The sequence below is a fragment of the Phocoena sinus genome, chromosome 6 (genome assembly GCF_008692025.1).
Source record: "Phocoena sinus isolate mPhoSin1 chromosome 6, mPhoSin1.pri, whole genome shotgun sequence".
Taxonomy (NCBI): domain Eukaryota; kingdom Metazoa; phylum Chordata; class Mammalia; order Artiodactyla; family Phocoenidae; genus Phocoena; species Phocoena sinus.
The window spans coordinates 87,666,016-87,954,373 of NC_045768.1; the positions used below are offsets into that span (position 1 = coordinate 87,666,016).

General features: G+C 38.8%; 1 protein-coding gene across 4 annotated transcripts; it reads left to right on the forward strand.

Annotated features, from left to right (window-relative positions):
* Window positions 1-25,241: 25,241 nt before the first annotated feature.
* Window positions 25,242-174,249, forward strand: ERCC6L2 (ERCC excision repair 6 like 2). 4 transcript variants are annotated; one of them, XM_032635224.1, is made up of 20 exons: window positions 27,509-27,963; window positions 33,093-33,517; window positions 61,922-62,044; window positions 71,464-71,657; window positions 86,169-86,330; window positions 86,728-86,935; window positions 92,683-92,823; window positions 93,835-93,948; window positions 94,811-94,930; window positions 101,163-101,234; window positions 101,853-101,998; window positions 112,697-112,792; window positions 123,547-123,646; window positions 132,153-132,305; window positions 136,702-136,782; window positions 138,204-139,365; window positions 144,692-144,846; window positions 166,615-166,796; window positions 173,133-173,265; window positions 173,439-173,587. In XM_032635224.1, the coding sequence occupies exons 1-20, from the start codon at window positions 27,690-27,692 to the stop codon at window positions 173,451-173,453; spliced, it is 4,056 nt and encodes a 1,351-aa protein (XP_032491115.1). In that variant the 5' UTR covers window positions 27,509-27,689; the 3' UTR covers window positions 173,454-173,587. The 4 variants fall into 4 exon arrangements, with proteins under 4 accessions (XP_032491114.1, XP_032491116.1, XP_032491115.1 ...); XM_032635223.1 differs by having other exon boundaries at window positions 25,242-28,273; window positions 173,133-174,249; XM_032635221.1 differs by having other exon boundaries at window positions 27,512-27,963; window positions 173,133-174,249.
* Window positions 174,250-288,358: the final 114,109 nt, after the last annotated feature.

Here is a 288,358-nt window from a genome sequence, read left to right on the forward strand (position 1 = left end):
CAAAGAAAGAATTCTCAAAACTCAACAATAAGAAAACAAACATCCAGGTTAAAAAATAGGCCAAAGATCTAAACAGCCATCTTCCCAAAGAAGATATACAGATGACAAATAAGCATATGAAAAGGTACTCTAAACCATGAGCCATTAGGAAAATACAAATTAAGACAACAATGACATACCACTACACACCTATTAGAATGGCCAAAATTTCAAACGCTGACAGCACCAAATGTTGGTGAGGATATGGGGCAACAGGAACTCTTATTCATTGCTGGTGGGGATGCAAAATGGTACGGTCATTTTGGAAGACAATTGGTAATCTCTTACAAAACTAAATATACTCTTACCATACAATCCAGCTATTGTACTCCTTAGTATGTACCCAAAGAAATTGAAAACTTATGTCCACACAAAAACCTGCACAAAGATGTTTATAGCAGCTTTGTTTGTAATTGCCAAAACTTAGCAGTAACCAAGATATCCTTCAGTAGGTGAATGGATAAATAAACTGGTACATCCAGAAAATAGGATATTATCCAGTGCTAAAAAGAAAATAGCCACAAGCCATGAAAAAATATGGAGGAAATAAATGCATATTACCAAGTAAAAAAAGGTAATTGGAAAAGGTTACATGCTGTATGATTCCAACCATATGACATTCTGGAAAAGGCAAAAGTTAGAAGACAATAAAACAATTAGGGGTTGCCAAGGATTAGGGAGGAAGGAGAGATGAATGAGCAGAGAATAGGGGCTTCCCTGGGTGGCACAGTGGTTGAGAGTCCACCTGCCGATGCAGGGGACACAGGTTCGTGCCCTGGTCCGGGAAGATCCTACATGCCGCGGAGTGGCTGGGCCCGTGAGCCATGGCTGCTGAGCCTGTGCGTCTGGAGCCTGTGCTCCGCAATGGGAGGGGCCACAACAGTGAGAGGCCCGCGTACTGCAAATAATAATAATAATAAAAATAAATAAATAAGCAGAGAATGTAGGATTTTTAGGACAGTGAAACTATTCTGTATGATATTGTAATAGTAGATACCTGTCATTATACATGTGTTAGACCTCACAGAATGTACAACACCAAGAGTAAACCTTAGTGTAAACTATGGACTTTGGGTGATAATGATGTGTCATTATTGGTTCATCAATTTTAAAATTGTACAACTCTAGTAGAGGATGTTGATAGTGGAAAGGCTGTGCATGTGGTGGGGCAGGAGATATATGGGAAATCTCTATACCTTCTGCTCCATTTTGCTGTGAATCTAAAGCTGCTCTAAAAAAAAAAGTCTAATAAAACAAAACAATATACATATGCTCATCAAAAGACATATTTTGTAACAATCAAAGCAGCAGAATATAGTATGAATGGTGGCATCTGCACACAATGCAATACTAATATGAATATGAAAAAGAACAAACTACATCTCATGCAACATAGACGAGTCTCACATAAAAGACACGAGAGTATATATTTTATTATTCCTGTTACATCAAGTTTAAGAACATGATAGAAATCAGTATCATGATTACCTTTGGTTGGGGGGGAGATTGAGCTAAGAGGAAGCATGAGAGAATCTTCTGGAGTGCTGAAAATGTTCTATATTTTGATGTGGGTGGTATTTACACAGGTGTATTCATATATAAAATTCATTGAGCTGTACACTTAAGATATGTGCACTTCACTATACAGCATGGAATCTTTTCTTCAGAGTGTCCTTCAGCCTGGTTCTCATATACTTTGGCCTGGGTCCCAGGATGGAGCTCATCAGCTGAAATCCTATGGGACACTGAGATCCCAAGGTGTCAGCAGCTTTGGTAATAACAGGAGGTAGCACAGCCAGCAGCCATGTAAAGGTTCCTCTGTATAGACAGTAGTGTCCTCACCTTCAGGCATTTGCAGCTTGGATTCCCACATCAATAGCAGGAGCGGCACCATTAGTTAAAGCTCTTGTGACACTGGGGGAATCACAGCTGTTTTTGATATTTACAGGCACTAGAGATTTCACCACTGAGGTGGAGGAGAAAAATGGAGGCTACTTTGTGGGGTCCAAGAGAACCACTTCATGGAGACCACTCCTTCTGAAGACTGCTGTCACACAAGGAGGTCAATGCATTTATGCCCTTTTGCACTAGAGTTCTGAACCCTTTGAGATAGAAAGTGGAACCAGACAGATGGAATGCAAATGTCAGCCTCATTATTAATAGATCAATGGGAGAAGAAGGTATAGAAACATGAGAAGAATTAGATTCCCAATACTTAACGTCAGAATTAGAGGCAGTGCTGGGAAACCACAGCCCCCTGCTCCCCTTCAATGACAAAGCCTTTATCATTTACCTCATGATCAAGAGCAGCCTAAAACACATGCCTTCTGCAGGCAAGCAGACACCAGTAATAAAGAAAGAGGAAGGAGCTAAGCCGTAAGTGCCCAGTTCATTACCTGAAGCTCCCTACTCAGATGAGGTGCTACCTTTCAGAGGAGGAGAGTGAGGCAGCACTGTGCCACACAAACAGCTGTCCTCGACCTGGAAACCTCAGGAGTGGGGAATGAGTGTCTTCCAACAGCTGCCCAAAATATCTGGCAGGGATATGAGAATCCTGAGTTCCCACAGAGCAGACAGGGAATTGTCATTATCACCATGGTCTGTTTTTAGTCAGATAATAGCATGGCCTTGCCAAAGAAGGCACATCCTGAATGTAGGACATTTTGTAATGACATGTGGTGGTCATCATATTATGTCAGGGTCCTGAGAGTGTATGAGGAGACAACAGGAGAAAGATGATGTTTTTTTGTCTATTTATGAGAAGAAAATAAGGCAGGCTCATATTTGGATCAGAATGTAATTTTTACAATTCTAGGTGCCTGTTGCCCCAAGATGAGTGTAAAGAGAGTATTCCTTCTTTCTATGAGGTAGGCCTGTGTGGGAGGAGAAGATGCATACTCAGGAGTCTTTCATGTGGACAGCTAGATCCCCCAGAAAGGGGTCAAACCCAACCTCCCTCTCATCTAAAATGGGATCAGGATGCTGTTCAGATCTTCTGGGGCAGGGCTCCAGTTATAAAGCAGGGAAAAATCTCAGTGTGCTCAAAAAGGCACATGCTTTCACACAGAAAATAAGCTTAAAAGCTTAAGGTCACTTCAAGCTGGGAGAAAGTGAACTAAATTGCTATCAAGTTTTAAAGGCAAAGATAAAGAATTGCCACAATCAGTGAACGATGTGTGAAAAGTACCAAACTTTAGGTACTTGACAAATATTGCACTTGGGACATCTTATTTCCAGTTATTACTGGATGATATTTTCCTAATGTTCTAGAAATTATTAATATTTTTGAGAACCATTCATATTTTTACCTATAATAGTTTATTTAAATATGTGATTTTAATAGCTGTTGTATTAAGAGCTTTATCCAGATATTAAATTACTTCCAGGAAAATATATCTCTTTATAATGATAGTCAACAATCACATCACAAAATAGAATTCACTTGAAAGATATGCTTTGCTGTTTTTATTTCAAACCAAAATTCATGTAGTCCATAAGCAACCATGCCATGAAATACAAATGGAGGGTTTCAGATCCTCTGTGGGGTAGATTATCAAGCCACTTAGTGCATCCTTGAGAGAACACAGATGTTCTGGCGAAGGAATCAGAGAAGAGTACAGAGAGGAAATGACCGGAAGGGACACCAGCGAGGGAGGGTCTACAAGAGGTCTACAAGAGGGTCTACAAGAGCAACCACAAGGAAGAAGGAAAGGTTGTTACAAACTTCCCCTATTTCAAAATTTTGCAAAGGACTTGGGTCTAAACTTCTAGCAAATTGAGATAGAAAATTTATAAAAACATTATTATACACTTAAGGCAATTCTTAAAGTTTTGCTTTAATCTTTTGTGTAACTTCCTCTATTCTCTGGATTGTTGCAGTGATAAGGAACAGCAGACAGAGACATTCTTCGTAGAAACAAGAAGAGGTAATTACCTTCTATACTGGCACTGTTTTTTGGGTTTTTTTTTTGTTTTTTCTCCCTGATTTATTCATTCATGGGCTTCTTCAGCTGTCCTGAGTCTATGGGAAGGGGTGTTTACCAGTTAGTCATTGAATGCCTATTTCTCCCTTCCCTGCACTACTGATCAAGTAAAGAACACTTTCAACTTCTCAAAAGTCCATTTTAGATGTTCCTTGTATGACTCAATCGACATGTTCACTGGCGATAAGCAATCTCACTATGACTAACCAGCTTCTACTTTTGACATCTTCCAGTAGAAGAAATGAGTTACTGTGTAGGAGTTTCCTTTCAGGGGGCCTTTACCTCAACAACTAACAACTGATCAATTCTATAATGCAAAACTTTCTCTTCGAGAGATCAGAATGTCTTATTAACGTAAAGTGCTTACTGCTGCCAAGTTCTACCTCTCAAAATGGTAGAAGAAAACGATTTTCTGTTACTGTAGGGATTTTTAAAAGAAATTTTACTTGGCACCCAAGAATAAAACTTTTTCCTGTTTCAGATTTTCAGAAAAAATAAGAACATTCCTCCTAAGAAGCTGTCATCTGAATGTACCAGACTGAAAGGTGGGGTTTTGCATGCCAGGTGGAAATCTACATTCAGTTGAAGGTAACTAGAAAGCTATAATATTTAATATTAGCTTTAAGATCCTATCTTCCTAACCACCCTGAAGAACCTTGTATACTATTCATAGTGTATTTCAGAGCAGACTTGGATCATCAAGGCATTTGAGAAGGGGTTGACAGTTATGGGAGCTCTAGTATAAGATGAAGCTTCAGTGATGGACTGGGTTTGAGAATATGATGGAGGGACCATAATTTAGTACTTGGTGTTCCCAGGGTTTGTTGGAAATCACAGGATATCATGACAGATTTTCAACACATGTATTAAAGTGAAGGGGAAAAGTGAGGGGAAGAGAAAGGTATCGTGGGTAGTAGAATACAAGCAAGATAAATGGAAAAAAAAAAAGAATAATTGAGTATTAATTGCAGAGTGATAGCAAGGATAATTAAAATTATTTAACTTTATTTAATTTTAGCTTTTTCATGTTAATTTAGGTCATAGAATATGACATAATTGATGCATAAACCTTATTTTAAATTAATATGATTATCTTTACATTTTGTCAAAAGCCCCTGAATTAGTAAGAAACATATCCTTGATCACACTGCTTACTATTGTATAAACAAATGTCAATGCCAGATATTAAGGGAGTAATTTTTATCACCATTGCACAACACTAACAGATATTTCTTCAGCTCAATATTTCACTTTTATATTTAACAGATAAACCAATTTGCTACTAAGTTTGTTTCTCCAGCCTGGGCTGTAAAAAAAGCAGCATCTTCTGGGAAGCTTTGCGATTAATGCAGTATTACAGAGATGCCAAGACACAACTTCAGTGAGATCCATACTTACTCAGGTAAATTCAACTAATTCTTGTGCTATGTTAGCTAAATGGTAAACTATTTACTTAGTCATTCTACTTACAAAACTTGTTAGATTTTACATTAGGTCAGAATTTCATCAAATGCCTATCTAAAACTAATGTGAAGGTGGATGTCTGTGATACTGAAAATAATTAAAAATATACTGACCTCTACGAGCTTCAAGTTGTGCAGTGCTCTAGGCCATTAGCATCCATATTTATCCTGAGAGAATACATATTTAGAAACGCAGATAACTGGTACTGTGATGCCATCTGCCTCTGTCTTAAGGATGATTACCATTATTTTCTTGGCACTTATTTAGTAACAGGTTAATGGCATTCTTTGTAAAGAGTGCTAGTTCATTTTTGAGCTTAGCTCTGTATATTTAATAGAGAATTCCTTTGGATTCTTTTTAAAAAGTTCTGTCTTTTATTATAAATGCTTAAATAACTTTTGTTTTTCCAACTTTTTACTATGAATATATTTCAAGCATATAGAAAATTTGGAAGAAAAATACAACAAACACTCCTATCACTCATACATGTACCATCTTGATTCAACAATTGTTAATATTTTTCAATATAAGCTTGTGTGCGTGCCTGTGTGTGTGTACATGTGAGTTTGCCAAATCTGTTTCTAAGTGCAGACTTGATGATATTCTTCCCCAAAGATTTTAGCTGCATCCCCTTAAAACGGCATTCCACTACAGAATCACATCATTAACACTCCCAAGAAAATTAACATTAATTCTATAATATTATCTAATACCCAGACCACATGCAAATTTCTTCATTTGTTCCGCAAATACATTTTATGTCATATATTGTATAGCTGGTTTGTGTGTGTCTCCTTAGTCTCTTTTAATTAGAACAGTGTTCTCCCCAGCACTCCCCGCCCTCAACACACACACATTTTCTTTTCTTTGGCACGGGACTTTTAAAGTGTTCAGGCCAGTTTTTTTGTATAATGTTCTACGTTCCAAATCTGTTTATTTTTTCATAGTGCCATTTAACTTGTTCATCTCTCCTGTCTATCTCCTGTGAACTCAGTTGAGTCCTTTAAGTCCATCTTAAACATTTGATCTAGCTACACTCACTTATGTTGATCTTTTTTATCATCACATGTACGTAAGACTTGGCCTTATCCAATAAATCTTGGCCTTATCCAATAAATCGTTCTAATTTCATAAAATGTAATACATTTAGTGAGACCACTCTCCTGTGCTTTATGATTTCTTAGAAAAACATACACTGTACATTTACCAGTTGAATCATACTATTCATATTCAACCTCTTTGTATTCTTATCCAAACATTTTCATTTAGAATGTAGCATACTACTCTAAAAATTATTCTTTTCCTGTCAGTGTGCCATCATTTTTTCTTAGTATTATCTGTTGTTTGATTTTAACTTAATATTAAATGTATTAATATGCAGTTAAACTGTATTAATATGCAGTTAAAATCTTAGAACTATCTAAACAACTGGTTGTCTGCTTCTAGAATAATAATATATATTATGAATATATTAGAATGAATGCTTTTTATAAAAACTAAATTCTTTAGTGTACCAGTGAAGTGTGAGGGAAATCTGTATGCTATTTCTATAACGTGTAATGAGTATCATGAAGTAAAATAGTCTATAAAAAATTGTGAAATTTTTAATCCAAACTATGAATATCTGGAAAACCAATGTCTGAATGTTTCAGTGACTGCAAATTAAACTTTTATATATAGCAGATATATTTCTGGCCCAGAGGGCACAAATTCAATTACAAAAAGACACAGTAAAATGTACAGCACCTTGCATCAGAGAATCATTATGTATAATACAGAAAAGAATTAAAGCCAGAAAAGGAGATTTTTCATCCATTTAATTAGTCATTTAAGTTGAGAATTAGAGAGCTGGTAAGCCCTTGAGGTATGGTATCTGGAAGAGGAGGCCAACGTTCTGAAAACTTATTAAAAGCTAATTTACCAATTTTCCAATCTTAATTTTAGCTGATAGTCTTCTTGAATATATTTGCCCACTAGGAACAAATTATTCTTGTGTTCAATTAATTCATTTAACAAGTACTTATTGAGTGCCTACTATGTCCAGGAATTTTTTTTTAATGTTGTGCCCATAACAGAGAGCATAAATAACAAAAAGTCGCTGCCCTCACTGTGCTTAAGGGAGGTGAACAACAAACACATAAAACACATAAAATGTGACATCTGGTAATGATAAGTGCTATAAAGTCCCAACTGTACCTTCTCTCCCTTTCTTTCCTTAGTAGATCTCAGTGGTCTAGATCTGGTATCCATCCCCTGGCAAGTAGCCAATGAAAGGAGTAAGTCATATATGGATCCACGGTCCCTACTTTGGATGAATGAGCCATTAGACTATCTAGGGAAATAATAGTACAGGCTGAAGGAACTGCAAATACAAAGACAAATTCCTTAATAAACATTTATTTTAAGAGACTAGACTAGAAAAAAATGGCCATAAGAACCCTAGACTGCGTATGTCCTCACTTGCTACAAGTTGAATATTCTTTAAAATGATCCCATGAATACAGGCGTTTAATATATTCAATATATTTCAGAATGTTAAATTATCTTATCCATGAGGATAACCTATTTCTCTAATTATTTAGATCTTTATGTCCTGTAATTGGGTTTTAAAACTTTCTCCATAGATGTCTTGCATAGTATTTTAAAAGTTTATTACTAGGTACTTCATAGTTTTTCTACTGCTCTATGTTTCCTATTGTTTTCTAGATCAGCGGTCCCCAAACTTTTTGGCACTAGGGACTGGTTTTGTGGAAGACAATTTTTCTATGGGGGGTGGGGATGGTTCAGGTGGTAATGCGAGCCATGGGGAGTGATGGGGAGCAGCAGATGAAGCTTTGCTCGCTTGCCTGCCACTCACCTCCTGCTGTGCAGCCCAGTTCCCAACAGGCAGAGCAACGATACTGGTCCAAGTCCTGGGGGTTGGGGACCCCTGTTCTAGATGATCATTGCTGGTATAGAGAACTGTTAACTGACTTTTAAAAACTGATCTCGTGGGCTTCCCTGGTGGCGCAGTGGTTGAGAGTCCGCCTGCCGATGCAGGGGACGCGGGTTCGTGCCCCGGTTCGGGAGGATCCCACATGCCGCGGAGCGGCTGGGTCCGTGAGCCATGGCCGCTGAGCCTGCGCGTCCGGAGCCTGTGCTCCGCAGCGGGAGAGGCCACGGCAGTGAGAGGCCCGCGTACCGCAAAAAAAAAAAAAAAAAAAAAACTGATCTCGTGGGCTTCCCTGGTGGTGCAGTGGTTGAGAGTCCGCCTGCCGATGCAGGAGACACGGGTTCGTGCTCCGGTCCAGGAAGATCCCGCATGCCACGGAGCGGCTGGGCCCATGAGCCATGGCCGCTGAGGCGGCGCATCCGGAGCCTGTGCTCCGCAACAGGAGAGGCCACAACAGTGAGAGGCCCGCATACCACAAAAAAAAAAAAAAAACTGATCTCATACCCAGCATCTTTGCTGAACTTCCTGATTTGTTTTACCTTCTTGAGTTGTTATAATATCCATATATAATATTGCTCTTTGGCTTTTATAATACTTTTCCTTGAATTCTCTTTTGATAGATATTAAGATTGGTACTCTAGCCCTTTTTACTGTTGTTTATATTTCAGTATGTTTTATTAACGATTTAAATTTCCATCTTTCTGTATCTTTTTGTTTTAAATCTCTTGTTTTTACATTTAGTATATTGTTTTGTTATACAATATGAGTAACATTTATATTTACTGTAATTACTGTTATATCAGATTTCTGCATTTCATATTTCCCTTTGCTATGCTGCTGCTTTTTCTTCTTCCTATTCTTTCTTTCACATAGATAAAAATTTGTTCAAATATCTTCAAATATCAAAAATTGAGATTTACATTCCAGTTTTATTCTTTTAATGGGTTATCCTTAACTTATTAAGACTGATTGTTACATTTTTTCATATTTTTCTATTTCCCAAGTTTATCAATATCTTTCCTCAAACAATAAAAATGATTTAGAATTCTCTCATCTCTTTTTAGTTTCTCCCTGAAGTGTTTTGGTTCACAGCATCTAGAATTTCAGTTTTGGAAATTCAATTGTAAATGTGTTTTTCTCCATTTTCTGTCATTTTCCCCTTATTATTCTTTATTTTTTGTCCTCACATTTTTAGACAATAATTTTTAAAAGTTTTTTGTCCATTCTTTCTTCCCCTATTTCTATAATATCATACTGAATTTATTTCTATTAGAGTTCTAGAAGTTTTCATGTGTTTTTTAATTGTGGTAAAATATACAAGGCATAACATTTACAGTTTTAACTATTTTAAATTGTGGTAAAATACACATAACATAAAACTTACCATTGTAACCATTTTTAAGTATACAGTGCAGTAGTGTAAGTACACTCACATTGTTGTGCAAACAACACAACTCTCTGTCTCAGAAACTTGTTTCATCTTCCCAACTGAAACTCCAGTAAAAGTAAGTCTCCATTCCCTCCTCTCTCTAACCCCTGGCAATGGCCATTCTATTTTCTGTCTTGATGGATTTGGCTACTCTAGGTACCTCGTATGAGTGAAATCATATAGTATTTGTCCTTTTGTGTTTGGCTTATTTCACTTAGCATAATGTCTTCAAAGTTCATCCATGTTGTAGCATGTGTCAGAATTTCCTTCCTTTGTAAGGCTGAATGGTATTCAATTAATTGTATGTATATACCACATTTTGTTTATCCATTGATGGACACTTGGGTGGCTTCCATCTTTCATTATTTGAATAATGTCGCTATGAACATGAGTGTACAAATATCTGTTCAAGTCCTTGCTTTCAATTATTTTGGGTGTATAACCGGAAGTAGAATTGCTGGATCTATGCTAATTCTATAATCATATGATAATTCTACATTTAACTTTTTGAGTAACTGACATACCATTTTACTTAGCAGCTGCACCATTTTACATCAACATTCTTCCTACCAATGCACAAGGGTTCCAAATTCTTCACATTCTCACTAACACTTGATGCTTTCTGTGTGTGTGTGTGTGTGTGTGTGTGTGTTCTTTTTGCCTGTTTTTTGTTTACAATAGCCATCCTAATGGGTGTAAAGTGAGGTTTTGACTTGCATTTCCCTATGATGTGTGACATTGTGCATCTTTTCATGTGATTATTGGCCATTCACATATTGTCTTTGGAGAAACATCTATTCAGGTCCTTTGCCCATTTTTGAAATGGACTGTTTTCAGATTGTTCATTGCTAGTGTGTGGAAATGCAACTGATTTTTGCATGTTGACTTGTATCTTGATACTTTGCTGAATTCATTTATTAGTTCTAACAGCTTGTGTGTGTGTAGTTGTTAGGGATTTTTACATACAAGATCATATCATCTGCAAACAGAGATAATTTTACTTCTTCTTTTCCAGTTTGGATGCCTTTTATGTCTTTTTCTTGCCTTATTGCTCTAAGACTTCCAGAACTATGTTGAATAGAAGTGGTGAAAGCAGGCATCTTAGCCTTGTTCCTGATCTTAGAGGAAGAATGTTCAGGCTTCCATCATTGAGTATGATGTTAGCTGTGTGTTTTCCATAAATAGGCTTTATTATGCTGAAGTAATTTCCTTCTATCCCAGGTTTATTGTTTTTATCATGAAAGTGTGTTGAATCTTGTCAAATGTTTTCTCTGAATCAACTGAGATAATCATGTTTCATTTTGTTTTTTGGTCTGTCTTTCATTCTCTTAATGTGGTGTATTACCTTGATTGATTTTTGTATGTTGAACCATCCTTGAATTCCAGGAATAAATCCCACTTAGTCATGGTGTATAATCATTTTACTATGCTGCTGACTTCTGTTTGCTAATATCTGGTTGAGGACTTTCATATTCATATTCATAAGGAACAATGTTGGTACTTTTCTTGTCTGAGTTTGATATCAGGATAATGCAGGCCTAAAATGAGCTAGGAAGTGTTCCTTTTTCTTCAAGTTTTTGGAAGTATTTCATAAGGATTTAATTCTTCTTTAAATATTTGGTAGAATTCACCAGTGAAGCCATCTTGTCCAGACTTTTGTTTATTGACATTTTAAATTACTGATTCAATCTCCTTACTGGTTATAGGTCTATTCAGATGTTCTACTTCTTCATGATTCAGTCTTGCTAGGTTGTATGTTTCTATGAATTTGTCCATTTCATCTAGGTTATCCAATTTGTTGGTGTACAATTATTGATACACTTTTATAATTCTATTTATTTCTATAAATCAATAGTAATGCCCCCTTTCTTATTTCTGATTTTAGTTATTTCAGTATTCTCTCTTTTTCTTGGTCAATATAACTAAAGGTTTGTCATTTTTGTTGATCTTTTTGAAGAACTCTTGGTTTCATTTTCTCTATCATTTTTATATTCTCTATTTATTTTTGCTCTAATCTTTATTTCCTGTTGCTGGCTTTGGATTTGTTTGTCCTTCTTTTTCTAGTTCCTTAAGTTGTAAAGTTAGGTTGTTGATTTGAGACCTATATTCTCTAATGTAAGTCTTTACAATTATAAACTTTCCACTTGGCATTACTTTTGCTGCATCACGTAAGTTTAAATATGCTGTGTTTTCATTTTTATTTTTCTCAAGAAATTTTTAATTTCCCTTGTGATTTCTTCTTTGACATATTGGTGTGTTAATATTTATATATTTATGAATTTTCTAGTTTACCTTGTACAGTTGATTTCTAGTTTCATTCCACTGTGATTAGAAAAGACACTTGGTATGTTTTCAATCATTTAAACTTTATTAAGACTGTTTTGTGGTCTTAACATATGGTCTATCCTGGAGAATGTTCCTTCTGCATTTCAGAAGAATGTATATTATGCTGTAAGGAGAGTTCTGTATATGTCTGTTAGGTCCAATTTATCTATAGCGTTATTCAAGTCTGTGCTTTCTTTACTGACCTTCTGTCTAGTTCTTCTACCCATTATTGAAAGTGGGCTATTAAAGTCCTCTACTATTATTGTAGCAAAGAGCTTTTTTTTAAAGAGTCTGTGTGTGGCAATGTTTCTGAGGCCTTAAATGGCGGAGATGATTTTTTATTGTACTCTCATATTTAAATGATGATCTGGATAAGTGCAAAATTCTAGCTTCAGAAATTTGTCTCCCCTACAATACTAAAATGTATAACTCAGTTATCTTTTTACAGAAGTTTTTGAAATGTCAAAAATGAGTATATTGCCTGGTCATATGTGAGTGATCTGTTTTTTCACTCTGGAAGTTTTTCTTTAATTTTGATATTCTTAAATTTTACTAAAATAAGGCAAACTATGAAAATTATCCAAATAACAGCAATCTGTCTTATTTAACTGTGTGAGAGTCTATGTAATCTCCATGTTTTAAAGTATTAATTTTGGGCATGTTATTGACTTTGAGTTTTATGAGGGCAGGGGGCATGTCTTTCTGGTTCTTGGCTTTATCTTCAGTGCCAAGCAGGGTTCCTGGCATATGACAGGTGTGCTAAATAAACATTTGTTGAATGAATGAATGAATGAATGACTAAATGGATAGATACTAAGGGAACTGCCAATTTTCCTAAGATTCTATAAAATTTATTAATATTTCTTCTGTAATTTATCTCAATAGCTAGGGAATTTTTATGGCAGAAATGTAAGAAATAGACATTTAATAGAATTTAACAGTAAACTGAATTAGTTCCATTAAATGATCTATGGATTATATGAAATATAAGAAATACATATTCAGGAAAAGGACCATGCAAATTATGACTGGCTTCTACACAAATCTGGAGCCTGAAAGATAGAAGTCTCAATCATAAATGCAGCAGCCCTTTGTACATGTCACTTATCACACTGTACTTGGTCTACAGCCCTTCCTCCCCTACTAAACTGTGACCAACTTGGAGGGACAACCTGTTTTTGAAGGAATACTGTATATGACAAGACTTGTACTGCACTTCTTTAGACTAGTGATATGTACCACTTTATGATAATTTAAATACTTAAAAGTGGAAAGAAGTGGTAGTTTTCTTTTTTTCCCTCAAGAATATCCACTTAGGATTTAATGTACAGCATGGTAGCTATAGTTGATAATACCATTGTATATATTTAGAAGTTCCTAAGAGAATAGACCTTAAAAGTTCTTAGCACAAGAAAAAAATTTTGTAACTTTATATGGTGATGGATGCTATCTGGACTTACTGTGGTGATTGTTTCTCAATATGTACAAATATCGATTTATTTTGTCATACACATGAAACTAATATAATGTTGTATGTCAGTTACATCTCAATAAATTAAAAAAGAATATTCACTTATATCAATGAATGCTAAGTTAAAAAGAAAACAGAATGGAAGAGAGAATGGGGGACATTCTTTCTTAAATCATCTTTGCTATGGTTCTAAGCTTATTATGCTTAGTGGTATGATTTTTTTCTAATGATAACAACCATGTGTAAGCCCCCACCATCATATTCTCTGCTTCTCTTAACTACCATCTAAAATAATAGCAGTAAGATGCAGACGTAGAGAATGGACTTGAGGACACGGGGAGGGGAAAGGGTAAGCTGGGACAAAGTAAGAGAGTGGCATTGACATACATACACTACCAAATGTAAAATAGATAGATAGTGGGAAGCAGCTGCATAGCACAGGAAGATTAGCTCCATGCTTTGTGACCACCTAGAGGGGTGGGATAGGGAGGGTGGGAGGGAGGCACAAGAGGGAGGGGATATGGGGATATATCTATACGTATAGCTGATTCACTCTGTTATAAAGCAAAAACTAACACACCATTGTAAAGCAATTATACTCTAATAAAGATGTTAAAAAATAAATAAAAATAAAATAATATCAGTAATATCCACTTTTAACAGTCCTATACATTTGAAAGTTGTCACAGATTTAGAAACAGATATAATCTTTCCTGAAGAAAAATAATAAAAAGGTTGATAGAAAAAGAAAAGACAGGTATTCTCATGGTTGTGAATATAGAAAGTCTAATGATAATTCACAGCCACAAAAGACATTATTGTGACAACAGTGATAAATGCAAAAAGATCTTAAGAATATGCTTTGGATGGTGGAATTCTTGCGGGGTTTTAGATATTTAGAATCTGTAACACTGAACTGTATGAATAACTAACAGTAAAAAAAAAAAGCCTATGTTTTTCTACAGAACTTGAATGAATTACAGAAATTTGAGAAGGTTTTAACAGACTTGAAAATATGAATTATTTGGATTTTGCACAGTAGGTACAAAAGTGGTATGTGATATTTCAACCAGTATGTCAAATAATATATGCATAAATTGGACAGAGCAGAGTTGCCTTATATTTTAAATAATAGTAATCAGTTTAAAAATAAACTCATTTAACTTTTACATGCTTTTCATATTTCACTGTCTTAACTAGTTCCTCAAGTTATTCCTAGCCCATGCTATTTCATTAGAATATATTGATGAATGTAGAGCAAGGTGATAAAAATGATTCTCATAAAGGAAGTATAATAATATATTTGCTTTCAGAATAAACCTCTATTCAAGTCTGCACATCCTGCAATGACCACAGAATTCCCTTTTACTGTTGTTTCATGGTTCCTAAGGTATCATTCCATCTGGGAACATATTTGAAAATTAAAACTTTGGCAACGATCTTTACAAAGTATACAGGCATACTTTAAAATCTGAACTTTAACATTTTAAACCATGTCTATATATCTTCCCTTTTGAAACAGTTGCCTTGTTTGAAGAATTTAAGCAATGAAAATGCAGGTAAAGTCACCAACAATGAGGCCATGTGGGCTAAAATAACTTGAGGAAAAGTTACCTTTAACAGAAGTTACACAGAAGTTTAGACTTGAAATGGGCACTACAGATCATGTAATCTGAAAATCATTTGGGGAGCCCATGGTAAGGATTGAAAACATCTTTCATCTATTTTAAGTGATTCAGATATTTAATGTTTCTATCCTGCTTAGCAAAGGCAAATCTACATTTTTTGCACTATCTAAATGTTATTTAAATGTAATTCCCATTATGTTGACTACAATCTTTTGTGGAAAAGAGAATCGCATTATGAATATGTAATGAATTTTTGGAGTTTACTTAATTCCTTGGAAAACTACATCTTCATTACTAGTTTTTTAGTTGGGCACAAAGTCTTTCTATGATACTTATATTAGTTAATTTTTTATGCTACCACACTTTTGGATAAATATGAGGGAAGGAACATATGGATTAAGTCCAAGTATTGTTTTTCAATATTTTATCTAAAATTGTATTCAATTTTCAATTTAGTTTTTAAAAGTTAGTTTTGCAATATCATTGCAATTAAGCCTCTAATTGTTGTATTTATTTAAAGCAATACTAGCCTATCAATTTACATTTAAGTTTTAAACAACTTATTTTGTTTTTATAATGATAAAGTTGAGTAGCATGTTCTTACATGGATATACTAGTTTTATGCTGATTGTTTTCAGAATAAGCTAATCATATATGATATAATTAAATTTTTATGTTAAATAAAAGTATGCTAAAAGAAATACTTCAAATATAACTATATATGCATCATTAATATGCAAATTTTGACAAGTAAACAATAAAATGCTGTTCTAGTTGTCTGAAGAGTTAGAATAAAGGCATGTCTAGTAAGGCAACTGCCTTGTACATAGTCATACAAATGGTATAATTATACCACTTCGTTTATCATTCTATTACTTTACCACTCATTTGGTGTTTGATAGCTGTGCTGGGCTGACCAGAAATTTTGAATATCTGAAAAGAATTTGTTGGGTTGGTGGGGTTTTTTTTCTTTCTTTCTTTCTAAATTTAAAACTTCCTAAAAATTTTAAAGTTTTTCATTTTACATTTGGTTTTTCATTTACTTGGAATTTAATTTAATTTTATGTATAATGTTGGACACAAATTCAACTCCACTTCTCTCCCCTGTGAAAACTCAATTGTTCCAGTTTTGAACAATTACTTATTGAACTGTTCCTCCTTTCCTTTTGGTATCTTGTCAAAACTGTCTTGATATTCTTGGCACTTTATACTTTTTCTTTATATCCCCTTGTCAAGGTCCACAGGAAAAAGCTCTGCCAGTAATTTGATAGTGAATTTCATTGAATCTATAGATTAATTTTGGGGAAAGCTGACATCTTTATCATATTAAATTTTTATACCATGAACATAGTGTATCTCTTTTCCATGTATGTTTCCAATAAAGTTTATTATTCCTTCTACAACTATCTTGCATACATTTTAAAAGATAATTATTAACTGTTCTTATATATTTTTAGTTGACACTATAAATAGTATATTTTAAAAATTATGTTTCCTATTTTGTGTTGCTAGTGTATAGGAATGCAGTTGATTTTTATAAACTGCACTTGTATTTGAATTCTCTTATTCTAAAATATCTGCATATTCTCTTATTTTTATGTGAATTCTCATATTGTTTTTAAATAAGTTTTTTAAATCTTAATGTGGTAAAATACACATAAAATTTATCATCTTTAAAGTGTACAGTTCAGTGGTATTAAATACATTCCTATTGTTGTGCAAGCATCACCACTATCCATCCCCATAACTCTTTTCATCTTATAAAACTGAAACTCTGTATCTATTAAACAATAACTCCCCATTCTCCCTTCCACCCAGCCCCTGGCAACCATCATTAACACTTTCTGTCTTTATGATTTTGACTACACTAAGTACCTCATATAAGTGGAATCATATAGTATTTGTCTTTTTGTAACTGTCTTATTTCACTTAGCATAATGTCCTCAAGGTGCATCAATGTTGTAGCATATTGCAGAATTTCCTTCTTTTTTAAGGTGGACTATTTCATTATTTGTATATACCATGTTTTGCTTACCCATTCGTTGATCAATGGACACTTGGACTACTTCCACATTTTAGTTATTGTCCACTCTGCTGCCGTGAACTTGGGTGTACAAATATTTCTTTGAGACCCTACTCGCAATTCTTTTGGGTATATACCCAGAAGTGGAATTGCTGGATCAAATGGTAAAGTAATTCCATTTTAAATTTTCTGAGGAACTGTCATACTGTTTTCCACAGTGACTGTATCATTTTACATTCCCACCAACAGTGCTCAAGGGTGACATTTCTCCACATCCTCTCCAACAAGTTATTTTTTTGATATAAGTGTTCCTAATTGTTGTGATGCGGTACCTATTTTAGTTTTGATTTGCATTTCCCTAATGATTAGTGATGTTGAGCATCTTTTTTATGTGCTTATTTGGCCATTCATACATCTTTCATATCCAAGAAATTACTGCCAAGTCCAATGTTGTGAAGTTTTGTTCTGTTTTCTTCTAAGAATTTTATTATATTAGGTATTACATTTGGGTCCTTGATCCATTTTGGTGTTTTGTAAGGGTCCAACTTCATCCTTTGCATGCAAATATCCAGTTTCCCAGCACCATTTGTTGAAAAGACTGTCTTTTCCCCATTGAATGGTCTTGGCTCTCTTGTTGAAAATCATTTGACCATATATGTGAGGGTATATTTCTGGGCTCTCTATTCTACTCCATTGAGCTATGTCTGTCTTTGTGCTAGTACAAAACAGTTTTGATTACTGTAGCTTTGTAATAAGTTTTGAAATCAGGAAGTGTGAGTCATCCAGGTTTCTTCTCCTTTTTCAAGATTATTTTTGGATATTCTGGGTGCTTGAGATTTCATCTGAATTTTAGGATGGGTTTATCTATTTCTGAAAAAAAAAATCATTGGGACTCTTCTAAGGGTTTCATTGAATCTGTAGATTGCTTTGGGTAGTACTAAATCTTAACAATATTAAATTTTCTAATCCATGAACTTGGGATGTGTTTCCATTTACTTTTCTTCTTTAATTTTTTTCAGGAATGTTCTGTAGTTTTCAGTGTATATTTTTCTATAGAGCTTCAAGTTGCTGTCTAGTGTCCTTTCATTTCACTATACAGGAATCCCTTGAGCACTTAATGCAGGGCAGGTCTAGTGGTCACGAACTCACTTAGCTTTTGTTTCTCTGGCATTGTCTTAACTTCTCCCTTCACTTCTGAAGGGCAGTTTTGGCAGATATAGGCTCTTTGATTGACAGTTTTTCCTTTTAGCACTTTGAATATACCAACCAATTCTCTTCTGGCCTCCAAAGTTTCTGATGAGAAATATACTGATAATTTTGAGCATCCTTTGTATGTGATGATTTGCTTCTCTCTTGTTGCTTTCAAGATTCTCTCTTTGGCACTGGCTTTTGAAAGTTTAATTATAATGTGCCTTGGTATGGGCCTCTTTGCATTCATCTTATTTGGAGTTTGTTGAGCTTCCTGGGTGTTTCTATTCATGTCTTTCACAAAATTTGGAACAATTTTCAGCCATTATTTCTTCAACTATTCTGTCTCTTTCTCTCTCTCTCCTCTGGGACTCCCACAAGTGTGTGTGTTGGTCTTCTTGATGGTGTGCCCCTAAGTATGAATTTCTCATAAGCTTTGATATGCAGTATTTCTATTATTATTGAGTTCTAATGGATACTGAAACAGCAAGACTCCTGAGAGGAAATCAGAATATAAGTTCACTTATTTGTTACACTGCTCATTTAAACCCACTCTGAGGGCTAGTTTTTCTCCATACCCTTGAAAGGAGGGGTACAGAGAAATCACAGGAATCTTCTGGTCTCAATAATAAAAAATCCTGTGGTCACTTCTAGCCACTAGACAAATAAGCAAAAAGTCTTGGTTTGATAGTTAATAGGTCCATTGTAATATTAAAATTCAGAATTCAATACTCATTTAAACTTAAAATTCTTCTGCTAGCAGAGCTTACACATGCTTCAGGTGAGTTGTTGCAGTGGAAAAAGTAGGGGTGATTACTACTTTTATATATGTTTCTGCCTTTCCCTCATACTTACTAGGCTGCTCCTGACTTTTCCAGAATTGTTTGGGAAAAGGAGAAAAATTAAGAAACAGGAAAGGTCTTTTAAATCAGTACTGCCATGAGAGTGCAGAGGCCATCCTTGGATGTCTTTCATAGGGTGCTTTCCTGTATTCTTCAGGGTCACCGTTTTATCCCTATGTATCCAGCTGTCCCAGGTTCCCTTCTGGGGTCATCTTGAAGTCTCTGCTGGCTTTCTCTCACCTAAGACCCACATCTTGAGGAAATGTGCATCCTTTTGTGACAATAAACTCTGGGAGTAAGGTGGCCCCAAACACATTAAACTTTCTTACTCAACTTCAGAGCAGTTAGCCAGCCACAGCACTTGCCCTTCAGATTCTTAAGGTTTGAGTCAAATAGTCCACCATATTCCAAAAATTCCAAGGGATGCATATTAAATATTCCAAGTGATTCCTCTGATGCTTCATTTGCTTGTCTTGAGGTGTGAACTTAGCTCTGTAATAGCTCTATCAAAAACATTGTCTTCTCTTTCTCTAACCTCCCATCCTCATCCTCTAATCCCTTCCATCCAACACTTTCATATACTCAATGTAGATGAGGAATTAGGATCATAAAATTTGTTGTTGACTTCCTTTGGAAATCTTATATGGAAGACTGTCTCACATTAAATGTGAGGTTTGTCATTTTAGGGTCTCAGCTGAAGAAGTCTTATAACTTGTTCCTTTTAATTATTACATATTTATTATCTAATTTCCATCATGATTTTTTTCTTTGACCCATAAGTTTAGAAGTGTTTTTAAATTTCCAAATATATCATCTTTTAAAAATATTTTTGAAATATTGATTTCTGACTTAATTCATAGGACTAGAGAACATGATCTGTCTGAAGCAGACTGATGGAAAGCTGTTGAGACTTGTTTTATGACATAGTTTATAGTCAATTTTTATAAATGTTCCCTATGTGCTTGTGAAGATGTTTATTCTCTAATAATAAAACAGAGTACTCTATATATGTCCATTAGATCAAGACAGTTAATTGTGTGACTTGATTCTACTTTCTTTTTTTTTTTTTTTTTTTTTTGCGGTACGCGGGCCTCTCACTGCTGTGGCCTCTCCCATTGCGGAGCACAGGCTCCGGACGCGCAGGCCCAGTGGCCATGGCTCACGGGCCCAGCCGCTCCACGGCACATGGGATCCTCCTGGACCGGGGCACGAACCCGTGTCCCCTACATGGGCAGTCGGAGTCTCAACCACTGCGCCACCAGGGAAGCCCTGATTTTACTTTCTTTTTAATCTGACAATTACTGTGAAGAATATTAAAAATTTCTACAATGCTTATGGCCTTACCAGTTACTCCTTGAAATTCTGACAACTTTTGTATATTTGAGACTATTGGTAGGTGGTTATAAGTAGAGATCCTTTTTTTATCTCCTTGGTAAACTATGCCTTTTATAATTTCTGTGGCTAATTTCTTTGTCCTTAAGGCTTTTCGCATTAAAGCTTGTATTGTCTGATATTAACATTCTGAGCTATTCTGTTTTTATCCCTCCACTATTTCTCTATTATATCTTTTTACTTTACTTTCAGCCTTGTCTTTACTTTTTTTAGGAGTATGTATTGTAAGTGACATACAGCTGGATTTAGTTTTTATCCAATCAGAAAGTACCTTTTACCAGGAAAATTAATCTTTTAAATACATTTATTGCTTTTACTAAAATATATGGATCAATTTTTATTATTTTGAGCTATTAATCATGCTTTTGCTTTATTTTTCTCCTTTCCTGCTTTATATTGATTATCCACTTTTTTATTTAGAACTTATATGTTCCTTTAATATTTCATTACATATACCCTGACATTTAATGTGAATATTTCACTTAGTAAAAATCATCAGGTGAGCCATGGCCCCTGAGCCTGCACGTCCAGAGCCTGTGCTCCGCAACAGGAGAGGCCACAGCAGTGAGAGGCCCACATACCACAAAAAAAAAAAAACAAAAACATCAGTATCTCTACTCTCCTCTTCTCCAACAGAAACATCTTAAACACCTTAGATTCTTTCACTGTTATCACATTTTCAAGTTTTTTGTCCAGCATTTTAATTTTCCTTTATTTTTTATATATTTAAATTACATCATTACTATAGTTTTACACAGTTAATGGTTGTTTGCTAATTTTTTTAGGCTAATCATTCTTCTTACATTTCAGATCTGTTTTCCGAGTTCAAAATACTTAAAAGGGGCTTCCCTGGTGGCGCAGTGGTTGAGAGTCCGCCTGCCGATGCAGGGGACGTGGGTTCGTGCCCCGGTCCGGGAGGATCCCACATGCCGTGGAGCGGCTGGGCCCGTGAGCCATGGCCGCTGAGCCTGGGCGTCCGGAGCCTGTGCTCTGCAACGGGAGAGGCCACAACGATGAGAGGCCCACGTACCGCAAAAAAAAAAAAAAAAAAAAAAAAAAAAATACTTAAAAGATCTTGTAGTGAGAGTCTACTGGTTTTAGGCTTTTGATTTTGTCAGAGAATATTCTTATTTTGCACTCACCATAGTGTAGCAGACTATGAAGTTCTAGGTTGACAGTTATTTTCTTTTTGCACTTTGAAGTTACTATCCCATTGTCTCCTGGCTTCCTTTCTAATATTGAGAAGTCTAGTGTTATCCGTTAAATTGTCATTCTATTCTATAGGTAATCTGTCTTTTCTAATGGCTGCTTTCAAGACTCTGTTACTTTCTTTTGTAATTTTTCTTCAATGTGTGCAACTACTGGCATATATATATTTTTAATATTGCACCCAATTTATTGTGCTTCCTGAATCTGAGGATTTCAGCTATCATTTCTTTGAAAATTTTCTTTCCTCATTCTCTCTATTCATTACTTCTGGAAATCCAATTCTAGCCTCCATTTTTCTTAACCTTTCTTTTGTACTTTCCCTCTACTTGACATTTTGTCCTGCATTTGGGGTCATTTCTTTAGATCTTACAGGTCATGAATTATATATTAGGGTTTTTTCTTTTCTTTTCTTTCTTTTTTTTGGGAGGGGGGATATGTCCATTCTGCTTTTATTTAAAAAAATTTTTTTGAACTATAGTTGATTTACAATGTTTCAGGTGTACAGCAAAGTCAGTTCAGATTCTTTTCTATTATAGGTTATTACAAGATACTGAATATAGTTCCCTGTGTTGTATGGTATATTATGGTGTGTTTAATCTGCCATTTAACTTACTATTGAGTTCTTAATTTCAATAATTAAAATTGTCATTTCCATAAGTTCTAATTCTTCTAAAAAATCTATTTGCTGTTTTTTGACTGTGTCTTTTCTCTTTCTCATGTTGTTTCATTTTTAAAAATATCAGTATGTATTTTATCTATACACACACACACACAAACTTTTATCTAATACTTCTAATAACTGAAACTACTAAGGGTCTATCTTTGTTGCATGTTTTTCCTACTGGCTTTTGTTCATGGTGGCTCATTTTTGTGTTTTGCAGTTTGGGGACTGTGAACTGTTTTATAGGGCTTTATCTCTTGAGAATTTTGAGGGGTCTTTGTTTTAACGTGTTTTCTTTTAGAAAGGATATACTATTTTCTTTCTCCCAACCTGGATGTAATTAAACTGGCACTACATTATGCTATTATCATGGCTTGGGGTTTCCTAGATCATGCAGATTATGTGAATTCAAATTGTAATCCATTTGGGGGCATGGCTGTGGTTTCAAAATGTCAGAGGAAATACACACATGTGCACACACACACACACCCTGTCCAAAGAGCCCATGCCAAGAAAAACAAGTCTCTCTTCTTCATCCTCCCTGTTTTCTGCTCTCCAGAGTTTTCTTCTAGCCCACTGTTTCACTGAGGATGTTACCTTTCAAGGTTTCTGATTTCAAATGAGAGCCTCAGTTCCAATTTGGGACCTTATGAGAGCTTAAGACCATGTCTTCTGTCCCCACAAAACGGTTAAAACTCAGACCTTTTGGTAACTGAGATGGGCAAATGCTTCCAGGACAGCAGTGGCATAAGTGTCAGCTAAATAAGCTAGCTTTCACCTCCCTCCTTTTTTTTTGCGGTACGCGGGCCTCTCACTGTTGTGGCCTCTCCCGTTGCGAAGCACAGGCTCTGGACACGCAGGCTCAGCGGCCATGGCTCACGGGCCTAGCCGCTCTGCAGCATGTGGGATCTTCCCGGACCGGGGCACAAACCCGTGTCCCCTGCATCGGCAGGCGGACTCTCAACCACTGCGCCACCAGGGAAGCCCTCCCTCCTTACTTTTGGCCTATGAGTATTTTACATACTTTTTTTTGCAAGGTCTGCTATGCATTTTGAGTTGTTTTATAAAATTATTTCAACCTGCAGTTCCTCGTGTTTTGTTGCTGATTTGTTAGGCTTACTATGTGACATGTGATATGAAATATTACATGAAATTGAATCACAGGATTTAATTTTTCAAATCTAAAAGTATCTTCTGTGAAATATTTTTGTATACCTATCATATTGCAATGAGTATCAGGAATCATGTTCTAGTCCTGATTTTATTTGCTATTTGTGACCAGGGGCAAATAACCTAACATTTCTCAAAACTATTTTCTTGTCTTTAAATTAAAGCACAGGATCAAGGAATCCCTTAAATTTCTTCAAGTTCTAATATATAATGAGTCCATGAAGTAAAAACAACATTGGTGAAGGTTCAAGAGGTAATAATGCTCATCACATTTCTAACACTAACCTGCCATTCACTATATATCTTTCACTACACCTTACTCAAGAATCAAATTGTCCTTTTGTTGACCCAAGTTTTTTTTTTTTTTTTTTTGGCGGTACGCGGGCCTCTCACTGTTGTGGCCTCTCCCATTGCGGAGCACAGGCTCCAGACGCGCAGGCTCAGCAGCCATGGCTCACGGACCCAGCTGCTCTGCGGCATGTGGGATCTTCCTGGACCGGGGCACGAACCCGTGTCCCCTGCATCGGCAGGCGGACTCTCAACCACTGTGCCACCAGGGGAGCCCTTGTTTTGTTTTTTAATGAGAGTAAAAGAATATATATTACATGAAATTTACCTTCTTCAACATTTTAAAGTCTACAGTTCAGTAGTATTAAGTACATTCACACTATTGCATAACATTGACTATTAAACTTTAAGGTTTAGGTTACTTATTGGCAAACAAGGACACATCTATTTCTATCACCTCTACCCTGCCCTCATCTGTTCTTCCTTTCTTCTGCTTGATACAATGGCTGGAAAACTGTATCAGGGGAGAAATGCTACAACCTAAAATCAGCTAACTAGAACTCTGAGACTTAATTTCTTATGTTGTCTTATGTTTTCATACTTCTATGGTCTGAATGTTTGTGTTTCCTCAAAACTCATATGTTGAAATTCTAATGCCCATTGTGATGGTTTTAGAAGGTGGGGTCTTTGGGAGGTGATTAGTTCATGAGATGGAGCCCTCATTAAGAGGATTAATGCTCTTTAAAAAGAGATACCACAGAGCTCTCTAGCCCATTCCACCATGTGAGGACACAGCAAGAAAGGGCCAGCTATGAACTGGACGAGGGCCTTCACCAGAATGCTACCATGCTGACACATTGATCTTGGACTTTCCAGCCTCCAGAACTGTGAGAAATAAATTTCTGCTGTTTATCTACAGCTACCCAGTCTGTGGAATTTTGTCATAGCAACCGAAATGGACTAAGACACATACTTATTTTTTTCTTGAGCCTTTTTGCTGGATTAACTCACAATTTTGGAGGTCTATGAACCACAGATAGATTCATATTTGACTTCTGCAGTGTGAATATAAAGACTACTGTTTTGTAAAATATTAAAAGGTTTAATCCTCTTTCTCAAGGGCCTCTTTGATAATCAAGTAATACTCTTTTAAAAGGCCCATGCTATCATCATCTGTGTTTTTTCTCTTTTTGTAGATTTTACAGGCTTAACTTTACTAGATCATACTTTGCCAATGTTTTTGCATCTAACTTAGTTATCCAATATCATTTTTATTGACTTCTGGTAATTCCTGTATATCTTGCAAGGCTTTCAATTTCACTTTGCAGTGCAGTTTTACAGTGTTGGATGCTTACAATATCAGCACCTAGACAAGTATGTCACTCTAATGGGCTCAGACAAAAGCTACTGTTAAATGGGGGAAGGAATGTTTCAGGATGTCTAATTTTGTGAGGCATGTAAGTCACTAAAACATATTTTATGTCATGATTATTTCGCTTCACCATGTATCATAACCATGGTGGTGAGATTAAATAAGAGACACTCAGAAATTGAGGCCCCCTTCACTTCTGTTAGTCACAAGAGTATTCCATCATCCAGATGATCTCTTTCATTTAAATCAATATTTACTTCTACGTGATTTGTCTGATCACTCCTATTTAGAGGTCAGCTCTTTAGAAATGAACATCTTAAATCAGTGGACCTCTGGAAAAATTAGACAACATTAAAAAATAAGACAACATTACACAACTAGTCATTTCAATAGGGGAAAAAAATCAAATTTCTTCTCTGATAGTTGCAGAAAAAAAAAAGTAAGCTTGACTGATATTTCCAATTGCTATTGATTTTAAGGACAATGTGAACAGAATTTAAGTAAAACAGATATATTTCATCAATTCCAATTCCGAGAAGATTTTTCCCTACATTTTAGAATTTCCAATATCAAGATGCATGTTAAAATCAAGAGTAACAATTACAATGAGTTTTTTTCAGCTGCACCTAGAAAATATGCTTTATAATCCATGGTGTTTAAGTTAGAATCTAGTCTAAAATTCTAATCTAACTAATGTACTATCAACTATTAGACAAAATATTAAATTGAAGAAATGGCTATGCAGAATTCAACTTTCAAGTGGATGCATTCTATTGATAACAAGAGTATATTGCAATACTAAATCCTTACTGTGACTAGGTATTGTTTTAGGTGTTTTATTTATTTTATTTAATTTTTACAATAACCCTATTATTAATCTGTCATGGGTGAGGACACTGAAGCAGTGGGGTTAAATGACTTAACCTCTTAACCACGTGTGAGGACCAACATAATGGATGAATTAGATGTTTCTCTTCCATACAAAATTTTTACCTGCTGGTAAACAGAAACAAGTGCTATTCTAGATGAAGCATTTTATGAAAACACGCTAATTTTTAGTATCTGTCAAAGAATGGATACCTATTTACAGAGCAAATAGCCATATAGTTTTTCTCATTAAGACCCTGTGGTAGGCAGAATAATGATCCACCAAAGATATTCACATGCTAATCCTTGGAACCCATGAATATGTTACTTTATATGGCAAAGGGACTTTGTTGATGTGAAAAAGCGTAAAAGCGTATAGACCTTGATATGGGAGGATTATCCTGGATTATAGGTGGACCCAATCTTATCATGTGAGCCCTTAAAATCAAATAGTCTTTCCCTGCTGCAATTAAAGGGAGATGTGACTATGGAAAGGTCAGGGGGATGCAACATTGCTGGCTTTGAAGACAGAAGGGTGTCCATGAGCCAAGCAATGTGTATAGCCTGTAGAAGCTGGAAAAGGCGAGGAAACATACTCTGCAGAGCCTCCAGAAAAGAAGGCAACCCAGCTGACACTTTGATTTTAGCCTAATGAGACCAATGTAGGGCTTCTGACTTACAGAACTATAAGATAACACTTATATGCTGTTTTAAGCCATTAAGTTTTTGCTAATTTGTTACAGCAGCCATAGGAAACTAATACAGGCCCATGCGGGCTAAGCTACTTCAATGAAATATCCTACAGCATACAAAAACATTTTAACATGTGAGGAAGCATTTCTGGATTAATCTACATACAACGTCTGGAAAAGTATTAGATGAGCAGTATTCATTAATTCCTGAGTGGTATGCTGCCCTGAAGATGCTTACCAAAACAGCCTGATGGTTTGCTTAGTGTTTACCCATAACGTGTTATACAAACCACTTGGGATGGTACACGAAAAAACCCTTTCAAGTTTTCATAGTATCTTTACCTTTGCCTTCTACTTAGGGCATGTGTTGCAGGTTCTGTACTCAGAAAAGTTATTTATAACTTACTACATTTTAGTATATGACCTAAGAAGATATGCCTCCTCTGGGTGTCCTGAGCCGTCGGTGTCCACACGGCTGAGGCGGCACTCCAAGCGGGAACCGCTCCCCTCCTAAAGTCCCTGGGCGTCCGGCAACTCGACGAAGGAACCAAGCGCCTAATATAAGCCACAAGATACGATCGCGGGGACGACGGTATCCTGCCAGGCCGTCATCCTCCTTACCGGTCCCTAAAAGACCCACTGCAGGCCCACGCCCACAAGCATCTTTCTGCCTCTCTCCGCAATCGCAAGAGCCGCTGCAGGCTAGCAGGCGATATGAAACTTCGCGATACTTGCAACTATCGCGGTTTTTTGTGTTACCGGTTTCCTAGAGGAAAGACGGCCGGAAGATCGCTCCGCCCATGTCAACCAAGATTTTGTTCTCGTGAGATCCCGAAAACAGTTCGGGAGGCAGTTCTCGCGGGATTTTCCGAGTCAGGGCTGGAAGTTGTGGTGGATCCCAGAGCGAAGCCTATTACTGAGAGGGAGGTTAGGGGGTCGACCTGCCTGCTTGTTGTCCTCCCCCGGCGGCGGAGCCCCAGACGATTAGGTGAGCGCCGCCTTGCCAGCTTCCACAGCGCCCTCAGGCTCTGCCGCTGTCTCGAACGCAGCCGGCCCTTCTCCCTGGACCCCGTCAGGCTCGACCTTTGCTCCCTCTCGTCCCGTGACGTCGGGCTTCGGGGGCGGGGGGCTATGTACAGAGGGCGGCGGCAGGTGGAGTTGGCCGCCGTCCGCCCGCCAGCCTCCTCCTGGCGGTCCTCCGCCGCCTGTCAGGTGTTAAATGCAACCAGGCTGCCAGGCCCTTCCCCCTGGCCAGATGGACTCTGTCCCGAAGCCCCGCGCGGAAACCGACAGCAAAGGTATAAGCTCCGAGCTCCCCTCTCTCCCCAGACAACTGTCTTTACTGCGTAGGGTTGGACCTGTTCCTGCCAGTTCCCTTGGGGTTGCGGTTTTACCCTGCGGCTCCTGTGAGTGACAGCTGCAGATTGTGAACCACCTCTAGGGCTGGGACAGTTCTTTGTGATTCAGAGTTGAGAACCTGCACTCTGAAGTCAGACTGCCCTGGGATCTAGTGCTGGCTCTGACAGTCATTTGCTGAGCAACTTTGGGTGGTTTCCTCGTCTGTAAAACTGCTATCTTTGCTGAGTTCTTGTGATTATTAAATGAGATGGTGTTAAGCAAAGCATTTATGTGACCCAGTGTCTGAGTCATAGTAAACCCTAAGTAAATGTTTGGTATTTTTATTCTCTGTTCTTGTATGCCTCAGTTCTTAGTGAATGGTAGATTTGTTATTAAGTAGGTGAATAAAGGTTGAGATATTTCGTTCAGTTTATTACACAAAGAGCTTAATATATGATGTACTGAGTCAGGATCACCTTTAATGGGTCACCAAGGGAGGGTTTAAGGAGGGTATGGTTATCTGCCACAAGTCATCTGGGATGGCTTCTTGACCCTAAATTAATAGCTTTCATTATTAATAGTGACATAACAAAAGCTACCAGATATTGAATGCTTGTTCCGTGCCCAGAAATATGCTAATTGTTTATGTACATGTTTTCCTTTGAGGAAGATACTGATTTCATTAAATAGATGAGGGATTCAGAACTAAAGTTCAGAGACGTTTAAGTAACAAGCTTCAGCTCTGACGGCTAGGAATTGATGACACTATAACTCAGGGACCACAAATATAAATACCTATAGAAACCTGGCAGGTGAAATAAATGGATGAAGCTGCTGAGTGGAGATTATAGTAACTGGAATGCTCATACCTCACTTAAAAGGGGCAGGGCTACTCAGTTCCAAGGAATTGTTCACTCACGTGTGAACTGGTACAGCATTTTAGTTACAAGTTCAGATAGCTTGGTTCAAATCCAGGCTCTGCCACTTTCTAGCTGTGTGACCATGGTTAACCTTTATCTGTTTTACCACTTGTAAAATGGAACTAATAATATTACTTACATAAAGGGTTGCTGTGAGGCTCAAATGAACTACTACATCTAAATTGCATGCCTGGCACACATAAGCCCTCAAAATGTTAGCTATATATAAATATTTGTTAATTTGATAAGTATTTGAGTTTCAAACATTGTCCTAGGTGCCCAGAATATGGCAGTGAACACAAGTCCCTGCTCTGGGGAACTTATATTTAAGTTGAGATAAACAATAACAGACAGTTCCTATTCTTCTCTGAAAATGGTATCAAGCAGGGTGAAGGAAGAGAGAGTGGCGGGGAGTGCTATGTTAGATTGGGTGGTCAGAGAAGATACCTCTGAGGAGATGCCATTTGAACAGAACCCTGAATGAAGTGAAAGAATCGGTCACTTTGGTATTTAGGAGGAGCGTTGGCGGAAGGAACAGAAATCTCAGGAGACTAAGGTGGGAGTATGCTTACCATGATTGGGGAATAGCAAGGAGGCCAGGTTGGAATGAAATCAGGAGAGAGGGAGGAAATGAAGTTAAAGAGGAGCACAGGGACCAGATCATAAGGAGCCTTACCCCTATTCAGTCCAATAGGAAATCATCCTAATTTAAGCTATTTGTTCTGGAGTTTGAATACTGAGAGATAACCGCCCTGCTCAAACTTTACTGAAACTATTAATATTTAGTTCTAGAAATTACCCAAACTCAGGAACCAAATAGACTTCTGTAAGTTGTTGTGTGAAGCCCATGAGGATTTTGCACATGCTGTATGTGTCCTCTGACTGATATTCTCTTCTTAGATTTCCTTACTTTATTTAATTAATTAATTAATTAATTAATTATTTTTTTGCGGTACGCGGGCCTCTCACTGCCGTGGCCTCTCCCGTCGTGGAGCATAGGCTCTGGACGCGCAGGCTCAGCGGCCATGGCTCACGGGCCCAGCCGCTCCGCGGCCTGTGGGATCTTCCCGGACCGGGGCATGAACCCGTGTCCCCTGCATTAGCAGGTGGACTCTCAACCACTGCGCGACCAGGGAAGCCCCTAGATCTCCTTACTTTTTAAACTGTTTCCTCAGTACCTCTTTCTTACAGCCCTTTGTTCTGCCAAAGCACTTATAGCAATTTCATGTGTGTGAACTTTTGAGTATTTGTCTTTCTCATTAGATGTCAAGGTTCTATGAGATCAAGGATGTGTTTTTGTTAATAAATTCAGCTCTTTTATTGAATGCCTACTGTGTGCTGGTCCTGGGGATAAAATTTTGAAGAATACAGACATTTTCTTGGAAAAGATATTCTCTAGTGAGAGGCAGATAAAAAAAGTAAACGTGATAATTAAACATTGTGATATGTGCTATAGAGGCAATAAAATAGTACAGCATAGTGGGGTTCCCTACTTTAAATAAGGTGGTCTGAGATAAAATCTCTGAGGTGATGACATAAAAACACCTGAGAAAAGACCTGCTTAATATGCTTGAGTCAAGGGAAAAATTGATAGATTAAGTTGGAAATGTAAGTAGGGGAAGATCATACAGGGTCTTACAGGCCATAGTAAGGAGCTTGGACTTTATTCTTTGTGCAGTGGGTCATTATTAAAAGATTTTAAATTAAAGATTTACTAATAATTTATATTCTTAAATAGTCACTATTGCTGCTATGTGGAAAATGGATTGTAGAGGGAAATAGTGTCAGCAGAGAGAATGGTTAGAGGATGGAGGATAGAGAATGGAATTTGTAGCAGTAATTTAGGAGAAAGCCAAAGTTTGGCAAATTACAGTCAAGGCCGAATTCAGCCTGACACTTGTTTTTTTGTAGATAAAGTTTTACTGGAGCACAGCCATACCCATTTGTTTATGTGTCTGTGGCTACTTTTGTGTTACAAGGGCAAGAGACAGTATAGCCTGCAAGATGTAAAATAACAAGTAGCTAAAATCTGACTCTACAGAAAAAGTTTACCAACAGTTGTTTCAAAGTGATGGTGGCATGGAGGAAAGTGATGCTTTTTTTTTAGGTAGAGCCAGCAGGACATTCTGATGGAGAGGATGTAGGGACTAATATATAAAGAGGAATAAGGGCTGACTAAAGGTTTTCTACCTTGAAAAGTTGGTTAGACAATGATGGCCTTTTAATGAGATTTGGAAAGACTAGTTCTAAGCAAGGTTTAATCACTATCATTTTTGACATTGGTTTTCTTCATTTTAAATGTGTGGTACAGTTCTAGCAAATAATTGGTGTTAAATCATATATGTTGAATAATAAATAAATTAATGAATTAAGTCTTTAAAAATTAGAAGGCGTTTGCTGGATAGGTAGACAAAGCATGTGAAACAAACAATGTATTAAGAATTGTTGCAAGGCTTAAACGTAGGTTTTAAGGCTCAAACAGTACTGTTATGAAAATAGGGCCCATCAACCTATTTTTTATCCCTGTATAGTGAATAAATGTTTTATTTTCACATTAAAACTCTTCTCTTTTAGAATAATGTAACAATTCTCAAACAGTTTGGATGCAAAGATTAGAGTGAGAGAACAGATTTTTTTTGCTGATTGTTATATAAAAACAACCTTATCAAAATTAGAATAATGGTTTTACTTTTGAGGAACAACTGATGAGGAATAGTATAATGAGCTCTTCTTGCTGAAGAGAATATAGATGTACTAGTTATAATCATGAATGTTATACAAGCCTAATTCAGCATCAATAGGAAGTCCCTGGGAAACTACCAATGATATATGATCTCAATGACAAATATGTGAGAAAAATAATTCCTAGTATCCTTAAAATTGTAGCTATACAATTCCTCTGGGATTCTTGCTATAAGAAATTCCATTTGGGAAATTATTTTTACTTAATTTCCTCTATTTGGTACCTTTTAATTGTACCAACAGTATACTCTGTAGAGGCCCTCTTCCTCATTCACAGTGCTTTATTTTCTGAATAGAAAATAAAATAGCTCTACAGTTAAGCACAGAATAAATTTGTATATAGAGACAAGTCAGACTCTTCAAAGAATAATAGAATCTTAGCAGAAAGAGATCTTAGAATTCATCTCTTTTTTAAAAACCTTGGCTCTTCAAAACCTGGAAGGGAAAAAGCTGTGACAAAGCTGGTACATATCACTCTAGTTGAGTTGGGAGATTCCCTTGATTAGTTGTATACAGATTCAAGCAACATTTTAGAAGCAGCAATATTGACAGTGAGAAGAAACAGCTGTCTTCAGAGAAAGGAGGTGGAGTAACTAAAAAAGCAGACAGAAGAATCACAAAAATATTGCTGTTCAGAGGATTTTAGCTTACCTGTTACCAGGTCCTATTCAGTGTTACTCTACCATATCATGAACGTTATACCTGATGTTCATGAGTCATCATGAATATTTAAATAAGTGGTTCTCAATCCTGGCTGTGCATCAGAGTCACCTTTTGAATTCAGCAGTAACAACCAAACACAATAATAAAACCAAATGCCCATGGCCCATATCCACTGAATCAGAATCAACAGACGAAGCATATATGGGGAGATTATGACACACAGCCAAGGTGAGAAAAACTGGAAATAAATTATGTACCCTTTATTATGATAATGTACTTGAGGAAAATATACTTTAGGAAAATATTTATACATGTTATAAGTATAATTTATCTTGTTTCAGATTTTGGAAAGGGTATTTATGTGAGGAACACTTTTTTCTCATAGCAGTGGATAAATGAGGTGTTACTTTATAAGTTAGATTTGGCAAGTTTATTTTCTTTTTTATTATTATAGATATATGGCATCCAGGAGAAAGATGTCTCGCCCCTTCTCCAGATAATGAAAAACTTTGTGAAGCAAGCATAAAATCTATCACAGTGGATGAAAATGGGAAGTCATTTGCAGTCATCTTATATTCAGATTTTCAAGAAAGGAAAGTACCTCTTAAAAGGCTTCAAGAAGTGAAATCTGTTAAAGATTGCTCCAGGAATTTTATATTTGATGATGAAGATTTGGAAAAACCTTATTTTCCAGACAGAAAATTTCCATCATCTGCTGTTGCTTTTCAATTATCTGAAAATGGAGACTCTATTCCTTATACTATTAATAGGTATTTGAGAGACTACCAAAGGGAAGGAGCCCTGTTTCTCTATGAACACTTCATCCAAGGAAGAGGGTGTATTCTTGGTGATGACATGGGACTTGGAAAAACAGTACAGGTATTTATTTTAATTACTTTATAATTAAAATTCAATAAAGTCATACATATTATATCATATATATTACATACATGAATGGATACCATATGGAAATTTCTGTTTGTATCGCAGATCTTATAATTGTTTCGTGTGTGTGTGTGTGTGTGTGTGTGTGTGTGTGTGTGTGTGTGTTTGTCTCACACAGTACTTAAGGATAGTGTTTAGTCATTATTTTATCTTCAGTATTTATTTAGTACCTATGAAATACATTATTTAAAATGATGTTATGGTATAATGACTTGTTTTTACCTTTGGTAATACTAGTACTAAGATATCAATTATATTTAGAGTAATTTAACTTTCTTAGTAATACCTTATGGAAGGAAAGCATTCTGACATTTGTTAAGCTACATAGCATGGTTAAATTGACTTCTGCAGGCCTTTTGTGCATATTGTGGGAGCTTATCATAGCATAAATTTCTTAGTCTGGGATCTCTGGGCCACTAGGAGTTCTATTGGTGGACTTCAGAGAGGCCTCCTATTTCTCTAAAATGTGTGCCAGAATTTGTATATGTATATACTCTTCTGCAGATAGGCTCTATGTTAGTTATCTATTGCTGTATAACAGATTATTCCAAAATGACTTAAAACAATACACATTTATCATATTAAAGTTTCTGTGAGTCAGGAATCTGGGTACCATTTAGCTGGGTCTTCTGGCTCTGCCTTTCATAAGGCTGCAGTTATTTCAAGGTTGGACTAGGGAAGATTCACTTCCCATCTTGTGTGGTTGTTGCAGGATTCAGTTCCTTGTGAGTTCTTAGACTGAGGCCTCTGTTTCTTGTGAGCTATTGGCAAAGCCCTTCCTTGGTTCCTTACCACATGGACCTCTTCATGGTGCTTCTGACAGTGTGGAAGCATGCTTCAACAGGGAGAACAAGTGATCAGGCAAGAGAGAGCACTACTAGTGAGACACAAGTCATGGTCTTTTGTAACCTAATCACAGAAGAGACAGCCTTCATTTTTGCCATATTCACATCATTAGAAGCAGGTTGTGAGGTTCAGCCCATACTGGGCTGAAGGGGGGACATTAAATAAAGTTGTGGATACCAAGAGGTGGGGATTATTGGGAGCCTTGTCTGAAGCTGTGTACCACAAGGGTTTATAATCCAAAAAGATTAGAGTTCTGAACCTAGACTTTATACTAAGCAATCTCTCTGGATTTTCAGGAGTGTTTGTCTAGTGTGATTAAGTCCTTCTGTGTTTCCATCTTTACAATTGAATTTAAGCTACTTTATTCTTCATGACACCTCCATTGTTAGTGGAGTTCAAAGGTAAGCGAAAAATTAAGTTTAACATTTGAAAATAGCCAAATAATAGCTATGTATAAAGCTCTGGTGTAAAAAGCTAGGGTAAAATTAAGTCCCTCAGTGATCATAGTGTGTTTCTATTAGCCATAATCTATTTTCCTTTAGTCTCAGGCAATGCACATAGTTCTAGGCTTGCACATTGAAGGTGTTAAATAATTGCTTGTGGAATAAAACGAACTTACTTTCTCAGGAGAAGAGGTTCCAAGAATAAAGATAGGAGCCTTTTAGAAACTACCATCTGTGACCAAGATATGCAGATGAATATTAAAGGAAAATAAATAATAAAGCCCTTCTGTGACTGTCTTTACATATACTTTTACTGTTTTTGCCCATGCTAGAATGTTCTTTCCCACATGTCTTTGACTAGTCAATGCCTGTTCATCTTCAAAATCAGAAACATGAGGGTACTACAAAAAGTGACCTGCAATTTGGGAAACCCTACCCTAAACCTACTAAATACAATTCAAATTCTTCTGCACATTTTAGGCTTTCATCTTGGAAGCTCATGTCACAAAGAAATTCCCTTTATTTTACATTTTATAAGATTATTTTAAAAGTGATTTTACTGCACAATTTTATATTTTCTGACACACTGAAATCATTGGAAGGCTTTGAGTTGTATTATATGCTATGACAGTGCTGCTGTAAATATCTTTGAGGGCTCACCTTCTCAAGATTAGGAAATAGTTTTTGTACTAATTTTGATACATAGCTGGATTTATCTGATCCTTGAGGACCTAGTTCTCTGGTTATTATTCTTGTAACTCAGAAAATAATTTCTACATAAATAGGCGGTTTGGGGAGATCCATTTAAGATAGAACTTCTGTAGATAGGATGACTAACCCAGTTGAAGAAATGTGGACAATAGTTAATGAGCTCACTAGAATTTCAAAATGTAGTAGAATTAGGTGAAAATGTTCTATGAAAATAGACCATTGGCAATTACTCTTTGAACTATAGTAGTAACTTCTTCATTTTGTTCCCTCCTTTTTTCTGATCTCATCCCGTAAGTTTTCCCCTCATATATTCTAACTTGGCCGTAGTATGAAATTGAGCTCTTCTTTTTAAGAATGCTTGTTTTACATACCAAAAAAGTTTGCTTCCCTCATTCCAAATTGAAAAGTGGGTAAATTTAATATTTTACATTCTTCAAAGGGTGAGGATTTTAAAATATCCATTTGATCTACTGACTTGGAAATCATTGAAATCTTTGAGTAAGAGCCATTTTGCTGGAGTATTGGGGGCACAAGCCAGAATGGAGTAGGTGAAGACATGGACACCAGAAGTATGCTCATCTCTTTATATGACCTAGTAGTAGCTGAAGGAGGATGGGATTTCTATTTTGTTTGTTTTGTACCATTTGGGGATAGGGGGAACTTGAGTATGTTTAAAGTGAATCGGAAGGATCTGATTGAGAGCGAATAGTTGCATATACAACATACATAAATATATACATGTATATGCTTCATATGTGCATGTCGATGAACACACAGACATACATAAATATGCAAAAAATGGAATCCCTACTACCTTACAAACTGATTTTTCCTCAGCATCTTGTTATGAAGCTTTTAAAACACATAGAAGAGCTGGAACAATTGTACAATGAATACCCACATACCTACCACCTAGATTCTGTTAACATTTCATTATATATGGCTTATTAACATATCCATCCATCCCACCATCTTTTGTTGAGTTTTAAAGTGGCATACATTAGTATGTTTTATCCCCAAACACTTGAGCATGCATATCATTACCAAGGTTCAATATTTAATTATAATTCTTTTTTTTCATTTTGAAGTAAGATTTACAATGAAATGCAGAAATCTTAAATGTACCCACAATTCCATGAGTTTTGACAAATACATGTCTCTGTGTAATCCGGCTAAACCGTGTAAGCTCTTTCAGGATATAGAGCATTATAACTCCAGAAGATGTCTTCACGTTCCTTCCTGCCACCCCCAAGAGACATCATTGTTTTGCTTTTTTATATCATAGATTAGTTTTGCCTTTTCATATAAATGGGATCATACAGATGTATTCTTATATAAGGCTTCTTTTACTTAGATAATATTTTGTGATTCATCTTGTTATTGAGTGCATGGGTAGTTTGTTTCTTGTTACTGCTGAGTAGTATTGCTGAGTTGTATGGATGCTGCATTCTGTTTATCCATTCTCCTGCTGATGGACACCTGAGCTATTTCCAATTTTTAGCTGTTAGAAATAAAACTGTTAAGAACTTTCTTGAACAATCTCTTGTGTATCCCTTTCTCTTGGGTAAATAATTAGGAATGGAATTACTTGGTCATAAGGTGATGTGTGTTTAGTTTTGTATGAAACTGACACTTTGAAAACACTTTTCTTTCATTCCTATCAACAATGTATCAGAGTTATGGTTACTCAATGACCTCACAAAATTTGGTTTTGTCAGTCTTATTAAATTTTTGTTGGGTGTGTGTATCTGTAAGTTTGTGTGTTGTTTACATATTTTATTAAGGTATAATTGACATACAATAACTGTGTAAATTTATAGTATATATATAGTATATACAATTTGATGTTTTACATATATTTATAGTATATATATAGTATATATAGTATATACAATTTGATGTTTTACATATATTTGCACCCAAGAAATGATCACTGCAGTACCACAAATCAAAATAATATATCACTCCAAAAGTTTCCTCATGTCTGTTTGTGCCCATGATTTTTTCAACACCAATAATTCTATCACCACTATTTTCACTTTTAATTTTTAATTGGACTAAGAAGTTAAATTGGGAAAGAATGCAAAATCCTAGATTTTTATGAAAATTTCTTAGTGTTTTACAGAAATCTCACACCTAATTCAAAGGTAATTTGAAAATGACTATATATTTACATGATATTTAAACAGCTAATGTAACTATAATAAACAATTTCACCTGGAATATACAGGTTTGGGAAACTGACCTTTGATAATCAAACAGCTCAAATGATAGGAATGGAGTTGAATGGGCATTTACTATAAGGCCATGTTTCTCAAAAGTGTCATTTCTGGACCAACAGCATCAGCATTACCTGGAATTTGTTAGAATTATAAATTCTTGGGTCTTATCCCAGACATACTGAATCAGAAACTCAGGGGGTGGGGCCCAGCAATTTGTGTTTTAACAAACCCTCTAGGCAATTTGAGGTCCACTAAAGTTTAAAAACCTTTGCTCAGACTATACATTTTTCAGAGGTGATGGAAAACTTGTTAATCTGGTGAGTTGGTTCAGTGAAGGTTGATTAAGAGAGTGTTTAGTCTATGTGAATATTTATACATAAGATGACCATTTCATTTTTAAAATAAAATTTTAGAAACAAATGATATTAGAGATAATCTTGTTCAGCTTCTTTAAATGAAGAAACTGAGGCACAGGAGTACTAAATGGCTTCCCTCTAAGGACATATACAGGAAGTAACCATTTTAATTTCCATTCTAGTACTTTTTTCCCCCTTTCTCTTCCCTTTGCTGCCTCCATCTTGCAACCTTTTGTTCAGTTTTTAATTGACTGTATTCATTCATTCAATTAGTTGACATTTATTAAGCACTTAGCGTGGTCCAGGCCCTGTGATAGGCACTGAAGAGCCTAATATAAATGTGCACGATCACTACCCTTACAGAGTTCATGAATGATGATGAAAAGAAATGTAGTTAAGGGGCCATCACCCAGTTTGATATTCCAGTGGAGTTAAGTGGAAAAGCAATCCTGCCTGGGGGTGTCAAGGAAGGCTTCCCAGGAAGTTGGTATTTTCATCCTTTGCTTTTTTTGTTGGGTTTGCTTTTGAAAGTTCACCAAAATTTAAAACTAATTTGAGTGATATCAGTTAGGACGTTGAGGTTTTTTTTGTTTCTTTTTTTCACTGATGGCATAGTTCTAGTACAGTGTTCGAAAGGTTTATCATAAAAGAACTCATTCATTGAATCAAAGTGATTTTGAAAATCTTAATTTGGTAATTAGCTTTCATAGGCACAAAGTCTTAAAACACTACTATTAAATAAGTACATATGTGTTTTACATGTTTATTTCCCCATCTGCTATGTGAAGAAGATGGTATTAGTACTTTTTGAGCAGCAGAGGAGAGATAAAATTCTGCAAACTGTAAAGATTTTCTTTGAATCTTTGTTTTTATATTATTTGATATTATAAAAAATGTCATTACTATACATTTTAAAAATATAGGTATAGTAAACCTCAATCCTGAGAGAAATGGTGGGATTGCTGATAATTATAGCTTTCTTAGGTTATTGTCAATACTATTTTTTGGATAATATGATCTTTAGTTGATTCAAAAGCTATACTAAAATTTAAAATTTCTTTAGATCACAAGTCATGTTGTTCACTCAGGAATATAGTAATAAAGAAAATAATCATATTGTCTTTATTTTCATTCATGGAGAATGAAAATAATGCCATGACATCCAATGTGAAAGGTGAATTAACCTCCAGAGGCACAAAGCCTTTAACACAGAAACAAAAATGTCTTAGCATTTTGAAGATAAATTGCTTTTCTTGTTTTGGCATGTACTTCAGGTTTTAGGAGTAGAACTTTGTAAAGATAAATGGGCTAGGTCCCCTTTTAAAACAGCACTTTGTTGTTTCTGTTGTTTAAAGCAAGTAAAAATCATCATACTTTTTGAAGTATGATTCCAAAGTACTTGCTTACCTTTTTATCTCCCAGGGAGATGAAAAATAAGGAAAGTAGGCTTTTTTTTTAAATCCTGTAAGAAATAAACAATTTTTGCTCTGCCTTCTGTTGGTCTGAGAGGAGGTTTGTTGCGTTATTTGCCTGTCTCTGACTTATGCTATATATCATGAGCTGACTGTGTATGAGAAAAGATGGTCTATAAAAATGTTTGCCTGACAGTTTCAAAGGAACGCCTGTAAAAACAAAGCTTTCCCAGAGTGATATATCATTTCTGAAATGCAGTTTTTGGCCTTTTACTGTTCTGTAGGTGGCTGATTAAATAGCTTTTTGTTCTTTTCATCTTTAACCATAATTTTAGAACTACTGTATTCTACATTAAAGCATGTTCTGTTTTTTTTTTTTTCAGATTAGTTTTGTAAACCTGCATTGTAAATACGTTGTTCTCCTGTGAATTACAATTTTGATAGACCTCTCCTATGCTAGTATGAGTGATAGAGATGGCTAGATCTACCCCAAAATTATGTATTCCCTTTGCCTTCTTGGAGTTGTGGCCAAATGACAAAGAATACGTTTCCCAGTTCCTCTTTCATGTCTTGGGCTTGTTAACAGAGATGAGGGTGGAAGTGATGAGTGCTATTTACAGTCTTGGTGCATAAAATCCACCTGTGCTATTCTTTGCATTCTCTCTCTCTCTCTGTCTTTCTTCTGGATGTTGACACACTACTGCTAGCATTACCCCAATATAATGAGCTAAAAAGTTTGTCAGTGGTTTTAAGTTAGCCTCTCTAGTTAGTGTGTATTCTCAACTAAATTCAAATTTATTTTCACTTCAACTTACATTTTAGGAGGTAGGTGAATAATCTGTTAGGAGGTAGTATAGACTATTTTAAAGGGATGCAAAATTTTTCTTTAAAATCATTAATGTATTTAGTGAATTAAGTAAAGCTAATCCATAATTAGAGCTTACAAATTTAATCATCTTTTATGGAACTTCTTCTAAAGATGAGATTTTTCAGTAAAATAGACATTTTATATAGCTTTGTTTCATGGAATTTGACAAGTTAGAGCTAAGATTGTAGAACAGATGAACAGATTGAATTATGAATTATCATAATTAGGACTATATAAGTGTACCTCAGAGATATTGTGGGTTCAGTTCCAGACCATTGCAATAAAGTGATATCATAATAAAGCAAGTCACACGAATTTTTTGGTTTCCTAGTGCACATAAAATTTATATTTACACTATGCTGTAGTCTGTTAAGCATGCGGTAGTGTTATGTCTATAAAAACAATGTACATACCTTAATTAAAAAAATACTCTGCCACTGCTTTATCAACTAAGTTTATGTAGTATTCTAAATCCTTTGTTGTCATTTCAACAGTCTTCATAGCACCTTCACCAGGAGTAGATTCCATCTCAAGAAACCACTTTCTTTGCTTATGAATAAGAAGCAACTCCTCATCCCTATAGTTTTCTCATGATATTGCAGCAGTTCAGTCACATCTTCAACCTGTAATTCTAGTTCTCTTGCTATTTCCACCACACCTGTGGATACTTCCTCCCCTGAAGTCTTGAACCTTACAAAAGTCATCCATGAGGGTTGGAATCAACTTCCGAATTCCTGTTAATGTTGATATTTTGACCTCTTTACATGAATCATGAATGTTCTTAATGACATCCAGAATGGTGAATCCTTTCCAGAAGGTTTTCAATTTACTTTGCCCAGATCCATCAGAGGAGTCACTATCTATGACAGCTATAGTCTTATGTAGTATATATTTTAAATAGTAAGACTTGAAAATTGAAATGACTTCTGATCTATGGGCTGCAGAATGGATGTTGTGATAGTAGACATGAAAACAACACTAATTTTATTGTACATCTCCATTAGAGCTCTTGGGTTAACAAGTACATTGTCAATGAGCAGTAATATTTTGAAAGGAATCTTTTTTCTCTGAGCAGTAGGTCTCAACAGTGGGCTTAAAATATTTAGTCAACTGTGTTGTGAACAGATGTGCTGTCATCCAGGCTTTGTTATTCTATTTATAGAGCATAGGTAAGTAGATTTAGCATCATTTTAAAGGGCCCTAGGGTTTTCAGAATGGTAAATGAGCATTGGCTTCAACTTAAGTTACCAGCTGCATTAGCCCTTAAGAGAGTCAGCCTGTCCTTTGAAGTTTTGAAGCCAGGCATTAACTTCTCCTCTCTAGCTATGAAAGTCCTAGATGGCATCTTCTTACAGTATAAAGCTGTTTTGTCTACATTAAAAATCTGTTGTTCAGTGTAGCCACCATCATTAATTAGTTATCTAGATCTGGGTACCTTGCTGTACGTCGGCACTTGCTGCTTCACCTTGCACTTTTACGTTATGGAGATGGCATCTTTCCTTAAACCTCATGAATCAACTCTGCTAGCTTCAAACTCTTATTCTGCAGCCTCTCACTTCTCTCAGCCTTTGTAGAGTTGAAGAGAGTTAGGGCCTTGCTCTAGATTAGGCTTTGGCTTAAGGGAGTTATTGTGGCTTGTTTAACCTTCTATCCAGATCACTAAAACTTTCTTCATATCAGCAATAAGGCTGTTTCAATTTCTTATCATTCATGTGTTCACTGGAGTAGCACTTTTCATTTCCTTTAAGAACTTTTCCTGTGCATTCATAATGTGGCTGTTTTGTACAAGGTGCCTAGTTTTTGGCCTGTCTTTGCTTTTCACATGCATTCCTCACTAAGCTTAATCATTTCTGGCTTTTGATTTAAAGTGAGAGACATGTGATTCTCTCTGTCACTTGAACACTTAGAGGTCACTGTAGGGTATTAATTGGCCTAATTTCAATATTGTGTCTCAGGGAATATGGAGTTGTGAGGAGAAAGAAGGAGAGAGGGGAACAGCTGGTTGGTGGAGCAGTTAGAATACACACAACATTTGGACATTAAGTTTGCTGCTGTATGAGGGCACAGTTCATTGCACCCCAAAACAATTAGAATAATAACATCAAATATCACTGATCACAGATCACCGTAACAAATATAATAACAGTGAAAACGTTTCAAATATTGTGAGAATTACCAAAATGTGACACAGAGACATGAAGTGAGCAAATGTTGTTGGGAAAATGGCACTGATAGACTTGCTTGACACAGAGTTGCCACAAACCTTCAATTTATAAAAAACACAATTATCTGTGATGTGCAATAAAGTGAAGTGCAATAAAATGAGGTATGCGTGTAGTTTTCCTGTAGTGAAACAATCTGAGATGAGTTAAGAGGAAAGCAACGGATTAGGTCTTATACTGCCTCATTTAAACTGTTATATGGTATCTAATTGATATCTTTTTTTTGCCTTTTCAGTAGCCTTTGAAGACCAGTTGCCTATAATTTAAAAGAGTATACGTATCAGTGTGTGTGATGGTATGATTACAAACAGTAAAATGTACACATCCTTAAGATGAATGAGTTTTGACAAATATATATATATGTGTGTATATATATATTTGTAATCAATACTGTAATCAAGGTATAGAACATTTACCTCACCGTAGAAAGTTTCCCCATGTTCTTTTACAGTTAATACCCCAGTTGCCTAAACTTTTTATTATACATTTTCTATGATTTTTTCTGTTTTAAGTTATATTCTAGGAAGTGTTGAGAACCCAAGGTGTTATGAATACTTACATCATCTGTGAATTCAGTAAATTCTAAACTTTAGCATATCTTTGAATGCAAAGTATAAATAACTTTAAATTGACTAAAAAAATTATAAAGTGGAAATAGTGGGCATGCATCAAAGATCTTTTATCAGGTTATATTAAAAATATTCAGGAGGTAGGATCAAGATGGCAGAGTAGGAGGATGTGGAGCTCACCTCCTCTCCATAGACACATAAAAAATACATCTACATGTGGAACAATTCTCACGGAAAACTAACTGGAAACTGGCAGAAGAACTAACAAGCAAAGCTGCAAGAAAGATCACCACATAACCAGGTAGGATGGAAAAAAATGGCATTGGATCAGGACCTGCATGCCTGGGAAGGATCTGAAAGAAAGAGAAGGTCCACATGGGCAGACCCTTTCCTCAGGAGCGAGCAGGTTGAAGCACAATCTGGGCATCCCAGTCCTGGCATCCTGTGTGGAGGAGACAGGCTCCCTTGCCTGTGGAAAAAACCACTGGGACAGACAGAAGGGCTGGAGAAATCTAGACTGTATTCCAGGGAATGCACGCATGCTGGCTTGCCAGCAGTCATGGTGGAGAAAGCCTTGCACTTATAGCTGCCACTTTGATGCACTTGCCCATCTGAACTGGGAGAACACCCCAGCCTCGTTCACTCCACACTGCAGCATGGCCAACCAAGCCCTGGGAAAAGACTCAATCTTGCTACACAGAGACAGACCAGGGGGGGCCTGTGTGTGATCTAGGTGGGGTGGTGGCCATTGTCAGCACACACATGAGGCAGCAGGCAGGACTGCTGCAGCCACTGTCAGGGCCTGCACAGGTCAGTGCCACAAGAACACACTGTGGCAAAGTGCTAAACCTCAAGCAGATAGGCCTGGGAGGCCTGAAGTGTGATCTGGGAAGGACAGTGGTAGCTATTGTCACTACGTTCAGGAGTATGCAGTGGTTCATCTCACAGTGAGAACGCCCTGCCTCTGCGCACTCCACACCACAGCTTAGTGCTAGATCTGGGACAGACAGGTCATGGGAGAAGACTGCCTCAGAGGCAGCCCAGATCTCTTGCAGCTGTACAGCCACCTGAGTTCCTGTAGCCACAATGCCCTGACCCCCAGCCCACACCACACCCCAGCCTTGCACTAAATGTGGGATGAACACAACAGAGAAAGGGATGTGAATTTGGGCTGCTTCTGAGCAGAGCTGCAGCTACCTACACAGGCTATGCACAGGTAATCTGGAGTATGTGAGCCTCACTTGCTTCAGCAATGACAACCTTTGGGGCAGGGCATGCACTCGAGGACAATGGAGCTTGATTGAACGTGACCCTCAGGGCTTCTACTCCAACAACTGGGCAGCAAACCCCACCCCTGACAGAGTGGCAACAGCCACGGAGCAGAGAGGACATTACACCTCACGCCTTCATAAGCTTTAGATGCTCTGACGAAACCAACCACACCCCCTTTCAAGAAGATAATGGCTAGCATACCCTGAGGAAAGATGTGGCCGGCATCCATACCAAAGCCAGCCCTTGCACCAAAAACATTGGATACACAGTCTACACAGGGACACTCCCACATAAAAACATTCCTTCAAGACCACAGTAGACAACTGTTTCTCCTAACTTCATAGTGACAGAGAAAGATAAGTAAAATGAAAAGGCAGAGGAGCTACTCCCAATTTAAAAATGAGAGAAATCCCCTGAAAGAACAAATAATGAAACAGAGCTCATCAGTCTACTAGACCTTGAGTTCAAAAAGGTGGTAATAAAAATGCTAACTGAATTAAGAAAGATTATCGATATAAATGCAGCTCACTGTAACAAGGAACGAGAAACTATAAAGATGAACCAACCAAAAACAGACAATTCAATTGCCAAGGTAAAAAACAATCTGGAAGCAATGAATACCTGGCTAAATGACACAGAAGGATGAATAAGTGATCTGAAAGCTAGTTAATGGAAATCAACCAAACAGAACAGCAGACAGAAAGACAAATGAAAAAAAAAAAAATGAAAGCAACATATGAGATCTATGGAATAATATAAACATGCCAACCTATGCAAAATAGGGGTTCCAGAAGGAGAAGAAAGAAGGGGATAGTAAATGTATTTGAAGGAATTATGGCTGAAAACTTCCCAAACTTAAAGAAGGAAACAGATATCCATGTACAGGAAGCACAGAGGGTCCCAAGCAAGATGAACCCAAACAGACCCACACCAAGACAAATCATAATTAAAAGGGCAAATATTAAAGAAAGAGAAAAACAAAGAGTCAGTTTCAAGGGAATCCCCATAAAGTTATGTAGAAACTTTGCAAACCAGAAAGGAGTGGCATGATATATTCCAATTCCTGGAAGGGAAAAACCTGCAACCTAGGATACTCTATGCAGCAAGATTATCATTTAGAGTAGAAGGAGAGAGAAAGAATTGCTCAGACAAACATAAACTAAAGGAATTCAGCAATCCTAAACCTACCCTAAAAGAAATATTGTAGGGTCTTTTCTAAATCGAAAAAAAGCAAAAATCTATAGGAAAGGGAAAATCACATTAGGAAAGGCAAATATATAACAGGATTGAAGATCATATAAATAAGCCAGTACGTAGGTTAAAAACCAATTTAAAAATTATAAAAGTGATTACAACTACAATAAACAGTAAAAGGATAAGGATGAAGATGTAAAATAGGACATCAAAATCACAAAATGTGGGGGAGGGGAGTATAAAAACGTAGATCTTCAGAATGTGTTTGAATGTAAATGTCAATTTAAAGCAATTAGATATAGTTATGGTTCAACATACTTGAACTCTATGGTAACCACAAATTGAAAATGTATAATAGATTCATAGAAACCAAAATGAAAGGAACTCAAGCATACTACAAAGGAATTCATCAACCCACAAAAGGAAAAACAAAAAAGAAATGAACAAAGAACTATGAAAACAACTGGAAAACAAGTATTAGTACATACTAATACTTGTTAGTATTAGTTACAATAAGTACATACCTATCAATAATTACTTTGTCAGTGGACTAAATGCTCTGATCAAAAGACATGGAGTAGCAGAATGAATTAAAAAAAACAAGAACCTCCAATATGCTGCCTGCAACAGACTCACTGCAGAGCAGAAGAGACAGACCCTGAAGGTGAGGGAATGGAAAGATATTTCATGCAAATGGAAGTGACAAGAAAGCAGGGGTAGCAATATTCATATCAGACAAAATAGACTTTAAAACAGAGGCCATGAAGAAAGACAAAGAAGGGCATTGTATAATGATAAAGCAATCAATACAAAAAGAGGATGTCACACTTGTTAACATATACACACCTAATATAGGAGCCCCTAAGTATATAAAACAAATACTAATAGACATAAAGGGAGAAATTGACAATAATAAAATAATAGGAGAATTTAACATCCCACTGACATCAATGGACAGATCATCCAGACAGAAAATCAGTAATGCCACAGAAGTCATAAATGACACAGTAGACCAGTTGGATGTAATTGATATCTAAAGGACACTACATTCCAAAAAAACCCCCTCAAAAACCCCACAGTACACATTCTTTTCATGGGTGCATGGAACATTCTCTAGGGTAGATTACATATAAGGTCACAAAATAAGCCTCAACAAATTTAAGAGGATAGAAATTATTTCAGGCATTTTTTGTGACCACAGTGGTCTGAAACTAGAAATCAACCACAAAAAGAAAAACAGGAAAATAATGAAAATGTGGAGGCTAAACAACATGCTACCAAAAAACCAGTGGGTCAACGATGAAATCAGAAAATACCTTGAGATAAAAAAGATGAAAACATAACTTTATAAAATCTATTGGATGTGGCGAAAGCAGTTCTTAGAGGGAAGTTCATCACAACACAGGCCTTCCTCAAGAAACACTAAAAATTTCGAACAACCTAACTTACCACCTAAAAGAATTAGAAAAGGAAGAACAAAATCCAAAGTCTGCAGAAGCATGGAAATAATAAAAATCAGAGAGGAAATAAATAAAATAGCAATAAAGCACAATAGAAGAGGTTAATAAAACCAAGAGCTGTTTTTTTGAAAAGATAAACAAAATTGACAAGTCTCTAGCCAGGCTCACCAAGAAGAAAAGAAAGAGGCCCCAAATAAACAAAATAAGAAATGAAAGAGGAGAAATAGCAACCCATACTGCAGCAGTACAAAAAAATCATGAGAGAATACTGTGAACAGTGATATGCCAACAAATCGGGCAACCTAGAAGAAATAGGCAAGTTTCTAGAAATAGCCTGCCAAAACTGAGTCCAGAAGAAACAGATAATCAGAACAGACTGATCACTAGAAGTGAAATAGAATCTATGATAATAAAAAAATTCCCTGCAAACAAAAGTCCTGGATTGGATGGCTTCACTGGAAAATTCTACCAAATATGCAAGAAGAACTTACACTTATTCTTCTCAAACTATTTCAAAAAATTGAAGAGGAGGAAACATTCCCAAATTCATTCTATGAAGCTACCATCACCCTGATACCAAAACCAAAGAGGCTACAAAAAGGAAAATTGTAGGCCAATATCTTTGATGAATATAGATGCAGAAATCCTCAACAAAACATTAGCAAACCAAATCCAACAATACATAAAAAGGATCATACACCATGATCGAGTTAGATTCATTCTGGAGTCACAAGGATGTTTCAACACATGTGAATCAATCAGTGTGATACACCACATTAACAAAAGGAAACAAAAACTACATGATCATCTCAATAGACAGAAAAAGGATTTGACAAAATTCAACATCCGTTCATGATAAAAAAAAAACCTCAATAAAATGGGTATAGAGGGAACATATCTCAACATAATAAATACCATTTGCAACAAACACACAGCCAAAGTAATACTCAACTGTGAAAAGCTGAAAGCCTTCCCTTTAAATTCAGGAACAAGACAAGGATGCCCACTCTCACCACTTCTATGCAACATGGTACTGGAAGTCTTAGCCACAGCAGTCAGACCAGAAAAAGAAATAAAAGATCCAAATGGGAAGGGAAGAGGTAGAACTGTCACTATTTGCAGATGACATGATACTCTATATAGAGAACCCAAAATTCTCCACCCAAAAACTATTAGAACTAATAAATGAACTCAGGAAGGTAGCAGGATACAAGATTGATATACAGAAATCTGTTGTATTTCTTTACACTGATAATGAAATATCAGAAGAAGAATGTAAAAAAAAAAATCCCATTTAAAACTCGCATTAAAAGAGAAAAAAAAAACCCTAGGAATAAACTTAACCAAAGAGGTGAAAGACCAATATGGCAGGGGTCCCTAACCCCCGGGCCATGGACTGTTATTGAGCTTTAGCCTGTTAGGAACCGAGCTGCACAGCAGGGGTTGAGCGGTGTGTGAGTGAGCGAAGTTTCATCTGCTGCTCCCCATTGCTCACATTACTGCCTGAACCATTGCTTGCATTAGCGCCTGAACCATTCCTCCCCCCCCACCTGTGGAAAAATTGTCTTCCATGAAACTAGTCCCTGGTGCCAAAAAGGCTGGGGACCACTGCTACACGCTGAAAACTATAAAACATTGGTAAAGGATATTGAAGATGATTCAAAGAAATGGAAAACTATCTCATGCTCTTGGATTGGAAGAAGTACTATTGTTAAAATGGCCATCCTTCCCAAAGCAATCTACAGATGTACTGCAATCCCTATCAAAATTCCTGTGACATTTTTCACAGAACTAGAACAAATAATCCTAAAATTTCTATAGAACCGCAAAAGACCCAGAATTGCCAAGGGAATCCTGAGGAAAAAGAACAAAGCTGGAGGTATAACCTGTACAGACTGCAGACTATATGGCAAAGCCACAGAAATCAAAAGAGTGTGGTATTGGCACTAAAACAGACATATAGATCAATGGAACAGAATAGAGAGCCCAGAAATAAACCCATGCACCTGTGGTCAATTAATCTACGACAAAGGAGGCAAGAATATACAATGGAGGAAAGAGTCTCTTCAACAAGTGGTGTTGGGAAAGCTGGATAACTACATGAAAACAATGAAATTAGAATATTCTCTCACACCATATACAAAAATAAACTCGAAGTAGTTTAACACCTAAGTACATGACCCCATAAAACTTGTAGAAGAGAACATAAGCAAAACATTCTCCGACATAAATCATAGCAATATTTTCTTAGGTCAGTCTCCCAATGCAAAAAATAAAAGCAAAAATAAACAAATGGGACCTAATCAAACTTAAAAGCTTAGCACAGCAAAAGGAACCATCAACAAAATTAAAAGACAACATACAGAATGGGAGAAAATATTTGCAAATGATGTGACCAAAAAGGGATTAAGATGCAAAATATACAAACATCTTGTACAACTCAATATCAAAAAAGCAAACAACCCAAGCAAAAAAATGGGCAGAATACCTAAATAGGCATTTTAACAAAGAAAACATACAGATGGTCAACAGGCACATGAAAAGATGCTCAACATTGCTAATTATTAGAGAAATGCAAATCAAAACTACAATGAGGTGTTCCCTCACACTGGTTAGAATGGCTATCATCAAAAAGTCTACAAATAATAAATTTTGGAGAGGGTGCAGAGAAAAGAGAATCCTCCTACACTTGGTGGGAATGTAAATCAGTGTAGCCACTATGGAAAACAGTATGGAGTTTCCTTAAAAAACTGAAAATAGAGCTACGGTATGATCCAGCAATCCTACTCCTGGGCATATATCTAGAAAAGATGAAAACAGTAATTCAAAAGGATACATGCATCCCAGTGTTCATAGCAGCACTATTTGCAATACCCAAGATATGGAAATAACCCAAGTGCCTTATCTTCAATAAGTGCCCATTAACAGATGATTGGTTTAATAAGATGTGGTGTGTGTGTGTGTAGTATTGCCATTTGCAGCAACATAGGTGGACCTAGAGATCATTATGCTTAGTGAAGTAAGTCAAAAAGAAAAGGACAAATACTAATGATATTCTTATGTTCCACTTCTGTGTTGAACATAGAAAATTATGTGTATACACACACACACACCAGACAACAGAAAAAGACTCACAGACGTAGAAAATAAATTTATGGTTACCAAAGTGGAGTGGGAGTGAGGAGGGACAAATTAGGAATATGGATTAACAGATACAAACTATTATATATAAAATAGATAAGCAACAAGGATTTACTGTATAGCACAGGGAATTATATTCAATATCTTATAATAAACTATAATGGAGTATAATCTGAAAAAAAGTAACTGAATCACTGTGCTGTACACCTGAAACTAAAAATATTGTAAATCAGCTATACTTAAGTAAAAAAAAAAAGTAATTGTCCAGTGCTTAAAACTCAGTCATTTGTGGAACATTCTTTATGTCTCCTTTAATCTCAGTTCTATGTAGTACATCAATCATTTTTCTCTCACCAATCTCTTGCTGAATTTTTCAGTAACTTTATTTTTATTCATCAGTTTTTTCTCAACAATGCTTCTTCAACTCTTCTCCATTACCTCCTCAGTCGCCCATGCCAACTCATGGATTTCAAACTGCTGGAGGATAGAAATAAGCCTTTCATCTAAACTTTTGCGGTGCCCAGTACAGTACCTGGCATGTAGTAGGTAATAAGTATATTAATATATTTTATTGAATGCATTAATTAAAGTTGAATTGAGTAATCATATCTTTCTGTGGTTATATATTTAATGACCCCTAACCTATGTGCCATGTTCTACGATATACATTTTCCATTAAACGTATGTTAATTAGGCATTATTCATGCATTTTATTGATGAAAAAGTTGAAATTTATGGCGACATTATAGAAATTGCACAGGGTCACATAGGTAGTATAATGTTGGTTGGTCAGACTCCAAAGTCTTTGCCATAGCTCCTGCATTACACTGCCTTTTGTAATGTGGGTTCAGAATGCAGATTTTAAAGAATATTTTAAAACTCAGCAGAAGTTTTGACCATCCTTATTTATCATTATTTTACAATCTTTTAGATAACATAATTTACTGAAAATCTACTTTGTTTATTGTGATATGCAAGATTGTATTCAGGGCATAAAGCCTCCTTACCTCAGTGAAATGATGCTAACAAAAATAGCTCTTGTTGGGCTTCCCTGGTGATGCAGTGGTTGAGAGTCCTCCTGCCAATGCAGGGGACGTGGGTTCGTGCCCCAGTCCAGGAGGATCCCACATGCCGCGGAGCGGCTAGGCCCGTGAGCCATGGCTGCTGAGCCTGCGCATCCGGAGCCTGTGCTCTGCAACGGGAGAGGCCACAACAGTGAGAGGCCTGTGTACAGCAAAAAGCAAAAAAAAAAAGCTCTTGTTTATTGAATCATTCTTATGTACTAGCTTGATATTTTACATATTTTTCCTCTTTTTCTCAAGAACTAAAATAATAGTGATTATATCATACATAAATGCATACTCATAAAACTGTAAGGTATAATTTTTTTATTGAGATGAAATTCACACAACATAAATTAACTATTTCAATTTTTGCAATTCAGTGGCATTTAGTGTGTTCACAGTGTTGTGCAACCCCCATCTCTGTCTGGTTTCACAACTTTTGCATCTCCACAGAACAATACCCCATACACATTAAGTAATCAGTTTTCTTTTCCCCTTCCCACCATCCCTTGCCAACCACTAATTGATCTTTTGCATCTATAGATTTGCCTTTTCTGAATATTTCATATAAAGGAAATACAGTTGTGACTTTTTGTGTATGGTGCTTTCATTTAGTGTAATGCTTTCAAGGCTCATCCAAGTTGTAGCATGTATCAGTACTTCATCCTTTTTATGGCTGAATAATATTCAATTGCATGTAAATACAACAATTTTGTTTACCCATTTATCCTTTGATGGACATTTGGGTTGTTTCTACGTTTTGGCTACTGTGTATAATGCAGTTATGCACATTTGTGTATAAGTTTCTTTGTGGACATATGCTTTCATTTCCCTTGTATATATACCTAGGAGTGGAATTACTAGGTCATATGGTAATTCTATGTTTAATTTTTTGTGCAACTGCTAAACCATTTTCCACAATGGCTGCACCATATTACATTCCCACTAGCAGTGTATGAGGTTTCATGTTTCTTCACATCCTTCTCAACACTGTTATTTTCTGTTTTCTTCATAGTAGCTATCCTAGTGCATATGAAGTGGTACCTCACTGTGGTTTTGATTTGCATTTCTGTAATGATCAACGTTGTTGAACAAGTTTTCATGAGCTTTTTGGCCATTTTGTATATCTTCTTTGGAGAATTGTGTATTCATGTTGCTATAGATAGAATGTTTGCATCTCCCGAAAATTCATTTGTTGAAACTCTAATCCCCAATGTGATGGTGTTTGGAGATGGGGCCTCTGGAAGGCAATTAGGTCATGAGTGTGAAACCCTCATGATGGTGTTAGTGGCTTTGTAAGAAGAGTTACTAGGAAGTACCCCCTCAGTCTGCTTTCTGTCATCTGAGGATACAAGATGACTGCCATCTGCAAAACAGGAAGTGGGCTTTCACCAGACATCAGATCTACCAGCACATTGATTTTGAAATCCCTAGTCCCCAGAACTCTGAGAAATGAAAGTTTGTTATTTAAGCCATCCAGTCTATGGTAATTTGTTACAGCACTCCAAAGTGACTAAGATACAAGTCCTTTGCCCATTTTTCAGTTGAGCTAGCTGTCCATATATGTATGAGTCTTGATTCTAGTCTTTTTATTGTGTCATTGTTCAGTTTTACTGTACTGAACACTCAATTTTTTTTTTGTTTTTCTTGAATTTAACTTAATTTTTTTATACAGCAGGTTCTTTATTAGTTATCCATTTTATACATATTAGTGTATATATGTCAATCCATATCTCCCAATTCATCGCACCACCACCACCACCCCCGCCACTTTCCCCTCTTGGTATCCATGTTTGTTCTCTACATCTGTGTCTCAGTTTCTGCCCTGCAAACCAGTCCATCTGTACCATTTTTCTAGGTTCCACATATATGCGTTAATATACGATATTTGTTTTTCTCTTTTTAACTTATTCCTCTCTGTATGACGGTCTCTAGATCCATCCACGTCTCTAATTTCATCCACGTCACCCAATTTCATTCTTTTTTATGGCTGAACAATATTCCATTGTATATATATACCACATCTTCTTTATCCGTTCATCTGTCGATGGGCATTTAGGTTGCTTCCATTCCCTGGCTATTGTAAATAGTGCTGCAATGGACATTGGGGTGCATGTGTCTTTTTGAATTATGGTTTTCTCTGGATATATGCCCAGTAGTGAGATTGCTGGGTCATATGATTCTATTTTTAGATTTTTAAGGAACCTCCATACTGTTCTCCATAGTGGCTGTATCAATTTACATTTCCACCAACAGTGCAAGAGGGTTCCCTTTTCTCCAGGCCCTCTCCAGCATGTTGTTTGCAGATTTTCAGATGATACCCAATCTAACTGGTGTGAGATGACACCTCATTGTAGTTTTCATTTACATTTCTCTAATAATTAGTGATGTGGAGCAGCTTTTCATGTGCTTCTTGGCCATCTGTATGTCTTCTTTGGAGAAATGTCTATTTAGGTCTTCTGCCCAGTTTTGGATTGGGTTGTTTGTTTTTTTAATATTGAGCTGCATGAGCCGTTTATATATTTTGAAGATTAATCCTTTGTCCCTTAATACCTTTGCAAATACTTTCTCCCACTCTGGGGGTTATCTTTTCGTCTGGATTGTAGTGTCCTTTGCTGTGCAAAAACTTAACTTTCATTAGGTTCCATTTGTTTATTTTTCTTTTTATTTACATTATTCTAGGAGGTGGATCAAAAAAGATCTTGCTGTGATTTATGTCAAAGAGTGTTCTTCCTATGTTTTCCTCTAAGAGTTTTATAGTGTCCAGTCTTACATTTAGGTCACTAATCCATCTTGATTTTATTTTTGTGTATGGTGTTAGGGAGTGTTCCAATTTCATTATTTTACATGTAGCTGTCCAATTCTCCCAGCATCACTGATTGAAGTGACTGTCTTTATTCCACTGTATATACTTGCCTCCTTTGTCATAGATTAGTTGACCATACCTGCGTGGGTTTATCTCTGGGCTTTCTATCCTGTTCCATTGATCTGCATTTCTGTTTTTGTGCCAGTACCATATTGTCTTGATTACTGTAGTTTTGTACTATAGTCTAAAGTCAGGGAGTCTGATTCCTCCAGCTCTGTTTTTTTCCCTCAAGACTGCTTTGGCTATTTGGGGTCTTTTGTGTCTCCATACAAATTTTAAGATTTTTTTCTTCCAGTTCTGTTAAAAAAGCCTTTGGTAATTTGATAGGGATTGCATTGAATCTGTAGATTGCTTTGGGTATTATAGTCATTTTCACAATATTCATTCTTCCAATCCAAAAACATGGTATATCTCTCCATCTGTTTGTATCATCTTCACTTTCTTTTATCAGTGTCTTGTAGTTTTCTGCATACAGGTCTTTTGTCTCCCTAGGTAGATTTATCCCTAGGTTTTTTACTGTTTATGTTGCAATGGTAAATGGGAGTGTTTATTTAATTTCTCTTTCAGATTTTTCATCATTAGTGTATAGGAATGCAAGAGACTTCTGTGCATTAATTTTCTATCCTGCATCTTTACCAAATTCATTGATTAGCTCTTGTAGTTTTCTGGTGGCATCTTTAAGATTCTCTATGTATAGTATCATGTCATCTGCAGACAGTGACAGTTTTACTTGCTATTTTCCAATTTGTATTCCTTTTATTTCTTTTTCTTCTCTGATTGCTGTGGCTACAACTTCCAAAACTATGGTGAATAATAGTGGTGAGGGTGAACATCCTTGTCTTGTTCCTGATCTTAGAGGAACTGCTTTTAGTTTTTCACCATTGAGAATGATGTTTGCTGTGGGTTTGTCATATACGGCCTTTATTATGTTGAGGTAGGTTCCCTCTGTGCCCACTTTCTGGAGAGTTTTTATCATAAATGGGTGTTGAATTTTGTGAAAACCTCTTTTTGCATCTGTTGAGATGATCATATGGTTTTTCTCCTTCAGTTTGTAAATATGGTGTATCATATTGATTGATTTGCGTATATTGAAGAATTCTTGCATCCCTGGGATAAACCCCACTTGATCATGGTATATGATCCTTTTAATGTGCTGTTGGATCCTGTTTGCTAGTATTTTGTTCAGGATTTTTGCATCTCAGTTCATCAGTGATATTGGCCTGTAGTTTTCTTTCTTTGTGACATCTTTGTCTGGTTTTGGTGTCAGGGTGATGGTGGCCTCGTAGAATGAGTTTGTGAGTGTTCCTCCTTGTGCTATATTTTGGAAGAGTTTCAGAAGGATTGGGCTTAGCTCTTCTCTAAATGTTTGATAGAATTCGCCTGTGAAGCCATCTTGTCCTGGGCTTTTGTTTGTTGGAAGATTTTTTTTTTTTTGTGCGATACTGCGGGCCTCTCACTGTTGTGGCCTCTCCTGTTGCGGAGCACAGTCTCCGGACGTGCAGGCCCAGTGGCCATGACTCACGGGCCTGGCTGCTCCACGGCGTGTGGGATCCTCCCTGACTAGGGCATGAACCTGTGTCCCCTGCATCGGCAGGTGGACTCTCAACCACTGTACCACCAGGGAAGCCCTGTTGGAAGATTTTTAATCACAGTTTCCATTTCAGTATTTGTCATTAGTCTGTTCAGATTTTCTATTTCTTCCTGGTTCAGTCTTGGAAGGTTGTGCATTTCTAAGAATTTGTCCATTTCTTCCAGGTTGTCCATTTTATTGGCATATAGTTGCTTGTAGTAATCTCTCATGATCCTTTGTATTTTTGCAGTGTCAGTTGTTACTTTTGCTGTTTCATTTCTAATTCTATTGATTTGAATCTTATCCGTTTCTTTCTTGATGAGTCTGGCTAGTGGTTTATCAATTTTGTTTATTTTCTCAAAGAACCAGCTTTTAGTTTTATTGATCTTTGCTATCGTTTCCTTCATTTCTTTTTCATTTATTCCTGATCTGATCTTTATGATTTCCTTCCTTCTGCTAACTTTGGGGTTTTTTTGTTCTTCTTTCTCTGATTGCTTTAGGTGTAAGCTTAGGTTGTTTATTTGAGTTGTTTCTTTTTTCTTAAGGTAGGATTGTATTGCCATAAACTTCCCTCTTAGAACTGCTTTTGCTGCATCCCATAAGCTTTGGTTCACCTTGTTTTCGTTGTCATTTGTTTCTAGGTATTTTTTGATTTCCTCCTTGATTTCTTCAGTGATCGCTTGGTTATTAAGTAGTGTATTGTTTAGCCTCCATGTGTTTGTATTTTTTTACAGTTTTTTTTACTGTAATTGATATCCAGTCTCATAGCCTTGTGGTCCGAAAAGACACTTGATACGATTTCAATTTTCTTAAATATATCAAGGCTTGATTTGTGACCCAAGATATGGTCTGTCCTGGAGAACGTTCCATGAAAACTTTATTTTTTTTTTTATTTTTTTTTTTAAATATGAAGCATAACTTTTTATTAAATAATAATGCATGTTCCTCAATTGTTAATGATTATAACTACATCTCAATATTTCCCTAAAAGTGAAATTTAACAGTATAGTTTAGAATATAAATTGGTATAGCCAATTATTTCTCATTTTATTCAGATATATCTTTTTTTTTTTTTAAACATCTTTATTGGGGTATAATTGCTTTACAATGGTGTGTTAGTTTCTGCTTTATAACAAAGTGAATCAGCTATACATATACATATGTTCCCATATGTCTTCCCTCTTGCGTCTCCCTCCCTCCCCCATGAAAACTTTAGAACATCGTGTACTCTGTTGTTTTTGGGTGGAATGTCCTATAAATATCATTAAGTCCATCTTGTTTAATGTATCATTTAAAGCTTGTGTCTCCTTATTTATTTTCATTTTGGATGATCTGTTCATTGATGAAAGTGGGGTATTAAAATCCCCTACTATGATTGTGTTACTGTCGATTTCCCATTTTATGGTTGTTAGTTACTATTTGCCTTATGTATTGAGGTGCTCCTATTTTGGGTGCATAAATTTTTACAATTGTTATATCTTCTTTTTGGATTGATCTCTTAATCTTTATGTAGTGTCCTTCTTTGTCTCTTGTAATAGTCTATGTTTTACAGTCTATTTTGTCTGATATAAGAATTGCTACTCTAGCCTCTTTTGATTTCCATTTGCATGGAATATCTTTTTCCATCCCCTCACTTTCAGTCTGTATGTGTCCCTAGGTCTGAAGTGGGTCACTTTTAGACAGCATATATACTGGTCTTTTTTTGTATCCATTCAGCCAGTCTATGTCTTTTGGTTGGAGCATTTAACCCATTTATATTTAAGGTACTTATCAATATGTATGTTCTTATTACCATTTTCTTAATTGTTTTGGGTTTGTTATTGTTGGTCTTTTCCTTCTCATGTGTTTCCCGCCTAGAGAAGTTCCTTTAGCATTTGTTGAAAGGCTGGTTTGGTTGTGCTGAATTATCTTAGCTTTTGCTTGTCTGTAAAGGTTTTAGTTTCTCTGTCAAATCTGAATGAGATCCTTGCTCAGTAGAGTAATGTTGGTTGTAGATTTTTCCCTGTCATCATTTTTTTCTTCCATCTTCAATATTAAAGTGGCTACACAAAAATTAACCAATTTTGATGTTTTTTTTTTAAATGCACACTGATATGACAGCTGTCACATACAATCTAACCAAATTGTTTTGAATGAAGTTAGAAGACAACTAAGTGCTACTAGAACCATCTTATGGAAAAAACAGAGCAAACCTTTTGGCCAACCCAATAGACTGTCCTATTTTAATTTATTTTTATTTTAAGGAAGCTAAGAGTTAGGAAAGCTAAGTGTAATACCTAAGATACTAGTTATCTAAATTTTGAAGGTTAAACCAACATTACATTTCCAGAGTCAACCAAACTTGGTGTTAGTATATATTTCTTTTTTACATTTCTATGTTCCATTTGCTAATATTTTAAGAGTTTTGCTTCTATGTGAGTGTGAGAAATTGGCCTGTAAATTTCCCATATTTTTGTTAGATTTCCTTATCAGGGTTATGTTGAACTCATAAAATGAGTTGAGAACATTTCTCCCTTTTTCTAAAATCTGGAGGAGTTTGTCTAAGACTGGCATTATAGCTTTCTTTAGCATTGGTAGACTTTATTGGTGGCTATTTGACCCTTAGTTTTCTTTGTAGAAGGTTTGTAATTATGTATTTCGATTTCTATAATAGTTATTTGAATATGTAAAATTTCCATTTCTTCTTGTTTCAGTGTTGATAAGTTCTATTTTTCCATTTCACCTAAAATTTCACAGTTATTGGCATAACAATGTTTATTATGTCTTATACATATTTTTTTGTGTGTTTGCGTGTTCTCTTAGTTTCTCTTTTTTTAAATCAATTTTCTAGGGGTCATCACTTTTAAAAATCTTTTAACAGAAGGATCATTTGGCTTTGTCAGTCTTTTTTATTTTATGCTTTTTCATGCTTTATAATTCTATTTTTGTGTGTTAAGTTTTCTGTTATTTTTATATATTTTTCAGATAGATTCTTAAATATTTTATTAGCTGGTTCTCTTCTGTCCTAATATATATGCATTTAAGTTCATAAAGCATGGCTTTAAGTGTATTCCACAAATTTAATATGTAATTATTACTCATTAGTATTCAACTTAAATATTTTCTAATCTCCACTGTGAGTTCTACTTTGAAATATATTCCTTACTTTCCAAATATTTGGGGATTTTCTGTTATTTCTGATTTCTTGCACTGTGACCAAAGAACATATTCTGTATGATTTTTGTCTGTTGGATGTATTAAGATTTGCTCTATGACTTTCATGTCAAATTTGGTAAATATTTTATGTGTACTTTAAGTGAAACTATGTTTTGCTGTAGTTTACAGTGGTCTATCAAATGTTTATTAGATAAAGTTTGCTTACCATTTTATTTAAATATTCTATATCTTTACTGTTTTTTTTGTTTTTTCTTACTAAGTTATTTCAAAATCTACCATTGTGCTTATCAATTTGACTACTTTTGTTTCAGTAAATGTTTCTTCTTTAGTAATTTACACTTCGTATAACTTCCAAATGAATTAATCAGTATCAAGTGTGCCTCTTTAATATAGTAATGCTTTTTGCCTCAGTATTATATTAATATAGCTATATTAACTTTCATTGGGTTTTTGTTTGAATGGTCTTTCTCTACCTCTTGTTGTAGATGTTTTTTGTGTAAGTGGCACACATATTGTGAACAGAACCTCCATACTGTTCCCAATAGTGTCTGTACCAACTTACATTCCCACCAACAGTGTAGGAGGGTTCCTTTTTCTCCACACCCTCTCCAGCATTTATTATTTATAGACTTTTTGATGATGGCCATTCTGACTGGAGTGAGGTGATACCTCGTTGTAGTTTTGATTTGCATTTCTCTAATAATTAGTGATGTTGAGCATTTTTTTCATTTTCCTTTTGGCCATCTTTATGTCTTCTTCAGAGAAATGTCTATTTAGATCTTCTCCCCATTTTTTGGTTGAGTTGTTTTATTGATGTTGAGTTGTATGAGCTATTTGTATATTTTGGAAATTAATCCCTTGTCAGTCACATCATTTGCAAATATTTTCTCCCATTATGTAGGTTGTCTTTTGTTTATGGTTTCCTTTGCTGTGGAAAAGGTTTTCAATTTAATTAGGTCCCAGTTTATTTTTATTTCCATTACTCTAGGAGATGGATCCAAAAAGATATTGCTGCATTTTATGTCAGAGTGTTCTGCCTGTGTTTTTCTTTAGGAGTTTTTTACATTTAGGCAGTGACAGATTAAATGCAATCCCTATCAAATTACCAATGGCATTTTTCACAGAAGTAGAGCAAAAAATTTTAAAATTTGTATGGAAACACAAAAGACCCCAGATAGACAAAGTAATCTTGAGAAAGAAAAAACAGAGTTGGGGGAATCAGGCTCCCTGACTTCAGACTGTTCTATAAAGCTTCAATAATCAAAGGCATATGATACTGGCACAAAAACAGACATAGATCAGTGGAACAGGATAGAAAATCCAGAAATAAACCCATGCACCTGTGGTCAATTAATCTATGACAAAGGAGGCAAGAATGTACAGTGGGGAAAAGACAGTCTCTTTAATTAGTGGCACTGGGAAAACTGGACAGCTACATGTAAAGAATGAAATTAGAAGATTCTCTAACACCATATACAAAAAATAAAGTCAAAATGGATTAAAGACCTAAATAAAAATATCACTCCGTTGTATAGTGTCTCCACTGTTTTTGCTGCAAGAGCAGCTATTTGTCTAATTGTTGCTTAATAGATAATCTGTTTTTTCCTCTGACCACTTTTAATATGTTTCTGTCTCAAATTTTGAGCAGTTCTTTCCCTGCAGGAACTACTTGTGGATTTTTTGGCTTCATGTTCTTAGTCGACATGGAATATGTGGCTTTTTAAAAAAATTATTTAATCTATTTTTAGCTGTGCTGGGTCTTCTTTGCTGTGTACGGGCTTTCTCTAGCTGCTGCAAGTGAGGGCTACTCTTCGTTGCAGTACGCAGGCTACTCATTGCAGTGGCTTCTCTTGTTGTGGAGCATGGGCTCTAGAGCGCAGGCTCAGTAGTTGTGGTGCGTGGGCTCAGTAGCTCCGCGGCATGTGGGATCTTCCTGCACCAGGGGTTGAACCCTTGTTCCCTGCATTATCAGATGGATTCTTAACCTCTGTGTATGGCTTGATTTTTGAAATCAGTTTTTGAAAGCTTTCAGCCCTTATCTCTTCAAATACTTCTGCACCATTCTTTTTCTTCTGTCATTTGAGATTCACATTGTAGGATCTACACCATGTTGAAAACACTATTTTTTGATAGTTTTTCTAATTCTCTATTTTTTCTTTAGATTTTAATATTTGTATAACTTACTTTTCTAAAGTAATGATCAGTTATTTTCCCCCATATATATGTATACCTCATATATTTTCCCCTTAATATTTAAAACAACTCTTCCAGTATTATATTTGGTATTTTCATATAATTTTAGTTATTCAAAGAGATTAACTTAGTTGCCCAAGTTCACATATCTGCCAAGCAACTTAGGTTGAAATTTGAACCAAGGTCTAGTTTAAATATCTCTTGCTTTTCATTGTATGAAGTTACATTTCCTTTTTTCCTATGTCTTTTTGTCTTTCTCATTTGATATTTGGAGAATAGCTGTTATTCAGAATGGTGTGTATAATGATGAATTGCCTTAGTTTATCTTAAAATAACATTCTGTCATTCCACCTATATGTATTGGATACAGAAAAATGCACAAATTTTTGAGCCAAGTATTACCCCTTTAATGAGTTTATTTTCTACAAGGAAAAAGGAATGTACACAGTTTATTGTAATAGAGAATATGATATCTCAACTGATGAGATCAAAAAAGAATTCATTGAGTGAGTAGAACTTATCATGGAAGAGATGGCAATGTGAGAAATTTAATTTTAATTTTTTTTTATTGCATTCAAGGGTAACTTTTATATTATAGATTTGTTTGTTAATACAAATAAAGAAAACCTATACTAGTGGTTCATATTGTGTTTCCTCCCAGCAAATCTATTTGTACATACTCAAATTGTCACTTACTGAGTATTCAGGTAAACAGTAAAATTTTGTCCATCACGATACACAGTGATTGAAAAAATTGGATTTTTTCTCCGTAGGTTATTTCATTTTTGGCTGCAGTTTTGGGTAAAAAGGGAACTCGTGAAGATATTGAAAATAATATGCCAGAGTTTTTACTAAGAAGTATGAAAAAGGAACCCCTTTCTTCTACAGCAAAAAAGGTAAGATATCTAGAAATGTACAGTCATGAAGCTGGTATTGCAAAAGTGGAAACTCTTAAACATTATACATTATAGTATAAATTTAAAACATAAGGATTTAAAGACATTATTTAAACATTTCTTTCATAGACCTAATTTCTGAAGGATTATCAGTTTTGTCCTCAAGTTAGATATGATTGACTCTGAAAATAGCAAAATGTAATTTCAGTTTGAATTTTGGGGGTGGGTTGGGGCTTTCAATCTTTTGCTTGGCAAGATTTACATGACTTAATTTGATTAATTTGTTAAATTTCCATGAATGTGTATGTAAAGTTAATTGAAGTCCATTGTATTGTTTTTTATCTATGTGAGAATGAAATACAGACAGTAGTAGATATTGCTAACACAGGTGCCTCAATGATAAAGTTGCATAGCAGAATAATTACCTCCTGAATATATGAAACAAATCCGTCCTATACAAGGAACATCAAAGTTGGAATCAGAAAGGCTAAGGTCTAGGCTTGTCACTATCTCTGCCCATGTGACTGTTAATGCTATTCATATCCATTCTTCAGCTTTCTCCTTTGTAAATGTGTGTTTATAAATATCTTATACATAATTCTTATAAAAAATAAAAGATTTCTAAAAAAAAATGAAATGCAAAAAAGAAAGGTGTACTGTAGGTATGTGTCTGACTTTTATATCGTCCTCAGCATCCAGGAAACTGGATAGAAATAAAGTTTAACTGATGTTGTGAAATCCTTACCATATTATGTTGATGATCCACTTTCTGCACGTTTTTAAACAGTGTCTTTTACATATTTCTTATATATAAGATTGCTGAGAAGTCCGAGTTTACTCTTGTCTATGATTGAGGGCATTTCAGTGTAAAATTTTGAGAAGTATTGGCTTAAGGTATTAAAAAATCTTATTACTTTAAATTTCCTATTATTTTCAATAGCATAGGTACATTCTTTTTTTTTTTTTTTTTTTTTTTTTTTTTTGCGGTTCGCAGGCCTCTCCTGTTGCGGAGCATAGGCTCCGGACACGCAGGCCCAGCGGCTATGGCTCACGGGCCCAGCCACTCCGTGCCATGTGGGATCCTCCCAGACCAGGGCACAAACCTGCGTCCCCTGCATCGGCAGGTGGACTCCCAACCACTGCGCCACCAGGGAAGCCCTAGGTCCATTCTTAGTGTCAATTTAAATTTGATCCTAAAGAAGCATTATAATTCTTAATGTGTTTTAAGTTTTCAAGAGTTCAAGTACTGTTTTTAGCTTTGTTTTCAGATTGATTTGAATGTGTTGAACCATCCTTGCATCCCTGGAATAAATCTCGCTTGACGATGGTGTATGATCCTTTTAATGTATTGTTGAATTCAGTTTGCTAGTATTTCACTGAGGATTTATGTTTATCAGGGATATTAGCCTGTAATTTTCCTTTCTTGTGGTGTTCTTGTCTGGTTTTGGTATCAGGGTAATGCTGGCCTTGTAAATGTTTGGAAGTATCACCTCCTCTTCTATGTTTTTTGGAAGAATGTGGGAAGAATTGGTGTTAATTTGGTAGAATTTACCAGTGAAGGTGTCTGGTCCTAGATTTTTGTTTGTTTGGAGGTTTTTGGTTAATGATTGACTCTCCTTACTAGTAATTGTTCCGTTCCGATTTTCTGTTTTTTCATGATTCAGTCTTGGTAGGCTGTCTGTTTATAGTAATTTGTCCATTTCTTCTAGTTTATCTAATTTGGTGGTGTATAATAGTGCAGAGTAATTTCATATGATCCTTTGTATTTCTGTGTTATTATTTGTAATGTCTCCTGTTCATTTCTAATTATATTTATTTGAGCCTTCTCTCTTTTAGTCTAGTTAAGGGTGTCAGTTTTGTTTATCTTTTCAAAAAACAGCCCTTAGTTTCATTAATTTTTTCTATTATCTCTCTAGTCTCTATTTCATTTATCCTCTCTGATCTTTGTTGTTTCTTTCCTTCTAACTTTGGGCTTAATTTGCTCTTCTTTTTCTAGATTCTTAAGGTATAAAGTTGGGTTGTATATATGACTTTTTTTTTTAAATATAGACATTTATCACTATATACTTCCCTCTTAGAACTCCTTTTGCTGTGTCCCATAAGTTTTGGTATGTTGTGTTTCAGTTTTCATTTGTCTTAAGGTATTTTTTGATTTCGTTTTTGATTTCTTCTTTGACCCATTGGCTGTTGAGGAGCATATTATTTAATCTCGACATATTTGTGGATTTTTTAATTTTCCCCTTTGATTGATATCATACCATTATGTGATAAGATATTTGATATGATTTCAGTCTTCTTAAGTTTATTAAGACTTGTCTTGTCTCCTAACATTTTATCTGTCCTGGAGAATGTTCCGTATGTGCTTGAGAAGAATATGTATTCTGCTCCTGTTGAATGTTCTGTATGTGTCACTAGGTCCATCTGATCCAATGTGTAGTTTAAGTTCAATGTTTCTTTATTGATTTTCTGTCTGAGTGATCCATTGTTGAAAGTGGAGTATTGAAGTTCCCTATTATTTTATTGTTGTCATTTTTTTCCTCTTCACATCTGTTAGTATTTCCTTTATATACGTAGGTGTTCTGATATTGGGTGTATAAATATTTACAGCTGTTACATCCTCTTGATGAATTGACCCTTTTATCATGATCTAATGACCTTCGTTGTCTCTAAGAATAGCTATCCCACTTTCTTCTGGTTTCCATTTGCATGGAATATCATTTTCCATCCACTCACCTTAAGTTTATATGTGTCTAAAGCTGAAGTGAATTTCGTTGGTAATATGTGTTTAGGTCTTTTTTTAAAAAAATCCATTCAACCACTTTATGTCTTTTGATTGGAGATTTTAATCTATTTACATTTAATGTTCCATTTGTTTCCATGACCCAGTCCTTCCAACTGCCTGTTCTTCATTGAGTTTTTTGTTGTTGTTTTATTTTGTTGATTGTTGTCATATTTAAGTTTCTTCTAGGAAAACTCACTTTGTGGGTTTTCTTTTTTTTTGGAAGTTTTCTCTTATGTAGGTAAAGGATGGATTCCTCAGGTCTTCAAGTATGTCAGTTCTCATCTGTTTTTGTAGTGTTCTGATCATCCAGTAGTGCCCTTCCAGGCATTTTACTGCTATTATGGATTTATTTTTATATTTGTCCTTTTGTTTTATTGGCATCAATAAATGCATGTGTTTAATTAATCATTTGAACTGGAATTCTATAAAGAATGTTTTTAATGAGATTACCAGTGACGTCCTACAGTATTCCCCAGAAGCAAATCCAAACAAAACTTATAATTTTGTGTGATGAAATTTACAAAAGATAAATTTGTCTTGATCCATTTAAAACCTCAGTGCATTTTTAAAAGATAGTCTATTGGGCTTCCCTGGTGGCACAGTGGTTGAGAATCTGCCTGCCAATGCAGGGGACACGGGTTCGAGCCCTAGTCTGGGAAGATCCCACATGCCACGGAGCAACTGGGCCCGTGAGCCACAATTACTGAGCCTGTGCGTCTGGAGCCTGTGCTCCACAACAAGAGAGGCCACGATAGTGAGAGGCCCATGCACCGTGATGAAGAGTGGCCCCTCCTTGCCACAACTAGAGAAAGCCCTCACACAGAAATGAAGACCCAACACAGCCATAAATAAATAAATTTAAAAGATAGTCTATTAAATAGCTAGAAGAGAAATAAATTTCTTTATATTTATCATGCTAATGCCAAAATTGCAATGGAATATTGAAAAATTAATGTTCGAACTACTTGAAAAAATCCTTTTAATGAATTTAAATGTTATCAATTAAGGAGTGATGGGTTTGAGGTATGTATGTGTGATACACAATGCATCTTATATATATTTTTAACCTTTTCAAGTGTGAATAAATCATCTAAGAATGTGTGAAATAGATGTTTTGTGCCAAGAATAAATTCCTAAAGGAAAAGATACAAACTATACATTTCAAATATTCTTGGAATGATTCTTTAGATTTAGGCTGTTAAGATTGGAATTCAGTCTTTATGAAAATGAATCAAAGTAAATTCTTTTAAAAATACTACTATCTTGTATAATAAAACTTTAAAGATTCTGTGTAAAATTCATAATCAGTATTAATGCAGAGAGGGAGGATTTTTCTAGCAGTCATAATACCAGCATCAGACACAATTTCAATGGTGATTAAACAAAAAATTTTCCAGTATTTTATTTACTGTACACTATTTCTTTAGTTTATTATCTTGCAAATGATGCTACTTGTTTGATTTTTTGCTATTGAGTTCTTCATATATTTTCGATATTAACCCCTTGTTATATACATGGTCTGCAAATATTTTCTCCCATTTAGTAGATTTCCTTTTCATTTTGTTTATGGTTTTCTTTGTTGTACAGAAGCTTTTTAGCTTGATGTAGTCCTACTTTTTGGTTTTTGCTTTTGTTGCCTTTGGTGTCAAATCAAAAAAATCATTGTCAAGATGTAAAGGAGCTTACTGCATATGTTTTCTTCTAGGAGTTTTATGGTTTCAGGTCTTAATTTCAAGTCTTTAATCCATTTTGAGTTCATTTTTGTGTATGGTATAAGACAGTGACCCAGTTTCATTCTTTTGCATGTGGTTATCCAGTTTTTCCAGCACCATTTATTGATATCTTAACAATATTTATTCTTCCATGAGCATTGATTATCTTACTATTTATTTGTGACATTTAAAATTTTTTTCATCAGTGTCTCATAGTTTTTAGTATACAGGTTTTTTATTTCTTCGTTTAAATTTATTTCTAGTTATTTTATCCTTTTTGATATAGTTGTAAATGAGATTGTTTGCTTAACTTCTCTTTCTAATAGTTGTTAGTGTGTAAAAATAAAATGGATTTTTGTATTGATTTTGTATCCTGTAACTTTACTCAATTTCTTTATTAATTCTAACAGTTTTCTGGTGGAATGTTTAGGGTTTTCCGTGTATTTCTATGTCTTTGGCAAATAGTGACAGTTTTACTTCCTTTCAAATTTGGATTTTTTTTCCCCCTCTGGTTAGGATTTTCAGTACTATGGGAATAAAAGTGGTGAAAGTGTGCATCTTTGTCTTGTTCCTTGTCTTACAGGAAAAGTTTTCAGCTCTCACTATTGAGTATGATGTTAACTGTGTGCTGGTCGTATATGGCCTTTATTATGTTGAGGTATGTTGTCTCTGTACCCAATTTGTTGAGTTTTTATCATATGGATGTTGAATTTCCTCAAATGCTTTTTCTGCTCTATTGAGATGACCGTATGGTTTTTATTCTTCATTTTGTTAATGTGGTATATCACGCAGTTGATTTGCATATGTTGAATCGTCCTTGCATCTATGGAATAAATCTCACTTGATCATAATTTATGATCATTTTTGATGTATTGTTGGATTCATTTTGCTAATATTTCATTGAGGATTTTTATATTTATGTTCATCAGGGATATAGCCTATAATTTTCCTTTCTTGTGGTATCCTTGTCTGGTTTTGGTATTGGGCCTTATAAAATAAGTTTGGAAGCATCCCCTCCTCTTCTCTTTTTTCAAAAAGTTTAAGAAGGATTGGTATTAATTCTTCTTTGAATGTTTGATAGATTTTACCAGTGAAGCTGTCTGGTCCTGAACTTTTGTTTATTTGGAGGTTTTTGGTTACTTATTCAATTTCCTTACTAGGAACTGTTCTGTTCAGATTTTCTATTTCTTCATGATTCGGTCTTGGTACATTGTATGTTTCTAAGAATATATCCCTTTCTTCTAGTTTTCCAATTTGTTGGCATCAAATTGTTAGTAGTAGTCTCTTATGATCCTTTTTATATCTGTGGTATCAACTGTAAGTTCTCCTCTTTTATTTCTGATTTTATTTGAGCCCTCTATCTTTATTTCTGTTATGTCTAGCTAAAGGTTTGCCAACTTTGTGTGTGTTGTCAGAGAATCAGCTCTTAGTTTCATTAACCTTGTCTGTCATCTTTTTAGTCTCTATTTTGTTTATTTCCACTCTGATCTTTATTATTTTCCTCCTTCTACTAACTTTAGGCTTCATTTTCTAGTTTGTGTTTTTCTAGTTCCTTGAGGTGTAAGTTTGGTTGTGTATTTGAGAATTTTTTTGTTTCTTGAGGTAGTCATTTATCACTATGAACTTTCCTCATAGAACTGCTTTTGCTGCAGCAATAAATTTTGGTACATTATATTTCCATTTTCATTTGTCTTAAGGTATTTTTTGATTCCTCCTTTGATTTCTTCTTTGACTCATTGGTTGTTCAGTAGCATGTTGTTTAATGTACACAAATTTGTGAATTTTCGAGTTTTTGTCTTGTAATTGATTTCTAGTTTTATACCACTGTCATCAGGAAAGATGCTTGATATGATTTCAACCTTCATAAATATATTGACTTTTTTTGTGGCTTAACATATGGTCTATCCTGGAGAATGTCGCATGTGAACTTAAGAATACATTCTGCTGCTTTTGGAATCATTTGTATATAAGTTATAAGTCAATCTGGTCTAAGTTATTTGAGGTGCCACATATATTTTTAAATTTGACTTTCTTAATTCTTTGATATTCTTGTTAGTTAATTTACTGTTCATTTATTTGCTTTACTTATGTTTTCTGAAAATATAATTTTACTTGTCATTTCCATTCTCATGTTTTATTTACTTTTGTTTAATTAGAAGAGATGATATTTATTGTTTTGCTCTCCATTGATCTAAGTGATATTGGTCTATAATTTTCTACTTTGTTAGACTGTTTATCAAGTTTTGGTATTACTATTATGCTGCTTTTCTAAAACGGATTTGCAGAGGCTCCTAGAGTGGATTCTCAACTTAAATTTCCGTATATTAAATAGCCATAATATATCAAAGGAAAAGTTATCAATTATGCACAATTAGGATGTAAATTAATTAGATTTGGCATTTTTGAAAGAATTAAGATTGTAGAATTAATTACAGGGAATATGCTTTAGAGTTTTGAGTTAAATAGCAAAAATTCCAATTTTATGGTCTGTAAGTTCTCTCAATATAGGTACATTTTATTTTTCAGCTTGATATCATACTTCCTCCAATGTGAAATTTTTACTTTGGCTCTGGTGGTCTGTCATTGTCCTCTGCATAGACAGTGCTATTCCTACCTTGCCACTGACACATGCTTTTATTCATTATTTCATTTATCAACTGAACACCTTTGTTTTCTAAGCACAGCACAAAGTACCATAGTTACAGTGGCAAATAAAAATGTTATGCATCTCAAGGTCATAGGCTTTCTGATTTAAGGTGCTAACATGATATATCATTGTTGGTTAAGAGCTTTGGAATTACACAGACATGGGTTCAAATACTTACTTTTCCACTTTATAGCATTATGACCTTGGGCATATTATTTAACACATCTATACTTTAGTTTTCTCATCTCTAAAAAGGAAATAATAAATATTTTTACTTTATAGCATTTTTATGTGAAGTCCTTGGGTTAATGTCTGTTAAATGGCATAATTCAGTTCTCTTACCTCTTTTAGTATTAAAATGAGTTATTGATCCATTTGATTTACCTTTTACAACTTTGAAGACCAATAATGTCTATAAGGAATGTCTTAATTTTTAAACAACTTCTGGAATCTTAGGGCCAATTTTAGGAATCTTTAGGTTCATTGGCACCTTTTTTTTTTTTTATGTTTGGGATTTTTAAAAATTTATTTATTTTAGCACCTTTGTTGGAGTATAACTGCTTTACAGTGGTGTGTTAGTTTCTGCTGTACAACAAAGTGTAGATTCGTTGACATCTTTGATGAATGACCCCTCGAGTGGAAAACTGCTCAAAGTGCTCAGATGGAGTTTGGATAACATTTTCATCTTATGATATTAAAAAGTAAAAAGGTTGGGGGGTTGAGCAGAGACAATAACTGGGCTTATTACTTGGAGCCCAAATTTTTTATTTGAAGGTAGTAGGAGAAAAATGGAATTCGTAGGATAAATTCCGAGCCAGAAGCTGAAACTATTTGAGATGAATCACGTATGACAAAAAAGTACTTATATATGCTTGATGCTGGGGTAGAAAAAAGGAACTCTCACATTTAGTAGGTTAATCTTCTCTTCTTTTTCTTTTTCCTGTTTCTAAAACAAAGTCACAGATATGACATCTTACAGCTGACAAATGGCCCAGCTGAAATGTTTCATAGAAGAGAGTGTAGGATTTAGAGTAGTATTGTATTATTTTTTTGTTTGTTGTTTTAGTTTTTTGTTTGTATGTATGTGTAATTGGCTCATCTTTATCAAGTAGGACAAGTATAAAACTGCAGAAAAGAAACTTACTTAAAACCCTATTAAAGATAATAGCTTAGGAATAGTGGTAACAGTAAGAGATAAAAACATTAAAAATTAAAATGGCTGATGACAACAGGATTTGGGATTAGTACAGGAAAGGTTGGTGAAACCCCAAAACATTTATTTCAAGATTAAACAGAAATATTGTTAATCTTAATAGGTTAGGGCAGAAGTCCCACTTACATGAGTTAAGAGAGAACAGGAGGAGAGTAAGTAGGGACAGCAAGTATTGATAACTCCTGAGGATCATTTCTATAAAGAAAGTAAAGTAATGGGGGATAGCTAGAGAGAGATGTAGGTTTAAGAAGGAATTTTTTTGTTTGTTAGGTTTGTTTTTTAACGCTGAGAAATATATATTAGAATGTGTTTGCTTGGGGTTGTATGCGGTCCATTGTAAAGCAAAATGTAATCATGTTGGGCAGATTGGGAACAGTTTCTTCATCATTGACTTCAGGTTGACAGGAAGTGATTGGAGCCACTATATAAGTTCAGGGTTTGTCTTTAGAAAAGAACATGGACAGTTCACCCATGGTAATAGATGGGAGAGCAGAATATATAGAAGTAATTATAGGTAGGTTATTGATCTAGTGATAAGAGAAGAGGTTTTCTTCTAATTGCTTCAATTTTCCAGTGAATTTTCCAGGTTATCAACTGATAGTATCTGAGAGAGGGGGAGAGGAAATGGACTAGGAAAGTGAAAAGGAAAGAGAGCTCTGGAAGACCATACATTTCAATAAAAAACCTGGCCTGCTTTGCATATTTCTATTACCCACATGGCCCTTGAAGTTATTACTGGGATCCTGATTATACTCTTTTTTTTTGTTGTTTTGGAGAATTATTTTTTTCTTATCTCTCAACTCCTTTTGGGGGGAAAATAAAAAATAGCTGCTCCTTTGGACAAGGTTGGGTATCTATTTTTTTCCTAATAAGGTGCTAAGTAAACAACAGTATTTTTTGATGGACTTCTAAGTCCAGATATATTCAATTTCTCAGTTGTATTTATACTTATTAACTACAGTGTCAAAAATCAAGGAATAGGACTATTGATATTCTGGATTTAACTTTGGGGTTCTTTTTCATTTAAAAAATTATATCATTAATTTTTTTTTCTTCTTTTTATAGATGTTCTTAATAGTTGCTCCTCTTTCTGTCCTCTACAACTGGAGGGATGAACTGGACACCTGGGGATATTTCAGAGTCACTACTTTACATGGTAACAAAAAAGACAGTGAACTGACTCGTGTGAAACAGAGGAAATGTGAAATTGCTCTAACAACATATGAAACACTGCGCTTATGTCTGGATGAACTTAACAGGTAATCGAAATAATGGAAATGATTGCATTAGTATTCTGTTTATGTCAATTGTATTTATCCCTTTATATTGTGATTTTTTTAAAGCTCTAAATATTCTTTAGCATGATTTAACTTTATTTCAGGATTATTGAAATAGACAGTTTATAATAATTAACTTATTTTCTAAGAAGAAAATCCTGAGTCAGATTTTATACAGTTCCTTATTTAATTTCCTCTATTACCTATCCAAACAATGCATGTTAATGCATAGGACTTGTCTTAAATCTCATGTACAACCTTTTATGTGTATGATACCTCTGGACTAAAACAGTGATTTTCATGAATTATTTTAATTATGGGAGTCTGTTGTGAATATAGAGTGGCAAAAAATGCATATACATATTGAGAACCACTATTCCAGGACTGTAAGTACCCAAAAGAAATGAACTGTATCTTAAGATTTTAGTGGGGAATCTAGAGACAGGCAATTATAAAGTCATGTGAATGCTATAATATGAAACAGGGGATGTTATAGGAGCACATGAGGAGCCTGACTGCTGCAGAGTGAGGAGAGTAGTCAGGGAGCTTCCCAGAGAAGATGACCTATGAGCTGAGTGAGAATTGAAGGATGGGTAAGAATAGGAAAGAGCAGGAAAATAATCCAGGAAGAGGGAACAAACAACATTTGCAGAGAGGACTTCCCTAGTGGCGCAGTGGTTAAGAATCTGCCTGCCAATGCAGTGGACATGGGTTCGATTCCCAGTCCAGGAAGATCCCACATACCGCGGAGCAACTAAACCCGTGTGCCACAACTACTGAGCCTGTGCTCTAGAGCCCGCAAGCCACAACTGCTGAGCCTACATGCCACAGCTACTGAAGTCAGTGTGCCTAGAGCCCGTGCTCCGCAACAAAGAAGCCATGGCAATGAGAAGCCCACGCACCGCAACCAAGAGTAGCTCCCGCTTGCTGCAATTAGAGAAAGCCCACGTGCAGCAACAAAGACCCAACACAGCCAAAAATAAATAAATAAATTTATCGCTTATAAACAAAATTATAGAGGCCTTCAGGCAACAAAGATCACAGCACTTTTTAATAAATGAAAACAGTTCTGCTGCTTTCTGCATGTAATGACTGTAGCCTAGAGTGTAAGAAGGAAGTGGCCAGAAGACAACACCAGTGTGGTAAGCAAGGAACAGATCATAAAGAATACTGAAAGCCTCTTAGAGGATTTTGGTCTTTATCCTTAGAGCAGCAGAGTGTCCCTGAAGTGTTTTCAGGAGATTACTATTATGATAAAAATGATTATATTTACATTTTATAAGTAACGAAGCTGCTCTGTGCAGAGTCGAACTGAATGGAGAAAGACCAGTTAGGAGGCTTGTTATGAGCTAAATTGTGTCCCCTCCAAGTTCATGTGTTCAAGTCCCAACTCCAAGAACCTCAGAATGTAACTTAAGGTAATTAAATTAAAATGAAGCCATTATGGTGGGGCTTAATCTGGGAGTCCAATCTGACTGGTTGTCCTTAGAAGAAGAGAAGGAGATACGAGGATCTCATGTACGCAGAGGGCAGCAATCTGTAAGGAGAGAGACCTCAGAAGAAACCAAACTTGCCAACACTTTGATCTTGGAATTTGAGCCTCCAGAACTGTTGTGTCTGGCATCTTTTGCTCATCATCATGTTTTTGAGATTCCGCTATGTTATTGAATGTATCAGTGATCATTCTTTTTTAATGCTGAATTGTATTGTATTTTATGAATATATCACATTTTGTTATCCATTCATTTGAGGATAGATATTTGGGTTTTCCAGTTTTTGGTTACTGTAAGTAAAAATTTAAGTAATATTTATATATAAGCCTTCTTTTGACATATATTTTGATTTCTCTTCTGTAAATTCATAGGAGTGGGATTTCTGGGTTATATGGTAAGTATAGGTTTAACTTTAGAAGAAACTGATAAGCCATTTTCCAGAGAGGTTGTACTATTCTACTCTAACTAGCAACCTATTTCATTTGTTTCATATTCTCACCAATATTTGGTATTGTCAGCTTTTTTGTTTTTAGCATGTATAGTGGTATCCCATTGCAGTGTAATTTGCATTTTTCTGATCTGTGTACACTTGAAAAAAGTGTTTTTTCTACCATGGTCAGATGTGATGTTCTATAAATATCAGTAAAGTCAGTTTGGTTAGGTGTTGTTCAAGTATTCTCTGTCTTTACTGATTTTCTTTCTAATTGGCTTACAATTTCTGAGAGAGGAATGTTGAAATTTTCAATTATAATTATGGATTTGTTTATTTCTCCTTTCAGTTCTGTCAATTTTCAATTCATATATTTTGAAGCTCTGTGATTAGGTACACACACATTGATGATTAGGATTTTTTCCTTATAAATTGATCCTTTTATCTTTAAAAATGTTCCTTTTCATATCTAATAATCTTGAAGTTTTATCTGGTATTAATATAGACAATACAGATTTCTTATGTTTACTGTATGTTTATCATTTTCCAACTTTTTGTTTTTATCGGTTCCTTATATTTAAGGTGAGTGTCTTGTGGTTAGCATATAGCTGGGTCTTGCATTTTTATCCTTTTTGATAATCCCTGCCTTTTATTTGGAGTGTTTAGTCCATTTATATTTAATGTAATTATTTTGTAAAGTTGGATTTAGAGCTACCATTTTTTGTAAGCTCTAGGATTTTATTTTGCTACACTTACAAGCTCATAAGTTTGCCTGTTACTATTTCCTGGATGCTGTCAGGAGACAGGAACAATCTGAGGCATGAAGTTAACAAGCCTACAACAACTAAGTCAGTCGTGGACATGAGATTTAAACCTTGACTTTGGGCTTTTATGCAATGTATTATGTAAGAGATATTCTATAGTTAGATAAATGTAATAAATTCATTTATCATAGCAACAGTCATTTTAATTTTTGTTTAACTGTTCCTTTAGACTGAGGTCTTTGATATAGAATAATTTCTGTATTTCAGTGCTTATTACACTTCTAGCATATAATAGTGTCAAGTGGTTATTTTCTGTGATTGTTATTAAATAAGAATTCTGGGGGGGGGACCTTGAAGATGGCGGAAGAGTAAGACGCGGAGATCGCCTTCCTCCCCACGGATACACCAGAAATACATCCACACGTGGAACAACTCCTACAGAACTCCTACTGAAGGCTGGCAGAAGACCTCAGACCTCCCAAAAGGCAAGAAACTCCCCACGTAACTGGGTAGGGCAAAAGAAAAAACAGAGACAAAAGAATAAGGACGGCACCTGCACCAGTGGGAGGGAGCTGTGAAGGAGGAAAAGTTTCCACACACTAGGAAGCCCCTCCGCGGGCGGAGACTGCGGGAGGCAGAGGGGGGAGTTTCGGGACCGCGGAGTAGTGCACAGCGACGGGTGCGGAGGGCAAAGCGGGGAGATTCCTGCACAGACGATCGGTGCCGACCAGCACTCACCAACCCGAGAGGCTTGCTGCTCACCCACCGGGGCGGGCGGGGCTGCGAGCTGAGGCTCGGGTTTTGGTTTTGGACGGAGCTCAGGGAGAGGACTGGGGTTGGCGGCTTGAACATAGCCTGAAGGGGTTAGTGCACCACGACTAGCCGGGAGGGAGTTCGGGGAAAAGCCTGCACCGGCCGAAGAGGCAAGAGACTTTTTCTTCCCTCTTTGTCTCCTGGTGCGCGAGGAGAGGGGTTTAAGAGCGCTGCTTAAAGGAACTCCAGAGACAGGCGCGAGCCGCGGCTGAGGGCGCGAGCCCCCGAGACGGGCGCGAGCCGCGGCTGAAAGCGCAAACCCCAGAGACGGGCGCGAGCCGCGGCTGAGGGCGCGAGCCCCCGAGACGGGCGCAAGCCGCGGCTGAAAGCGCAAACCCCAGAGACGGGCGCGAGCCGCGGCTAAAACCGCGGACCCCAGAGACGGGCGGGAGACGCTAAGGCTGCTGCTGCCGCCACCAAGGGGCCTGTGTGCGAGCACAGGTCACTCTCCACACCCCTCTTCCGCGGAGCCTGTGCAGCCCGCCACTGCCAGGTTCCCGGGATCCAGGGACAACTTCCCCGGGAGTACGCACGGCGGGTCTCAGGCTGGTGCAACGTCACGCCGGCCTCTGCCGCAACGTCACGCTGCCTCTGCAGCTGCAGGCCCGCCCCGCACGTAGTGCCCCTCCTACCCCCATCCCCCAACCCCTGGCCTGAGTGAGCCGGAGGCCCCGAATCAGCGGCTCCTTTAACCCCGTCCTGGCTGAGCGAAAAAACAGACGCCCTCCAGCGACCTACACGCAGAGGCAGGGCCAAATCCAAAGCTGAGCTCCTGTGAGCTGTGAAAACAAAGAAGAGAAAGGGAAATCTCTCCCAGCAGCCACAGAAGCAGCGGATTAAAGCTCCACAATCAACTTGATATACCCTGCATCTGTGGAATACCTGAATAGACAAGGAATGATCCCAAATTGAAGAGGTGGAATTTAGGAGCGAAATCTATGATTTTTTTCCCTTTTCCTCTTTTTGTGAAGGTGTACGTGTATGCTCCTGTGTGACATCTAGTCTGTATACTCTAGCTTCCACCATTTGTCCTAGGGCTCTATCCGTCCATGACTTTTTTTTTAAAATTCTTTTTCTTAATAATTAAGTTTAATTGTAATAACTTTATTATACTTTACCTTCGTTCTTTCTTTCTTTCCTTCCTTCCCTCCCTCCTTTAGACAACGAATCACCCCAAATTGAGGAGGTGGTCTCAGGGAGCAGGATTTATGATTTTTCCCCCTTTACCTCTTTTTGTGAAGGTGTATGTGTATGCTTCTGTGTAAGATTTTCTCTGTATAGCTTTGCTTCCAACATTTGTCCTAAGGTTCTATCCGTCCCTTTTTTTTTTTCTAAATATTTTTTAATTCAATAACTATATTATACTTTATTTTATTTTTACTGTATCATCTTTCTTTCTGTCTTTTTTTCCTTCTTTCCCTCCTTCCTTCCTTCCTCCCTCCCTCCCTCCCTCCCTCCTTTCTTTCCTTCTTTGCTTCTTTCTTCCTTCCTTCCTTTCCTCCTTTCCTTCTTTCTTTCCTCATACTTCTACTAATTCTCTCTACTTTTTCTCCCTTTTATTCTGAGCCGTGTGGATGAAAGGCTCTTGGTGCTCCAGCCAGGAGTCAGGGCTCTGCCTCTGAGGTAGGAGAGCCAACTTCAGGTCACTGGTCAACAAGAGACCTCCCAGCTCCACATAATATTAAACAGCGGAAATCTCCCAGAGACCTCCATCTTAACACCAGCACCCAGCTTCACTCAACGACCAGCAAGCCACAGTGCTGGACAACCCATGCCAAACAACTAGCAAAACAGGAACACAACCCCACCCATTAGCAGAGAGGCTACCTAAAATCATAATAAGGCCACAGACACCCCAAAACACACCACCAGACGTGAACCTGCCCACTAGAGAGACAAGATCCAGCCTCATCCAGCACAACACAGGCACTAGTCCCCTCCACCAGGAAGCCTACACAACCCACTGAAACAACCTTAGCCACTGGAGACAGACATCAAAAACAACGGGAACTACGAACCTGCAGCCTGCAAAAAGGAGACCCCAAACACAGTAAGATAAGCAAAATGAGAAGACAGAAAAACACACAGCAGATGAAGGAGCAAGATAAAAACCCACCAGACCTAACAAATGAAGAGGAAATAGGCAATCTACCTGAAAAAGAATTCAGAATAATGATAGTAAGGATGATCCGAAATCTTGGAAGTAGAATGGACAAAATGCAAGAAACAGTTAACAAGGACCTACAAGAACTAAAGATGAAACAAGCAACGATGAACAATGCAATAAATGAAATTAAAATCACTCTAGATAGGATCAATAGCAGAATAACTGAGGCAGAAGAACGGATAAGTGACCTGGAAGATAAAGTAGTGGAAATAACTACTGCAGAGCAGAATAAAGAAAAAAGAATGAAAAGAACTGAGGACAGTCTCAGAGACCTCTGGGACAACATGAAACGCACCAACATTCGAATTATAGGGGTTCCAGAAGAAGAAGAAAGAAAGAAAGGGACTGAGAAAATATTTGAAGAGATTATAGTTGAAAACTTCCCTAATATGGGAAAGGAAATAGTTAATCAAGTCCAGGAAGCACAGAGGGTCCCATACAGGATAAATACAAGGAGAAACACGCCAAGACACATATTAATCAAACTGTCAAAAATTAAATACAAAGAAAGCATATTAAAAGCAGCAAGGGAAAAACAACAAATAACACACAAGGGAATCCCCATAAGGTTAACAGCGGACCTCTCAGCAGAAACCCTACAAGCCAGAAGGGAGTGGCAGGATATACTGAAAGTGATGAAGGAGAATAGCCTGAAACCAAGACTACTCTACCCAGCAAGGATCTCATTCACATTTGATGGAGAAATTAAAACCTTTACAGACAAGCAAAAGCTGAGAGAGTTCAGCACCACCAAACCAGCTTTACAACAAATGCTAAAGGAACTTCTCTAGACACGAAACACAAGAGAAGGAAATGACCTATAGTAGCGAACCCAAAACAATATATAAAATGGAAATAGGAACATGCATATCAATAATTACCTTAAATGTAAATGGACTAAATGCTCCCACCAAAAGACACAGATTGGCTGAATGGATACAAAAACAAGACCCTTATATATGCTGTCTACAAGAGACCCACTTCAGAACTAGAGACACATACAGACTGAAAGTAAGGGGATGGAAAAAGATATTCCATGCAAATGGAAACCAAAAGAAAGCTGGAGTAGCAATTCTCATATCAGACAAAATAGACTTTAAAATAAGGACTATTAAAAGGGACAAAGAAGGACACTACATAATGATCAAGGGATCGATCCAAGAAGAAGATATAACAATTGTAAATATTTATGCACCCAACATAGGAGCACCTCAATACATAAGGCAAATACTAACAACCATAAAAGGGGAGATCAACAGTAACACATTCATAGTAGGGGACTTTAACACCCCACTTTCACCCATGGACAGATCATCCAAAATGAAAATAAATAAGGAAACACAAGCTTTAAATGATACATTAAACAAGATGGACTTAATTGATATTTATAGGACACTCCATCCAAAAACAACAGAATACACATTTTTCTCAAGTGCTCATGGAACATTCTCCAGGATAGATCATATCTTGGGTCACAAATCAAGCCTTGGTAAATTTAAGAAAACTGAAATTGTATCAAGTATCTTTTCCGACCACAACGCCATGAGACTAGATATCAATTACAGGAAAAGATCTGTAAAAAATACAAACACATGGAGGCTAAACAATACACTACTTAATAATGAAGTGATAACTGAAGAAATCAAAGAGGAAATAAAAAAATACCTAGAAACAAATGACAATGGAGACACAACGACCCAAAACCTATGGGATGCAGCAAAAGCAGTTCTAAGGGGGAAGTTTATAGCAATACAAGCCCACCTTAAGAAGCAGGAAACATCTCGAATAAACAACCTAACCTTGCACCTCAAGCAATTAGAGAAAGAAGAACAAAAAAACCCCAAAGCTAGCAGAAGGAAAGAAATCATAAAAATCAGATCAGAAATAAATGAAAAAGAAATGAAGGAAACAATAGCAAAGATCAATAAAACTAAAAGCTGGTTCTTTGAGAAGATAAACAAAATAGATAAACCACTAGCCAGACTCATCAAGAAAAAAAGGGAGAAGACTCAAATCAATAGAATTAGAAATGAAAAAGGAGAAGTAACAACTGACACTGCAGAAATAAAAAAAATCATGAGAGATTACTACAAGCAACTCTATGCCAATAAAATGGACAATCTGGAAGAAATGGACAAATTCTTAGAAATGCACAACCTGCCAAGACTGAATCAGGAAGAAATAGAAAATATGAACAGACCAATCACAAGCACTGAAATTGAAACTGTGATTAAAAACCTTCCAACAAACAAAAGCCCAGGACCAGATGGCTTCACAGGTGAATTCTATCAAACGTTTAGAGAAGAGCTAACACCTATCCTTCTCAAACTCTTCCAAAATATAGCAGAGGGAGGAACACTCCCAAATTCCTTCTACGAAGCCACCATCACCTTGATACCAAAACCAGACAAGGATGTCACAAAGAAAGAAAACTACAGGCCAATATCACTGATGAACATAGATGCAAAAATCCTCTACAAAATACTAGCAAACAGAATCCAACAGCACATTAAAAGGATCATACACCATGATCAAGTGGGGTTTATTCCAGGAATGCAAGGATTCTTCAATATACGCAAATCTATCAATGTGATAAACTATATTAACAAATTGAAGGAGAAAAACCATATGATCATCTCAATAGATGCAGAGAAAGCTTTCGACAAAATTCAACACCCATTTATGATAAAAACCCTCCAGAAAGTAGGCATAGAGGGAACTTTCCTAAACATAATAAAAGCCATATATGACAAGCCCACAGCAAACATCATCCTCAATGGTGAAAAACTGAAAGCATTTCCACTAAGATCAGGAACAAGACAAGGTTGCCCACTCTCACCACTCTTATTCAACATAGTTTTGGAAGTTTTAGCCACAGCAATCAGAGAAGAAAAGGAAATAAAAGGAATCCAAATCGGAAAAGAAGAAGTAAAGCTGTCACTGTTTGCAGATGACATGATACTATACCTAGAGAATCCTAAAGATGCTACCAGAAAACTACTAGAGCTAATCAATGAATTTGGTAAAGTAGCAGGATACAAAATTAATGCACAGAAATCTCTGGCATTCCTATATACTAATGATGAAAAATCTGAAAGTGAAATCAAGAAAACACTCCCATTTACCATTGCAACAAAAAGAATAAAATATCTAGGAATAAACCTACCTAAGGATACGAAAGACCTGTATGCAGAAAATTATAAGACACTGATGAAAGAAATTAAAGATGATACAAATAGATGGAGAGATATACCATGTTCTTGGATGGGAAGAATCAACATTGTGAAAATGACTCTACTACCCAAAGCAATCTACAGATTCAATGCAATCCCTATCAAACTACCACTGGCATTTTTCACAGAACTAGAACAAAAAATTTCGCAATTTGTATGGAAACACAAAAGACCCCGAATAGCCAAAGCAATCTTTAGAACGAAAAAAGGAGCTGGAGGAATAAGGCTCCCTGACTTCAGACTATATTACAAAGCAACAGTAATCAAGACAGTATGGTACTGGCACAAAAACAGAAAGATAGATCAGTGGAACAGGATAGAAAGCCCAGAGATAAACCCACGCACATATGGACACCTTATCTTTGATAAAGGAGGCAGGAATGTACAGTGGAGAAAGGACAGCCTCTTCAATAAATGGTGCTGGGAAAACTGGACAGGTACATGTAAAAGTATGAGATTAGATCACTCCCTAACACCATACACAAAAATAAGCTCAAAATGGATTAAAGACCTAAATGTAAGGCCAGAAACTATCAAACTCTTAGAAGAAAACATAGGAAGAACACTCTATGACATAAATCACAGCAAGATCCTTTCTGACCCACCTCCTAGAGTAATGGAAATAAAAACAAAAATAAACAAATGGGACCTAATGAAACTTCAAAGCTTTTGCACAGCAAAGGAAACCATAACCAAGACCAAAAGACAACCCTCAGAATGGGAGAAAACATTTGCAAATGAAGCAACTGACAAAGGATTAATCTCCAAAATTTACAAGCAGCTCATGCAGCTCAATAACAAAAATACAAACAACCCCATCCAAAAATGGGCAGAAGACCTAAATAGACATTTCTCCAAAGAAGATATACAGAATGCCAACAAACACATGAAAGAATGCTCAACATCATTAATCATTAGAGAAATGCAAATCAAAACTACAATGAGATATCATCTCACACCAGTCAGAATGGCCATCATCAAAAAATCAAGAAACAATAAATGCTGGAGAGGGTGTGGAGAAAAGGGGACACTCTTGCACTGCTGGTGGGAATGTGAATTGGTTCAGCCACTGTGGAGAACAGTATGGAGGTTCCTTAAAAAACTACAAATAGAATTACCATATGACCCAGCAATCCCACTACTTGGCATATACCCTGAGAAAACCAAAATTCAAAGAGAGTCATGTACCAAAATGTTCATTGCAGCTCTATTTACAATAGCCAGGACATGGAAACAACCTAAGCGCCCATCATCGGATGAATGGATAAAGAAGATGTGGCACATATACACAATGGAATATTACTCAGCCTTAAAAAGAAATGAAATTGAGCTATTTGTAATGAGATGGATAGACCTAGAATCTGTCATACAGAGTGAAGTAAGTCAGAAAGAAAAAGACAAATACCGTATGCTAACACATATATATGGAATTTAAGGGAAAAAAATGTCATGAAGAACCTAGGGGTAAGATAGGAATAAAGACGCAGACCTACTGGAGAACGGACTTAAGGATATGGGGAGGGGGAAGGGTGAGTTTTGACAGGGCGAGAGAGAGTCATGGACATATACACACTAACAAACGTAGTAAGGTAGATAGCTGGGGGGAAGCAGCCGCAAGGCACAGGGATATTAGCTCGGTGCTTTGTGACAGCCTGGAAGGGTGGGATGGGGAGAGTGGGAGGGAGGGAGACGCAAGAGGGAAGACATATGGGAACATATGTATATGTATAGCTGATTCACTTTGTTGTAAATCAGAAACTAACACACCATTGTAAAGCAATTATACCCCAATAAAGATGTTTAAAAAAAAAAAAAAAAAAAAAAAGAATTCTGACTTTTCTGTGCAAAATTAGAAAAATCAAATGTTAACAGTTTTTGTTGTATTTAGTTTTCCTTTATTTGTTTGAATGTCTTTATTTTTAACAATATTCAATATAATTTATATTCAATCTGAGTAAATATTAAGTAATTTTTGTGAAAATGCTCTATATGATAGACCAGGATTAAACATTTATCATAGATAATCCATAGAGTAGATAAACACTCTATGAGTGAGCTGTATCTCTTTTTGTTATTACTGTTATGTTTTACTTCATTTTTATTTTTATCAAAGTTATATATGCATATTATTTAAAGAGCCAAATATGAACACAGTTCACTCCTGTCTGCCACCCCCATTAGCTGTTCTTCAGAGACAGTCACCTTCAACTCTTTAAATTATCTTCCTAGTTTTTACTTCTATATTTCAAAGAACATGTTTATGCTGCAACTTAAAAATTATCCTTTAAGTTTTTAACATCACTTGTTGATTTCCTCTTAAGGAAAAATGAAGATTTTGCTGTATTTTGCCCTTCTTTTGCTTACTTTACAGTGTCCTGGCTGGCTATTTTGTGGGATAACGAATAGTATATAGGAGCTCCAACAACTTCTTAAACAGACTGTTGAACATTTACCTAACTCCAATTTCCAGAAGCATCTGGTGCTACCATTTAAGAAAGAGCTCAATAGTATGAATCAGATTGTTTCTTGGCTTTCTTTACTACTGGCATGGGATCCTCCTTCCTCTGTTTTTATAAGTTGTCTTGTTCATCTTCTTCCCTGCTTTTAAAATTTTGTGATTGTTTTCTCCTCTTTTCCTTTGTTCTTGATCTCTTATCCTTTTTCAACTTTATATTAAGAAAATGATCAAACCTTTAGAAAAACTGAAGTACATGAACATCTATATACTCAACACTTGTAGTCACCAGTTGTGTGTGTGTGTGTATATATGTTGGCAAGATATAAGTTAATGTGTGTGTGTTGACTATTAAGTCTGTTTAGTCTCTTCTAATCTAGGACATTCCCTCAACTTTATTTTTTTATTATAAGACATTTTGAGGGGACCAGGCCAGTTGTGTTTTAGGATGTCTCACATTAGATTTGTCTGATTGCTTTCTCAAGAAGTTACGTATTCCTCTAACATATGTAGTTTCGTAAGCTGATTTTGTTCTAAAGACTTAATTAGCTTCAGGTCAGACATTTTTGACAAGAATACTTCATAAATGATGCTGTGGACTTCATATTACATTATTTCAGGAGATATTAATGTCAAGTTGTTCTACTATTAATGTTGCGAAGTTTGTCCCATAGGCTAAGGAGGTGATCATCAGATCTCTCCATTGTAAAGATATGTTTCTCCCTTTACAATTAGAAGTACTCTGTGGGTTACGCTTTGCTAGCATTTGAATATCCTGGTCCCTCAATCCTTTTACTTAGTGGTATTAGCATACAGAAATTATTCTTGCCTGAATCAGTTATTTTATTGGGTTTTGCAAAATAATATTTTCTAAGTTTATCACTTCTTCTACACTTATTAACAGCATTCTCCTATAATTAGAAATTAACTATAATTTCAACCGGCAAAGCAAGGTGAGCGATGCTTGATTCTTTTGCTTTAATTTCCAATTTTCAGACTAACAAATTGGTACAATGGTCATTCGCAATGATAGCAAAGTTTCTCTCCCACTCCCCAACCCCTGTTTTTTGAGTATCACTATAGACTCATAGATTATTGAGGTACAATTGACATGCCATAGAATGTACCCATTTTAAGCATAGAATGGTTTTTAGTAAATTTATAAAGTTGGGCATTTATCACCATAGTCCAGTTTAAGAACATTTCCATCACCTCAAAAAGTTTTTTGTTTTCAGTCAATCTCTGGTCCCATCTCGTTCCAGGCAACCACTAATCTGCTTTCTGTCTCTAGATTTGCCTTTTCTGGAAATTTCATATAAATTTCATACAATATGTAGTCTTTTGTGTCTGGCTTCTTTCACTTAATATGTATTTGGGGGTTCATCATGTATGATGTTTCAGGAGTTATTCCTTTTTATTGCTAAACAGTACTATTTTGTGTGTGTGTATATATATATATATATCTCATTTTGTTTGTCCAGTGAATGGACGTTTGGATTGTTTCCACTTTTGGGCTATTACCAATAATGCTGCTCTGAACACTTACGTACAAGCCTTTGTGTGAATGTAAATTTTCATTTCTCTTGCATAGATACTTAGGAATGGAATTGCTGGGTGGTATGAGGAAATTTAACTTTTTAAGAAACAGCTATGCTGTTTTAGAAATATAGCTGTACTTTCCCAAAAGCAGTGTATGAGGTTTACAGTTTCTCTTGCCAGTACTTAATATTGTCAGTCTTTTTTTGATTGACAGTCAAATAGGTTTTCGGTAGTATCTCTTGGGGTTTTTTTGCATTTTTCTAATGATGACTTTTTTTTTTTTTTTTTTTTGCTGTACATGGGCCTCTCACTGTTGTGGCCTCTCCCGTTGCGGAGCACAGGCTCCAGACGCACAGGCTCAGCGGTCATGGCTCACGGGCCCAGCCGCTCTGCAGCATGTGGGATCTTCCCAGACCAGGGCATGAACCTGTGTCCCCTGCATCGGCAGGCGGACTCTCAACCACTGGGCCACCAGGGAAGTCCAATGATGACTTTTTTATGTGCTTATTTTCCCTTTGTATATCTTCTTTGGTGAAATGTCTATTAAAATCTTCTACCCTTCTTTTTAATTGGATTGTCTTAACTTCAACTGTGTTGTAGTAGTTCTTTATATAATTCTGTATACAAGTTCTTTATCAGGTTATGATTTGCAAATGTTTTCTCCCAGTCTGTGGCATGTCTTTTCATTTTCTTAATTGTGTGTTTGGAAGAGCAAAAGTTTTTAACTTTGATGAGGTCCAACTTAACAAAATTTTTTATTGACCATGCTTTTGGTGTCATATCTAAGAAATTCTTCCCTAACCCAGAGTCACAAGATTTCTTCCTACATTTTATAACTTTTATAGTTTTAGCTTTATATTTAGGTCTGTGATCTATTTTTAGTTAGTTTTTGTATATGGTGTGAGGTAAAGGTCTAAAGTAAATTTTTTCATATAACTCCTGGGTTTTTATTTATTCAGTGTTTTATACTATCCTATAGTCATGCTTAAATTTTCTAATTAGTCTGGCTCCTATGTCCTTTGGACATGCCCCCATTTGTCTTTGAATACATCTGTGCTTTCTCACTCTCCAGTATTTCCCCTGCTGCACACCTGAAATCGACTGTTTCACCATGGGAATCTGCTTCCTTTTAGTGGATTGACCACTATGGTTGTTCATTGCTACTGGGGTAACAGTCAATTCTAAACCTTTTTAGCAGACAGAGCTATGCGGTACAACTTTTAAAAATCATGAGTTTATATTGATATTTTTTCATTCGTAATTAACATGGTAAGTTTTGCTTCTTTTATATTTATTTCTCTGTTTTATTACTTTTAGAAGATTCCTTTTTTGTCATTTTAGTCATGTTTAAATGAGTTATTTCATTTCATTGTTACTAAACAAAATCTCTATTTCTTTATATCTTCCTACACATTTAATTTTCATGGGTTGTCCAAAGCTGTGATCATTTAAATAAGGAGGTGAGAATTCTGTGGAATCAACAAAGAGTAGAGGAAAAAAACTGCAAAACTTTGGTAGAGAAAGCTGCACTCTAAAAATTATATAGACTAAGAAAGGGAAGTTTTTTCAACCTTTCCTCCCTTTTTCCTCACTTTATAGTTTGGAATGGTCAGCTGTCATTGTAGATGAAGCTCATAGAATCAAGAATCCAAAGGCTAGAGTAACTGAAATTATGAAAGCTTTAAAATGTAATGTCCGAATTGGCCTCACTGGAACCATTCTTCAGAACAACATGAAAGAATTGTGGTGTGTTATGGACTGGTGAGTAAAAACACTTTTTATTTTTTGGAAAATTATTTAATACTTCCTTAACTTAATGTTACCGTGTTTCCTAATTATTTGTTTCTGAAAAAGAATTATCTGTTTACAGAAGTGTTTGATCCCAAACATAGTATTCAGAGTATAGTGTCCCATGAAAGCCTATCTTTATTATTCTTGGTCCCTGAAGTAAATATCTGAACTAATTTACCAGTTCCATCATCTTCTTATAGTTGTTCACTAAAATTGTCATAAAGACCATTCTGCTTTCTTGCCTTTTGTTATTATCATTAATAAACAAGTGACTTAGTATATTTCTTAAAAGCAAAAAGAAGTTAGTGATTTCCTATTTAGATAGTTTAATAAAGCCTTAACATTTTTTCTTATTGCCTTTATAAAGGGCTGTGCCAGGACTTTTAGGTAGCAGGATCCACTTCAAGAAGGAGTTTTCTGACCAAGTAGAACATGGTCAGAGACACACAGCAACAAAAAGAGAACTAGCTACTGGCCGAAAGGCCATGCAAAGGCTTGCAAAAAAGATGTCTGGATGGTTTCTCAGGCGTACCAAGACTCTAATCAAGGATCAGTTGCCTAAGAAGGAAGACCGGGTGAGAACAGCTTTTGTGTACATTATGAATTTCTTGTCGTGTTACATTTTTTCTAAAAATATTCCTTTTGAAGAGAAAACCTATCTCCTGTGGTATTTTATGAATATAGATTTTTGCCTTTTACTCAGTATGAAAAAAAGTTATATGCAGAATTTCATAAAATATTAATTGAGCCCAGTCATCTTCCTCACTAACTTTACTAACATTTTATCTAACAGGTTTACTGTTAATATACATTAAACTCATTTCTCTTATTTTAGAACAAGAAGGTTTTGATATAATTCTTCCTCAGTGAAGGAAGAAGAACTTCTTTCCGTAATGTTTTCTGTTCATATTTTGTCCTTCCTATACCGTGTACCATCTACAACCCAGTATACTCTTTGGTAATTTAATTCTAACTACAGAACAAAGTTGTTAAAAGCTTTTTTTATGTAGGTACATCTCTTGTAGAATGCAATGTACAGTTACACAACTAACCTAATTTTAAGAAATTGTAGGAAAATTACAATTAAATTCTGTTAATTGTATAAGAAAATTTGAAGTGTTAACCTTAAGAAAATTTTTATAAAATATAGTGGTCTTTTATAGTTTTTAATCTTGTGGTTCTTCTAGCTCAGGCAATGGAATAAAGTTTCTAAAAATTACTGTGAATTAAATCTAATTAATATTGTCCTCAATAGGGGCAGTCCTATCAAATACCCTAATCTTAGGATATCCTGTTGATTTTTATTTTTAAAAATAGATTTGAAAGGAAAATATGATCTTGATATGCAAGTTGGGGAAACTGATACAACATTTGACTTTTTGATCTAAAGCATATATTATCATTCAATTGGAATACTTCATGAACCCCACTTTTTTTTTTAACATTATATTGAAGTATAATTGCTTTACAGTGTTGTGTTAGTTTCTGCTGTATAACAAAGTGAATTAGCTATATACATACGTGTATCCCCATATCCCCTCCATCTTGCATCTCCCTCCCACCCTCCTATCCCACCCCTCTAGGTGGTCCCAAAGCACCAAGCTGATCTCCCTGTGCTATGCAGCTGCTTCCCACTAGCTATATATTTTATATTTGGTAATGTATATATGTCAGTGTTACTCTCTCACTTCGTCCCAGCCTACCCTTCCCCCTCCCCGGGTCCTCAAGTCCTTCTTTACGTCTGTGTCTTTATTCCTGTCCTGCCCCTAGTATCATCAGAAACATATTTTTTTTGAGATTCCATATATATGTATTAGTATACGGTATTTGTTTTTGTCTTTCTGACTTCACTCTGTATGACAGACTCTAGGTCCATCTACATCACTACAAATAACTCAATTTCATTTCTTTTTATGGCTGAGTAATATTCCATTGTATATATGTGCCACATCTTCTTTATCCATTCATCTGTCAATGGACATCTAGGTTGCTTCCATGTCCTGCCTATTATAAATAGTGCTGCAGTGAACATTGTGGTTCATGATTCTTTTTGAATTATGGTTTTCTCAGGGTATATGTCTGGTAGTGGGATTGCTGGGTCATACGGTAGTTCTATTTTTAGTTTTTTAAGGAACCTCCATACTGTTCTCCATAGTGGCTGTATCAATTTACATTCCCACCAACAGTGCAAGAGGGTTCCCTTTTCTCTACACCCTGTCCAGCATTTATTGTTTGTAGAATTTTTGATGATGGCCATTCTGACTGGTGTAAGGTGATACCTCGTTGTAGTTTTGATTTGCGTTTCTCTAATGATTAGTAATGTTGAGCATCTTTTCATGTGTTTTTTGGCAATCTGTATATCTTCTTTGGAGAAATGTCTACTTAGGTCTTCTGCCCATTTTTGGATTGGGTTGTTTGTTTTTTTTGATATTGAGCTGCATGAACTGCTTGTGTATTTTGGAGATGAATCCTTTGTCAGTTGCTTCGTTTGCAAGTATTTTCTTCTATTCTGAGGGTTGTCTTTTCATCTTTTTTACGGTTTCCTTTGCTGTGCAAAAGCTTTTAAGTTTCATTAGGTCCCATTTGTTTATTTTTTGAACCCCACTTTTTAAATGTTTTGTGTAATTTTAGTTATATATCTAGTAGGAATAATAAATTTTAAGTATATGAAGAAAGAGTTGTGCACAGAGGTTTAGAACTTGGTCTCTGAAATCAAATACCATAGGCTTCAATCCTGGCTCCCCTACTTACTAGTTTTATCACCTTGAGCAATTTGTTAAATCTCTCAAAACTTGATTTCTTTATCTTTTTTTTTTTTTTTTTTTTTTTTTATGGTATGCGGGCCTCTCCCGTTGCAGAGCACAGGCTCCGGACTTGCAGGCTCAGCGGCCATGGCTCACGGGCATAGCCGCTCCGTGGCATGTGGGATCTTCCTGGACCGGGGCACGAACCCATGTCCTCTGCATCAGCAGGCGGACTCTCAACCACTGCGCCACCAGGGAAGCCTTGATTTCTTTATCTTTTAAATGGGAATGATGACAATGGTGCTTGCCTCACATGGTTGCTCTGAAATATGTGACATGTAAGCAGTGTTCAGTGAATATTACTACATGTTTTAGTAACAACTCAACAGTAGAATACTTTGGAATATATTTAACCAAAGAGGTGAAAGGCACGTATGCTGAAAACTATGAGACATTGATAAAAGAAACTGAAGAAGACACAAATAAATTGAAAGATTCCATATTCATAGACTTAAAGAATTAATATTAAAATGTCCACACTACCCAAAGCAATCTACAGATTCAATACACTCCCTATCAGAATTCCAATGACATCTTTCACAGAAATAGAAAAAACAATCCTAAAATTTGTATGAAACCGCAAAAGACCCCAAATTGCCAAATAAATCCTAAGAAAGAAGAACAAAGCTGGAGGCATCACATTTCCTGATTTTAAACTATATTACAAAGCTACAGTAATCAAAACAGTATGGTGCTGGCATAAAAACAGATACATAGACCAGTGGAATAGAATACAGAGCCCAGAAATAAACCATGTGTAAACAGTCCACCAGTATTTTAGAAGGGAGCCAGTACTGAATGGAGAAAAAAAAGACAGTCTTTTTGATAAATGGTGCTGGGAAAATTGGGTATTCACATGTAAAAGAATGAAATTGGACTCCTGTCTTACACCACTCATAATAATTAACTCAAAATGGATTAAAGATTTAAATGTAAGACCTAAAATTATAAAATTCATAGAAGAAAGCATAGGGGAAAACCTCCTTGACATTGGTCTTGCGATGATTTTTTAAAATTAATTAATTAATTTTTGGCTGTGTTGGGTTTTTGTTGCTGTGCACAGGCTTTCATGGCTTGCAGGTTCTAGAGCACAGGCTTGGTAGTTGTGGCGCACGTGCTTAGTTGCTCCGCGGCATGTGGGATCTTCCCAGACCAGGGCTTGAACCTGTGTCCCCTGCATTGGCAGGTGGATTCTTAACCACTGTGCCACCAGGGAAGTCCTTGGTAATGATTTTTTGGATATGACATCAAAAGCACAGCAACAAAAACAAAAATTAACAAGTGAGATTACATCAAACTAAAAAGCTTCTGTACAGCAAAAGAAACAATTAACAGAATGAAGAAGCAGCCTATTGAATGGGACAAAATATTTGCAAACCATATATTTGATAAGGGACTCATTTAAAATATATGAAATCTCATACAACTCAATAGCAAAAAACCAAACGATCCAATTAAAAAATGGGCAGAGGACCTAATAAGCATACTTTTTTCCAAAGAAGACACACAGATGGCCAACAGACCCATGAAAATATGCTCTATATCACTAATCATCAGGGAAATGCAAATCAAAACCACAATTAGATATCAGTGCACACCTGTCAGAATGACTGTTATCAAAAAGGCAAGAGGTAGCAAGTGTTGTGATGATGTGAAGAAAAGGGAACCCCAGTGCACTGTTTGTGGGAATGTAAATTGGTATAGCCACTATGGAAAATGGTATGGAGATTCATCAAAAAATTAAAAATAGAATTACCAGCAATCCCACTTCCAGGTATACAGTCGGTCCTCTGCATCTGCAGGTTCCACATCTGCAGATACAGAGGACCAAGTATACTACACTATTTTATATAAGGGGTTTGAGCATACACAGATTTTGTTAAACATAGGGGAGGTGGGTCCTGGAACCGATCCCCTGCAGATATTGAGGGATGATCGTGTACCTGAAGGAAATGAAATTACTCTTGAAGAGATACCTGAACTCCTATGTTTATTGCAGCATTATTCACAATAGCTAAGATGCGGAAACAACCTTACTGTCTGTTGACAGATGAATGAATAAAGAAAATATGTATGTATATAGAATGGAATATTATTCAGCCATAAAAAAGAAGGAAATCTGTCATTTGTGACAACATGGAGGGCATTATGCTAACTGAAATAAATCAGACAGAGAAAGACAAATACTGTATGATCTCACTTATATGTGGAGTTAAAAAAAAAAAAAAGCTACACTTACAGAAACAGAGAGTAGAATGGTGTTTGCCAGAGGCTCAGGTTTAGGGGAAATGAGGAAATGCTGGTCAAAAGGTACAAAGTTCCAGTTATAAGATGAATAGTTTGGGGATCTGATGTACAGCATAGTGACTGTAGTTAGCAATACTGTGTATACTTGAAAGTTGATAAGAGAATAGATCTTCAGTGTTCTCACCACACATACAAAAAGTAATTATGTGAAGTGATGAATGTGTTAACTAACCTTATTGCTGTGGTAATCATTTTGCAATAAATACACATATCAAATCATAGTGTTGTACACTGTAAACTTACACAATGTTGTATGTCAAATATATCTTAGTAAACCTGGAGGAAAATAATAACTCAGAATTTCCCTCTGTACCTTAATCGTTGACCCCATCTTCAATATTCTCATATGCACCATGCATCTTTTTTTTGCAGTAATATTCTATTATAGTGATACACACATACAAATATTTAAAAATAGGTGGCTTTTCCCCTATTCACATTCCTCAAAGTCCTGATATGGATATATTTAGTTTTATGACCTTGGTTACATACAGCTATATGTAGAAGAATTTTACCAATTTCCAGTACTACCAGAAATATAAGGCAAACTGTATCCACTCTAACTTTGTGGCATTGTTTTCTTATATTTTTTTCTTTTCTTGAATTTGGGCACAAAGTAGCAACTTCTACAAGTTTTGCTTTTATGTGTATTTACTTAATTCTTATCTTTAATCTTGGGAATTTATAGCAAGATATCAAATGCAAATGCTTTATCCTGTTTTCAGTAATAGGAAGTTTTTAATTTTTTTCTAAATTTTCAAGTAATTCAGTAAGTATTATCCATACCATTGTTCTAAAAATCTTCCCTTTTTCCTTTTCTAGTTTTTTTATTTGACCTAAACTTTAATCACTTACTTGCATGATGGGCTAATAATATAGACCCCTGAAAAGACCCACAATAATATGTTGAGAAATTTATAAGGAAATTACATACTTTTTTCATATTTTGATTTTTTTAATTAAAGAACAAACTATGAGATTTATTTGGAAAGTAAGTTATAATTTGTATACTTTAGGGTAGGGTTGTAGCATAGAATATGGGAGAATTAGGAGAAATTTTCTTATATTCTCCTATGTATAATGATGTATCCAGAAAAAATATAAATTTATGAGCAGTTTTCACTATTACAGTCTATGAAACCTGATGTGCATTGTGATTATTATTGCTATTAAAAAGATACTAATAGTTACCTTGTATTTTATCTTGGCAGATGGTATATTGTTCTCTGACAGATTTTCAGAAAGCCGTCTATCAAACAGTATTAGAAACAGAAGATGTGTCTTTGATACTTCAATCTTCTGAGCCTTGTACCTGCAGCAGTGGCCGAAAAAGGAGAAATTGTTGTTATAAGGTAAGCATTTCCGTATGATATCTTTACTATCTTGCTTTTGATTACAGAGTACTGTATTCTGATAGTATCAAAGTAAGTAGCAGATAAAATAACTTTTCCTCACATGGTTCTTTAGTTTTAGTAGCTGTAATTTAAGAAAAGGGAATAATTTTCCAAAAGATTTTACAATATCAAATAGTAATCACAGCAAAATACAATATTCAGTATCTTTTCAAAAAACTAGTTTTTAAAAGTAGCTCCAATTTTATATCTTCCCTTTCAACTGTTACTGGGAAGTATCCTGCTTTAATCTTGAAATTTCATTTCATTTCCAGTAAATTTCTCATTATCAATGGATAATACTTCCTCTTTGATAGCAGACTTAAAATATTCTAATCTGAGAGTGAATGTTAATTTAAAAGAAACTGTATCAGTACAGTAAAGTATTTTATTTTTATTTGGAAACAAATATTCATTTATGCTTTTTTAAAAAAATCTATGTATTTCCTGCCCTTTCTTCACCTTGCTACTTTATTATCAACTCATATCCACATGCATAGAGGGACTTCATAAGTAAATATTTATCTAGATTGGTATTTATTCCATATCTCATTTATTTTGCTGACTTAACCACTTCACATTTTTGTAATAGCACAGTTTCCTAGAAAACTGGAATGGGTGAGCGGAGAGAGTAAAGGCTTCTATGTAACACCATCACCACACTGTAGAGTTTTATGACCAGGAACCTCTTATGGCAGCATTTCTATCACTGTGTATACTTCCTGGAATGAGGACTTTCTCCCCTCTTTGATTAAAAACATCATTGTGTATGTTTCACCAAAACTACGATTCCACATTAGTGATTCATGGATATTTTGTATATCAGTTGACCATTATTTTCTCAGAGCGTATTGTGCCAATAGTAACTGGATAATAAGTATTATTGTAAGTGGCATATTTTGTGATGTAAGTAGTTACATAGCCATGTTAGTCCCTTGCTTATTTTTATTTTCTGTACTTTTCTGGTTACAGACCAATTCACATGGCGAAACAGTGAGAACCTTGTATTTCAGTTACCTTGCAGTCCTTCAGAAGGTAGCTAACCATGTTGCATTACTGCAGGCTGCTAGCACCTCCAAACAACAGGTTTGGGTTGGCTTTTTAAATTTCTTTGTGATGCTATTTGGTATAAGTATTCTATATTTGGTATAAAATTTCTTAGCCAAATACCCTTAAGTTATTTTTGTATGAAATTTAAGAGGTAACTGACTTGCTTGTTTTTTTAATTTAGGTGTCAAAGAAGTATATGCACTTAAAATTTTAATCAAAGTGAGAAAAGTTAACCGTAAATTAAAATAACTTTTTTATGCCTCTGATAATGTTGATATATTTATTTTCCTAACATCTTTTGGTATAATTACTAATTAAAGATATTTGATGAATCAGTCCTAATTCCACTAATAATGTGTCTAATTACATTTATCTTATCTACTGGATTAAAATGAGGATTTATAATAATCTGTATATTAAATATTAGGAGTGTTTCCCAAACTAGCAAAAATCAGTAATTTCAAAATTTAGGCATACATGCAGTCGTTTACTTTAGTCATTTCAATTGTGTCTTATTCTAAAGCACAATGTAAATAAAAAAGATCTTTTTAAAACTTTTTTATATAATGATTTTACATTTTCTTTTTGTGTGATAGGCTTGAGGCTGTTCAAATGTAATTTTAAAAGACTGCTCTCTGGGAAGTATTCAGTTCCTTATTTTGGAAATCTTTAAAAAAAGTTAACAGCAAAATTAATAGCTATATCACTATCTCAGAACTCATCAAAGCCATATATGATTAACATATCACTTTAAGGTTTTCTGAATTAGAAAAGGTAAAATCTTCAACCTAGGAAGGAATATATATTCCTTCTAAATAGATTTTTTTCTTAAATGATTTCAATTTATACAGATTTAAATTGTGTTGAGATTTCTTTTCTCCTTCCTTTCCCCCTTAAGGAAACACTTATCAAGAAGATATGTGATCAAGTATTTTCCAGATTCCCAGATTTTGTGCAGAAAAGCAAAGATGCAGCCTTTGAAACACTTTCTGACCCAAAATACAGTGGAAAAATGAAGGTAAGTATTCTTCTTTCAGTTTGCATACACGCAAGGATGATATACAATATATTTATTAAATGGTATGACAGGGACACCAATTTATCAGAACAGATGCCCAATCATTCAGAAGAGATAGTGACCAAAGACAACTGGTATAATTTTATCAGCTCACTACGAACCCTGCGTATGATAGATTTCTCAGTTAGTAGTAGTTATATCAAGTGTACTTCAAACTTTCCTTATTGATGTATTGGATTCATGCCCTGTTAAAAATGTATGCTGTCACCACATATATAATATCTTGTCTTCAAATGTTTAAGGAAGTAATCTACCAGAAATAAAAATGTTAGTGCCAAATAAGAGGATGAGGATAGCCAGTAGTTCCAAATTTGAGAAAGGAACTAACTACTTGAAGAGTTCAAGGTGGACAGGCCCTCTATGTCTAGACTGAATTTTCTGGCTCTTGTTTTTACTTGCCGACCTAGATTGTAAGGTTACTAAATCTCATTTGTGGCAAGTGGACATTTGCTGTATACCAGAAAACTGACCTGTTGGTGCTGCTCTTGATGGTGTATTACTGAGGGAGGGGTGTGAAAAGTAAGGCTAGGTTCTCCAAACATGTCCAGGCCTTTGGGCATTTCCTGTGACAGCTGTGTGAAATACAGCTTCAAGCCACCTTGCAATAGAATTTGTTTGTTTAACCCTTTAATAACTATCAAGAAACTTTATTTATGGATTCAGATTTTTACAGAACAATTCCCAATTATTATGTTTTAATTAAGAAAAAATAAATTATTTCTTTTGGCAAAAAATAAAAAGGAAGTAATTTAAAATAGGTTTTTTCCCCTTAAAATGCACATATTCTTAAAACATAATGTACATAAGCGTACAATAGTTTAGTTTGCTTGGACGTCTAAATTCAATGAAATAAAATAAAAGCTAGGAAGAGTACCATAAAAACTTGTGTATTTTTTTTACTGAGATGTAATTGACATCTGACATTGTATTAGTTTTAAGTGTATAATATAATGATTCAATGTATATATGTATATATTGAGAAATGACTGCCCCATTAAGTTTAGTTAACATTCATCACAATACATATTTACAATGTTTTTTCTTGGGCTGAGAACTTTTAATATTAGCCACTTTCAGGTATCAATGTGGTATTGTTAACTATAGTTACCATACTGTACGTTACATCCCCAAGAACTTATTTGTCTTATAACTGGAAATTTGCACCTTTTGACTACCTTCACCCATTTTACCCACTCCCCACCCCCTGCTTCTGACTACCACTAATCTGTTCTCTGTACCTATGAAGGTTTTTTCTTTTTAGATTCCACCAAGTAGGATCATACTGTAATTGTCTTTCTCTCTCTGACTTATTTCACCTAGCACAGTGCCCTCAAGGTCTAACCATGTTGCCACAATGGCAGGATTTCCTTCTTTTTTGTGGTTGAATAATATTCCTTGTGTATTTTATACACACACACACACACACACACATATGTATCACCTTTTCTTTATCCGTTCAGTTGTCAATGGACATTTATATTGTTTCCATAGTTTGTCTATTGTAAATAATACTACAGTGAATCTGGGGGGGTGCAGATATCTTTTCAAGATTAGTTTCATTCTTTTGCACGTGGCTGTCCAGTTTTCCTAGCACTATTTATTGAAGAGAGCCTTTCCCCATTGTATATTCTTGTCTCCTTTGTTGTAAATTAAATGACCATATATGAACAGTTTATTTCTGGGCTCTCTATTTTGTTCCATTGATCTACGTGTCTGTTTTATGCCAATATCATACTGTTTTGATTATTTTGGCTTTGTGATATAGTTTGAAATCAGAAAGTGTGGTGCTTCCACCTTTGTTCATCTTTCTCAGGATTGCTTTGGCTTTTTGGAGTTTTTTGTGGTTTCATACGAATTTTAGGATTGTTTTTTTCTACTTCTGTGAAAATCGTCATTGGAATTTTGATAAGGATTGCACTGAATCTATAGATTGCTTTGGGTAGTATGAACATTTTAACAATATTCTTCCAATCCATGAGCATGGAATATCTTTCCATTAATTTGTATCTTATTCAGTTTCTTTCATCAGTGTCTTATAGTTTTCAGTGTACAGATCTTTCACCTTCTTAGTTAAATTCATTACTAGTTATTTTACTCTTTTTGATGTAAATGTAAATGGGATTCTAATTCCACTTTCTGATAGTTCTTTATTAATCTACAAAAATGCAACTGAGTTTTGTATATTGATTTTGTATCTTGCAACTTTACTGAATTTATATATTCTGACTTTTTTTGGTGGAGTCTTTAAGGTTTTCTGTATATAATCTCATATCACCTGCAAATAGTGACAGTTTTACTTTTCCTTTCTGATTTGGATGCCTTTTATCTTCTTGCATAATTGCTCTGGCTAGGACTTCCAGTACAATAAAAGTGGCAAGAGTGAACATCCTTGTTTTGTTCCTAATCTTTGAGGAAAAGCTTTCAGTTTTTCATCATTAAGTATGATATTAGTGTGGGCTTATCATACATAACCTTTATTATGTTGAGGTATGTTCCCTCTATGCTCACTTCATAAAAATTGTGTATTTTTAAAATAAATAAGTTTGTGTTAGAGAGAACGTCCTATGATTTATTATCACAACAAATAATTCAAATCTAACAATATTTCCTAACAATATTTTTGTCATCCATATTGACTTTTATTTAATTATTTTTAAATTGAGAAATGTAAAAAGCCCAGTTAGTTTAGAACTGAGCACTTATAATCCTATAATTTAAGCCAATAGAATATTTCCAGAAATCATGGCCTTCTCTGAAAACTTCATTATTCATGGCTATTTATTTAAATTTTATTCATTGTGATTCTTCACTAAAAATTTACCACTCTTGAAATTAAATGGAATTTTATTACTCTGTACTTTATATTCTTATATATCCATTAACTATATGATTTAAAACATACTGTTAGAGTTACTTACTTAGGAATAATAGTGTTTGATTAAGATAATTATTACATTTATTTTTATTATGATATTTAGAAGGGAATTATTGCCAGAGGCTGTGTGTGTGTCTTTATATGAGAAGGAAGCCTGTACTTTACTTGTTTTGTGGGAGAACACCAATAAAACAGAGACTGATGGTAGTAAGCTAGGGATATGTTTTCAAGACTGTGTTTCATCATTTGATTAGCAACATCATTTCATGATCTAGTAATACAAAAGTTACAGGCTTATAATGGAATTATTTCCTGTGGGGTTAAGAACTCCAAATTGCATGTACTTCTTGAATTCAGGTGATAAACGATCCTAGATCTGCTTCTTTTATTATAGGTTAGCTGGCAACTGCAGTTTATTTGTGGACATAATACCTACTGTACCCATCATAGCCTCAAAGCTATACTCATGAACTCCAGCTCTTTCTCTTAAGTGCCAAGGTCGTTTTTGACCTCAACTACTATTTAAGGGGATGGGCACAAAGTTACACTCATTCCCCTGATGAGAATCCTCATTTTCCCTTTAATTCCCTTGGGAAATGCCACAGAGTCTTATTGTGGAGGGTGGAAACAAGACTAGGAAACCCAATTTAGTGCTGTTGGAATCATACAAGGGTCATGTTCATCTCTAGACCGACTAATTTGAGAAAAATTAGATCTAAGATTCATTAGCTGTGAACATCCTCAAATTTAGGATTCCCTTACAGGTGGATTGTCTTGTTCTGTGGAGGACAACTGAGTGACAAAACATTGGGTCTGTATTATTAAGACTCCAACTATAGTGACCACAGTGTTATTTCTGAAATTTTTAGTAAGGGATCTTAGCTTATAGTTATTCATTTAACTAGTAAGGTTTTTATGGGTTTCTTTTTGTTTTTTAACTAGCCTACTAAAGACCTTCAGTTCAAAAACATTCACTTTCCTTATTACTGTTTTTTGCTTTTACTATAAAATGTTCAAGAATACCTGAAATTGTAATAGGTATGATACCCTCAAACAATCAGAGTGGATTTCTGTGCATCATATCCTTGTCTTAAAATGTTAATGTCTGTAAGAGAATGATAAGACAAGCCACAAACTGGTAGGAATTTATTTGCAAAACAATAAGGGACTGGTATCTAAAATATACAAGGAACTCTTAAAACTCAACAATAAGAAAATAAACAATCCAATTTAAAATACAGAAAAGATCTGAACAGATATTTCACCAGAGAAGATATACAGATGACAAATAAGCATATGAAAAAATTCTCAACATCATATGTCATTAGAGAATTAGGAATTAAAACGAGATATCACTAGACACCTATGGCTAAATTCAAAACACTGACAACACGCAATAGGAACTCTTATTGCTGGTGAGAATGCAGAGTGGTACAGCCACTTTGGAAGACAGTTTGGCAGTTTCTTACAAAGCTAAACATATTCTTACCACACGATCCACTAATCATGCTCCTTGGTATTTACCCAAATTAGTTTAAAACTTATGTCTGCATAAGAGCCTGTACACAGATGGTTATGGCAACTTCGTTTGTAATTGCCCAAACTTGGAAGCACCAAGATGTCCTTCAATAGGTGGATGGATAAACAAACTGTGGTACCTCCAGACAATGGAAAATTATTCAACAATAGAAAGAAACAGGATATCAAGCGACAAAAAGACACAGAGGCACGTTGAATGCATATTGCTAAGTGAAAGAGCCAGTCATGCATACTGTATGATTCCAACTATATGACATTCTGGAAAAGGCAAAACTATAGAGAAACAAAAAAATCAGTGGTTGCAAGGAATTTACAGGGAGGGAAGAAGAGATGGAGAATAGGGAATTTTTAGGACAGTGAAACTATTCTGTATAATAATGTAGTCATGGATGCATGTCACTATATATTTGTCAGGACCCATAGAACTGTACAACACAAGTGAACCCTAATGTAAACTATGAACTTTAATTAATAATAATTTGTCAGTATTTATTCATCAGCCAAATATATCACCCTAATGCAGTATGTTAATAATAAGGGAAACTGTTCAGGGAAGAGGCCGAAGTGGGGGGAGGGAGGGAGGGAATCTGTGGGAGTTCTCTGTATACTCAGTTCTTCTGTAAATCTAAAATTGCTCTAAAATATAAAATATATTAATTTTAAAATGTTAATGAATTATGTGAAATTCAAATGCACATGCTTTATTCAGTTATTTTATTAAAAAATAAAGCTAATACAATTAAAATTTACTTTATATGTTCTCCAAGTATCAAAATAATGTTTACCTGATCTGTGACATTTTTATTTACCATTTGCTTGGTTGTCTGAGTAGCTTTTTTTTTTTTTTTTAACTCCACAGCTTTTTTTTTTTTGAGAGATTGTTGCGTAGAGGTCAGAGTTAGCACAATGTCTTTTCTTGCTCAACTATTAAGAATTTTATATTGAGTATAAATTTTTTTATTTAAAAGTTTAAATGTTTATCATTTAATAAATAAAATTAGCTGTTTATTGTATAGTTCAGTAAAACCTTATACTTAGTAGAGAAAATTCCTTTTCTTTCCTTTGTGGTTTGCTTTTCCACAGTGTTCTGGAGCTGTCATTGCCAGAGTAGAAATGCCTTTTTAAAAATAACAGTACTACTCTCATACACAGGTTTTGGATTATTTGTTTCCTTCCTAAAAGCGCTGCATATGGGGGCAAATTATTGGCATTTTGAGGTCAAAATCAAATCTGAAATTCAGGGCTTACTGTAAATAGAGAAACGGGAGAAAATGAGAAGAGGTGTATATCTGACTGATTATTCTGAGAAAATAAATATCAGAACTTTTAGAACCTAGGTGAAATTAAACACATTTTATTATATCTATCTAGAGAAAACTTAAATACTTCCTAAAAGGAATGCTGCTCTGTAATTTAGTTTCTGAACATATTGTAGGTATAAATAAAGTGTATTTTGGAAATTAAATTAATCCATTTAAATGCATCCCATAATCTAAAATGCTTCCTTTTTATTAAAACCAGATGAGATGAAATAAAAGTCTTTGAGAACTTTACCTCATTATTAACAATATGATGATGAATTTCATGTAATATCTAATACTTTATTTCTCTAACTTGGAAAATATGAAGGGAATTATAAAAGATAACAGATTATATTGTATAAAAGTAATTTTTAAGGAAATTTCAAGTGATGTTTATATGTATATAGTATACTTTTTGTTGAAACTGGTTCACTGATGTTCTCTGGTTCCCTTCCAGGTCCTTCAGCAGCTTTTAAACCGTTGTAGGCAAAACAAAGATAAAGTTCTTCTTTTCTCCTTTTCCACCAAGGTGAGTTTTGTCTGAAGCATATTCTTGATTGGCTCAACCCTAATTCCTGAGGCATAAAGTCTAAGAGATAAAACAGCATCCAGCCACATTTACTATCTTATGTATCTTCTGTAGGAAATGGTAATGAGGTAAGAAATTTTAAAAGAGATACTAAAATTTCAATTATATCAGAGTTGCTTATTGTCAAATAGCAAACTCAAAGATAGATTTCTAATTCTCTGTTGATGTTTTTGTTAATAATTAAAGTGTTCTTTAAGACACTTAAGAAATTTTAGAATGTGGAAAATAGCAAAAATAATGTAATATATTTACATAAATGAGTTAGCCAATACTTTTCTTTTTATTCCGTTTTAATTTAAAAAACTAAAAATTGATTTTTTTCCCCTGAAAGATTGATTTTTTTCTTTTTTTAAAACAAAGGTTACTGAACACTAAAGTCAGTTTCAGTATAATAGGAAGATATATGTGAGTCAGAAATTAGAAAAGTATTTGTTGCTCTTGTAATTATAAGAAATTGTGACCAGCAATATTAATACTTAGTAAAGCTCATCTCTATAATGGTATGAAACTTATTAAACCATGAATTTGTCTTTGCACGTCTCTGTATCTTTCCTTTAGTTGCTCGATGTGCTGCAGCAATACTGTATGGCATCTGGGCTTGATTACCGACGACTTGATGGAAATACAAAATCAGAGGAAAGAATCAAGATTGTGAAAGAGTTCAACAGTACACAAGATGTTAACATTTGCCTTGTCTCCACAATGTAAGAAAATAAAATTTGATAACTTGATTTTTATCTAATTGCTTTTAAGATTTAAGGTAATCTTTAAACTATTACTGGATTTTCAGTGGTTATGCTAGTATTGCTTTGTTTCATTTAGCTTTAAGAAGAAGCAACAAAAATGCTGTTAATTTTGACTGAAATAACAATATCTTGAGTTTTATCTAAACTTTTCTCTCAGTTCCCTTATCACTGAATTCTCTTTATATGTCTGGCTTTATTTTATTTATTTATTTTTTTTTGCGGTACGCGGGCCTCTCACTGTTATGGCATCTCCCGTTGCAGAGCACAGGCTCCGGATGCACAGGCTCAGCGGCCATGGCTCACGGGCCTAGCCGCTCTGCGGCATGCGGGGTCCTCCTGGACCGGGGCTCGAACCCGTGTCCCCTGCCGATGAAGGCGGACTCTCAACCACTGTGCCACCAGGGAAGCCCTGGCTTTATTTTTTTTAAATCCAAAAAATGGATGTTTCCTCAGAAATTTTCTGTACTGTTTTGACTCATGTCTTGTGGTTAGAGCAATCAGACTTAATTGCATAATCAAGTTATTAATCAAATAGCTGAGAATGATAGGCAGCAGTGGTTTTCGAACTGTGATCAGGGAGCTCTTGAGAACCCACAGTACTTAGTGGGCCAGGAGTTTCCCTCCTCTGTCTCTACCTGGTCTCAAGCAGAGCAGCTCAACATTTATAGGTTTTATAAAAGTTAAATCAGATTCAGTTATGAATCTCTCAATAAACTTTTTAAGAAATACACTCACTTTAGAGAAAGATTTGATATAAACACCTAAGATTAATCCCTTTTGGGGGGTAACAAATCTGTAACTTTCAACATCTAGATGTGCTTCCACTATCTTTCAAAAAGAATTTTAAAGGACTTTTATTTATTTATTTATTTATTTATTTATTTTAAATTGAAGTATAGTTGACTTACAGTGTCATTTGTGTTAGTTTCAAGTGTACAGCACAGTGATTCAGTTATATATATACACATATATGTGTGTGTGTATATATATATATATATATATATATTCTTTTTCAGATTCTTTTCCCTTATAGGTTATTACAAAATACTGAGTATAGTTCCCTGTGCTATAGAGTAGATCCCTGTTGGTTATGTGTCTTATCTCTAGTAGCATATATATGTTAATCCCATCGTCCATCGTCTTAATATATCCCTCCCCTCCCTTTCTCTGTGAGTCTCTTTCTCTTTGGAAAGTTCATTTGTATCCTTTTTTTTAGATTCCACATGTAAGTGATATCATATGATATTTATCTTTCTCTGTCTGGCTTACTTCACTTAGTATGATAATGTCAAGGTCCGTCCATGTTGCTGCAAATGGCAGTATTTCATTCTTTTTTATCGCTGAGTAATATTCCATTGTGTGTGTATATTATATATATATATATATACCACATCTTTATCCATTCATCTGTTGATGGACAGTTAAGCTGCTTCCATTTCTTGGTTATTGTAAATAGTGCTGCAGTTAACACTGGGGTGCATGTATCTTTTCAAATTATAGTTTTCTCTGGATATATGCCCAGGAGTGAGATTGCAGGATCATATGGTAGCTCTATTTTAGTTTCTTAAGGAACCTCCATACTGTTTTCCATAGTGGCTGTACCAATTTACATTCCCACCAACGGTGTAGGAGGGTTCCCTTTTTTCCATGCCCTCTCCAGCATTTATTATTTGTAGACTTTTTGATGATGGCCATTCTGACTGGAGTGAGGTGATACTTCATTGTAGTTTCGATTTGCATTTCTCTAGTAATTAGTGATGTTGAGCATTTTTTCATGTGACTGTTGGCCATCTGTATGTCCTCTTTGGAGAAATGTCTGTATAGATCTTCTGCCCATTTTTTGATTGGGTTGTTTTTTGATATTGAGCTGTATAAGCTGTTTGTATATTTTAGAAAGTAATCTCAAGGGACTTTTAAAATAAACATATAAAATACAAAAAATGGAAAACTAAGTCAAAATAAAAATTACTTTGGGAACTCTCTGGCAGTCCAGTGGTTAAGACTTGGCACTTTCTTTGTCATGGCCTGGGTTCAATCCCTGGTCAGGGAACTAAGGTCCCACAAGCTGCACGGCATGGTCAAAAAAAAAAAGAAAAAAGAAAAAAAAATTACTTAAAATGAGGAATCAAGTGTTATATATGATGAGTGAGCTATTTAACTGTTGAGCACTAAAATTCTTGAATTCTTGCAACTAAGGCCCAAGCAGAGAAGCTCTAGATTTCCATTTTCCTGTGAATGAATTCAAGAAGTAATTTCACACATAAGTCCTTAAATACAAAGTATTAAATGACATAGAATCTTGTCTTGAGCTAAGTTTTATAAGACACACATAAGCATTCTTATTTTTTAAATAATGTTTTTTTAAAGTAATATCTGCAAATCAATCAATGTGATATACCACATTAACACATTGAAGAATAAAAATCATATGGTCATCTCAATAGATGAAGAAAAAGAGTTTGACAAAATTCAACATCCATTTACCATAAAAACTCTCAGCAAAGTGGGTATACAGGGAACATACATCAACATCATAAAGGCCATATATGAAAAACCCACAGCTAATAATATACTCAATGGTAAAAAGCTGAAAACTTTTCCTATAAGGTCAGGAACAAAAGAAGGATGCCCAGTTCTCACCAATTCTATTTAACATGGTACAGTGATTCCTAGCCACAGAAATCAGATAAGAAAGATTAAAAGGCGTACAAATTGGAACAGAAGAAGCAAAATTGTCAGTATTTGCAGATGTCATGATTCTACATATAGAAAACCCTAAAGACACTACCAAAAAACTATTAGAACTAATAAATAAATTCAGTAAAGTTGCAGGACACAAACTTAACATACAGAAATCTGTTGCATTACTATACCAAATAACGAACTATCAGAGAAATTAAGGAAACAATTGTATTTACAGTTGTGTCAAAAAGAATATAATAACTACGAATAATTTTAACTAAGGAGGTAAAAGATATGTACACTGAAAACTATAACACAAATATGAAAGAAGTTGAAGACAACACAAATAAATGTAAAGATATACCATGTTAATGGATTGGAAGAATTAACATTGTTAAAATTTCCATATAACCCAAAGCAATCTTCATATTCAATACAATCCCTATCAAAATACCCATGGCATTTTTCACAGAACAGATAGTCCTAAAATTTGTATGGAACCACAAAAGATCCCAAATTGCTAAAGCATCTTGAGAAAGAAGAACGAAGCTAGAGGTGTTATGCTTCCTGATTTCAGAATCAAATGTCTGGTATACAAAGCTATAATAATCAAACAACATGGTACTGGTACAAAACCAGACACATGGATCAATGGAACAGAGTAGAGAGCGCAGAAATAAACCCACACTTACATGGTCAATTAATCTATGACAAAGGAGCCAAGAATATACAGTGGGGAACAGACAGTCTCTTCAAAAATGATATTGAGAAAATTGGACAGATACATGAAAAAGAATGAAAGTAGACCGTTTTCTAACCCCACATGCAAAAATAAGCTCAAAGTGGATTAAACTTTTAATGTTAGACCTGAAACCATGAAAGTCCTGGAAGAAAATATAAGTAGTACACTACTGGGCATCGATCTTAGTAATATTTTTTGGATCTGTCTGGGCAAGGACAACAAGAGCAAGAATAAACAAATGTGACTACATCAAACTAAAGAGCTTTGGCACAGTGAAGGAAACCATCAATGAAATGAAAAGGCAACCTACTGAATAGGAGAAGATAACTGTAAATGGTATGTTCAATAAGGGGTTAATATTCAAAATATATAAGGAACTCATAAAACTCAATATCAAAAAAAAAATCCAATTAAGAAATCAGCAGAGGACCTGAATAGACATTTTCAAAGAAGACATACAGATGTCCAACAGGCACATGAAAAGGTGCTTAACATCACTAATCTTCAGGGAAATGCAGATCAAATCAAAAAGAGGTTATCACCTCTTGTCTGTTATCAAACAGACAAGAAATAACAAGTGTTGATGAGGATGTGGGGAGAAGGGAACCATTGTGCACTGTTTGTGGGAATGTAAACTGATACAGTTACTATGGAAACCAGTATGGAGGTTCCTCAAAAAATTAAAAATAGAACTATCATACAATCTAGCAATTCCACTCCTGGACATTTACCTGAAGAAAATGCAAAACACTAATTTGAATAGATATATGTATCCCAATGTTCATTGCAGCAGTATTCAGAATAGCTAAGATATGGAAGCAACCTAAGTGTCCATTGATAAATGAAGTGGATAAAGATTACACACACACACACATATATATACACAATGGAATATTACTTAGCCATAAAAAGAATGAAATCTTGCCATTTGTGACAACATGGATGGACCTAGAGGTATAATCTAAGTGAAATAAGATGGAGAAAGACTAGTACCATATGATTTCACTTATACGTGGTATCTAAAAGACAAAACAAAAGAACAAACATAGCAAAACAGAAACAGACTCATAGATACAGAGAACAAGCTAGTGGTTGCCGGGGGAAAGGGGTGAGATAGGTGAAGGGGTTTGAAAGGTACAAAATAAAGAAGTCATGGCAATGCAATGTATAGCATAGGAATATATTCAATTTTTTAAAAAGTCTTATTTATATGTTTCAAATCTAGCTGATCAGTTTTACATATATTTTGTTTTTTATGATTTCTAGCTTTTTTATTTCTTTAGTAATTTTAGTCATTTTTAAAAATATCTTTTTGAATGGTATTTTTGTTCTATTAACTCCTGTGCTTGGGGGGTGCTAATCCTTCTATTTGTTCTTCCCTCTGGCTTTTGCTTATGGTAGATGGTTTCTTCACACATTTTGTAATTTTTTATTTTGAGCTTATCTTCAGTGGAGCTTCTTTCCTCTGTGGAAATCTTTTGGAGACTGGTTGTAGGAGTTCTCCATTACTGTGATTTTACTTTGACTTCTTTGTTAGGCATCCCAAGCAGGACAAGAGAAGTTTTGGATTCCTGTTTCCCTGTGACTGAATTCAAAGAGTGATTTGTTACCGAAGTCCTTACATTTGTTACCTAAAGAACCTTACAAGGCATAATAAATCCATTCTTTAGCTATGTTTTTCAAAAGACATATGCTCAGTTTTTGTTTTCCTTGTTTTGCAAAAATTTATATTTAATTTCTAGGTGTTGAAACAAAAGAGTTTCACACTGGCTCAGCCCATCATTTTTGCCAGAATCCTAATTCTTCATTATCTTTTAGTTTATCAGCTTTAAACAGCTTGGACTCTTTGTTATGTTAGAGGAGGATTTAGTTTACTTACACTCCTCCCTCCCCATTTTCCACACACTCTTTACTATTTTTATTTTTATTATTTGTCTATAAATTACTTTTTTAACCTGAAATAATATACTTCAATCTTTGATTTTTAGTCCAGCAACTTTCTACAGTATCTTTTAAGTACTTGTAATGTGTGGTATTAGCATTAGCACACATCCACCCTTTCTTCTACTCTTGTCACCTGTACATATCATTTGTCAGCTTTTTTTTTTTTTTTTTTTTTTTTTTTGCGGTACGCAGGCCTTTCACTGTTGTGGCCTCTCCATTTGCGGAGCACAGGCTCCGGACGCGCAGGCTCAGTGGCCATGGCTCACGGGCCCAGCCACTCTGCGGCATGTGGGATCTTCCCGGACCGGGGCATGAACCCGTGTCCCCTGCATCAGCAGGCGGACTCTCAACCACTGCGCCACCAGGGAAGCCCTCGTCTGTCAGCTATTTTAACAAATAACTTTGTACGCCAGAATATATAGAAAGTAAATTTTATGTTATCTTTGAATATCAGCAAATGTCTTTTATGTGCTCTGTCACTTGCTACTTTGGCCAACTGTAGAATTCTAGATTGAAAATAATTTCTTCTCAGATCTTTGTGGTATTACAACATTGTTTTCTGGTATTTAGTGTTGCTGAATTTTTGTCTATTGCCAATCTGATTCTCCTTCCTCTTTGTGAACTCACAAGAGTTTCTCTTCATCTGTTGTATTCTGAAATTTCACAGTGATATTTGAGTCTTGGTCTGGGGTTTTAGTTCATTTATTTTGCTGGGCATAATCTGAGGGCTTGTATTTTTCAACTCTGGAAAATTCTCTTTGATTATTTCTTTGACGATGGCTTCTCTTCCATTTCCTTTGGTATTTCTCTCAGACACTAGGTTATCTGATTTTAGGGCTCCTACAATGATTCTTTTTTTTTTTTCTGGCCGCACTATGCAGCTCATGGGATCTAGTTCCCCGACCAGGGATTGAACCCAGGCCCTTCTCTGTGAAAGCTCGGAGTCCTTACCACTGAACAGCCAGGGAATTCCCCTACAATGATTCATTAAACCTCTGAACTTGGACTCTTACTTCATATTTTTATCTTTTTTGCTCTATATTCTGAAAAATGTCATTTTCTGATGTTATTATTTTATTTTAAATAAGTGATTTTGTCCTTTTTTTTTTAAGCCCTTGTTCTCTGAATTATCTTTATTCTGAAATGTCAACACCTTAAAGCTTTGCTTTCCATAATCATCTCATTCAATTAATTAAGGAAGTGTTATCTGGCATTTTTCCTTGGGTTGGGATTTTTATTGTAATCACTGAATTTATAAATGACTTTGGAGAAAAGTGACATTTTAATGCTATCGAACCTTCCTATCTACGAACATGGTATCTCTTATATTTAGGTTTCTCAGAAGTATTTGTTCAAGTGACTACTTCATTCGACCTTTTATACTAGTTAATACATAACAGTAATATTTAATTCATTGACAGAATTTTTTTGTGGAATATTAAGATATGGTTAAAATATATATTTTTACATATTTATTGACACAAAATAGAATGTGGAAGACTTAAGGAATGAATAGCCTGCATGTTTATTAGCAATCTATCTTAATACCATTCTTCAGCTTGAACAGGGCTATAGTCTAAATATTTTATTGCTTAAGGAGTAAGCCTTTGCTGTTATCCATATGAGAGGAGTGATATGTTTGAAAGTTTATGATTCTGAGTTGTATTATCGTCAAATAGAGACTCATCTGATCTCTAGAGATAGAGTTTAGAGATTATTTTTTTCTTTAAAGGAAACATTGCCTCTGCTTTAACTCGGACAGTCTTAAGTTGTAACTTCAGAAAATCTTTGAAGATTGTTACCTCAAGTGGTGACCTTCCTGTGACTCATTTAGGGCATCTGAAATAAATTCATGCATATCTTACTGACAAGAAGCTAACTGAACAGTTGACTAGACTTACTTTTGGTGTTAAGTGTTAGAAAATACTTCTTGATTTCCAATTTTATTTTGATTATAACTGGTTGATTTTTCACATAACTAGTCTAATTATATAATCTTATGAACCTTGTTTCTTCAGAATTTTCCCCATCACCATAGTAGGCAGATAAACTTCTAACTTCTCTTCTACTTGTTGGGTATCTAAATCCCACCCACTCCCGTAATTTACCCATTTTTTTAATCCTTTCCCAAACTTCCTCTTTATCCCACCTAACTTCTTTCTTTGAGTTTAAGTCTCTGTGACATCTTTATGCTGTTGCCTCTAATAAATAATTTTCCAAAGGAGAAAATTCAATTTCTATTGAATATTGAACAAGTCACGATGCTTGGGTTTGAATCCAGACACTGGCCACCTCAGAGACCTTGAGCAAGTTAATCGGTATTTCAGATTCTTAATTTTCTCATCTGTGAAATGAGAATAATAGTTAGCTCATAGAGCTGTGTTGAGGATGAAAGAATAGAATATATGAAAATATCTTGCACCATTCCTGGTATATAGTAGATGCTCAATAAATGTTAATTTTTTTTCTATTTTGATAGAAACTGTATAAGAGAAGATTATTAACATTTTCCCTCCCTGGATGGTTAGTATCTAGTGTAAAGCATTATCTAAGTGTGAGTTACATGATGGTCTAAGCATCTGAAAAGGGAAAATCAGCAAGAGAAAGCCTCAGTGAAGGCTTTGAAGATTGAGATTAGAAAAACGAAGAAAATGATTTTATTATTGGATATTAATTTTACCTTCCCTTTAAAAAATACAAAATTTTATCATTATTATATAAAAAAATAATTATTAAGTGTACGGTGTTTAGACCCAGAAAATTCAAAACATGAGAAGATAACAGTTATTTTTAGGTAAAATCTAATATGCTATGCAGGCAGCTGAAATCTTTAACTCAGTAGACAAGCATTTTATGTATTCAGTTTTGCTAAAAGATACATTTAGAAAAGATATCTTTAGAAATAAACTTCATTCCAAAATGAATTATTTGTATTCTGACATGTTTTGACTGATAGAAAAATGAATCTATCAAATCCATTAAGCAATATCATATTTTAAAAACTGTCAAAATATACATATATCTTTCGTGGTTTCTTTTCATTATATCTTTTAACCACAGGTCAATTAAATGAAGATAAAGCTTTGGCTTTCCAAAGAATTGAGGGGTTTTAAACAGGAATGGCATACTTAGTTTTCTATATTCTGTGCTTAGAATTATTTTATGTAATGTGGGAATGGATTTAAGGTCTGAGGTAAGGGAAGACAGGAAGCCACTGAAGTAATACATACAGGTGTGACATAAAAGCTTGACCTAGGGCAAGTGAAAATAGGAATGGAGACAGGACTCGTGAAAAAAACATTTTTGAGGTAAATTTGACAGGACTAGATATTGGTTGACTTTTTAGTTGTTTTATTTTATCTTTCCTCTAAGTCTGTTGGTGACAAATTCTCTTAGTTTTCCTTAATCTGAGAATGTCATGATTCCCCTTTCATTCCTGAAGGATATTCTTGCTGGATATAGAATTCTGGGTTGATAGTTCTTTGAGCACTTGAAAATGTACTGCTTCCTCCTGGCCACCTTGGTTTCTAATGAGAAATCCACTGTCATTTGATGTTACCTTAAAAGTTGTGTATCATTTCTCTCTGACTGCTTTCAAGAGTTTTTCTTTGTCTTTTGTTTGCAGAAGTTTAATTATGCTGTATTTTAGCATAGGTTTCTTTGGGTTTATCATTCTGGGAGTTCATGCAACTTTCTGCATTCTGTAAGTTTATCTCTTTTCCCAAATTTGGGAAGTTTTCAGTTATATTTCTTTCAATATTTTTTCAGTCTCACTCTCTCTTTTCTCCCAGGACTACAATGATAGAAGTGTTAGCTCTTCTGTTACTGTCCCTCAGGCCTCTAAGAATGTGGGTTTTTTTTTTTCAGTATATTTTCTTTCTGTTGTTCAGATTGGGTAAATATCAATAATATTGAACTGCTCTTATGTTTATTGATTCTATCATCTGTCATCTCCACTGTACTATCAAGTCCATCCAGCAAATTTTGTAATTCAGTAATTTTTCAATTCTAAAATTTTCATTTGGTATCCTCTCTTTCTTTGCTGAGACTTTCTATTTTTAATTGTTTCAAGCATATTTGTAATTATTTTTTGAAGCATTTTTATTGTGGCTGCATTAAAATCCTTGTCAGATAATTCCTACATCTGTTTCTTTGCAGTGTTGTCATATGTTAATTGTCTTTTCTTATAGAAATGGAGATTTTCCTAGACCTTGGTAAGACTAGTAATTTTTTATTGTATGCTCGACATTTTGAGTATTATGTTATGAAACGCTGTATCTTATTTAAAACTTCTGTTTTACCCAGACACCATGCCAGCCACATGGGCTGGAAATCCGTATCTCTTGCTTGGCCTCTGTTGACACCCTGAGTTTGAGGCACTTCATTGCTATTTCTCCATGGCTTCCACCCACACTACAGAGGGGCCTGGTTATAGCTGGGCAGAAATGAAAAGTTCCGGCTCCTCAATCAATCTTCTCTGACACCACCCGAGTGAGAATGAGAGGTACCTCATTACTGTCAAAGGTGGAATTTAGTCTCCTCACTTAGCCTTTGCTGACCAGGTTAGGGTTGGAGCCACAGATTTTTTTTCTGTGGTGTTTGCAAGAAAGAATAGGCTGTTCATTATCTAACATTTTTCTGTCTTAAAACTCTGTATCTTTCCTGGTTCTTTGGCTAAAGGAAGAAGGCTTTTCTTGGGGCTTTTTTGGTCTATGACTGTTGGCTGCTGGCATTTCCAGTTCACTGGCTTCTCCAGAACCCAATCTGGGATATATTAGGCAAAAATAAAGCCAGGGAACTCACTGCCATGTCATTCCTTAGGTTTTTGTGGTCTCTAGCCAATCTGTGTTCTCTCTACCTTTCATAATCTTGTGTTTTATTTTATATATAATGCCCAGGGTTTTTAGCTGTACTTAATGGGAGGAATAAGGAGAAGCACATTTTTTTAAAGTGTGTATATTTATTTAGCTGGAGTATACTAGCAGTTTTTAAAACTTATGTTAGGAAAATCTTCGAGAATAGTATTTGAGTATCCAAAAAAATGTAAAAACCAGCACAACCTACTTACATGGTCTCTAATGCTCAAATTTCTTAGGGATATTCTAGAGTGGTACAAAAAAAAATTGTTCCATAGCTGTTTTACTTGTGGCATATTGTGTTTTAATCACCTTACTTTTATAATGTTAATGTAATATTGTATTGATTTGGTTATAGAAACTTGGCATAATTGAGTTAGAAAGCCAAATTTATTTTTGCTGTTTTAATGTGCTCTTTTCTGTTTACTCCAGGGCTGGTGGACTAGGCCTCAATTTTGTTGGTGCCAATGTGGTGATATTATTTGATCCTACATGGAATCCAGCCAATGATCTTCAAGCAATTGACAGGTACAATGGTGACAGAATTTAAAGTGACCTGCAAATACTTTTAATCTAAAAATGCTCCTGAATTTTTTAGGTTGCTTACAATATGACTGTCATTAGAACATAGGGAAGACCTTGTAAAAAAATTTTAAGCATTTATTTAAGATAACCCTGAACTTCTGAATCCAAATGGCAGGCTGATAATAGCCATTAACTTTCCATTCATCTCAAAATCCCATTATTGTGACAAGATTAATTTAGAAGAAAGAATAAATCCCCAGTACTGCAGGAAAATAGAAAGGTCACTACTAGTAGATCAGAAGTTTTGAGAAACTCGTGGGAGAATTTTTATGATGAAGGAACCAGCAGAGAAAAGCAATAATCCCAAGTCAACAGGCGAGCACAGAGAAATTCAAGCGTGGGTTCAGCAACTTCAGGATATGGGAGTAGACTAAAGTACATCCTTATGGGAAATTAATTAATGTGCTGACTCTAAAACAAATTCCTCTTCCACATCTTGTACATAAAGAGGGATTAACCTATAACATGTGCTCCTTGATCAAAACTGAAAGAATCATTTCATATATTTTATAAGTAAGTGGGGAATGAGGCTGACAAAAGGTTCTTGCAGTGGATGTTTGGACCAGATCATAAAGCATTGAAACCCAGCTTTCTTATACAGTCCATTTCATCAGTGTCTTATAGTTTTCTGAGTAAAGTTCTTTTACCTCCTTAGTTAAATTTATTTCTGGATATTTTATTCTTTTTGATGTGATTGTGAATGGAATTATGTTCTTAATTTCTCTTTCTAATAGTTTATTGTTAGCATATAGAAATGCAGCAGATTTCTATTTATTAATTTTGTATCCTGCAGCCTTACCAAATTCATTGATGAGCTCTAGTAGTTTTTTGCTGGCATCATTAGAATTTTCTATGTATAGTGTCATGTCACCTGTAAACACTGACAGTTTTACTTCTTCCTCTCTAATTTGGATACTTTTATTTCTTTTTCTTGCCTAATTGCTGTGGCAAAGACTTCTAATACTATGTTGAATAAAAGTGTCCAGAGTGGGCATTCTTCTCTTGTTCCTGATCTTAGAGAAATGCTCTCAATATTTCACCATTCAGTATGTTGTTAGCTCTGGACTTATCATATATAGCCTTTATTATGTTGAGGTATGTTCCCTCTGTACTCACTTTATTGAGAGTTTTTATCATAAATTGATGTTGAATTTTTTCAAAAGCTTTTCCCACATCTATTGAGATGATAATATGGTTTTTATTCTTTAATGTGTTAACATGGTATATCACATTGATTGATTGCAGAGATTGAACCATACTTGTGTCCCTGGGATAAATCTCACTTGATCATGGTGTATGATCCTTTTTTTTTTTTTTTTACTGTTTTTTTCTCCATTTCCCTTTTTTTCTTCTAATCTTTATTGGAGTATAATTGCTTTACAAGGTTGTGTTACTTTCTGCTCTATAACAAAATGAATCAGCTATACGTATACATATATCCCCATATCCCCTCCTTGTTGCATCTCCCTCCCACCCTCCTTATCCTAACCCTCTAGGTGGTCACAAAGCACCGAGCTGATCTCCCTGTGCTATGCAGCTGCTTCCCACTAGCTGTGTTTTACATTTGGTAGTGTATATATGTCAGTGCCACTCTTTCACTTCTTCCGAGCTTACCCTTCCCCCTCCCCGTGTTCACAATTCCATTCTCTACGTCTGTGTCTTTTTTCATGTTTGCCCCTAGGTTCTTCAGAATCATTTTTTTGTTTTTTAGATTCCATGTATATATGTGTTGGCATACACTATTTGTTTTTCTCTTTCTGACTTACTTCACTCTGTATGACAGACTCTAGGTCCATCCACCTCACTACAAATAACTCATTTTTGTTTCGTTTTATGGCTGAGTAATATTCCATTGTATATATGGGCCACATCTTCTTTATCCATTCATCTGTCAGTGGACACTTAGGTTGCTTCCATGTCCTGGCAATTGTAAATAGTGCTGCAATGAACATTGGGGTACATGTGTTTTTTGAATTATGGTTTTCTCAGGGTATATGCCCAGTAGTGGGATTGCTGGGTCGTATGGTAGTTCTACTTTTAGTTTCTTAAGGAACTTCCATACTGTTCTCCACAGTGGCTGTATCAGTTTACATTCCCACCAATAGTGCAAGAGGGTTCCTTTTTCTCCACACACTCTCCAGCATTTATTGTTGTAGATTTTTTCATGTTGGCCATTCTGACCGGTGTGAGGTGATACCTCATTGTAGTTTTGATTTGCATTTCTCTAATGATTAGTGATGTTGAGCATCCTTTCATGTGTTTGTTGGCAATCTGTATGTCTTTGAAGAAATGTCTGTTTGGGTCTTCTGCCCATTTTTGGATTGGGTTCTTGTTGTTTTTTGATATTGGAGCTGCGTGAGCTGGAGATTAATCCTTTGTCAGCTGCTTCATTTGCAAATGTTTTCTCCCATTCTGAGGGTTGTCTTTTCGTCTTGTTTATGGTTTCTTTTGCTGTGCAAAAGCTTTTGAGTTTCATTAGGTCCCATTTGTTTACATTTGTTTTTATTTCCACTTCTCTAGGAGGTAGGTAAAAAGAATGTTGTTGTGATTTATGTCATAGAGTGTTCTGCCTATGTTTTCCTCTAAGAGGTTTATAGTGTCTGGCCTTACATTTAGGTCTTTAATCCATTTTGAGTTTACTTTTCTGTATGGTGTTACAGAGTGTTGTAATTTCATTCTTTTACATGTAGCTGTCCAGTTTTCCCAGCACCACTTACTGAAGAGGCTGCCTTTTCTCCATTGTATATTCTTGCCTCCTTTATCAAAGATAAGGTTACCATATGTGCATGGGTTTGTCTCTGGGCTTTCTCTCCTGTTTCATTGATCTATATTTCTGTTTTTGTGCCAGTATCATACTTTCTTGATTACTTTAGCTTTGTAGTATAGTCTGAAGTCAGGGAGCCTGTTTCCTTCAGCTCTGTTTTTCTTTCTCAAGATTGCTTTGTCTATTTGGGGTCTTTTGTGTTTCCATACAAATTGTGAAAATTTTTGTTCTAGTTCTGTGAAAAATGCCATTGGTAGTTTGCATTGAATCTGTAGATTGCTTTGGGGAGTATAGTTATTTTCACAATGTTGATTCTTCCAATCCAAAAACATGGTATATCTCTCCATCTGTTTATATCATCTTTAATTTCTTTCATCAGTGTCTTATAGTTTTCTGTACAGGTCTTTTGTCTCCTTAGGTAGGTTAATTCCTAGATATTTTATTCTTTTTGTTGCAATGGTAAATGGGAGTGTTTCCTTAATTTCTCTTTCAGATTTTTTGTCAATAGTGTATAGGAATACAAGAGATGTCTGTGCATTAATTTTGTATCCTGATACTTTACCAGATTCATTGATTAGCTCTAGTAGTTTTCTGGTAGCATCTTTAGGATTCTCTATGTATAGTATCATGTCATCTGCAAACAGTGACAGCTTTACTCCTTCTTTTCCGATTTGTATTCCTTTTATTTCTTTTTCTTCTCTGATTGCTGTGGCTAAAACTTCTAAAACTATGTTGACTAATAGCGGTGAGAGTGGGCAACCTTGTCTTGTTCCTGATCTTGGTGGAAATGGTTTCGGTTTTTCACCATTGAGAATGATGTTGGCTGTGGGTTTGTCATATATGGTCTTTATTATGTTGAGGTAAGTTCCCTCTATGCCTACTTTCTGGAGAGTTTTTATCATAAATCGATGTTGAATTTTGTCAAAAGCTTTTTCTGCATCTATTGGGATGATCATATGGTCTTTATCCTTCTGTTTGTTAATATGTTGTATCACATTGATTGATTTTTATATATTGATCAATCCTTGCATTCCTGGGATAAACCCCACTTGATCATGGTGTATGATCCTTTTAATGTGCTGCTGGATTCTGTTTGCTAGTATTTTGTTGAGGATTTTTGCATCTGTGTTCATCAGTGATATTGGCCTGTAGTTTTCCTTCCTTGTGACATCTGTCTGGTTTTGGTATCAGGGTGATGGTGGCCTTGTAGAATGAGTTTGGGAGTGTTCCTCCCTCTGCTATATTTTGGAAGAGTTTGGGAAGGATAGGTGTTAGCTCTTCTCGAAATATTTGATAGAATTCGCCTTGAAGCTCTCTGTTCCTAGGCCTTTTTTTGTTGGAATATTTTTTATCACAGTTTCAATTTCATTGCTTATGATTGGTGTTTATGATCCTTTTAATGTACTGTTGAATTCAGTTTGCTACATTTTGTTGAGGATTTTTGCATCTAAGTTCATCGGTGATATTAGCCTGTAACTTTATTTTTTTATGATATCTTTGTATGGTTTTGGTATCAGGGCAATGCTGGCCTCATAAAATGAACTTGAAAGTGTGCTTTAGCAATTTTTTTGGAATAGTTTGAGAAGGATATTGTTAATTCTTCTCTAAATGTTTGTTGAATTCAACTGTGAAGCTGTCTGGTCCTACACTTTTTTGTTGGTAGTTTTGTGATTACTGATCCAATTTTATTATTGGTAATTAGTCTGTTTAAAATTTCTGTTTGTTCCTGGTTCAGTCTTGGGAGATTATTCATTTCTAGGAATTTGTTCATTTCTTCTAAGTTGTTCACTTTATTGGCATAAAATTGTAGTAATCTTTTATGATCCTTTGTATTTCTGTGGTATCAGTTGTAACTTTTTCATTTCGGATTTGATTGATTTAAGTCTTCTCTCTTTTCTTGAAGAATCTGGCTAAAGGTTTATCAACCTTTGTTATCGTTTTGAAGAACCAGCTCTTAGTTTCATTGACCTGTTTTTTTTTCTTTTTTTTTTTTTGTGGCACGCGGACCTCTCACTGTTGTGGCCTCTCCCATTGCGGAGCACAGGCTCCGGACGCGCAGGCTCAGCGGCCATGGCTCACGTGCCCAGCCGCTCCGCAGCATGTAGGATCTTCCCGGACCAGGGCACGAACCTGTGTCCCCTGCATCGGCAGGCAGACTCTCAACCACTGTGCCACCAGGGAAGCCCTTTTCTTTTTTTTTTAAGTCTCTCATTTATTTCTGTTCTGATCTTTATTTCTTTCCTTCATATCTTTCAGTTTTGTTTGTTCTTTTTCTAGTTCCTTTAGGTGTAAGTTTAAGATGTTGATTTGGGTTTTTTCTTGTTTCCTGAGGTAGGCTTGTAATGCTATAAGCCTTGAAACTGCTCTTGCTCAGTCCCACAGATTTTGGATCATTGTGTTTCCATTTTCATTTGTCTCCAGGTATATTTTTATTTCTTCTCTGATTTCTTCAGTGATCCATTGGTTGTTTAGTAGCATATTGTTTAAACTCATGTGTTTGTGTTTTTGAAGGTTTTTTTTTTAATCGTTGACTTTTAGTCTCATATTGTTGTATCAGAAAAGATGATTGATATGATTCCAATCTTAAATTTACTAAGACTTGTTTGTTGCATAGCATATTGTCTATCCTGGACAGTGTTCCATGTGAACTTGAAAAAAATGTGCATTCTTCTGCTTTTGGATGGAATATTCTATATTTATCTGTTAAGTCCATCTGATAAAATATGTTGTTTAAGGCCAGTGTTTCCTGATTGATTTTCTGTCTGGATGATCTGTCCAGTAATGTCAGTTGGGTGTTAAAGTTCCCTACTATTATTGTATTACTGTCACTCTATCCCTTTATGTCTGTTAATAATTTGCTTTATGTATTTAGGTCCTCCCATGCTGGGTGCACATCCATTTACAAGTGTTATACCTTCTTCTTGAATTGATCCCTTGATCATTATGTAATGTCTTTCTTTGTCTCTTATTATAGTCTTTGTTTTACAGTCTATTTTTTCTGATATAAGTATTGCCACCCCAGTTTTCTTTTCCTTTCCATTTTCAAGGAATACCTTTTCCCATTGCCTCACTTTCAGTCTGTGTATCTTTAGCTCAAGAGTTAGTCTCTTGCAGGCAGCATATAGATGGGTCTTGTTTTTGTATCCAGTCAGCCACTCTGTGTCTTTTGATTGTAGCATCTAGTCTATATATATATATATATATTTTTTAGTCCATATATTTTTAAAGTAATTAGTGATAGCTATGTTCTCCTTTCCATTTTGTTAATTGTTTGGTGGTTGTTTTTGTAATTATTTTTGTGTCTTTCTTCTCTTCCTTGTGATTTGATGGCTATCTTTAGTGCTATGTTGGCATTCCTTTCTCTTTTTCATATGTGTTTAGATTTTTGGTTTGTGGCTACCAAAAGTTCCTCAAAAGGATAACATAAATTGCTGATCTTTCAAGTTCACATACACTTAAGAACCCTACATGTTTACTCTCCTCCCCCGCCATGTTTGCTGTTTTTGACATCAGATTTTACATCTTTTTGATTTATGTAGCCCTCAACTACTTATAATGGATATACATACACAATTTTACTACTTTTGTCTTTAAACCTTCCTACTAGCTTTATACATGGTTGATTTACTACAGTTACTGTATATTTGCCTTTACCAATGAGATATTTTTCCTTTCGTAATTTTCATATATCTAGATGTACCCTTTTCTTTTTCACATAGAAAAGTCCCTGTAACATTTCTTGGAAGCTCGTTTGGTGGTGCAGAACTCTTAGCTTTTGCTTGTCTGTAAAACTTTTGATCTCTCCATCAAATCTATATGAAAGCCTTGCCAAATAGAGTATTCTTGGTTGTAGGTTTTTCCCTTTCATCACTTTAAGTATATCATGCCACTCACTTCTGGCCCTGCAGAGTTTCTCCTGAAAAGTCAGCTGATAGCATTATGGAAGTGCCTTTGTATGTAACTTGTTGCTTTTCCTTTTGCTGCTTTTTAATATTCTCTCTTTATCTTTAATTTTTGCAGTTTTAATTGTGATGTTTCTTGGTGTGCTCCTGTTTAGGTTGATTCTGTTTTGTGCTTCCTGGACCTGGACGTCTTTCCTTTTCCAGGTTAGGGAAGTTTTCAGCTATTATGTCTTCAAATATGGTCTCTGCCCATTTCTCACTCTTCTTCTGGGACCCCTATAATGTGAATGCTAATATGCTTGATGTAGTCCCAGAAGTCTCAAACTGTCCTCCTTTCTTTTTATTCGTTTTTCTTTTATCTATTCCTTCAGTGATTTCCACTGCTGTGTCTACCAGCTCACTGATCCATTGCTCTGTATCATATGATCAACTGTTAATTCCTTCTAGTGTACTTTTAAAGTTGTATTTCTGCATTTTTAATTATTGAGATATAACTGACTTATTATAGTATTTTTTAAGTGAAGTATAGTTGATTTACAGTAATATATTAGTTTTGGGTGTACAGCATAACAATTCAGTATTTTTACAGATTATACTCCATTGAAAGTTATTACAAGATAATGGCTATAATTCCCTGTGCTATACAATATCTCCTTGTTGCTAATCTGTTTTATATACAGTAGTTTCATCTCTTAATCCCATACCTGTATCTCATCCCCATCTGCTTCCCTCTCCCCACTGGTAAGCATGAGTTTGTTTTCTATATCTGTAATTCTGTTTTTCTATATACATTCACTTGTTTTATTTTTTAGGTTTCACATATAAGTGATATCATATAGTATTTTTCTTTATCTGTCTGCCTTAATTCAGTAAGCATAATATTCTCTAGGTCCATCCATGATGCTGCAGTTGGCAGAATTTCATTCTTTTTTTTATGGCTGAATAATAATCCATTCTATATATGTACCACATCTTCTTTATCCATTTGTATGTTGATGGACACTGGATTGCTTACATATCTTGGCTATTGTAATTAATACTTCTCTGGATATTGGGGTGCATGTATCTTTCAAATTAGTGTTTTCATTTTTTCCAGATATATACACAGAAGTGGAATTGCTGGATTATAGCATAATTCTATTTTTAGTTTTTTGAGGAACCTCCATACTGTTTTCCATAGTGGCTGTACCAATTTACATTCCCACCAACAGTGTACAAGTGTTCCCTTTTCCCCACATCCTTGCCAACATTTGTTATTTGTGGTCTTTGTGATGATAGCTATTCTAAGAGGTATGAGGTGATAGCTCATTGTCGTTTTGATTTGCATTTCTCTAAAAATTAGCAATGTTGAGCATCTTTTCCTGTGCCTGTTAGCTGTGTATATGTCTTCTTAGGAAAATATCTTTTCAGCTCTTTTGCCCCATTTTTTGATTGGATTGTTTGGGTTTTTTGACATTTTTTTTTTATATTGAGTTGTATGAGCTATTTATATTTTTTGGATATTAACCCCTTGATGGTCATATCATTTGCAAATATTTTCTCCCATTCTTTAGGTTGTTGTCTTGTTTTGTCAGTGGTTTCCTTTGCTGTGCAAAAGCTTGTAAGTTTGATTAGGTCCCATTTATTTATTTTTGCTATTGTTTCTTTTGCCTTAGGAGACTGATCCAAAGACTGTTGCTAAGATTTATGTCAAAGATTGTTCTATGTTCTCTTCTAGGAGTTTTATAGTTTCAATTTTTACATTTAGGTCTTTAATCCATTTGGAGTTTATTTTTGTAGTTGGTGAGTAAATGTTCTATTCTCATTGTTTTACATGTGGCTGTCCAGTTTTCCCAGAACCACTTATTGAAGAGACTGTTTTCTCCATTGTATATTCTTGCCTTCTTTGTCATAGATTAGTTGACCATAGGTGCTTGGGTTTATTTCTGGGCTCTCTATTCTGTTCTGTTGATCTATACTAAGGAGAAATGTTAAGGAGAGAGTTTCAATTTCAAATGAAAGGACTCTAATGGTATCTCAAAGTCATAGGAAAATATAAAGTTCTCCAGTACAGGTAAGTACATAAACAAATATCAAAACCAGTATTATTATAATTTTGTCTTATAATTCTTCTCCTTGTTTTCTATAGGATTTAAAAGACAAATGCATAAAACTAATTATAAATCTGCTAATGAATACATGACATATAAAGATATAATTTATAACATCAATAAGATTAAAGGTGAAAGCAGAGCTGTAAAGGAAAATTTTTTAATGCAATTGAAATTAAGTTGGTATCAATTTAAGATAGAATAAATTTGAATCCACACAGTCTGACTTGCAGCCTGCACTTTTAACCAGCCTCTTGCCAGTGACAACTGCCCAGGAAAATAGTCAAATGAAAACCACAGAAAAATATCCATTTCTTTTTGTCTTAACAACATTTTGTTGTAATTTTGTTCTTTTTCATCTAGGCCATCAAGACTTATTTATCCCAGTGTTCCCTCGAAACACAGTTCACTGTGCTTTGGCTTTCAGTGGAAGTTAGTTGACAGTAAAACTAAATGAACAGAATTCCTCTTCCTCTCCTTCCATTTACTCTGACAGGAGGAGCAAAGAAGAGAAATGAAAATACTGACCTCCACACTGTATAACAGTTTCTCGACACTTGTCTTTGCATGATAAAAGACCATTTACATATCCATACTTGATAGACCTAGAAAATGATGAAGCATAGGTCCAGTGTAACATGTTATAAGGTTTTTGTCTGTAAAGATTCAAGGATATGTATTCTGACAGAATCTATCCCATTCAGCAAACAATTGCCTTACACCCAAAAGACATTTCCTTAGATACATATTTATTTTTTTTAGACCCAAATCCATTGTGGGAGAGAAAGGGATTATGAGTCCCTCTCTATCCAGGCTGCAGGATGGAAGTGAGAATTGCAGTAACTTACCCCTGGCTTTGCTGTGTCACAGGAGCCCCCATTCTTTTCTGGGAATGCAAGATTTTCAGTACCAAGATGTCCTCTAGTAAAAGCCCTTCTCTGTGAGGAGGAATGGGTGAAGGAGGCAGAAGGAGCACCAAATATAACAATACAGTGTGACTTCATAAGGTCAAAATTAAATTTCCCCCAAATTGTAACATTTTCAAGCATGAAGCAGTATGGCTTTGCCCCTGATCCCCCATGACTATAACAGGTATTTAGAAACAGATGACCTCATTCAGAACATCCAATAAAACCTCCACCTGGGAGAATCTACAGGGACTGGACCTATAGTTAATCAGTGTGGTGAGTCAGGTTAGAGGTTTAATTAGCACTGCAGTCCATATCAAAACACCTGGGGTACTAATCATCTGAGTGATCCAGTCAGACAGACTGCTTGGAAATCTCTGTGGATGAAGGCTGTAAATCTGCACTTCCATAGGCTTGCCAGTTGATTACTGCTTTACCTCCAAGGTTTTTTTAACAGTTTCGTTGAGATATAATTAACATACAATAAACTGCACATATTTAAAGTGTACAGCTGATAAGTTTTGCTGTAGGTATGCACCATGAAACCATTACCACAATCAAGAGAGTGAACATATCCATCACCCCCCAAATTTTCCTTGTGCTACTTTGTAATCCATTCATCTTGCCCCTCCCAGGCCCCCCCCAAGCAACCACTGATCTGCTTCCTGTCACTGTGGATTAGTTTGCGTTTTTGAGAGTTTTATATAAATGGAATCATGCATAAGCTTAAGACTGCCATAAAAGAAAAATCTGAATTTAGGAAAAGTTTTTACACAGTAGAAGGTGATGTTTATAACAGAAATGAAGTTGTATGTATATTTTTTCTATAATACTTTCCTCCTCAATGACTGGCCTTTTTATATGAATTTCTGTTTTTACATTATTATTAAATAATATAGCATATCAAACATAAGATATTTCTTTTGAAATTAAAATTTTAGCAGTATTTCATTTTTATATCCAAAAGTTACCTCCTGAACCCAAAGTTGTTTCACTTGATCTTGGTTGCCTTTTGTTTTTAATGTTTTTACAGAGCATATAGGATTGGGCAATGCAGAGATGTCAAAGTGCTTAGGCTGATATCCTTGGGAACTGTGGAGGAGATCATGTACTTACGACAGGTATACAAGCAGGTGAATATATTTCCTTTTTTCTAATTAAAAGTAAACACTTGTCAGTTTTTAAAAATTAATAATAAATTTGTGTAAAAATATGTTTTTTATTTTATTCTAGCTATAATAAGGAATTTAATAAGATTATGAAATATACTGTAGAATACACTTCTATAAAACAGATTAAATCTTAGGTTCATTGAATTTTAGAGCTGAAAGTTTCTTAGAGCAGTACTTCTTTAATGTACACATGAATTACCTAGGGATCTTTAAAATACAGATTCTGATTTAGTAGTTCTGGGTGGAGCACAAGATTCTGCATTTTTAACAAGCTCCCGGAAGTGCCAACACTACTAGTCTGCAGATCACAATTTGAGTAGCAAGGTCACAGCTCCCCAAACTGTGGGCCAAGATGTAAGTGTATGCCACAGATGGGGTACAGGTGCACCCAGACATCCTACAGCTCTCTGGGCAGCAAGATTATCTAAGCCAGCTTCCAGCCTTGAGTAACTTCCTCTTCGAGTAGATATTCACATGTTTCCATTATCTATGTGTGCATGAAGAAGACTGGAGAGGAATACCTTAGCAATATCTAATACAAATGTTTCATGTTGTATATAATGAAACTGGGATCCAGGACACCCCAGTAAATGAAATTATAGGAATAGAACTCAAGTGCACTAACTACTGTGCTGATGCTTTTAATATTCATTAAAATTGCGTTAACTCTTTAATATCCTTAGGGTATCAATTACTACTCCTAATATGCCTCTAAATAAAGTTTAGTTAGTCTGTATGTAACTGCCCACTTGAGAAGATCTGGAATGAGGTTCAAGTTTAATTATAAATGTTAAATTTGAATTACTCCCTATATATTCAGCTGGAATCTGTTTAAGAGCAAACATCTGCCACATGTGGTGGTAGTTAACCTAAGAGTGATCCAGTCTTAAATTTATGCTATTTTCTTAATTCTAAAAATAGAATTGTACACAGCAGTGTTTATTTTTCTTAAAGCATTTAGCTCTGTAAGAAACCTTTAATCTTTTTGTTCTTAGGTATAGCACAACTACTTGAAAATTATTTTTTCAGACATTAACTAATCTTGGAAAAAAGTAGGATATTATTTTTTCATCTTAGGAGCAGCTATTTCGTATACTATCTTTGACTTGTCACAAGTAAGAGCCTTTCCTCAATCACATAGTAATTACTATATGTATTTCCTTTTTGCCTATTCATCTGACTCACTTAATGAAATAAAATGGCCTGTTATATAATATATAATAATATGTAATAAAAAGGCTTCAGAAGATGAGGGTAATTTAAGTTTTCAGAACTTTGTATGATCTAATTGCTTATTAAAATAAGCCACTTAAGGAACATTCAGCCATACAACTTGATAAGCACAAATAAAGATAAGATGGCAATCATATGAGGAAATGGCATAAATGTGATTTAAACGTTGATTGGAATTTGAACCAAGGGTGCAAATGGCAAACACACGCTAGCCTCACAAGTGTTCCTCAAATCTCTTGGGAGGAAAACAATCCAAAATGATGTTTTAAATTTCTGTAAAAATGTTGGAAAGAAAAAAGAGTTCTCTCTGTGGGCCAAAAATGATAAGGAACCCTGAAAGACAAAGGGCAGTTGAGATGAGATTGAAGGAAGAAACAAAGCTAAACTCAGTCATGAGAAGACTACTGGAAAAGGTAGGTGCAACTTGTGAATATTCCAAGCTTAGAGTCAACAGATACTAAAAATAGAAAGGAGCCTTGGGTTAACTGTGATGCCCCCTCTTTGGGTCTTATTAGTGATCTAACAAGGTGGTTTAACCCTTATGATCTTTCCCCCATTGTACCAGATTGTAGACAATGGAAATGTCTGCTCTCAAGTAGGAACAATAAGTAGAACTACTGGAAGGAAGAAAACAAAGCTCTAAATTTTTGCTGAAATCAAGAAGAAAGTCCAAGATAATAAATATTTGCAAACCCCTCCACCTGCTGCCTGCTTTGAGTAATTACTGCAGTAGGCCTAGATAAGCCCGTTAGGCATTTGAAGACAGATGAATATTCCCCCCCACCCCTCCAAAACAATAATTAGTATTGAACAGTTTAGGAAAATAAACACTATGAAAATGGCCCTCAAAGATACCAGGTCCTAATCCCTGGAACCTATAAATGTTATTTTATATGGAAAAAAGGGTCTTTGCAGATGTGATTAAATTAAGAATTTTTGAGATGGGGAGATTAGCCTGGATTGTCCAGGTGGGCCCTAAATCATAAGCATTCTTATAAGTAGGAAGCAAAGGGAAATCTGACAGAGACAGAAGGCAAGCCAGCGTAACCCCAGAGACAAGAGATTGGAGCTATGTAGTTATAAACTAAGGAATGCTGGCAGCCACCAGAAGTGAAAAGAGGCAAGGAATGGATCCTCCCCTAGAGCCTATGAAGAGAACATGGCTCTGCCAAAACTTGATTTCATTCTGGTGATACTGATATCAGACTTCTAGCCTCCTATAAGAACTATAAGAGAATACATTTCTGTTGTGTTAAGCCACCAAGTTTATGATAATTTATTACGAGATATAGGAACTCATATAGGCACTAAAAAAGAATTAACATCAGAGAAAACAAAATTAATAGAAAAGAGTAAAAGATTTTTAAAGAAATATCACTATTCAAAAGGTAAATGAGGTTGTAGGATCCTGGGAACAACAAATGACTACTAGAAAAGAAATCCATTAGAGATCCAGAAAACGAGAAACTCCAGCAATTGGCTGAATAGCAAAGAACAAAGTTTTCATGTAAAAGAAAGAGCCATGCAATTCTTCTAGATTACAGAGCAAAAAGACAGAGGTAGAACGAACACATGTAAGAAAACTTAGGAGAAATGAAGGCTAGATGTAGAAGTTCCAATATCAGTCTTACAGTGGAGCAAGGGAACAGAAGAAAGAGAAGGAAGAAGTCCCAAAGGATGAGAGTCCACAGATTATGAGCCCCACTAAGTGTTAAATAGGATGAATGAAAATAGATCCACACTTACATTGTCTTTCTATAATTATAAAACCCTTAAAATTTCCAGAGATAAACTTCATGGAGAGAAAAAAAATTGTCTACTAGAGTACTAGAATTAAATAGATAGCTAACTTCTTAATAGCAATACTGGATATTTCGGAGCAGTAACTTCAAATGAGGGGAAATCATAGCTCTATATTGTCAAAGAAAGTGAATTTTTAATTCAAAACTTTTCCACAGTGGTGGAAATTTTTCCTTCAGTGGTGAGTTCTATCAAACATTTAATATTCTTTTTGAGAACAGAGGAGGGAACAATTCTAGCCTACTTTAGAAAGATAGAAGAATCCCGATGCCAGAATAGGCAAAGACATTACAAGAACAGAAAATTATAGACAAATATGTCTCATGAACATAAATGTAAAAGTCTTTAACAAAGCCTCTGTTAGAAGTTGAATTGTGCCCCCCCCAAAAAAATAAAATAAAAAACATATGTTGAAGTCCTTAACCCCTGGTACCTGTGAATGGAATCTTATTTGGAAGTAAGGTCTTTGCAGATGTAATCAAGTTAAATAAGGTTATACTCTATAACAGTGGGCCCTAATTCAATGACTGGTTTCTTATAAGAGGGAAATTTGGATACAGACAGACACAGAAGGAGGCTGCCATGTGATGACAGAGGCAAAGATCAGAGTGATGAAGCTGCAAACTGAGGAATGCCTAGGACTGCCAGCAATCACCAGAAACTAGGAAGAGGAAAGGAAGGATATTCCCTTAGAACCTTCAGAGAGAGCATGGCCCTGCCAATATCTTGATTTCAGACTTTTAGCCTCCAGAACTGAGAGAGAATAAATTTCTGTTGTTTTACACCACCTGGTTTATGGTACTTTGTTACAGCAGCCTTAGGAAACTGATATAGCCTCTAAGGCAAATATTGTAAATTTGACTACATTTTTATATGAAACTTCTATATGACAAACGAACTATAAGCCAAATTAAAGGAGAGACCAGAGGAAATGCTTGCCATAAGTATAATAAGCATCTATAATATATAAAGAACTCCTACAAACCAATAAAAAGACTGATTAGGCATTTTAGTGAAGAAAAAATACAAACAGTTAACATGTATATGAAAAGATGCTTAACTACACTTGTAATGGAGAAGTAAAAAATAAGATCGTGTTCTGCACGTTCTGCAAAAGACTTTTTTGTTTTGTTCTGTGGGGGTTTTTTAGGGAGGTGAGGAGATTGGCGTTGCTCATTGTTGTTGGGGATATTTTTAAAGAGGTGTTAATATAGTATTTTTGAGAATACAACTTGGTGCACTTATTTTAGAAGCTAATTTAACAGCATTTTTAAAATGCACTTTCTCCCTATTTACCTGGCAGAAATATTCTCACATATGCACATTGAAGGATGACAAGGATTTATATTTAGAATTGTTAGTATTTGTTCAAAAAATGAAAAAAGGAACAGCCTAAATGTCCAATAGTAACAGAATTAACATAAATTCTGATATACCCATATACAGCAAAAAAATTTTTTTAAAGATTATAGAGCAAATGTACTGATGTGGCACAATCTTTAAGACATTTTAAGTGGGGCAAAAGTAACTTGCAGAACAAGTATATCAATTGTGTTTATTTATAAAACTGTTTCTACATGTATATATAAATAGTTCTAACTGCATTGAAAAAGATCTAGGAAGGATAAACCTAAACATTACAGTGTTGGTTAGACTGATAAGGGATGATCTGTGTTGTTCAAGGGGGACTTGCCCTTTAATGTTTTTGTTTATGTTTGTTGTGATAATGCCTTCACAACATAAAATATATTTTATACTTTAAAAATATTGCTTATATAGCAACTGCGCTCCTTTAGGTTTGGAGCATTGCATTTAATCTAAAATTTGGAATTCAAAAATTCATCTTTCATATATATGTAATTTATTTAGAAATTAATATGTATTTACAGAACAGTTACAAGATCAGTACAGAGAACTCCCAATTAATGTCACCCAAATTCCCCAGTTGTTAACATTTTACCACATTTGCTTTCTCTTTCTCTCAGCCATGATCTTTATTCTTTTTCTGAACCGTTTTAGAGGAAGTTGAAGATTTATCACCTTTAAATTCTTTGTTTTCTCCCAAATAAGGACACCGTCCTATTTATATGTACATATAAAAATAGCTTTATGCATTATAAACACTCAATTTTACATATTGTTCTGCAACTTGCTTCTCCCTTACCGCCCCCCCCACCACCACTCTCCTCTCAAAAATGCAGTTATCCATGGGCTTCCCTGGTGGCGTAGTGGTTGAGAGTCCACCTGCCGATGCAGGGGACACCGGTTCGTACCCCGGTCCGGAAGGATCCCACATGCCGCGGAGCGGGTAGGCCCATGAGCCATGGCCGCTGAGCCTGCACGTCCGGAGCCTGTGCTCCGCAATGGGAGAGGCACAACAGTGAGAAGCCCGTGTACCCAAAAAAAAAAAAAAAAAAAAAAAAATGCAGTTATCCAAATCAAGAAACTAACACTTACACAGCATCACCTTGTAATCCATAGAACCCATTCAGATTTCATCAGCTTTCCTGGCAATGTCTCCTTTCTCCTTCTGGCTCAGGATCCAATCCAGGATCATAATTACATTTCTTTTTGTGTCTCTTAAGTTTTCTTCAACCTTAAGTTACCCAGGCTTTTCTGGTCTTTCATGACCTTGACAGTTTTAAAAAATAAAGCCTTTCCTAGTGTATGCTTTCCCTCAACATATGTCCATTTGATGTTTCCTCATCTTCCAACTCAAGACAAGAAGCCTTGGCAAGAGTGGTACAGAAAGAATGCTGTGCTCTTCTCATTGCATTGGTCGGAAGGCACCTGGTGGTGACCTGATCCACCACTGGTGATATTAACCTTGATCACCTGTCAAGTTTGTGTCTGCCAGCTTTTTGCACTGCAGAGTCACCACTTTTTTCATTTGTAAAATAGTATATATTTTATGGGGAGATCATCAGAGACTATGCTAATATAGTCAGCCCTCTGTATCCATGGGTTCTGCATCCTCAGATTCAGCCAACCATGGATTCAAAGTATTCAGAAGGAAAATTCCAGAAAGTTCCAAAAGCAAAACTTGAATTTGCTGTGTGCTGTTTACCTAACATTTACATTGTATTTACAACTATTTACACAGCATTTACATTGTATTAGATATTATAAGTAATCTGGAGATGATTTAAAGTATATAGGAAATAATGCATAGCTTATATGCAAATACTATGCCATTTAATAAAAGGGACTTGAGCATCCATGGGTTTTGTTATCCGTGGGGATCCTGGAACCAATCCCCCCGATACCAAGGGACGACGGACAGCTGTATCCTGTTCCTCATCAAGCTTGTACTCATCAGCCTTAGCTTTCATTGATGATTCCCGCCTGAATTGGCTACTATGATGGTTTGTCAGACGGTGATTTTTCTATTTCCATTATTACTTCCTTTATATTTGTTGGCATTCTACCATAAAAAAAGAGCTTTCCCTTCTCTTCCATTTATTTAATCTGTGTGGACTCATGAGATAGTATTTTAATAACGGATTTTAGTAACCCACTGAATATCAATTATTTTTATGTTCAAACTCTCATTTTTTGACCAGTGAGAACCCCTTCAAGGGGGCTTCTGCGTCATTTTGACAAGCCCTCATCATGCTTATTGCACTTCCTTACTGTGGTAGGCTGAATAATGGCCCCCCACAGATATCCACATCCTAATTCCCTGAACTGACCTGGATTATGTGAGTGGGCCCAGTGTAATCACAAGGGTCCTTGTAAATGGAGGGGTAGCAGTAGGGTCAGAAAAAGGAAAGAAGAAGGCAATGTGATAACAGAAGCAGAGGGTCAGAGAATGATACGAAGATGCCTCATTACTGGCCTTGAAGATGGAGGAAGTGGTCATTAACTCTTAACATGATGAATATTCCTTTTTTGCTCCTTGCATATCTTGTATATTGTGAAGAAATCTAAGCATTTTATAGCCTTATATGGGTTCTTCTTAAGCTAGAAACTAAGCTACATTTTCCAAATACTGATTTTTTCCCCTACCCTCTTGAATTCTAACATGATTTTGTTATAGTTACCCTACAGATGGATGCATCTGGCCTTCACTTTTACTGGAGCCACTTTGGAAAACTTAAGTACAAAATAATGTGCCTTTTATAAGTTTTGTGACAAAACTTTGGTAGGAGACTTATAAAGATTTAGATTAATGCTTACAAATTACTTTGGTGATTATATTTAGTAGTATAGCAGTCTGACAATACAGTGTTTAAAGAAGAGTCAGTAGTGAGGGTAAAATCATAGGTAACTGGGCCATCAAGTACATCAGTTGCTATTGTGATTCTGTATTTCCAGGACTATAGCCCATATTTCTGGGACGTTGATATAAAACTAATCAAGTTGGTATGTTGATCCATAACTTATTCAAACTTAGGTCCCAAGGGTCTTGTTTTAAGAGGGACATCTGGATATGAGAAATTGATACAAGTATAAATTTTGAATTCAGCCAAACTCAGGTAAAAATTCTAGAAATGATGCTTCCTAGTGAGGCAGCTGTGAACAAGGCACTTAATTTCTCTGAATTTAAGTTCTTTTATTTCTAAAAGGGAGATGATAATATAGGATTGTAGGAATTAAATGAGAATGTAAAAATGCTACACATGTGTTCAATAAATAGTAGCTATTATTAATAAGAATAATTTTATTTGCGTAATTATTATAGTGCAAATCAATCTGATGATAATCACCATAAAGTATCGCTTCTTACTAATCCTGCCATTAGCAATAGATGGAAGTTATTTCTCATTCTTTGTTTCAAGAAATGTTAGAGTGTACATGGGTTAATCAAATTGTATGTACATTATATACAATAAAGTATCTAGTAAATAAAAAGATTACATTACGTTGGTACTAAAGTGGTATATGTCCTTAAGGGTTCCATGTCAGTGTTGTTTCTGTATTCAGAATTGTTTCAGAGATGCAATGTTGCTAAACAATGATTGGATTTTTGCTCTTAGTTGACAATGTAACCATGGCCACAATTAGTTTGATACCAACGTGGTTATTATATAATTACTTTAGATTATAATTTAACTTTGGTGATGTAGCGACTATTTCTGCCAGTTTTAGTAGTTTCTATTGAAATAAGAGTCTAGAAAGGAGAAAAGTGTATTCAAATGTATGCCTTTTACATTTTACATCAGGTGGCTAGTCCATCCGGATATGATCTTGAGTCAGTTGTTAGAAAACAGATAAAATAGGAAATGTAAGATTTCTTCTTTAATAAAACTGGCCAGATTATTATTATTTCACCATAATGGCAACATCTGCCAGGGAAATTAAAATAAAATTTCCTCCCTACGGAGATTCTGCCTGCTCCAGCTAAAGCTGTGTATATACAGGGAATGCCAGGAAATTCTGACATATTGTTGGAGCGGACACTTCAAAACATCTTGTGTTTTTTCTGTTATAGCAACTTCACTGTGTGGTGGTTGGAAGTGAAAATGCCAAGCGGTATTTTGAAGCAGTTCAAGGATCAAAAGAGCATCGAGGAGAGCTTTTTGGAGTCTATAATCTCTTCAAACTGAGATCCCAAGGGTCTTGTCTTACAAGGGACATCCTGGAGGTGTGAAATTTTTCTCTGATTTTTTTCAATATTTTAAACATGGATTTCTCCCTCAGGAAAATTGCTGGTGCCTTTTCAGAGAAATTTTTGGTTTTCTTTTTTAAAAATGTTTTATGTTTAGAATTTCTACTTTTATAGAAATAGGAAATGAATTACTGTACCTCTGAACTAAGATTTTCCCCATGCATAGTTATAAATAATATACATACACAAATTCAGATACATATACAAGACAGTATGACCTCCAAGGCCATTTTCAGATGGTAAAGAGAAATTTATTATTTTGAAAATAGCTGTTGAAGTCAGGAACTAAAAAAAGAGACTTTCCTAAATAAACAAAAATATAAAATGTGTTTTGATTAAAAGTTACCAAATACTCCCTGAGATGCACTCTCATGTCTCATGGAGATTTTTGTTTTCTGTTCCCAATAAAAATTCCACACCAATATTTCAAACTCTCCCAGTTGTGTTCATCCTCAGGATACAGATGTTTCTTATTCTTAACAGGATATTTATATCCTTTAAAAAATCTTTAAAATTCTTTAATATACCAGAGTACTAAGAATATTAACCTATTTTTTAGTTCATATTGGTATCAGTATTATAAAATCCTGGACTCGTTTTTTTCAATCCCATCATCATACAGTTGAGGAAATTGAGTCTTGGAAAACTTAAGGATATTTCCCTTAACTTCCAGGACTTTGTAGTAAAACCTTAATATACTTCATTTATTTAATAGTACCATAAAAACAGTTAAAGGAACAATTGGTCCCTGTCCTTAAAGAACTTAGACCATCTTTATGGGAGGTGGAAGAGAACATTTACATACTGAACACGTAACATCAGTAAGCATATGTTAAGCAAGTTTAGTATCAGTTCAAACGTGATCATCAGTGGTTGGGGAAGAGGAAGGTATATATGATTTGTATGTTGTGAATATTACAACTGTTATACAATGCCTGATGTATATTGCTCAGTTTTTATTTTATAGTAACTATTTGATTCTGAATTGAGTGACCTATTTAAAGTCTCCCTTTCTCTGTCTCTTTCTTGTTTTGAATATGGTATTTCTCTGATTGACTTGTTCTTTCCCATTCCTCTTCTCTAATCAGTAAATAGCCTTGTTTGTCCTCCAGGACCCCCTCAGATCCTACCTCCGACGTTGGGTATATTCATGTTTCTAATTTCAAATCATTATCTGTAAAATGTATTAGTATTATATTACTTGTCCTGTTTTCTGCTGTGTATCAAATAGTTTTGTTCTCTTTTTTTTATCAGAATAGCCACCTATTCCTCTGTTTAAAAAGTGTTAGGTAAGACATTCCATATGACAAGTTATTAAACGGAAAGTTCTCTTATTCTCTGGTTGTCCTAAATATATGTTGTTTCTCCTCCAGGATTGTTTATTAATGACAGGACCCTCCATATCTTATATTTTGTTTAGAGTAAAATATGCTTAACTGCTTGCTAGGCACATCATTGGCACTTATTATTAAATTATTATTATTTATTATTAACTTACTTATTATTAAATTATTATTAAATTATCTTATTATTAAATTAAATTTTGAATTAAAATTGCTCATTTGTTATCAATCAGAATTTGGTAGATTCATACTGTGCTTTTGGCCAAACGATGTTTTAAAATATTATTAGTCCAAGCTCTGCATAATGGAAACATACATTATAAAGTAAAAGAAGTATTTTACTTCCTATGATACATTTTTAATTTTTAAAGGTTGTAGAAAAATCACTTTTAAAATGTTTTAAGATGTAGAAATTTGAATATATAGAACACTTTTAATCTGATGATTTCTGGGCAATTTAGTTCTATTTTTCATTGACTTTCTTTTAATGGTTTCCCTTTAGAGATAGATACTGAGAGCTAATTTCACAAATATTTATTGAGTATATGTTAAATGTCCAATACTATACATCATAGGACTAGGCATACAGAAATGAATAAAATAGACAAAAAGCCCTGCCTACAAAATTTTACATTCTATTTGAGGGAAACAAGTAATAAAGAGAAATATAACTGAAGTTAGTATATTATGATGATAGATTCTAAGGATAAAAATAGAGCAAGTAGTTGAGTAAGTTCTAGAGATCTACTACACAGCATGGTGAGTATTGTCAACAATACTATTATTATATACCTCAAAACTGCTAAAGGACTAGTTCTTAAATATTCTCACCACATGAAAGAATTGATAATTATATGCCACATTAGAGGTGTTAACTAAAGCTATGATAATAATCATATTATAGTATATAAATATATCAAATTAACACCTCGTAGACCTTAAACGTACACAGTATTATATGTAAATTATATCTCAAAAAAAAACCAAATAGAGCAAGGAAGGGAAATAGGGAGACTGTCAGGGAAAGAGCATTACAATTTTAGATGGAGTAGCCAAGGAAGGCTACTGTGAGATTGCATTTGATTCTTTGAAGAGACAAGAAAGGAAGAGGTGTTTTAGACAGAGGAACAAATGCAAACAGAGGCCCTGAGGGAGGAGCATGCCCAGCATGATTTCAAAATGGCAAGGAAGCCAAAGTGGCTGGAGTGGAGTAATCAAAAGAGCAAAAGATGGGGCCAGAGAAATGACAGGAAACCAGATCCTACAGGAACTTTGGCTTTGACTTGAGTGATAACAAAAGCAATTAGAGGGCTTCCCTGGTGGCGCAGTGGTTGAGAGTCCGGCTGCCGATGCAGGGGACACAGGTTCGTGCCCCGGTCCGGGAAGATCCCACATGCCGCGGAGCAGCTGGGCCCGTGAGCCATGGCCGCTGAGCCTGCGCGTCCGGAGCCTGCACTCCTCAACGGGAGAGGCCACAACAGTGAGAGGCCCGCGTACTACAAAAAAAAAAAAAAAAGCAATTAGAGTTCTGAACAGCAGAATGACATAGTCTGATCTGTACTATCTATTCTAAATGTTAAGAATTGGACTATAGAAGTACAGGAGCAGAAGCAAGAAGCCAGGTGGGAGGATACTGCAACAATCCAGCCAAGAGATGGTGGTTTGGGCCAGAGGGTAGTGGTGGATGCCCTGAAGCACTGACAGGATTTGCTGCTGGATCATCTGATAGGATATGAGAAACAGGAGTTAAGGATGACTCCAAGTCAACAGAAGACTGGAGTTGTCATTTACCTATCACAAAGGGGTTCTGACAGCTTGTAGATTTCTGTTGCTGCCAGTTGCATCTGTTGTAGCCATTTGAATTCTGTTGAAGAGATAAAAGGGAGTTCTCGGACAGAGGCTTCCCATTCCCTTACAGTAATAGCCTCTAGGCACTGGAAGAAAAGATCTCATGGCAATTCAGGAACTCTTTATCATTCTTTCAAGTTCTTTAGGGGTGATTCTCACTTGTTGCCCTGGATACCAGGTAACTGAAACCATGCCATTGCTATACTATGAATATTGGTGTATTCGTAAGTTGGATATTTGTAACTCTGGTGATGATAGTATTATTTCCCCTTGTTCTATCAACAAATAAAGCCTTGAAAAGAGAAATAAATTTATTTCCTTTTGAAGAAGAATTTAATATTCTAGAATCTAGGCCATTAAATATCTCTGCTAAATGATATACCAAAAGCTATAAAAGCATACTTTCCTTAAAGATGTAGCAAGCCTATTATCTAATTAAGATTTTTTTGGTTTTATATTAGATGGATATTTTCATTTTGGTGTCTACTACACTGAAGGAATCAATAAACATATTTTAATGAATATGAACTATAAACACACTAGCAGTATAAGCTAGAATATCGAGTGCCCAATACCCAACATTATCTGTGGTATTTAAAATGTTGATAATATGTCCTTACAGTTATTGCAATATTATATAATATTTACACATATACAATAGTTATATAGTTATCATATAGACATAGTTATTATGGCTATCACTACTGGGTAAATTTTTAACATTTTTTCACTCTCCCTCCCTACTAGGGCTTTTAGTGGAGTTTGCTGAAAAATGTTATTAGTTTTCTATCAGAAAAAGTAAGCTTATGATAAGAAGTAAGAATTTTTTATGAGCCCAGCAGGCTTCCACTGTGCCTCTATACTACCTAAGAATTATGAGCATTTAAAAATATATATGAATTCCTTAATTAGCAAATTGAAAAATAGCATTAAGAGAGTTAAAGCAGGCTGTACTCATTTTTTTTTTTTTTTGGCCATACCACACATCTTGCGGAATCTTAGTTCCCTGACCAGGGATCAAACCCAGGCCGATGGCAGTGAAATCACAGAGTCCTAAACCATTGGACCACCAGGGAATTCCCTGGACTCAATTTTCTTAACTCTAAGTTTTAGCATGCCATTGCTGTTGTTTATCTGGTTGTTTCTACCCTATATTTTACAGTTATCTACATTCTTTATAGAGAGAAGGCCAAGTGGAAGCAGGGATCATGACAGCTACAACATGGTTGAAAGAGGAACCTCCAGTACACAAACTAGAAACAGTAAGCAATCTTTGAATCGGTAGCCTAGAAACTCCTGGGAAACATGTATGTGAAGATTTTAAGTTTCTTTTCCTTTTCCTTCATTTTTCAATGTGTAAAGAAAAATTTTTTTAAAAAGTCAAGGATACAAAGTCAGAGGACTGTCAGTAAAATTAATAATTTAGGCTAATATTTCATATCATATCATAAAAAAAAAATTCAGGAGCAGTCACCAGGTGTTTACATCCAAACTGGAATTTTAACTATGCCAAAGTGTAAATCCAAAATTAAATGCACTGTATAGGTAACCAATCCAACCTAAATATTTTTTTTTTTACTAAACAACAAATTAGATGGAAAAATAGCAATCAATGTATATTTAAAATTATTAAATTCAAACACCAAACTCATTCTCTGACTCAAGCAGATATTTCATTTGAGTCCTTTGTCTTGTGGTAGTTTGTCATCTCACATACTACAAAATCTATATTGTCATCATAAAGTCTTTTTAAAAGTAAAGAATATATGTAGAAGATTTTTTTAATTGTTGTTGCTATTATTTTCTTGTTGTTTTTTTTTAAGGGATTTAACTGTAATTTTGTACTAGCCCAAAGATATAATGGGCTATATGACAACTATATTATGATATAACATATATATATGATATAACAGTATATCATATAACTGTATGATAACTATATGCAATGAAAACTATAAATTTATAACACCCCTATAAATTTATATAACCAAGTATGGGGTGAATATATTTCTAAATTTATAGAAATACATGAGTATCAAATGTTGGCAGAAGTATAACCAGATAATACTTTCCCAAAATGTTTTACTAATGAAGCCTCAGTTTTCAGAAACTGAGAATATATTTAGCTCTAATTAATGTGAAAAAAGTAAATATTGGATTTAAATTTGTAGCAAATTTTACTTCAAAATAGCTTCAATATTTTCTTTATTTATGGTGGTCAAGATCCTATCCAATCTGTTTTTAATCAATTAGAAACATTTTCCAGTTGGGAATTCTTTAGCTCCTACAAATTTGTTGTGTTTTTAACGCATGATTGAAAGTATCTGCTGGACTGTCATAAGCAATAAGTTGTGTGCTCTTCACTTTGAGGCCAGAATCAGTCTGCATCTTAGAAGCTAACAGCTCTGCTCTGTGTTTACCTTCCTTATAATTTGATCATTTGATATTCTAGTTTTAACTTTTATTTATTTGGAAAGTTAGTCAACTTTAAAAGAGTATACCAGACTGTAATATTAAATCCTTTATGTTTGTTTACTATCAATAAATGTTTTACTTTTAGAAAATACCAGGTAATATACTTGTACATCAATTATCTGCCCAAATTCAATTCCCCTCCAGTGTGATAGATTTGATATCCTTATTTTGACGTTTTCTAATGTTTCCACCATTGCTTCCTATATAGGATAGGGAGCCTGACTGTCAAGAACACAAAGGTCCAGAACAGCCTGCAGAACCACTAGCAAAAGAAGCATGTGATCTCTGCAGTGATTTTAGTGAAGATGAATCAGTAGGAAACTCAATAATAAAGACTGCTAAAAACAAAGCATCTGACTCAAGTAAAGCTTCAGGTTCTCCTGGGCAGCTTACCTTACTCCAGTGTGGTTTCTCTAAATTGTTTGAGACAAAATGTGAAGCAGTTGAGGATAGTGATGGAAATATTACCTCTGACGATGAAAGTTCTGATGAACAGCCCACATGCCTTTCAACAGAAGCCAAAGATGTTGGTTGTCGGAAAAGTCAAGACTCTCTTGGTACTTCAAAGCATCAGAAATTCACTAACATCCTAAATCCAAATGGAAAATATATTTTTGATAAAACTGAGATTTTAGAACAGAATATTTCTTCTGAGTGTGATGATGAGAAAAATTTTAAAAATACAGTTGGCCACCATTGCATTTCACAGAATGTCACAGAATCAGAAGATAGTGATATCATCTTACCCACACAGTACACAACTCAAAGATTCCTCAAGAGGAGGGTAAGGTTTAAGCCACCTGTGGATGGATCTGAAGATTCTGAAACAGAAAACCCTGTAAATATAAGAAATAATGGTGATAATAGAAAGACCAGTGTCAGAGGAAATGGACTAATTTCAAAACAATTAAATCCTGAGAACAAGACCCTAAAATCTAATACAAAAAGAAAAGGCAGTAGTGATATTAGTGACGAATCTGATGACATTGAAATTTCCTCCAAGTCAAGAGTAAGAAAGAAAAGAGCTACTAGTTCTCTGAGGTTTAAGAGAAAAGAGGAAAATAAAAGGGAACTTTACACTTTTCCAAAAACAATGAAAAAAACAAACCAACTGTGTGCAACAGATGAAGACTGTACCTCTCAGGCTATTGATGATTTTACATCTTCAGATGATGATTTATCTGTTAGCCACATCAGTGTCTCTAAACAGAGCCATAGACCAAAAACTATAAAAGATAGAATCAGTTTCTCTTCAAAATTACCTAGCCATGAGAAAAATAGCACTTTCATACCAAGAAAACCGATGAAATTTCCAAATAAGAGCATTGTCAATCAAGATCAGATGTGTGAATCAATGGATAAATTTTTAGGTAACTGCAGATATATTCTGAAAACTTTTCTTTGCATATTTGTTTCGTGCAATCAAATAGTTCCTCAAGAGATTCTTGAATTAACTTGAATTAGCTCTGCAATCAAGATGCTACATTGAGGCACAGTGAGGAAGTGGGTGGTGGCAGGATAAAGGGGAAGACCACCTAGGTCAAGATAGAGAACTTTGTCATCTAGACCAGGACCCCTTCCATGTGGCCCATCTGAATCACAACCTTCCCCATACACTAATTATTCTAACTTTTTTGCATTTTTATGGCTTTATTAAATGTATATACATTTGATACAAATGTGTATCCCTAGACATTATAGTTTAGCCTCACTCATTAAAAAAATTTTATATAGCTTAATGTATAGGATTCCTCCTCCATCCCTTTATATGATTTCTCTGTTGAAGAAACCAGGCCAGTTGTTTTCTGCAACTTGCATATTGCGGATTGGTGCAGTTGAACATATTTCTCCGCCCTCTATATTTCCTGAAAATGAGCAGTTGGCGTCTGACACTATATCAAGTTCAGGTTCAATCCCTTTGACAAAACAAAAGTTAGTGTTTGACAGAATGTATGCTGGTTTCTCTCTTTGTGATCTTAGCAGCCATTGATGCTTAATGCCTAGAATTATTTATTCATTCAGAGTAGCAAAATGACATTTTCTACTTCTCTCATTTCTTTTTCATTTGTTAGTTAGGATGCTTCTGTAAGGAGATACTTCCTCTCATCTACTATTACTTACCCAGTACAGTTCATATAGAGAAGGCAGGAAAAATAATTTATTTAACAGCTTTTAGTATAATAAATTGATTTCCCATCGATTTCTTTTCTTAAAATCATTATGAATTAATTGATTCAAACACATTTAATGAGTCCAAATCCATTTCAATTAATATCATTATTGAGGCTCAATTTTCCCATCTTTGGACAGTGGGAGCCTTTAAACATGAGCATTTTGATTCCTGAGATCTTTAACATGATGCTAATCATCTTTGATACCTATCAGGTATTACAGGATGTTCCTTCATGCATTTTTTGCCTCAGACCTAAAATCAGTCATTTCTCTAAGAAGTCTTGGTTTCTTTTAGTGAGAAAGTGTGTTTCAAGACCACAGTCTGGTGCTAGGAATGATCATTGCTACTACTCGCTTGGGCCTTTTCAGTGGATAAATTGTGTTACGTATGTTTATACATATGTGTGTGTGTGTATATAGGTATACATGAGTTTATATATGAGTTTATATATGTATTTATGTACATGTATGTATTTTTATATATGATAAAATATTTCATGAATTCATATTGATATTTCCATATTTGTACTTACTTTGGGGGTATAGAGCTTTAACCTCTTCTCTATCATATTTACATACCACTTCTTCTCTGCTGATAATACCGGTTCTTTGGCATATAGGGAACGATTTAATTATAATGTTCCATAATTACTCATGTTTTATCCATGTTACACAAAAGTCAAATAAGAAAAATATTATTATAATATAATTCCTAGAAACATTAAGGTTTGGGGGTGGGTTTTTTTGTATATACTCTCCCATTTCTGCCCATTTTTAAAATGGATATATTATGTCTTCATTGTCAACACACATGAATATTGCATTATACTCTCTCCTCTTAGACTTCATTTATTCTTGGTTTGCAGGTAACTATAAATTTAATGCTTCTCATTAGTCAATGTCTCTTATGTCAATGTCTCTCTAGTCATTTTGGTTGTCTGAAGCTTATTTTCTAGTAGATTCCTTATTTCTATTAGATCTCAGGAAGTACTCATGAGAGTAATATTCCCTGAGATCCTTTTGATAGCAGTTTGTGCCCTTTATACTTAAAAGTCATTTTTTCTGGATATAAAATTCTTGGCTTATACTTTCTTTTCTTAAGTATTTTAAATATGTAGCTTCATTTTCTTCTGGCATGAAGTATTGTGCTATGTGTTCTTTTTTTTTTCTTAGATGCCCAAAGTGTGTTTTTTCTTTTCCTTATTTTCTAGTAATTTTACTAGATTATATTTTGGTGTTTGTCTTAGCTCAGGCTGCTGTAACAAGTTACCATAGACTGGATGGCTTAAACAACATTTATTTCTCACAGTTTGGGAGGCTGGAAGCCCAAGATCAGGAAGGGTTCTTGATTAGGGCCCTCCTCCTGGTTTACAGATCACTGCCTTCTTGCTGTCTTTACATGGTCAAGAGAGAAATCATCTATTTCATGTCTTTTATTATAAGGGCACTAATCTCATTCATTAGGGCTCCACCCTTAAGACCTAATTATCTCCCAAAGGCCTAACCTCCAAACACCATCACATTGGGGATTAGGGCTTCAACATACGAGTTTTGAGGGGACACAAATATTCAGTCCATAGTAGTCTGTATCAGTATTCTCTTAGTGTAGTTTCAACTCAGTTTTTATTTAAGGAAAGCTTATTTGTACTAGTATTTTTAGTTACTTGTTCTATTCCTTTACTTTGACTTTCCTCTTCAGGAATTTATGTTATTCAAGTGTTCAGTCTTCCTTGCCTGTCTTCAGTATTTGTCACATTCTCCCAAATCCTATTTTATTTATTTTTCATTTCTTTTTGCTTTTTAAAAATGTCCTTTTATTTCTCTTAAATCAATATCTATTGTGTTTATTCTCTCTTATGTTCCTTCTAATTTAGTCTCCATTTCTGAATTTTTTTTAAAATTTCTATGTCTTTCTGAGTTCTGCCACTCATTTCTGAGTTATTCTAATTCTGATTTATATTGTTGGTTCCTATATTTTATCATTTTCTTAAGGTGTTTTACCTAATTTTGAAATCAATTACAATTTTGTTGTTTTGTAAGCATATCTTTCTGGCATATTTTCATTGTAGGGATATTATTCTGCTGCTTATTCTCTTTACTCTTATAATTTTTATGAGATTTGACCCTCTTGCTCATTTTTATAGAAATTCTTTTCCCTGACTTTTTTTAAATGAGGCAGAGTTTAAAACATCTTTTCTAATTTCACAGAGATTCATATTTGTTATTTTTCTATAGTGTTCAAAACTATGATAGGATTTCCTGTTTCTGTTTCCACTGCTTTGCTCTAGACCATCTCTTTCCCTCATCCCTGTTCTTCCTATTCTGCTCATTTTGACTCCATCCCAGCAGTTTTTCGTCACTGTATGGCCCTGGCCTGGGAGCCCTGGTGGGTTAGCTTGGGGAGTTCCTTAGGGCTAGCTTGCCCCAGCCCCTCAGGCCTTCTTACCACAAGCCTCCTGTATGCTGTACTCAGCTTTAGAGAATGCAGAACCTTCCCAGATCCAGCTACTGATGTCCAAATAACCCACTGTGCTAGGGTCTCCTGTTCTCTGATCCAGATGCCACCCTGTCATTTCCTTCTTCCTTCACACAGACCCTGATGCCATGCAGAGTGTGTAGCTATTAGTGGGTTATACCTACACTCTTGTATTTTAGGGCTAATGGGAGTATCTTGTCATCTAATTTTGTTGTAAGTGTTGTCCTTTGCTTTTGGTTTTGCAGTCTAGTTGTTGTTCTCATGTGGGGATTCAGAGAGATTGAAAAACTGCTTCCCCTTACCACCATCTGCTGAGAATCTGATTAGTAGTTTTAAGAGTTAGCATTGCCTTCAAAAGTGTCTCACTCATTCCAAAAAAAACTACATGAAAGAATCTGATATGTAAGCAAGCTTTTATTTTGATAAGCTTTATTTTGTGGTTATTAGTAGTGTCATTTAAAAGTTCATTATGATATATATTTTGATACCCTTGTAATTAAGTGCAGGTTTACCCTGCTCTCCGAAAGTAGAGCCTTCCTGTGTAACTTTGTAAGCTGAAATGGTGTAAAGCAAAGAAGCAATTACCTTAGGACACATCTTGTTAATGGTTACACAAAATAAATCCAGATAAAGCACAGATGCTCACAGACACAGTCCAAAGCTATGATGGCTTGATTCTGAGATGCTGAGTGTCATTCCTGGGGAAGGAGCTTGGTGGTGCCACGCTTGCGGCTGGGCTGTGTGCTGCCTCTATAAGGGCTTGCTGCAAAGCAAACACTGCAACACTTCACTTTTCTCCCTTTTTCACAAAAGTGAAAACTCTCTTTGGATTTCTTTCTGTTAGAGTGAAAACAGGTACTAACGTAGGTCTTTTGGAAAAGCTAAGTGGTGTAAAGCAAACTTTCAAGAACTAAGGGATACCAGTACTGGACTATCCTTTGGTTTCTGTGCTACAATTAGATTTTAGGTTTGAGGAGTTATTGCATAAACTTTTTTAAAAGAGCAGCTAAGTTTTGTTTTTTGTTTTTGTTTTTTACTGTGTAAAAGGTGTCAATAGTTTGTGTGAAACTCGTTCTATTTTGAATAATGCATAAAATGTGTCATCAAAATTAAGAAAAATCTGAGTAAATTTTCTACCAGAATCCTTTTGAAGGTTTAAAACTGTTGGTATACTTACTACTGATATTTTGAAATTTAAGGCGAATATTATCTTGGTTACTCTTTTACTCAGCTTATTTAACAACATCTTGTTTTCTCATGATTGGCAATTCTGGTTGAGAAAGGTTCAGGACTAAAACAGCACAAGTGTTGAAGGTCATAATTGAGTTTCATTTCCAGAGCTGTTTGAGGGAGCTTTTATAGACCTCAATTTGAGCCTTCTTTTTTATGACCGCAATTTAAAAGTAAATTATAGGTGCCCAGAAGCAAAGCAATTAAAAAAATGTAGCCATTTTTTAAACTTCTTTCAGATAAAAGGTGTAAGTTAATTTTTTTTCATTTCCTAAAAACCTCCAAATCTGGGCATATGTACAAAAAAGACAGTATACAAACAGTAAAACTGAACAAAGCCAACCAAACAAAACTCCCTGGTCATAAACCCCATGCTCGTACTTAGTCACTGTAATCAAATACATGTTTAAAGGAACAGGTGAGGTTAGCACTGCTTTTAAATTAGTAAACTTTTGTTTTACATCAACAGAGACAACAAATTCATAGAGACAACCTTCCACTATGGCTTTCCTCTTAGCCAAAACTCTCATTCAGGCTTAAATCTAAAAATTGTTACCTGATTCAGAAGTTCTTATATTGATGAGAGGGAAAAGTCATTTCTAAGTTAACCTAGACCAATATATTTGGACTCTTTCTCTTTTCAATTGTTTTAAAAAAGAATATTGTGATATTGACATACAAACAATGTTTTTCTTGAGGATTAAAAATAAAATAAGCGTAACCCGTTTTTAATGTGTTGCCGCTAATTTTTAAAGTATACCTTGAACCATATTGCTTCATTATGAGACATCACTTAATAAACATCAATTACCTCTTAGGTGGTGTTCAGGAAGTGGCTTACATTCATTCAAACCAGAATGTGATTGGATCAAGCAAAGCTGAAAATCACATGAGCCGATGGGCAGCACGTGATGTATTTGAATTGAAGCAGTTTTCCCAGCTTCCTGCTAACATAGCTGTTTGTACTTCTAAGGTAAGTAGAACATAGGATAATGTATCTCTAGTTTTTACCTCATTTTCACTGAAGCTCCTCAATAGGATCTTCTGTAAGTACTCCCTCAAAAGTCCCAACAAGACTATAAATGACTTACAAATAAGTATAAAAAACAGAATACCATTTGGGGCACTATATCCACTAAAGATGTTTTATATTAAAAGACAAATCTATATCTAAATGCCTAATAATGTTGAGTTGCTTAATAGTTTCCCTCAGTGAAAGTCTGCCAAAAATGAGGAATCTGAGGGAATCACTTAAATCAGAACCAAAAATACTTTTCATATGGAAAAAGGAAAGTGTATCATTAGATTTACCTCCATAATTTTTCATCTAAAATGAAGACACACACAAAAACTAACTTCATATAGAGTTTATATTTTTAACAAAAGGATTTTTATAATGTTAAAAGTAATAAATACTTCCTATGGGCTCTTCTCATTTACATTTGCTGTTATATAGAAATAAGGCTTATATAAAAGTGATATTTTATTTATACACTTTTGTCAAAAGTTTTAAAAAATACTTTCTTCTCTTTGGCTTATTCTTTCTTAATTCCTTAGAGCTAGGTGTCTGAGGAGTAGTTTTTCTACCACTTTATGTGTAGAAGTGAAAAATTGGTATTGTATATAACAGTGACACTTTGTTTCAAGTTAGTGCTACTTTTGGGAATGAAGGGGGGTTGGGAAATGCTATCTGAACTGTCAAGCTGAGACAGGAGATAGATGGGCCCCCAGGGCAAACAGTTTGTGTTTGTTCCTTGTGGACCGGTACTCTGAGATGGGAATAACAGGACAATTGAGAGAGGAGGCTGGACCCTGCCCAGAGGGAAGATAAGAGACCACTTATTCCTCATTCTTGAAGTCAGGAGACCTCCCAGACTACACATGGACAGAAAGCCTCCTTGGAGGTCAAAAGGGGAGTGATGCCAAGTGTCCAAACCTACCCAAAGGCCTCTTCCGTAGAATTCATCTTGGCCAAGAGATGCATGTGCACACATGGGAAAATCCTGAGCTATACCAAATATGGACTTTGAACCAGGCAAATCAAAATGACTGGCCAAAGGAAACCTGAAGAAATGCCCCATAAAAGTGATTCAAACTGCCACGAGGGCACTACTCTTTCTCTGAGCCCACCCATGTGTCTATCCACACATAACTCTTTTTCTCGCCTAATAAATACTTGTTTCACTACTTTCCGTCTTTGTGGGAATTCTTTTTCTGCAAAGCCGTACAAGCCAGGGCCTTGTCACTGACCACTGGTCTAGTGGCTAGGATTCGGTGCTCTCACCGGCACGACCCAACCTCAGTCACTGGCCGGGAACCGAAACCCCGCTTCAAGCCACTGCAGGCCTAGGCCACCCAAGATCAAAGCTATCTTCATTTATTTGTACCTCATCTGGTTTGACAAAGATTTGGGATTGTCTTAATAAAATCAGAATACAAAATTAAGTTCATGACCAAGGAAAATATAAATTAAGACGGAAGTTCAAGACTGGGAGAAAGTTAGAATGCAGGTATATAGGATATACTATACTTTCCCAGATATATTTTTTTAATGACAAATTTGATTGAGTTTCCTGGTAGGCAAAACAAAGGAAGTGAACAATGTATTTAGTGTTCTCTCAACTAGTACATTTAGAAATGTTGGGCAGTTTGGGTGGTCACAATGACCAAGTGCCTGACTGGCATTAATGTCTGGAGGCCAGGGATACTAAACGGCTGTCCTAGGGGGTGGGGGGAGCATCCCACATGCCGAGAATTGTTCTGCCCAAAATGCCATGACTGCTGAGAAACACTGAGCTAAATGATTGTCCTTAAGAAAAAAGAAAAACAGCTCTTCTAAGGAAGAGCAAAGCTTTTCCTAGGGTTTAATTTGAAAGAAATTTGTCACCTGGCATTTTAAATGGGGACCGCTGAATGATCTAGTTAACTGTCACTTGTCTTATAATATCCTTAGAGTAAATGTAATATTGAACTTTGAAAGGCTGTGCTTTTAGCAGTTTTCAGTGTAATCCAAAGGCCCAATTCCAAAATGCAACTCATGAAAGCACTTTCATGGCCCAAGTATGCCACTTTTTTATATTCTCATTTGATCTGGGAGTATACCATATCTCAGCCAATGCTGTAGATAGCATTTCTATAGTTTGACTACCTTGTGGGAGCTATATGAAAAAAGTCGGCAGAAATGTGCCAGGTTTGCCAGAAATATACTGTATTAAAATGAAGAGCATATCAGAATCTTTTAAACAGACAGCTAATTTTTTATTAGGTTTTTCTTTCTTTTAAACCATGCCTTTTTTTTAAACCATGCTCTTTTCCAAACAAATTTTAATGTGAAAGGTCAGAAAATTTGGCAAACTCTGTAGTAGATGTTAATGCAATAATTTAACTGGATATTGGTCACTAGCTTATTTAAATATTTCTCAGAGAAGAAATTTACAGCCATGTAATACCTCCCAAAACGGACCCAAGAAGCAACCCCTAGATATAGAAGCAATAAAAAGTACCTTTGGAACCTTCGTAAGGAAAATTGTAAAGATGAAAATGCTGGAAGTATACTTTGCCTTTAGTTGGGGAGGGGTGGGTGTGCGAAGGGATTTCCTTTATCTTTACATTAGCAATGCCAGTAGTTTTCAACCTTTTTCAGCCCCAGCATTTTTGAGATGAACAGCACAGTCTCATCAGAAACCTTGTCTTTTCACAGTGATTTTCAGAGTGAGGGGCATTTCTTACCAGGAAACAAATTGGAATACCCAGCCCCTGGAGTTTCTGATATGTCCTTTGAGGCCATATATCTCCCCAGTCACACATAGACCAATTTCGTAGACCTTTTTCAGGGAATATGAAGAAATCTGGTGTTTAATGACTAAATCACAGTGGGTATAAAATACTCAGGGAAGTTTTAAAGCCATTAAGCAGGAAGTCCAGTCCCATGCCACCAATGCTAGCAGGCATTATAGAACAGTCCATATAAACATACTTATTTCAGTGGCTAGCTTCTTTAAATCAATACTTGATACAGTAAAATTCTGACAGAATAAGATTCAATCCCTCAGATTTGACCTATATCATTTAATACATCAGGTTAATAATATAGTTGTACTTTAGCATCTTGAAAGCTGAAATGTATTACCTATAAACAACAATCACTTGGGGATGGTATTATAAACTTACCATCAAAAAAGAAAGGTCTTGGATACACACTACTATATATAAAGTAGATAGCTAATAAGGACCTACTGTATAGCACAGGGGACTCTACTCAATACTCTGTAATGACCTATATGGGATAAGAATCTAAAAAAGAGTGAATATATGTATAACTGATTGACTTTGCTGTACACCTAAAACTAACAGCATTATGAGTCAACTATACTCCAATAAAAAGTTAAATAAATAAAAAGAAAAGTCTTGGTATATGAAAATCAGAGTTTTCAGGGCTTCCCTGGTGGCACAGTGGTTAAGAATCCACCTTCCAACGCAGGGGATATGCGTTCGAGCCCTGGTCCGGGAAGATCCCACATGCCAGGGAGCAGCTAAGCACGTGTGACACAACTACTGAGCCTGTGCTCTAGAACCCGCATGCCACAACTACTGAAGCCCACGTGCCCAGAGCCCATGCTCCTCAACAAGAGAAGCCACCGCAATGAGAAGCCCATGCACGGCAACCAGAGAAAGCCCGCTCACTGCAGCGGAGAGTAGCCCGCCCAACCCAGCTCACTGCAACCAGAGAAAGCCTGCACGCAGCAACGAAGACCCAACACAGCCAAAAATAAAGTAAATAAATTTTTTTTAAAAATCAGTTTTCAAAATAGTGATCATACATATTTTTGTTGTTCTTAGTTTTTCACCAACATCAAAAACTAAACCTACTACATTTTTGACATAAAACTGCAACCCCTGAGACATACGTCATGCTTTCCTCCTTTTAGTTTAACTAGAAATGAATAAATAAAAGAACTCATATAATAAGACTCATGTTCAGTTTGTTGAATTCTAATATTCTAGAGGCAGAAGAAATTTTTGATTGTTATAACTAGCCTATGGCATGAAGTCTATTCAGGCTGTCAGTTTGAATTGTAGCTCTACCTGATACTTCCTGTGTGACCATGAACAAGTTACTTACCTTCTCTGTGCCTCAATTTCCTTGTGCTTAAAATACAAGTAATTATACTTCTTACCTCAAATGGTTGTTGTGAAGACCAAATGAGGTAATAATACCTGTAAAATGCTCTGAACAGTACCTGACACAAAGTAAGCACTCAATGAATAATAAGTATTGTTATTACAACCAATGGATAAGACTGATGTCAGGTCTCTAACTCCCCTGGAGGGTGAGGATCAAGAACAAATAATCTATAAACAGTTGTATGCAGCTATATTTAACTATAAGTAAAAGAATGGGTGGTACTAGTCCATCTGGGGCTTTGAATTTCCTTAAAAACAAAACAAGAATGTTTATGGTAGATTATTTTTCAAATTTTTATGTGTGACTCTTGTTTTTGTTCATGAAAACAAAGTCACTCAATACTTTATATTAATTTTATTTTAGGATATTCTGTGTTAGAGTAGAAGTTATTAGTAACTTTTCTCCTTAAAGCTGATAGATTTATTTTCTGTTTAGATTCATTAGTTTGTGACTACTTCTAATTCATGATATCTCCATAGCTGCTGACAGGCATTCAAATGAGTGAGAGAGCACTCTGCCATCAAACTAGTCCTTTTGCATCTCTATACATATTACTCTGGGTTCTCCTCATTATAATTCTTCTGGAAACTAGAAACTACTTTAATAATATCAGTGAGATGGAATGATGGTAGTGTTGTGTTTCTCTTTACTAAAGCTATTTGTAAAGATGGTTAAATTAAGCATTTCTGAAGACTTAAAATTTAAAAATATTATTTTACATAAATGAGATATTGATGACATGTCAAAGCCATTCACAGAATTTCTAAGGAAAAAAAATGATCACAATCACTGATTTCATCATATCTGGTCGATAGTATTTATTTCAACACCTTTAATGAGTAAATCATTGAACCACACCATCATCTTTGGTTAGAGATATATATGTCACTCACTGAGAGATTTTGCAGCTCTCCCTGTGGTGGTGGCTGGCAATAGTGGATTTGCAGTTTGGGGAAAACTTTTAAACCGTTATGGGAAGAAAAGAGAATAAACTAAGGTGAAGGTAAATGAAGCAAGATGAAGGCAGAAAGACTCAGCCATAGTGTTAGAAATATTGACAACCCTCTTCTTCTGAAATCTCCAGAAATCCCTAGACCTCCCAGCTACAGTACAGTATCTTTCATCTGGGGCTCACATCCAGCATCTTTCTGATTACTGAGAATTCTTTTGAGTGCTTCATGTCTGTCACCAAAGTTTTATTAGAGACCTTTGTGTTTGAAAAGATTTTGTGTGTTTGTGTGTGTGTATGCCTGTGTGTGGTCTCTGTGTGTGTCTGTGTGTCTGCAGCCAGATGCAGATGTGTTGCCTCAATTCCTAAGAAAACAAAACAAGTCCTATTTATTTGTATGAAGGCAACACAAGATTAACAGTGGCCACAATATGCAAGTATTTCACTTTCCAAGGAATACCGTAATTGAGTCTAAGTAAGAGCCTTTAACTAAATTACAAAGGAATATACTAAATGGAAAACTTACAAAAGAGAAGTAATGTACACTACAATTATAGATAACGTACTATGGTCTTTCAGAGTTTCTCAGTCCTTTGATGTAATTATTGGTAACCAGAATGACAAAAGCTATGAATCAAATGGAATTCACCCATATATTAAGAAAAGTTCTAAAATATACTATCTTTTCCATATTTCCTTTGGTTTCTTATAGTTTATACTTTTATAAAATAATTTCTACTTATTTGAACATATTTGATAAATGTCTTGAATTAAAACCTATCTCCCCTAAAATAATTTCTAATTATACCCTTTTAATTTAGCAATACAAACTATATAAAATAAGAACTTGCTTTGCCTTCAATTGTACTTGGATATTTTAGAACCATTTCTGAAGACAGCTTATTTTAAAAGACAAGATGTTTGATAACAAGGGGGAAAACCTGTGTGATTTAGGTTTAAGCTTAGACCAAAAAGAAATGTTTTAAGCATTGGAAGGAACTTCATTAGAGTTAATTTATTCTTTTAATATATGGAAGTATGTCATAAAACTTAGCTATACCTGTGTGTGATATGGTACCTCATTTTTTCAATCAACTGCATGTTTTCAACTTAAGTTTACTTAAAGTTTTCTGAAAAGAATTGTACAAAGACAGCATTTGATTAAGGATTAATCACTATGGCAACTGAGACGTGGTGACTGAAAGGGGGAGGATGTATTCTCCCCTCAGTTTCCTGCCAGCTGTCATAGTCAAGCTCTGCTGCCTGAATCCAAGCCAAAATATAGACTGTGACCAACTCGAAGAAACTATATCTGTATTTTTATAAATTGGTACAAGTATCAGACTATAAAAGAAGACTTAATCCCCTGAATTGGATGACAGACACTTGGCACTCTTGCCAGTGTTTGACAGAGAAATAACGGGTTGCTTTGTAGTAGAACCTGGATTAATAGTAAACCGTTCTTTATGTTATTGCAGTGTGGTGTAAATGAGAGAACTAAGCATGCCGTCAGCCTGGAGGCGGGGGTGGCATGGGGGAGAGAGTGCCTTTTATATAACCAGTGCAGGTTTAAGCACTGTTCAGAATACTGTAAATACAAAATGTTGTCTTAGAACTTCTCTTTCTTGTATTTGTATTAGATTGGCATTTTGTAGACTACTTAAAGAAAGGATTTCTATGAGCTATGGTGGATTTAGTTGCAGTATGTTTATACAGCTTTTAGAGTCAGCAAGGAGGGATGGACTGTTTACAATGAGCAGACTTTGGGGAGATATAGCATTCCATTAGCCTAGTTTTCGGGATAGTGAATGGCATGATGGTTTAAAGTAATTGTTCACAAATGACTGGTTTATGAAGTAGTCCAGTAAGTAAGGTTTATGGTTTCAGCATGTAGCGGAATTAACTCTTACTGGGTGGGATTTTTCATGGTCTTATGATTTTTCTTTCTATAGCTACGTTAATTTTATGGTGCTTTTGTATCAGAAAGTTATTCTTTCAAGGGATTTTAGTAGAGATTGGATTTTTTAAGTTGTGTGTGTATATGTATGAAATTATGTGACCAGTGCTGGCATGAAAAAGGCTGTTGTGTTTCTATCCTTAGAACTAGGATTGATTCAGAGAGATAGTGTGTCATTTGTGAAGAACACCTGTTACCTCGTCAGAGGAATGAGAATCTGGTGTTAACTATAAGCACCTATACCTGTTCCCCTCGTAGCTGGTGGCAATGAGAAGCTGTGGCATCCTTCCTCACAGTGTCATTACCAGGCTTAATAATGCCACTGATGAGCTGATGTGTACAAACACATTCAACTCCTTGCAAGAAAGGCATACATTTTTATTATCGTAATTATGATTATTGCTTATTAGTAGGGGTGATGAGTGAAACTCTTTGTTATTCTCTGCAATGACCTGTTATTCTTTTTGTTGTTAATAGTACCAATAATAGAATATGTTAGAATACCATAAAAGATATCTAGTCCAGTCCTCAAATTTTATAGATGAAGGGCCCACCTTGAACTATGCCTGATTTATCAGAATGAATATACTATAGAAAAAAATTGTATTTGACAGTACTTATAAAAAACTAATTTGATCATGGCCTAGACTGACAAAAATATTCTTTGCTTATTAGGAAGTAGCTTGATTCTAACTCTTCTCCTAGTTGGTCATTGTTCCAATTGCATAGATGATTGATATGGCTTCTTTGAACAGTTTCTCCATTTAGAATAGTTGGAAGATTATAAATAGCTTAAAAATACTATTTCTTCGGGCTTCCCTGGTGGTGCAGTGGTTGAGAGTCCGCCTGCCAATGCAGAGGACACGGGTTCGTGCCCCGGTCCAGGAAGACGATCCCACATGCTGCAGAGAGGCTAGGCCCGTGAGCCATGGCCGCTGAGCCTGCGCGTCCGGAACCTGTGCTCCGCAATGGGAGAGGCCACAACAGTGAGAGGCCCGCGTACCGTGAAAAACTATTTCTTCAAATAATGCCTTCTAAGTAACAATATAAAAGCTTAAAGATATAAGGCCTCATTGAACTCTGATTGACTCCACCTAGCGACTTAGAGAATGTTAAGCACTTAACAGCCCTTTTCAAATTATATTTTATCCCTCTATTGAAAACCATGGTATCAATTGGACATGGCCACTTAATGGAAACACCTATTGCCTTGTCATCTGAGAATCCTGCCTGTATACATATGAATTCTGAATTTTATAGGACGAATAAATCAAAATTATAAGGTCATAATGTGAAGGATTCTTGGAGACTAATGCAAACATAATATTTTACTGATTTATTTTTTAAATGAGAGGGTACATGACTTCCCTCAGCTCAGCAGTGGCAGTCAGCTTAAATCCCTGTAGTCTTTCAATCTTTCTGTCTTCTTTTGTGCTTTTCCCTCAGTTCCTTTTGTTTCTATTTTACTTTGAAGGTTTTTACTTTTTTTTAAAATTCCATTTTGCTTTTCCAATATGACAAATCAGTCTAATTTTCCAAGATAACTTGCCTGTGAGGAATTACCATCACTTTAGCAGTTAAACAAAAAATTCAGGTGGACTGAATGCATCTTTCTCTTTAAAAAATATTTTTTTAGAGTTAAAACTATCTGTACTCAAGAAATATAGTAAGACTGTTTACAATATCTACTCTGCCAAAGGTATTTTGGCAAAGACATAATTTTTTTACTTTTTTTCTCTTTACTTATGCTTTTTCTCTACCACAAATAACCTTCAGCCTTAGTTTTTCTAACCTCCCAAATCTCCAAACCTCTCTACCTTTCAGCATATACCTCAGATGTGTCACTCTTTCACAGAGTCTGCCCCAATTCAGCTGTCCTTCTCCCTACACCCTTTCTGCTTCTCCCAATAGTACTTTATGTGGCCTATTATTCTAACATATGACTTCCATGTATTTATCATAGTTATGTAAGTATACATCTTTTTCTTCTTTTCTATAAACTCTGGACTTCAAAAAATGGCACAATATATCTCTGATTCACATTTGATAATTCTGGGGACCTAAAGTAGTGTCTTGTACATAATTGATACTTTTTGAATAATTTAGGTTTTCAGTTGTTGTCAGCGTATAATGAACCCAATCACTATCTTCTGAAAATTAAGTGGCTTAAACTGTCTTTTCCATGAACAACTTTCATAGTTTTCCTGAAAATCCTCTGGCAATGACTTGACATTGTTCAGAGCTACTACTGAATATATTTAATTAGCCAAGGGAGACAGTCCCTCCTTATCTGAATTAGAAGTAGTCTCAGGTTTGCCTGGCATTCATGGTCTTCGATAAATTTACTCAATCTGCACCTCCAAGTAAATCATCTACTGGCTGATCCTCCACTCCCAATTCAAGTTCCACTTCTTACATGAAGCCTCAGTCTTCGGAGATCACTCTTTTCCCAGCCCCTTTCACACCCATTCTCTGTGCCAGTCATCACTGTAGACGTGGCAGACACCGTATTAATGTTTGCTCTCTTCTCATGTATGTGGCAAGCTGCTTAAGGATCAGGACATGACATACATGTCCGTAAGCATCACCACTTAGCAACAGGCAGCACAGAGTGGAAGTTCAGAAAACATTTGTTACTGGTAATTCCTGTAAGAAAGTACTACATAAGGCAGATCCCCACAACCATTTTCACTATGAGTAAAGGCTCCTTAACTCTTAGCTCCACAAGTTAATGTTAAAGGGGATATACTGGCAGATAATGTAAAGATGTTACTTATTTTAGAGCAGCATAAGTGCTGGTATTCTTCATCTTCACTCATTATCTGTCATCTCTTGACCATAGTGCTGGTATAAGACACCCACTCGAGAAGGGAGAACATGGAGAATGGTGTCAGAAAGATATCCCTACCCATGCTTGACTTTGTAAGCTTTCTTCATCTTAGCAGTAACAAATCTGAACAGTCACTTTGGGGCATAATTTTCTCTCTTTCAGAGTTCTGTAAAATATCTTATTGTGTTTCTTTTCCATAGCACATGAGGCCTATCTCAATTTGGTGCTAATCTCCTTTTCCAGTCTCATTCTGAGACACTCATTCAGAATTATTGACACTATGTGCCAGGCACTGTGCTAGACTCTGGGGATAGAAAGATGAGCGAGCTCTTCCTAGTCAGCCTTCAGTTTATAAATCAGTCTCCAAGCACACCATGGACTTTTACTCTTCCATGTCTTTGCTCTTGTGGTTCTTTTGTTTAAAATTCCATTTCACCTGTGTCTGCCTGTTGAACCCCTATTCCTTGTATCATCAGTGACAGTTGTCCCCTGTCTTCTCCAAAGCAGTATAAATGTTTTCCTCAAGTTCATCTTTACTTATTTGTGTGTGTGTGTATGTGTGTGCATGTATGTCTGCTATAGCACTGATCACATTGTATTATGTGATACTTTATAAGTAAGTATCTACACGATGCTTTCAGCTGCAAGGAATAGAATAACCATCTGAAAATGGCCTATACAATAGGCTGTTGAGCTAATTTACATAACAGCAAATCTGGAGGGAGGTATGTCCAGGTGTATTACTACAGTCCAATGACATCATAAGAATTCAGGCTCTCTCATTTTCTGCCCCACTATCCTCAGTAAGTTAATTTTTAGTTCCATGAGGCCTTTTGCCTTATGTTACAAGATGACTACTGCATCTCAAGAACATATTTTCTCATACAAATGTATCCAAAGACAGGAAGGTGTGGTTCTTTTCCTGTATCTCTCCTTTTATTGGGGAGGAAAATCTTTCTGGCAGAACATAATTGGCTTGACTAATTTGTTTATCCCCTAAGAACTGAGAGGGCAATCTACCTTCCCTGAGCACATTTCTAAGAGAACCTCAGTTTTGTTCAGACAACAAAGAGGGAGGCAGTGGCTGTTAGTAGGCCATCCACAGTGTCTGGCACTGTATTCCTGGTTAGACTGTGAAACTCTTTTGCATTAGGAAGTGAATCTTACTCTATCTTTTATTCCCAGGACCTAAAAAAAGTACCTGCTACATAGATATTCAGTTAGAGCTTACTGATTTTAATTGAATTTCTAGTAGATACCAAAGAGATTCTATACAGAGAAATGTGGAGAATTATTCTAATTTATTAGTATAAGCATGAATTCTTTTGTAGTAGATTAGCTTTAGGCAGGATAAATATGTTTGAACTATGATCCTTGATCTAAGATGGAAGTTGTGATATTTTTGCAAGTTTCCTGATGAAGATAGAATCCCTCTTAACATAACCAGAGTCAGCTCTCACAGCATTTACGGCAAAATTGTTGGTAGGTTGCTGTTTTATTTAAAGGTGTCAGTCATTTTGTAACCAAGTTATTATCGGAATCAAATTTCAATTAATCTGTAAACAACTTTCATGACTATTTAGCATTAACTGCTTCTAAATGGAATTTGAAAGCCATATCCTACTTTTATTCAGTATTTAAGGCTATCCCGTTGCTGTGGCCAGATGAATACCTTAAGAGAAAGAACTTCTCATTTTGTTCATAAAAATTATTTGGGCCACTAGTATTTACCACCACACACTTTCAGGAAAAGAAAACTACTTTTAGTTTCTCTTAAGAATATCCTTGATGGGGACTTCCCTGGTGGCGCAGTGGTTAAGAATCCACCTGCCAATGCTGAGGACACAGGTTTGATCCCTGGTCCAGGAAGATCCCACATGCCACAGAGCAACTAAGCCCATACGCCACAATTACTGAGCCTGTGCTTTACAGCCTGTGTGCCACAACTACTGAGCCCACGTGCTGCAACTACTGAAGCCTGCGTGCCTGGAGCCCATGCTCTGCAACACGAGAAGCCACCACAATGAGAAGTCCGCGCACCGCAACGAAGAGTAGCCCCCACTTGACGCAACTAGAGAAAGCCTGTGTGCAGCAACAAAGACCCAACACAACCAAAAAATAAAGAAAATTGATTCTTTAAAAAAAAGAATATCCTTGATGAATCAATAAAAATTACTAATTTTCTTAAATCTCAACCCTTTGGTACTCATCTTTTTTTTGTTTTGTTTTGTTTTGTTTTGCGGTATGCGGGCCTCTCGCTGTTGTGGCCTCTCCCGTTTACGGAGCACAGGCTCCGGACGCGCAGGCTCAGTGGCCATGGCTCACGGGCCCAGCCACTCTGCGGCATGTAGGATCTTCCTGGACCGGGGCACAAACCTGTGTCCCCTGCATCAGCAGGCAGACTCTCAACCACTGCGCCACCAGGGAATCCCTGGTACTCATCTTTTTAGTATTCTGTTTGATGAAATAGGAAGTGTACACAAGCACTTGTATAATTGAACTGTGGACTAAAGTAGCCACTTCTTTTTATGGAACACAATTTGTATCAATACTTGAAAGAATGACTGACAAACTATGGTTATTTAGACTTGTGTATTTGGTAGATACTTTCTGTCACTTCAAGGAAGACAACAGTTCTTGTTGCCAGCGATAAAATTCAAGATTTCAAGTGAAAATTAGAATATCGAAAACCTTGTGTCTGCCACCATGACCATGACCCCTTCCCAATATTTAAAAAGATTTTTTCTGATGCATAGGTGGTAATAACAACAAATATGGTTTTCCAATGTTGTATAATTGAATGTGTCAACATTTTGAAGATCTGTATAACTGACTTAATATTTTCCAAATGACCAGTGAATGATATTACAAAATCATGCATGGGGAAAAAATCCAGCCAAAGTACAAAATATTCCAATGAATTTTACTTTTAACAATATAAAAAGTTCACTGATATGGTTTCAAATATTACATGAAACTAACCTTAATTGAATTTTGGTAAAGTATCAGAAAAGAATATCTACAATTATCTGAAAAGGCTATGAAAATATTCTGCCCTTTTTCAACTATGTATCTGTATGAGGCTGATTTTCTTCATATACTCCAACTAAAACAGCATTGTTGCAGCAGACTGAATGCAGAAGAAGATATGAGATTCCAGCTATCTTTTATTAAGCCAGCTATCAAAGACATTTGCAAAAATGTAATACGTAGCCACTCTTCTGGCTAATTTTTTGTTTGTTTGCCTTGGAAAATATAAACTTTTTTGCTGATAAAGAGTTATTTAATTATTTTAAACTTTCAATAGATATAACCTACATAAACAAAATCTCTTTGGCGTCCTCAATAATTTTTAAACTGTAAAGGTGTCCTAAGACCAAAAGGTTTCAGAACTGCCATTTTAGACCATAAGAAGGGGGTCACTTGATCATTAAATTCAGTTCTAGTGGAACATACTTTCAGTTGGCCTTTCTCTGTTGGAAAGCTTTACTTCCTCTTCTACATGACTCAAGAAAGCATATCAGAATAGAAGAGAGTGAAAATGATGTGGTTATAGGAAATCCACTCTAATTTACTAAAAAGGAGAATTATTCACAGATTTCAGTACTTTATTATTAACAATAATCTGCATCCAACTTCACAACTAGTTACAATGTCCCAGTGTTATTTGTGGCAGGGTGCTTGAAATGTTCTTCCCTAGACACTGAAGAGCCATCCATGGCCTTGTCACTTAATCAGCCTGCATAGAAGCCTACACTTACTCCAGCTGGAGGCCTGGAGGAAGGAAGTGAGAGCCTAAGCTCCCCATGGAAGTGCCAGCCACTGGGAAGGCAAGCAGGGGCGGGTGCCTGCCAAGAAAGAATTTAATTAAAATTTTTCCATCAGCACCACCCTTCTGTGATCTTTTCACTAACAGGTATTATTTAGTATAGGACCTTCAAGTAGTCTTTAGAGACATTTTTACAGTAATATAAATAATATATGTAAAGATTTAAAACTGAGTCAGGGCTCAAGATGCCAAGGACCTATTCATTACTACTTACTGGAGATCCTAAAAAGACTAGTAGAAACCAGGGCTTGTGGCGCTGAGTGCAGTGCTCAGACAGCTACCCCAAAAGGCCTTGCCTTTGTCTGTAGGAGGTATTAAGGGGAATTTACTCTCTGACCACCCTCCCGTGAAGGACTGAGGGAATACTAGCCAACACTCCCTGTTGCTGGTCTGCAGGCTTTTTTAAAGGTAGTTGGCACCATCTCACCTGGCCTTTTCCCCCAGGTTGACTGCTGTGGCACTGCCTTCATGTTCCCAAATCCCAAGGGGATAGGGCTTTTGTATTTCTGTTTGTAGTGTGTGCCCCACAGTATTCACCTGCACTCCCGAGGCTATCACTTTGTTCCTTTAGATAGATGAGTTTCTTGTACAATGAGAAATGGACTGTTGTGCACACAAAAAGGGAACTAGGCTCAGGGAAGCCAGTATAAAGTTGTCCTTTTGTGGCTCACTCAGCAAGCAAAGTACTATCAAAAAAGAAAATACATATCTATATATATAAAAAACTGAATTGTAATGGTTACTCCTTCCAGGAGGAAAAGAGAACCATAATTACAAACTTTAATCTCCCTTCACCACCAAAAAAAAAAAATGTTTTAGATTTGAATCTAAGTGTTTGTTTTTTCAGACTTGAATGACATTTTTAAACATATGCAGAAAATTATACTTCAGTGTATATTCGTGGTGGGTCCTCTAACCAGCTGGCTTTTCTCCAGAGGCTGAGTGAAGACAATTCAGGGGTAACTCTTAGTTGCCTTAGGTTTCTGTTAAGTGTTGGAAAACTGCATTTACAGTAATATTTCCTACCTCCAGGCAGAAATCTTGAATGATTACTTCAAAGATAAGGGGTTTTCACACTTGCGCAAAGATCCTTAAAGGTCTTTGTCCTTTTAGACTCTCAGATGCCATTTGAATGAATTTATTTACATGTGCTATATGTCTTTATGGTACTCCTGATTCCCTGCTTTGCAAAGACAAGCAAGTTTATGACTTTTTATGTGTTTATAGGGTTTGGCCCTTACCCAAAGGGAGATTTCTTTTTAATCTTTTGTTTGAACAGATGTGTAAACAAAAGCATTGCTGCCTCTCAGACTTAACTATTTAAGGTTTAATGAAGAAAAAAAATGAAAGAGCACTTGATTTTTTTTTAATCTTTATGACAAAGTTGGTGTGTTCAGGCCAATGTGAGGGGCTTTGGCTACATGGTGTGCCCACTTGTGGCCATGACCATAGACTGGCTTGTGAAGCTCTGTGCTATTCTCAGGAGCAAGGCGTAAACCAAAGAGCTTTCCTGTGATGGGCAGATCCTCTGGTGATCTTAGAATCCAAACTCAGGCTTCTCAACAAGTCAGAACCATTGGGACCTTCCATTGCCTTTGAAAATCTCCCTGGTTTCCAGTTTTCTCAGTGACCAATCAAGGCTGATCATCCAGTTATGGAGAAAACAGTGAATATGGCTGTTAAATATACATTGCTCTTTGTTCTGGTATATCCTCTGTAAGGTGTTTTCTAGAGAAACCGGCTCAGCAGACAGATCCATTCCAAAATTGCTTAATAAAGATTTCACTATATCCTGGTAGCCTATCATAGACAGGCTACCCGTCCCATCAGGCTGTTCTTCATTGTACATTGTCCCCCTCCAAGCTTCCTCTACTTGTGGGGGATACAGATGAGCAGAGGAAAAGGAATCAGCGTTATCTGTACCACCTGTGGATGTGTCTCCAGTAATTAGCCCCAAAGAGATTTAGAAAGATGGTGGAGATTACGATAGTGTTTCTCCTGCCAAAATGGGAACTAGAGGCTGTTCATGGTTGTTTTTGAAACTCAGTCTCCTGGATTGTAATATTTCCTGCCCCATTTGTTGCCCACAGGTGGGTGTGTATGGGAAAAACTGATTCCTATCAACTTTTCTCATTTCCTTGCTGTTCCTACCTAGGCGCCCTCTATAGTTCTTTAGTAATTTGCCTCCAAAATTTTTTACTTCAAAGAAAGAGGGTATTTTTCCTTAAACATTCTGTGCACTATTCCAATGAAGTTTTCTATTATATAAAGATAAATTTCATATGTAGCAGAGAAAAAAGAAAAATGCTAATGTAATCATATGGCTGTGAGGTAGGGGGAATATTCCTTTTTTTCCTTTTCTCAGTATACTGACATCAAAGATTGTTATCTGCAAACTTTTTAAGAGTCAGTTTTATTTTTTCTTACTCTTTCATATTGAAAATCTATATATACCTTATCTTTTTTCAGTTATATCTTTTAAAAAATAACTACTGGTTCAATATTTTAATTGGCTATTGCTATTAATATTGCTATTTGGCTTAGGTCTAATGCCTTGAAATACAGACAGTACACTTTGGGTCCAAAGGAAAAAGAAAGTATTTATTATCAAAGGTCATTTGAATGTCTCATACTATTGATCTAAAAATAAACTTTCCTTCTAGAACCAATATAAACCTAAAAGTTTACAGTAAGAAATAAGTTGTACAGGATTATGTACAGTTGACTAGGTCTAGTGTAAATTCATTTTGGCTACTCTAAAAGAAGAAATTTTTCCCTACAAAAGTGCCCTCTTATTTATTGTAATCCTAATGTATATCTTTTACAACTTAAAATTACAGCTTTTATTTTACAGACTGTATACTTTATACACGTTTAAATAGTAATTTTATGATGTATTTTTAAATATATTTTATAGAGACATTAGAAAAATGAATAATGATTTTATAACTTTATCAAAATTAAGTCAAAACAGATGTTCATCATATACTACTATGCAGCACACGGAAATACAGCCTTTGTTTTATAATAATGTAATAATTTAAGAATAATGGAGTATAATCTATTAAAATATTGAATTACTATGTTGTATACCTAAAACTAATATAATATTGTAAATGAACTATACTTCAATTTTTAAAAAAGCAGTTATTTATGAAGTCTTTGAAGTGAGCCATTTCCACATTAAACATTTGATTGTGGATAGGTGAGGAGACTGTTTTGGCCAAAATATATTAAAACAATTACCACTTATAGAAATAATACATATTTAATGTTTTTGTTGAATTAAATAATTTTTTATATTCCGAATTTTATTTTTAATGACAAATGTTTACTTTTCTGACAATAACATGTTACGTTTTAAATGTTTAATTATATAAATCAGATTAGGACTTAACATAATTAGCCGTGGCCGACCTTTTACCTTTTTAGACCTGTTTAACTCTGAAGGGGGAGGGTTTTCCTCTACTTTTTCAACATTCAGCTGGCTGCCCCACATAGTACATATACGTGCAAAGGAGGAAGACATATTACCACTCATAAATTAGGATTATTATTTCAATATCCTCTGATAAATTCAGCTTCTTAAGTAACCTCACATTTCCATTCAATTAATCTCATCATCAAATGGATCTTTTAACTGTATGTTTATGTTATTTAGAAATAATTACTATACTCTTTACACTTTATTTTTAATAAAGATACCATAAGTTGAACTTGATTACTTTCATAAATATACCATAGTAGAAATACCTAACAATATCCAATAATTTATGAAGATAATCATGAACATAGCAATTGCTAAGTTATAAATTAAACTCTAACAGTGTCAAACTTTCTAAAATACTTACTAGCAGTCATATTTATACTATACAAATACTGCACAAAGTTCTTGTCTTCATAATTCCCTCCTTATCATTATAACCATAAATCTTAAGAGGAAGGAAACCCTCATCAGAATCACGGAGTATAGAAGTAATTTCTCAAAGCAAATCTTGGATAATTTAGAAGAAAGTTTCTAGGAAAAAGTTAGGAGCAATTAGGGGCTTTTACAGAAACTGGGCTTTCTGCTTTCCTCATGTTATGATCTCAAAATTTCCTATCAGATACAGACATAGTGTTCCAGTTGTTGGCCATTCTGTTCTCTGGTGGAAAGAAGAGTGGGTTTATTTTGCTTTCTTGAGCAAGCAATCTCACCCTCTACCATAATATTAAGGAGCGATAATGTTATCTTTTAATTTCCTAGTCCAGCTCATTTTTACTGAATTTTTCATTACTTGACCCTTCATTACTATTGCTACTTCATAGTGTTGCCTCAGTGTCGTATGACTTCCCAAGTTTGACGTAAGCGGTAGTGAAAGAGGTTGCGTCCAATTTCACATGGTCTGGAATCTTTTCATCTTGGCCACAGGCATTGTACTTTGCTTTATAATAAATTATAACCGTCCCTTCAATTGCAACTGCACTGTCACTATTTTCCTTATATCAGCTATTGTAAAAGATACTATTTTACTATAAATAGTGAAAGCAGCTTTTATAAGAAGGGCATCAAAATGTTTATTAAAATAATTAGTAAACAAAATTTTGTTTCACAGCCTTGTTTCAGTAAGTGTTAAACTACCCTACTAAAATGGAAAACTGAACCTAGATTTTTTTTAAGTAAAAGATGGGATATTGAGCCAGTGTGAGAGAAAAAATGCTTTTCTCTTTTTATTATTATCTAAAATAATCAGGTTTTTAAGTGTATAATATGTGGCATAAATTAAAGATCCACCTGTCTGATAGCTATGAATAGAAAAGTTGGATTTTCCTGAAGAATTTGTAAAACCAACTTGAGAAAAAATGTATCTGTTCGAAATATGAGCTTTGTAATGCTGCCAGTGTCAGAAAGACCCAGAGTAATCATGTAAATAATTGAAAATTTCCATGACCTGGCCTGCTTTCTCCATGGCTTCAGAAATTGCAGTATATGAGGAGGGAGTGTTCTTGGTTGGCCCCATTCCTTCTCTTTCAGTTTACTCCCTTTATCCCCATGTAAACGTTCCCATCCCTCCTTATAATAATGGATAATTATTTCTTGGGAATCATCAGAGATTATGAGCTATTTTATTAGAAACTTTTAACATTCATCTTGTTTTCTTGTGATGTGAAATAAATGCATCAAATCTCTTTCAAATTTATCTTTAAAGATCAGCATTTTCCTCTCTTTATTAATAATGTTTTAAGCTTTAAGAAATGATGTCTTTGAGGAAAGTACTTTCAGCACTACTGACTGAAGCAAAGCCCTGGTTCAAAATGGCAACCTGGCATTTTGTGTTTGTCCACGTGAGTCACACTAGATTTTGAAGAAGTCAATTTCTTTTCATTAGAAGTGGTTTGCTATTAAAGAACATATAATTATGTCTTTTGTTCATTTTATTTCAATGAAATGAACTTGAATATAAATTAAAGAGATAAATGATTTATTTTAAAAACAGAAAAAACTAAAAATGGGAGGGAGATGGGGCTCAGCTTTTTTAAGCCCCTTAAGAGTAGGGGCCTCTTTGTATATGTAAATATTTTTCTTCTCAACTGCATAGCACGGTGGCAGGAACGTAATAGGTGCTTAGTAAATATTTGTGGAATGAAAGCCGTTCCCTACCAACATTCAGTGATATGTGCCACTTGAATCCCATTGAACTCCTATAAAAGAAAAAATCACTGTCTCATTGACAATTACTAATCTGTTTTGTAGTATTTGTATGCCTGCAAATTTCTTAAGTGATAGTTTAACTGGGTTTAGAATTCTAGGTTGACGGTTTTTCCCTCCCAGCATGTTGAAGATACTCTCATTATCTTCTCTTGGTGGTGGTGATGGTGGTAGTGGTAATGAGAAGTCTGCCTTTAGTTTGATTATTATTTCTTTGTGGGATAGCTTATTTTTCTCTGGTAGTTTTTAAGATATTCTCTTTATCTGTGATATAACAAGGTACAGATTTATTTTCATTTTTCACACTAGAGATTTTCCTTTTTTAGTTTGAGGATTCATGCCTTCTTCAATTCTCTGCCATTACTTCTTTGACATTATCTCTTCCATTTTCTGTTATCTCCTTCTAATATTTTAGAAATTTTGGTATGTTTTCTGCCATGTCTTCTGTCTCTTAATTTTTCTTTCTTGTCTTTCTTTCTTGTCTGTCTTCCTTTCTTCCATTCTTTCTTTCTTTCTTTCCTTATTTCTTTCCTTTCTTTCTTTTTCTTTCTTTCTTTCTTTCTTTCTTTCTTTCTTTCTTTCTTCCTTCCTTCCTTCCTGCCTTCCTTTTTTTCCTCCTTTCCTCCTTCCTTTCTTCCTTTCTTCCCTCCTTTCCTCCTTTCTCTCTCTCTCTCCCCCTAGCATTCTGAGTAATTTTACTCTACCAATTTATCAACTGTCATTGTAAGGCTGTGTAGCCTGCTGCTTAACCCATATTTTAAGTTTGTTTCTATGTCTATTTTTTTTCAAACCTATATTTCTTTTCTAGAATTTGTATTTGGTTCTTTCTCAGATCTGGTATTTTACAATACCCAATTCTTCCTTTATCTTTCTGGATATGCTAATGAGTTAAAGTCTCTTTCAGATTGCTTTGTTATCTATAATTCCTCAGATATGGATTCTCACATTTGTTGTATCTGTCCACTTTCATGGCAGTGGGCTTTGTGTGTTCTTTATAATTTTTAACTGAACGCTTCCCCCCCGCCCCCCGCATTGGAATCACAGCATTCTCTAGATTTAAAAAGTGTTCCTATGTTATATTTTTGTATCCACCCCTCATTGAGATCTATGGTTTTCACTGGTTCTGGGCCAGTTTTTTATGTTGGTTTTTAGCTTAGATTTTTCCATACAATGCAAGTGCTACAAAATCAGATTCCACAAATGGCACAGGCTGGGCATTCCATGTTTTCACCAGTGATTATATCTAAAGTAACAAGGGAGCCTGTTTCTATCCTGTGCCCCCAGTTTGGGCTTTCCTAGCTTTAATTTGAAAACTGGATATCCATTTAATTCCTGCTGTGTTTTTATTTTGTTTGTTTGTTTTTTAATTCAGAGAGTTAAATCCTTTCCATTTCCCCTCTACACATGGAATCCTGCAGACTGGAATTTAGGACCCTATTCCTGGGACTGCTGAGCTTCAGCTCCCACCTACCACTATGTTACTTGGCTTTGGCATCTAGAGATTTTCCTTTCTTACTTTTGAGCTCAAATATAATTTTGTTGTTGTTGTCAAATTGCATCCAATATTTCTGTTTTTGGAATAAGACGGGGACTTTCCACATACTCACCTTACCATTTTGTCAGGGAAAATGGAACCATACAGTTTAAAATTATTTTTTTCTTGAGTCACTATTTTTAACAATTTGTATTATGCAAGACACCCTTAGTCTGTAAAATAAATGTGATTCTATCTGTAATTTCAACCACCTCTAGTTAACATCTTAACAATCACTAAGTAATCCTTGCAACCCACTGGAGATTGAAGTAGGATTTACAAAACTAGTGTATTGCATTATTATATAAAGGTTGTTATTTCTTAAAAGTTTGCTTATATAAGATTAAATAACCGAAAGTCTGCTTAATAATATTGAGAGAAATTGCTGAATTAATTTTTTTAAACATCCCATTTTTATGCCATTATTTATATAATCATTAATTTTTATCCTTGTTTAGGAGAGTGGATGCCAGCATGTGTATCAGTATACCCATAGTCTTGACAGTAGAAACATCATATTACCATTACTTTTATTGTAACTTTAAGAAAGGTATATCTTTAGCATATATCTTAAACAATGAAAAGAGAAACATCGCATTACTGCTACAAGTAATATCTTTTTAAAGGTCTAACAAGATCTGACAATGATATTACTTGGAGAATATGATATACTAGATTGTAAAGAATACTGGGAAAAAGTAAGACAGTCTCCTTATTTGACCAGAAATGACTGTTTTTTCAGAATTTTTGCTTTCATCCTTTTTTCAGACATACAAGGAAAAAATGAAGGGAGATACATCGACACATACAAAGGAATGCCAACAACCAAGTGAAGGCAGCATTTCCTTTCCCCTTTACATTTCACACCCTGTAAGCCAGAAGAAGAAAAATGTCTACCGAACAGGCCAGACCACCTTCATAATTGGAGAAACACCAAAAGGGATCCGCAGGTATGTCATCTATAACAACATTGGACTTTATGAATGATTCTCAAAAGAAATATAACTACCTAGTAAAATACACAAATTATTTGAATTTTAACTATATGTGGCATCTGAATATTTCAGAGAAATATGAATTTGTACACTTTAAAAAATAAATCCCGGAATTCCCTGGTGGTCCAGTGGTTAGAGCGCTTTTGCTGCGGTGGCCTGGGTTCAGTCCCTGGTTGGGGAACTAAGATCCCACAAGCCACACAGCACGGCCAAAAAAAGAAAAAAATTCCCAAATGTTTTAAGAAGGCTAATCCCCAAATTGATAAAAAATGAAATTATTTTATATAAGTGAAATACTTAAGTGCATTATATTCATTCACTCATTGAGTATTTATTGAGCATCTAATATGCACTCAGGCACTGTGCTAGGTGCTAAATATACAGTGTAAAAAAAGAGACATAGACATAGAGCTTACAGTACAGTGGGATGGGGGTTGACATAAAACCATAAAATTTTCAAAAGTAAAAAAACTTATAAATAAATAGTTATAAAATGATGTGTTATAGGAAAAAAGTAGACAGACCTCCTTTATAGAGAGTAATGGGATCGGGAGGGATATAACTCCCTTTCTACTAGGTAGTCAGGGAAGACCTCTCTATACAAGTGACATTTAAGTTAAGACCTGAAGGGTAATGAAGCAGAGAACCAAAGTAAGAACTTTCTGAAGAGGGAGGAGGTTTTGAGAGAAGACTGGTGTACTTAGTGCATAATAAATCAAGCAGAGAATGGCATGAGATGAAGGGAGAGACATAGATGGGGCTGGAGCATGCCAAGCCTTGTAGATTATAGAAAAGAATTTGGATTTTGTTCCAACTGCAGTAGAAAGCTGTTGAGGCATGACATGATCTGATGTATGTTTCTAAAAGATTTTTCCAGCTTCTGCGTGGAAGAGGGCAGAGTGGACTAGGGGAAACCATAAGGAACTAGGTGATGGTGGTTTGCAATAGAGTAGTTGCCATGGAGACAGCCGAATGGATAAATTCAGTTTGATGTTGAACTGTTTTTTTGGGAAGGGGAGAAGACAGGATTACTCCCAATTTTCTGCCTTAAGCAGCAGACTGGATTCACTGAATGGGGAAAACTAGGAGAGACACAAGTTTGGAGTAAAAAAGAAAAATCAAGAGTTCTCTTTTGATCATATTAAATTTGAGGATATAGGGAAATGTCACATGGGCAGTGGATATGCTACTCTGGGATTTGGAGACTGGAGGTCTAAATTTGGAAATTATCAGCATAGAGATTATAAATAGATTACAGATAGTTTTTATAGCCATAGACTGTGTGAACAGCTTAGGAACAGAACACGGAGAGGAGAGGAGAAGCCCCAGTACTGAGCCTGGAGAGTGACTGTGGCCTACTGTGTAGGAGGCCCCAGTGCAAGGTCCTAAAGTCCAAGACAAGTGAGAGTTTCGAAAAGGAGGGAACACTTAACTTTATTGACTGCTGCTGAGAACCAGAATCCGAAGAAGTGGGAAAGCCCCTGGAGCTGAAGAACTCTTTGGTCACCTTTCCATGAGCACTAGAAGTAGGCAGATGCCAGGGTGAGGTGGGCAAGCAGTGAAAGGGCAAGCCCCTGGGACTGCTCCTTAAGTTTGGATGTGGAAACTAGCAGTAGCTGGAGGGCATTGTGGGATGAAGTGTAGTTTGGTTTTAAGTTGGGAAGATAATAGAACCTGTTTGTGTGTTGAGGAAAAAGACTAATAGGAAAAAACGAGATCACGCCAGAGAGGTGATAACAGGAAAAGTGAAGTCCTGGAGGCAGGAGAGGGTGGGATCCAGACCACAGGCGGAAGATCTAGTCTTTGAGAAGTATTAAGAGAAAGAGATAAAGAAGGGCACAGATACAGTGATAGTTCCTCAATTAATTGAGAATTAAAGTCATCAGTACAGAGGGAAAGAGATTTGGGGAGAGAGAAATTATGAAAGAAGTCATTAGTGGAAGTCATAAAGTGGGAAAGCAAGCTTAGTGGGGCTAGACTTCCTGGGTGACGTTAAGTTCCTATCTGAGAGTAATTCCAGTAAAACCATCTGTGCAGTTGTGCAGACTTCATTCAGCAAGCTTCAGTTGTTCAGTTGCCGACACAGAATAGGGAAACAGCTGAGTTTTACCAGGAGAAGGAGAGAGAAGCAAGGAAGCTAAAGGATGTTTGCAAAGAAGCGATTATAAAATTGAACATAAGCTGGAAAGGGGGAGGCTGATGTTAGTGAGAAAGCAGAAGAGTCAGCAAATTGGAGGACTTGATGAGATGAAGGGTATATTCCAGCATTGCTGTCATTGGGATAATTGAGCAGTTGAACTGGAGCATATGACTGAATTCAGGGGTTTGGAGGTTGTGCAGTTAATGGTAATGACATTAGTGGTATATGACTTTGGGAATGGGGCCTAACATGGAATCGAGTCTGTGGAGGTGAGGTCAAGAAACTGGTGGGCCAGGAGTTGGGTGGGACATCCACATGGATACTGATGTTATCAAGAATGATGGCAGGAGATGGGAAAGGAAACAACATTAATCCAGGATCTTGAGTGTTCAGTCACTATCAGGAAGCAACTAGGAAGTCAGTTAACAAGGTGGGGTGGGGGTGAGAATGGTTAAGCTGGATAGCATAAACCTTAAAGAGGGGAAGGGGTTTTTAAGAAAAAACGATCTGGAAGCAGCAATGGGAAGCATGAACCCTGAGGCTTAAGGATGTGAGGTATAAGATCTTGACTTGTGAGGGCTGCAGTGGGGAGGCAGTATCAGGAGGAGACAGAGGGCCCCTTGGGCAGAAGACACAGGAGAGTTAGTAGATCATAGCCTGGTTCCAGGGGCACTGAGGAATGGTCTGGAAGGATGGGGGATTGGATTAGATCAGGGATGTAGAGACTAGCAGGGGCATGAGAAGCCAGTGGTTATGTGTAACTGAGAAGTAGTGACTGAGGTAAGCAGGGAGAGGAGGCGTGGTCCACTTGGTCCTGATGACTTCTACGGACAATAGGAAAATGGTGGTTGCTCTGCGTGTTCCAGATGCTTCCCTCAGGTTTTGGCAACTCCCAGGCAACCTGTCCCTTAGCTCCTCGGGTGCTGGTGTGGCAGATTGGAGCATGCCTCTCAGGTGCCCACCGTTGCCCACAAAGGTGAACACCCCACACTGCTATAGCAACACAACTCCTCACAAACAGACTTACAACAATGATTTTGGGTAAATTGCGAGTAATTTTCTTTGGGCAATTATTTTTGCTAGGAGACCAACCAAATACATTTTACCAGTCTTTAAGCACAAGTGTCTTATCCCCTTTAGCACTGTATATAAAAATAAAAGTATTAACAGTGATTAGTTTTTGCCTCTTTTTTTTTCCTCTACTTATCCTAGGGATAAATGCCTCATGCTAAATAAAAAGGTGAAGGGTGTCTAATATTAGAATGCCAACATCTGAACTAGGGATCGGTGTCCAAACTGCTAGCACCTCTTTCCTGCTAACCATCCTAACTTTATGTGAATCAAGAATTTGTACTATGCTGTAGCCCCATGGATTATCTGAATGAAGTTTCAGTCCTACCTTCACTTCAGAAAGCTTAGACAGAAAGAACATGGTTTTAGCTGTGTTCCATCCCTTCTCCTTCAGTTCCTCGAGAAAAAAGGAGAAAAATTGAATTTTTTCCGTGATACATAAATACTCTTGATGCACTTGCTGAAAGACTGAAAGATGCCTAACTTTGACTTCCTTTGCCCCACCACTGCCCCTTTCTCTAAATGGATTATGAGTGTCTACAAAATTTTCTTCACAAAGTGGTGGCTAGCTTGTATCCCCTGGTTGTACCTTGCAATTCGTTGAGTGTTTAGAAAGACCAAGAATTACAAAAGCAAGTTTAGAAGGCAAAAATAAAATGAATTGTAATCATAGCTCATCCTGTAAAGGGCAACCACACAGCCCAGTTTACTTACATACTACTCAGGTAGAATAAGGTCTGAAGCACCTCTCCTCCCAGAGGTGACAGATTTTCAGGGTCATGGGTGAGGTCAGCACAGCAAAGGTGAAAGTACTTTGGCAACTGCTGAAACACTACCAAGTCTTGGATGAATAAAAGACATCAGCCTGTAACCCTGCCAATAACTTAATCTTCGCAGCACAAATATTTATGAGAAAGGCCATGAAAATGATTCAGAGATGATTAATAAACAAAATAATGACACTTCATTACTTCATGTGAAGTTAAAACTGGAACCTTTTAAGAACATACTTGTTGCTTTCCAGCCAAGAACATTGGCCATATCCAGGACAGAAATTTGGAACCTTGTTTTTGTGCTATTAACTATTCTGTTGGCAATGAGAGTGGCTGTTGATCAGGCATAGATAGTACCTGGATTTGGAACACGTAACAGGACCAGTGTGGGGAGGACTAGAAGCCGGGGTACTCATCCGAAGCCACAAAAGAAAGTCATGGATTTGCAGCATGGATTGCCACTAAAATCAAAGGAAACACAAACTTTATATAACCTGGTCTGAGTGGCAAAAATAACAGTGGCTTTAAATAAAGCTCCTGGTTACATACATTTAAAACAATCATTTTTTATCTCCAGGATTCTCTGTTGTATACAGGATAAAATTCAAACTTCTGAAATCGGCATACGGATCCCTCATGATTTTCAGCCTTTTTCTTGACTGATTCTCCTGCCCCTGTGTGCACCAAGTCTTCTTGCAACTGGGCCCATGCACGTTCCCTGTCTCCCTAGAAGGCTTCCTGGCTCACCTTTACCTGACTGGCTTGTGGTGACAGCAGAGAAGCCTTCCCTGCCACCTTGCCCACTACCAATCACTGGCTTAGGTACCCCTTCTGTGGATGCCAACAGGGTGCCGTATTTACCTCCATCCTGGGGTTTATCACTCCCTTCTGGTTTGATTTTCATGTATCTGTCTCCCCCAACTAGACTATAAACTCCTTGAAAACAGGGAACTGGGGTTTGTTCACTGTTGTATAGTTTCTTTTACAGTGCCTAGCAAATAAGAGGGCTCTATAAATATTTGTTGAGTGGATGCATGAATGTTGTAAGGAAATATTATATAAAAATAGATATAATGCTACAATCTGGGGACCTTTAGTCATATGCTGCAGCACCATCTATGGCTTTTGTTTAAAAGAACATTTATAAGCATTGGGCTCTCCTGACTCACGGCCTAAACTCAGCATCAGCAAACCAATACCCTCTGAGCCCGTCTTAGTCTGCTCGGGCTGCTGTAACAGAATACCACAGACTGCGGCTTAAAAGACAGAAATTTACTTCTCACAGTACTGGAGCCTGGGAAGTCCAAGATCAGGGTGCCAGCTGATTTGGTTCCTGGCGAGAGCTCTCTCCCTGGCGTGCAGATGGCCACCTTCTCACTGTGTCCTTTCATGGCAGAGGGAGAGCTCTCTGGTGACTTTTTATGACCTCTTTTAACCTTAATTACCTCCTAAAGGCCCCATCTCCAAATACAGTCACACTGGGGTTTAGGGCTTCAACTTATGAATTTGGGGGGAGGATACAGTTCAGTCCATAGAACCCTCACCTAGGGAAAGGAGCAGAGTCTAGTGCCCAGGGGTCCTAAACAACCTTTCCACTTCCATCTTAGCAGGGTTTCGGAAGGCTCATTTCCTCACATATGCATATAACAGCGTTTATTAATATCTTATACTAAGACTGAAACACATTTCTTCAAATAGCATCTGACTATAGTGTAGCTATCTATACTGAAGTCAGATCAATACTGAAAAAGAATCTAGGTTCATCAGTTTAGAACTTTCCTTTAGGCTCATCAAAAAGTTGTGTGAAATTTCTATATTGTATCGATACTTGTGGAAGGAGAAAAGAGGAGATAGATGAAAAAAATTCCTGTCTTAATTTTTCAGCATTTTCTCTTTTCTATTTATTAAGACCCTTCTTTGACAGTTTTATTTTGTGGATCTTGAATGCAATATAGATTTCCAAATACAGATTATATAAATTATGATTCTCATGTAAGTCATAAATTGGCTGACTGGAGTAGCAGCATGCTGGGATCACACAATTCCCAGGAAATACCTGATAGTATAAGTCAGAATAACTTAAAAAGCTGGTAATTTCATGAGCTAGAATATTTTTTTCAGTAGTGTAAGGAAAGAGATCACATTCTCCTAAGTGCAAAATGCATGTTCATTATGGAATTAAGCTAATATATGCTAAAGGAATACTATTACATTGCTTTGTTGTTACAAAGCATAACACTGAAGACAAGCTCTTTAAAAATAAAATGTAATAAAAATAACCACTGGTTTTGTTCATTAAATCTTCAGAAAACAATTTGAAGAAATGGCTTCTTATTTTAAGTTGTCTTCTGTAAAGGAATTTGCTAAACATATAACTAATGCCACATCAGAAGAACGACAGAAAATGCTAAGAGACTTCTACGCTTCTCACTATCCAGAGGTAAAAGAATTTTTTGTGGATTCCCCTTCAGAATTCATTAAATCTGCCCATGAGGAAGGAGAGAGAGTCAGGAATCTGTCTGAAAAAAGAGAGTCTCTTATAAAAGAAAGGGTGTCAGATTCTGTAACTTTGTCATTTAAAAATTGTACCAAAAAATTTTCTCAAATTTGCAGCCCAAAAATATATAAAGAAAAATCGACTAAGTTTCAAAATCACAGTTTCCATAGAGAAGAGGTGCTTTCTAATGATGTGGAAACTAAGAAATTACCTGTAAGCTCTACCCAAGAGACGAACAGTGGGAAAAACAGCCAAGCATCCAAAGATACTGTAGCATCCTGTTTCCTGAACAGTAAGTCTGGAGCGTATGAGTTGGAAAATACCATGAAAAACCGACAGGATCTCACAGGATTGGGTGCTTCAAGAAATGGACCCTTTTTCAAAGTGGAAAACAAAAAGATAGAAAATCCAGTGTTAGAAAACACTTCTGTGGTAAGCTTACTTGGTGACACCTCTATTCTTGATGACCTCTTTAAAAGTCACGGGAACAGTCCCACACGACTGCCAAAGAACGTTCTTTCAGGGCCCGTGGAGAAAGCAAAACAGAGACCAAAAGATTTCTGGGACATCTTGAATGAACAGAATGACGAGAGTCTTAGTAAACTCACCGACTTGGCAGTAATAGAGACTCTGTGTGAAAAAGTGCCTTCTGCTGCATCCTCCAAAAGGAAAGAGGATCTTGAAGCTCCTCTTTGGAAATCAAATGAGAAATTTTTGTGGAAAAAATTTAACTCCAGTGATACAGATGAAAGCACAACTAATACCCAAGAGTAATACATAAACACACAAATAAATTACCACAACCAGTGAACTTCTGCCATCAATGTTTACAATACCGTATTCCATACTAATTATGTTACACAGTTGTCAACATATATTTTTAATAAACTCTTGCTCTAGGGCTTTCTTTTTAAGTCTAAAATGTTATCATGTGTTGGTTTTCCTTGATAGCTGATTTGATCTTTTAAAAAAATATGATTGTATTATAGTATAAACCTCTTATATGAAATGGAAAATATTCTGGATTTGTTATCAGGAGACCTGGGGTATCTCTCTTAGTGTATAATTATGTAGCCTTAGATAAGTCATTTTGGCTGGTGTGCAGCCATTTCCTAATATGAAAGATGAAGGGCTTGAACTTGATCCACATGAGCGTCCTTCCAGTTTAAAAAAGGTTTGTTTCACTCTCCTAGATTCCATTAAGTCATAGCCCAAATTATACTCAGCCCCCAAATCAAATGTATACTAATGAGTTTCTTTCTTACCACCATTTGGAAAATTATTAACTGTTTTATTTTCCCTCAGTATCATGTACTACTATTAAGAAATTATTTATACAAAAGTAATAACTAGTACTGAATACATGATGTATATTAAAATAGTAAGCTTATAAACTGCTCAAAATCAAAGGGGTAAGTTGTATAACTTTATGATATATGATGCTGAAGTAATACAATTATTATCATTAGCCACAGAACACCAATGTGTCAACTTTTTGTACAATTATATAAAGCTTTGTATAGTACTTTTGCACTTTTTTAAGTATGAATCAATGAGAAAACATTTGATTTTATTTAAAACTCTTATATTTTGTTGAACTTAACTTATATAGTTTATAACCAATGGAATGTGCTTGTTGTTGAATTCACTTATTTGGAAACATTCACTCAGCCCCTATGGGTGCTGTGCTAGGAGCTCGAGATGTACAGGTGAGGCACTGCTACCAGTAAAACAAAGGAAACCATATGTATAAAGAGTCGGGTCTGTAAAGCCCCTGGCATCATGCCTGGCACATGGTAGCAGGACCTGAGGCTTCTACTGACCCACACGCAGATACACTGTGGCAACTTTCCCTCAGTTGAACCGGCAGGGTATGATGGGAGGAAATGTCCAGAAAATAGCAGTGAACCAGGAAATGGTGGTGCTCAGAGATCACTGTGAATTGTTACTGTATTGAGGGGAGGGGGCCTTTGGAGTACCCAGCCATTGCAGTGTGGAGCCGTTGCTCAGAAATGGGGAAAAAAGAAAGAAAATCTTTTCTTAAGGGACTGAATGGCCAAGTATGTTTTTCTCTAGGGCAGTGTTGAGAGCTGTGAAATATATATTATTTCATGACCCAGTACATGTGTTAATACATATATATGAATGAACTAAAATGTTTATGAAATAATATTTACCCTTAAGTCATGCAACATATTTTGGTATATTCTCTTCTATTGCACTTTTGGCTCTTGTGTATGTATGTTTTTTAATGCTTTCATAACCCACTAAGTTGATTTCATGACCCACTAATGACTGGGAACCACAGTTCAAAAAATTCTCTGTTTTAGGTTATATAGACTTAGTTTTTTTTTTTTTTTTTTTTTGGCTGCTCGCAGCTGAATTGTGTCCAGACTTATTAGATGCTACATTTCACCACCAGGATCTTGCTACAAAATGAATGTGCTGTGCAGTGTGTGATAGACTTGACATATAAATGTTGTTGGACTGCTGTGGGGTCAGCTGTACGAGGAGCTCAGAAAGAAAGTAGATGCATCTTCATCAGACAGTAGGGTTCAGTCATTTTAATCAAAGTGTATCTTTCATAAAATAAAGTACCTTTTAAATTTTTTACATACACATGACCTTAGAAACATAAAATGATGTTCATACAAATATTAGCCCTATACTCTTCAAATGTAATTAAATGCTATTTAATTTTAGATTTTTCTCAGTGCTGGTCAAAATGGGAGCAGAAGTACAGATCTGGAGTTTAAAAATTAGTTTCCAACAGATGTCAGTGAAATGTTTGTCATAATTATCATGTAGGAATGGTTTGCCAAGCAGAGTATGAGGTTCAGTATAGAAAGGAGCCAGTCGGAACGTTCCAGAAGGGTAACTGTAAGGGTTGACCTTCCTTGCAGTGGAGCAGTGGGAAGATTTGGTTCAACTATTGATGAATGTGAGAACAGACACTGTCATAAGAATCCTTCCTTCCCCACTCCACTAGTGTCACGCCACCAAGTTCTCCCAACTAACAAGGTGACCACAGGCAAATCCCAGGGCTTCTTTCAGCATCAGTTTCCCCTTTAACTTTGAGATGGACTGGATCATTAGTGTTCATTTTTTTAAGCAAATGAACTCTACCATAATTAGAGGCTCAATTATTTATAACAATTAAAATGGAGGTCTGTTGATTCAAGCAGCACCACTGTGGCTCCATGGAGCATTAGTTTGAAAACGACAGGGATGAGATCATTGCTAAAAAATCTTCCAACTTCAAGATTCCATGAATCTATTTGCCACAATCTGTATTTTTTACTTCTCTTCAAAGCAACAATAGAGTTTCTGGCTGCTGGCACTCAAAACATAATTATCAATATTGGAAACTGAGGCAAGATTCTGTGAGACCGTTGCACTTGAACTCTTCAGAGTTACCTTCAAGCCCTGAAACCACTTCTTTGAGTAAATTAACATTATCCGCAAGCGGTGCGGCTGCCCCTAAGTGTTCAAGGTGAAAGAGCCTTAGTTTGCAGAGATGAGTTGGTGATAAACTTTTCATCCATAGAAAATGAGAAAGCCAAGGACAGTATAGGGTTGTTTTTAAAGTTGAATGTGCAGTTTTAGGATTCTGAAGTTATCCTTCCTTCATGATATAAAATAGTCATCTTTTATGAAATGATAGCATATCGTAATTTTTCGCCTATTTCATTGTCCTTACTTGATACAAAAATTGATAACCATATGTCAGTTCCCAAGTTTTGACATTTACTAGTCTATAAAATCGAAAAGAATGGGTTCACTGTCGGCCTCAAAGGTCATTTTTCACATATGAGGCAATAGAGCTCCACGGTCACTATGTCATAAACCCAGTTAACAGTGGGTCTAGAACCCACCAAAGATGTCAGTGAACCTATAAGATCCTATAAGATGCATCTGCCTTCAAAGAGCCCAGAGTGCAGAGCACTTTTTAGGCTTCTCACCTAATTCTCGTTTAATCATCACTGATGTGGTCTTGTTTCCCAGTTCTGTCAGCACCTTCTTTTGCAAAGCATCCTCCACCCAGCGCTTCTGGAGGGCCTTAAAGGGAAGGTTCGCAAGCTGAGGAACAGGTCTTGGCACTGGTGACACTGCATTTGCCCTGGGTGACAGCCCCACGCACTGCCCTGTCTCCACACCTCCCCTAGTGCTGGCTCCATGTGGTGTTTGTGGCAGGTGGAAAGAACACCGTTGCCTCACAGGATCTTGCAGAGTATTAAGTATGAAAACAGCCACTTGGGTGTTTACTCTCTGCCCCTAGGGGGAGAGACTCAGACTGACCTTCCCTTCAGAAGTCTAAGTCTGTGTGGTCCCCAGCCCTGAAGTGGCAAGTCAGAACTACCTGCAGAGGCTTTTCCACACATGGGTGCCCAGGTCCCTCCCCAGAAGATTCTAGTTCAGAAGGTCTAGAATTCAGCATAGATACCCATTTTTATTTTTAAAGTTTCACAATAATTCTGATATGTTGTTTTGTCTGAGACTTTGTTGCTGGACAGGACTCACCTGACCTCTCCAGTGAGCCCCCCAACCCATGTGAAGCCAGTGGGCATTCAACTGAACTCACACTGGAGCCATCCTGTATTTTTTCTAGGCCCCAAAGTGGTGGTTATGTTTCCATAAAAATACCCACACACAGAATTGTTTCTCTGATTAAACTTTACCAAAAGTACTTTATTTATTTTTACTGTAGTTTAACAATTTTTGTGGTAATATTTATACCCTAAATTTCCAAATTTAAGACCAATCTTATTTCTATGAGCATGATGCCCGTATGTCACTGACATGGATAATGCCCAATGGACATTCTTGGTTTTGTACTGCTTTCTCTCATAGTTAAAAATCAAGAAGGCCTCTTTAGGGCTTCCCTGGTGGCGCAGTGGTTGAGAGTCTGCCTGCTGATGCAGGGAACACAGGTTCGTGCCCCGGTCCGGGAGGATCCCACATGCCACGGAGCGGCTGGGCCCGTGAGCCATGGCCGCTGAGCTTGCGCGTCCGGAGCCTGTGCTCCGCAATGGGAGAGGCCACAAGAGTGAGAGGCCCGCGTACCGCAAAAAAAAAAAAAAAAAAAAAAGAATGCCTCTTTCTACAGATTTCTTTTTGGGGCCCCTTCCTCTCATTGAAAGAAATAACTGAAACTCAATTTATATTGTTTATATATTTAAGCAAGGGGGAAAGTGTGCATCTTGGATGTATAGGAAATCTTGGAATTTCCTATACATCTCTAAGGAAACTCCAGTGAGTCCTCTTGTCAAATATGAGTTGTTGTCCCCCTCCCCATATCTTTTAACTTTGGGTTTTTCTTTATTTTTTGTAAAGTGAGGCATGCCTCTGGACTGAAAGATGGACTTCAAAAGAAGCCTTATAATAGCTAATTCACATATATTTTCTTCTTTCCTAAAGCCATTATAAAAGTATTGATAAAAACAACAAAATATCTTAATTTTTCAAAACATAAATGTCAACATGTGGTCATGGGAACTTCTGACTTTACATGATCAGAGTCTGCCTGCCCTGCCCATCTGCCAGCATCCTCACTATGCTTCCAACAGTCAACTCTGTCTCACTGTCTCAGCCAGTACTCACCGCCTTCCTGACCCAGTGACTGCCCTGAGTGGCCTCCCTTCAGCACTGCCTGGCAAAACCCCAGGTTTTTTCCAGGTCAGTCCTTACCCACCCCTCCCTGCCCCCAAGTATCCTGCTCACCAGTTATCAGTGGAGCCCCTAATACCCTGCCCAGCAACCTAATAGCTTCCCCTCCTCAATCAGCTTTCCCCACTTTCCTCAAACACTACATCAAACCTGCATCTCAGACCTCTTAACTCCCCAATTTCCCTATTTAGTAGATACCTCACCCTCCGGCTTCACATATTGGGAAATGCCATCAGCAAAGGAGCTCTGAATGTCATATTTGGGACACTGCAGAGGCCCTATCACCGGGCAAGTCAACCCAAGAGGCAGCAATTCACTGACCTCCCATGAAAAGGGAAAACCATCCAGTTAGTGGGGCCCTTGCAGAGGTGCCATTCACCACCTGAAATGGCCCAGAGCTGCCACATTGCCCTGCAAGGCATAACAGCTCCTATAGTCCTAAGAGACACCCTAGAGCACAGCAGTGTCCTGGGGGATGTTGGGGAGGACGGCCAGGTCTCAGGAAGATTGGAGTGTCCCCTAGGAAGGTATGTGGGTAAGAGAACAAGAGCCACCAAGGAACCCAGGCACAAATGACGGGTGCTCTCTGAGTGAAGCATGATTTGGAGATGGGTTGGTGGCCAGACCTCGTGAAAGAATGGGAAGGCCAGAACATCACTTCCTCCCTTGGCCTTTAAAACCCTAAATGAGCAGGAACGTGGGCCTAGTAGAGAAGTTGGAGCTTTGGACTGCCAAACATAAAAATGCTCTGACGACTAACCTAACCTCCAAAATATGTAAGAGGGGCGGAGGGGAAAAGGGCGGAGGGGGAGACTGAGAGCTCGGGTGTCAATGACTGCAAGTCCTGAGTGTCAGGGGACTGGCAGCACCTCGCAGATTTCCGTCTCTGGGCAAGGCGAGGCTGATTGGCTTTTCCTCCCTCGCCTGTTACTCTGTGGGATGGTGTCGGGCACTTGGAGCCGCGCTGCGGCTTGCGGTGCGGGGTAGGACCGCGGACCCAAGCGCGAGCGCGCACTCTGCTCTACCCCTCGCCCCCGCTTTTCCCCTGACTGCACTCCCTTTCCCAGGAGCGCTGTCGGGGAATCCACCTTACTCCCGGCTCCGCCTTCCCATCCCGCCCGGCAGGCAAATATTAGACAGTGTATGTAGAAATTGCTTCAAGTAAAGCTCATGTGAATTTTCCTCAGCGAGTTTCCAGAAGGCCACCCGCCGCCGCTGAGGATCGTCTCTGGAAACCCCCGCTGCAGTGCCACAAAACGGGAGAAGGGATTCACCGCCCCCAAGCAGGGGAGGCAATCTGTTTCTCCGAATCAGGTTTATCTTCTCCTTTGGGGGGGAAAAAAGAAGGAAAGCTAATTAAATTACGCTCTGGCTGTATTGATGGAAAACATGAAAACAAACTGCAGGGACTTGCGCCTCGAGGTCGCGTGATCTTCCACTAGCCGCAAGCCTCAGGAAAGTCCCCGAGCCCCTCTGTGCGCAGGAAACGATGGGTGGCCGATCTCCACCGCGCCCCGGGGTCTCGTCCACCGCGAAAAGTGAGGCAAGGAAGGCGGAGGGTCGGCCCTTTGTGGGGTCCTGCTTACCCTCGAGCTTCGGGTGCAGGGAGCGCTTGATAATCCCCAGCCCTGGTCTGGGGGACCAGGCGGGAGCTTGCGACCCCGCCGGGGACAGAGAGGGGCGAGGGATGTGGGCTGGCGGCGGCGTGAATTCCCCCAGCGCGCACACGCCACAGCTGCGCGCAGCCTGCGATCACCCAGCACGCAGACACCGCTCGGGCCGGCGGGGTCAGCACTCTGCGGGCTGTGAAAGGCGAGACCCTCTGCCGGCCGCGCCGGGGCTGGGGGATCCAGCCGAGAGGGGCCCCTCCCCGGCGCCCGCACCCGTCCCGCCCTGGCCGCGGAGGGCGCGCGGCCACCGGGTGTGAAGGGCGACGGTTTCTGCGGTCTGGCTGGAGGCCGGCTGAAAAATCAGCCTCAGCTTGATCCCCAGCGCGTCTAACTGAGGTCAAGCGAAGCAGGAGGGCGGAGACGCCAGGGGGGTGGGCGGAATAGGAGCTCTGACTGAGGACGGTGAGGTGCGGAGGGAGGGAGGAAGGAAGCCAGCGGCTAGATGGAACTCCTCCTGGCGGGTCCCAAGCTCGGTACCCGCGAGTGCCCCTGGGCAGCTCGTCCGGCACACCAGACAGCTGCGAAGGCGAAGGTCGGGGAGGAAATCGGGCCTAGCAGCTACTTGCACAGCACCTAGACCAGAGCCAGCTGCTTCAGGAAGCAGGCCCCCAACGTGCAAAAATACTCCACCTCCTGCCCTAACTCCATCCCTGCACTCCCCGCCTCCTCTGGGCCCGCTGCTTGTCCCAAACCGCACGTGTCGCACCCTCCCCACCCCCGCCCCAAGATCGTCCCTGCACCTGCCCTCCCTACGTTCCATCTTCCTCCCACCATCCAAGCCTGGTGCTTGGCCAAGGGCCTTTTCCCTGCCTGTTATCAAGTCCCAGAGATTATTTCTCCAAAATAACGACTCAAACTGCTAAGGACCCGAGGTCCCGCCCCTCCACCTCCCATCTGGATGCCTGCAGACTTCTCCCTGGATTCCTAGTCTCGCTCCTCCTCCCTCCCTAATCCATTTTTCACACTGCTTCCAAGAGCCTGTTGAAGCACAAGGGGACCCCAGTGGTGGTAAACCGCATATTTCCTCTGTTCAGCAGGCTAAGGGTGCTTGGGCTGGGGAATAAATGTTCTGAGGACTTTGGCTCACATTTATTGAGCGCTTACTATGTCATTTGTTAAACACTTCAAGTGGATATTGTCATTTGACTGTCCAACAACCCTTCCGGATAGGTATTATTAAGTATTGTTATCTATTATTATGAAGGAAGAAACTGAGGCACAGAGGATCACACAGCTTATGAGCAGCAGAGGCAATTTGGAGTCAGGCAGTCCTCACCCACTCCCCATGCGGCCCCCAGTCAGTTTCTCCACCACTGCAGAAAGCCCTGACCTTCCTATCAGGGACGGAATGACCCACAGCACCTGCTCCCTTTCCAGGACCCACATTGGCACCACGAGAGTCCCTAGCCCCCATTTCCTGTCTAGGACTTAGGGGTGATTCCTCCCCACTGGCCTTTCTATGACCTAGGTAAGATGGGCAGACACCCGAGATGGTAAACAGGAACCATCTGATTACCATTTGCTCCAGTGAATCCCTGCTTTTTATTTCTGTGAACTGAACAATTATGTAATACTTGAACTATTATGTAATACACTACTAAATAACCAGGAGATTACTGAAGAAATCAAAGAGGAAGTCAAAAAATACCTAGAAACAAATGACAATGAAAACACGACGACCCAAAACCTGTGGAATGCAGCAAAAGCAGTTCTAAGAGGGAAGTTTATAGCAATACAATCCTACCTCAAAAAACAAGAAAAATCTCAAATAAACAACCTAACCTTACACCTAAAGCAATTACAGAAAGAAGAACAAAAAAACCCAAAGTTAGCAGAAGGAAAGAAATCATAAAGATCAGATCAGGAATAAATGAAAAAGAAATGAAGGAAACAATAACAAAGATCAATAAAACTAAAAGCTGGTTCTTTGAGAAGTTTAAAAAAATGGTAAACCATTAGCCACACTCATCAAGAAAAAGAGGTAGAAGACTCAAATCAATACAATTAGAATTGAAAAAGGAGGGGCTTCGCTGGTGGTGCAGTGGTTGAGAATCTGCCTGCCAATGCAGGGGACACGGGTTCGAGCCCTGGTTTGGGAAGATCCCACATGCCGTGGAGCAACTAAGCCCGTGAGCCACAACTACTGAGCCTGCGCGTCTGGAGCCCGTGCTCCACAACAAGAGAGCCCGTGACAGTGAGAGGCCTGCGCAACGCAATGAAGAGTGGCCCCCGCTTGCCACAACTAGAGAAAGCCCTTGCACGGAAACAAAGACCCAACACAGCCAAAAATAAATAAGTAAATAAATTTATAAAAAAAAAAGCAAAGAAATGAAAAAGGAGAAGTAACAACTGACACTGCAGAAATACAAAGGATCGTGAAAGATTACTACAAGCAACTATATGCCAATAAAATGGACAACCTGGAAGAAATGAACAAATTCTTAGAAAAGCACAAACTACCGAGACTGAACCAGGAAGAAATAGAAAATAGAAACAGACCAATCACAAGCACTGAAATAGAGACTGTGATTAAAAATCTTCCAACAAACAAAAGCCCAGGACCAGATGGCTTCACAGGCGAATTCTATCAAACATTTAGAGAAGAGCTAACACCTATCCTTCTCAAAATCTTCCAAAATATAGCAGAGGGAGGAACACTCCCAAACTCATTCTACAAGGCCACCATCACCATGATACCAAACCCAGACGAAGATGTTGCAAGGAAAGAAAGCTACAGGCCAATATCACCGATGAGCATAGATGCAAAAGTCCTCATCAAAATACTAGCAAAAGAATCCAACAGCACATTAAAAAGATCATACACCATGATCAAGTGGGGTTTATCCCACGAATGCAAGGATTCTCCAATATACGCAAATCAATCAATGTGATACACCATATTAACAAATTGAAGGAGAAAAACCATATGATCATCTCAATAGAGGCAGAAAAAGCTTTTGACAATATTCAACACCCATTTATGATAAAAACTCTCCAGAAAGTAGGCATAGAGGGAACTTACCTCAACATAATAAAGGCCATAAATGACAAACCCACAACCAACATCATTCTCAATGGTGAAAAATGAAACCATTTCCTCTAAGATCAGGAAGAAGAAAAGGTTGTCCACTCTCACCACTATAATTCAACATAGTTATGGAAGTTTTAGCCACAGCAATCAGAGAAGAAAAGGAAATGAAAGGAATCCAAATCGGAAGAGAAGAAGTAAAGCTGTCACTGATTGAAGATGACATGATACTATACATAGAGAATCCTAAAGATGCTACCAGAAAACTACTAGAGCTAATCAATGAATTTGGTGAAGTTGCAGGATACAAAATTAATGCACTCTTCAATTCCTATACACTAATGCTGAAAAATCTGAAAGAGATATTAAGGAAGTACTCCCATTTACCACTGCAACAAAAAGAATAAAATACCTAGGAATAAACCTACGTAAGGAGACAAAAGACCTGTATGCAGAATACTATAAGACACTAATGAAAGAAATCAAAGTTGACACAAACAGATGGAGAGATATACCATGTTCTTGGATTGGAAGAATCAACATTGTGAAAATGACTATACTCCTCAAAGCAATCTACAGATTCAATGCAATTCCTATCAAACTACCACTGACATTTTTCACAGAACTAGAACAAAAACTTTCATAATTTGTACAGAAACACAAAAGACCCCAAATAGCCAAAGCAATCTTGAGAACGAAAAACAGAGCTGGAGAAATCAGGCTCCCAGACTTCAGACTATACTACAAAGCTACAGTAATCAAGACACTATTGTACTGGCACAAAAACAGAAATACAGATCACTGGAACAGGATAGAAAGCCCAGAGATAAACCCATGCACATATGGTATGTTTGATAAAGGAGGCAAGAATATACAATGGAGAAAACACAGCTTCTTCAATAAGTGGTGCTGGGAAAACTGGACAGCTACATGTAAAAGAATGAAATTAGAACACTCCCTAACACCATACACGAAAATAAACTCAAAATGGATTAAAGACCTAAATGTAAGGCCAGACACCATAAAACTCTTAGAGGAAAACATAGACAGAACACTCTATGACATAAATCACAGCAAGATCCTTTTTGACCCACCTCCTAGAGAAATGGAAATAAAAACAAAAATAAACAAATGGGACCTAATGAAACTTAAAAGCTTTTGCACAGCAAAGGAAACCTTAAACAAGACAAAAAGATAACCCTCAGAATTGGGAAAAATATTTGCCAATGAAGCAACTGACAAAGAATTAATCTCTAAAATTTACAAGCAGCTCATGCAGCTCAATATCAAAACAACAAAAAACCCAATCCAATAATGGGCAGAAGACCTAAATAGACATTTCTCCAAAGAAGGTATACAGAGTGCCAACAAACACATGAAAGAATGCTCAACATCACTAATCATTAGAGAAATGCAAATCAAAACTACACCTCACACCAGTCAGATTGGCCATCGTCAAAAAATCTGCAAACAATAAATGCTGGAGAGGGTGTGGAGAAAAGGGAAGCCTCTTGCACTGTTGGTGGGAATGTAAATTGATACAGCCACTATGGAGAACAGTATGGAGGTTCCTTAAAAATCTAAAAATAGAACTACCATACAACCCAGCAATCCCACTACTGGGCATATACCCTGAGAAAACCATAGTACAAAAAGAGTCATGTACCACAATGTTCATTGCAGTTCTATTTACAATAGTCAGGATATGGAATCAATCTAAGTGTCCGTCAACAGATGAATGGATAAAGAAGATGTGGCACATATATACAATGGAATATTACTCAGCCATAAAAAGAAATGAAATGGAGTTATTTGTAGTGAGGTGGGTGGACCTAGAGTCTGTTATACAGAGTGAAGTCAGAAAGAGAAAGACAAATACCGTATGCTAACACATATATATGGAATCTAAGGGGAAAAAAAGTGTCATGAAGAACCTAGGGGTAAGACGGGAATAAAGACACAGACCTACTAGAGAATGGACTTGAGGATATTGGGAGGGGGAAGGGGAAGCTGGGATGTGAGAGAGTGGCATGGACATATATACACTACCAAATGTAAAATAGATAGCTAGTGGGAAGCAGCCGCATAGCACAGGGAGATCAGCTTGGTGATTTGTGACCACCTAGAAGAGTGGGATTGGGAGGGTGGAAGGGAGATGCAAGAGGGAGGCGATATGGGGATATATGTATATGTATAGCTGATTCACATGTTTATAAAGCAGAAACTAACACACCATTGTAAAGCAATTATACTCCAATAAAGATGTCAAAAAAATATTTTTTTTAATTAAAAGCAAGGAAGGGAGCATGGTCTGCTTCTGGCTCCAGCTCTGCAGTCTCCCTCTAGTGCCCCCTATTGGCAGAGCCAACGGTGCCACTGACAGAGAGGAGGGTCAGAGTCCTATGATGGTCCCACAGGACAGAGCAGAGCAGAGTTGGGTGGATTGGGAACTTAATAACTGGCACAGGGGAAAAGGGCAAAGAGAAGGGAGACTGGGAGCAGGAATCACGAGCAGGGGAAGAGACGTAGCAATGGGAGAAGGTGGGAGAGTTCTCTCCAGTCACCTCTTCTGGGGCATCGAATGGAGAGAATATAGAATACCCTTGAAACAAACAGTGTCAGATGGGCTGACTTTGCCCCAAGCCCATCTCCTCCCACTTCACACGCCAGACTTAGTAACACATACCACACACATATATATACTATACAGACCATGTACCACACACATACCACACACACACACCACACACACACAGCACGTACACACACCACATAAACACACCACACACAGCACGCACACACACCACACACACCACATACACACACACCACACACACGCCACACACGCCACACACACACACCACACATACACCATGCTTTTGCTCATGAGATTCCTCAGCCTAGGTCCAGTTCCCCAGAAGTGGGTCTGGGACAAGGTTTGGTCTGCATGTGATATATTAAAGAAGTGCCACCAGGGGAGGGGGAAGAGGGAGGAAGGCAAGCAAGGATGCGATTTCAGGCTGCATCCAGTGGATGTAGCTTCAATCTGAATTTGCTGGGGACTCTGGAGGCTAAATTATACTCACAGGCATTGTAACCTGAGGCCAGAGAGCCTGGATTTCGTACTCCTGCACTTAGGAGTCAGAGTCAGCAGTGTCTGACCTTCCTCTGCCCTTGTGGCTCTTAACCAATGGCTGACCCTGCAGTTCCATTCCAGGTCAAGATGAGTGGTATTCAGAGCTGCCACTCTTAGATGGCCTTCCTCCCTCCCTCCCTCCCTCCCTCTCTCCCTCCCTCCCTTCCTTCCTTCCTCCCTCCCTCCCTCCCTCCCTCCCTCCCTCCCTCCCTTCCTTCCTTCCTTCCTTCCTTCCTTCCTTCCTTCGTTATTTCTTTCCTTTCTTTCCTAACACTTGTGGGGCCTGGGTAGCATTGCATGTGGAGGCTCCAGCCTACAGCCTACCCTCCTTCTCTCCCTGCCCATGGCTCCATTAGTCACTGAGAGGGGCCTCACATGCAGTGGTGTGGACATCCCAGTTCTGTGCATATAACTTCTAGTTCCACCGAATACATACCCCTTGGCCACCCCTCAGGCCCAGGAGTCCATATATCAAGTGTATGCTCCAGGAAAGAGACCTGCCTGAGCCTTGGAAACAGTGGAGTGTTTTTTTGTTTGTTTTGTTTGTTTGTTTTTTCGGTACGCCGGCCTCTCACTGCTGTAGCCCCTCCCGTTGCGGAGCACAGGCTCCGGACACACAGGCTCAGTGGCCACAGCTCACGGGCCCAGCCGCTCTGTGGCATGTGGGATCTTCCTGGACCGAGGCACAAACTCACGTCCCCTGCATCGGCAGGTGGACTCCCAACCACCGCGCCAACCAGGGAAGCCCCAGTGGAGTATTTTTATCATTTCTGTTTTTATCTCTCCTTGGGTAAAAGCTGAACACGCTACTTCCCTTATTTTGTTTCCCTAAACATTTTAGCCTGCATACTAAACAGACCAAATCTGTGGGTAATCAATATTTTCATCCTCCTCCTTAAATCCATGGACCTTAGAAAATTTTAACTCTGAGTCTCCCTTCCCAAATAGTGTGCTCTTTTTATTATGTTTTATCTCTTTAAAAACCCCACAGAACGTTATTATTGTTTGGGTTTGATACAGGTAATTCTGTTTACATTTATGCCCATATTTTTATTTTCCTTGTTCATCAATCCTTATTGCTTCTTTGACCGTCCATCCCTTTTTCCCTCTATCTGAAGTGCATCCCAGAATTTCCTTTTGTTAGCTTCTGTCGGGGGAAAAAAAAAAAAAAAACCCTAAGTTTATCTTTTTCTGAAAAGTGCTGATTTCAGCACCTTATTGATTCTTTCATATCCTAAAGGGCTTTTGAACAGTTTTTGTATCATCTGATAAGGGTGGTAAAGAAAGTGAGGAATTGAAGACTTTCCAATAAATGGAAAAGAGGAGACAATGTTAATCAACTTGCTTTTCTTTGGGTGGTCCTTTATGCAAAGACATCAAGAAAAAAAATACAGCTTTGAGAAAGATGTACCTACAAAAGAGAAAATGATTCATCCTTATTACTTTGATTTTCTTTTATATGGTTCTCACCTCTTCTGAGGACTACAGGATACTTACAAAAAGTTTCTGTCCTCGAATGGCCTAAAGCATTTGGGCCATCCAAGCCTCCTAAAATTGTTTATACACTCTGGTTCCATTTTATCAATTTCTACTCAATATTAATTCACCCTAGTCTGGCTTCCAGACTCATAATTCTATCTAAACATCTCTCACTGAAGTCACCAATGGCCACTGTGTCAATTCAGGTGCTTCTAGAAGCAGACTCTGAGATAGAGTTAGAGGTGCTTCATTGGGGCTAACACCTGTAGGGTTAGAGGTGCTTCATTGGGGCTAACACCTGTGAAAGATAAAGGAGGCAGGGGAAGGAGCAGGCAGGGAGAGCCCCCTACCACGCTTTGATGTGGATCTGACACCTGTAAAGAAGAGAGGGCAGGAAGGGGAGAGGGTAAGAAGGACACTGGGCTTCGGGGAGTCAGAGCCCTAGCACTACCACTCTGGTCAGCCACTGGTTGAGGGCTGCCCTGGAGGAACAGGCCTTGTTCAAATGCTGAGGCAGATCCTGAGGGCACCACAGCTAGAGGCTGTCAGAAACTGCACTCCTTGGGCCAGGTCGTCCCTGGCAGGGGGATCTGAGTGGTGTACTGACATGTGACCATGGCCACTGTGGCAATAAACCCAGGGTCGTCCTCCAGCCTTGATCTCACCTGACTTCTCTGAACATCAAGACTTTTGACCCGTCCCTTCTTCTGAGACTCTATCTTGCCTTGGCTTCTGTATCTCAGTATTTTCCTGGTTTACCTGAGATGTCACTAGATGTTCTTTCTGAGGATTCTTGGCAGGTTCATCTTCATCCACGTGACCTTTCTACATGGGTATCGTCCAAGCCTTACTCTTAGGTCTTCTGCTCCACATTTTCCCAGGTGATCTCACCCACACCCATGACTTAAATTACAATCCTGCTCTAGAACCCAGTCTCAAATTGGCAACTCTAAGAGAGTCAGAGGACGGCTTGATTCAGTTTTGCACATGACCCTGAGTCCTCTTCTGTCCCTCCAACCCTCAGTTTCCTCAGAGCACATTGCATCAATAATCAATTCTCTAATCTGGACTAATAACTCCCACCTCAGATTTGACTGGGGTAATGTACTTGAAGATACTCTGTAAACTGTAAAACTCACACAAAATAATGTTGTTATTATAACACTTTTCAAAGTTCTCTATTTTCTAGAGAACTTTATGTAACTTTACCCAAATCCCTCTTTGCATTAAAAATTCAGCCCAAATTGTATTTTCTACTACCCCATTCATTCACACTCTGCTCTGCATAAACATATCCCAAAGCTCTCTTACTTGGAACACTAGTGTCCCTTAAGATAGAAGTTGATGCGCCATGAAAAAAGTCAAGTTTGAGAACTATTGCTCTCCTGGAAAGTTAAAATATACTCTCTTATATTAAAGGTCCCGAGAAGCATAACCTTTTTAACCACTTTTTTCAACTGCCTTAGCCACAGGGCCTTTTTTTTTTTTTTTCCATGCGACGCTATAAAATTCCTGTAGACCACTAGTGTTCACACGGCAGGTAGAAAACTTTGCTCTATGCAGGTGGGGCAACTAACAATTCCACCTAAAGAGGTCATCCACAAGTTCTCCCTACCAAAATCCCCCCCTAGTAGGGGGAGACCTGACTCACATCCTTTTCAAAGCCTGGCTTTTCCCTCTCTTCCTTCTATTCTGTGAGCTCCTTAGAATGGTTCCAATAAACCCACCTTTTTGAACCAAGTTGTCCAGTGTAAGTTCTGTTGGTCAAAACTGAAATGCTGCCTGACACACCAGTGGGCAAAAAGTCAGTGGAGGGGCCAGAGTCCCAAACTGGAAGTTTCCCGAACACCCCTTGCATTTGAATGGATAAATAAATTGTGGTGTATCCCTACAATGGGACACCGTACAGCAATGAGAATGGACCGTCTTCCACATGGGCAATAATATTCATGAATTTCACAAATATAATTAGACAAAAAAGTGAGGCATAATATGAATCCTTTTTTATGAAGGTAAAAAGCAGGCAAGGACTTCCCTGGTGGCGCAGTGGTTGAGAGTCCGCCTGCCGATGCAGGGGACACGGGTTCGCGCCCCGGTCCGGGAAGATCCCACATGCCGCGGTGCGGCTGGGCCCGTGAGCCATGGCCGCTGAGCCTGCGTGTCCGGAGCCTGTGCTCTGCAACGGGAGAGGCCACAACAGTGAGAGGCCCGCGTACCGCAAAGAAAAAAAAAAAAAAAACAGGCAAAACTAACTAATGCTATTAGACGTCAGGATGGTGGTTGCCATTGGAAATGAACAGGGTACAAGAGGGCTGGTTTCCTGGGTGTGCTCACTTTGTGAACATTCACGAGCTGTACCTTATGATGGATGCATTCCTCTGTATGTATGTTATACTCCAGTAAAAAATTTTGGAGGGGTGCTGTTAGAAAAGATCGTTCCCCACTGACGATTCCATTGGCAAAACCACCCAGAGGGAACATGTTGATTTCAGGACCAATATAAATGATAGCTCCAATATGATAGCTCCAGTTGTCTTAGCTCCCTCTGTGTTTGGTTATCACATTTGTCTAAACATCTGTACCCATAACTTTTACATTTCTATGCATGTCAAAGGGTCATTCTGTATTAATCTTGTTTTATGTTGTCTATATTTTATGATACTTTGACATCTCAGGGCTTTGGGGACCCAGTGAGGGACTGCCCCTCCCAGGATTAGCTAATTCCTCCAGGCAGCAAACAACTTGCCTACATTATCTTTCAGATGCAAACTAACCCATCCAGAGCCCACACTCCAAACCACCTCCTCTATCTGGATTTTACACTCCTCGAGGCCAGATCCTCTGCCCTAATCACAAAATACTAGACAGGGAGGGACCACCCCTATAGCCCAGAGCTACAGAAATTATTCAAACTATTCAATCTTGAGACTGCTCAGCTGTTCACCCTACCTCATCCATCCCTTCCCACAAAAGTCACAATGAAGGCTTGTGCCCATGCTTTACCCTCTCTTTCTGCCTCCTGATGGACCCTGGTGCTCCCCCACATGGCCCTGCTATGCCTCTAGTTTCTAGGGATCTGTGAGTATAGACTTCTTCTTTAATGGCAGTCATTTCCACATGTCTTACCGACCTGATAAAAAACAAATCCTGTGTACATCTCAAAGCACATTCATTCATTCCACAATTTTTTTTTAAGCACCTGCTATATTTCAGGCATAGTTTTAGATGCCAAGGATAGAGCAGTGACCATACAAACAAGGTTTCTGCTCTCATGGAGCTCATGTCTAATGGGACAGAGATAATCAACAAGCAAAGAAATAAATATTTCCAGATAGAGTTAAGGTGGTATGAATGAAATAGGCCAGGATGGGTCATTTTATGTTGTTTGATTTTTGTTTGTTTGTTTTTTAGGAAGACTGGTCAGAGAAGTTCTCCCCTTAAGGAGCTGACACTTGACCCAGAGTCTGAATAGACGATTGTATACCAAGGGCACCCAGAGATCTGTGATGGGAGCCTGGAGTCATCGAAAATAACCAGAATGACGTATTGTTGCCAATACTCATCCAGAACAAATTTTCTCAACAAGCAAAGGAGGGCTTGAATCCAACAAAAAATAATGTACCTGCATCAGCAACGTCCACAGCCTGCTCCAATCAAGTTGCCTTCCAAATGCTATAAAGCTGAGGTGCCCAAGCACCAGGACCCAGGGGATGGTTGGGCTAGCTGCCCAAACCCTCAGGGCAGCAACCAGCTTGCGTATGTGTTTACATAACTGTTTGCAAATAGAAAGGAATTGTGTAGAGCCCTGAGCCCTCTTTGCTCTCCATCCCTGGGCACCCACTGCCTGGTTCAGCTCCGCACTGACAAGAGCCTTCCCTGGCCACTGCAGACCTGACTGCCCTCCCACCTGCCCCCTGCCCCAGGCCCACCCCAGGAAGGGCAGGCTGGCCATCCACCATCCACATTAAGAGCAAGCAACATTTCCACCAGTTATTTTTTAAAATCCAACTGACTTTGGACAACATTTGAATCAAATAAGCGTAGAAAAATGAAATCTCAGGGCCCTCAACTCATCAGTGGCACAATACGGGTCATTGACATGATACAGGTCTGTCCAGGGGCCTGCAGCTAAGGGATGCGTACGCCTGGGGACAGAGAGGGGCTGGCGGCTTCCACATTCCCCTTCCTCAAAGCTCCCGGGCTGGGCCTCGGTATCTCGCACTGGGGACCTTCCACACATGCCCTGGGCCCCAAGGCCAGCGCTACACATACCTCCCTTCACCAAGGAAGAGCCAGGGACCCCAGATCTGAGCATGCCTCCCACTGGAGCCTCCAGGAAAGAGCAGGTCCATTTCACTTGGGGCAACGGGAGCTGGGCCGAGCGAGGCCGGCTGAGTGGAACCTGCACGTAGCATCTCACTCAGGCTCTTTTTCCACAGCCTCTCTCTCCTCAGAGGGTTTGTGCCAGTGACAGCTCCTCAGAGAACATTTCCTAGGAGCCCCGGCGGTAATTGGGCTCTGTTGCTGAAACTGGCTTGTTTATCTTTGCCTCAGATTCCAAGTTTGTCTCTCACCATATATCTCCCTGGCGGGTTTGTTTGGGTACTCATACAAACACAGCCCTTCAGCTTTGATAGCCATCCTTCCGGAGCCTTTTTTTTTTGGCGGTACGCGGGTCTCTCACTGTTGTGGCCTCTCCCGTTGCGGAGCACAGGCTCCGGACGCTCAGGCTCAGCGGCCATGGCTCACAGGCCCAGCCACTCTGCGGCATGTGGGATCTTCCCGGACCGGGGCGCGAACCCGTGTCCCCTGCATCGGCAGGCGGACTCTCAACCACTGCACCACCAGGGAAGCCCCGGAGCCTTTTTATATGTCAGTAATGTCATACTTCAGAGCTATGAAAACTCGAAAGGACCCCATTATACCTTGCAGCAATTTAAAACCAGCAGAGATCTCATGGAGAGCCAGAGAGAGCTTCTCTGTGGCCAAGATACAAGGCTGACCACCTCTAAAATGTCATTGTCCTCCACAAACTCCATCAGGTACTTGATGGCCTGTGAAAAGGGCAATTCCCTTGTATGTAGGTCAAATCTCAAAGTCTCAAGGCTCCCAGCTGTCTTACAAATCAAGCAAGAATCTTTCTACTTGTCAAGCATTCTGTATTTCCCTATTTAATCAGAAGGCCTGCAGAGGCACGGCCCCCACTTCCTGTCTAATCAAAGAACCAGGCCTCAAGGGTCACAAGTTGGCTATTTAGCAACCTTTATGCATAAGTGCCTTTTTAGATAAAGCTTCCATGGAAAGTGCCTAAATCCTGTAAAAGTAATTTATTTGCTTACCCACAAAATTATAATATTCATTTTGTTTGTGTAAACCTGCCAGTCCCTAGTCATTACTATGAACCACAAAAAAACATTTCAAGTAGGATTTCATCCCAGACATAGTTTCCAGTTTGAATCTGACATATTATACCTGAGAGGATTACAGGAAACCATAGATAATTCCTAATTTCTACTTTGGGTCTTCATATAATAATTTTTCTTTTTCTCTTTTTTTTTTTTTTGCTATTTGAAGAATCATCCCACACAGGAAGAGGCTGGGAACTAGGTATCCGGGAAGGAATGCTGGCCTTGGGAGGACACTGCCCCTTCTTGTAGCCATCACAAAATAAAAGAGATGCCCCTTTCTGTCTGCAGTTATCATTTGGACAGATTACAAAAATGTATTTGGGGGTTTGGGCACATGGTTTGAATCTAGGCGCCCCCAAGCAGGGTGCGGGCCAGCACTGGCAGGAAGCCCCAACCCCCATGCAGGATGGAGCAGGGAGGTCAAGGCCACTGCAGGACCTCACGGGGCGGTGGGGGGGAATGGAGCCATGGAAGGGCCAGCTGTCCGCACAGCCCAGCTGCTGGGTTGTGGCAGCCAGCTCTGCCCAGGCCACTCCCCACTTGCTGGGAAGCACATCAGAAACCTGTCCTGAAGCCTCTCTCTCTTCTCCCAAGTTGAAAGGAAAGACAGCAACCTTCAGGGGCCTGACAGGCCCAGGGGACTCTGCACTGCCTGCCCTCTCCATGCGGCGCAGGGTGGGGACAGGGCGGGGCCCGGCTGGGAGTCCCCAGAGGTTCACACCCTCAGGGCCCTGTTGTCTGACACCATCCACCTGCCTGGAGCCCGCTGGCTTTGAAAAACCCCTGATTTGCTAAAGAATCTGGAGGAGGAAACGGTGAGAGACACAAAAACACATGGCAAGTGGTGGAGGACATTCCAGGCATCATTTGGGGAATGTCAAGTAGTGGCTTGCCTAAAGCTTCCCTCCTATAGCACATCAAAGTGCCTGACCTCTTACTTTACAGCTTCTTAAATTCGTGTCCATGCCAAGGAAGCTCATTTTCCTACGGTTAGTCATACTCCTGGTGGTTTCCTAGACTTTCAGAGGAGGCTTCTGGGAAAAGATGGCCTTTGACAGACAAGCCAGAATTAGGTGGATGGGACACAGAGGCAAAGGCATTACAAGCAAAAGAGCAGCCAGTGCCCCCACCAGGAGATGCAGAGCCCCCTGGGATGCTCAGATGATTGGCAGGTCCATCCATGGGTGGGGCTGGGCAGGGGCACAGACTGGAGCCCAGAGGAGTGCTCAGCTGAGGAGTTGGAGGTTTTTCTCAAAGCAAGCAGAAGATGACTGAACAATCTTGCCCAAGACAGACACGATGTTAGACTTGCCCTTTAGAAAGATCAGTGTGGCCACAGGGTGAGAAATGGATTGGAGAGGGGTGAGCGTGCAGGCAGGCAAACCAGTAAGGAAGGGTGGAGAACCTGACCCAGGGCAGAACTTCTGGAAGCATCTGTAGTATGCACTGGAGGACCCGTTTGTTTTGTTTCCAATCCTTCTTGGACAGATACTTTTATAAAACATATTACCAGAGAAAGTGAAATTTTAAAAGAACATACAAACTATAAGCCCTAATTTTTTATCAAAACAGTTTTTAAATTGGGATCAAATATACACAACATAAAATTTACCATCCTAACCATTTTTCATCATATATAGTTCAGTAGTGTTAAGTACAGTCACACTGTCATGCAACCAATCTCCAGAACTTTTCCGTCTTGCAAAACTGAAACTACCCATTAAACAACCTTGTATTCTCTCTTGCCCCAGCCCATGGCAACCACCCTTCTACTTTCGACTACTCTGGGTACCTCATTCAAGTGGAATGGCACAGTACTTGTCCTTTTGTTTCTGGCTTGTTTTACCCAGCGTAATGCCCTCAGATTTCATCCATGTTGTAGCATGTGGCAGAATTTCCTTCCTTTTTAAGTCTGAATAATATTCTACAGTTTGTTTATCCTTTAATCCTACAATGGACACTTGGGTTTCACCTATCTTTTGGCTAATGAATAATGATACTATGAATATGGGTGTACAAATATCTGTTCAATCCCTCCTTTCAATTCTTTGGGGGATATACCCAGAAGTAGAATTGCCACTGTATGGTAATTTTAAAAAATATTTTCACTAACTGCAATACTCTTTTCCACAGTGGCTGCACCATTTTACATCTGCACCAACAGTGCACAGTGTTCCAATGTCTCCGCATCCTCACCAGCACTTGTTATCTTCTGGTCTTTTTTTTTTTTTTTTTTTGCGGTACGTGGGCCTCTCCCTGTTGTGGCCTCTCCCATTGTGGAGCACAGGCTCCGGACGCGCAGGCTCAGCGGCCATGGCTCACGGGCCCAGCCGCTCCGCGGCATGTGGGATCTTCCCGGACCGGGGCACGAACCTGTGTCCCCTGCATCGGCAGGCGGACTCTCAACCACTGCGCCACCAGGGAAGCCCTCTTCTGGTCTTTTGATAGTGGCCCCAATGGGTGTGAGATGAAGCCCCAATTTCTCATCATTAGATTCAACTTGTATAAAATTATCCATCAGACCCTATAACAGTTTAGAACACTTCAGGGTTAAAACAGTTTAAAACAGTTTAAATGCTTACTCTCAACTTCTGAACTCATCTCGTTGCAAACCAATGACAAGTATTTCCCAAACTGGCCCCGGTCTGTGGACCAGACCTTGAGTAGCACTCCTAGGCCATGTCTATCCCTTGGGGTGAAGAGCAGTGGTGGTCAGAGTCAAACTTTACTGAGCTCTTACTCTCTGGCACTACGTGTATTCATCACGAAGACCAGCACAACATCCCTATGAAGTATATACTGTCATTATGCCCAGTTTACTAAGGAGAAAGCAGAGGCACAGAGGTGACGGGCCTTGCCCCATGCCAGCAGGTCAGGAGGTGGCCGAGGCAGCTGTGAACCCCAGCAGTATGGCCTCAGCCATTTTTGTAATTATTATTGTTTTGTTTGTTTCCCAAGATTACTTAATTGATTGGTCATATGGGGGTGAAGACGGAAGGCTCCCACGTTCTGGATTCAGTGACCAAGTGGACAGGGATGCCGAGTTTGGGAGGAAATGTGATCAATCTAGCTTTGGACGTGTCAAGGTTAAGGTTCGCATGTGACATCCAGGCGGAGCAGGGCCATGGACTGCTGGGCAGTAAGTTGTGCTCTCCGTAACAAGGACGGGGCTAGAAATGCAGCTGCGGAAGGCCAGGGCGAAGGTGACGTGAGTTTGATGAGATACCTCAGAGAGACCAGGAACATTCTAGGAAGAAAGAGAGGAGCCAGAGGAGAATGAGGAGAGAGTGTCAGAGGGAACGACATATCAACAGGGAGTCCAGGGCTACATGGAGGCCACACAAGACAGGATAATCTGTGGAGCTGGCTGTGTGGTAGCTCCCAGGGCATCATGGAAGCCAGGGAGGGGAATGCTAGGTTGCCAAGGGTTGAGAGGTGGGTGGTGGTGGGAAGGGTGGAAGAAAAGACCAAGAGTGAAGACCACTCTTCTAGAAGCTCAACTGTGAAGTAGAGGAGACAAAAGACCGTCCAACTATGGGTGTCTTGTGTGGTAGGGGAGAGACTGGACCAAGGGTGGATTGTTATTTTGTCTCAACTTATAAAAAAAAAGGTTGGAACAAACATGAGTTTGTTCTTAGTTTGGGGGTGAGGGGGGCAGGGGAACCCAGTAGGAAGGTGAAAGATTGAGAGGAATCTGTGCTGATCGCTGGAGGAATAGGGCATTGGATTGGGAATGGTCAAGCTTGAATAGGGAGAGAAACCCCTTTTCCCCTAAGAAGGGAGGGAAGGCAGTTTATGATACAGGTTCAGTTGTGAAAGAGGGAGGAAGCTGATGCCCTCAATGAAGCTGGTGACAACTGCCTGTTGAGAGCGTGTGGTGTGAGGGTCCGGAGAAGGGAGGCGGACTTTGGACGTGCCACCAAGAAACAGCAGTGAGAGTCACCTAGGGCGGCAGAGAAGATGCGCCAGAAGCAGGAAGAGCCCAGTGAGGCTGGAGAAAATGTGTCAGCATGAACCCCATCGCCCATTTGTGAGATTTTTCTTCATCACGGCTCAGTTGCCCATGCACAGAAAAGAAGGTGGATGACAAGATTGAGCCCAGTTAAGGTTCCACAAGTTGGCTCTGACTGTAGTCAAGGGGGCAGGAAAGTGGAGTGATTGCTGTCATGAGAGGAAAGGAATGAAGTGATTTGTGGTGGTTTTTTAAAAATGTCCACACGCTCCCAACGCTCCTCCCTTCAAAAAGTTGAGTCTAATTCCCCTAACTCTGAGGGTGGGCTGGACTTAGCAACTTGCTTCTAAGGAATAATAGAATGTAGCAGAAGTGCCAGTGACAGTGTGTGACTTCCAATTCTAGGTCACAGAAGACCTGTGGCTTCTCCTTTTCTCTTTCTCCTTTTTGGATCACTTGTTCTGGGGGAAGCCAGCCATCATGTCCTGAGGATGCTCAAGCAACCCTATGGAGAGGTCCTTGTGGCGGGAGCTGAGGCCTCCTGTCAATAGCCACACAGGGAGCCCTTGGAAGCAGACCCCAAAGCCCTAGTCAAGTCTTCAGATGACTGCAACCCTGGCCAACATCTTCACTGCAACCTCCCAAGAGACCCTGAACCACAGCCACCCAGCTCAGCCCACAGAGACTAAATAAAGAAAACTAAGTGTTTGCTATTTTAAGCTATTAAGCTTTGGAGTAATTTGTTATTAATAATTGATAACCAATATATTGCCCAAGTGTGAGAGCAGAGAAGGCAGACACTGAGACGGATCCAGGGTCAGGGTTTGTCAGGTGGGCCCTGGTAGAGGTCAAGGGGCAGGAAAATAGGGTCATTAGTGGCATGAGAATAGAATGAAGTAGGGTTGGGAAGCGCCTCTCAGGTGAGGTGATGGAGAAGGCACAGGCCTGGAGGAATCAAAGAGCATATGTATAGGAGTGGGGGTGAGGTGTAGGGGAGTCAGACAGTGGGATTTCTTGTTTGAGGAGAACATGTTCAGATGGACAGGGTGAAGGTTAAGGAAAGTTGAGGACAGTGGAGTTAAGGTTCATGGACAGCAAAGGCAGTCAGGACAGAAGCAGGACTTAAGGTGGAGAGGAAGACCTACCTTCAGATGCCAAAGATCTTAACATGCATGCCAGAGTGTCAGGCCAATAGGTGACAGGGGATAAAGGTGGCATCTCTGGGTAGCTTGAGGCTTCAGGGAGGTTTTTCCAAAGAGTGGAACCGTAACAGCCTGTGCAGAGCCAAGGATGGCACTCAGGATGCCCCCACCCCAAGAGGGCTGCAAGGAAGATGGTGCGGCCAGGAGAGAGCAGGCCACAGATGGGCATGGAGTCATCCCCAGTGTCGAATCCCACCATCTGCAGGATACCAGGGACACTGAGATGAAGGCGTGTCCTAACCTAGGGGAGAAACAGACAGCAAAGGGAGAAAAACCCAGAATGGGAATTGGGCTTCAGAGAAACAAAGTCCCGCCAGCCCCTCCCAGCTGGTCTGCCTCCTATTCCTGTGTCACATGTGCTGTGCTGGGATGAGAGGACTCTTCATTCACTTACTGTTCTCCCTACAGAGGCAGGATCCTGTTTCCTCCTCACATCCTGTTTCCTCCTCCCATACACAGTGTTTCTTTATCTCCGGATGCCCCTCCCACACCGTGTGCCACCACCACTGCTGTTCTTCCTTCTCCTGGCCACACCCTCTTTTTCTGGGGGTTGCTGTGCTCCCCAGGCACTACCTCCTGCTGAGAGTCTGTGCTACTGAGTCACCAGGTAGGCCACTCTTTTCTCTGGACTGGCTTGTCTGCTAGATTCCATCTTCACTGACATGAGTCTTTCCCAGGAGGCCCTGTAGTTCCTCATGTGAGTAAATCTCAGCAAGACCTCGCCATCAGTTTTAGCAGGTCTGAACCCCAGAAGGAGGCAGAGCTCATCGCCAACTTTTGACCCCTACTTGAGCTCTGTACATTTGCCCTGAAATCCTAATATCTGTCTCTACATCGTTAAATTCATTAAGGTTCCCAGGTCCAGGTTTATCCGCCAGGCCAAATGCCTCTGAAAGGACAATGGCAACTCTTCGGGTGGCCCCCTTGCCCCTTTCTGCTGTCTATGCACATGCATAGTCCACAGCCACACCTCCCCTGTGAAGTGACACGAGTGGCAGCATTTTCAGGAAAGTGAATATTGCCAAACAAACACACAGCAAAGCCAAAAACACATTTTGCAAAAAATGTCAGGAGTAAAATGACAGGCTTGTAATGGTCTTGGATATCAGTTCTTTTCCCTCTGCTTTTGCAGTTGTTTAATGTTGAAACGAGTCAACTTGAAGCTGTATAATAAATGAATTCCAGCTTGATCTTGGCAGAATTTGTTTTGCTTGAGGGAAGTTGTTTATGCCCCTAGTTGTTATGTGGGGGGGGAGTCACGTTTAAACTATGCGCCCCACACCACCCCGCATCGTTTGATTTATGTTATACAGAGTCGTGTCCGTCATCTGATGCTGCTGTAAACAAAATTATCCTTGTCTACCACGAATGAGCCCAATGCCAGTGACTTTAAATAAACACAAGCACCAGTTTTGTATTTACATTGTCTGAGGTAACCCGCTGGCAAGAGTTTTTAATGGCGCCATTGGCCCCTCCCTGGCTAAGGTAGTGTGGGCTTTTGCGATTGACCTTGTTTGTGGAGGACTCACTCAGGGGAAAGATTTCTTACTTAGCAGATGAGTGCTACGCCCAAGCCAGATTCTTATGTGTGGTTTTGGCATTTTCATTTCCGTCAAGTTCGCATTGCCTCTTTGCATGCTGGATGGAGCAGGACAGGGGTGGGGAGGCGGGGAACCTTAGATGTGTAAAGTGAAATCCTGACCTGGAGCTACTGAAACCATCAATGGAAGGGCTTGAGTGAAAGTGGGCTCCGAGAATTGTGTTATTCACAGGACTAATTATTAGAAAATGATTCCTATTGACCTGCTCTCTGGAAGACATCAGTGCATTCAGTTGCATTCCACGCAGAAAATAACTGGAAGTTTGCAGAAGTCTCAGTGTCTGTTGCAGTTCCAAACCAAGAAACCACAGAAACATACAATTCTTCAAATAGTGATAAATTATCTCTGTGGAGGAGTGAAAAGAAGAGCAATCCCCCTCTGCTAATCTCCCCTACAAAGAAAGCAAGAACTATGTAGTGCACGCTCCAGCCCCCTTTAGGAACAGACTGAGAATGTATTTTTGCAGTAGCACTATTTGGTTAATATTCCAGACTTCAAATGCAGGACATAAAGAAATCAGTTTCTAAGAGCTAAACAGACATTTTGTGGAATATCATTCTGCTGGGGGATGGTGTAAGGGAGGGGTGGAAAAGAGCCCGACTATGTGGAAAAACATAATGGGAGAGAGAGATTTATGGTCCCTTGTTTGAGTTCAGGTTTCAAAATCTCTCAGGAAAGTTATTTAATTCACCTGTGACTCCATTTCCTCTTCTGTTTGATAGGAGTGATAATAGTACTTTGCTTTTTTTTTTTCTTTCTTTTTTTTTTTTTTTTTTTTTAGTACGCGGGCCTCTCACTGTTGTGGCCTCTCCCATTGCGGAGCACAGGCTCCGGACGCGCAGGCTCAGCGGCCGTAGCTCACGGGCCCAGCCGCTCCACGGCATGTGGGATCTTCCCAGACCAGGGCACAAACCCGTGTCCCCTGCATCGGCAGGCGGACTCTCAACCACTGCGCCACCAGGGAAGCCCAGTACTTTGCTCGTAAGGCAATGGAGAGGATTAACGTAACTTTGGTGCAGCACATTGCGAACCATTCTAGTACTTCTCTGATGGACTCCTTCTTGCCTAGTACAATGTGAACTCATAGCAGATGCTCAAAATAGATCGATCCTGTAGAATAGCTGTACCAGTGGGGGCTCAGATGCAGAGAATAGAATCCACTCTAGCTAGTGTAAGTGAGTTGGGCTTAATTAAGCAAAATGGCTTGTAAAATCAGTGGGAGGTGATTCTGAAACCACCTCTAGGGAGAGATTTCAGAGGTGATTCTCAAAGCCACCCTGCAGAATGGAGCCACCAAAAGGCTGCTGCCTCTTCTGTAATCAAGAAACAGCCACTACAGAGGCAGGCTCCAGAAATCACACCTGTTCGCTACCAGCTACCCCAGCTAAATGGAAGGTGCCCATGGCTCCTGATGTCCACAAGCCTGCAGAAACCGCAGACATCAACCCTGCCTCGCTTCCAAGCCTGTCACAGATGGATCTGAGTGGTCAACTCGAACTCATGTGAAAACATTCAGGTACAAGAGAGTTTGGTAAAGTTGTTTAGTGCCCCGGCCCCAGCAGGTCAGGAGTGAGCAGAAGGTGGGACAAAGGGCCAAGCCCCAGCCACCATGCTACCACGGTGGTCATGAGATAAATGCCTAAGGACAGGGAGAAGGGAAACGGGACCTGTGTCTCCTTCTCTCCCTACCTTCCTTCCCCTTGGGTTCCTCAGCATCTGTGGCCATGGATGAACCCCAGTGTGGTTCTAAAAGCTGTGTTCATTTAGACCAGTGCTGTAGAGAGTACTGAAAGATTCAAGGAATTTCTAGGAGAGAGGAAAAATGGAAAATATAGGGGGAATCCAAGTAGATATTGCTGGACATCTAGAAATATTGGAGGGTAAATATAGATTCTGTCATAATTAGAAAAACCCCCAAGGTTTTCTGTTGTTGAGCTAAAGTCATTTGTCTATGCTGGTAGGATTCTGTGGGATAGCAGTACAGTATGAAAATCACTTTATTCCTGCCCGTTAAAAAGGAAACAACAGAATGGAATACAATAAAATGTTAGCAAGGCTCTGGGTCACAGGAATAAGAGTGACTATCATTTTCTCCTTTATATAATCTCTTTATATATCCATCAATATCTATATATTAATTTTACTATCTGTAAAAAAGCCATTTATATGACTTTTAAGGTAATCAACCAAACCAAACCTTTTCTCTCCTTTTTTCTCCTTTTTTTTTCCTTTCTTTTTAATCTTTCAAATCATTTGCTAATATTTTAAAAGCCCTCACCAGTAGGTAAATCCTTACCTGCGTAACTAATAGACCATTAAACATTTCAAAATATTATAAACACAGAACATCTGCTTGCTAATGGCTGGATTTTATCCCATCTCTTGAGTGAATTTGTCTCCCAACATCTTGAAACTGAAATGCTGCCTTAGAAGCTATTTTAAAGTTGTCTGGTTTAACTTGTTTCTCTGAAGACAAATGACAACGGCAAAAACCAAGAAATACATTTTGTTAAAGATTACAGTTATCTTTAACCCTCAAAACTATCAAGAGTATTCTCTATCAGGTAAGGTAAAAACTGGTATTTGTTTATTTGCTTGTATAGTATAAGTGTGTGGACCACACATATTCCTCTTGTATAGGATCTCATTTAGCCTCATAAGGCCCTGAAGGAAGGTATTATGCTCTTTATTTAATTGATGACAAGGAAACAGGCTGAGTGAGGTTGAGTGCCTTCTCAAAAACCACACAGCCCTCTGACTGCATCCATGGACCCACGTTAGCCTTAGACAAACACCTGTCAGCTAAGGATCGTGACACATGTTATGTCAGCTTGCCTCCTGCAGCCATCCCGTGGTTGCTCACAGCCTGGGGCCCCCACTCTTCAGCCCAACCCAAGTACTAATCAGGGAGCCCATCTGAATGGGATGATAAGCCCCTGTCGTTGACACCCTCACATCTCCATGATTCTCAGTTGGGCTGCATCCTTCAGGACACCTGGTCCCCTCAGTAGCACCCTGAGGTTGCCAGCCTCTGACTGCCATGCAGACGATGCTCTGGGGGAGCATGTCCATGGGGCTATTTCCACGGGTTCCACTACTAGTTCCACAGGTTGGAACTTCATGGACCAGGAAAATGTCAGTTTGCCAACTTTTCGTTTCTTCTCAAAAGGACATTTCATACTGTTTAACATCCTCTCCCTCAAATTACAAAGGCATACGTTCAGAATTACAAATTTTTTTTAAAAACAAATAGCTTCATAGGAAAATCACTACATTGTTATTTTTCTCATTTTGGACCAGTGTGTTAGGTCTGATGGCTACCTCCTAATCCCTGGAACCAGTGGATGTGTTACCCTATCTGACAAAAGGGAATTCAGGTAGCAGATAGGATTAAGCTTGCTCCCAAACAGACCTTAAAGTGGGGAGATTATCTTGGATTATCCAGGTGGGCCCAATGCAATCACAAATCCAGTGTAATCTTAAATGGACGAAGGAGGCAGAAGAGGAAGTTGGAGTGATGCCATATTCGAAGCCCTCCACCCACTGCTGTGGCTGTGATGACAGAGGAGGGGCCGTGGGCCAAGGCAGGAGGGCGGCCTCTTGAAGCTGGAAAGATGGTTAGGGAAGGGATTCTCCTGCAGAGCCTCCAGGAAAACATGCAGCCCAGCTGACACCTGGATTTTAGCCCAGTGAGACCTGGAACCTACAGCAAGATATAATGCATTCAATGTTGTTTTCAACCACTAAGTTTGTGGTAATTTGTTACAGCAGCAATAGAAAACTAGCACAACCAGTGAAACTTCGTCATGGCCTGACTGAGGTCTGGGGGCCCCCTAGCTTTAGAAGCCCATCCTAGAAAGAGCCTGTCAGAATTTCCCATTCTACAGAAGGACATTTGTATAACAGGTAAGACGATGTACACGAGAACTCTGCCAAGTGCCTGGCATGTAAAGCCATTCTGGAGCAGGTAAAGCCCAGGCCCCACCTACATGTTTCCGAGATCACAGCCTCAAATGAGGGACACGATGCCCCAAGAGCAAGTTGTGGAGGACTGAGGGGAAGAACTGCTGCCTGGTGGAGCATGACCTGCCCAGGAGGATTGGGGGAAGAGCAGTTCAGAAGGTGCTGGCTTGGAAATGCCAGCACAAACCCTAGGGTGGAGGCTGAGGCCGCTTATGAGTGTCTCTAGGAATATAATAAGTGCTTGATGAATGGCAGCTATCATTATTTTTTTCTTTTTTCTTTTTTTTGTGGTACGCGGGCCTCTCCCGTTGCAGAGCACAGGCTCCGGACACGCAGGCTCAGCAGCCATGGCTCACGGGCCCAGCTGCTCCACGGCATGTGGGATCCTCCTGGAGTGGGGCATGAACCCGCGTCCCCTGCATCGGCAGGCGGACCCTCAACCACTGCGCCACCAGGGAAGCCCAGCTATCATTATTAATAACAGCATCACTACCATTTTGTCATTGTCGTTATTGTTATTTTTTAACCAAGGCAAATGATCAGGTCCATTTTTAGAAAAGGTCACTCTGGAGCTAAGACAGAGAATTACCAGGAGACCAGAAGAGTCAGATCACAAAGAGAACAAGGAGGAGGCTGCTGGACACACAACCCCTAGTCTCAGCTGCACAGGTAAGTACACGTATATGCACCTCACTTCTTTGCTCCCTAGTCTTGCAGTGGGGGAGAATGCGACTTAGAGAAGTCCAGTGACTTAAACTCCAAATGCCAGTAAGTGCCGAAGTGGGAGTCGATCCCTGGTTTTCACACAGACAGAAAGATGGGGTAATTTCTCAGCACTAGAGACCAAAATAGTTTCATGGGAAAGTCAGCGCAACTTGTCAGTTCCCTGTGGAACCCGAATTTGGGTTAAAGTCCCAGATCCTCAATGTGTCATTAGTCAGGGTAAGTAGAAGTGACTGCAGTAACAAAAATCCCCAGACATCAGTGCTTTTACACAAGAAAAGTTTTTCTTGATTATGTCTCAGCCCAGTATGGGAGGTTGAGGGAGTGACTTTGCAGGACACGGCCATTCAGGGACACTTTGGGGTTTGCCTTTCTCTGTTAATCTTTCTCAGTGATGAAAGATCACTGGATCATGTGTCTTAGGGCTATTTGGGGGGTCCAGTAACCAAACCATAGATTTACATGAAGTTGTAAGAAATAATACAGAAAGAACCCATGGACCCTTCACCCAGTTTTTCCCAATGGTAACACCTTACAAAACTCTAGTTCAATATCACAGCCAGTGCTGACATTAATACCGTCAAGATAGAGAACAGTACCATCACACAAGGATCCCTCATGTTGCCCTTTTACAACCATACCTGCTTCCCTCCCACCTTCATCCCCTACTTAATCCCTGGCAAGCTAATCTGTTCTCCAGTTCTATAATTTCAATCATATTGTATATGTGAAATCATATAGTACATAATCTTTTTTTAAAATTTATTTATTTATTTATTTATTTATGGCTGCAGTGGGTCTTTGTTGCTGCACACGGGCTTTCTCTAGTTGCTGCGAGTGGGGGCTACTCTTTGCTGTGGTGCACAGGCTTCTCATTGCGGTGGCTTCTCTTGTTGTGATTGTGGACTCTAGGCATGTGGTTTTCAGTAGTTGTGGCACGCGGGCTCAATAGTTGTGGCGCACGGGCTTAGTTGCTCCGCGGCATGTGGGGTCTTCCCGGACCAGGGATCGAATCTGTATCCCCTGCATTGGCAGGTGGATTCTTAACCGCTGCGCCATCAGGGAAGCTCCAGTATGTAACCTTTTGAGACTGGATTTTTTTCACTCAGCAGCATAATTCCTGTGGAGATTCTTCCAGGTTGTTACATGGAGCAATAGTTTGTTCTTTTTTATTGCTGAACAGTGTGCCATGGTATGATGTGCCACAATTTGTTAACCATTCACCTACTGAAGGAGCTCTGGGCTGTTTCCAAGTTTTGGCTACTATGAATAAAGCTGCTGTAAACATTTGTATAGAGGTTTTTATGTGAACATAAGTACATAAGTCTTCATTTCTCTGGGGTAACTGCTCAGGGGTGTAATCGCCGGGGTAGAAGATCTTTGCATGTTTCATTTTTTTGTTTTTGTTTCTGTTTTTTTAAGAAAATGCCAAACTGTTTTGTGGTATGGTTATCTCATTGCCATTTTAGTTTGCATTTCCCTAATGGTTAATGATGCTGAGCGTCTTTCATGTGCTTATTTGATTCTGTATATCCTTTCCAGCAAAATGTCTCTCTTCATGTTTTTTTGTCCATTTTCTAGTTGGATTGTTTGCTTTTTGACTACTGAGTTGTGAGAGGTTTGTATGTATTCTAGACATATGGGTATATGGTTTATGAATATTTTCTCCCAGTCTGTAGCTTGTCTTCTCATCTTCTTCACAGAGTCTTTCTCTGAACAGAGGCTTTCATTTTGATGAAGTCTAATTTAGGAAGTCTAAAGGATTTTTTTCATTTTATGGTTTGTGAGTTTATGTCAAGCCTAAGAACTCTTTGCCTAGCTCTGGATTCCAAAGAGTTCCTTCTATGTTTTTCTCTAAAGGTTTTATAATTTTATGTTTAAGTCTGTGATCCACTTTTGAGTTCATTTTTGTAAAGTGTGGGAAGTTCTTGTGGGCTGGGCCTGGACTTGGCACACATCACATGCTCACATCTCATTGGCTGGGACCCAGTCACATGGCTCCACCTGACAGCAAGGGAGGCGGAGACTGTATTCCAGTGGTGTGCGCAGCGGGAAGAGAGGGTCACAGGAATCAGGTATTGATTGGTGAGCGCTACAGTCTCTGCCACACCTAGTTATAATGTTCAAAACTGTTACTCCTTGCTCTGCTAATGTGTTCCAGAGTATTTACCAAATAACTGGGAGCTGGCAATGTTTCTGTACCTGGAATGTAATAGATATTTGATAAATATTGGTGGACTTTAAAAAAGGGGGGATCTTACTTTTTTCACATTGTCCTGCAAGGTCAGAATCATGATCTCTATTTTACTGCTCGGGGAAGCTGTATTTTTCTGTCCCTCCTGGGAGGCCTGTGGAGGAGGATTGACCTGGGTGTGACACCCTGGGCCACAGGTGAGAGGCTGGCTCTCCAGGAGGACTTGTGGATGCTATAGGCCCGGCCCTCTGTTTACCTGGTGTTCCAGAGGCAACAGCAGCAGGAATGGGAGGGGTGGAGGTGCAGGAACAGAGATGCCAGGGGAGTAGAAGGCTGGGTGTCTATTTAGCAAGGGAACAAGGACGTGAATTCCCAGCGGTACAGAGCAGAAGGATTAAAGAGCAGCTCTTGAGTTAAAATATGAGTGAGTTTATTGTGGGAGGTGACACCATGGCCTGAAGTGGTAGCTGGCTCTAACAACCCAGGATGGAGGGAGGAAACCTTCCTGGATGCGAAGTGACCACTCAGCCAGGAACCTTTGGCCCTTGTTCCATCTCTGTGGTTTGTGATCTGGGCTAGGGAAACCGAGGTCAGTCATTTCACCAGCATGGTCACAGACTAAGAGGAAGCTTCAGGAAAACCCCAAGGAAGCTCGGAAGAGAGAACTCATTCTCCTGACTGTCTGCACTGCTTGAGGTTAAGAATTTGTGTACCCCATTAAGACATCCTGGAACTGTGTGGTTCCCGTTCCAAACCAAACCAGAACCCCTGGGCTTCCAACTTCGTACCTATTCTTGGCAAAATCATTTTCTCCTTTCAGAAAGTGTGAGTGTAAGAAGAAAGAAGGCAGTCCACAAGTCTTCTCTCCAGGTCACTCTCCTTGAAGCACCCTAGTGAGAGGCAAGCAGGGACAACCTTAGGAGGCGCCGGCAATCTGCCTCCCACGCCGCCCCCGGCACAGCCACTCCACAGTGTGCGGAGGGGAGGGGGTGGGTAGTGGATGGTGAAGGAAAAACAAAAACCGTGAAAAAGCGTGGCAGTTTTTGCCAAGCTAGATGTGGCAGTGATGTCTGTCTGGGCCCAGCTTCCCTTCGTAAGGACCAGGACTAGGGGTGGGGGCTGGGGCTGCCCTCCCTCACCCTGCCCAGCTCTGCCTCTAACCCACTCCGTTCACTGAAGCGCCATAAATACTTCTTGGGTGTAACTGCCTCATGCTCCTTGGATGCATTGGAACCTATGTCTAAATAAAAGTTCAAAAGGGAAAAAAAGAAAGCCTAAATCTTCTAAACTTCAAGCAGGGCCCTAGTCAGATTCAGTTTACCCTGCATGAAGTGTGCAGTCAGTGACAGGGAAACAACAATAATTTTGCCCTGATGTCTCCTGCAAGAAGCATACTCCTAGAGTCCTCATAATCTCATTTGGGTGGGCCCACATCTCAGGAAGTGGGGCCGGGGGGAAGGGGCATCCCCTGGACTCGCTGAACACAGGGCAAGTTTTCACAGGATGGACCTCATTCTGGGGAAAAAGTTGTTTGTTTCTTGACTCCCCACACAAAATTGATTTCAACAACTCCATTCGGCTCCGTTTTCCTCTCTAACAGCTGTGTTTAGGTGGCGCTGGCTTTTGTGTGAGCTCTCTTTAGGATGGGGTGCACACACTGTAGTAATCCATGTTTCTCATCAGCTTGTTGCTAACAAAGGGCCGCCTAAGCCAAGGACACCCCTTCACATTCAGCTGTGGACGCCAATGAGCTTTCCCGCTGACAGTTGGGGCCCTCTGTCAGGGCGAGGAGAGGGAGGGAGTGTGTGTGTGTGTGTGTGTGTGTGTGTGTGTGTGTGTGTGTGTGTGTGTGTGTGATGGGGGCAGGGGGGAGGGCAGCACCGCTGGTTCAGAACCATCTCTGTGTGTGGTCTGAGGCTACTCCTCATTTCATGAAATCCAGGCTTCATTCCTGGCTCCGGTCAAACTTGTGCGTCACTGAATGAGTCCCTTGTCCACTTTCCCAAACACCGCTGAGGTTTGAAAGGGCTCTGTGGGTAGACTGTTACTGTCAGCAAAAGCAAACAAGCCGCCGTATTTAGTGAAGCATTTTCGAATATTTAAACATAATAAGCTTCAGCTAGTCGTGCACAGTTGTGGCCAGCAAGAAGGCAGGAGAGGGAAAAGCTGTGAACGTTCCTTCCTCACAGTGACCTTGACGTTCCTCTGAGGGGCTGGCCCTGGGCGGGGCTGAGCTGCCTGTGCCTGGAGCTGGGAATGAGGGCCTGTCCTGCCTCCAAGGCCTCCAAGGCAGGGTGTGGGGGGGGCGGTGTTTGGGTGGCAGCTTGAGTGTAATTCACTCACAGCCCCTTCATAATCAGATGTGGTCTGAGCCTAAGGTAAGGTTGTTTTTCCCACCCTTGGAAAAATAAAAAGCTCTGGGAAGCCCCTCCTTGTATAAGAAAGAAAGCTCTATGATTGCAGCGTAAATAAAAGGCTAAACTGGGTAGCTGTGGGTGTCCCAAGTAGGTACAGCTAAGATTGTCCCCGTGGACGCGGCCTGGCACCCTCTGGGGCTGCTGATGGCTCTAGAATCACCTTCCCTGCAGCCAGCAGAGACCACGGCCCCACGAGCCAGCCACCATCCCGCCCACCAGGCCCCGTTCCACCAGCTCGAAGTGGCTTTCTGGTGTATGGGGCAAGATAGAACCGTAAAGTCAGTCCTTCTCATCGGCCAGAAAAAGGTCAGCGCCCTCCCCCACTCGAGCCAAAGGAGGCTTCCGGAGGCCACTCCAACCCCCCTAAGCAGGCGTGGGGTCCAGGCTCCCAGGAAAGACTCTACCTGTGCCACCCCAGGACTCTGAATGGGCTCCCTGTCTGCCAGAGCAAACAAGGTCCCTGTGGTGGGGAGGAGGTTACAAGGGACATGTAGGAAGACAGGGGACTTTTTCTCTCTGGATGTTCCATTAGGGAAAGCCTGCCAAGGGATTTGTCAGAATCCAATCTGCTCCAGTGTTACGGATTCACCAGGAAATAGCCCCCTTCAAGGAAGACAAGGCCCAAAGGGCTCTTATAATGCCGCTGCTTCCCGCGCCCCAGCCAGAGCCACCTCCTGTCCACCGCAGGCTGCCACCCAGGTTTCCTCCCCACTTTGGGCTCACACAGTTTGTCTGCCTGCCTTATACGTGCTCTGGGCTCTGGAACACACAGTTGACTAACTTTAGCTTCTGTCTCCCTATCTGTAAAATGTGAGTATTGATAGCTGACTTGCAGGGCTGTTATGGGGTTTAGAAAAGGGCCCGGCTTAGACAGTGCCTGGCCTCAGCAACTGCCCAATGAATGGCTGCCTCATTCAAACTTTGAAGCACTTTGGGGAGCTCCCATAGCCTTGCTAACAACCCAGGAGTTTGATGGGAGCAGGGGGCCTGGGGCTGTGTTACTTGCTGTCAATCCACCTCTCAGAGCCCGTTTCCCATGGGCGTTGGTGGGGTGGCGGTGGGGACAGGACGTGGGTGTCTGACTTCTGACTGCATATCCTTCCTCCTTCAGGATTCAGCCCCTGGAGAAACTAGCATGCTGTCTTCACCCTGCCCCAGGGACCTCTAAGTTCCCTCCTCTCCAAGGCCCCTGTGGCCTGGGCCCTGGTGCAGCCTCCAGCATCCCAGCCTCTGATACACTCAGCACTGAAACTCAGAGTGCAGCCTGGAGAAGCCCTGGGCTCATTGCATTGGCAGGAGACCCGGGAAGGCAGAGAGGACCCACTTCACTACCAGCCCCCCTCCTCAAGCCAGTTGTCCCATACGTCAGGAGGGCATCCTGTGATTTCCTCCCAAGGAGACCTTGGAAAGTTGGACTTCTTTTTTTTTTTTTAATTGAAGAATAATTGATTTACAATGTTGTGTTAGTTTCAGGTGTACAGCAAAGTGATTCACTTATACATATATATACTATTCTTTTTTTTTCTTTTTTTTTTTTGCAGTACGTGGGCCTCTCACTGCTGTGGCCTCTCCCGCTGCGGAGCACAGGCTCCGGACTCGCAGGCCCAGTGGCCATGGCCCACGGGCCCAGCCGCTCCGCGGCATGTGGGATCCTCCCGGACCGGGGCACGAACCTGCGTCCCCTGCACCAGCAAGCGGATTCTCAACCACTGCGCCACCAGGGAAGCCCTATACTATTCTTTTTCATATTCTTTTCCATTATGGTTTATTACAGGATATTGAATATAGTTCCCTGTGCTATACAGTAGGACTTTATTGTTTATCTATTTTCTGTATAGGAGTTTGTATCTGCTAATCCCAAACTCCTAATTTCTCCCTCACTCAAACCCTTTCCCCTTTGGTAACCATAAATTTGTTTTCTATGTCTGTGAGTCTTTCTTTTTCTGACTTACTTCACTTAGTATGATAACGTCTAGTCCGTCCATGTTGTTGCAAATGGCATTATTTCAATTCTTTGTTATAGCTGAGTAGTGTCCCATTGTATATATGTACCACATATTCTTTATCCATGCCATTTGTTGATGGACATTTAGGTTACTTCCATGGCTTGGCTATTGTGAATAGTGCTGCAATGAACATTGGGGTGCATGTATCTTTTCGAATTAGAGTTTTCTCCAGACATATGCCCAGGAGTGGGATTGCTGGATTATACAGGAACTCTATTTTTAGTTTATTAAGGAGCCTCCATACTGTTTTCCATAGTGGCTGCACCAATTTATATTCCCACCAACAATGTAGGAGGGTTCTTTTTCTCTACACCTTCTCCAGCATTTGTTATTTGTAGACTTTTTAATTATGGCCATTCTGACCAGTATGAGGTGGTACCTCATTGTACTTTTGATTTTCATTTCTTTGATAATTAGTGATGTTGAGCATCAAGAAGACAGACTTCTTGAGTCTGCGGCCCAATGGGCATGACTTGAGACCATGGAATCTCTTAGACCACTGTGCCTCCCATTTGGAAAGCTACAGGATAAGGAGAAAAAGAAGTGTTCTGCAAAGAGTAGGTGCTCAATAATAACTTCTTGGCCTCATTTAGTTTATCCTGAAAAGGGAGGGCAGAAGAAAAGAAGAGTGGCTAAAAGGAGAGCAAAATGAGGTTGGGAAGAAGAGAATTTCAAACTTGGAATTAACAGAGAAGCGATCCCTGGCATGTGCCACTAGGACAAAAATAGTGTTGAGGGCTTCCCTGGTGGCGCAGTGGTTGGGAGTCCGCCTGCCGATGCAGGGGACGCGGGTTCGTGCCCCGGTCTGGGGGGATCCCACATGCCGCGGAGCGGCTGGGCCCGTGAGCCATGGCCGCTGGGCCTGTGCGTCCGGAGCCTGTCCTCCGCAACGGGAGAGGCCACAGCAGTGAGAGGCCCGCGTAACGCATAAAAAAAAAAAAAAAAAAAAAAAAATAGTGTTGACCCATGGCCGGCGACTTAGCAACGGTGCTTCAGTCCCCACACCCATAGGGGCTGATGATACCTCCGCCTGTGATGAGGAGGAAAGGCCACGGCCTGTGCAAAGTGGCTGGCTCAGAGTCAGAGCACAATGAGTGGCTGGCCCATGCCCCTTGTGTTTCTTACTCTTCCGTAGCGGTAGGACCAGAGCCCATGGCTCAGGCTCCCAGAGAATGTTCTCCCTGCTCCCTCTGGAGGTCTTGTGTGTTGGAGCCCAATTACCTTTTTCTGCACCTCTTTAGCATGCAGTGCCTGGGCCTTGTCCCTCCTGTGGTGGGGCCTCGCTGCAGGAGGGAACATCTCTGAGAGTCCGTGGGCTCAGCGCCTGGCTGGCAGACTCCTTAAGCAGGACCAGCATGCCAGTGACCGCCAGGGCCCGCATTCCTGTCAGGAGACTTCGGCCACTGAAGCTGCCATGTGAAAACTGCAAATTACCAAAACAACTATAAACAGAAAACTGATTGAATAAATTAGATGTAACCATACAATGGAATACAATACAACCATTATAAAGAATGAACTAGAGTGATCACATGCTAATTTGAAAGAGCTCTAATGTGTAGAAAGTAAAATCAGCAAGGGCCAGAGTTGTGGATATAGAGAAATTCCTTTGATATAAATAAAAAGTATATAATTTTTCCTGGTTTAGGAGCTGACATTTTTCTGTAAATGTCCAATCTCTGAAAGTTTCTTTTCGGGGGAACCACTGGGATTTTATCGTACACTTCTCTGTACTGTTTTGTTTTGTTACTCTATGTACGTACTGCTTTTAGTTTAAATAATGAGCATTGTACGTGGTGGTTACCTGAGATTAAGGACACTTGGAGGAAGTTTTGTTTAAAATAGAGGAGGAGTTGATTGGTGGGAACTCCCTGCCGGAGTTCAGCGTGTTTGTGACAGTAGAGGCAGTTTCAGCTCGAGCTGTTTCTGATTAATCCCGGTGCCCTCCAGATGAATGGGATGTAAACCACAGACCGATTATGAGAATCCCAAGAAGGAAACTCCCTCTTCCGTCTATCTATCCACTCACTCATCTGCCCACCCACACACAAGACTGTAGTGTCTACCCACCACCCCACAAAAAAGGGCGGTAAAAGGAAGAAAGCAGTGCTGCTGCTAATAATAAATTATCCCTGTGGACAAACCCCCTCTATGTTTCCCCCTTTCTCTCCTCTGTGTTGCAGCCCAGCACTCAGTGAAGGGAGATTTAAAAGATGCAGGGGAGCTGCTTACTCACATGTTAAAAAACCACGACTGGGGCTTCCCTGGTGGCGCAGTGGTTGGGAGTCCGCCTGCTGATGCAGGGGATGTGGGTTCGTGCCCCGGTCCGGGAGGATCCCGCATCCCACCGAGCGGCTGGGCCCGTGAGCCATGGCCGCTGGGCCTGCGCGTCCTGAGCCTGTGCTCCGCAGCGGGAGAGGCCACAGCAGTGAGAGGCCCACGTACCACAAAAAAATAATAATAATAAAAAATAAAATAAATAAAAAATAAAAAACCACGACTGGCAATGAAGAGAATCATTTTCCCTGGCACTGAAACAGAACACATGCAGTGGAGTCCCTGAGAGCTGGCAGCACACTAAAAGGTAAACAGCTATTGTGAAATGCATGAAATGCACCTCCCAGAAAGGCTCCACCCAAAAGTGTGGGCTGTTTTTCCAAATGAGCTCCAACTACTTAATTTCCCTGCCCTCTGAGTCAGCCCGTATTTCCTGAGTGTTGCCCGCATCCAGCTCTGCCCCTACCTCATGGGGTCAAAAATAACCAAAACCATCGCACAGCTGACTAGACCCAGCTGACAGGTCAGCTCTGTTGTCTGACAGTGTCTACTCTGGGTCAGGACACCTGGATTTTACTCCTGGGGTGATGACCACTAGCTGGAAGCTAATTTGAAGAGTGATTTTTCCTCTTTTGGTCTGTTTGCTCTCCCACAGCATGTGGGGCAGTATATCCCACATATGTGCATAGGTTTATGTGTGTTTATTTGGGGGGGGGGGTGGCTTTTGGAACAATGAGGAAAACCTGTGTCCACCAAATCTAGGTAGGTAGGAACAGGAGGTAAAAGTGAACCTGGATCAGAGAGGGCTTACTGGATGGAAAGGTAAAATTCTATGAAGAAAAAGGAGCATGGGTGGGTACAAGGAGAAGGGAAGGAGCTTGGAGGCCTAGGCCTCACTCTGGTAAGAAGATGGATCTGAAAGTTTGGAGTGTATGGAGAGAAGATATGGGGAAAGGGGACTGACAGGAAAAGATCCTTGAAATCTTAAGTCTATCAGACGCAGGAAGAGAGAAGGATCCAAGGTCTGGGCAGAACAGTGGAATGCACTTTAGGAGCTGAACACTTTGTTTTGGGAGATGCAGGGCTGAAGACCCTCCTCTCTGGTGTCCAAATGCCACGGGTCTCTGATGCTCTGCTGGCCCCTAGAGGGATACGTTATAAGAAATGCCACCAAACAAACATCCAGATTTGTGCTCTGATCGAGCTCCACAAGTCAGCCAAACTGTGTCTCCAGCTGATTTTCAAAGGAATTCAGAAATCACAGCAGGGAAGAATCCATAGAGAGGATGACAGAGCAGGTGACTGAGTCTCAGAAAAAGTTCAGGGCAATGTTTTCATGCTCTAGGGCTCTGCAAAGTTGCAAAAGCTTTCTGCTCTGTGAAAATCTGTTATTAAATGCCAGACTTAGCAAAGAGACAAATGAGGGAGGGAAGTTGGGGCTCAGGGTCAACTGAATCTTATTATCAGGGAAGGTGGCATATCCCTGAAGGGACTACATGGTCTGCTCTAAAAATAATAGCCAACATTTATGTGATCAGCCACCTCAATGACAGGTGCTGCTTTAGGCATGTTACAGCTCACCTATTTCATTCTTACCCCAGCGCTACAAAGCAGAAGTGTATAATTATTATCCTAACTCCAGTTTTAAAGATGAGGAAACTAAGACATAAACTGGTTTAGTAACTTCCCTGCAGTCACACAGTTAGTAAGTATATCACTATCTTTTGTTGCCTAACAAATTACCACAAAGTCAGTCGCTTAAAACAAAGCTCATTTATTATCTCATTTATTACCTGATATTATTTATTATTCCTGTGTCAGGAACCCAGGCACAGCTTAGTTGAGTGATCTGGCTCAAGGTGTCTTATGAGGCTGCAATCAAGGTATCAGCCAGGGCTGGGGTTTCATCTGGAGACTTGACTGGGGAAGGATTTGCTTCCAAACTCACAGGGTTTTTGGAGGTGGCAGATCCTTGAGTACTGTTGGGGTGAAAGCCTCAGTTCCCTGTTGACTTTTGGCCAAATACCACCTCGTTTCCTTGCCTCATGGGCTTCTTTTTATGATGACTCACAGCATGGCAGCTTGCATCATCAAAGCCCACCTGGGAGAGGGTCTGCTAGCAAAGAAGTTACAATCTAATGCAACATAATCACAAAAATGACATATTCTGTTAGTTAGAAGTCACACACTCCCACTCTCAAAGGGAAGGATTTCACAGGGGAAGAATGCAGGAGGCAGGGTCACTGGAGGCCATCTTCGAGTCTGGTTACCACAGTGAGCACAGGGCTTTACCTGAATGCAGGCAGCGTGGCACCAAAGCTTACACGCCTAATCACTATGATCTTCTACCACTGATGGCTTTGCCATTTCTGTCTAGCACCCGGATCCTTGATGCCCTTCCTCTTTTGTGTGTCCTTATCTTTAATTCACAGAGCCCTTGAAAGAAATAGCAAAGCCTCCACTGGCTTCTAGCCACCAAATTAAGGAAGGATGCAATCTACTGTCAAATGATGCCTGAACCCTCCAGACTTTATCAGACAGGGACCCAACAGGAAAGAGAAGGCACACTCAAATTACAATAATTAGAATAGGGTGCCTTTGCAAAGGTACTATTTACAAGGTGTAGGCTAAAGCAGTGGAGCTGTTATTACCACCAGACCCAATGGGATGAGGAAAGGAGAAGTTATGGGCTCCTGGAAGGAGAGAGTTGTGAGTAGGATGCCTTCCTGCGAGGTGACTTTGCAGGGAGGAAGCCAGAGCATGAATACCCTGAATACCCTGAACCCCTCTCCCCCTCCCTCTGATCTCCTGTTGGGGCCCCCATTGGCCAAGCCCACCCAGAAGCCTGAGGACCTGGCAGCTGTAGAACGCAATCCATACAAGCCAGACTCCTAGGACGGGGTCAGTTGGGAGGGTGAGGGTGGATGGCAAGAGGGGGAAGGTGAAAAACAGGATGCCCTGCACTTAGACTGATCCTTTAAGAAGTTCCCCTGGAAGGTTTAAGTGTTTGCCAAACCTTAGCCTCTTGGGAGAACTTAAAACTAAAGTTTTAAGAGCAGAGAAAATTGAACACCAATCAGAAAGGAAAATAAAGCCATTTCCAAGTTTAAGTGTGAATGTATGATTTAATTTATTAAGCATTTATTTGTCCCAATCTTTCAGGAGCACATACAGCTAAAGTGAAACAAGCTATTGCTTTGTGTAATTCTAAATCTTCTATAGGTTCCCACTGTAGACCCAAAGTCTAGTACTTAATTTATAATAAAAACGCTATTATTATTGTGTTGTTATCATTATCATTATTATTATGATTATATAGCAATTTTATATCTCACAGATCACTTTAAATGTGTTATCTCATTTAGATATTATCTATTCCAGGGAAGCCATCAATTTCACTGAAGCTTAAGGGAAGCATCAGAAATAAGGAATTCTTGGGCTTCCCCGGTGGCGCAGTGGTTGAGAGTCCACCTGCTGATGCAGGGGACATGGGTTCATGCCCTGGTCCGGGAAGATCCCACATGCCATGGAGCGGCTAGGTCCGTGAGCCATGGCCGCTGAGCCTGTGCTCCACAACGGGAGAGGCCACAACAGTGAGAGGCCCACGTAGCGCAAAAAAAAAAGAAAGAAAGAAGGAATTCTTAAATAGGATTCAGTGTTTACTAGGCATGGGACCACTATATTTCCCAGTCCTCCTTTGTATAGACCCCTATTTTTTTCTGAAAAGCTGATAGATGCACGATGGATGTCTAACAGAGAGCCCTGTTCTGGCTCTGCCCAGGAGACTCAAAAATGTGTTGCTCTGATGATAATTATTAGTCTAATACACTATCCACTTGAAGGTTGTGATACATCCCTGGGATGGAATACTAAGCAAGCACTAAAAATGACGTGCATGATGCAAAAGAACTTATATATAAAACAGAAACAGACTCACAGACATAGAAAACAAACTGATGACCAAAGGGGATAGGGGGAAGGAGTGATAAACTTGGAGTTTGGGATTAGCAAATACAAACTACTATACAGAAAACAGACAAACAGATTCATCAAGAAAAAAAGGGAGAAGACTCAAGTCAATAGAATTAGAAATGAAAAAGGAGAAGTAACAATTGACATTGCAGAAATACAAAGGATCATGAGAGATTACTACAAGAAACTATATGCCAATAAAATGGACAAACTAAAAGAAATGGACAAATTCTCAGAAAAGCACAACCTTCTGAGACTGAACCAGGAAGAAATAGAAAATATTACCAGACCAATCACAAGTGATGAAATTGAAACTGTGATTAACAATCTTCCAACAAAAAAATGGTCAGAACCAGACGGCTTCACAGGTGAACTCTATAAAACATTTAGAGAAGACCTCACACCTATGCTTCTCAATCTCTTCCAAAATATAGCAGAGGGAGGAATACTCCCAAACTCATTCTGTGAGGCCACCATCACCCTGATACCAAAACCAGACAAAGATGTCACAAAGAAAGAAAACTACAGGCCAATAACACTGATGAACACAAATGCAAAACTTCTCAACAAAATACTAGCGAACAGAATCCAACAGCACATTAAAAGGATCATACACCATGATCAAGTGGAGTTTATCGCAGGAATGCAAGGATTCTTCAATATACGCAAATCGATCAATGTGATACACCATATTAACAAATTGAAGGAGAAAAACCACACGATCATCTCAATAGAAGCAGAAAGAGATTTTCACAAAATTCAACACCCATTTATGATAAAAAAAAAACCTCCAGAAAGTAGGCAGAGAGAGAACTTACCTCAACATAATAAAGGCCATATATGACAAATCCACAGCCAACATCATTCTCAATGGTGGAAAAATGAAACCATTTCCACTAAGATCAGGAACAAGAAAAGGTTGTCCACTCTCACTACTATTATTCAACATAGTTTTGGAAGTTTTAGTCACAGCAATCAGAGAAGAAAAAGAAATAAAAGGAATTCAAAATGGAAAAGAAGAAGTAAAGCTGTTACTGATTGCAGATGACATGATACTATACATAAAGAATTCTAAAGATGCTACCAGAAAACTACTAGAGCTAATCAATGAATTTGGAAAAGTAACAGGATACAAAATGAATGGACAGAAATCTCTTGCATTCCTATACACTAATGATGAAAAATCTGAAAGTGATATTAAGAAAACACTCCCATTTACCATTGCAACAAAAAGAATAAAATACCTAGGTGTTAACCAACCTAAGGAGACAAAAGACATGTATGCAAAAAACGATGACACTGATGAAAGAAATTAAAGATGATACAAAGAGGTCGAGAGATATACCATGTTCTTGGATTGGAAGAATCAACATTGTGAAAATGACTGTACTACCCAAAGCAATCTACAGATTAAATGCAATCCCTATCAAACTACCAAGGGCATTTTTCACAGAACTAAAACAAAAAATTTCACAATTTGTGTGGAAACATAAAAGACCCTGAATATCCAAAGCAATCGTGAGAAAGAAAAATGGAGCTGGAGGAATCAGGCTCCCTGACTTCAGACTATACTACAAAGCTACAGTAATCAAGACAGTATGGTACTGGCACAAAAACAGAAATACCAATCAATGGAACAGGATAGAAAGCCCAGAGATTAACCCACACACATATATATGGTCATCTTATTTTTGATAAAGGAGGCAAGAATATACAATGGAGAAAAGACAGCTTCTTCAATAAGTGGTGCTGGGAAAACTGGACAGCTACATGTAAAAGAATGAAATTACAACACTCCCTAACACCATACACAAAACTAAACTCAAAATGGATTAAAGACCGAAATGTAGGGCCAGACACTATCAAACTCTTAGAGGAAATCATAGGCAGAACACTCTATGACATAAATCACAGCAAGATCCTTTTTGACCCACCTCCTAGAGAAATGGAAATAAAAACAAAAATATACAAATGAGACCTAATGAAACTTAAAAGTTTTTGCACAGCAAAGGAAAACATAAATAAGACAAAAAGAAAACCTTCAGAATGGGAGAAAATCTTTGCAAATGAAGCAACTGATAAAGGATTAATCTACAAAATTTACAAGCAGCTCAATATAAAAAAAACCAACAACCCAATCCAAAAATGGGCTGAAAACCTAAATAGACATTTCTCCAAAGAAGATATACAGATTGGCAACAAAGACATGAAAGGATGCTCAACATCACTAATCATTAGAGAAATGCAAATCAAAACTATAGTGAGGTATCACCTCACACCAGTCAGAATGGCCATCATCAAAAAATCTACAGAGGAGTTTCAAGATGGCAGACGACTAAGACATGCAGATCACCTTCCTCACCACAAGTACATCAGAAATACATCTACATGTGGAACAAACCCTACAGAACACCTACTGAACGCTGGCAGAAGAACTCAGAGCTCCAAAAAGGCAAGAAACTCCTCACATACCTGGGTAGGGCAAAAGAAAAAAGGAAAAACAGAAACAAAAGAATAGGGACGGGACCTGAACCAGTGGGAGGGAGCCGTGAAGGAGCAAAATTTCCACACACTAGGAAGCCACTTCACTGGCAGAGACTGTGGGTGGTGGAGAGGGGAAGATTCAGAGCCATGTAGGACAGCACAGAGACAAGGGTGCAGAGGGCAAATAGGAGAGATCCCGCACAGAGAATTGGTGCCGGCCAGCACTCACCGGCCCAAGAGGCTTGTCTGCTCACCCACCTGGGTGGATTGGGGCTGGGACCTGAGGCTCGGGCTTCAGAGGTCAGATCCCAGATAGAGGACTGGGGTTGGCTGCATGAACATACCCTGAAGGGGGCTAGTGCGCCACAGCTAGCCGGGAGTGTGTCGGGGAAAACGTCTGGAGCTGCCGAAGAGGCAAGAGACTTCTTCTTGCCCCTTTATTTTGCGGTGCGCAAGGAGAGGGGATTAAGAGCACTGCCTAAACGAGCTCCAGAGACTGGTGTGAGACGCGGCTATCAGCGTGGACCTCAGAGACAGGCATGAGATGCTAAGGCTGCTGCTGCAGCCACCAAGAAGCCTGTGTGCAAACGCAGGTCACTAGCTACACCTCCCATTCCGGGAGCCTGTGCAGCCCGCCACTGCCAGGGTCCCGTGATCCAGGGACAACTTCCCCGGGAGAACACACAGTGCGCCTCAGGCAGGTGCAACATCACGCCAGCCTCTGCCACTGCAGGCTCACCCTGCATTCCATGCCCCTCCCTTCCCCTGGCCTGAGTGAGCCAGAGCCCCCTAATCAGCTGCTACTTTAACCCCACCCTGTCTGAGTGGGGAACAGACGCCCCCAGGCATCCTACATGCAGAGGTGGGGCCAAACCAAAGCAGAACCCCAGGAGCTGTGCGAGAAAAGAAGAGGAAAGGAAATCTCTCCCAGCAGACTCAAGAGCAGTGGGTTAAATCTCCACAATCAACTTGATGTACCCTGCATCTGTGGAATACCTGAATAGACAATGAATCATCCCAAATTGAGGCTCTGGATTTGGGAGCAATGATATATATTCCCCCCCCCCCCCACCTTTTTCTCCTTTTCCGTGCAGATAACAGGGTCTTGCTGCTCCGACCAGGCATCAGGCCTGTGCCTCTGAGGTGGGAGAGCCAAGTTCAGGACACTGGTCCACAAGAAACCTCCCAGCTCCACATAATATCAAACAGCAAAAATCTCCCAGAGATCCTCATCTCAATGGGAAGACCCAGCTCCACTCAACGACCAGCAAGCAACAGTGAAGGACACCCTATGCCAGTCAACTAGCAAGACAGGAACACAACCCCATCCATTAGCATAGAGACTGCCTAAGATCATAATAAGGCCAGAGATACCTCAAAACACACCACCAGACTTGGACCTGGCCACCAGAAAGACAAGATCCAGCCTCATCCACAAGAACACAGGCACTAGTCCCCTCCACCAGCAAGCCTACACAACCCACTGAACCAACCTTAGCCGCTGGGAACAGACACCAAAAACAATGGGAACTACAAACCTGCAGCCTGTGAAAAGGAGACTCCAAACTCAGTAAGTTAAGCATAATGAGAAGACTGAGAACACACAACAGATGAAGGAGCAAGGTAAAAACCCACCAGACCAAACAAATGAAGAGGAAATAGGCAGTCTACCTGAAAAACAATTCAGAATAATGATAGTAAAGATGATCCAAAATCTTGCAAACACAATGGCGAAAATACAATAAACATTTAACAAGGACCTAGAAGAACTAAAGAGCAAACAAACAGTGATGAACAACACAATAAATGAAATTAAAAATTCTCTAGAAGGAATCAATAGCAGAATAACTGAGGCAGAAGAATGGATAAGTGACCTGGAAGATAAAATAGTGGAAATAACTGCTTCAGAGCAGAATAAAGAGAAAAGAATGAGAAGAATTTAGGACAGTCTCAGAGACCTCTGGGACAACATTAAATGCACCAACATTTGAATTATAGGGGTCCCAAAAGAAGAAGAGAAAAACAAAAGGGACTGAGAAAATATTTGAAGAGATTATAGTTGAAAACTTCCCTAATATGGTAAAGGAAATACTTAATCAAGTCCAGGAAGTGCAGAGAGTCTCATACAGGATAAATCCAAGGAGAAACATGCCAAGACACATATTAATCAAACTATTAAAATTAAATACAAAGAAAAAATATTAAAAGCAGTAAGGGAAAAACAACAAAAAACATACAAGGGAATCCCCATAAGGTTAACAGCTGATCGTTCAGCAGAATCTCTGCAAGCCAGAAGGGAGTGGCAGGACATATTTAAAGTGATGAAAGGGAAAAACCTAAAACCAAGATTACTCTACCCAGGAAGGATTACATTCAGATTCGACAGAGAAATTAAAACATTTAGAGACAAGCAAAAGCTAAAAGAATTCAGCACCACCAAACCAGCTTTACAACAAATGCTAAAGGAACTTCTCTAGGCAAGAAACACAAGAGAAGGAAAAGGCCTACAATAACAAACCCAAAACAATTAAGAAAATGGTAATAGGAACATACATATCGATAATTACCTTAAATGTAAATGGATTAAAGCTTCCAACCAAAAGACATAGACTGGCTGAATGGATAGAAAAACAAGACCCGTATATATGCTGGCTACTAGAGACCCACTTCAGACCTAGGGACACATACAGATTGAAAGTGAGGGGATGGAAAAAGATATTCCATGCAAATGAAAATTCAAAAAAGCTGTAGTAGCAATTCTCATATCAGACAAAATAGACTTTAAAATAAAGACTATTACAAGAAACGAAGAAGGACACTACATAATGATCAAGGGATCAATCCAAGAAGAAGATATAACAATCGTAAATATTTATGCATCCAACATAGGAGCACCTTAATACATAAGGCAAATGCTAACAGCCATAAAAGGGGAAATCAACAGTAACACAATAATAGGAGGGGACTTTAACACCCCACTTTCACCAATGGACAGATCATCCACAATGAAAATAAATAAGGAAACACAAGTTTTAAATGATACATTAAACAAGACGGAATTAATTGATACTTATAGGACATTCCATCCCAAAACAAGAGAATGCACGTTGTTCTAAAGCTCTCATGGAACATTCTCCAGGATAGATCATATCTTGGGTCACAAATCAAGCCTTGGTAAATGTGAGAAAATTGAAATCATATCAAGTCTCTTTTCTGACCTATGAGACTAGGTATCAATTACAGGAGACTAGGTATCAATTACAGGAAAATATCTGTAAGAAATGCAAACTCATGGAGGCTATAAAACACACTACTAAATAACTGAGAGATCACTGAAGAAATCAAAGAGGAAATCATAAAAACCTAGAAACAAATGACAATGAAAACACGACCACCCAAGACCTATGGGATGTAGCAAAAACAGTTCTAAGAGGGACTTTTAAAGCAATACAATCCTACCCCAAAAAACAAGAAACATCTCAAGTAAACAACCTAACCTTACACCTACAGCAATTAGAGAAAGAAGAACAAAATACCCCAATATTAGCAGAAGGAAAGAAATCAGAAATATCAGATCAGAAATAAATGAAAAAGAAATTAAGGAAACAATAGCAAAGATCAATATAACAAAAATTAGTACTTTGAGAAGATAAACAAAGTTAATAAACAATTAGCCAAACTCATCAAGAAAAAAATGGAGAAAAGAGTCAAATCAATAGAATTAGAAAAAAAATGGAGAAAAGAGTCAAATCAATAGAATTAGAAATGAAAAAGGAGAAGTAACAACTGACACTGCAGAAATACAAAGGTTCATGAGAGATTACTACAAGCAACCATATGCCAATAAAATGGACAACTTGGAATAAATGGACAAATTCTTAGAAAAGCACAACCTTCTGAGACTGAACCAGGAAGAAATAGAAAATATAAACAGACCAATCACAAGTGATGAAATTGAAACTGTGATTAACAATCTTCCAACAAACAAAAGCCCAGGACCGGATGGCTTCACAGGCGAATTCTATCAAAAATTTAAAGAACAGCTCACACTTATCCTTCTCAAACTCTTCCATAATATAGCAGAGGGAGGAACACTCCCAAACTCATTCTACAAGGCCACCATCACGCTGATACAAAAAACAGATAAAGGTGTCACAAAGAAAGAAAACTACAGGCCTATATCACTGATGAACATAGATGCAAAAATCCTCAACAGAATACTAGCAAACAGAATCCAACAGCACATTAAAAGGCTCATACACCATGATCAAGTGGGGTTTATCCCAGGAATGCAAGGATGCTTCAATATATGCAAATCAATTAATGTGATACACCATATTAACAAATTGAAGAAAAAAATCCATATGATCATCTCAATAGAAGCAGAAAAAGCGTTCAACAAAATTCAACACCTGTTTATGATTAAAAACTCTCCAGAAAGTAGGCATAGAGGGAACTTACCTCAACATAATAAAGGCTGTATATGACAAACCCACAGCCAACATTGTCCTAAATGGTGAAAAACTGAAACCATTTCCACTAAGATCAGGAACAAGACAAGGTTGCCCACTCTCTCCACTATTATTCAACATTGTTTTAGAAGTTTTAGTCTCATCAACCAGAGAAGAAAAAGAAATAAAAGGAATCCAAATCTGAAAAGAAGTAAAGCTGTCACTGTTTGCAGATGACATGATATTACACATAAAGAATCCTAAAGATGTTACCAGGAAACTACTAGAGCTAATCAATGAATTTGGTAAAGTAGCAGGATACAAAATTAATGCACAGAAATCTCTTGCATTCCTATACACTAATGATGAAAATTCTGAAAGTTAAATTAAGGAAACACTTCCATTTACCATTGCAACAAAAAGAATAAAATACCTAGGAATAAACGTACCAGGGAAACAAGACACCTGTGTGCAGAAAAGTATAAGACACTGATGAAAGAAATTAAAGATGATACCAACAGATGGAGAGATATGCCATGTTCTTGCATTGGAAGAATCAACATTGTGAAAATGACTCTACTACCCAAAGCAATCTACAGATCGAATGCAATCCCTATCAAACTACCAATGGCATTTTTCACAGAACTAGAACAAAAAAATTTTACAATGTGTATGGAAACACAAAAGACCCCGAATAGCCAAAGCAATCCTGAGTAAGAACAACAGAGTTGGAGGAATCAGGCTCCCTGACTTCAGACTATACTACAAATCTACACTAATCAAGACAGTATGGTACTGGCACAAAAACAGAAATATAGATCACTGGAACAGGATAGAAAGCCCAGAGATAAACCCACACACATGTGGTCACCTTATTTTTGATAAAGGAGGCAAGAATATACAATGGAGAAAAGACAGCCTCTTCAATAAGTGGTGCTGGGAAGACTGGAAAGCTACATGTAAAAGAATGAAGTTAGAATACTCCCTAACACCATACACAAAAATAAAGCCAAATTGGATTAAAGACCTAAATATAAGACCGGACACTGTGAAACTCTTAGAGGAAAACATAGGCAGAACACTCTATGACATAAATCACAGCACGATCCTTTTTGACCCACCTCCTAGATAAATGGAAATAAAAACAAAATTTAACAAGTGGGACTTAAACATAAATGATTTCCTTTGCACAGAAAAGGAAAACATAAACAAGATGCAAAGATAACCCTCAAAATGGGAGAAAATCTTTGCAGATGAAGCAACTGACAAAGGATTAATCTCCAAACTACACCAGCAGCTCATGCAGCTCAATATCAAAAAAACAAACAACCCAATCCAAAAATGGGCAGAAGACCTAAATAGACATTTCTCCAAAGAAGATATACAGAGTGCCAACAAACACATGAAAGAATGCTCAACATCATTAGTCATTATGAAATGGAAATCAAAACTGCAATGACATATCATCTCACACCAGAGTGGCTATCATCAAAAAATCTACAAACAAATCCTGGAGAGGGTGTGGAGAAAACGGAACACTCTTGCACTGTTGGTGGGAATATAAATTGGTACATCCACTATGGAGAACAGTATGAAAGTTCCTTAAAAAACTAAAAATAAAACTACCACATGACCTAGCAATCCCAGTACTGGGCATATACCCTGAGAAACCCATAATTCAAAAAGAGTCATGTACCACAATGTTCATTGCAGCTCTATTTACAATAGCCAGGACATGGAAGCAACCTAAGTGTCCACTGACAGATGAATGGATAAAGAAGATGTGGCACATATATACAATGGAATATTACTCAGCCATAAAAAGAAACAAAATTGAGCTATTTGTAGTGAGGTGGATGGACCTAGAATCTGTCATACAGAGTGAAGTAAGTCAGAAAGAGGAAAACAAATACCGTATGCTAACACATATGTTTGGAACCTGAAAAAAAAAATGTTCTGAAGAAACTAGGGGCAGGACAGGAAAAAAGAGGCAGACATATAAAATGGACTTGAGGACACAGGGAGTGGGAAGAATAAGCTGAGAGGAAGTGAGAGAGTGGCATGGTCATATATACAGTATCAAATATAAAATAGCCAGCTAGTGGGAAGTGCCTGCATAATACAGGGAGATCAGCTCCGTGCTTTGTGACCGCCCAGAAGGGTGGGATAGGGAGGGTGGGAGAGAGACGCAAGAGGAAGGAAATATGGGGATATATGTATCTGTATAGCTGATCCACTTTGTTATAAAGCAGAAACGAACGAACACATCATTGTAAAGAAATTATACTCCAACAAAGATGTTAAAAAAAAAAAAAAGAATACGTACTGTGAGACTCAATTTTTGAAGGAATTATATGTGCTTCTGTGTGTGTGTGTGTATGTGAGTTAGAGTATATTTTTAAGTCATGGAGAGTAGAAGTGAAAATATTCTCAATAGTTAACAGATGGAATTCTAGGTCATTATCACTTTTTTTTGGTTTTGTTTCTTGCACTGTTTAAATCAACATGTAATTAACATGTAAGAAAATTGTTCAGGTATAAAAAAAATCCTGCTTGTAACACGTTGGGGACAGACCAAAGTCCCAGGGTCACCACAGGGCACAGCTCTAGGCACTCTTGTCATAGTGTGTCCTCTGCACACTGTGCAAAGGGGACCCCTTAGAGTCTTAATTCCACCCCTTGGCTACCCTGGTGTTTATTAGAAATATGCATTGTTTTAGGTAAGAACAAAAAGGCTGGCCTCAGTGTCCCAACAGAGAAAGCCAAGGTGAGCCACCCTAGACATGACAGTCCAGTCTAAGCTAGGCCTTGTCTCTATGCCTTTTCCTTTTTCCTTCCCATGACCTCTGGAGTCAGGGGCTAGTGGGTATAGTGCTGATATGGGCTCTGGAATTCGGATCGTATAACTTAAATCTGGTGTGGTCTCTGCCTTCTTTATGTTTCACTTCCTATTTGCAAAATGGTGATGCTGTTTTCTCATCCAGGAAAGAGGCCTTTCTAGATATCCCTGGACTCCTTCCTGCACCCCTTCCTGTTCCAGCTGGGCTCCAGATGAGAAATATTAACCAACACTTCCTCTGTGTAAAGTCATTGTCAGTGATGCTTTCATTAAAGATATTCCCAGATCATATAAGGTCTTCTTGGTTCCCAGCAAATCACCTGAAGTGACCTCATTCTGGAGATGTATGACCTGAGCTCTCCGCACGTCCTCTTCCATATGAAAAACACTCTTTTGGGATGTCTCCTTTCCCCAATATTTCTCTCCTGAAGGCAGTGACCTCTGCTTCTTTCCACTTGCTTTCCCAGTTCCAGATTCTATTTTGTTCCCTAGCGAGTCTGTAAAATTTCCCTTTTTGGAAATGTTTCAGGTTGAGGAAGGTTTTTACAGCCATGGTACTCCTGATGATGAATGGATTCACTTCTCAGCATCTGTTTTTTACCTCCCTTCAAAGGGATGGAAGGCTAGAGAACATTTCATGGCTAAAGGCCTAAGTGTTGAGGAATTGAGCCCATGTCTTTTTCCTCCTAGTGATCATTTCCCTACCTCTGGAATATCTTTTCCCTGCCTCATTAGACTGTTTCACACCTTGGCCTCAACTTTGGTATTCTCAAATCAGAACCAAAAAAGTGAAGCAGTCAGTCCCCAAAGACCAGTTTCAGGGGGAGGCAGGGAGTGCAGAGGAAGCCCCCCTGCCCATCTCCTGTAGACTGTGAGTTTAATCACTGCCCTCCACCAGGGCTCTTACTGTTTCAAGTCATCACAAGCCACTGCCACCAGCCTAAGGGAATACTCCTGAGTGATGGAATGTCCAACGAAGTCCACAGAAAGGCAGGAAAGGAGGAGAAACAAAAGACGTGGACAGAGATACAGCACAGGTCCTAATACCTGGTACATTATCTCGTTTAAAAGGCACCACACTCTTAGGTGCAGAGGACAGGGCCTAGGGTGGAACCTCAGCTGAGCAGTTCATTAGTTGTGGGAATGAGTCACATAAAAAGCTCCACTCCAAGCATCAAGACATTGCGGTCCTGACATAAAGATAAATTTACAAACCAAAGGGATAGAATTGAGAATCCAGAAACAAACCCATGTATCCATGTTCAATTGATTTTGGACAAGGATGCCAAGACAATTCAACGGGGAAAGAATTGTCTTTTCAACAAATGGTGCTGAGACAAAAGCTTGATGACTTGAAACAGTAAAAGCCCCAGTGGAGGGCAGTGATTAAACTCACAGTCTGCAGGAGATGGGGGGCTTCCTTGGCACTCCCTGCCTCCCCCTGACACTGGTCTTTGGGGGTTGACTCTGCTTCACTTTTTGGGTTCTGATTTGAGAATACCAAAGTTGAGGCCAAGGTGTGAAGCAGTCTAATGAGGCAGGGAAAAGATATTCCAGAAGTAGGGAAACGATCGCCACATGTAAATGAACCTACACTACAGAAAAAAATTAACTCAAAATAGATCAAAGATCTAAATGTAAGAGCTGAAACTGTAAAACTCTTAGAAGAAAACATAGGGTTAATCTTCATGATCCTGGATTTGGCAGTGGATTCTTAGATATAGCACCAAAATCTTAAGCAACAACAACAAAATAATACATAAATTGGACATCAACACAATTCTAAACTTTTGTGCTGATCGCCAAGAAAGTAAAAAGACAATCCATGGAATAGAAGAAAATATTTCAAAATCATAGATCTGATGAGGAAGTTGTGTCTGGAATATATGAAGAATTCTTACAACTTAATAAGGAAATAACCTAATTTAAAAATGAGCAAAGAATCTGAATAGACACTTCTCCAAGGAAGATATACAAATGGCCAATAGCACATGAAAAGATGCTCAACGTCATTAGTCATCAGGAAAATGCAAATCAAAACCACAGTGAGTTACTGCTTCACACCAACTAGGATGGTTATAATAAAAATGTCAGATAATAACAAGTGTTGGTTACGATGTGTAATAATTGGAACCCTTGTACACTGCTGGTGGGAGTAGAAAATGTTGCAGCCACTTTGGAAGACAATCTGGACGTTTTTCAAAGGATTAAATATAGAGTTACCCTATGTCCCAGCAACGCTACACCTAGCAAGAGAAATAAAAATAAGTGTTCAAACAAAAACTTGGACATAAATGTTCATAACAGCCAAAATAATAGTCTAAAGATGGAAACAACTAAAATGTCCATCAAGGAGTGAATGGATAAAGCAAATGTGGTCTATCCATACACTGGAATGCTATTCAACAATAAAAAGGAATTAGAGAGATTTGTGGGGTGGGGGTGGAGGAAAAAGAGATGACCTTAAGAGGCAGTAACACACAGCAAGATTTTTCGGGGCAGCATTTGGACAGGGTTCTATAAGAAAGGAAGTTGCTTGCAACATGAGACCGTGCAGAGGCTTATGACAACGCCAAAGGGGAGGAGGGCAAGGGAACCCCAGGGAGGGGTGCCAGAACAAGGGCATATGTGTCTAGGTGACCTTGCTTAGAAGCACAGCAATGAATCTTTGAATTGGAGAGCTCTGAAGGGCAGTAGCACCTTGGGGCCTTAAAACCACAAGGCTCTATCTTGTCAATGGTCGGCAGAAGCTGGGTATAGTTTCCGAATGTACACAAAACAGGCAGACCCTATATGGCTAAACATCTTCTTGTTTGGGCTATTCTTAACTAGACGTGTAAAATTTTGAGTGTGGCACCTGCAGACTTTGGAGATTAGGGGACTCAGACTGCTGTGAAGAAATAAACAAGCTAGGACCACCTTGGCTCATTTATACGATAGGAATGAAGTACTGATGTATGCTACAACATGGATGAACCTTGAAAACATTATGCTAGGTGAAAGAAGCCAGTCACTAAAGGCCACATATTATATAATTCCATATGAAATGCACAGAATAGGCAAATCAATAGAGACAGAAAGCAGATTAGCGGTTGCCTTGGGCTGGGCTGAGTGAGGGTTGAGGGTGATAAGGGTGAGGTAAGATGTATGGGGTTTCTTTGGGGGGAGATGAAATTGTTCCAAAATCGACAGCGATGGTGGTTGCACAACTCTGTAAATATGCTAAAAGCCATTGAATTGTACACTTTAAATGCATAAATTGTATGTATGTGAATTATATCTCAACAAAGTGTTCCAAAAAGAAAAAAAAATTAAAACTTAAAAAAAAAGGTTCCACCTGCAGGCTGCCTTCTCCACCTCTAATGTCTCAATATCAGTCGAGCAGACTGGCCCTTCCACATCAACATATTACCACAAAAGCTGTTAAATAAGCCTCACGATTAGTGAAGATACACTCCTGCTCTGCCTCTTAACTAAGTCAATAGGTCTGAACTTTCCAATGACATGAAATTGTGCCCATAATGATAAAGCACATACTGTATATTCGTTTATAATTCAAACTTACACACAATTCACAGAAAACTTGTGGAAATAGTATAAAGAACTCCCATATAACCTTCACCAGATTCATTTTGCCAAATCTGCTTTATCTCCCTACATCTATATTTGTATCAATCTCCAGCACTTTTTTAGAACTAGTTGAGATATCCTTTTAAACTTAAATCATGCCTCTGTACCCTTAATACTATACCATTCATTTCCTCAGAACAAGAACATTCTCTTATATATCATAGAAGTCAGTAGATTTTTTTTTTAAGTTTCCTTTTTTTTTCACAACTCACACACACACACACTGTACTTTAATTTTACAAGAGATAACCAAACTGACACCAAGCATTGTAAATGGATGATCACAACAAAAGCAAAAATGATTGCAATTACCAAACATGAAACACACTCATATTATGTCATAATATTGACATTCAGTCCAGTAATCCTCCACTGTAACAGCTCCTTTACTTTGCAGTGAAAATTGATTTGTATATTTTTTGCCTCTGAAACCTTGTGGGATTTTTTTTTTATTCAAACATAAAGTCACAAAAATTATAATCATCCTCATCAGTTCACTCAGTCCCATGTAATTAATTTTTTTATCTTGATCTTTTGTTAGCACTTTTGTGAATTCATTAGAGTTCTGAAAATGCTTATCCATTCAGTTCAGCAGTATAGTCAGTTACCAGAAACCTGTACTTGTCAGAGTCTTTTCCATGAATTCCTTGAAGATGAAACCCTTTTTTTTTATACGAACACTTTTGTGAAAGCATCAGAGTATACCCAGAACTCTCAGTAAATTACAAAAGACTTACAAATGACCACAGTTAAAGATTTGATGAAAGTTCATAGTAATGCAATTGACAAGAAAATTTAGTTATTTCTGAGATATACATTTTAAAGTAATAACTAGAATTATGACTTATAACATGATACCAGAACATATAAGATTTTTAGAAATTTCATGTAATGTTTGAAACATTTATATTAACATATTTCCATACAAATAACCCAAAGAAGTTTAGTATTAGTTGTTTTTTTTCTTGTTTTTTTATACTGCAGGTTTTTATTAGTCATCAATTTTAAACACATCAGTGTATACAAGTCAATCCCAATCGCCCAATTCAGCACACCACCATCCCCACCCCATGTGGTTTTCCCCCCTTGGTGTCCATATGTTTGTTCTCTACATCTGTGTCTCAACTTCTGCCCTGCAAACCAGTTCATCTGTACCATATTTCTAGGTTCCACATACATGAGTTAATATATGATATTTGTTTTTCTCTTTCTGACTTACTTCACTCTGTATGCCAGTCTGTAGATCCATCCACATCTCTACAAATGACCCAATTTCGTTCTTTTTTATGACTGAGTAATATTCCATTGTATATATGTACCACAACTTCTTTATCCATTCATCTGTTGACGGGCATTTAGGTTGCTTCCATGACGTGGCTATTGTAAATAGTGCTGCAATGAACATTGGGGTGCATGTGTCTTTTTGAATTATGGTTCTCTCTGGGTATATACCCAGTAGTGGGATTGCTGGATTGTATGGTAATTCCATTTTTAGTTTTTTAAAGGAACCTCCATACTGTTCTCCATAGTGGCTGTATCAATTTACATTCCCACAAACAGTGCAAGAGAGTTCCCTTTTCTCCACATGCTCTCCAGCATTTGTTGTTTGTAGATTTTCTGATGATGCCCATTCTAACTGGTGGGAGGTGATACCTCACTGTAGTTTTGATTTGCATTTCTCTAATAATTAGTGATGTTGAGCAGCTTTTCATGTGCTTCTTTTCATGTATGTCTTCTTTGGAGAAATGTCTATTTAGGTCTTCTGCCCATTTTTGGATTGGGTTGTTTGTTTCTTCAATATTGAGCTGCATGAGCTGTTTATATATTTTGGAGATTAATCCTTTGTCCGTTGATTCATTTGCGAATATTTTCTCCCATTCTGAGGGTTGTCTTTTCATCTTGTTTATGGTTTCCTTTGCTGTGCAAAAGCTTTGAAGTTTCATTAAGTCCCATTTGTTTATTTTTGTTTTTATTTCCATTACTCTAGGAGGTGGATCAAAAAAGATTTTGCTGTGATTTATGTCAAAGAGTGTTCTTCCTATGTTTTCCCCTAAGAGTTTTATAGTGTCCAGTCCTAAATTTAGGTCTTGAATCCATTTTGAGTTTATTTTTGTGTATGGTGTTAGGGAGTGTCCTAATTTCATTCTTTTACATGTAGCTGTCCAGTTTTCCCAGCACCACTTATTGAAGAGACTGTCTTTTCTCCATTGTATATCTTTGCCTCCTTTGTCAAAGATTAGTTGACAATAGGTGCGTGGGTTTATCTCCGGGCTTTCTATCTTGTTCCACTTATCTATGTTTCTGTTTTTGTGCCAGTACCATATTGCCTTGATGACTGTTCCTTTGTAGTATAGTCTGAAGTCAGGGAGTCTGATTCCTCCAGCTCCGTTTTTTTCCCTCAAGACTGCTTTGACTATTCGGAGTCTTTTGTGTTTCCATACAAATTTTACGATGATTTGTTCTAGTTCTGTAAAAGTGTCATTGGTAATTTGATAGGGATTGCATTGAATCTGTAGATTGCTTTGGGTATAGTCATTTTCACTATATTAATACTTCCAATCTAAGAACATGGTATATCTCTCCATCTGTTGGTATCATCTTTAATTTCTTTCATCAGTGTCTTATAGTTTTCTGCATACAGATCTTTTGTTTCCCTAGGTAGGTTTATTCCTATGTATTTTATTCTTTTCGTTGCAATGGTAAATGGGAGTGTGTCCATAATTTCTCTTTCAGATTTTTCATCATTAATGTATAGGAATGCAAGAGATTTCTGTGCATTAATTTTGTATCCTGCAACTTTACCAAATTCATTGATTAGCTCTAGTAGTTTTCTGGTGGCATCTTTAGGATTCTGTATGTATAGTATCATGTCACCTGCAAACAGTGACAGTTTTACTTCTTCTTTTCCAATTTTTATTCCTTTTATTTCTTTTCCTTCTCTGATTGCCGTGGCTAAGATTTCGAAAACTGTGGTGAATAATAGTGGTGAGAGTGGACATCCTTGTGTTGTTCCTGATCTTAGAGGAAATGCTTTCAGTTTTCACCTTTGAAAATGATGTTTGCTGTGGGTTTGTCATATATGGCCTTTATTATGTGGAGATAGATTCCCTCTATGCCCAATTTCTGGAGAGATTTTATCATAAACGGTGTTGAAATTTGTCAAAAGCTTTCTCTGCATCTATTGAGATGATCATATGGTTTTTCTCCTTCAGTTTGTTAATATGATGTATCACGTTGATTGATTTGCATATATTGAAGTATCCTTGCATCCCTGGGATAAATACCACTTGATCATGGTGTATGATCCTTTTAATGTGTTGTTGGATTCTGTTTGCTAGTATTTTGTTGAGGATTTTTGTATCTATATTCATCAGTGATATTGGTCTGTAATTTTCTTTTTTTGTAGTATCTTTGTCTGGTTTTGGTATCAGGGTGATGGTGGCCTCATAGAATGAGTTTGGGAGTGTTCCTTCCTCTGCAATTTTTTGGAAGAGTTTGAGAATGATGGGTGTTAGCTCTTCTCAAATGTTTGATAGAATTCACCTATGAAGCCATCTGGTCCTGGACTTTTGTTTGTTGGAAGAATTTTAATCACAGTTTCAATTTCATTACTTGTGATTAGTCTGTTCATATTTTCTGTTTCTTCCTGGTTCAGTCTTGGAAGTTTATATCTTTCTAAGAATTTGTCCATTTCTTCCAGGTTGTCCATTTTATTGGCATAGAGTTGCTTGTAGTAGTCTCTTAGGATGCTTTGTATTTCTGCATTGTCTGTTGTAACTTCTCCTTTTTCATTTCTAATTTTATTGATTTGAGTCCTCTCCCTCTTTTTCTTGATGAGTCTGGCTAATGGTTTATCAATTTTGTTTATCTTCTCAAAGAACCAGCTTTTAGTTTTATTGATCTTTTCTATTGTTTTCTGTTTCTATTTCATTTATTTCTGCTCTGATCTTTATGATTTCTTTCCTTCTGCTAACTTTGGGTTTTGTTTGTTCTTCTTTCTATAGTTCCTTTAGGTGTAAGGTTAGATTGTTTACTTGAGATTTTTGTTGTTTCTTGAGGTAGACTTGTATAGCTATAAAATTCCCTCTTAGAACTGCCTTTGCTACATCCCATAGGTTTTGGGTCATTGTGTTTTCATTGTCATTTGTCTCTAGGTATTTTTGATTTCCTCTTTGATTTCTTCAGTGATCTCTTGGTTATTTAGTAACGTATTGTTTAGCCTCCATGTGTTTGTGCTTTTTATGTCTTTTTCCCTGTAATTGATTTCTAATCTCACAGCAGTATGGTCAGAAAAGATGCTTGATATGATTTCAATTTTCTGAAATTTACTGAGGTTTGATTTGTGACTCAAGATGTTATCTATCCTGGAGAATGTTCTGGGCACACTAGAGAAGAAAGTGTAATCTGCTGTTTTTGGATGGAATATCCTATAAATATCAATTAAATCCATCTGGTCTATTGTGTCATTTAAAGTTTCTGTTTCCTTATTTATTTTCATTTTGGATAATCTGTCCATTGGTATAAGTGAGGTGTTAAAGTCCCCCACTATTATTGTGTGACTGTTGATTTCTTTTTTTACAGCTGTTAGCAGTTGCCTTATGTACTGAAGTGTTCCAATGTTGGGTGCATATATATTTATAATTGTTATATCTCCTTCTTGGATTGATTCCTTGATCATTATGTAATGTCCTTCCTTGTCTCTTGTAACATTCTTTATTTTAAAGTCTATTGTGTCTGATATGAGTATAGCTACTCCAGCTTTCTTTTGATTTCCATTTGCATGGAATATCTTTTTCCATCCCCTCACTTTCAGTCTGTATGTGTCCCTAGACCTGAAGTGGGTCTCTTGTAGACAGCATATATATGGGTCTTGTTTTTATATCCATTCAGCTGGCCTGTGTCTTTTGGTTGGAGCATTTAATCCATTCACGTTTAAGGTAATTATCAATATGTTTCTATGACCATTACTTAATTGTTCTGGGTTTGTTTTTGTAGATCCTTTTATTCTCTTGTGTTTCCCACTTAGATAAGTTCCTTTAGCATTTGTTGTAGAGCTGGTTTGGTGGTGCTGAATTCTTTTAGCTTTTGCTTGTCTGTAAAGCTTTTGATTTCTCCATCGAATCTGAATGAGATCCTTGCTGGATAGAGTAATCTTGGTTGTAGGTTCTTCCCTTTCATCGCTTTAAGTGTATCATGCCACTGCCTTCTGGCTTGTAGAGTTTCTGCTGAGAAATCAGCTGTTAACCTTATGGAGTTCCCCTGTATGTTATTTTTCATTTTTCCCTTGCTGCTTTCAATAATTTTTCTTTGTCTTTAATTTTTGCCAATTTGATCACTATGTGTCTTGGCATGTTTCTCCTTGCACTTATCCTGTATCCGACTCTCTGTGCTTCCTGGACTTGGGTGGCTATTTCCTTTACCATGTTAGGGAAGTTTTCGACTATAATCTCTTCAAATATTTTCTCTGGTCCTTTCTCTCTCTCTTCTCCTTCTGGGACCCCTATAATGCAAATGTTGTTGCATTTAATGTTGTCCCAGAAGTCTCTTAGGCTGTCTTCATTTCTTTTCATTCTTTTTTCTTTATTCTGTTCCGCAACAGTGAATTCCACCATTCTGTCTTCCAGGTCACTTATCCGTTCTTCTGCCTCAGTTATTCTGCTACTGATTCCTTCTAGTGTAGTTTTCATTTCAGTTATTGTATTGTTCATCTCTGTTTGTTTGTTCTTTAATTCTTCTATGTCTTTGTTAAACATTTCTTGCATCTTCTCGATATTTGCCTCCTTTGTTTTTCCGAGGTCCTGGATCATCTTCACTATCGTTATTCTGAATTCTTTTTCTGGAAGGTTGCCTATCTCCACTTCATTTAGTTGTTTTTCTGGGGTTTTGTCTTGTTCATTCATCTTGTACATAGCTCTCTGCCTTTCATATTCTCTATCTTTCTGTCAATGTGGTTTTTGTTCCACAGGCTGCAGGATTGTAATTCTTCTTGCTTCTCCTCTCTGCCCTCTGGTGGATGAGGCTATCTAAGAGGCTTGGTGGGAGGGACTGGTGGTGGGTAGAGCTGACTGTTGCTCTGGTGGGCAGAGCTCAGTAAAACTTTAATCCTCTTGACTGTTGATGGGTGGGGCTTGGTTCCCTCCCTGTTGGTTGTTTGGCCTGAGGCAACCCAACACTGGGGCCTACCTGGGCTCTTTGGTGTGGCTAATGACAGACCCTGGGAGGGCTCATGCCAAGGAGTACTTCCAAGAACTTCTGCTGTCAGTGTCCTTGTCCCCACGGTGAGCCACAGCACCCCCCTTCCCACCCTGCCTCTGCAGGAGACCCTCCAACACTAGCAGGTAGGTCTGGTTCAGTCTCCCCTGTGGTCACTGCTCCTTCCCCTGGTTCCCAATGCACGCACTACTTTATGTGTGCCCTCCAAGAGTGGAGTCTCTGTTTCCCCCAGTCCTGTTGAAGTCCTGCAATCAATTCCCGCTAGGCTTCAAAGTCTGATTTTCTAGGAATTCCTCCTCCCATTGCCGGACCCCCAGGTTGGGAAGCCTGATGTGGGGCTCAGAACCTTCCCTCCAGTGGGTGGTCTTCTGTGGTATAAGTGTTCTCCAGTCTGTGAGTCACCCACCCAGCAGTTATGGGATTTGATTTTACTGTGATTGCGCCCCTCCTACCGTCTCATTGTGGCTTCTCCTTTGTCTTTGGATATGGGGTATCTTTTTTGGTGAGCTCCAGTGTCTTTCTGTCAATGATTGTCCAGCAGCTAGTTGTCATTCTGGTGTTCTTGCAAGAGGGAGTGAGAGCACGGCTTTCTACTCTGCCATCTTGGTTCCTCCTCAGAAGTCAGTAGATTTAGCATTAGTATATTACCAATATTTATCGTAGAATTAAATGTTTCCAGTTGCTCTGATAAAGTCCTTGTGACATTCCCCAGCCACACCCATCCATGATCCCACCCAGGGTTACACATGGCATTCGTCTGTCATGTTTCTTTAGTCTCAAACTGGTCCCCACTCTTTTTTTTGTCTTTCATAACATCAATTTTTTTTGAAGAGCACAGATCAATTGTTCTGTAGAATGCCCTCAGTTTTGGCCTGTCTGATGTGTCTTCATGAAGCAATTTGGTTTTGCTTTTTTAGAAGGTGTTGAATAATGTTGATGAATGGCCTTCCAAAGATAACAGGTCTTAATCCCTGGAACCTGGAAATGTTATATGGAAAAGGGACCCTTGAAGATGTGATAAAGTTAAGGATCTTGAGATGGAGAGCTTATCCTGAATTATCTGGGTGGTCCCTTAGTGCAACCATGTGCATTCTTATAAGAAGAAGTCAGAGGGAGCTTTCACACTGACAGAAGAGGAGGAGGTGATGGGACCACTGAAGTAGAGATTGGAGTGATGGACTCCAAGCCAAGGAATGTCAGCAGCCAGCAAAAACTGGAAGAGGCAAAGAACAGATTTTCTTCTAGAGCCTCTGGAAGGAGCAAGGCCCTGCTGACACTTTGATTATGGCCCACTGACACTGACTTCATACTTTTGGCCTCTAGAACTGTGAGAGAATAAATTTCTGTTCTTTTCTTCAGACTATATTACAAAGCAACAGTAATCAAGACAGTATGGTACTGGCACAAAAACAGAAAGATAGGTCAGTGGAACAGGATAGAAAGCCCAGAGATAAACCCACGCACATATGGACACCTTATCTTTGATAAAGGAGGCAGGAATGTACAGTGGAGAAAGGACAGCCTCTTCAATAAATGGTGCTGGGAAAACTGGACAGGTACATGTAAAAGTATGAGATTAGATCACTCCCTAACACCATACACAAAAATAAGCTCAAAATGGATTAAAGACCTAAATATAAGGCCAGAAACTATCAAACTCTTAGAAGAAAACATAGGAAGAACACTCTAGGACATAAATCACAGCAAGATCCTTTCTGACCCACCTCCTAGAGTAATGGAAATAAAAACAAAAATAAACAAATGGGACCTAATGAAACTTCAAAGCTTTTGCACAGCAAAGGAAACCATAACCAAGACCAAAAGACAACCCTCAGAATGGGAGAAAACATTTGCAAATGAAGCAACTGACAAAGGATTAATCTCCAAAATTTACAAGCAGCTCATGCAGCTCAATAACAAAAAAACAAACAACCCCATCCAAAAATGGGCAGAAGACCTAAATAGACATTTCTCCAAAGAAGATATACAGAATGCCAACAAACACATGAAAGAATGCTCAACATCATTAATCATTAGAGAAATGCAAATCAAAACTACAATGAGATATCATCTCACACCAGTCAGAATGGCCATCATCAAAAAATCTATAAACAATAAATGCTGGAGAGGGTGTGGAGAAAAGGGGACACTCTTGCACTGCTGGTGGGAATGTGAATCGGTTCAGCCACTATGGAGAACAGTATGGAGGTTCCTTAAAAAACTACAAATAGAATTACCATATGACCCAGCAATCCCACTACTGGGCATATACCCTGAGAAAACCAAAATTCAAAAAGAGTCATGTACCAAAATGTTCATTGCAGCTCTATTTACAATAGCTCGGAGATGGAAACAACCTAAGCGCCCATCATCAGATGAATGGATAAAGAAGATGTGGCACATATACACAATGGAATATTACTCAGCCTTAAAAAGAAATGAAATTGAGCTATTTGTAATGAGATGGATAGACCTAGAGTCTGTCATACAGAGTGAAGTAAGTCAGAAAGAAAAAGACACATACCGTATGCTAACACATATATATGGAATCTAAGGGAAAAAAATGTCATGAAGAACCTAGGGGTAAGACAGGAATAAAGACGCAGACCTACTGGAGAACGGACTTGAGGATATGGGGAGGGGGAAGGGTGAGCTTTGACAGGGCGAGAGAGAGTCATGGACATATACACACTAACAAACGTAGTAAGGTAGATATCTGGGGGGAAGCAGCCGCAAGGCACAGGGATATTAGCTCGGTGCTTTGTGACAGCCTGGAAGGGTGGGATGGGGAGAGTGGGAGGGAGGGAGACGCAAGAGGGAAGACTTATGGGAACATATGTATATGTATAGCTGATTCACTTTGTTATAAAGCAGAAACTAACACACCATTGTAAAGCAATTATACCCCAATAAAGATGTTATAAAAAAATAAAAAAAAATAATAAAAATAAAAATAACAGCTGGAAAAAAAAAATTTCTGTTCTTTTAAGCTGCCAAGTTTGTGGCAATATTTTTTGCAACATCCACAGGAAACTAATACAGCAGGAATAGCACAAAAATACTGTTTTGTCCTTCTTACTGCATTGTATCAGGAGGAAAATAAGGAGGTTTGTTCCATTGCTCCTTTTGTTAACCTTGATCCCTTAGTTAAGGTGATGTCCTCCACGTTTCTTCAGCATAGACTTACTACTTTTCCCTTTGAAATTAACGAATAACTTGTGGGGAGGTACTCTGAGACTTGATATAAAGATCCTGTTAAAGATCATATTTATAAGTGATGTTTATAAAGATCATATTTTCCTCACTAGTTTTAGCATCTAATGATGAATCTTGCCTGAATTAATTATTACAGTGATGGTTCCAAAAGTGATTTTCAAAATCTCACTAATTATAACTTAAGTAGTTGACATTAGACTATAAGAAGGCATGTTCCCTTCTCCACATTTGTTTATTTATCCACTTATTTCTATCAATATAGACTCATAGATTACTCTTTTACTCAAATGGTTATAATCCGTTACAATCGCTGTTTATTTTGATGTTCCTATTATCCTAGATTTAGCCACTGGGGGCCCCTTCAAACAGACTTCTGTGTCCTTTTTTTCTCCTCTTTTTTCTTTTCTCTCTCTCTGCTCCCTACCCCTACTCTGCATTCTCTCAATGTGTTCCCACCATTACATTCTAGCACAAAAATCTATTTCAGATGCATCTCATACTTTCTCTACCCTGTCCTAGAATCTGCCATTTTTTCAAGGAAGCCTGGTTTCACTCAATGGGGAATGGTATTTAGAAACCAAGATCTGAGCAACAGGTGAAGACACACATATTCTCAAATGGTTTCCTATAGCACAGACCTTTGCTGATGGATAGACTTTTAGAGCCGAGAGAGGGGCTGACTCTCTCTTGTCAGCTTTTGAAAACTGTGTCTGGAGCTCTGTGTTTCTGTAGTGTTCTCCCAGGAGTCTCCATGACAGGGGAATGGGTCAGAGCAGGAAAGGCTCTGTTATGTGTTGAATTGTATGCCCCTCCCAACCCGACACCCTGCCAAATTCATGTAAGTCCCAACCCCCAGTACTTCAGAATATGAACTTATTTGAAGATAGGGTCTCTACAGAGGTAATCAAGTTAAGGTGAGGTCTTAGGGAGGGCCATAACCCAACATAACTGGGATCCTTACAAAAAGAGGACATGTGGACACAGAGACATGCTTAGAGGAAAGACAATGTGAGGGGAGAAGACAACCACCTCTGAGCCAAAGAGAGAGGCCCGGACACATCTCTCCTTCACACTCACGCTCTCGGAAGATCGATTTAGGATGTCTGCCTCCAGAACTGTGAGACAATACATTTCTGCTTGTGGTCCTGTGTCACGACAGCCCTCACAGGCATCTTGCTCACCCTCCACATTCCTCAAGTGAAATGTTTCCACCTGGCTTTGATTAACATTTTGTTTGAAAAATGACACCCATTGGTTTAAAACAAAAATTTGGAAATTTGTTGTTCTCATCCACACCTCTCCCATTTCACAGATGAGAATATTGACACCCACAGAAATGAGTGTTTTGCAGTCTCAAAGCCCTTTCCTGTGACTCACATTTTTCATTCTTGGAGACTGAAGGAGAAAATGAGGGAAAAAAAGGAAGAAGCCTGGACTAAAATCTCTGTGAGGCTGCATTATGGCTACCGAAGAAGGACCAGAGCTGCTTTGGCTCTGAGGATCGGCAACAACTGCGAGCCCTGTTCTCTGCCTCAGGGGACCAGACAGAGCTCCGAGTGGCGGCAGCAGCAGGCCCACCAGCTCCCAGGGACACATGCAGTTCTCACCCTCTTCTGGTGCACAGCCTGGCATCGAACGCACTTACCATGTGTCCATTTGCCCCTGGGCTGCTCCTGTGACCTAGGACGTTTCCGGGAGGATTGATTTTGGATTTCTGGGGATTGTCAACCTCCAGACGTCCTGAAGCAGCCATCTGAAGTTTATAAAGTTCTTTGGTTTCCTTCATCCCCTTCCATTCTCCTCTTCTCTCCTCTCTTTAAATCTGTCTTGCCCCACTCTTTGGTGTATTTGCGGTGCAAAAAGGTAAATATACCTCTGATGCTTCAGGTTTTACAAAGCTCTGGACCCAGCCAGCGCTGCCAAAGACTGGATCATGCTCTCTCTAGTAACTTTTCACACGTTTCTTTTGTTTCTTATGTCATTTCTCCCTCCCTGGGCATGAAAAACTTGCATCAATGGAAGTTCAACTTGTTGCAGGTTATTAGTGGGAAAAAGTTAACTTAAAGAATGCTTGTTGGAGAAACCTACAGTGTCCCTGCTTTTTGTACTGACTCCATCCCAAGCCACTGTTTCAGCGTGGGTGCCGAGGGCTGCTTTAGTAAAATTCTCAGGCCTCGATGCCACAAGTTACTTGCTACTAAAATCTTTTACTCCAACACTTCCCTATTTTGATATCATCTATTCAGATTCATCATTAATTGGGTTTCACCCTTGTCCTTATTCTGCATTCCTAATGGAAAGAGTGGGGATGCCTCTACCTCTAGAACAAAGTTCATGATGGAACTATGTGTTACCCTTTTCCTCCTATAAATACTGTTACAACAAATGGGCATGGCTGGGTGCCAATAAAGCTTTATCCATGAGAACAGGCCTGGGCCAGACTTGGTCTGTGGGCTCTAGGGTGTCCTCTTGTTGACACATCAGGGACTATAGGGCGACATTCCTGGCTGGGCCCCCACTCTTTCCTCACACTGCACCTGACATTCTGCCTGCAATATACTGAATGCCCTCCTCACACTGGGAAACTTTCAACTGGGGGATTTCTCTGCAATCCTATTTCCTGGAGGGTCCCGGGTCCTTCAGACACTTGACTCTCACTGAGGCTTAAATCCTTTTTAGTGGGATCCCAGGGAAACCAACAGATCTAGCTGGACAGTAGTTTATGAGCTCCTGAGAATTTGGTCTCAGTTAAGGTGGTTTTGTCTGCCCTGAGCAAACAGAGGTCCACTGGGAACCAACACTCAACTCCACGTCCTACCAAACCTGTCTGAAATCACCAAGACACCCCAACCTCATGTAAAGTGAGGAGCTTTCCTCAGTTGTATCCTCAGACTCTGCAGCTCTACACACCCATGGTTTTCTATCAATAACCAGAAGGAGAAACAGCAAAAGTTTAGAAAGGCTCTTTGCTGAATAACTAGCGCAGTGAGAAGAAAAGCATAAAGCTCTTTCTGGCTGAGTCAAGAACTCTAGATTTGGAAGCTTAACATATCCCAAGTTTGGGCTCCCCCCAATAGTTAGGCCTGGACCAGTTTCACCTGAAGTGAGAGTACTACAGGGCCTGGAAGAGGGAATGTAAAGCCATGTGATTCTGGAACTCAATAGGTAGTCATGTTCAGAGCTCACGCAGAACATTCCTTTCCCTCTTCACTGGACCAGCACTCGGATGACACCCGGAGCTTTCTCCATCTACAGAAATGTTGCACAACTAACATACGCTTTGCTCAGGAGCCATCATACATGGCTTCTCACTACGCACATGTTAAAGTGTCCAACACTTAGGTTCTCAGACTTCATACAGCCTGCCAAGTGGCGAAAACACTTTCTGACCCGTCTATATGCCAAAGCATATTGTAGGTCGGGAAATACAGGGAACATATCCCCTCTCTGCCTTGGAAGGTATGATTTTTTTTCCTGTCACACCTTCTATCTCCATACTTCTCCACCAAACAACAAAACCCAGGCACCTAGGGAGACTCCATTCACAGGCTTCCTGCTAGCTGCCAGCTGTATTTATTTTCATTAGGAATATTCACTACAAAACTTGAAAAATTAAAACATTGAAACTGGCTGTATCATTTAACTATTGCTGGGAAAGAAACCACCCCAAAACTTAGTGGCTTAAAACTACAATGATGTATTATTTCTTTGGATTCTGAAGGTTGGGTTTCTCTCTCTGCTGGCTCATTTAGAATCACTCATATGGTTGCATTCATCTGGAGGGTTGCCAAGTCTGGTAGACGCCACTGGCTCTTAGCGGAGTGCTTCAGCTCTCCTCCACCTGGCCTCTCATCCACCAGGAGGCTGGGCTGGCTTCCTTATATGGTGACCTCAGGGCAGCACTCCAAAATGGCAAGCGCAGAAGCCGCAAGGCCTTTTAAGGCCTAGCCTTAGAGGTCACATACCCCACCTCTGGTGTAGTCTGTTGGTCAAAGTAAGTCACGTGTCATGTCTAAATTTAAGGGAAAAGGAAACAGACTTCGTCTCTTGATGCAAGGAGTGGCAGAGTCCCATTGCAAGAGACCACGGGATGAGTTACTGCCGCATCTTTGAAAACATCTGGAGTAGCAACACAGGTATGAAGTCCTCCTGAACAATCCTTGTCTTGTGGGAAAGGCTTACATCCCTCTCTAGACAAAGGCCTTCTTTGTTGATAAAAAGGGGAAAGGGCTCTGAAATCTTTGGTTTAGGGCTCAGAGTTGAGCTTCTGCCCCTACTAGTTAAAAGTATCTAAGTTGTAAGTGACAGAAACCCCATTCAAAGTGCTTCAAACAAAAGGAGAAATGTTACAGAGATCGTGGATCTCACACAGGAAGGTGGTGGCCTTTGGGAATATTACAAACCAGAGGCTCAGTGTTTCAGGACCCTTGGTCTCTCCTTCCCATTTCTCTGAGGACCTGGCTTCCTTCCTCTCTCTGGTTGTTGAGTGCTTTCTCCTTGTGGTGGCAGATGGGGCTGCCAATAGCTCCTGGATTTTACAATTATTGGAGAGAAATAGACCCTGACTCCTTACTAATTTCAAGTTCAAAAACCCTAGGGAAAAAGTCATAAACTGATGAGTCAGGGGCACATTCACAGAACAATGACCTAAGGTTGGGGCAGGGTCATGTGAGAACGCAAACCATGTTGATGGAGTCAGCCAGGGGCATCCAGAAGGAAAGAATGGGATGCTGGACAGGCAAAACCACAGCATCGACTTTATGACCCCTAGACACAGAGCAGGGAGGTGGGCATGGGAACAAGGTCCACAGGCCGACTTCCTGGGCTGGGCTCCCAATTCCACCACTCATTAGCTGAGTGTCTAAACTTAGATCCTAACTCATCTGGGCCTCCCTTTCCTCATTCACGAAATGGACATAGCTGTTCCTATACAGTTGTAAGAATAAAAATGCGTTAATATACGCAAGCCTCTTTAAACACTGTCTGATTGCATAGTGTGTGCTCACAGTGTTAATTCTTATCAATAGCAGGAACAGATTTCATTACACTTATATGATGTGAGACAGCATACAAAAGGTCAGAGAAGATTTTTGTTTCCTTGGAACTGAAACGATGAATCTGGGGCAAAATGTCTACTTCAGAAATGCTTCCTGGAAGTTCACAGGGGAGACATTTACGCTTTCTCATGTTCAACGAATATATTTGGAGCACCTGCCTGTGCCAGCGGCTCTGGGCACAAGGCGGACCCCACTGGGGAGGCAGGGCAGACTGCCTGCCCTCATGCAGCTGGCATTCAGTGATGGACCATACACCTAGTTTAAAAAGAAAATGTGGTTTTCTAGAAAAGTGAAGTTCCATCAGGCCAAAGATGGTTGTAAATCGCCATAGCGATTTACAAACTTGCCACAGAGGATGGCCTACAGTAGATTCGGGGCTGCACATCGCGGCAAACATTCTCTTCTGGTCTATTCGGAAACGGTTATTGGCTCCCATTTCCCCAAAGCCCCTCAACCTCCATCCCCAAACAACCTCCCAGAAATACCCAAAATTAACCCAGTGTATTCTGCTATGGGTCAAAGGAAGGGAGAGAGAATTCCTGAACGATCCCTGAGACGAATACCACAAACTTCAAGATACCCTGGGGTACGAGTTTCACAGGGAATTTGGCCCCTTGACTTTTTCGCTAAATCATACATAGTCTGTGTCCATTTCTCTCTCCAGTACCAAGATGAATTGTTCTTGAATTGTCTTGGGGGAAAAAAATCTGTACCTCTGAAGGGGATAGCTCTTTACCCAGCTACCATGTTTCATTATCCTCACTGGGTTGGAGAGGCCTCAGACAGGGCTGGGGGCCGGTCCAAACACAAGTAGGACCCACACAGAGCCACTTCAGGCCCTCGGGAGAGACAGCTGAATGAGGTCTGAAAGGTGTTCATCCCTTCAGAAAAATATTTGAACACAGCTGTTACCCTCCTTCCTGCCACCCATGTGGTTGTGTTTTTAAATATGGCTTGAACTTGAAATAGTTTCCATTTATAAAAATTCTTTAGCAAAATGCTCTTTCCAATAACAATATTCCCAGGTGTCCCTTTTGCTTCTGATATTTCCCTTATAAATGAATCTGCTAAAACAGAGTCCTCTTGTCCTTTGGTTTTTTCTTTTCGCAAACTATATTGCCACCACCATGTAGCTTTGAGACCTCTTGCTTTGGCACAAGGACTCAGAAAGGCAGGCTGCCCCCTTTTCATTCCTAGGAACTTATCTTACACTATTACGACAGTCCACGTGGGGCTCCAGGCCAGTGAGTGGTGGGGTCCACGTGGGCAGGGCCACTGACTTCCTGAAAGAATGCCTGGGCCTGAGGTCCCCAGATGACCCCACATGTTCCCTGTGCTGTTTCTCTCCACAACCTTCCAGTCCAGAGAACAAGACAGATGGAAGACAAGCTATCTTGGTAGTTTCTCCCCCCAAATACCAAGTACTTCTCAGCCAATGACCTCACTGCAGTGGTTTCCAACCTTGGCTTGACCTCACCCATACCAGTCAGGGAAGACTCTGCAGGTAGCGCCCTGACAGGAGTAGTTTTGGAAGCTCCTCAAGTGATTCCAATGTGCCAATAATGTTCAGAGCCTCTGTCCTAGGTGACACCCCCCAGCACCCCAACCCCAGGAGGCAGGGTATCACACATGGTCACCAACTGAAATGGGTGTTTGCCAACAACTGTTTTCATAAAACTGATTAAGTCCTGTAGGGATTTGGCTGCCAGGGTACGTTTCTCCCCAGCAGATGTTTTCCATCTGCCGCATGGGGATTTGGGTCAATTTAACTCCAAATGGTCTTATCACTAGAATTATATAATATTGCTCACTTCCAAAGGGTGACTCCCTCACAGGCTTAGAGTTGAGAAAATCATGGGGACGCTCCTCTTTCAGTCACTACAAAATTCCACACATTCACTGAGTCATGAAATCTAGAGCCACAAACCAGTTATCGTTTTCATTTCTTTGTTAATGTTGCGTTTTTTCTAATATGAAGAAAAAAGAGGCACAAACAGAAATATATATATGCACATACACATATATATGCATGTGTGTGTATAAAATATATTGAACATACATATGCATCTATATACACACACACATATATGTATGTATACACACATGCCTAGAAAAGATTCCAGAATGACAGTGGATTGGATCAGAATTTTGGAATTGGAACCTGGGCAGTTGACATTCTCTCCCCAAAGCGAGGAGTATCCTCAGTGGCGATGCTGGGATTTTTAAGCCAAGGAAAATTGTAGTAAGGTAGGTTGAGACCAAAGAGTACCATCTGCAGTTGAGTGATTACCAAAAAGCCTTTTTTTTAAAATCTGAAACGTTTTACAGTAGTGGAACTTGTTGAATTAGACAGAGGATGTCATTTCAGGGATGGAACTTAAATCTGTATAGGGGAGCCAAAAGGTGGGGTCCTTGGCCTGGAACCCCTCTGCCCTCCCAGCACTGACGGCACCGAGCGGCAAGAAGGAGTCCTCCTCTGCTGGTCAGTGGACCCCAAGTTCCCTGCAGTCCTGGACCTCTTCTTCTTCTTGTTCTCATTGCCCAGCAAGCATCCAGCATTGAACGAGATGCGCATTCAATATTAGCTGGAAAAGTAAACAAACGATTCAAACACTTTCAAATGTTCATAACTAAGCTTATGAATTAGGTTTTAGGTTTAGAAGTAGACTTCAAAATATTGTGTTACCTGTCCCCTCACACTTTTCCACCCTTCCCCTAACCAATTAAACTATTTTCCTCTCTCATTCTTTCCTCCTAAAGAGCTATTACGACAAAATTACTGAAACAACTTTATCTATAAGGTAAAAAATCATTTGAAAAGAGAGTAACCATGAACTACCTTATATTGGGTTCCACCATTAAGGAGGGTGAAGGTATTTTTTCTTGAGGTCTGAGCCTCTCCACAAAACAGTTGTCCAACTGTCTACTTCCTACCTATAATGTGGGCATTACAGGGAAACGGGGAAACTATATGCCCATGCATTTATAGAGGAAAGATATTTTAAATGTTTTTCGACCAATAATATTATGAAAGTACCCAGGAGACTTGTTATGTGGAGCCAGAAGGAGTCTATGAGGTGAGGTTATGTCTGCCCTAGTCCCCTTTGAAACACTTAGCAATGTTGCAAATATAGATAGAATAAACCCAATAATCTGGAAAGGTAGAAAATGGGAGGGTCTTTATCCTCTGTGACTTGGGTTTGCTTTGTCTTTTGAAGGGAAAGCAAAGTGTGTATCTAAGAAAGAAACATTTATCTTGAGATAAACCTCAAACGATTTGTTAGCAAGGGGTACATAGGCCTGATGGAAGCACTGCAGTCTCCTCTAAGTTGGGACTGAAAAACCAACAAACAGAACTGAAGAGACTTTATTTCTTGTACAGAAATGTTTGGGTTTTTTAATGCCCTGCCTACATTTATAGACCTGCTTAGGCCACCCGCAGTTTGCAAATAAAACATGCTCATAAGTTTATAAACAGGTTGTTTGGAACTTGGAAAGCATACTAGGTCTTGTATCCTCTGGCCGTAACCTACTTCATCAGCCTAGTTGACTTTCCCTTTTTGCATTTTATACTCCAGTACCACTGAATTTGCCATTCCTCTAACTGGCTTTATCTTTCATGCCTCCATGCATTTGTCCATCCTGTTACCTCTGCCTGGAATTCCCTTCCTCCACTTCTCCACTAAGCCAAACACTTAGTCTTCTTTCAAAGCCTTCTTTCACCTTTACTACGAAGTCATCCTTGATACCACAAATAGATTTTACTGCTTCTGCTCACGCACTGCCTCTTTACACACTTTAGCTATGAGAATGTATAAGTGCACTTAAGTATTATTACTCATCTTTCTACATGTCTGTCTCCATCACCAGGCTGTGAAACCCTCGAGACAGGAATTATATTTCATTCATCTCTGTATGTCTGGTACCTAGTCCAGTACCTCTTTGGTTGCTAATCTAGGAGTAATCAGTAAGGAAGTTCTATCAAAATGTGGAATAAATGAAGAAAGAAGAAGATATGGAACACTGGAAACAATGCCTCCAACTCACAAGAGTGGAATGTCAAGTCCATGGATTACTGTTGAGCAGCAGACCCTGAGATCAACCAGTAGAGGATGAGACCAAGGAACAGAAGGTTCAGGAATAAGGGCCTTTGTGAGGCAGAAAAAAAGGAAGCATACCTGAAGTGATAGAGATTCAAGGGCACAGTGGGGGTGGAGAAAAGCTGAAGCTCTAATAATGACAGATAGTACCAAAAAAAAATAAAAGGCTAGTTAAAACTCTAGGAAAGAACAAAAAGTTTATGTGATGTTCCTTATAAGAAAAGAAATGATTCATTTCTTGTAGCTGGAGTAAACAATATTTATACAATCATAAAAATAGAAACTTTGATTATTAACTACAAATAGTGATATATCTATATCAGGACAGAGGTGGAGAGGAGATGTAGCTAAGTTAGGGCCAATGAAATCTGAGCCTAAGTTGCTGGTAGGACTTATGGAAAAGCTCCTTAAAAAGTCAAAAAACATGTGGGGGCATTCCCCTCTTCCTTTCCCTTGTCTCCTTTCCAGCCAGATGTAGAGTCTGGGATTTCTATGGTGGCTCTGTAATCATTTGGGATCCAAGTTCCTTCTATCTTTCTGCTCCCTGTGTCTGGTTTCTCTTATGGGAGAGATAAACAAATCTTTATCTTGTTTAAACAGATCTTGCTGGGTCTCTGTGCTGGCAGCTGAACACAATCCCTATCTGATACAAAAAATATAGCATCTTATTTAGAGGTATGGAACTAAGCAATCAAATAAGCCCAGCCCTCCCCAGCTGCATTAAACAACTTGGGACACGTACGGGTGGGTGGGTGGGGGGTGTGAGAGGCATATTCGTCCGATTGACTGCTTACGCACCCCACGTCGAGAGGTGATGAGTGAGCACGTGGGGAGAGCCAGGCCAAGTCAAGGGGTGCGTCCTCATAGCAGCAGCTTTGCTTAATTTGTAATAGGATGCATATGTCTGGCCACTGATTTAAAATGAAGCTTGAATTATGGAATCACCCTTTGAATGAACCTGGGCTGGATGATGCTGATTAAACTCCAGGGCTGATGTTCTTCCTATCCCCTCATCCCCGCTCCTCTCCCAGTTACGTGTCCCAGCTGCCACAAATTTCTGCATCCCTGCTCTCCCCAGCAGGAATTCTGTGAACTGTTGTTCAAATCGTGCACTAAACTAGTCATTAACTTTTTTTTTCACTTGAGAAAGGGATGCCTTTTTTGAAGTCACTGGAAACTACTGTATGGACTAGTGGCCCCTATCTCTCATTGCCCTTAAAATCCAAAGTGCCTGTCATGGCCAGTGGTGGCTTCCACGGTCTATCCTCACCTATCTCACTGACCTCAAGGTGATTCCTCTTGTTCATGCCACCCAGCCACAGCACACTTCTCTCTTGTTCACCTTCCTGAATCATATTTGCATCTCAGAATCCTTGCACTTGTCCTCTGGTGGCATCTCACAGTATCCACTCCATCTATCTTGTTCATCACTGCATCCTGAGTGCCTATAATAGGACATGGTACCCGAGAGGTACTCAGTAAGATTTTGGCAGATAGATGAATGTTTCATGAAGGTCTTAGTGACTTCACTGTCAGCTTGTCTCCTTCAAGTAACCTTTACATATTATCACTCCAGACCACGATGTTTAATCTTGAATTTCAACCCCGACAGGACATGTTATTTCATTAATCTTGGAGCTGACAGGGAACAGGTCTTCACTATCCCAAGTGCCTTACTGCCACACCAGAGAGCCTGACAGAGACACACGCTATCAAATACTCCATGGGCCCGCTCCCCCAGAGGTGCACTGCTGACCCTCACAGGCAGCTCCATGTGGCAAGTAGGCTCTCCCTGGAGCTCTGCTCTGCCATTGGCTTTGGACATGCTCTTGCATAATGCAAAGCAAAGGTGCTTCTATTCAGGGAATTCCCTTTGGCCACTCTTACTTAACCATGTCAGCCTCTCACTCCAACACCTCTACCTCCCCAAGAATATTCTATTGTAACAAGTTCCTTCATTTAACATAGAAGATGACTCATCACAGAACACAATGCAGGCCTTCTTCATATATTATAGCTTCTTTATTCTCAGATATTAAAATAAACTCAGAGGAAGAGTAATTTTAAATAAAAATATATAATGCTAGGCTTGAGAATTTGAAGTGTATTTTATTAGGAAGTTAAACTAAAAAGAGATGGTCGGAAACTTTGAAGATAGGCATGATCGTGTGACTTGTTCTGGCCAAAGAAATGTGAGTGGAAGAAATGTGTGTCATTTCTGGGCAGAAGCTTTGAGAACCAGTGCAAAGGATTCTCTGAGTATCCTTTGTCTTGTCTGGATGGTGGTAGCAAGAGTCAAGATGGAGCCCCCATCAGCCTAGGTCCCCAAATGACTATGATGCTGACATGCAATGGACAAGCAGTTCAGCAAGAAGCAGACCTTGGTGGTTTCAACCACAGGGGGCGGGAGCTGTCTGTTACTGAATCATAACCTCAGCCATCCTGACCAGTCAGTGCTCTCTCTTTCTTGGGTTTCTCTTTCACTCTAATCACCCTTGTAAATGCAGATTGACTGGGCTTTGAATGTGCCTCACACGTGTTTTGTTGCCTCCTCTACTTACCGTGATCTCTCTTCCCAGCCACCCCAGGGATGATCTCTCCTGCTTCAAGAGCTCGTAAGTTTCTACAGTTTTCTGCCTTTTCCAAGGATTCAAACTGTGGCCCCGGCTTCCAAGGCCTGTCTCTTGGTGCCAACTTCTCACAGTAATCCTGCTTCTAGAAACAGCCCAGAGACAGGAGGGGGCTCACTGGAGCAACTTCCCACCAATTTCTGCCATCCGATCTCTCACACTCCACTTGCCTTCCCCTCATTAATCTCAGAGGTAATATATTTTCCTAAGGACAGAGAAAGATTCATCTGTCTTGCTTTAAAATTCACGTTTGTGATTAGATCATTCCTTTTCCCATGTTCTTGTCCTCAATCCTAACTTCGATGCATGGTTCTAACTTCCTTTAGGATACGACTCCAAACTCACCTTGTTCAGGAAACATTTCAGGACTGATTGCACATGAATTGAGTCATTCTTTTGCTTGCCGCTCCCTGGAACTTAGCTATTCCAGGGGACTATTAATGTTCCCTTGTTGATGAGCTCTTTTGTAAACGTGTTCTTTGGATCTCTATGCTGCCTTTTCAGACTAGATTTTACATGTAGGATTAGCAAAAAGAGTTCAGAGTTGAAATACAAGGGGATAAATTAATCTTTCACTGAGAAATATTAAAACAGCTTACTTTAGAAACAATAAAGAAGTCATTTAATTGAAACCTTCTCAGAGCCCAAATCTTCTATTTCATCAGGAAGTGTGCCAAACTCACTGATCTGTACATCTTAAGCATTCAACAAACATGTTTAACTGGCTTAGGAGACAAATTTTCTGAGGCAAAATTTTCAATTATTTTCAGTGAGTTACTTTCACAGAAAACATTTTGACACAAGCATTTCATTGCGTAACGCAGTTGATGCCTGATGCTGTTACCCATCTGTTCGCTTGTTAATTCAGTTATTAAAAAGCACTCAATAGGGCTTCCCTGGTGGCGCAGTGGTTGAGAGTCCGCCTGCCGATGCAGGGGACGCGGGTTCGTGCCCCGGTCCGGGAAGATCCCACATGCCCGTGAGCCATGGCCGCTGAGCCTGCGCGTCCGGAGCCTGTGCTCCACAGTGGGAGAGGCCACAACAGTGAAAGGCCCGCATACAGGAAAAAAAAAAAAAAAAAAAAGCACTCAATAAACATTTACTGGCAACACGGCACCCTGTGGGTAAGACAAAGTTCATGAAAGAAAGTAGAAGCCTTGGTGTCTATTTCTGTGGAACTCGCCATTTATTCATTCAAACAAGAGGAGGAAGGAAAAGAGAAGCAGCTTCAAGGTGTCAGTCACCCTCTTCTGGCTGACAGATCAGCCAGTTTGGATATTGAATTTTACCAAGTGCAATGTGTGACTTCCCACTCTTGAAGCTGTTAGATACAGAGTAGGGATCAAGGTGCAAAGCCAGGGGCAGGTGCCATGCTACTAAACTAAGTAAAGAGTGAAAAAATTTAAGCTACAGTTGGTCATTTCCTCTCCTTTGTTTCCTTCACTGCATTTATTATGTCTACTACTACCATTAATAGCTTACATTTTTTGACTATCATAGGCACCGTCTGGGATGACTGCCTGGCCTACAATGATTTCCTCAATCTCTCTTTTGAAAGGTGAGCATGTGACCCAGAGTAGGACACTCAAGGTAAGTCAGGTCTCTGAGTACTGTGAGGAGCACAGGTGAGGGCACAATTTGAACGGAACTCATCAGAGACCTTCTTGGGCTTTGTTGGACTGGGGCCAGGAGAGAGAAGCCCCATTTTCCTCTCTACTTGTGCAATTGTCAACACATGTATCAGGAGCTGCTGGCAGTCAGAGTGGCAGGTTTGTGAGACAGCTGGAGTAGTAGAGGAGGAATCCAACAAACAGGGGTCCTCATTGCACTCACACCCTCTTCACCCCTCCCTGTTCTCCTCCTGGCTGGGTTACACAAACCAATAAAGCAACCTCCGCCTCCTTTTTTTTTCATAAGTAAGTTCAAACTGGGCTTCTATCACTTTCAAATTAACTGTCTTTTTTTTTTTTTTTGGCCACACCACACAGCTTGCAGGATCTTAGTTCCCCAACCAGAGAACAAACCGGGGCCCCCAGCAGTGGAAGTGCAGAGTCCTAACCACTGGACTGCCAGGGAAATCCCTCAACCTAACGGTCCTAATTAACTGTGTGGACTGAGAAATGCTCAACACTTTACATAGTCTTATTTAATCCTCACAAAAAACCTAGGAGGTAGTAATTATTAACTCCATTTTAGAGATAAAGAAACAAAAATGCAAAGTGATTCAGTTATATCTCTATCTATCTATCTATCTATCTGTATATATATATATATATATTTTTTTTTTTTACAAGGGAAAGAAAGCAGCTTTATTTATTTATTTATTTATTTATTTTTGGCTGCATTGGGTCTTTGCCGCTGTGCGTGGGCTTTTCTCTAGTTGCAGCGAGTGGGGGCTACTCTTGGTTGCAGTGCATGGACTTCTCGTTGTGTTGGCTTCTGTTGTTGCAGAGCACAGGCTCTAGGCACGTGGGTTCAGTAGTTGTGGCACACGGGCTCAGTGGTTGCGGCACACGGGTTCTAGAGCGCAGGCTCAGTAGTTGTGGCACACAGGCGTAGTTGCTCCGCGGCATGCGGGATCTTCCCAGACCAAGGATCGCACCCGTGTCCCCTGCACTGGCAGCCGGACTCCTAACCACTGTGCCACCAGGGAAACCCCTATATATTCTTTTTCATATTCTTTTCAATTGTGGTTTATTATGAGATACTGAATATTGTTCCCTGTGTTATGTAGTAGGATCTTGTTTAGGTCCTATAGTAGGATCTATTTTATATGTAGTAGTTTTTATCTGCTGATCCCAAACTCCTAATTTATCCTTCCCCCACCCCTTTTCCCATGGTCCCAAATGGTCCATCCATTTGCTGCAAATGGCATTATTTCATTCTTCTTTATAGCTGAGTAATATTCCATTGTATATATACCACATCTTCTTTATACATTCATCTGTTGATGGACATTTAGGTTGCTTCCATGTCTTGGATATTGTAAATAGTGCTGCTATGAACATTGGGGTATAGGTATCTTTTAGAATTAGAGTTTTGTCTAGATATATGCCCAGGAGTGGGATTGCTGTATCATATGGTAATTCTATTTTTAGTTTTTTGAGGAACTTCCATAGTGGCTACACCAATTAACATTCCCACCAACAGTGTAGGAGCACCTTCCTTGCTTTTTACTAAAGAGCCTCTATTTTATTGAATTTTCAAGTTAAATTCGTTCATTTAAATGTGCCTAAACAGCTTCTTATATCCTCCATCATTTCTTTTTTAATTTCTCCTATTTTTTCATGAGACACTTCCTTTAACTTCTGTCTTATTCAGAATAACATGTATTGAACAACTACGATGAGCTAGCCACTGTGCTAGGTTCTGTGGGCACCACAGTGAGCCAGATGGACACACTTGCCATCTGCTCAAATCTGAACGTCTAGTAGGGAAGAGATACAGCCATGCAGTCACGGTCTAGGTCACTGTAAACGATGGTGGAAGCCCATAAGAGGGGCACTTTTTTCTAGAAGGTCAGGAAGGGATTTCCAGAGAAGGAAAAATCCAAAGCAATACCTGAAAGATGTCTCTTTGTTTTTGTTCCTTACTATTTGTCTTTTACTATTATTTTTCATCACCTGTATTTTGTATGACATTTGTTTTCCTCTTATACTTGTTCTTCCATTCGTAGCTTTCAGACCTGAGTTCAAAAAGCACTTATGGAACACCTACTATGGGTTAGAAACTGCTCTAGGGACAAATTGATAGACTAATGGGGGAGACAGTGGCTCAAAGAACATTTCGGGGACTCTGAACTTTCTGATGAAAGCTGCTCGGGACGCTGGGAAAGCACAGACAAGGGCTTCTTCCTCTTCGTAATGCTCTGCTCTGCACAGCCCTTTCTCTGTGGCTTCCTCTCCTCCTTCGCTCTTTTCTTGGTCCATCCTCTGCTGCATTTCCAATTTAACTACCACCCTTGTTAATGCTCTTCGTTTTTACATTTACAGAGCTCACCATTCTTCTTATTTCTTAATCCCTCCATTTTTTCTATTAAAGTGAAGAATATGAAAATAAAAGCAGTCAATTTTATCCTTTTTTTTTTTTTTTTAGCAGGCATCAAAAGCACACTTTGGCCAACAACCAGATTCGAAAGGCATGAAATATGCTATTTTGAGATTTGATTGTGTTGAACTGGAAAAAGCAATGTTCCTTTTTCCAACTCCTCTGTCAGCTTCATGCCTTAGTTTGACTCGTATTTCCCCTTATTCATTTAATTCATGCTGTTGCTTTTATTTTGATTCTCTGTTATCTCCTAATCTCTCCTGAAAGTGATAATAGGATGGGGGTAGCATGAATAAATGAATGAATGAATGATGCATTGAATAGGATATTTGGGATATGCAAGAAGGGATAAAGAGGATATGAAATCAATTTTACCCTACTTAGTCTACTATTCGTTTATTTTTCTCTGTCCTTGGTTTCTATTAGTTTGGCTCCTCCCAGGTCTCCATTGTTTGTTTAATTAGGTTTCTTCCCTCTCCCCACAGGCCCCTGCTTGCACTGAGTTGCTCTGTCTGTTGTTTCTGAGACAAGAGTCGCTGACTCCAAATCTGCAACATAACTGACGAGGGAGGAAGGACAGCTCGTTTTAATGCAGTTCATGTTGTCTACATAACCTTGGCGTCTCCATTAAACTCTTCCTGGTATTCAAAACATGTGATAGCTGAGATAAGATTTTTAAAATATTAACAAAACCCAGGCCTCAACACAGCATAATCCAGTGGAAATAATATGCAGAGCAACAGCCCCACCAGGGTTCACGAGCCACAGCTGATATGTTATTATTGTGCAGTGAAAATCTGCAGCCTCCCCATTACGGAATCAGAGCATGAGCTTTAACTAAGTCACACTCTGTTTTGCTTAAACACCAAGGACAGCCTAATCACACTGCAATACATAAGAACTCTTTTCTTTCCTTTTCTTTTCTCTTTTATTTTCTTCTCTTTTATGAAAATAAAACGATTAGCTTTAAACTCAAAGTTGACAGCAAAAAGAAAAATTTTTTTTTTTACTTTCACCTCCTTCAACAGAAAATTGTCTTCACTATGCCGCCAAGGTTGAGTGTGAAGTGGTGTTAAATCCCACTTATAGCTTCTAAGCCAGGCCATTTGCTTTGTATATTATTGGAATTAAATTATCCCAGTAGCCAGAAATCTAAGCATGTGGAGGAAGAAAAGGAGGAAGAGGGAGGAGGGGGAAGGAGAGGGAAGGGAGTGGAGCAAGGAGGGAAAGTAAGCTGGAAAAGAGGGAAAAAGGAGTTTCTTAAGCCATCAGGACTGCAAGGGGAGGTGAGATTCAGTTGTTTTGGAAACTATTCAGAAATATTTTAGCCCCAGGACAGATGGAGCAGTTGCTATTTTGGGCAAAGGAAATCCTGGTCACTTATTTGATGTGAAGCATTGATAGAATCATAGAATCTGAATTGGGAAGGGTGGTGAAGGTCTTTGAGCCCAACTGGCCATCTCATCCTGGAATCTTCCCGCTTCCGTTCTCATCAAGAACTGGAATTTTAATCATTCTGTTCACTTCTTTTCTCAGTTTTTGGAACTTGATTCTTATCTCTTACAGAGTTTATTCTTTCCAAGGTATTCATGACAACTTTGCTCTCCTGTTTCTAGGATATTTGGTGTTACCTATTCTTCCTGATTCCTAATTTTCCTGGAGTTTTCCAAATGATCTGCTCTCTTCTCAAAGTTGTCACCCTCTTCTTTAAGGTGGCTTGCTCTGAGCCCAGCCACCCACATTTTCCAGAGTCCTGGGAAGTGCAGTCATGCTTGTTTGTAATCATGGAAATGACTACCCACTAAAGATGAGCACCCTGGTTCTCACCATGTGTCCAGAAGATAATGCCAATGTGAATCATTCCTAAAAGATAACTAGTCATGGAGATTACCCCAACCATGACACTGGAGAGATGCCTGGAAGACTTACCTCAAGCTCACCTGGCTTAAACAATCATTTACCCTCCTGCACATCTCCTCCCATATTCCAGTGGGAGGCCAAGATTTTTACTGCCCAGCATTTCCAAGGTATTAATCAGTGTCATTTAACCTTAAGATGTCCAGGGCACTGCACTGACCATGTAGGACACAAGGAAATCAAGAGCAGAAGTGAATGTGCCCACCCTTTTGTGGATATATAGGTCATGGCATAAGCCTTGAGCTCTCCCTTGACAGGCAGCATGGCAAGGTGATTAGTCAGGCTCTGAGCTTAGACTGCTTGGGTTTAAATCCCAGTTTTACAGCTGACTATCTAGTTGACCCAGACAAGTTACTCAAACTCCCTGAGCATTCATTACATCATATGGAAAATGCTTCAAAGAGTATATGGTGCCTGGCAGGTGATTAATACATGCTTGCTATTTTTATCACTGCCCCCTTCATCACCTTTGGATAAGATTATGAGCTTAGTTAATGAATAATTAATTAAACCACACACTTATTTCTACCAAATAGCAATTATTAAAATAACTAATTCATGTGTGCAGAGCACCAGCTATATGCCCACTAGCTGAGCACTGTGATAAGGACCCAGCAGCCACCAGTACTTAATGTTTTCAATGATGCTAAGAAGTAGGGACTAGGATTAGCCCCCTTCTACATGGAGGGAGTAGAGATAAAGGGACAGTCATTAACTCCCCAAGGTCATTCACTAGTGTCGAAAAAGGACCTTTATTTATACCCAGTGATCAGGGTCCACAGGACATGCGCACACCACTATGAGTTCCTGCATTCCTATATACCAGCTCACATGAAAAGCTGAGCTCAGTACATCAGGGATTAATGAAACTTAGCAAGGACAAAATTGGGTATGGCTTTGTGTCTGCTGTGTGTATTTGCTTAAATCAGATTTATCAACTAAGAAAAACATCTTAAACATTTCATTCTCAGACACTGGATCAGGCCTATAAGAAAGAGATGTCCAGGGCTTCCCTGGTGGCGCAGTGGTTGAGAGTCCGCCTGCCGATGCAGGGGACATGGGTTCGTGCCCCGGTCTGGGAGGATCCCACATGCCGCGGAGCGGCTCGGCCCGTGAGCCATGGCCGCTGAGCCTGCGCATCCGGAGCCTGTGCTCCGCAGCGGGAGAGGCCACAACAGTGAGAGGCCCGCGAACCGCCAAAAAAAAAAAAAAAAAAAAAAAAGAAAGAGATGTCCAGAAGGACATTAACAAAACTCTCCTGCACCAGCAAAATGGCCCCAGGAATGAAAGCGGGCTCCCAGATTCAGTCTGTGCACCCATAGTCATCTTTGCAGTCTCTGACACTTGGCACCTCATACACAAGATTAATTTGTCCTGATTGTTTAAGTAGCTATTGAAACTGTTCTCAAACAACAAATTACACCACAGTTATTCAGATTTTTCCTGAGTGAGTTCTCTCAGAGCACAAATGGAGGCAAATCACAGGGGGGACAGAGAATGGTGTTCTCTCAGAACACCACTGGATTCAAACTACAGAGGGGACTGAGAACGACGTTCTCTCAAAACACCATTGGAGTCAAATCACAGGAGGGACTGAGAACGCTGTAACTCAGAACACAATTGGAGTTAAAAACAGCAGAGACTGAGAATGCTGACCTCTTAGAACACCATTGGAGTCAAATCACAGTGGGGACTGAGAATGGTGTTCTCTCAGAACACCATTGGAGTTTAATTGCAGGGGGGAATGAGAACGCTGTTCTCTCAAAACACCATTGCAGGCAACTCACAGGTGAGACTGAGAACGCTGTAACTTAGAACGTCATTGGACTCAAATCAAGAGGGGACTGAGAGTGCTATAAATCAGAAACCATGGGAATCAAATCACAGGAGGGACTGAGAAAGGTGTTCCTTCAGAACACCATTGGAGTCAAATCACAGGGGGGACAGAGAACCGTGTTCACTCAGAACACTATTGGTTCCAAATCAAAGGGAGGACTGAGAACAGTGTTCTCTCAGAACACAGCTGGATTCAAATTACAGAGGGGACTGAGAATGCTGTTCTTTCAAAACTCCATTGCAGGCAACTCACGGGGGGACTGAGAATGCTGTAACTTTGAACACCATTGAACTCAAATCAGGGGAACTGAGAATGCAATAACTCAGAAACCACTGGGGTTAAATCACAGGAGGGACTGAGAACAGTGTTCTCTCAGAACACTATTTGGTGTCAAATCACAGAGGGGACTGAGTATGGTGTTCTCTCAGAAAACCATTGGACTCAAACAAGGGGGACTGAGAATGGTGTTCTCTCAGAGTAACATAGGATTCAAATCATAGGGATGACTGAGAAAGATGTTCTCTTAAAACACCATTGGATTCAGATTACAGAGGGGAATGAGAACGAGGTTGTCTCAAAACACCATTTGAGTCAAATCACCCAGGGGACTGAGAATGCTGTAACTCAGAACAACATTTGAGTGAAATCATAGGGAGTACTGAGAACTTTGTATTCTCAGAACACCATAGGATTCAAATCACAAGGGGGACTGAGAATGCTGTCCCCACAAAACACCGTTAGAGTCAAATCACGGGGGGAATGAGAACGCTGTAACTTAGAACACCATTGGAGTCAAATCAAGGGGGACTGAGAATGCTATATTTCAGAAAGAATTGGAGTCAAATAACAGGAGGGACTCTGAATGCTGCTCTCTGAGAACACTATTGGTGCCAAATCACAGGCGGGACTGAGAACAGTGTTTTCTCAGAACAAAATTGGAGTCAAATCACTCGGGGGAATGTAAACAGTGTTCTCTCAGAGCAACATAGGGGGAAAATCAGAGGGGGGACTGAGAGATAGGTTCTCTTAAAACACCATTGGATTCAAATTACAGAGGGGACTGAGAATGATGTTGTCTAAAAACACCATTGGAGAAATATCCAAGGGGGGACTGAGAATGCTGTTAGCTGAGAAAACCATTGGAGTCAAATCTAATGAGGGACTGAGAACGGTGTTCTCTCAGAACAGGATTGGAATCAAATCACGGGGTGGGGGACTGAGAATGGTGTACTCTCAGAACACCTCTGGTGTCAAATCAAGGTGGGGGCTGAGAACAGTGTTCTTGAAGAGGAAAATAGGAGTCAAATCATAGGAGGGACTTAGAACGATGTTTTCTTAAAACACCATTGGATTCAAATTACAAAAGTGACTGAGAATGATGTTGTCTCAAAACACAGTTGGACTCAAGTCACAGGGGGGACTGAAAAGGCTGTAACTCAGTATTGGAGTCAGATCACAAGGATGACTGAGAAGGCTGTTCCCACATAGCAGCATTGGAGTCAAAACACAGGGTGTACTGAGAACGGTGTTCTCTCAGACACAATTGGAGTAAAATCACAGTGGGGACTAAGAACAATGTACACTCAAACACCATTGGAGTCAAAGGCAAGGGGAGAGTGAGAATGCCATTCACTCAGAACAACACGAGAGTCAAACCAAAGGGGGGAATGAGAATGGTGTTCTCTCAGAACACGATTGAAAAAAAATCATGGGGGGAACTGAGAATGATGTACTCTCAGAATACCATTGGAGTTGAATCACAAGGGGGATAGAGAATGTTGTACTCTCAGAACACCACTGGTGTCAAATCACAGGGGGGACTCAGAATGATGTTCTGCTGAACAAAATTGGAGTCAAATAACAGGGAGGACTGATAACGCTGTTCTCTCAGAACACCTGTGGAACCATATCACAGGGGGAACTGAAAACCCTGATCTCTCAGAGCATCATTGGACTCAGATCACAAGTGGGACTGAGAACCATGTTCTATCAGGGCACCACTGGAGTTAAATCACAGGGGGGACTGAGAACCGTATTCTAACAGAACACCTTTGGAGTCAAATCACAGGGGGAACAGAGAACGATGTTCTCTCAGAACCCAGCTGGAGTTATCAGAGTGGATATTGAGAATGGTGTACTCTCAGAACACGACTAGAGTCAAATGACAAGGGGGACTGAGAATGGTGTACTCTCACTGTATTGTATTAAAATCACGGGGGGGGGGGGACTGAGAACACTGTTCTCTCAGAACACCATTGGATTTAAAACACGGGGGGAATGAGAATGGTGTTCATTCAAAACACCATTGGAGTCAAATCACAGCAGCAACTGGGAATGCTGTTCTCTCAAAACACCATTGGAGTCAAATCACAGGGGAGACTGAGAACAGTGTTCTCTCGGAACTGCAATGGAATCATATCACAGAGGGGACTCAGAACGGTCTTCTGTCAGAATACCTCAAGAGTCAAATTGCCAGAGGGACTGAGAATTCTGTTCTCTCAGAACACCATTCGATTCAAATAAAAAAGGGGACTGAGAACACTGTTTTCTCAAAACACCATTGCAGGCAACTCACAGGGAGGAGTGAGTGCTGTAACTTAGAACACCATTGGATTGAAATCAAGGGGGGATTGAGAATGCTATAAATCAGAAACCATTGGAGTCAAATCACAGGATGGACTTAGAAAGGTGTTCTCTCAGAATACATTGGAGGCAAATCACAGGGGGGACAGAGAACGGTGTTCCCTCAGAACACTACTGGTTCCAAATCACAGGGAAGACTGAGACCAGGGTTCTCTCAGAGCAAAACAGGAATCAAATCACAGGGGGGACTGACAACGGTGTTCTCTCAGAGCAACATAGGATTCAAAACACAAGGGAGACTGAGAAAGATGTTCTCTTAAAACACCATTGGAGCACTCCAGCTCACCGAGCAGCTGCGGCTCTTGGCAGATGCACTCGCCCCAGCCAGGACCTGCCGACAGCCTCTCCACAGAGTCTCCCCGACGCCCCAAGGAGAAGGTAGTGGCCGCACCACGCTAGATCGGAGGCCAAACAGCACCCCTGCCCGGTGCCCAGAGGCACTGCCTTTTAAAACTGAGCAGGTCAGTGACTTGCTGAAGGTGAGTGGCAGAGATGGTTCTAGAGCAGAAGTTCCTGGCACACAAGCCAAGCTCTTTTGCAAGCTATCAGGGATGAAATAAAGATCACAGTTCAGATTGAAAGCTGAATTTCTGTCCAGATGCAGAGCCAGACTTTCAGTTAAGAAAGAAAAAAAAAGAATATTTTGAAAAATGTATATATATATGTATATCTGAATCACTTTGCTGTACAGCATAAATTAACACATCATAAATCAACTATACTTCAATTTAAAAAAAGAAAGAAGAGTAGTGTGTCCTTAGACCCTCTACAGTCACCAGCTCTTTCCATCAATTCCCCTCACCTGCTGCACACCTCTGTTCTTTCCAAGACTTCAGCCAAATATAAATTCCTATATAAATACACTATGGAAAAGGTGCCAACAATTCTCCCAATCCCAGCTCTGGACATAGAATGGAGACTTTTCAGTTAGGTTTTTCAGTGAGCTGTTGCTTTCATAATGAATTATTGACATTTAAGAATTAGACCTTCTTTTAAAAAAAAAAGAAGAAGAAGGAAAGGAAGAAAGAGAAAAAAGAGAGAAAGGAAGGAAGGAAGGGAGAGAGGGAGGAAGGAAGAAAGAAGAGAGAATGTTTCCTATTGCAAGACAGGGACAGCATTTAAAAATCAACCCCTACAGAGTTTCAAGATGGTGGAAGAGTAAGACGTGGAAATCAACTTCCTACACACAAATACATCAGAAATACATCTACACATGGAACAACTTCTACAGAACACCTACTGAACACTGGCAGAAGACCTGAGACTTCTCAAAAGGCAAGAAACTCCCCACATACCTGGGTAGGGCAAAAAAAAAAGAAAAAATAGAGACAAAAGAATAGGGACAAGACCTGCACCAGTGGGAGGGAGCTGTGAAGGAGGAAAGGTTTCCACACACTAGGAGGCCCATTCGTGGGCAGAAACTGCAGGTGGCAGAGGGGGAAGCTTCAGAGCCACGGAGGAGAGCACAGCAACACGGCTGCAGAGGGCAAAGCGGAGAGATTCTCGCACAGAGGATCCGTGCCGACCAGCACTCACCAGCCCGAGAGGCTTGTCTGCTCACCCGCCGGGGCGGGCGGGGGCTGAGAGCTGAGGCTCCGGCTTCGGAGGTCAGATCCCAGGAAGAAGACTGGGGTTGGCTGCGTGAACTCAGCCTGAAGGGAGTTAGTGCACCACAGCTAGCCGGGAGGGAGTCTGGGAAAAAGTCTGGAGCTGCCAAAGAGGCAAAAGAGTTTTTCTTGCCTTTTTGTTTCCTGGTGCACGAGGAGAGGGGATTAAGAGCTCTGCTTAAAGGAGATGCAGAGACGGGCGCAAGCCATGGCTATCAGCAAGCACCGCAGAGACGGGCATGAGATGCTAAGGCTGCTGCTTCAGAAACCAAGAAGCCTGTGTGCAAGCCTGTGTGCAAGCTCCACACCTCCCCTACCAGGAGCCAGTGCAGCCCGCCACTGCCAGGGTCCCATGATCCAGAGACAACTTTCCCGGGAGAATGCACAGCCTGCCTCAGGCTGGTGCAACGTCACACCCGCCTCTGCCACCGCAGGCTTGCCCTGAACTCCGTACCGCTCCCTCCCACCGGCCTGAGCCAGAGCCCCCTAATCAGCTGCTCCTTTAACCCCATCCTGACTGAGCGAAGAACAGATGCCCTCAGGCGACCTGCACGCAGAGGTGGGGCCAAATCCAAAGCTGAACCCCAGTAGCTGTGTGAACAAAGAAGAGAAAGGGAAATCTCTCCCAGCAGCCTCAGGAAAAGTGGATTAAATCTCCACAATCAACTTGATATATCCTGCATCTGTGGAATACCTGAAGAGACAACGAATCACCCCAAATTGAGGAGGTGGATTTTGAGAGCAAGATTTAGGTTTTTTTCCCCTTTTCTCTTTTTGTGAGTGTGTATGTGTATGCTTCTGTATGAGATTTTGTCTGTATAGATTTGCTTTTACCATTTGTCCTGGGTTCTGTCTGTCCATTTTTTCTTTTGTTTTGTTTTGCTTTGTTTTAGTATACATTTTAGCACTTGGTATCATTGGTGGATTTGTTTTTTGGTTTGGTTACTCTCTTCTTTCATTCTCTTTTTTTTCAAATTTTTATATTACTTAAAATTTTTTTATTAATTATTTTAATTATTTTATTTTATTTTATTCTATTTTATCTTCTTCTTTCATTCTTTCTTTTTTTTTCCCCCTTTTATCTGAGCCATGTGGATGACAGGCTCTCGGTGTTTCAGCCAGCTGTCAGGACTGTGCCTCTGAGGTGGGAGAGCCAAGTTCAGGACACTGGTCCACAAGAGACCTGTAGCTCCACATAATATCAAACAGTGAAAATCTCCCAGAGATCTCCATCTCAATGCCAAAACCCAGCTCCACTCAACAACCAGCAAGCTCCAGTGCTGGACACTGGATGCCAAACAACTAGCAAGACAGGAACACAACCCCACACATTAGCACAGAGGCTGCCTAAAATCATAATAAGGTCACAGAAACCCCAAAACACACCACCAGATGTGCACCTGCCCACCAGAAGACAAGATCCAGCCTCATCCACCAGAACACAGGCACTAGTCCCCTCCACCAGGAAGCCTACACAAACCACTGAACCAACCTTAGCCACTGGTTACAGACACCAAAAACAATGGGAACTATGAACCTGCAGTCTGTGACAAGCAGACCCCAAACACAGTAAGTTAAGCAAAATGAGAAGACAGAGAAACACACAGAAGATGAAGGAGCAGGAAAAACCCACCAGAGCTAACAAATGAAGAGGAAATAGGCAGTCTACCTGAAAAAGAATTCAGAATAATGATAGTAAAGATGATCCAAAATCTTGGAAATACAATGGAGAAAATACAACAAACGTTTAAAGAACTAAAGAGCAAACAAACAGTGATGATCAACACAATAAATGAAATTTAAAATTATCTAGAAGGGGGCTTCCCTGGTGGCACTAGTGATTGGGTGTCCGCCTGCCGATGCAGGGGACGCGGGTTCATGCCCTGGTCCGGGGGGATCCCACATGCCACGGAGCAGCTGGGCCTGTGGGCCATGGCTGCTGGGCCTTCACGTCCGGAGCCTGTGCTCCGCAGTGGAAGAGGCCACAACAGTGAGAGGCCTGTGTACCGCAAAAAAAAAAAAAATTATCTAGAAGAGATCAATAGCAGAATAACTGAGGCAGAAGTATGGATAAGTGACCTGGAAGATAAAATAATGGAAATAACTACTGCAGAGCAGAATAAAGAAACAAGAATGAAAAAAATTGAGGACAGTCTCAGAGACCTCTGGGACAACATTTAATGCACCAACATTTGAATTATAGGGGTCCCAGAAGAAGAAGAGAAAAAGAAAAGGAATGAGAAAATATTTGAAGAGATTATAGTTGAAAACTTCCCTAATATGGGAAAGGAAATAGTTAATGAAGTCCAGGAAGCACAGAGAGCCCCATACAGGATAAATCCAATGAGAAACATGACAAGACATATATTAATCAAACTATCAAAAATTAAATACAAAGAAAAAATATTAAAAGCAGCAAGGGAAAAATAACAAACAAGGGAATCCCCATAAGGTTAACAGCTGATCTTTAAGCAGAAACTCTGCAAGCCAGAAGGGAATGGCAGGACACATTTAAAGTGATAAAAGAGAAAAACTTACAACCAAGATTACTCTACCCAGCAAGGATCTCATTCAGATTTGTTGGAGAAATTAAAACCTTTCCAGACAAGCAAAAGCTAAGAGAATTCAGCACCACCAAACCAGCTTTACAACAAATGCTAAAGGAACTTCTCTAGGCAGGAAACACAAGAGGAGGAAAAGACCTACAATTACAAACCCAAAACAATTAAGAAGATGGTAATAGGAACATACATATCGATAATTACCTTAAATGTAAATGGATTAAATGCTCCAACCAAAAGACACAGAGTGGCTGAATGGATACAAAAACAAGACCGTATATATGCTGTCTACAAGAGACCCACCTCAGACCTAGGGACACATACAGACTGAAAGTGAGGAGATGGAAAAAGATATTCCATGCAAACGGATATAAAAAGAAAGGTGGAGTAGCAACTCTCATATCAGACAAAATAGACTTTAAAACAAAGACAATTACAAAAGACAAAGACACTACATAATGATCAAGGGATCAATCCAAGAACAAGATGTACAAATTGTAAATATTTATGTACCCAACATAGGAGTATCTCAATACGTTAGACAGCTACTAACTGCCATAAAAGGGGAAATGAACAGTAACACAAGCATAGTAGGGGACTTTAACACCCCACTTTCACCAATGGACAGATCACCCAAAATGAAAATAAGTAAGGAAGCACAAGCTTTAAATGATACATTAAACAAGATGGACTTACTTGATATTTATAAGACATTCAATCCAAAAACAACAGAACACACATTCTTCTGAAGTGCTCATGGAACATTCTCCAGGACAGATCATATCTTGGGTCAGAAATCAACCCTTTATAAATTTAAGAAAATTGAAATCATATCAAGTATCTTTTCCGACCACAATGCTATGAGACCAGATATCAATTACAGGAAAAATCTGTAAAATATACAAACACATGGAGGCTAAATAATACACTACTTAATAACCAAGAGATCACTGAAGAAATCAAAGAGGAAATCAAAAAGTACCTAGAAACACATCACAATGAAAACAAGATGACCCAAAATCTATGTGATGCCACAAAAGCAGTTCTAAGAGGGAAGTTTAGAGCAATACAATCCTACCTTAAGAAACAAGAAACATCTCAAATAAACAACCTAACCTTACACCTAAAGCAATTAGAGAAAGAGAACAAAAAAACCCAAAGTTAGCAGAAGGAAAGAAATCATAAAGATCAGATGAGAAATAAATGAAAAAGAAATGTAGGAAACAATAACAAAGATCAATAAAACTAAAAGCTGATTCTTTGAGAAGATAAACATAACTGATAAACCATTAGCCAGACTCATCAAGAAAAAAAGGGAGAAGACTCAAATCAATAGAATTAGAAATGAAAAAGGAGAAGTAACAACTGACACTGAAGAAATACAAAGGATCATGAGAGATTACTACAAGCAACTATATGCAAATAAAATGGACACTCTGGGAATAATGGGCAAATTCTTAGAACAGCACAAACTTCTGAGGATGAACCAGGAAGAAATAGAAAATATGAACAGACCAATCACAAGCACAGATATTGTAACTGTGATTAAAAATCTTCCAACAACACAAAAAGCCCAGGACCTGATGGCTTCACAGGCGAATTCCATCAAACATTTACAGAAGAGCTAACCCCTATCCTTCTCAAGCTATTCCAAATTATAACAGAGGGAGGAACACACCCAAACTCATTCTACAAGGCCACCACCACCCTGATACGAACACCAGACAAAGATGTCACAAAGAAAGAAAGCTACAGTCCAATATCACTGAGGAACTGAGATGTAAAAATCCTGAACAAAATACTAGCAAACAGAATCCAACAGCACATTAAAAGGATCATACACCATGATCAAGTGGGGTTTATCACAGGAATGCAAGGATTCTTCAATGTACAGAAATCAATCAATGTGATACACCATATTTATAAATTGAAGGAGAAAAAACATATGATCATCTCAATAGATGCAGAGAAAGCTTTCAACAAAATTCAACACCCATTTATGATAAAAACCCTCTAGAAGCAGGCATAGAGGGAATTTTCCTCAACATAATAAAGACCATATATGACAAATCCACAGTCAACATTGTCCTCAACGGTGAAAAACTGAAACAATTTCCACTAAGATCAGGAACAAGACAAGCTTGCCCACTCTCACCACTCTTATTCAACATAGTTTTGGAAGTTTTAGCCAAGCAATCAGAGAAGAAAAGGAAATAAAAGGAATCCAAATTGGAAAAGAAGAAGTAAAGCTGTCACAGTTTGCAGATGACATGATACTATACATAGAGACTCCTAAAGGTGCTACCAGAAAACTACTAGAGCTAATCAATGAATCTGGTAAATTAGCAGGATACAAAATTAATGCACAGAAATCTCTTGCATTCCTATACTCTAATGATGAAAAATCTGAAAGTGAAATTAAGAAAACACTCCCATTTACCATTACAACAAAAAGAATAAAATATTTAAGAATAATCCTACCTAAGGAGACAAAAGACCTGTATGCCGAAAATTATAAAACACTGATGAAAGAAATTAAAGATTATACAAACAGATGGAAAGATATACCATGTTATTGGATTGGAAGAATCAACATTGTGAAAATGACTACTGCCCAAAGCAATCTACAGATTCAGTGCAATCCCTATCAAACTACCACTGAACTAGAAAAAAATTTCACAATTTGAATGGAAACACAGAAGACCCCAAATAGTGAAAGCAATTGTGAGAAAGAAAAACGGAGCTGGAGGAGTCAGGCTCCCTGTCTTCAGACTATACTACAAAGCTACAGTAATCAAGACAGTATGGTGCTGTCACAAAAATAGAAATATAGAACAATGAAACAGGGTGGAAAGCCCAGAGATAAACCCACACAATATGATCACCTTATCTTTGATAAAGGAGGCAAGAATATACAGTGGAGAAAAGAAGCCTCTTCAATAAGTGGTGCTGGGAAAACTGGACAGCTACATGTAAAAGAATGAAATTAGAACACTACCTAACACCATACACAAAAGTAAACTCAAAATGGATTAAAGACCTATATGTAAGGCCAGAGACTATCAAACTCTTAGAGGAAATATAGGCAGAACAATCTATGACATAAAATCACAGCAAGATCCTTTTTGACCCACCTCATAGAGAAATGGAAATAAAAATAAACAAATGGGACCTAATGAAACTCAAAAGCTTTTGCACAGCAAAGGAAACCATAAACAAGACGAAAAGACAACCCTCAGAATGGGAGAAAATATTTGCAAATGAATCAGCTGACAAAGGATTAATCTCCAAAATTTACAAGCAGCTCATCCAGCTCAGTATTAAAAAAATAAGCAACCCAACCCAAAAATGGGCAGAAGACCTAAGTAGACATTTCTCCGAAGAAGATATACAGATTGCCAACAAACACATGAAAGAATTCTCAACATCATTAAACATTAGAGAAATGCAAATCAAAACTACAATGAGATATCATCTCACACCGGTCAGAATGGCCATCATCAAAAAATCTACAAACAATGAATGCTGGAGACGGTGTGGAGAAAAGGGAAACCTTTTGCACTGTTTCAGGAATGTAAATTGATACAGACACTGTGGAGAACAGTATGGAGGTTCCTTGAAAAACTAAAAATAGAACTACCATACTACTCAACAAACCCACTACTGGACATATACCTTGAGAAAGCCATAATTCAAATGGGTCATGTACCACAATGTTCATTGCAGTTCTATTTGCAATAGCCAGGACATGGAAGCAACCTAAGTGTCTGTCAACAGATGAATGGATAAAGAAGATGTGGCACATATATACAATGGAATATTACTCAGCTATAAAAAAAAATGAAGTTGATTAATTTGTAGTGAGTTGGATGGACCTAGAGTAAGTCATACAGAGTGAAGTAAGTCAGAAAGAGAAAAACAAATACCATGTGCTAACACATATATACGGAATCTAAAAAAAAAAAAAGATCATGAAGAACGTAGGGGCAAGACAGGAATAAAGACACAGACCTACTAGAGAATAGACTTGAGGATATGGGGAGGGAGAAGGGTAAGGTGGGACAAAGTGAGAGAGTGGCATGAAAATATATACACTACCAAATGTAAAATAGAGAGCTAGTGGGAAGCAGCTGCATAGCACAGGGAGATCAGCTCAGTGCTTTGTGACCACCTAGAGGGGTGGGATTGGGAGGGTGGGAGAGGAGTAGATGTAAGTGGAAAGAGATATGGGGACATATGTATATGTATAACTGATTCACTTTGTTATAAAGCAGAAACTAACACATCACTGTAAAGCAATTTTACTCCAATAAATATGTTTAAAAAAAATAAAACGATTGGATTCAAATTACAGAGATTACTGAGAATGATGTTGTCTCAAAACACCATTTCAATCAAACCACAGTGGGGACTGAGAATGCTGTAACTCAGAGCAACATTGGAGTCAAATCACAGGGAGTACTGAGAACGTTGTTCTCTCAGAACACCATTGGAATCAAATCAGAGGGGGCTGAGAATGGTGTTCTCTCAGTATACCATTGTAGTGATTCATAGTGGGGACTGAGAATGGTGTTCTCTCAGAACAACATTGGTTTCAAATCACAGGGGGGTTGACAGTGGTGTTCTCCCAGAACACCATTGGAGTCAATTCACAGGGGACAATGAGATTGGTGTTCTCTCAGAACACCATTAGACTCAAATAGCAGGGGAGACTGACAAAGGTTTTCTCTCAGAATATCACTGGAAACAAATCACAGGCAGCTGAGAATGGTGTTCTCTCAGTACACACAAGTCAAATCACAGGGGCACTGAAAAATTGTTCTCTCAAAACACCATTGGAGTCAAATCATAGTGGTGAATAAAAGCAGTGTTCTCTCAGAGCACACATGGAGTCAAACAACAGGGAGGCCAGACCAAGGTGTTCTCTCAGAACACCATTGAAATCAAGTCACAGGGGAGAGTGAAAACTGGGTTCTCTCAGAAGATTATTGGTTTCAAATCACAGAAGGGTTTATAGTGGTGTTCTCTCTGGACACCATTGGAGGCAAATTACAGGGGGGAATGAGAACCGAGTTGTACACCTTTGGAGTCAAATTACAAAGGGGATTAAGAACTGTGTTCTCTCATAACACCATTGGAATCAAATCTCAGGGGAGACTGAGAAGAGTGTTCTTCCAGACCAACATTGGGGTCAGATCCCAGCAGGACTGAGAATGGTGTTCCCTCAAAACACCATTGGATTTAAATTACAGTGGGGGACTGAGAAAGGTGTTCATTGGAACACCATTGGAATCAAATCACAGGGGGAATCAGAGCCGTGTTCCCTCAGAACAACATTGGTGTCAATCACAGGAGGGTTCAGAGGGTATTCTCTCAGAACACCATAGGAGTCAAGTCACAGAGGGGACTGAGAACGGTTTTCTCTCAGAAAACCATTGGATTCAAAACACGGGGGGGGCTGAGAACTCTATTCTCTCAGTACACCATTACAATGAATCACAGGGGACACTGAGAACACTGTTCTCGCATAACACCATTGGAGTCAAGTTACAGGGGGAATGAGATCAGAGTTCTCTCAGAACACCATTGGAGTCAAATCACAGGGTGGGCTGGGAACGGTCTTCACTGAAAAAACTACTGGGTTCAATTCACAGGGCGGCTGAGAACTGTGTTCATTCTGAACACCATTGTAGTCAAATCACAGGTGAGATTGAGAACTGTCTTCTTCCAGAACACCACTGGAGTCAAGTCACAGAGGGGACTGAGAACAGTGTTCCCTTAGAACACCATTGGATTTAAGTCACAGAGGGGTTGAGAATGGTGTCCTCTCAGAACATCATGGGAGTCAAGTCACAGGGGGGATTGAGCACTGTGTTTTGTCAGAACACCATTGGAGTCAAATCACAGGAGGGATTGAGAAGAATTTTCTCGCAGAATATCATTAGAGTCAAATCATAGTGAGCTGAGAACAGTGTTCTCTTAGTACATAATTGGAGTCAAATCACAGGGTGCACTGAGAAAAGTGTAGTGACAGAACACCATTGGAGTCAAATCACTGGGGGGACAGACAAGAGTGTTCTCTAAGAACACCATTGGTGTCCCCTTAAAGGGGGGACTGAGAATGGTGTTCTCTCAAAACACCATTGGAGTCAAATCACAGGGGGATGGGGAATGGTGTTCAGTCATAAAACCATTGGTTTCAATTCACAGAGGGGACTAAGAATCGTGTTCATTCTGAAATACATTGGAGGCAACTCACAGAGAGAACTGTGAACAGTGTTCTCTCAGAACACTAGAGGAATCAATTAACATTGAGGAAAGAGAACTGTTTTCTCTCAGAACACCATTGGTGTCAAATCACAGGGGGTCTGATAAAGGTGTCCTCTCAGAATTCCGTTGGTGTCCAATCACAGGGGGCATAGACATGGTGTTCCCTCAGAACACCATAGTGGTCCAGTCACATGGAGGGTGAGAATGGTGTTCATTCTGTAAGCCATTGGAGCCAAATCCCATGGGAGACTGAGAACTGTGTTCTCTCAGAACACCATTGGAGTCAAATCACATGGGAGATTGAGAACTGTGTTCTCTCAGAGCACCATTGGTGTCAAGTCACAGCTGGCTTGAGAGTGGTGTTTTCACAGAACAGCATTGGAGTCAAATCAAAGGGGGGACTGGGAATGGTGTTCAGTAAAAAAAAACAAAACATTGGTTTCAATCCACAGAGGGTTCTGAGAACTGTGTTCATTCTGAAATGCATTGGTGGCATCTCACAGAGAGAACTGAGAATGGTGTTCTCTCAGAACACTAGGGGAATCAATTAACATTGGGGAAAGAGAACTGTGTTTTCTCAGAAAACCATTGGAGTCAAGTCACAGGGGGTCTGAAAAAGGTGTTCTCTCAGAATTCCACTGAAGTCCAATCACAGTGGGCACAGACAATGGTGTTGTCTCCAAACACCATAGGTGTCCCGTCACTGGGAAGACTGAAAACCCTGTTCATTCTGAAAACCACTGGAGTCAAATCAAAGGGAGGACTGAGAACTGTCTTCTTTCAGAACAACATTGGAGTCAAATCTTGGGGATCTGAAATGGTGTTCTGTCAGGCTACCATTGGAGGCAAATCACAGGGAGTACTGACCTCCGTGTTCTTTCAGAGCACCGTTGGTGTCCACTTACAGGTGGGAATAAGAAGTGTATTCTCTCATAACACCATTGGAGTCCAGTCACAGGGGGGACTGAAATCGATGTTCTCTCAGAACACCATTGGAGTCAAGTGACAGTGGGGATAGAGAAAGGTGTTCTCTCTGAACAGCACTGAATTCATATCACAGGGATGGCAAACAACAGTGTTCTCTCAGAACACATTTGGAGTCACATCACATGGCCCCAGACAATGGTGTTCTCTGAGTACAACATTAGTGTGCAGTCACAGGGGGAACTGAGAAATGTGTTCTCTCAGAATACCATTGTAGTCAAATCGCAGGAGAGCTGAGAATGATATTCATTCTGAACTCCATTGGACTCAGATCACAGGGTGGGCAGAAAATTATGTTCTCGCAGAACACCATTGGAGGCAAGTCAAGGGGCGAGGGAGAACTGGGTTCTCACAGAAGAACATTGGTTTCAAATCACAGGGAGTACTGAGAACGGTGTTCTCTCAGAACATGATTGGATTCAAATCACAGTGGATACTGAGAATGGTGTTCATTCTGAACACCATTCGACTCATATCACTGGTGGGACTGAGAACGGTGTTCTCTCAGAACACCATTGGTGTCAAATCACAGGAGGATCTCAGAACACTGTTCTGTCAGATAACCGTTGTTTCAAAACACAGGAGGGACCGAAACCTGTGTTCTGTAATAACACCATTGGAGTCAAGTCACAGGGGGGATGGAGAACAGTGTTCTCTCAGCACACCATTGGTGTCAAATCACAGGGAGTTCTGAGAACACTGTTTTCTCAGAATACCATTGGACTCAAGTCACAGGGGGGAATGAAAACAGTGTTCTCTCAAAACACTATTGGTGTCCACTTACAAGGAGGACTGAGGCCTGTTTTCTCTCAGAATATCATTGGACTCCAATCAGAGGGGGCTGAGAATGGTGTTCTCTCAGTAGACCTTCCGAGTCAAATCACAGGGAGGATTCAAAACCACATTCTCTCAGAACAACATTGGTGTCAAATCACAGGGGTTTGAGAATGGTGTTCTCTCAGAACACCATTGGAGTGAAATCACATGGGGAACTGAGAACTGTGTTCTTTCAGATCACTGATGGTGTAAAATCACAGGATAGACTGAGAGTGGTGTTGTCTCATAACACCACTAAGAATATTATTGGAGTCAATCACAGGGGGCTGAGAATTTTGTTCTCTCAGAACTCCATTCTAATCAAATCACAGGGGGAACTGACAACAGTTTTCTCTCAGAACACCATTGGAGTCAATTCACAGGGGTGACTGAGAACTGTGTTCACTTAGAATACCATTGGATTCAATTCACAGTGAGTACTGAGAACTGTGATCATTCTGAACACCAATCAACTCATGTCACAGGTGGACTGAGATTGGGGTTCTCTCACAAATCCATTGGAGTGAACTCACAGGAGGGAAGGAGAAGATTGTTCTCTCAAAAGACAATGGGTGTCAAATCACACGGGGGTCACAGAACACTGTTCTCTCATACTGCCATTGCTGTCAAATCACAGGAGGGTTTGAGAACTTTGCTCTCTCATAACAACATTGGAGTCATGTCACAGGGGGCTGAGAACAGTGTTCTCTCAATACACCAGTGGAGTCAAATCACAGGCGGGGCTGAGTACAGTTTTCTCTAAGAATATCATTGGATTCACATCACAGGGAGATGAGAAATGTTTTCACTCAGTCCAGAACTGTAGTCAAATCACTGGGAGCACTGAGAAATGTATTCTGACAGAACACCACTGGAGTCCAGTCACAGGAGGGACTGAGAATCGAGTTCTCTCAGTACACCATAGGAGTCAAATCATAGGGGCGACTGAGAAATGTGTTCTCTCATAACACCATTGGAGTCAAATCACAGGGTGGACTGAAATCAGTTTTCTATCAGAATATCATTGGAGTCAAAGTACAGGGGGCTGAGAACAGTGTTCTCTTAGTACACAATTGTAGTCAAATCACAGGGAGCATTGAGACAGTTGTTCTGACAGAACACAATTGGAGTCAAATCACAGGTGAGACTGAGAACTGAGTTCTTTCAGTACACCATGGAGTCAAATCACAGGGGGTCTGAAAACACTGTTCTCTCAGAACACCATTAGTGTCCACTTACGGGGGGACAGAGAATGGTGTTCTCCCAGAACACCATTGGATTTAATTCACAGTGCGTAATGAGGATGGAGATCATTCTAAACACCATTCGATACATGTCACAGGTGGGACTGAAAACGTGTTCTCTCAGAACACCATTGGAGTGAAATCACAGGAGGGACAGAGAACACGGTACTCTCAGAACACCATTGTTGTCAAATCACAGGAAGATCTCAGAACACTGCTCTCTCATACCACCATTGCTGTCAAATCATAGGAGGACCTGAGAATGGTGTTCTCTCATAACACCATTGAGTCAAGTCACTGGGCAGACTGAGAACGACGTTCTCTCAGACACCATTGCTGTCCTATCACAGGGGGGACTGAGAACAGTGCTCATTCTGAACATCACTGGAGTCAAATCTCAAGGGGGTCTGGGAAAATTGTTCTCTCAGAATGCCATTGGTGTCAAATCACAGGGTGGACTGAGAACTGTGTTCTCTCAGAACACCATTGGAGTCAAATCACAGAGGGGACTGAGAACAATTTTCTCTTGGAATATGATTGGATTCAAATCACATTGAGGACTGAGAATGAGGTTCTCTTAGAAAACCATTCAAGTCAAATCACAGGGGACACTGCCAACGGTGTTCTCTCTGAACACCATTGGTGTCCACTTACATGGGTGACTGAGAATGGTGTTCCCTCAGAGCACTACAGGAATCATGTCACAGGTGGGTTGAGAGGGGTGTTCTCTCAGAACACCATTGTAGTGATTCACAGTGGGGAGTGAGAACGGTGTTCTCTCAGAACAGTTGGTTTCAAATCACAGGGGGGTGGACAGTGGTATTCTCCCAGAACACCATTGGAGTCATATCACAGGGGAGACTGAGATCAGTGTTCTATCAGAATACCATTGGAGTTAAATCACAAGGGGTATTGATAATGGTCCTCTCAGAACAATATTGGATTGAAGTCACTAGGGGTACTGTGAACTGTGTTCTCTCAGAACACCATTGGAGTCAAATAACAGGGGGGACTGTCAAATAACATTGGAGTCAAATAACAGGGGGGACTGTTTTCTCTCAGAATAACATTGGATTCAAAACACTGGTAGGCTGTGAAATGTGTTCTCTCAGTACACCATTGAAGTGAATCACATGGGTGACTGAAAATGGTGTTCTCTCATAACACCTTTGGACTCAAGTAACAGTGGGGACTGAAAACTGTGTTCTCTCAGAACACCACTGGAGTCCAATGACAGGGGGACTGACAATGATGTTCTCTCAGAATATCATTGGAGTCAAATCACATAGGGCTGTGAACAGTGATCTCTCAGTACAGCCCTGGAGTCAAATCACAGGGGGCATTGAGTAATTTCTTCTCTCAGAACACCATTGGAGTCAAGTTACAATGGGAACTGAGAACCAAGTTCAATCAATACACCATTGGAGTCAGTTCACAGGGGACACTGACAATGGTCTTATCTCAGAACACCATTGGAGTCAAATCTCAGTGGTGAATAAAAGCGGTGTTCTCTCAGAGCACATTGGGAGTCAAATAACATGGAGGCCAGACAAGGGCATTCTCTCAGAATGCCATTGGAATCAAGTCACAGGGGAGAGTGAGAAGTAGGTTCTCTCAGAACATCATTGGTTTCAAATCACAGAAGGATTTATAGTGGTGTTCTCTCTGAACACCATTGGAGTCAAACAACAGGGAGGATGGACAAAGATGTTCTCTCAGAACACCATTGGAGGCAAGTCAAAGGGGGGAGCGAGAACTGGGGTCTTTTAGAACAACATTTGTTTCAAATCACAGGGGATACTGAGAACGTTGTTCTCTCAGGACACGATTGGATTCAAATCACAGTGGGTACTGAGAATGGTGTTCATTCTGAGCACCATTTGACTCATATCACAGGTGGAATTGAGAATGGTGTTCTCTCAGAACACCATTGGTGTCAAATCACAGGAGGATCTCAGAACACTGTTTGTTGACTGCCATTGCTGTCAAAACACAGGAGTGACTGATATCTGTATTCTGTAATAACACCATTGGAATAAAGTCACAGAGGGGACTGAGAATATTATTCTCCCACAACACCATAGGTATCAAATCCCAGTTGGGAATGAGAATGCTATTCTCTCAGAACAGCATTCCAGATATATCACAGAGGGGGCTGAGAATGCTGTTATCTGAGAATACCTTTGAAGTCCAAACAAAGGGGGCACTGAAACAGTTTTCTCTCAGAATACCTTTGGAATCAAACCACAAGGGGGCTTAGAATGGTGTTCTCTCAGTACAGGATTGGAATCACGCACAAGTGGACTGAGACTGGTGTTCTCTCATAACACCATTGGAGTCAAATCTCAGGAGGGACTCACAATGGTGTTCTGTCAGAACACCACTGGTGCCAAACAAAGGTGGGACAGAAAAAGTGTTCTGTAACAACACCATTGGATTCAAATCACAGGGGAGACTGAGAACAATGTTCTTTGTGAACTACATTGGAGTCAAATCACAGGGGGGACTGAGAACGGTGTTCTCTCAGAACACCATTGGAATGAAATCAAAGGGGAGACTGAGAGATGTGTTCTTTCAGAATACCAATGGAATCAAATGAGGGGGAGACAGAGAACAGCGATCATTCTTAACACCTCTGGAGTCAAATCACAGGAGGTTCTGAGAACACTGTTCTCTGAGAATGCTATTGGAGTCAAGTCACAGGGAGGACTGAGAACGGTGTTCTATCAGAACACATTGGAATCAATCACAGGGGGGAATAAAAATGGTTTTCTCTCAAAACACTATTGGTGTCCACTAACAGGGGGACTGACACCAGTTTTCTCTCAGAATATCATTGGACTCCAATCAGAGGGGGCTGAGATGGTATTCTGTCAGTAGACTTTCCGAATCAAATCACAGGGGTGATTCAAAACCATATTGTCTCAGAAAAACATTGGTGTCAAATCACAGGGGTTTGAGAATGGTGTTCTCTCAGAACACCATAGGAGTGAAATCACATGGGGAACTGAGAACTGTGTTCTGTCAGAAAACCGATGGTGTAAAATCACAGGAGGGACTGAGAGTGGTGTTATCTCATAACACCTCTAAGAATATCACTGGAGTCAATCACAGGGAGCTGAGAAATGTGTTCTCTCAGAACTCCATTCCAAACAAATCACAGGGAGAACTGAGAATGGTTTTCTCTCAGAACACCATTGCAGTCAAATGACAGGGGGGACTGACAGTGGTGTTCTCTCAGAACAAAGTTGGTGTCTACTTACTGGGATGAATAGAAAGTTGTTCTCTCATAACACATTTGGAGTCCACTCAGAGGGGAGAATGAGAACTGTGTTCTCTCAGAACACCACTGCAGTCAAATCACATGGGTGTTGAAACAGGTATTCTATCAGAATACAATAAGAGTCAAATCAGAGGTTGGACTAAGAATGGTGTTCATTCTGAATTCCATTGGAGTCAAATCACAGGGGGCACTGAGAAAGGTGTTCTCTCAGAACACCATCTGAGTCATGTCACAGGGGAGACTGAGAGCAGAATTCTCTGAGAATAGTATTGGAGTCAAGTCACAGGGGGAACTGAGAACAGTGTTCTCACAGAACACCATTGGTGTCCAATGACATGGGGGACTGAGAATGGTGTTCTCTTATACCACCATTGGAGTCAAGTCACAGTGGGGAATGAAAACCGTGTTTTCTCAGAACACCACTGGAGTCAAATCACAGCGGCGGACTGAGATTGGTGTTCTCTCAGAATATTATTGGAGTTGCTAAACAGAAAGGGGAACAAGAACGCTGTTCTCTCAGAACACCATTGGAGTCTAATAACAGGGGGACTCAGAACGCTGTTCTCTCAGAACACCAGTGGACTCAAATCACAGAAGGGACTGTGTTGTATTGGAACATGATTGGGGTCAAATTACAGGGGGATTGTGAACTGTGTTTTCTCAGAACACCGTTGGAGTCAAATTGCAAGGAAGACTGGGAACAGTGTTCTCTCAGAACACCATTGGAGTTAAATCACAAGTGAGACTGAGAGCAGTGTTCTCTCACAGCACCACTAGCGTCAAATCACAGTGGGGAATGAGAATGGTCTTCTCTGAAGAACATTCGAGACATATCACAGGAGTGAATGAGAATGCTGTTCTCTCAGAACTCTTTTGAATATAATCACAGTGGGGGCTGAAACGTTTTTTTCTCAGAATACCTGTGGAGTCAAATCACAGGGGAGCTAAGAACAGTGTTCTCTCAGTACATGATTGGAGTCAAACACAGGGAGGACTGAGACCAGTGTTCTCTTATAACACCATTGGAGTCAAATCTCAGGGGGGACTGACAACTGTGTTCTGTCAGGACACCATTGGTGTCTAAATACAGGGGGACTGAAAAGGTGTCATCTCACAACACCGTTGGATTCAAATCACAGGGTGGACTGAGAACAGTGTTCAACTGAACACCATTGGAGTCATATCGCAGGGACGACTCAGAACAGTGTTCTTTCAGAACAACATTGGTGTTAAATCACAGAAGCGTTGAGAGTGGTGTTCTCTCAGAACACAACTGTAGTAAAATCATATGGGCCCTGATAACAGTGTTCTCGCAGAACACCAAAGGAGTCATATAACAGGGGGAACTGAGAACAGCTTTCACTCTGAATACCACTGGGGTAAAATCATAAGCAGGCTGAGATCAGTGTTCCCTCATTACGACATTGGAGTCAAGTCACAGTGGGGACTGAGAACATTGTTCTCTCAGGACACTATTGGAGTCAAATCACGGGGGGCGGGGGCAGTGAGAACGGTGTTCTCTCAGAACTTTATTGGAGTCTAAACACAGGGGGAATGGGGAATTCTGCTCACTTAAAACACTCTTGGAATCAAATGACAATGGGTCTGAGAATGGTGTTGTATCAGAACTCCTTTGGAGTAAAACAACAGGGTGGACTGAGAACGGTATTCTGCAGACCACCATTCGAGTCATATAATAGGGGATCTGAGAAGCATGTTCTCTCAGAACACCATTGGAGTCATAATACAAAGGGGAATGAGAACACTGCTATCTCAGAACACCACTGGGACCAAAACACAACGGGGACTGAGAATGGTGTTCTCCCATAAAACCATTGGAATCATGTCACAGAGAGCACAGAGAATGGTGTACTCTCAGAACACTTTTGGAGTCAAATCACAGGGGGGAATGAGAATGGTTTTCTCTCAGAATATCATTGGAATCAAATCACAGGTCTCTGAGAATGGTGTTCCTTCAGTACACCATTGGTACCCAATCACAGGGAGGACTGAGAATGGTGTTCATTCTCAACACCATTGGAGTCTATTCACGGGGGGACTGAGAACTGTGTTCACTCAGAAACCATTGCGGTCAAGTCACAGGGGAGACAGAGAATGGTGTTCTCTAAGAACATGATTGGAGTCAGATAACAGGAAGGATGGACAAGGGTGTCATCTCAGAACACCATTGGAGTCAAGTACCAGGGAGAACTGAGAACCTTGTTCTCTCAGAACAGCATTGGTTCAAAACAGAGGTTAGCTATGATTGGTGTTCTCTCAGAATATGATTAGAGTCAAATCACAAGGGTCACTGAGATCAATGTTCTCTCAGAACATCATTTCAGTCATGTCACAGTGTGGACTGAGAACTGTATTCTCTCAGAACACCATTGGCATCAAATCACAGTCAGCTGAGAACGGTGTTCTCTCAGTAAACAATTGGAGTCAAATCACAGGGATAACTGAGAACAATGTTCTCTCACAACACCACTGAGGTCATATCACAGAGGAGACTGAGAATGGTGTTCTATCAGAATACCATTGGAGTCAAATCAGAGGAGAGACTGAGAATGGTTTTCATCTGAACTCGAATGCAGTCAAATCACAGGGAGCTCAGTACAGTGTTCTCTCAGACCACCATTAGAGTCAAGTCACAGGGAGCACAGAGAACAGTGTTCATTCAGAACACCATTGGAGACAAATCACAGGAGGGACTGACAACAGTGTTCTCTCTGAACACCACTGGTGTCCAGTCACAGGAAGGACTGAGAACAGTGTTCATTCTGAACACCATTGGAGTCAACTCTGAAGGGAGACTGAGTACTGTGTTCTCTCAGAACACCATTTCATTAGAATCACAGGGGTGACCAAGAACGATGTTCTTTCAGAACACCACTGGAGTCAAATAACAGAGAGGACAGACATGTTCTCTCAGGAAAACATTGGAAGTAATTCACAGGCAGGGGTGAGAACTGAGTTCTCTCAGAACAACATTGGTTTCAAATCACAGGGAGTTCTTAGAATGGTGTTGTCTCAGAACACAATTGGATTCTGGGGGTACTGAGTACTGGGGGTACTGAGAATAGTGTTCATTCTGAACACCATTTGACTCATACTAAAGGTGGGACTGAGAACAGTGTTGTCTCAGAACACCACTGGAATGAAATCACAGGTGATACAAAGAACACTGTTCTCTCAGAGCACCAAGGGTGTCAAATCACAGGAGGATCTCAGAACACTGTCCTCTCAGACTGTCACTGCTGTCAAATCACAGGAGGGTCTGAGAATGGTGTTTTCACATAACACAACTGGACTCAAGTCACACGGGGACTGAGAACAGTGTTCTCTCAGAACACCAATTGTGTCCAATTACGGGTGGACTGAGAACAGTGTTCATTCTGAACACTATTGGAGTCAAATCACAGGGGGGTCACAGAACACTGTCCTCTCAGACTGCCACTGCTGTCAAATCACAGGAGGGCCTGAGAAGCGTGTGCTTACATAACACCATTGGACTCAGGTCACAGGGGGGACTGAGAAGGGTGGTCTCTCAAAACACCATTGGTGTCCAATTACAGGGCAGGCTGAGAACAGTATTTATTCTGAACACCATTGGAGTCAAATCATAGGGAGGGCTGAGAACAGTGTTTTCTCATAAGACCAATGGATTGAAATCACAGGAGGGACTGAGAACAGTGTTCTCTCAGAATACAATTGGAGTCAAATCACATGGGGTGCTGAGAACATTTTTCACTCAGAATATCATTGGCGTCAAATCACAGGAAGCTTAGAATGGTGTACTCTCAGCACACAATTTGAGTCAGTCACAAAGGGGCACTGAGAAATGTATTGTGACAGAACACCATTGGAATCAAGTCACAGGGGAGACTAAGAAGGAAGTTCTCTCAGATCACCACTGGCGTCAAATCACAGAGGGAACTCACAATGGTGTTCTCTCAGAACACCATTGGTGACCACTTAAAGGGGGGACTGAGAACGGTATTCTCTCATTACACCATTGGAATCAAGTTACATTGGGGACTGAGAACTGTATTCTCTTGGAACACCACTGGAGTCATGTCACAGGTGGGTTGAGTGTGGTATTCTCGCAGAATACCATTTGAGTCAATTCACAGGGTTGACTGAGAACTGTGTTCTTTCAGAACACCATTGGAGTCAAACTACAGGGGGAACTGAGAACGGTTTTCTCTCAGAATATCACTGGGCTCAAATCACAATCAGCTAAGAATGGTATTCTCTCAGAATGTTATTTGAGTCTAATCGCGGGGGGGGGGGGCGCTGACAACAGTGTTCACTCAGTAAACCACTGTTGTCCAATCAAAGAGTGGATTGAGAATGTTGTTCTCTGAGAACACCATTGGAATCATATCACAAAGGGGAACGAGAATGCTGTTCTCTCAGAACACCAATGTACTCAAATGACAGAAGGTCTGAAAGTGGTGTTCTATCAGAACACCTTTGGGATCAAATCACTTTGGTGACTGAGAATGGTGATCTGCAAAACACTATTTGAATCATATCATAGAGGGTCTTAGAAGGGAGTTCTCTCAGAACACCATTGGAGTCTAATCACAGTGGGGAATGAGAATCATGTTCTCTAAGAATACCATTGGAGTCAAATCACAGGGTGGGCTGAGAACGGTGTTCTCTCTAACAACATTGGCATAAATTCACTGAGGGGACTGAGAATGGTGTTTTCTCAGAGCTCATTGGGGTCAAATCTCATGGGTAGAATGACAACAGTGTTCTCTCAGAACACCATTGGTGTCCACTTACAGGGGAGAATGAGAACGGTGTTCTCTCAAAACTCAATTGGAGTCAAGTCACAGGGGTGACTAAGAACAGTGTTCTCTCAGAACCCCATTGAGAGCAAATAAGAGGAGGGACTGAGATAGGCACTCTTTCAGAATTCCTTTGGAGTCAATCAGAGGGGGCCTGAGAACAGTGTTCATCTGAACACCGTTGGTGTCAAATCACAGGGACGACTCAGAAACGTATTCTCTCAGAACAACATTGGTGTCAAATCAGAGCAGGATTGAGAGTGGTGTTCTCTCAGAAAACCACTGGAGTCAAATCACAGGGGGTACTGAGAACAGATTTCTCTCAGAATGCCACTGGAGTCAAATCATAGGGGGGCTCAGATAAGTGTTTTCTCATTACAACTTTGGAGTCAGGTCAGAGGGGGAACTGAGAACAGTGTTCTCTCATAACACAATTGGATTCAAGTCACAGGGCACACTGAGAACCATGTTATCTCAGAACATCATTGGAGTCAAGGAGGGGGGTGGGACTGGGAATCGAATTCTCTCAGTACACCATTGGAATCAAATTACAGAGGGAAATGAGAATGGTGTTCTCTCAGAACACCACTGGATTTAAATCACAAGTGGGAGTGAAAACCGTGTTCTCTCACAAAACCATCTGTGTCAACTCACATTTGGGAATGAGAATGGTGTTGTTTCAGAAGAGCATTTGAGACATATCACAAGGGCGAATGAGAACGCTGTTCTTTCAGAACTCTTTTGAAATCCAATCACAGGGGACTGAAACGGTTTTTCCTCAGAATACCTTTGGAGTCAAATCACAGGGGGGCTGAGAACAGTGTTCTTTCATTACACGATTGGAGTCAAACACAGGGGGAACTGACAACAGTGTTCTCTTATAACACCATTGGAGTCAAATCTCAGGGGAGTGAGAACTGGGTTCTCTCAGAACAACATTGGTTTCAAATCACAGGGAGTTCTGAGAACGGTGTTCTATCAGAACACAATTGGATTCAAATTACTGAGAATACTGAGAATAGTGTTTATTCTGAAAAGCATTCGACTCATACTAAAGGTGGGACTGAGAACAATGTTGTCTCAGAACACCATTGAAGTGAAATCACAGGTGAGACAGAGAACACTGTTCTCTCAGACCGCCATTGTTGTCAAATCACAGGAGAGCCTGAGAACAGTGTCCTCACATAACACCATTGGACTCAAGTCATAGGGGGAGCTGTGAATGGTGTTCTCTCAGAACACCATTGGTGTCCAAGGACATGGGAGACTGAGAACGATTTTCTCTCATACCACCATTGGAGTCAAGTCACAGGGGGGAATGAGAACGCTGTTCTCTCAGAACACCACTGGACTCTAATAACGGGGGGAATCAGAATGCTGTTCCCTCAGAACACCGGTGGACTCAAATCACAGAGGGGATTGTGTTGTATCATAACACCATTGGGGTCAAATTACAGGGGGGAATATGAACTGTGTCCTCTCAGAACACCATTGGAGACAAATTGCAAGAAAGGCTGGGAACGATGTTCTCTCAGAATACCATTAGAGTTAAATCACAAGTGGGACTGAGAACAGTGTTCTCTCACAACACCACTAGTGTCAAATCACAGTGGGGAATGAGAATGGTGTTCTCTCAGAAGAGTATTTGAAACATCACTGGGGGGACTGAGAACGCTGTTCTCTCAGAACTCTTTTGAAGTCCAGTTACAACGGGGACTGAAACAGATTTTTCTAAGAATACCTTTGGAGTCAAATCACAGGGATGACTCAGAGCCGTGTTCTTTCAGAACAACATTGGTGTCAAATCACAGCGGGGTTGAGAGTGACATTCTCTCAGAACACAACTGTAGTAAAATCATACAGGGCCTGATAAAGGTGTTCTCTCAGAACACCAATGGATTCATATAACAGGGGGAACTGAGAACCGTTTTCTCTCAGAATACCATTGGAGTAAAATCACTGAGAGTCTGAGATCAGTGTTCCCTCATTATACCATTGGAGTCAAGTCACATTGGGGACTGAGAATGTTGTTCTCTCAGAACACCATTGGAGTCAAATCACTTGGGGGACTGAGAAAAGTGTTCTATCAGAATACATTTGGAGACAAATCAGATGTGAAACTGAGAAGGGTGTTCATTCTGAACTCCACTGGTGTCAAATCACAGGGAGTACTGAGAACTGTGTTCATCAGAACACCATTGAAGTCAAATCACAGGGAGCACTGAGAAAGGTGTTTTCTTAGAACACCATTGGAGTCAAGTCACAGGGTGGACTACGAACCAAGTTCTCTCAATACACCATTGGAGTCATATCACAGGGGGAACTGACAACATTGTTCTCTCAACACCATTTGAGCCAAATCACAGAGGGGACTGAAAACAGTGTTCTTTCAGAATGCAATTGGTGTCCCCTTTCATGGGGGACTGAGAAATGTGTTCTCTCAGAACACTGTTGGAGTCAAATCACAAGGGGTATTGAAAACGGTGTTATCTCAGAGCATCATTGGTATCCAATAATATAGGGGACTGAGAAAAGTGTTCTCCTATAAAACCATTGGAATCAAATCAAAGGGTAGACTGAGATAGGTGTTCTTTCACAATAATAGAGGAGTCAAATCAGAGGGGTGACTCAGAACGGTGTTCTCTCAGAACAACACTGTATTCAAATCACAGGGGGGACTGAAAACGTTATATGCTCAGAAAACCTTTAGAGTCATATCACAGGGAGAACAGAGAATGGTTTTCTCTCAGCATACCATTGGAGGCAACACAGTGGGGCTGTGGTCAGCATTCTCTCATTACACCATTGGAGTCATGTCACAAGGGGGAACTGAGAATGGAGTTCCCTCAGAACACCATTGGTGTCCAATTACAGGGGGAACTGAGAATGGTGTTCTCTCATACACCATTGGAGTCAAATCACATGGGGGACTGAGAACCGTGTTCACTCAGAACTCCGTTGGAGTCAAATCTCAGGTGTGACTGAGATCGATGTTCTCCCAGAATACTATTGGAGTCAAATTACAGGGGGGACTGAGAACGGTGTTCTCTCAGAACATCATTGGAGTCTAATCATAGTGAGTATGGGGACTGCTGTTCCTTCAAAACACCCTTGGAATCAAATGACAGTGGGCCTGAAATGGTGTTTTATCAGAACTCCTTTGGAGTCAAACAATAGGGTGGACTGAGAACAGTGTTCTCTCATAACACCATGTGAGTGAAGTCACTGAGGTGTGCAAGAATGGTGTTCTCTCAGAACACATTTGGAGTCGAATCACAAAGGGACTGACAACAGTGTTCTCTCAGAACACAATTGGTGTCCACTTACAGGGGGGACTGAGTACGGTGTTCATCTGAACACCATTGGAGTAAAATCACAGGGAGACCTGAGAAACGTGTTATCTATGTACGACATTGGTGTCAAATCACAGGGGGGTACTGACAACTTTTTCTCTCAGAATATCATTGGAATCAAATCACAGGGAACTGACAACAGTGTTCTCTCAGTACACCATTGGAGTCAAATTACAGGGAAGACTGAGATCAGTGTTTTCCCTGAATAGCATTGGAGCCAAATCATTGGGGAGACTGAGAATGGTGTTCTCTCAGAGCACCATTGGAGTCTAATCACAGGGGGCACGGGGACCACTGTTCCCTCAGAATACCGCTGGACTGAAATGACAGGGTGTCTGAAAATGGTGCTGCATCAGA

Bases quoted from the DNA above. Each gene is read 5' to 3' on its own strand.
- ERCC6L2 (XM_032635221.1), top strand. From the start codon at position 27,690: ATGAAACTTCGCGATACTTGCAACTATCGCGGTTTTTTGTGTTACCGG. The intron at 86,331-86,727 runs GTGAGTAAAAAC...GCCTTTATAAAG, and splicing joins TTGTGGTGTGTTATGGACTG to GGCTGTGCCAGGACTTTTAG. The intron at 94,931-101,162 runs GTAAGTATTCTT...GTTCCCTTCCAG, and splicing joins AATACAGTGGAAAAATGAAG to GTCCTTCAGCAGCTTTTAAA.